At 42.5% G+C, this 288,358-nt stretch overlaps 1 protein-coding gene across 2 annotated transcripts; it reads left to right on the top strand.

The window, feature by feature from the left end:
• Positions 1-175,572: 175,572 nt before the first annotated feature.
• On the top strand, positions 175,573-274,934 carry DRD1 (dopamine receptor D1). Of its 2 annotated transcripts, none has more exons than XM_073620609.1 (3): positions 175,573-175,769; positions 176,062-177,016; positions 272,112-274,934. In XM_073620609.1, exon 3 carries the CDS (start codon positions 272,612-272,614, stop codon positions 273,965-273,967), a length of 1,356 nt encoding a protein of 451 aa, XP_073476710.1. In that variant the 5' UTR covers positions 175,573-175,769; positions 176,062-177,016; positions 272,112-272,611; the 3' UTR covers positions 273,968-274,934. The 2 variants fall into 2 exon arrangements, with proteins under 2 accessions (XP_073476710.1, XP_073476708.1); XM_073620607.1 differs by having other exon boundaries at positions 175,574-175,769; positions 176,100-177,016.
• Positions 274,935-288,358: the final 13,424 nt, after the last annotated feature.

Genomic DNA, 288,358 nt, shown 5'->3' with positions numbered 1-288,358 from the left:
GCTTTCCTCAGACACGTCCGGCCATGTCGATGGTAGCCACGTCCCTTAGTTAAGTATTCTTGAAATTTTCTTTATAATTATCTGTATCTGTCATTACTTTTAATAAATGTTATCCTTTTAAATATTTATGTGATCTCTCTTTGCACATATCGAATAAGAACCCTAAAAGAACTTAAACTATCATGTGACTGTGATAAAACATGGCAGGAATCAGAGATTTCCTCTGCTGCGCTCAGCATCTAGTGGTGGCCACTGGTTGACTAGCTATGGCTGCAGCTATTCATGGCTCTCTGCATAGCCAGCAGTTACAAAGTGTATCTAGCAGCAATCACCGTAGGTAATTGCTGGCTGTAGAGCCACTAAGAGCTGCGGCTGCCAGTGACCTGCAGTTATAGTGAACGGGGCCAATGACCACACCAATCCGCTGAGAGCTGCTGCTGCTACTATCTCCACCCAACCTTATGCCCCGTACACACGATCGGACTTTACGACAACAAAACCGTGGATTTTTGTTCGAAGGGTGTTGGCTCCATCTAGTCTTGCATACACACGGTCACACAAATGTTGGCCAACAATTACGAACATAGTGACGTACAAGACGTACGACGAGCCGATAAAAAGGAAGTTCAATAGCCAGTGTGCCACCCTTTGGGCTCCTTCTGGTAGTCTCGTGTTTATCTTGTGTTAGTAGAAGTTTGGTGAGTGACAATTCGCACTTTTCAGCCTTGTGCTTTTCAGCCTCATGCTTTTCAGTTTGTTTCTGCTTTTCAAGTTGTGCTTGTCGGTTTGTATCTGTTCTTCAGCTCGTTCTTGTCAGGTCCTTTCTGATTCTCAGTGAGTTCTGTCAGCTCTTTCTGAGCAGCCGTTCATTTATTAGCCATGTTGTAGAGTTCGTGCTGTTGTTGGGCTTGGTGTTGGAGTTATTGCTTTGACCCAAGTCCAGTCCATAAACAGGGGGAGGAGGAGTTCTTGGACCAAGAATTGGTTGCTTAATCGTGACCAATTCTGTGATATGCCTTTGTTGCGGGAGCTCCAGGAGAATAATCTTGATGATTTCAGGAATTATCTCCGGATGACAGACCCCGTCTTTCACCGTCTATTGGCTTTGCTGTCCCCTTATATTACGAAGGAGGACACCTGCATGCGGCAAGCCATCTCTCCCGAGCAAAGGCTCGTCGCCACCTTGCGGTACTTGGCGACTGGGAGAAGTCTCCAGGACATCAAGTTCACGACTGGGATCTCCCCCCAGGCTCTGGGAATCATTATTCCAGAGACCTGTTCTGCCATAATTCAAGTCCTGCAGAAGGACTATATTAGGGTAGGTTTTATCCTTTAACATCACATTCTATGTATTTAATGTTTGCTAATGTATTCATTTCATCATTCCATAATTACCATGATTGTAATATGGTGTGAATGTCCTCTTTGTCCTCATGCATGCTGTAAGCTTTTAATGCTCCTTTTTTTTCCTTCATGCATATTTGCCTTCCCAACATGCTATGCTGGGCCCATATACACCTAGCCTAGTCACTTAACAATGTATTTTGTCAGCTCCATTGTAGTGCTTACCCTAAACCCCCCGACAATGTGTCCAAATGTTATTGTTGTCCTTAAATGAAGGCTAAGTGCAAGAGGCTTTTTTTGGGGGGCCCAAACGCCAAACTCATTAACCCTCCCCCCCCCCCAATTGCTAAGTCAACCGATACCAATACTCTATATGCTGACTTTGCCAAACCCATACACACTATACCTACCTCTTTTGTGTTTATATTTATGGATGAATTCACCAAAGTATGTAGTGCAAGTGCCTGCCTGAATACTTTCAAATGGTACTGTTTAAAGTTTTATTCTCCTATTATCTTGATAGGTAATTGCAGAATATAAAAATGTGCTTCAATTTGGAGAGTGTATATTCATATTTTTGGATTATGAAACTTCTTACCTGTCCAGTGGGCTGCCAATAGTATAAGTACTGAGGGGCTGGCCAAAGTAACACACATTATTTATGCATTCAACTCTTAATGAAGTGGAGAGGGTTACCTGTCCAAAACATCTACCCCCCCCACCATAAAATGTTTCCAATGGGCCACCAGAGGGAGTGAGGAATCTGATAAGTTGACCTTTTACTTTTGTCTTTAAATACTCATTTCAATAAATGTTATACTTATGTTGGCCAAGAATGTTTGTGTCTAATCTGCTTGCAATGTTATGTGCAAAAGTACTTTTTTTTTCTTGTCTGACTCCACAGTTTCCTTCCAACACACAGGAATGGCAGACTGTGGCTTCCCAATTCCACCACCAGTGGGACTTTCCCAATTGTGGTGGTACGATCCATGGGGAGCACATCAGAATCGTCCCACCACCCAACTCTGGGTCGTACTACTTCAACTATAAGGGGTTCAGTAGTATCGTGATGTTGGCTGGTGGTGACGGCCAATTATGAATTCCTATATCCGGATGTAGGGAAGAACGGCCGTATGTCTGATGGAGGAGTGATCACCCAGATGGAGTTTTACCGGCGTCTCCAAATGGCACCTTGGGGTTGCCACCTCCAGAGGATAATGTCGCGGGCCTCAAGTTCGTGTTTGTGGCGGATGAGGCCTTTGCTCTGGGGGAACATCTGATGAGGCCGTTCCCCATGAATATCTTGACCCCAGAGCAGAGGGTTTTTAATTACCGGCTGGCCCGTGCCAGAACAGTGGTTAAGAATGCCTTTGGCATAATGGCCAGCCAGTTCAGGCTTTTTCTTACGGCCATCAACATGGCCAAATACAAACTGAATCACATTGTGTTGAGCTGCTGCATTCTGCACAATTTCCTTTGCAAGAATGCAGCTAGCTATCTGGCCTCAGTTGTGACTGAGGCCGACTTTTTGCAAGAACCTACATCACTGACGGCGCTTGAAAGTGGCCGCCCTGGCTTGCCTCCCCAAAGTGCCCGCCAAGTCCGGCAAAACTATGTTGAGTACTTCGTGGGTAGGGTGGCAATTGATTTAGCAAATCTTGAAGCTGTATAATATTTTTTTTTTTAAAAACTAAAGTCATTTCATTTGTATTACTGTTTGTGTTTCTTATCTGTCTCCTAGGTTCTCAAATGGCCTTTTATTTTTGTCCATTTTCTTCAATAGTGCAAACGTAACTTATTTGATACATGGGGTGACAATCTCTTCTTCAACTAACTATTCTGTTGTGCTGTGGGTCTGCTACACGCACAATGTTATTGTTGGTAATGTAATGTAATGCATTAATGATAAAAATAATCATCCTTTTCAACTCCATGAATAATTGCTTGGAGTCCCTAAAATGGCCTGATTTTGGCACATTTTACAGCACATTGGGGGTTATTTACTAAAGGCAGATCCACTTTGCACTACTACTTGCAGTGCACTTGGAATGCAAAGTGGATTTGCCTTTAGTAATAACCCCCATTGTCACTGTAACTATGCCAACCTAAAAAATAAACTGGTATTGAGCATTGAAATAAGAAGCCACACATTGTTGAGTATAAAACATTTTACTCCAAGTACATTCATATGTGCGTTATAAACGGTTTTGGAATTAACCAACATCTTGGTGTATAACATGTATGTTTTACATAAATTTGCCTTTTTTGGGGCTAAACAGGCACGTTTAAAAACATAACATGCACATCCCCAACTCAGGAACTTACAAAGTTCAACTTTGCTAAAGTGAAGGTCATATGAGACATTAGTATGTCAAAACTGTGTTGATTTTGCCTTCATCAGATGGGATGATCTCACCCCTCTAAAAGCCACATTTTGAAGATACACACAAACTGGGACTCAAAATTTGGATTTCCTTCATGATCCCATGCCTAAAATGTTTGTATTTTCCCTACATCTATTTTGATAAAGCTGGAAAAAAACACAGTGTGTCAACATGTGCTATCTGCCATCATGGGATATCAATGTACACGTTTTGATCCCCCATGATGGGAGCTAGCTAGTTAACACACTGGGGCTTATTTCGGCAAGGACAATCCACTTTGCCCTAAAAGTGCACTTGCATTACACTTGTAGTGCAAAGTGGTTTTGCCTTTTTTAAATAATCCCCAGTGTGTCAACATGTGCTAGCTCCCATCATGGGGAATCAGTGGACCTGTTTTGGGGGTGCAACCCCTTCCTCTCACCTACTTTAGTTTTGAGGAAGGGGTTGCACCCACAAAGCACATACATTGATATCCCATGATGGCAGATAGCACATGTTGACACACTGTGTGCATTTTCAAAATATGGCTTTGCAATTCATTTAAAACTGAAAAAAACATGTACAACATAACGACCACTTTAAAATGTTTTTTTGGTTTAGATTTTGCCTAAAATATCAATGATGTTGCTTAGTCTTTTATGAACATCATGGATGTTTTGTTTCATCTTTTCCAAATAACGATTGTACACCATGATCTCACTGATGAGTATTTGTGAGTTTCTTCTTCCACAACATCCACATCACCTAAAAATAAAAAACCACACCATGTATTATAAATATGCAGGTATCCATCTATTACCTGAAGCTGTGGTCTCAGACACTGACCTGTTGTCGACACCATTTCGACCACTTCTCCCAGCACTGCATCCACATCCTCATGTTGTGTGTTGAGTTCCCTTTCTTTATTCGGTGTGGGGTTACTGCTGTCCTCAGATGTCCCTATTCTTTTCTCCCCTATGTGAATACAAAAAAGGTATACTTAGCAGACAGATATGTTAGGCTAGAAATAGTCATATGAAACATTGCTTGGAAGTGTCGTCCAAATGTCTATTTTGGCAGAGTTCCAAGCTGAAGACATGATTTTTTCACTTTCAAAAGCTGGAATACTTACCTGTTTTGTGCAAGTTTCACACAGGGAGAGACCCCTAGTATCTACTGGAGCACCTGCGTGGGACACCATAACAAGAATATTATGGTGTCCCACACTAGTGCTCCTGCGACCAGATGTGTAAACAGCTGCTGAGTGTCCTCTCCTTACACTGAATCAAGTTGTCATTTCATTATAGTTTAAAACACATCTAGACAACAATGTAATAAACTTATTTTAATCAAAATAGGCATGAACAAATGTAGTTAACCTGCATCTACCAAAGACGTCGTATTAGTGGTTGAACGAACAATGTTTAATACGAACGATTCCTGTGTCCACGAACCTCAAACTTGGCATTTTAAACTATACAACAGTAAAGAAAAGCACATGGACCAGCATGAAAGTAATAATAATAGGAACACACGACAAATACTTTTTTGCAGCACTTTCCTGATCTTTCTATACTGATCTTGCTCTCTCAGTTTCAGGTCTGACCAGCGTTTCCTCAATTGCTCCTTGGATCGTCGTACCTCAAAATTCCTGTGCAGACTGCTGACAACTTTAGCCATGATCTTGGCCTTTCTCACATTAGGGTTTCTGTAAGGTCCATGCTTCCCATCATAGTCTTTCCTCTTTAAGATGTCCACCATTTCTTCAAAGGACATATTTTAGCCTTATATCTCCTCCTGGATCTGGAACTGCCTTGCTCTTGGCTTTAGTCATTACTGCTCTCAGCTGTGTCTCTGCCATGTGCTCTCCCACTCCCCCGAAAGAGAAGAGGTGGGGAATACACTAGAAAGAAGTACAGGGGCGGAGTTTCACGCATGCGCAGTGTATATAAAGCATAACACACGTGCGACGTACGTACAATCTGTTAGTGGAGGACGGAGGATCGTTAGCGCCGATCGTTCAAACAAAAGTACAATTGTAACTTGGGGCATCAGTGGTTAGTGGCCTATACTGCTTATAGATTGAGGCCTATATTGGGACAAGATTAGGAGAGTTTAGCCTGACATTAGGGTTTGTCTTGTGTTGTGTCTTGCAGATAAAATGGTTGATAAATTTACAGCCCCCTGCCAAACTTCATCGACAAATACAGGGAGCTGCCATGCCTCTGGCAAGTCCAATGCAAGGACTATTCTAAAAAGCTAAAGAGGAAGGCAGCGCTGGAGAAACTGTTGGAATTGGTGAAGCCTGTGTATCTCACGGCAGACATTACCTAGTTGAAGGCCAAAATTGGTAGCTTGAGGAGCACATATAATAGGGAGCACAAGAAGGTCCAGGATTCCCTTAGATCCGGAGCATCAGCAGATGATGTATATGTCCCCAGGCTGTGGTACTACCATAGCCTGATTTTTTTGTCCGACCAGACGGAACCCAGGCCATCGCTATCAACACTTCCTTCCACATCAGCTGAGGCTCCTGAGGTCCAACCTGGGCCTTCCGCCCAGGAAGAAGATGTAGAGGAGCCCAGCTTGACCCAGGTATAGCATTGTTGAAGATATTTCTTGTCAAAAATTGAATGATGTTAACGAGATGTTATTGATCACAAATTTCTGATTTAACAAAGTGGTTTACATATCAATAGACAGTAGTAGCCAAAAACGATTGGGACAAGAATGAAAAATGCTGGAGTCGGAATGATAGTCTTTTCTATTTGTTACCATTCAATTTGCAACAGTCATGAGCTCAAAATTGTGTGTGATTGGTGATCAAAAACCTAAAACTATGTACAATTTTCATACACAGGAAAGTCTCAGCCAGGAGGAGGCCATGGCAAGCAGCATGACCAAATCACAGGTTCCTCCCCTCTGCCCTCCAACCAAAAGGACCAGGAAGGAAAGGAACCTGGAGGTGTGGCAATTACCATGACCCCTGGTGGCCATGAGGTGTTTGGATGCGTCACTGCCAGTAAATTAGAACACATGGAGGAGGCCCAACACACTATATGTGAGGAGATGATTCTGTAGGCCCTAAACAAGGGGACGAGGGGGGAACTCACACGTCAAACACACCTCTGTGAGTTGGACCATGCTCTTCCACCAACACCACTGCTACCCCACCCACCACAGCAGTATGGAAGGAAGTCTGGAAGGAAGTGTTGAGAGTGATGGCCTGGGTTTGGTGTGGTCTGGCAAAAAATGCAGGCTGTTATAAGACCACAGCCTCAGGACATATATCATCTGCTGCTGCTCCCGATCTCTCTGAGTCCTGGACCGTATTGTGCTCCCTTTTAAATGGACTCCTCAGGTTACCAATTTTGACAGTCAAATAATTTATATCTGCCCTGGGGTACAAATGCTTCACCTAAAAGAAAAAAAATATTATTCTGGAGATCACTGGAAAAAAAATGAAAAAAAAAATATTTTTCTGGAGATCACTAGAAAAAAAAGCACAAAAAAAAATACTATTCAGGAGATCACTAGAAATAATAAAATATACGTTTGTCAGAACTCTGTGAATGTTAGCAGCAAAGCAACTTCATTATTAGACCATTATAAAGAAGAAGAGAATGCGTCGCATTTTTTCATAATTTGCCGTGTCACGTATGTGATATCTCCATTACAACGCTAGTTTTACAAGACCGAGTGATTCCGAGCATACGTGGACTTTTGTGCGATGGACTTGTGTACACACGATCGGATTGTCCAACAACAAACATTTTTTGTTGGTGGAAAATTTGAGAACCTGCTAGCCAACTTTTGTTGGCGGAAAGTCCGACAACAAATGTCCCATGGAGCATACACACGGTCGGACTTGCCGCTAACAAGCTCACATCCAACATTTTCGATCTGATCGTGTGGACGCCGCATAAGAGTCGCTAGTTGCGCCGTTCATGAACTGATGGACACCAGTACTGTTGTGCAGGATCATGGTATTTAGTAGATTGTTAGAAATTCAATGAAGGTTCAGTCTTGTTGCTGTCAGTAGTATTTTGAGATATCTTTTCACTAATGCTGCTGTAAGATGATTGTCTAATGTAAATTTAATCACTCACAGGAAGTCTTATTGGCAGGGTGGTTGTCTGTTTTGAACTCCTGTAGCAGACGTTTTGAGAAATACAGGTAGATATCTTGGATTCTCTCAACAATACAGTTGCACACATTGAGGTAACTGTGTGCGCTGCTTTTGTACCTTGTGGACTCTTGGGTTGTGTCTTCCCAGCAGAAGCATGGTTTTCACGTTCTCTTCCAATTGTGGTATGCAGACTTGTCTGGAAACCATAAAGTCATACATGTAACTGTGTCTTCTGGTGTAGGGAATTCCTCTCTGTAATAAGTTATGTGATTGCACTCGATGAGTGTAGGAAGATGAATTCCTTCAGTCCCAAGTATTTATGTCTGAGATAATGAGTTTTTCAGCAAGGGCAATTCTTCATGTGGTTTCTGCTGTGCTAGTACATGTGTGCAGGCTGTAAGACAATACTTTTCTTCTTATTTTGACTTTTACTATGTCAAAGAATTCTAAAGTGACAAATGAATGACTGCTTTGGTCATCTAAAACAACATACATCTGGATAGATTTCTCTGATTGTCCCCAAAGAAACAATTTCGCCAAACAAAATTTGGCCCTAGTTTTCTCTGCAATTCATTTGTGACATAGCTCACTTATTTATATATGATTCCTTGAGGTGACTGTATATTGCTGTCCCTGCCATGATCTGACATGGGTGTAAGTAGAATCTTGTTTCAAAGGGCCTCGGTGTAGGGCTGATACATGCCTGTTGCTGTCACATGCTGAGCACTTAAAGAGGAGCTTCAGTCTCCCCCCAAAAAATTAAGCTGCTAACTTTAAATATAAGGGCACTTACCTGTCCAGTGATCCAGCGCTGTCCTTACCCTAGCCTGTTCTTCACTGGGGCTTCGGGTCCCTAGCTCCGGCATCCTAACTAAGAAAAACCGACTGTGAAGCCGCAAGGCAGATATGGCAGGTAGATACTTACTAGAAAAGAAATGACCCAGAATAGCAGCCATGATCTCTGGGACAAAAGTAATAACTGAAGTATTGAACCTTCTGATAGAACACAGAGAAAAGAGGACATGCCGTAAACAAAGTCCAATGACCTACCACAGAGATGAAATTCCTGAGAATGATGTCGACTGGGCCATGGAGGAAATTTCCAGAGACTGTCAACCCCTGCTACTAAAGAGGAGTCACTGAAATGTATTGGAGTTGTAGGATTGTAAACATCATTCATCCCACATCTTGGACTGATCCTGGGGCCTATATGCAACATAATCAGAATAAAGACTGAATTCTAATGTGGTTCAGAGCAGCAGACCACATTCTTTGTTGCTAAAGATTGCCTCATCTGGGTGTCTGTGGATAGTGGCATTCTGCAACACAGGCGATCCTGCAGGAGACCAGAATAGGAGGGTCCAGTCAATATGCAGAGTTGAATGCTGTAGTAATGACTACAGGAGGATTCCTCTCCCCGTGTCACTCTTTACACTGACAGCTGGGCAGTCTTTAACCTCCTCACGCCCACGCTATAGCCGAAAGATGGCTACAGTGCGGCCCTAAATTGTGTACGTCCTACCATGCATGAGCTGCCTGTGCGCTCTGTCAATGAGACTCGGCTGATCACAGATCAGAGTTAAGCTTCGTACACACGATTGGATTTTCTGCAGACAAAACTTCGGACTTTTGTCCAAAGGCGTGTGCCTGGATTTTGTCTTGCATACAAACGAATTGTTGGCAAGGAATTGTTGGCCAACAAACACAAACGTAGTGATGTACTACGTGGTTTTTCAGCTCTTTAGCGCCACCCTTTGGGCTCCTTCTGCTAATTTCATGTTAGTCGAAGTCTGGTGAGTGTTGATTCATGCTTTTCATTTAGCGCTTTTCAGTTTGTGTTTTTCATTTTGTGCTTTTCAGTTTACAAATAGATATGAATGCAGCGCTAAGTGATACAGAAAACGGGGTGACAACATATCACCCTAAACGTATTGTAAAGTTACTGATGGTTGTAATTATATACAAAAACAAGTAAAGTGAAAAAACAATGACTAGAAAAGGTGTCCATAATGAAGTAAAAGTTCATCAATAAATGGAACGCAATATATTTCATAGGAAAAAAAGAGATATATGCGGATGGTGCCTTTCAACCAATAGGTAAACGGAACAGTGGTCTTCATATATTCAGTGTCCACATGCAGAATGTAATGGCAGAAGAAGTGAATACGCTTACCAGTAAGGATGGACACACTCACCATACAGTGGTATGTCGGTCAGGCTTTTGGATCAATCAATCCTGAGGGTGCTTGATAGAAGGCAATGGTGGTGTAAAGATGTGTTCCAATGGCCTCATCAGGGGCAACCATAGATGGATGGTAATGCTCGGATCCCCATCGGATGGATGGGCTCACATTCACGAAGAGCAGACAGCTGGAGCATGCAGACTCCACCACACAGGATATCAGATCATATGGAGAAAGGAAAAGATCTCCACATGAATCCAGTATAAAAGGTTTATTTTAAAAAAATGCCAGGAAAAAAAGGATATACAAACACCTGGTCTGGTGAGTAATAGCAGTGATCACAAATAGGTATAAAAAATCGCGTGGTGACAGGGCACAAGCAGCTCAGCAACCCGACATGTTTCCGACAATGGTCCTTCAACTGGGGCATACAGCCTTGTGTTTGGCACCATGCTACATAAGAACACATTAAAATTAGAGAAAACAACAATCAGCTGAGTGTACTGATGCTGGGCAGACACAACAGCCAATCAGGGACAGTCAGTATGCTCACACACAGCATTGTTGGGGCATGTGATAACCTCACCCAATCAAAACACCTAGAACAAGATCACATGCTAGCATTGTTATGGATGATGTCATCGCGCACTGGCATATGCGCTCCAAGCCTCATTTCCATTATAGGAAGGAGCCAGTATGTTTATACGGCCAGGGGTGAGATAACCCCACCCACTCACCATGAATAGGCATCATTGCGCGCCGGGACGAAGCGCTCGTATGCTAGCAACATCCCGTGTCTACGGAAGTGCCTCTACAACACTACTTAAGCAGTGGTGAGAAGGAAAACAACACAAAAAAGGTGTATTTGGGCATAGAGCGGAATGTGAGCATACAAAACATCCCGCACTAATGTCCATAGAAGTGTAGATGTAAAGCAAAAGTGTCGGGGGACGCTATGATTAGCACGGCCTAATTTGATGGAAGTGATATGTTCATTTACACGAGTGCTGAACGTTCTTATAGTACGACCCACATATTGCTTATTGCAAGGACATGTAATGAGATAAACTATATAGCGAGTGGTACATGTAGTGAAATATCTCATGTGGTAGATGGTAGACGTAACCGTAGACTGAAACGACGCAGATTTTTTCCGTCCAAAAAGGTTGTGCATACATACATTGCACCTTTTGCAAGGGTAATAACCCTTGGACTCCGGAAAAAAAGTTGGTTTTGTAGGAGCTTCAATAACGTTATGAGAAATACGGTTACGTAAGGATGGAGCTCCCCTAAAAGTGACACTTGCTTTACTGGGAAGTACAGGGCCCAGTATTGGGTCATTTCTCAAAACGTTCCAATGACGGTTCAGAATGTGCTTGATCTGTTTATGTTGAACTGAGAACTGTGTAAACAGAGACCATTTAAACCTATTATCGGAGATTGGTTTGGGTCGCACGGCCGTGAGTGTACCACGATCTTTAAGAGAGACCCGCATTATCTCCTTATCTATAAGTGATGGTTGATAACCTTTTTCAACAAAACGTTGTTTTAGAAATTGGGCTTGTTTTGCAAAATCCGAAGAATTTGTACAATTTCTACGGATCCGCAACATCTGGCTACGTGGAATGGAGTCAAGCCAAGGGCCATAGTGGCAGCTGTCCATGGAAATGTATCCATTTCTGTCCGTCGGTTTGAAAAATGTGGTGGTCACAATACGGCGGTCAGCGATGGAGATTTCCAGGTCCAAAAAATTAACGGAGACCGTGCTCACCTCATAAGTGAGAACAGTGCCCATCTCATTATTGTTAAGAGTGGCCATAAAAATCATGGAGGGATTCTTCATCACCTTTCCATAGGAGGAAGATGTCGTCTATGTACCTGGCCCATAAACACAGCTCAGGTCGCTGTAATGAATAGACGACATCCTCCTCCCATAGTGCCATAAAAAGATTAGCGAGGCTGGGAGCAAATTTGGCCCCCATTGCCACGCCCTTCTTCTGTAAAAAGAATTGGTTATTATACCAGAAGTAGTTGGTTTGTGTGGCAAAAGGGAGAAGCTCCATGATGTAACATTGTTGTAATGATGGGATACTTTTACTAGTGGATAGGTAATGTTTCACAGCCGCCAGCCCTAGTTCGTGTGGGATACAGGTGTACAATGCCGTCACATCCGCGGTTACAAGGAGAAGGTCGTCATGATAATCAACGGACTCCAAATGGCAAATGGTATCACCTGTGTCCTTAAGATATGATGGAACCATACGCACTAGCGGTTGCAGATAGAAATCAATGTAGCGGCCGATTTGAGATGTTATCGAATCAATCCCGCTTATGATAGGTCTACCGGGGGGTTTCATAGTGTTTTTATGTATTTTGGGGAGATAATACATCACTGGAATCCATGGGCCTACTGGTACCAGATAGTCCCTTTCCTTTTTATTTAAAATTCCCTGTCGGAAACCCTGGTCAACCAAATCAATTAAGCAGTTCTTAAATTCCTTAGTGGGGTAAAGCCATATAGGTTTTGTCATCACTAAGAATACGGCACATTTCTATATGGTAGTCTTTTTTATCAAGAATCACCAAGCCCCCACCTTTATCGGCGGTGCGGATCACGAGGTCTTTATGTTCACAAAGGGATTTTAGACCGATCGTGATGTTGGGATGGTCAAAAACACGTTTTTCGGGTAACATTTCCTAATCTTTCAACACCAAATCACAGAAAACTTTAATGGATGGAGCTGTGATATTAGGAGGGTTAAAAAGAGAGGGGTTTGCTAACCCAGAGTGCAATACTACTGCATTACACTCTGTGTCATTCATTTTGCTCACAGTCCTGGGTGCAATTGGATTGGCCAAAAAGTGTCTCTGGACGTTGAGTCTTCTTTTGAATTTCTGGATATCTATAAAAGTCTCAAATCTGTTCAATCTTTTAGAGCGGGCAAACTTGAGACCTTTGTCAAGCACATAAAGTTCAGCGTTGGAAAAAGTCTTCTGACTCAAGTTAAAAATACCACTAGCTGTTACTGTCTCTTTCTTTTTCCTGGCCCGCCTCCCCCCTCAGGAACCTCTTTTGCATCTGCTCTTCATTTTGAACCAGAGAGTCCCCGGGGAAAATCCTCATTTCAGGGGGGGGGGGGGGGGGGGGTCAGGATATGTATGGTTGTAAGTGTATGGGGATCTTTCAAATTGATTGTATTCTCTTTCCATATATGGGTGTTGGGTATTATGTTGATTTCTATAGGATTCTTCTCTTAGAGGTGAGAATCTGTTATAGGTATGAATGGGGGTACGTTCTGTCTGATATTGTTCTGAATAATTGCTTACATGATAATTATGTTGGGCAGGGCCGATCCTAGGGTCACCGGCGCCTGGGTGCAGAAATATTTCTGGCGCCCCCACATGGGCGTGGTCATCTTACCAACTCCACCCCTTTACAAATGATTCTATGGCAACGACTCAAATACAGAGCTGCTCCCCTAAGAAGTCTTTGTTACCCTGAAATCCTCCCATGATCTCTTAACAATAAAGAAAATACAGGAAGAGAGAACACTAATGAGACCTGGAGGGGAGTCTCCCTGATCCACACAGAGAGGGCTTCTGTTAGAAAGAGTCCCCAGACATAATACAGGATACGGTCAAAGACTGCAGACAGGATACAAGAGCTGGACAGAGACTGTAGACATGGTACAGGAGATGATCAGAGACTGCAGACATAGTACAGGAGATGATCAGAGACTGCAGACATGGTACAGGAGATGATCAGAGACTGCAGACATGGTACAGGAGATGATCAGAGACTGCAGACATGGTACAGGAGATGATCAGAGACTGCAGACATAATACAGGAGATGATCAGAGACTGCAGACATAGTACAGGAGATGATCAGAGACTGCAGACATAATAAGGGAGATGATCAGAGACTGCATACGTGGTACAGGAGATGATCAGAGACTGTAGACATAGTACAGGAGACGATCAGAGACTGCAGACATGGTACAGGAGATGATCAGAGACTGCAGACATAGTACAGGAGACGATCAGAGACTGCAGACATGGTACAGGAGATGATCAGAGACTGCAGACATAGTACAGGAGACGATCAGAGACTGCAGACATAGTACAGGAGATGATCAGAGACTGTAGACATGATACAAGAGACAGTCAGAGACTGCAGACATGGTACAGGAGATGATCAGAGACTGCAGACATAGTACAGGAGATGGTCAGAGACTGCAGACATAATACAAGAGATGGTCAGAAACTGCAAACATAATACAGGAGATGGTCGGAGACTACAGACAAGATAGAATAGATGGTCAGAGACTGCAGACATGATACAAGAGACAGTCAGACACTGCAGACATGGTACAGAAGCTGGTCAGAGATTGCAGACATGATACAAGAGATGGTCAGAGACTGCAGACATAGTACAGGAGATGATCAGAGACTGCAGACATGATACAAGAGACAGTCAGAGACTGTAGACATGATACAAGAGACAGTCAGAGACTGCAGACATGGTACAGGAGATGGTCAGAGACTGCAGACATGGTACAGGAGTTGGTCAGAGACTGCAGACATGATACAGGAGATGATCAGAGACTGCAGACATGGTACAGGAGATGATCAGAGACTGCAGACATGGTACAGGAGATGATCAGAGACTGCAGACATGGTACAGGAGATGATCAGAGACTGTAGACATAGTACAGGAGATGATCAGAGACTGCAGACATGGTACAGGAGATGATCAGAGACTGCAGACATAGTAGAGGACATGGTCAGAGACTGTAGACATGATACAAAAGACAGTCAGAGACTGCAGACATAGTACAGGAGGTGGTCAGAGACTGCAGACATGGTACAGGAGATGATCAGAGACTGCAGATATGATACAAGAGAAGGTCAGAGACTGCAGACATGGTACAAGAGAAGGTCAGAGACTGCAGATATAATACAGGAGATAGTCAGAGACTGCAGACATAGTACAGGAGATGATCAGAGACTGCAGACATAGTACAGGAGATGATCAGAGACATCAGACATGATACAGGAGATGGTCAGAAACTGCAGACATGATACAAGAGAAGGTCAGAGACTGCAGATATAATACAGGAGATGGTCAGTGACTGCAGTTCCTATGGACATTAGTAGATAATGGCCGATTGGCCCTCTCACCTGACCCAGCGATGGTTCCTCTGATCAGGAGTAAGCTCACTCTGAATTGCCCGTGGTGACTCCGCTGGGTAGCACCCAGATCTGTATTCTGGCAATGACTCCATTCCTTTCTCCGCCAGGGATGGCACCAGGCTGTGTGGCTTTCCCTCTGGTGGCGCAGGGCAGTGGGGTTTCCTCTCTGATGGTGTTCCCTGAGCACTGCCCTCTCCCTCTGGAGTCCTGGGTGCACTTCCCTGAAAGCTTTCCCAGGCTCCTGTATCTCTCTCTCTCCCATTCAGCTGAGCCTGCTGTGTGGGCTGCAGTTTCCGTGTTACAGTGGGGCTGCCAGTCCTCGGGACTACATGTCCCACAATCCTCTTCTCCTTTTTCTATTCTATTTTTCCCTGGCTGATATGAAGGCGGGGGAATAAACATAGTGGGAGGCTGTGCTGGCCAGCGCCGCTCACTAGTATAGCAGTGCACGTGCGGAGGAGAGGGAGAGGGAGAGGAAGGGGCGAAAGAAGAGCCTGCAGCTGCAGTGACGTCACTAGGGTTGGTGTCACCAGGTGCGGTATAACATGGTGTCACCCTCCTTCCACCAACTTTAGTCGCCCCTCAGTACAGACCTCCCTCCACTAAGTATAGACCCCCACTAAGTATAAACCCCTCTCTCAGTACAGACCCCCCTTCATCAGTATAGACCCCCCCAGGACAAACCACCCCCCCTCCATTAGTAGACCCCCACCAGGACAACCCCCCCTCCATTAGTACAGATCCCCCCCAAGACAAAGCCCCCCTTCATTAGTACAGATCCCCCAGGACAAACCCCCCCTCCATTAGTACAGACCCCCCCAGGACAAACCCCCCCTCCATTAGTACAGACCCCCCAGGACAAACCCCCTCCATTACTACAGACCCCCCAGGAGAACCCCCCCTCCACTAGTACAGACCCCCACAGGACAAATCCCCCCTTCATTAGTACAGATCCCCCAGGACAAACCCCCCCTCCATTAGTACAGACCCCCCCAGGACAAACCCCCCTCCATTAGTACAGACCCCCCATGACAAACCCCCTCCATTACTACAGACCCCCCAGGAGAACCCCCCTCCACTAGTACAGACCCCCACAGGACAAATCCCCCCTTCATTAGTACAGACCCCCCACCAGGACAAACCCCCCTCCATTAGTACAGACCCCCCACCAGGACAAACCCCCCTCCATTAGTACAGACCCCCCCCCAGGGCCCCCCCTCCATTAGTACAGACCCCCCGGACAAACACCCCCCCTCCATTAGTACAGACCCCCCAGAACAACCCCCCTCCATTAGTACAGACCCCCAGGACAAACCCCCCCTCCATTAGTACAGACCCCCAGGACAAATCCCTCCATTAGTACAGACCCCCCAGGACAAATCCCCCCTCCATTAGTACAGACCCCCCCAAGACAACTCCCCCTCCATTAGTACAGACCCCCCAGGACAACCCCCCATTAGTACAGACCCCCAGGACAACCCCCCATTAGTACAGACCCCCAGGACAACCCCCCCATTAGTACAGACCCCCCAGGACAACCCCCCATTAGTACAGACCGCCCCCCCAGGACAACCCCCCATTAGTACAGACCGCCCCCCCAGGACAACCCCCCATTAGTACAGACCGCCCCCCCAGGACAACCCCCCATTAGTACAGACCGCCCCCCAGGACAACCCCCCCATTAGTACAGACCGCCCCCCCAGGACAACCCCCCATTAGTACAGACCGCCCCCAGAGGACAACCCCCCCATTAGTACAGACCGCCCCCAGAGGACAACCCCCCCATTAGTACAGACCCCCCCATTAGTACAGACCCCCCCAGAGGACAACCCCCCCATTAGTACAGACCGCCCCCAGAGGACAACCCCCCCATTAGTACAGACCGCCCCCAGAGGACAACCCCCCCATTAGTACAGACCCCCCAGAGGACAACCCCCCCATTAGTACAGACCGCCCCAGGGACAAACCTCCCTCTATCAGTACAGACAGACACATAAACACCCGGACAGCAGCTAGAGAGGACAGTGTGCAGCCGCGCCGCCCGGGTGAAGAACAGATCGAGACAGGCTGCAGGCAGCAGCTTAGGCGGGAGTGAGAGACAGCGGAGGAGAGAGAGAACCTGTGTCAGGCTGCAGGCACGGGCCGCCCCCCCTCCCCCCAGCGAAGTCACTGCGCGGCTGGTCACTCTCAACACAGAGACCAGCCGCTCCGATCTCCGGCGGCTGCTCTCCTCTGACAGGAGGAGAAGGGAGGGGGGACAGGCTCTAGCAATGTAAAGCACAGCGGCGGCGGTGAGCTGCTGCGGACAGAGCTACTTCTGGACACGGAGGGGAGGAGGAGGAGGGAGGGGAGCACTCTGGCGCTTCAGCGCCCCCACCTCTCTGGCGCCTGGGTGCACTGCACCCCGTGCACCCGCCTGGGACCGGCCCTGATGTTGGGGAGATCTGGTATGTGTATATGGGTCTTGATGCCCATAGCTATCATTTCTCCCATGGGAGGAACCCCTACCCTACCTCTATGGGTCCCACCTCTTCCTCTATTGAAGTGCTGATAGCCACTTCTAGAGGAATGGTTAGGAGTGTGATTCTTCCCATTCGGTCTTTTCTGATTTCTAGGAGTGGGAGGGTGTTCAACCTTCTTCCATGTGGATGCTTGTGTGGCATGTGTCAAAGGGACCGCAGGTCCCGTTCCAGTTCCTGGGTCAGAGGGAGGGGATGTATCCATTCCCACTGAGCCAGAAGCCGTGAGACCCAAACCAGTCTCCGATAATAGGTTTAAATGGTCTCTGTTTACACAGTCCTCAGTTCAACATAAACAGATTAAGCACATTCTGAACCATCATTGGAACGTTTTGAGAAATGACCCAATACTGGGCCTATACTTCCCACTAAAGCAAGTGGCACTTTTAGGGGAGCTCCATCCTTACGTAACCTTATTTCTCATAACGTTATTGAAGCTCCTACAAAACCAACTTTTTTCCGGAGTCCAAGGGTTATTACCCTTGCAGAAGGTGCAATGTATGTATGCACAACCTTTTTGGACGGAAAAAATCTGAGTCGTTTCAGTCTACGGTTACTTCTACCTGGCGGTCGACCGATATGGGTTTTTCTCTGGCCGATGCCGATATTTAGAAATCGCGGTGGCGGATGGCCGATATGTGATGCCGATTTTTTTGGGCCGATATATTAGGCCGATTTTTTTTTTCCCTTCATCTCATAAAATCTAACAGATAACCCCTTTCACACTGGGGTGTTTTTCAGGCGCTTTTGGGCTAAAAATAGCGCCTATAAAGTGCCTGTAAAATGACTCCCCTGCAGTCTCAGTGTGAAAGCCCGAGTGCTTTCACACTGAGGCGATGCGCTGGCAGGATGTTAAAAAAAGTCCTGCAAGCAGCATCTTTGGAGCGGTGTATACCACCACTCCTGCCCATTGAAATGAATGCGCACCGCTGCCGAAGCGCCTGCAAAGCGTTTTGGCATCGGCGCATTTAACCCCTTCCTCAGCTGCTAGCTGGGTTATAAGTGGCCCACTAGCAGCCGAATAGCGCCGCTAAAATGACGGTAAAGCGCCGCTAAAACTAGCAGCGTTTTACCGTCAACACATGCCCGCTCCCGTGTGAAAGCAACCTTAAGTGATACAGAAATTTTTTTACATTTAAACATTTATTAAACAAAACAAACCTCCAATCAGTTCACTTGTATGTAGAATTTAGATAAAAAAAAACTATGTCTTAAATATTAAATACACAAAAACAGGTAATCAAAACTTTTGGACGAAAAAAAATGGGCTAACTTTACTGCTTAGTTTTTTTTTAAATTTATTAGTGTATTTTTTTTTTTAAATTGTGTTTGAAAGACCGCTGCGCAAATATCGTGTGACATAAAATATTGCAACAACCGCTATTTTATTCCCTAGGGTCTCTGCTAAAAAATATATATAATGTTTGGGGGTTCTAAGTGATTTTCTAGCAGAAAATACAGGATTTTTACTTGTAAGCAACAAATATCAGAAAAGATTTAGTCTTTAAATGGTTAAACTGAGAGCTTCTACACAGGTTGTTCAGTTCATTCATAAGTATAAACATTGTATTTCTTCAGGTTCTTTTTATCAGATTTGGCAGGCTGCCCGGAGGAGGAGAGCAATCCCTTCACAGAAGATTTCAGGCAACTTGTATTGACTTCTATTACAGAAGTCATTTGCAAGTCACGCTGAAGTTATATCGGCCTTTTTTATCAGCACAATCGGGCGATGCCGATTAAGTAAAAAACATCAAATATCGGCCGATATATCGGTCGACCTCTACTTCTACCATCTACCACATGAGATATTTCACTACATGTACCACTCGCTATATAGTTTATCTCATTACATGTCCTTGCAATAAGCAATATGTGGGTCGTACTATAAGAACGTTTAGCACTCGTGTAAATGAACATATCACTTCCATCAAATTAGGCTGTACTAATCATAGCGTCCCCCGACACTTTCTACAGTACCACAACAGGAATCCGAGTGGTACCAAGTTCCAAGTCATCGACAAATTTGTCCCGCATTGGAGAGGGGGGCCACGCACTAGGGGAGTATCCAAACTTGAAACTTTCTGGATTTACCAGCTTAAGTGCTACTCCCCCTACGGGTTAAATATAGAATGGGACATAAATGCGTTCATTAATAAGTCTTAATACCTTGGGGTGGTCTCTTAGTCCTTTTTATATTTCATATCTGATTTAATAACATTTCTTTCATTTTGTCCTGTGATCCTGAGTTTTATGAACACATCGGATCACTAGGGACCATATAGCAGTCATTATATACGCAATTTTATCCTCCCATCTACCTAGGGCTTTGGCTCTTTAGTTGATTTATTTGTCAGTTATTATACTTGTTGTGATATCAGGGGTCTATTTTTAATATTTTTACTTGTATTTTCATTTTTCATTTATGGGATGCTTACATAGTCCTTCCAGTCCATTTCTGGCTCTATATGTACATTTATAGCCTGATGTCATAAGTTTATTTATATGTGCAGTATATAGTTAGAAGTTGCTTTACATCTACACTTCTATGGACATTAGTGCGGGATGTTTTGTATGCTCGCATTCCGCTCTATGCCCAAATATACCCTTTTTTGTTGTTTTCCTTCTCACCACTGCTTAAGTAGCTTTGTAGAGACACTTCCGTAGACACGGGATGTTGCTAGGATACGAGCGTTTCGTCCCGGCGCGCAATGACGCCTATTCATGGTGAGTGGGTGGGGTTATCTCACCCCTGGCCGTATAAACATACTGGCTCCTTCCTGTAATGGAAATGAGGCTTGGAGCACATATGCCGGTGCGCGATGACATCATCCATAACAACGCTAGCATGTGATCTTGTTCTAGGTGTTTTGATTGGGTGAGGTTATCACATGCCCCAACGATGCTGTGTGTGAGCATACTGACTGTCCCTGATTGGCTGTTGTGTCTGCCCAGCGTCAGTACACTCAGCTGATTGTTGTGTTCTCTAATTTTAATGTGTTCTTATGTAGCGTGGTGCCAAACACAAGGCTGTATGCCCCAGTTGAAGGACCATTGTCAGAAACATGTTGGGTTGCCGCTTGTGCCCTGTCACCACGCAATTTTTTATACCTATTTGAGATCACTGCTATTACTCACCAGACCAGGTGTTTGTATATCCTTTTTTTCCTGGCATTTTTTTAAATAAACCTTTCATACTGGATTCATGCACTATGTGGAGATCTTTTCCTTTCTCCATATGATCTGATATCCTGTGTGGTGGAGTCTGCTTGCTCCAGCTGTCTGCTCTTCGTGAATGTGAGCCCATCCATCCGATGGGGATCCGAGCATTACCATCCATCTATGGTTGCCCCAGATGAGGCCATTGGAACACATCTTCACACCACCATTGCCTTCTATCAAGCACCCTCAGGATTGATTGATCCAAAAGCCTGACCGACATCCTATCATATGGTGAGTGTGTCCACCCTTACTGGTAAGCTTATTCATTTCTTCTGCCATTTCAATCTGTATGTGGACACTGAATACATGAAGACCACTGTTCCGTTTACCTATTGGTTGAAAAGCACCATCCGCATATATCTCTTTTTTTCCTATGAAATATATTGCGTTCCATTTATTGATGAACTTTTACTTCATTATGGACACCTTTTCTAGTCATTGTTTTTTCACTTTACTTGTTTTGGTATATAATTACAACCATCAGTAACTTTACAATACGTTTAGGGTGATATGTTGTCACCCCGTTTTCTGTATCACTTAGCGCTGCATTTATATCTATTTGTATTTCATTGCACGGTTTCCTACATTGTTGATGCTGGCTGCTATCACCTATTAATTTGTTTGTTTATAGTAGCACAACTTTACTTTTTCTTTGTGCTCTTCAGTTTGTTTCTGAACGGCTGTTCGTCAACCAGACATGTTGCGGAATCAGAGGAGATAACGTGTGGTTTATTATTGGCCTTGGATTTATTGCTTTGACCCAAGTCCAGTCCAGGAAGAGGAGGAGGAATATTTCTTGGACCACAAATTGGTTGCTTTATTAATTGTGACCAATTATGTCACATGCCTTTGCTGCAGGAGATCCAGGAGAATAATCCAGATGATTTTTGGAATTATCTTCAGATGACGGACCCCTGCTTTCACCAACTCTTGGCATTGTTGACCCCCTATATTAAGAAGCAGGACACATACATGAGGCTTTTATTTTATTTTTTGGTTGAATAATGATTTGATTTGTTATATTTTCTATATTTTTGGATGCATAGAATGCACTTTCTGGTTAAGTTCTATTGGCAGATAGCATTTCTAATTTTAGTTGTTTTCTTTTTTAATGCACAATAAAAAAATTGTGGAGAATAATACTTGGCTATGTGTTTTACTTCAAATGACAGTTTGGGAATAGGCAGTTACATTTAAAATAATACAATGTAAAATTGACAAGGGACACCAACATAGTTGTATCTTTGACCTTAAAAACTACGGGATAAAGGTGTTGTGGCAACTTGCCCCCCCCAAAAAAGCATAATAATATTATTCTTGATATCACTAGAAAAAAAAAGCCTTTGAAAATCCTTTTGCAATAACTCCATCAGTATCACCAACAAAGCAGCTTCATTATTATCCCATTAACCACTTGACCACTGGCACTTAAACCCCCTTGCTAACCAGACCAATTTTCAGCTTTCGGTGCTCTCACATTTTGAATGACAATTACTCAGTCATGCAACACTGTACCCATTTGAAATGTTTGTCCTTTTTTTCACACAAATAGAGTTTTCTTTTGGTGGTATTTAATCACCACTGTTTTTTTAATTTTTTGCGCTATAAATCAAAAAAGACTGAAAATTCGGTAAAAAAAAAATTCTTTGTTTCTGTTAAAATTTATTGCAGAGTATTGGCGAGTATTGTCAGAGTATTGGAAGGGTATTGGCAGAGTATTGGCGAGTATTGGCAAAGTATTGCATAGTATTGGCAGAGTATTACATAGTCTTGCATAGTATTGCAGTGTATTGCATTGTATTGCAGAGTACTGTCATGACATGACGCCAGTTTGTTTACAAGTGATCGCTCCGTCATTTGACGGAGCGATCACATGGTAAACGCTATCAGCGGCTATTTACTGTGATAAATAGGATGTTCCCGGGTGTGCGCCCCAGGGGGTGCGCGGGAGCGAGATTCTGTGAGGACGTTCATGGACGCCCACCCAGAATAAGCCGCCCGCAATGTAGCCGTTTCGGCTATGGCCCGGTCAGCATGTGGTTAAAGAAGAAGAGAATGCGCCATGCATTGAGATTTCATAATTTGCCAAGTCACGAATGTTAAGTCTCCATTACGAACACTAGTTTACAAGACCGACCACTTCTGTGTACACACGCTTGGAAAATCTGACAAAAGACATTTGTCCGTGGAAAATTTTAAAACCTGCTATCCAACATTTGTCCGTGGAAAATCCAACAACAGTTGTCCGATGGAGCATACAAACGATTTTCCGCCAACAGCCTGTCATCACACAATTCCCGTTGGAAAATCTGATCCCGGCACCTTACCACATGATCAGCTGTCAGCCAATGACAGCTGCTCACGTGATGTAAACAGAAAATTGTAATCAGCTTTTTTTTTCCCCTCACGCTGACAGAGTGAGGAGAAAAAAAAAAAGCAGATTACCAGCTTCTGTCAGAGGGACATCGGTCCCGCACACTGACACCCACTGCTGCTAAGCAGTGCCCAATAGTGTGCCCCGTACCGGTGCAAATCAGTGCTGCCCACCAATCCCGCAGTATCAGTGCCCACCAGTCCTGCCATATCAGTGCCCATTAGTGCAACCTCATCAGCGCACATCACTGAACGAAAAAAGTTACCTGTTTGCAAAATGTTATAACAAACTGAAAAAGTTTTTATTTTATTTATTTTTGCAAAATTTTCTGTCTTTTTCCTTGTTTTTTTAGCAAAAAATAAAAAAACAACAGTGATTACCACCAAAAGAAAGCTCTATTTGTGTGAAAAAAATTATAAACATTTCATTTGGGTACAGTGTAATATGACCGCACAGTTGTCATTAAAAAAGTGACAGCGCTGAACACTGTAAATTGGCCTGGGCAGAAAGGGGGTTTAAGTGCCCAGTAAGCAAGTGGGCAAAGTACTGACATATTGGATGCCCATCTGGAGGTCCAATGATTGGATGATTAATGGAAAAGTGGTGTGGGGAGGCAAAGTAGTCTAGGACTACATTTGGAAAGTGCACTCCTGCAATATAACAGGCATGTTGTGCACTCTAAGGCTCGGTTCACATAGGGGCGACTTGTCAGGCGACCTAGTCGCCTGACAAGTCGCCTCCCGTTCTGTGCTACGGAACCGTTCTAATAGGAGCGACGCAAGTCGCTCCGACTTAGAAAAAGGTTCCTGTACTACTTTGGGGGCGACTTGGGGCGACTTGCATAGACTTCTATACAGAAGTCGTTTTGCAAGTCGCCTCAGAAGTCGTTTGCAGGTCGCCTCGCTGAGGCGACCTGCAAGTCGTGCCGTCCATGTGTGAACCGAGCCTAAGTTCTAGACTTTGAGAACTTGGCAGAAAATATCACAAAAGTAGCTACAGTTGTGGCAGTTATTCCTGTCACGCATTATTCCTATTACAAGGAATGTTTACATTTCTTGTAATAGGAATAAAAGTGATCAAAATATTTTTTTTTTAAAGGGAAAGTGTAAAAACCAAAAAATGAAAATAAAATAACCACTAATAATTTTTTTTTTTAAAGTGTATGCTCACACGCAGAAGCGATTGCATACGTACTTTGCGCCCACATTTGTAAACAGCATTGAATTCACACATGTTAGGTATCGCGCCACGAACGTTAGAGTGAGAGCAATAATTCTATACCAAGACCTCCTCTGTAACTCTAAACAGATAGCCTGTAAAAATGTTGAAAGCACTGCCTATGGAGATTCCACGAGTGTGCACAATTTTCAAGCATGACATGTTGGGTATCTATTTACTTGACGAAACATCATCTTTTACATTTTACAAAAAAGTTGGGCAAACTTTAGTGTTTTGGTTTTTTAAATTCATGAAACAGTTTTTTTCCAAAAAAAATTGTTTTAAAAATTGGTGCACAAATACCATGTGACATAAAATGTTGCAATGACCGCCATTTTATTCCCTAGGGGCTCTGCTAAAAAAACATATATAATGTTTGGGGGTTCTGAGTAATTTTCTACCAAAAATATTATGATTTTTACATGCAGGAGTGAAATGCCAGAATTGGACAGGATGGGAATTGGTTAACACGGGCTGTATCAGCACTAGGGATGAGCCGAACACCCCCCGCTTCGGTTCGCATCCAGAACATGCGAACAGGCAAAAAATTTGTTCGAACACGTGAACACCGTTAAAGTCTATGGGACACGAACATGAATAATCAAAAGTGCTAAGAAACTTTTAGGGTACATACAGAAGAAAACATTGGGTAAAATCTAAAAATATATTTTTATTTCATAAATGTATAAAAAGTGAAACATACAGTGTATAACACAGTCATAGGTACATACACATTTGCCTATTAAATAACAGCGAAATAGACGTTTTATTCAGTAACTATAAAAACATACAATCTTCCAGCTCTTGAAGGGCGTGAGGTGTACTCAGGAGATGTTGCTCACAGGAATTTGGCATTGTATATCCACACCTGAATCTCAGAGTGGCCAGATCTCCGGTAGGGGGAGATGTAACTTTCATCCAAGGTCACACAATGGTGCCCCCAAAAGGAAAAGGTTGGATAAAATATTCACTGGGAGCTCGTATGGATGGAATAAAGTGATTATCTTTGAACCATAGGGAGGTTGGTACTATATTACGTTTAGAATCTTGGAACTGAATTCTGCCCATTCATTTAATCAAAAGTGCTAATTTTAAAGGCTTATATGAAAGTTATTGTCATAAAAAGTGGGTCCTGCCCCAGGGGACATGTATCCATGCAAAAAAAAGTTTTAAAAACGGCCATTTTTTCAGGAGCAGTGATTTTAATAATGCTTAAAGTGAAACAATAAAAGTGTAATATTCCTTTAAATTTCATACCTGGGGGGTGTCTATAGTATGCCTGTAAAGTGGCGCATGTTTCCTGTGTTTAGAACAGTCTGAGAGCAAAATGACATTTCTAATGGAAAAAAGTCATTTAAAACTACTCGCGGCTATAATTAATTGTCGGTCCTGGCAATACACATAAAAGTCATTGAAAAAAATGGCATGGGATTCCCCCACAGGGGAACCCTGAACCAAAATTAAAAAAAAAAAAATGTGTGGGGGTCCCCCCAAATTCCATACCAAGCCCTTCAGGTCTGCTGTGGATTTTAAGGGGAATCTTGTGCCAATATTTAAAAAAAAAATGGCGTGGGGGTCCCCCCAAAAATTCATGCCAGACCCTTATCCGAGCACGCAACCTGGCAGGCCGCAGGAAAAGAGGGGGGACAAGAGAGCACCCCCCTCCTGAACTGTACCAGACCACATGCCCTCAACATTGGGAGGGTGCTTTGGGGTAGCCCCCAAAGCACCTTGTCCCCATGTTGATGGGAAGAAGGGCCTCATCCCCACAACTCTTGCCCGGTGGTAGTGGGGGTCTGTGGACAGGGGGCTTATCTGAATCTAGAAGCCCCCTTTAACAAGGGGACCCCCAGATCCCACCCCCCCGTGTGAATTGGTAATGGGGTACAAATGTACCCCTACCATTTCACAAAAAGTGTCAAAAATGTTAAAAAAAGGCAATAGACGTTTTTTGACAATTCCGTTATTAATGTCTTCTTTCCCCGCTTCTTTTTCCATCTTCTTCTGGTCTTCCTTCAGTGTTCTTCTTCTTCCTCCATTTTGTTCTTCCCCCACTTCTTCCTCCGGTCTTCTCCTCCGGCATCTTCCTCCGGCTTCTTCTTCCCCGCTTCGTCCTCTGGACAAGCCACCTCAATGGGAGTCTCCTATGGAAGCCGGAGGAAGATGACGGACGAGAAGACCGGAGGAAAAGACCAGAGGAGAAGACCGGAGGATGAAGCAGAGGAAGATAGAGGAAGAAGCGGGGGAAGAACAAGATGGAGTAAGAAGAAGAAAACTGAAGGAAGACCAGAAGAAGATAGAAGAAGTGGGGAAAGAAGAAGACATTAATAAAGGAATTGTCAAAAACCGGCTATTGTCTTTTTTAACATTTTTGACACTTTTTTGTGAAATGGTAGGGGTACATTTGTACCCCATTACCAATTCACACAGGGGGGGCGGGATCTGGGGGTCCCCTTGTCAAAGGTGGCTTCCAGATTCCGATAAGCCCCCCAGCCCGCAGACACCCACAACCACCGTAAAAAAAAGGGAATATTTGGGACTTTAAATGAGACGCAACGGGGAATATTGTGCCTCCATCCCTGGTTGCTTTTGCAAAAAAGAGGGGGGAGGGTGGGACTTTAGATGAGGTATGTGGGGTAGAGCCAGACAAAACCATATACATATGTAAAAAATTGTATTCTTTATTAGACCAAAGATATGGCATGGATCAACCCATATAAATGCATAATAGCACATTGGCATATAAAATACAAAGTATCAACATACATATTGAGGATAGTCACCAACATGACACAGAAAGTAAATAATATACATCACAGTCCCCCAAATGGAGTAGGCATAACATATTTGGGTGGTAGAGCAATATAAACCATCTAGAATCATGAATATGAGATGGATGCTTCAAAATAAGCTCAACGACGTTTCGTGGACTTCTATCCAGTCATCAGGAAAAAGTGCATCCATATTATGCGAGCTGATAGTAGGCCATGCGATACCACCTGCCGGAGGTCAGCCAGATAATTATGTCCATCACGGGAGCTGAGGAAAGGACCCAAGCATGGACAGGGGCACACACGCAGTCCCCCAAAAAAAGTGTGTATGGAAAAATCTTGATGTAACTGTGGATGGGATTTCCATGTAGGTCCTAATGGGATATGAACCAAAAATGGAATGCAGTGTGGGACTGCTGAGAAAAGGTCACTGAAGGGGAACTGCAGGGTGAGCCCAGCGGCAGGGTCCCATCCAGCGTCACACTGGCATGACAATAAGGGAGAGACAGCACAGCTATTAGTTAAGCTATTAATGAATTGTTGGGTCTCTGTATTGCAGAGACCCAACAATTCATTAATAGCTTTGAATACTTTTAAATTAAAAGTACTCGCAGCTATATGAATTGTCGGTCCTGGCAATACACATAAAAGTCATTGAAAAGAACGGCATTGGATTCCCCCACACTCCACTATCAGGCCCTTTGGGTCTGGTATGAATATTAAGAGGTACCCCGAACCTGAATTGTTGGGTAATAGCCGCAAGTACTTTTAAATGACTTTTTTTTCCTTTAGAAATGTAATTTTGTGCAGGGACTCTTGTAAACACAGGAAACATGCGCCACTTTACAGGCATACTATAAACACCCCCCAGGTACGAAATTTAAAGGAATATTTCACGTTTATTGTTTCACTTTAAGCATTATTAAAATCACTGCTCCCGAAAAAACGGTAGTTTTTAAAACTTTTTTTTGCATTGATACATGTCCCCTGGGGCAGAACCCAGGTCCCCAAACACTTTTTATGAAAAAGAATTTGCATATTAACCTTTAAAATTAGCACTTTTGATTTCTCCCATAGACTTTTAAAGGGTGTTCCGCTGCTTTCGAATTTGGCGCAAACATTGTTCGCTATTCGGCGAACGGGTGAACAGCCAATGTTCGAGTCAAACTCATGTTCGACCCGAACATAAAGCCCATTCCTAATCAGCACCTCTGTTTTCACCCTCTTAGTTGCTGTGTAAAATCTGACTTCTTGTTTTGCAGGGCAGCATGGGAAGTCTGTTGTCAATGGGAGTTGTTTGTAGTCAAGCATGTTAAAAAACGCAAGCCTCAAAATGCAGGACAAACACAGCACTTGTGTTTTGGATGTGGGTCCATTGAAGTCTATTGGACCCAAAACTTTGCAGGGAAAAAGTCCATGACCCTTTTTTAAAAAACGCGCCTGCAAAAACTGCATAGATGTGCACTGCATTTCTGCAATACAAAACCCGCAGTAAAAAAACGCGTAGGTGTGAACCTAGCCTTATGGCTGCCCCGAACAGGTTTAAAGTGATAGTGGCTCACACTTTATTAGATCGCTAGTACAACAGTGGGCCAAAGATTCTGGAAATTATGTCAAGGGGGGTTGTGACCAATCCACACTGTTTTTGCAGGAAAGCACCAACATGCCTCCATCCCAAATATATACAAAGAGATGGGGGGACAGAAGCGGGACTTTGTATGAGGCATGTGGGTGAGTATATTGGGCTAAAAGGGATATATAATCTAAATGTATAGATGTATACATAATCTCCACAGATAATGATACAAGATAATCATGGTATAAAAGTTTATTGACATAGGTATTTGGACACAGTCAAAAAGAGGAGAACACATTAGGGGCCATAGTAAAACATGTTGCCAGCGATATAGAGATAAGCAGGGTTCATGAATTAATTGTACAGTTACAGGAACACATATACATTATACAATCAGTGAATGCATCAATAGATCTAAACTCAAACAAGCAGGGTTCATGAATTGATTGTACAGTTACAGGAACACATATACATTATACAGTCAGTGAATGCATCAATAGATCTGAACTCAACGCGTTTCTTGGCTTTAAACCAATCGTCAGGAGTCCGATGCGATTAAACTATATCAAACACAAAAGAATGTCTATTAATGTGTGAATAAATGTTTGTAGAAAAGATCTACTGAAAATGTAGTTTTCTATGTACTCACAAGTTTATGCAATGATTGGTTGATGATAATCTATGTGTTACAATGTGGTGTTGGTCTGGGTCCATAGAGTCTCCCCCGGGGTTGAGGCAGAGAGCACACCCCAACATCGTCGGCCACGGTGGCCGAAGTGACACAGGCACCCACAAAAACCGGCAGGCAGGGACGTCCGGCGAGGACAAGGAGTGTGGATGAGCTGGGAAAAAATGGTGAAAATGAGAAAGGTGTGTGAACTGATAGATCAGTGTTGGTGAGAATGAGATGGGTGGAAGCGGCATAGCATAGTCGTGGGTGTGTGAAAGGGAACTGAGACACAACAGGTATGAGAGTGATGGGAGAGATAGAAAGCGTGTACCAAAAGACATAATTGCTGAGGTAGGTGAGGCAGAGTGACAGTGTGTAAGGAAATACCTGGGTGATAAGTGCCCAGCCGAGCCAGACGTCTGTCATGCATGGCGGAGTAGTAGGGCGTCCGGCCAAATGGAGCCTGATATAGCCGCAGATATGCGGCGCGCTCACGCCAACGTCACGCGCGGGCGTGATGACGCAGCAAGGGGAGGGGAGGCCAATCAATGCGGCCACCTGCCATCCCGTGCAGCGCTTAGCCCGGAGGAGGAAAAACACTAAACATCCCGTATGCGGCGGCAAGGACGCCGCAGACGGGGTGTAGGAAGCATGACGCCGATGCGCCGAGGCCAGGGCCCGCCCATGTCAATGACAGGAGGGTGATGGGTCCCGGGCTGGGCACGTCGCAACCCCGGGGAATTGACAGAACGGGTCCCAGCATCACAAGTGTGCAGAAATCAAATGGATGACAGTGGTGTGAAGGAGGAAAACAGCCAAGGCAACTCAATGTTGAGTACAGAAGCAATAGCAGAAACGGGCATGTCTTTGCCTTGAATAAAAGTCAATGTAACAAAGGAAACAATAATATTATATTTATTTTTAATCCTTGCACAGGAATCATTCTCTGTGCAAGGAAGTATAAGATATACAGAACTTTAGCCCTGAATTGAATCAGTATTTGTCTGGCTAAAGAAAAGCAAAAAATATCAAAAAATATAAAGGTAGAGAAAAGAGGTAAAGAGAGTTAAAAAAGTAAACAAAGTAAAAAACTTTAGCCCTGAATTGAATCAGTTATTTGCCTAGCTAAAAAATTAAACAAAAATAAACATAAACAAGAAGAATGAAAACTTTAGCCCTGAATTGAATCAGTATTTATTTGACCAAAGAAAAACAAAATAAACAAAATAAACAGATAGAACAAGGAGTTCACACACCTTTCTCATTTTCACCATTTTTTCCCAGCTCATCCACACTCCTTGTCCTCGCCGGACGTCCCTGCCTGCCGGTTTTTGTGGGTGCCTGTGTCACTTCGGCCACCGTGGCCGACGATGTTGGGGTGTGCTCTCTGCCTCAACCCCGGGGGAGACTCTATGGACCCAGACCAACACCACATTGTAACACATAGATTATCATCAACCAATCATTGCATAAACTTGTGAGTACATAGAAAACTACATTTTCAGTAGATCTTTTCTACAAACATTTATTCACACATTAATAGACATTCTTTTGTGTTTGATATAGTTTAATCGCATCGGACTCCTGACGATTGGTTTAAAGCCAAGAAACGCGTTGAGTTTAGATCTATTGATGCATTCACTGACTGTATAATGTATATGTGTTCCTGTAACTGTACAATCAATTCATGAACCCTGCTTGTTTGAGTTTAGATCTATTGATGCATTCACTGATTGTATAATGTATATGTGTTCCTGTAACTGTACAATTAATTCATGAACCCTGCTTATCTCTATATCGCTGGCAACATGTTTTACTATGGCCCCTAATGTGTTCTCCTCTTTTTGACTGTGTCCAAATACCTATGTCAATAAACTTTTATACCATGATTATCTTTTATCATTATCTGTGGAGATTATGTATACATCTATACATTTAGATTATATATCCCTTTTAGCCCAATATACTCACCCACATGCCTCATACAAAGTCCCGCTTCTGTCCCCCCATCTCTTTGTATTCTGGAAATTACTGTACCATATCCGAAGCCATCCGCATGAAGCTGGCTTGATTGGAAGATTGATTGGAAGATACAGTGTGCTAGTGAATGACCAGATATGCAAACTTACATCCACATATATTCAAAAGTGGCAGCAGTGAAAAGTGAAGCTCTATAACACCAAACCTTCCAGAATAAATAGCAATGCTCCTCTGGGAAATATCAGTATATTTCCTCTCCTCCTTATCAATGTTTTTCAGGAAGATTAAAATACAGGCGGGTGGGAAAGTATTGAGATCCAGGCAAAAAGCTAATTAGTGGAGAGAGTGTAGCTGAAGGGTCAGGCTCTACTGTTTATGTATTGCTAGAAAGAACAAATAACCCTTTTTTTGTTTTTAGTTCCACAGGCTCTTTGTAATTTGATATGCAGGAAGACTAAAGAAAGTGGCTTAATGATGAAGAATGATGGAAGACCACAAAAGCTGTGGAGAGCAAGACTTTTGATGTGTTGTAGACTTGTTTCTAATGAAATCTGCTAAAAGACTGAAACACCTTGTGGTGGAAATATGGGAGGAGGTTGCATTCATGGTAAATCAGTGTTGTTCAGGGTCGATCCTAGGGTCACAGACGCCTGGGTGCTGAAATATTTCTGGCGCCCCCACATGGGCGTGGTCATCTTACCAACTCCTCTCCTTTACAAATGTTTCTATGGCAACGACTCAAACACAGAGATACTCCCCTAAGAAGATCCTCCCATGATCTTTTAACAATAAAGGAAATACAGGAAGAGCGTACACTAATGAGACCTGGAGGGGAGTCTCTCTGATGCACACAGAGAGGGCTTCTGTTAGAGAGTCTGTTAGAAAGAGCCCCCAGACATAGTACAGGACACAGTCAGAGACTGCAGACATGATACAAGAGACGGACTGAGACTGCAATCATAGTACAGGAGATGGTCAGAGACTGCAGACATAATACAGGAGATGGTCAGAGACTGCAGACATAATACAGGAGATGGTCAAAGACTGCAGACATGATACAAGAGATGGTCAGAGACTGTAGACATCATACAAGAGATGGTCAGAGACTGTAGTTATGATACAAGAGTTGTTCATTTTGCCCGTGGATATCTTCTGCTTACCCAATTTTGCTTCCAAGCGGCGAAACCTACTATCCAAAATTTTCAGCGACATGTCACACACAGGGAGTGGTGTACTTGATGACCTGCACCTGTGGGGTTTTCTATGTGGGGAAGATGGCCAGACAACTTAGACAAAGAATCAACGATCATGTCTATTATTCCGGGAATGGGAAAATGCTCACACCTGTGAGCAGACACCTTGATTTATACCATCGGTTTAATACATCCTGTATTTCTTTTACTGTTCTGGCCGTCATCCCAAAAAACCCCAGAGGTGGTGAATGGGATAAGTTCATTTTACAAAAAGAGTCCTTATGGATTGAACGTTTAAATGCCATCAGAGCACCTGGCTTGAACGAATCCCTCTCATATAAACCGTTTCTTTGAGCTCACACCCACCCTAACAAAACCCCCCCTAATAACTTTCTGTTAGACTTGTTGACGTGAATTTCGCCGTTTGGAAGCAAATAACATGTATATATGAAAAATGTGTATATAACTACAAATTAAAAAATTACTGAAACTCCATTTGGTATTCATATCCCAGACCAATGTGCCAATTTTCAGGCCCCCCTTCCCCCTTTTTTTTGTATCTATTGATGTACATTCTGGTAGACATTTGTCTTTGCCACATAATGTTTGACTATATTTTGATCTATAACCATATCTATGTGATTGTGTATACAAATTGTATGTTTGTTCATTTTTTTACTCTGTTATTTTCCCCGCCCCCCTGTGGTGATGCTTGGCACTGCGCCCTTAGTTTTGGTCTCCTATGGACGAGGCTGGCCATCACTCCTGGTGGTTTCCACTGCACAGCGCCGCACATCCGGTTCGATCTTCTGACCGGATGTGCGGCGATTGACGGGAGCTTGGGGACCTTCGGGTTCCTATTGTCCCCGTCTCTGCAGCTTCAGCTTTGGCCAGGCCTCGTCTACCCGGGCCTTGCTTCGGTGCATGCGCGGAGTTCCCCTTGCCGCGCCTGCATCGTCTGGCTTGGGCGATGACGTTGCCCGGCACATGCGCAGTTGTCCGCAATGGGGCTGGAGGACGCCGGGTTGATTAGACCGGCGGCTTCCGGTCAGGATGTCCCTATTTATGGGGCCGGCTTCCTGCTCCATCGTGAGACATACAACCTGGCAGCAATCTAAGAGGACGGAGCACTCCCAGATCCTCGTGTTGTTACTGTGGGGTAAGTTTAGCTGTTGGTGCCTTGTTCTGGCATGATCTCCTTTCTATGCAAACTATTATTGATCTTGCATTTTATACTGATCGTTATTTTTCTTTCTGCTTTCTTTGTATATTAGAACTGCAGCCCATACAAGCTACTCTGCTTACCTACAATCACTTGTTGTGACATACATTTGGGAGGCCCCTGCTACTGTTTGCTGTCTATCCGACTTCCTTTCAGATATATTTTTACCTTTGATCGCTGTCAGCGATGCACTGATTAAATTCACTACTGTGAGCATTTTTCTTTTCTTCATATCCATTTGGTAAGCGGTTTTTGGTACAAACTTGTTTAATATAGACCCCATCCCCTCCTCTCCCTCCCTTTCTCCCCTTTTCCCCTCTCTTTCCCCCCTTTTCCCCTCCCCCCACCTCCCCCCCTTCTTTCCCTCTTTCCCACCTCCCCTCCCTCTTCTCCCCCTTTTTTCCTTCCCCCTCCCCCCCCCCTCCCCAGTCTCTCCTTCCCTCTCCCGTCCCTGTTCCCTATTGTTTGTCTGTGTGTTCCTTTCCCCTCGGGCCCCCCCCCCGTTTATCCCCTCCTGTTTTGGGGTGTAAATTTGAAACACCTTTGATCATCTACGATCGTAATTTTCTGGTTCTACTTAGAATTTACTCATTCACTTGTTTACCCTAAATTATATTATCATACGTTCTCACAGGCCTCGTTCATAGGGGGCCCCCCTAGACCACCAGTCTGTGCTGTCCTTCCATTCGAGACCTTAATCTTTTATAGGGCCCCTGCCGTGCCTCACCTTGGGTAGGGCGGAATTTCTAACCAAGCTGTCACCCATACTTTTTTATAGTTTACATACTGCAAATAGCTTTCAATTACTGTGATTATGATGTTTGCATTTTTTGTTTGTATGTATTTCTAATAGAACCTCTAGCTCCTGAAGAAGCGTTCCTTGTCAACGAGAAACATGTAGAGCAATTAGAGACTACACCACCTTGGAACACCAGACCTGCAGTACTCTCTTAAATTCAACTTTACAGGGGAAGTGTACCCTTTCTTTTACCCGTAACTACTGGTTAAATTGTCTGTACATAGCTATAGAGAATTATCTAGGAGACTGCAGGATAGGATTCATTATGGTGTATCTAACTGAGTTGTATGCCTATATCAGATGTGTTTTTAAACTCTTATGTCTATTCTCTGTGTTTTTGTATGCTATTAATAAAAATTAAGTTTTTTATATTTTTTTGTAGTCTATTATGGTTGTGCCCTCAAAGTCCCATTATCTAGCCCCTTGATGCCTCCTACATGATACAAGTGTCGTTCAGAGACTGCAATCATAGTACAGGAGATGGTCAGAGACTGCAGATATAATACAGGAGACGGTCAGAGACTGCAGACATACTACAGGAGACGGTCAGAGACTGCAGACATAGTACAGGAGACGGTCAGAGACTGCAGACATAGTACAGGAGACGGTCAGAGACTGCAGACATAGTACAGGAGACGGTCAGAGACTGCAGACATAGTACAGGAGATGATCAGAGACTGCAGACATAGTACAGGAGAAGGTCAGAGACTGCAGACATAGTACAGGAGATGGTCAGAGATTGCAGACATAGTACAGGAAATGGTCAGAGACTGCAGACATAGTACAGGAGATGGTCAGAGACTGCAGACATAGTACAGGAGATGGTCAGAGACTGCAGATATAGTACAGGAGATGGTCAGAGACTGCAGACATGATACAAGAGATGGACAGAGACTGTAGACATGATACAAGAGACGGTCAGAGACTGCAATCATAGTACAGGAGAAGGTCAGAGACTGCAACAATACTACAGGAGACAGTCAAAGACTGCAGACATACTACAGGAGACAGTCAGAGACTGCAGACATAGTACGGGAGATGGTCAGACTGCAGACATAGTACAGGAGATGATCAGAGACTGCAGACATAGTACAGGAGATAATCAGAGACTGCAGACATAATACAGGAGATGGTCAGAGACTGCAGACATAATACAACTGATGGTCAGAGACTGCAGACATATTACAAGAGAAAGTCAGAGACTGTAGTTATGATACAAGAGATGGTCAGAGACTGCAGACATACTACAGGAGACAGTCAGAGACTGCAGACATACTACAGGAGACAGTCAGAGACTGCAGACATAGTACAGGAGAAGATCAGAGACTGCAGACATAGTAGAGGAGATGGTCAGAGATTGAAGACATAGTACAGGAGATGGTCAGAGATTGCAGACATAGTACAGGAGATGGTCAGAGATTGCAGACATAGTACAGGAGATGGTCAGAGACTGCAGACATAGTACAGGAGATGGTCAGAGACTGCAGACATAGTACAGGAGATGGTCAGAGACTGCAGACATAGTACAGGAGATGGTCAGAGACTGCAGACATAGTACAGGAGATGGTCAGAGACTGCAGACATAGTACAGGAGATGGTCAGAGACTGCAGACATAGTACAGGAGATGGTCAGAGACTGCAGACATAGTACAGGAGATGGTCAGAGACTGCAGACATGATACAAGAGATGGACAGAGACTGTAGACATGATACAAGAGACGGTCAGAGACTGCAATCATGGTACAGGAGAAGGTCAGAGACTGCAACAATACTACAGGAGACAGTCAAAGACTGCAGACATACTACAGGAGACAGTCAGAGACTGCAGACATAGTACGGGAGATGGTCAGACTGCAGACATAGTACAGGAGATGATCAGAGACTGCAGACATAGTACAGGAGATAATCAGAGACTGCAGACATAGTACAGGAGATGGTCAGAGACTGCAGACATAATACAGGAGATGGTCAGAGACTGCAGACATAATACAACTGATGGTCAGAGACTGCAGACATATTACAAGAGAAAGTCAGAGACTGTAGTTATGATACAAGAGATGGTCAGAGACTGCAGATATAATACAGGAGATGGTCAGAGACTGCAGACATACTACAGGAGACAGTCAGAGACTGCAGACATACTACAGGAGACAGAGACTGCAGACATAGTACAGGAGATGATCAGAGACTGCAGACATAGTACAGGAGATGATCAGAGACTGCAGACATAGTACAGGAGATGATCAGAGACTGCAGACATAGTACAGGAGATGGTTAGAGACTGCAGACATAGTACAGGAGATGGTCGGAGACTGCAGACATAGTACAGGAGATGGTCAGACAATAATTTGCATATTAACCTTTAAAATTAGCACTTTTGATTTCTCCCATAGACTTTTAAAGGGTGTTCCGCTGCTTTCGAATTTGGCGCAAACACCCCAAATTGTTCGCTATTTGGCGAATGTGCGAACAGCCAATGTTCGAGTCAAACTCCTGTTCGACCCGAACATAAAGCCCATCCCTAATCAGCACCTCTGTTTTCACCCTCTTAGTTGCTGTGTAAAATCTGACTTCTTGTTTTGCAGGGCAGCATGGGAAGTCTGTCACCTGACCCAGTGATACAGCAACAGTTCCTCTGATCAGGAGTCAGCTCATTCTGAATTGCCCGTGGCGACTCCCCTGGGTAGCACCCAGATCTGTATTCCTGCAATGACTCCATTCCTTTCACCACCAGGGAAGGAGCTAGGCTGTGTGGCTTTCCCTCTAGTGGCGCAGGGCAGCGGGGTTCTCTCTCTGATGGTGTTTGCTCAGCACTGTCCTCTCCCTCTGGAGTCCTGGGTGTACTTCCCTGAAAGCTTTCCCAGGCTCCTCTCTCTCTCTCTCCCTTTCAGCTGAGCATGCTGTGTGGGCTGCAGTTTCCGTGTTACAGTGGGGCTGCCAGTCCTCGGGACTACATGTCCCACAATCCTCTTCTCTGCTCCTTTTTCTATTCTATTTCTTCCCTGGCTGATATGAAGGTGGGGGAAGAAACATAGTGGGCAGCTGTGCTGGCAAGCACCACTCACTAGTACAGCAGCACGCGAGGAGGTTAGGGGGAGGGAGGGGGAGGGGGGAAAGAAGATCCTGCAGCTGCAGTGGCATCACTAGGGTTGGGGTCACCCCCCTCCACCAACTATAGTCGCCCCTCAGTACAGACTCCCCTCCACTAAGTATAGACCCCCCTCCGTCAGTGCAGAACCTGCACTAAGTATAAATCCCTCCCTCAGTACAGACCTTCCTCAGTACAGACCCCCCTCCATCAGTATAGACCCCCCCAGGACAAACCACCCCCCTCCATTAGTACAGCCCCCCAGGAAAACCCCCCTCCATTAGTACAGCCCCCCCAGGATAGACCACCCTTCATTAGTACAGACCCCCAGGACAAACCACCCCCCTTCATTAGTACAGACCCCCCCAGGACTGACCTCCCCCTCCATTAGTACAGACTCCCCAGGACAAACCACCCTCCATTAGTAAAGACCCCCCTCCATTAGTACAGACCCCCCCAGGACAGACCCCCCCTCCATTAGTACAGACCCCCAGGACAGACCCCGCCATTAGTACAGACCCCCCCAGGATAGACCTCCCTTTAGTACAGACCACCCCAGGACAGACCCCCCATTAGTACAGACCCCCCCAGGACAGACCCCCCCATTAGTACAGACCCCCCTCCATTAGTACAGACCTCCCAGGACAGACCCCCTCCATTAGTACAGACCCCCCATTAGTACAGACCCCCATGACAAACCACATACATAAAAAAAACCCGGGCGGCAGCTGGAGAGGAGAGGACAGTGTGCAGCTGTGCCGCCCAGGTGGAGAACAGTTCACAGCAGGCACAGACACAGAGAGGAGGAGGAGAACATGTGTCAGGCATGGATCGCCCCCCCCCCCCAGCGACGTCACTGCGTGGCTGGTCTCTCTCCTCACAGAGACCAGCCGCTCCGCCTCCGATCTCATCTCCGGATGCTCTCCTTCTCTGACAGGAGGAGGGAGGGGCTTGAGCAGGAAACACAGCAGCAGTGACCAGCAGAGAGAGCCACCTCTGGACACGGACAAGAGGGGGAGGGAAGGGAGCACTCTGGCGCTTCAGCACCCCCACCTCTCTGGCGCCCGGTGCACTGCACCCCGAGAACCCACAAAAGGATCGGCCCTGGTGTTGTTAGATCATGGGCTGAATGTGCTACATCAGATATGGATAATATATGTATATTATTGTATAGGTTTGGTGATTTTTTTTAGACTTGCATAAAAATCTATTTTTTTTCAGGCCTTACTTGAACAAGATTGTTTCCAGTCTCTCTCAAGAGAACTGTTTTTCCTGTTGTCACCTGCGTTTGTATGCTAAAGCCAAATGTTGAAGATTGTCCCTTTGTCTGCAGGGGACAGGTAATTGGTGGAGGCCAGTTAATGGCCGTGCTGTTCCTTGTGAAGTGGATATGGTTTTGGTGTGCTAAGCTGACTGACCATTTATCCAAATGCCCAGGTGTTCTGATAGATAAAACTTATGAATGTATACTTGCGAATAGAGGTGCACCGAATGGAAATTTTGGTACCAAAACTGAAAATGAAAGATGCACTAGGCCGAAAACCGATTCCAAAAATGACAGTTTTTAAAAAATATTTATATTTTTATATGAAATTGTATTATATTCGACTTTTTAATTGATATCATCAATTTCAATTAATATGAATTTATTGTTGGCCATTATTGGCACCTTTTAGTGCAAGAAAAGCTCAAGAAAAATGCAGTTTGCAGTCTCTAATCATCTCTTGTATCATGTCCTCAGTCTCTAACCATCTCTTGTATCATGTCTGCAATCTCTTACTTAAACTTAAACACACTGCTAATAGTAATAGCAAAATTTCCATTCGGTGCGCCTCTGCAGACATGATACGGGAGATGGCCAGAGACTGCAGACATAATACAGTAGATAGTCAGAGACTTCAGACATGATACAGGAGATGGTCAGAGACTGCAAACATATTACAGGAGATGGTCAGAGACTGCAAACATAGTGCAGGAGATGGTCAGAGATTGCAGACATAGTATAGTAGATAGTCAGAGACTGCAGACATAGTACAGGAGATGGTCAGAGACTGCAGACATGATACAAGAGATCAATGCAGCCTACCAGTGCCCGTCATGCAGCCTCACCAGTGTCTGTCATGCAGCCTCACCAGTGCCCGTCATGCAGCCTGCCTGTGCCCATCAGATACAGCCTCACCAGTGCCCATCATGCACCCTGCCAGTGTCTGTGGATGCAGCCTCACCAGTTGCCATCATGCACCCTGCCAGTGTCTGTGGATGCAGCTTGCCAGTGCCCAGGTCAGAGAGGCGATATTTGTGTGTCACAGGGCTGTATTTTAATTGCCCGGGTGGCAGTAACAATGTCCCGCCCCGTGATCACGTCACACTGACTCAATGTCCCACCATTGAATCAGTGTGCCGTCTGTCGCAGGAGGTGGGAAATTGTTACTGTGGCCAGTGCAATTCAGCACCGTGACACACAAAGATCGCTGCTCTGTGGGAGGGAGGGGAGGACTGGGGCATGCCAGGATGACACCTCCGCATTTGGTGGCACCAGACGAGTGGTGCACCACCACATTTTAAGCTCCATTATCAGCAATATTTTCCTTTTGGCAAAGTGCCGAAAACACAATTTTTGGCTGTTTTTTTTCAGCTGCCGAAATTTCGCTGCATCCCTACTTGCGAGAGATGTCATGGCTCCAAATAGCAACAAGAGCTAGTAATTAATATTGGATAGTCATCACATCAAAGAGGCCTTGAGTTCCATCTAATCACTTTTGCAAGAAAGATATGGTTGTGCTGTTTGGACCAATCAGAGTTTCCTCATTGATAGTGAATAAAAGTAACTGGGATAAGAATGGAAAAGATAGCAAGCTCTAACGAGCACCCTCTGATTCCTCCTGTATTGAACTGTATTGTAATGCCCCGTACACACGGTCGGATTTTCCAACGGAAAACGTGTGATAGGACCTTGTTGTCAGAAATTCCGACCATGTGTAGGCTCCATCACACATTTTCCATCGGATTTTCCGACACACAAAGTTTGAGAGCAGGCTATAAAATTTTCCGACAACAAAATCCGTTGTCGGAATTTCCGATCGTGTGTACACAAATCCGACGCACAAAGTGCCACGCATGCTCAGAATAAATAAAGAGATGAAAGCTATTGGCTACTGCCCCGTTTATAGTCCTGACGTACGTGCTTTACGTCACCGCGTTCAGAATGATCGGATTTTCCGACAACTTTGTGTGACCGTGTGTATGGAAGACAAGTTTGAGCCAACATCCGTCAGAAAAAATCCTAGGATTTTGTTGTCGGAATGTCCGATCAATGTCCGACCGTGTGTACGGGGCATAACTGTACTGTTTGCTCTAATGTTGTAAAGCGCTGCGCAAACTGTTGGTGCTATATAAATCATGTATAATAATAATAGACACACCTGGGGGCTCCATAATACCAAGAAAGGTCTGTGCCAGAAGGAACTTCAGCTGGAGATTACATCAAATCTACACTAAGAGAGAACCCAGTTTCCTGCAACTGATTGATTAACTTGGAGTCCTGCTTGTTATAGAAATTGCTAACTATAACCCATGCTAAGTAACTTTTTAGTGTATCCCCGTCACATATAGACCATTGTCCATGCTTATTTGCTAGGAGGGCTGGATAGCATGTGCTATATGCATATTTGTAACACTCTGTATGTTTTGTATCATTTTCCTATAATTGTAAGCATTTTGTATGTACAGCAGAGCACATTAACTACTTGCCTACCGGGGACTTTCATCCCCTTCCTGCCCAGGCTAATTTTCAGCGTTAATAATAATAATAATAATAATAATACATTTTATTTATAATGCACTTTACATCAAAAGATCTCAAAGTGCTACAGATTAAAATGAACAGTTTATACAAAGAAACAAACATCTAAAAAGAACAAAAAGCTTTGCTAAAAAGAAATGACTTAGGACCTTTTTTAAAACAATCAGTAGCTTGAGGAGCCCTCAAGGTGTCAGGTAGGGCATTCCACAGGCACGGGGCAGCTGCACAAAAAGCCCTGTCTCCCATGTCTGGTTTTAGGTATTTGGAGAAGGTTTGAGTGAATGGAGTGGAGGGAACGCGATGTGGTTTAAGAAGTTCTTTGAGGTAAGAAGGAGCTTGTCCATGTATACATTGGTACGTAAGGAGGGAAACCTTGTACTCAATCCTGGCGGAGACAGGAAGCCAATGGAGCGAGTGGAGAATGGGAGTAATGTGCTCATGTTTCCGCACTCCCATCAGGATCCTTGCTGCAGAGTTTTGGATGTACTGAAGCCTCTGCAGATTCTTTCTAGGAATCCCAATAAGTGTGTTACAGTAGTCCAGTCTGGAGGAGATAAAGGCATGAACCAGCCTTTCAGCATCTGGAAAGGAAAGAATGGGATGGAGTTTAGAGATATTATGAAGGTAGTAGAAAGAGGTCTTACAAAGATGATTTATATGGGCTTCAAAAGTGAGTTGGGAGTCCATTTTTACACCCAGATTTGTAACTGTTGATGAGAGGAGGAAATTAGAACCAGAAAAGGTAATGCTGGTTATGAATGATGATTTGGTCTGGTAAGGAGTGCCAATCATGATGACTTCAGTTTTGGAACTGTTTAGTTGAAGAAAGCTGTGCTCCATCCATCCATACCTTTATCTCCTCCAGCAGAAAGTTGTGCTCCATCCATCCATACCTTTATCTCCTCCAGCTTTCTGTGCTGTCCCACTTTGAATGATAATTGCGGGACATGCACTACTAATTATGCGTTCCCGTGCTTAGGAAAACATTAATCTAAACCTTCACCAACGTGAGTTAAAATAAATTTCTTTTTTCAATTGTTCATTGTCCGATAGATATAAAAAGTCTACACACCCCTGTTAAAATGTCAGGTTTCTGTGATGAAAAAAATGAGACAAAGATAAAAAATTTCAGAACTTTTTCCAACTTTAATGTGACCTATACACTGTACAACTCAGTTGAACAACAAACTGAAATCTTTTAGGTGGAGGGAAGTAAAACTAAAAAACTAAAATATGGTTGCATAAGTGTGCACACCCTTAGGCCCCTTTCACACGGGCACTGTCAGTTTAGCCACGTTAAAAACGTATCAGTTCTTATCCGTTTCTTCATCCGTCATCCGTTCCGTTAATCTCCGTTTTCATCCGTCTTCCGTTCCGTTAATATCCGTTTTCATCCGTTAATGTACATGTTTACATCCGTTTTTTCATCCATTTTTGTATCCGCTTTCATCCGTTTACAGCAGTTTCTTTGCATTTAAGGAAATTACCCAGAAAGCCTTGCTCCACCCATCCTACATTGCCATGCGTGAACAATTTGCCGACTACTTTCTATCTCCATCAGGAGAAGTTTCATGGCAGTATATATATATATATATATATATATATATATATATATATATATATATATATATATATATATATATACTGTATATATATATATATATATATATATATATATATATATATATATATATATATATATATACTGTATATATATATATATATATATATATATATATATACTGTATATATATATATATATATATATATATTGCAGTGCAAATTTAAATTTATTAATTCATTAATTTGGGTATTTCATTGTGTTTTGATAGCATAAAAAGACACAAAAGCACATGATATGTTCAAAACAGTTTTAGTTTTATTATTCTGCATAACCCTTTTAAAATAAAGGTTTTTTCACTTTGTTTTTTTATTTGTCAAAGTATGAACTTTTAATTATTTCTTCAAGATGGATCTTAACTGATCGGACGTTGACGGACATTGTCAGTTAACGTCAGTTAATATCCGTTTTGACGGATCTGGACGTAGCTTTGTACGTTAAAAAAAACGGATAAAAACGGAAGCGGAGGTTAACTGATGGTAACGGCTGGTCATCCGTTTGCCCATAGGAATGCATTGTCGTCCGTTGACGGATGAAAGAAAAACGGATAGACGGTCCGTCCGTGTGAAAGGGGCCTTAAACTAATACTTTGTTAAGGTACATTTTGATTTTGTTACAGCACTCAGTCTTTTTGGGTATGAGTCTATCAGCATGGCACATCTTGACTTAGCAATATTTGCCCTCTCTTCTTTGCAAAAACACATTTATCACATTTGCCCACATGCATTTGGGAGACTTCAGATGTGTTTTTGTAAAATTTAGCTGGGCTTGGATGTTTTTCTTTGTAAGAAAAGGCTTCCGTCTTGCCACTCTACCCCATAGTCCAGACATATGAAGAATACGGGAGATTGTTGTCACATATACCACACAGCTAATACTTGCCTGATATACATGCAGCTCCTTTAATGTTGCTGTAGGCCTCTTGGCAGCCTCCCTGACCAGTTTTCTTCTTGTCTTTTTATCAATTTTGGAGGAACGTCCAGTTTTTGGTAATGTCACTGTTGTACCATGTTTTCTCCACTTGATGATTACTGTCTTTACTGTGTTACATGGTATATCTAATGCCTTGAAATTCTTTTGTACCCCTCTCCTGACTGATACCTTTTAACAATGAGATTCCCCCTGATGCTTTGGAAGCTCTCTGCAGACCATGGCTTTTGCTGTAGGATGCAACTAAGAAAATGTCAGGAAAGACCTACTAGAACAGATGAACTTTATTTGGGGTTAATCAGAGGCACTTTAAATGATGGCAGGTGTGTACTGATTCCTATTTACCATGAGTTTGAATGTGATTGCTTAATTCTGAACACAGCTACATACCCAGTTATAGGAGGGTGTGCACACTTATGCAATCACATTATTTTAGTTTTTTATTTTTACTCCTCCTAAAAGATTTCAGTTTGTTTTTCAATTGAGTTGTACTGTTTAATGGTAACATTAAAGGTGGGAAAAGTTCTGAAATGGTTTATCTTTGTCTAATTTTTTTTACATAACAGAAACATGACATTTTCACATCTATGTGTAGACTTATACAATGTATATATCCACTGTATATCAATTAATTTAATCATCATGATTGTATATAAGTTGGGATTTACATAACACTTATGAATCCAGGCAGTGCTTAAAGCAGTGTTCCGGACGAATTTATACTTTTTAAATAAAAATCCCCCTATAATACACAAGCTTAATGTATTCTAGTAAAGTTAGTCTGTAAAATAAGGTCCGTTTTGTTAGTTTATAACATTAGTTTGTTATTTTATAAACTTCCAGCAGGCCGTGGCCATCTTAAGTGTGGGCATCTGAAGCCAGACTGTATTTCTTCCTGGAACTCATCCTTGCAGATCTCGCACATGCTCAGTGCAGCACAAGCAGTGTAATAGGTTTCAGGTCAGGTTACCATGGCAATGGCAGTGTCAGAGGAAGTTGCCGCCCCTTATCTATGCAAACCTCTCCTCCCCTCCTCCACCTAGGAACCAGGAAATAAATTACAATTGCATCATTTCTTATATTGCCCACCTGCAAATTAGTGGACCTCCAGCTGTTGCAAAACTACAAGTCCCATCATGCCTCTGCCTCTGGATGTCATGCTTGTGGCTGTCAAGAGTCTTGCTATGCCTCATGGGACTTGTAGTTCTGCAACAGCTGGAAGTCCGCTAATTACATTGTCCTGGCGTAAACCAAGTAAAGATGAATTTCTATGTCATCACATCACCCCCGGCAAATCGCATCACATCGCCCCAAACAAATCGCACCACATCGCCCCAAGCAAAACGCACCACATACTCCCAGCAAAATCGCACCACATCACCCCAGCAAATCGCACCACGTCACCCCAAGCAAATCGCACCACATCGCCCCAAGCAAATCGCACCACATCGCCCCAAGCAAATCGCACCACATCGCCCCCAGCAAATGGAATCACATCGCCCCCAGCAAATCGCACCACATCGCCCCCAGCAAATCGCACCACATCGCCCCAAGCAAATCACACCACATTACCCCCAGCAAATCACACCACATCACCCCAAGCAAATCGCACCACATCAACCCCAGTAAATCATATCACATCTACCCCAGCAAATTGCACCACATCACCCCCAGCAAACTGCATCACAACACCTCCAGCAAATCGCATTACATCGCCCCAAGCACATCATATCGCCCCCAGCACATTGCATCACATCACCTCCAGCAAATCGCCCATCAAATGCAGCCACTTGTGTCTGTAATATGCAACCACTTGTGCCCATCATATGCAGCCACTTGTGCCTGTCAAATGCAGCCACTTGCACCCGTCATATGCAGCCACCTGTGCAACCATCAAATGCACCCACATGTGCCCCCATCAAATGCACCCACATGTGCCCCCATCAAATGCACCCACTTGTGCAGCCATCAAATGCAGCCACTTGTGCAACCATCAAATGCAGCCACTTGTGCAACCATCAAATGCAGCCACTTGTGCAACCATCAAATGCAGCCACTTGTACAATCATCAAATGCACCCACTTGTGCAATCATCAAATGCACCCACTTGTGCAATCATCAAATGCACCCACTTGTGCAATCATCAAATGCACCGACTTGTGCAACCATCAAATGCACCGACTTGTGCAACCATCAAATGCAGTCACTTGTGTAACCATCAAATGCACTCACTTGTGCAACTATCAAGTGCAGCCACTTACCTCCCACAGGGTCCCCAGAAAGACCCCCTCCTCAATCAGGGTCCCCAGAGAGAGGGCGGGCAGCAGAGAGTTGATGTAATCTCTGTTCCAGAGTGTGATTGCTAGGTGCAGCGGAGTCAATTCAGATCAGACGTTGTGGAGTAACAGGAACTAACTTCTTTATTGGAACATAACTGGCAAGAAGTACACAGACAGGAAAAAGAAAACCAACAAGTACAACACTATACACAGTAAATACAACATGTCATAGAAAACTGCACAGCACAGCATACCACTGAGCATTAGCGACATCTAGTGTCCTGTTTGAGAACTGCAGTCAATAGGCTAAGCTGAAAGCTGTTGTATCTCCAAAACCCTTCTTTGTAAGCCTTGAATGTCTTTCAGTGGTCAGGGGCTTTGTAAGGATATCTGCTGTCATATCCTCGGTTGGGCAATAAAGTAACTTAAGAAGACCTTGCTCTTGAAGATCCCTAAGAAAGTGGAACTTCACATCAATGTGCTTGGTTCTTGAATTAACTCTTTCCATGTGCGCAAATACAAGGCATCCTTGATTGTCCTCATAGATTTCTGTTGGTCCCAACTGTGGTTGACTCAAGTCTGTTAATAACTGTCTCAGCCATATAACTTCTTGGCTTGCCTGCGCTGCAGCAACATATTCTGCTTCAGTAGACGGCAGTGTAACAGAGAGTTGCTTTCTACTAGTCCAACTGATGGCACCACCTGACAGAAAGAATAAGTAGCCACTGGTAGATTTTCTGTCACTGGTGTCTCCTGCCCAGTCAGCATCCACATATCCTGTTAGGGTCCTTTCATCACTTGCTGGTAACTTTAACTTGTAGTGCGAAGTCCCTTTAAGATAGAGAACGATTCGCTTCACAGCATTCCAGTCCTTTTTACTTGCTGCAATGTCCAGCCTTGTAGCAGTAGTAAGGTACAGCAATTTCCCTATTGCTTTTCTGTATTGAGCATTATTAGGTAATTGGTCATCTTGACAATTCATCTCTTTTAGGTAGTTGGTTTCCATGGGAGACTTTACCGGTTTGGCATCTTCTATTCCAAATGTTTCAATTATTTCTTGTATTTTGTGCCTTTGGTTCAGAAGAAAGCTGCCATCTTTCTCTCTCTCGATCTGGATACCGAGGTAATTCTTTATGTTGCCAAGATCTTTGGTGTCAAAGTGCTGATTTAGTTTGTCCAGTATTTCTGCTTCATCCCTTTCTTGCTCAAAACAAATCAGGATATCATCCACATAAATGAGCATATAGACCCATCGATTTGCCAATTTCTTTGTGTATAAGCAGGGATTTGCTTTACTCCTTGGAAAGTTTTGATGTGTAAGCACTTAATTTTTATATTCCAAGCCCTGACTGCTTGCTTTAGACCATATATACTCCTGTGAAGTTTGCATACTATGTCTGACCTTTGTTCATCTTTGAATCCTGGCGGCTGTTCCATGAAAATTTCTTCTGTTAAATCGCCATGTAGAAACGCAGTTTTCACATCAAAATGTTTCACTTGCATTTTCCTTATGGAGGCTATTGTCAGTAAAGTCCGTATTGTAGTGTGCTTGACTACTGGTGCAAACGTCTCATCTTAGTCCTCTCCGTATTTTTGAGAATAGCCCTTGGCTACTAGTCTTGCTTTGTACCGTTCAGTTGTGCCATCTGCATTGTATTTCACTTTAAAAGTCCATTTACAGTCTATGGCTTTCCTTCCGGGTGGTAGCATATTTTGGTGTCATGCATGGATTTCATCTCTTCCTCAGCAGCCTTTATCCATTTACTTACTTCTTGTTCTGGAAGTTGAGATATGTCTTCCCAGCTCGCAGGTTCGTTGATACTGGCAGTACTTGCTTTGTATGAGAGATGTATAGGTGGTTTACTCTTGTTTTCTCTTGTTGAACGTCTCCTTTTTGTGTCTGAGTCTTCTTGTTTCTGGTCTTCAGTGCTGGCTGAGTCTGCACTTACTTCAACTGTTTGTTCAGAAGTTACAGAGATGGGCTGGTCAATGTCAGTTTTCTCTTCTATTCTCGCTTCTACTGTTCTCATTACATTGACTCTTAAATCTTCAACAAAAGTTATGCTGTTTCTAATGGTAACCTTGTTGTTTTTTGGGATTTAGGATTCTGTAACCCTTAACATTGTCACTGTATCCAACGAAGATACCTTCAAACGCTCTGTTCTGGAGTTTGGTGCGTTTTTTCTTCAGGTATGTAGATGAATGCTTTGCATCCAAAAACTCTTAGGTGTTTTACACTTGGCTTCTCATTGTGCCATAGTTCATATGGGGTTTTCTCCACTGTTCTCGAAAGAAGTCTGTTCTGCAAATATGTAGCTGTCATAGCTGCCTCACCCCTGTATTTTTGTGGTAGTCCAGAGTCTGTCAGCATGCATCTGATCATTTCAGTCAGAGTTCTATTCTTTCTTTCAGCTACTCCATTTTGTTCTGGTGTATACGGGACTGTCTTTTGATTTTCTATTCCATTCTGTTTTAAGTACTCTTGTATCTTACCTCCTGTGAATTCACCTTCATTATCGCTTCGAAGTATGAGAGGCTTCCTCTGAAACTTGTTACTGGTCTTTGTTATATAGTCTTTTAATTTGTCGAAAACTTCACTCTTGTGTTGCATTAGGTAGGTCACTATTTACCTGTTGCCTCCAGGTGTGGGTGGGTTTAGGGGAGCACACACGTCACTGTGAACTAAGTCAAGTGGTCTTGAAGCTCTCTTCTGACTGACTTTGGGAAGTGTTGCTCTTGTCGCTTTGGATTTAATGCAACATTCACACTTAACAGTAACTGGACAAGGGGATACTGTTAGATCCCTTGTCAGATTCCTCCTTAGTAGTTTCCTGTATGCATTCTCGGTGTCTGTGACCTAGATGTCTGTGCCATATATGTATACAGTCATTGTTTTTGTGTGTACATAGTCTCACCTTTTCCTTCACTGTGTCGAGGTGATATAGATGATCATCCAGCTTGGCGCTATTGTCTGTTTGCCGTTTAGAATAGAACATTTGTCACCTTGGAATTTTACAGTGAGTCCTGTGGCTGTTAGAAGCTTCACAGATAAGAGTCCTCCTTCTAGATTAGGAACATAAAGCACATCTGTGACAGACTCACCCGGGATAGAGGCTTTTGGAGGGGACTGAATGCAAACCCAAGCCGACCGATTATGGGCCCTAGCATTTGGGGGAATGGTGCTCTTTGTGAGCCGTATGCCTGGGGACCCTTGAGGTGGTATTACTGTGGATTCGGGTCCTGGTCCCCCAGGACACACAGACTCTGGGGACCCTGTTTATGCCATATGGGAAATGGTGACTTGGAGGGTATGTCTTGGATTGCTTAAAATGGGACAGTAATATTTATCCCCAATATCTCCCAGGATATATATGTAAAGACTATTATTGGTTTGTTTGATTCTGAACCTAACATGTTAATTGAGTGAGCTGATCACATTGGCCTCTAGGACTGGCTAGAAGATGAACAGTCTACTCCTACTATAGTTTGTTGATGACTAGGCTGAGGAGGGGGGATTCCTCCAGTAGCCCCCTGCTGATAAGACTGATTCATACTGTTGGGACACATACTGTGAGGAGATGCTGGTGTCATCAACTCCAACTACCTGTCTGATGTCAGCTATAATGTGTTTAATGTAAATGAGTCTAGTCTGGCTTACCACAGGTTCTAAGAGTATTCCACACATTGTTGTTTGTTCTAATTAACCCTGTGTTGATGTTTATGGTAATGTGTATTGAATAGTCACCTAGTCTGGGTAAATGATTTAGATAATTAGCTCATGTTAATTAAGTTAGGTTTTAGTCATCCTGCTGTATATATTTGTGTGGGATCTCAAATAAAGAGTCAGTCCATGTTAGCAGTGAAACAAGTGTTGTCTTGTTTTATGCTTGGGAGCGGTTGGAATATCTGATATCTGTGTCCAGACTGGGAGGAAGTGGTATACTGCCGGAAGCACTCAAGCGGAGTGAGGGACGTTCCGTGACAACATCTTTCACTGGTATGGCTAAATTGTGCCCCGCATCATCCGGGCATACAATGGTTCCATGCCCATATCCTTCTGCATGTATTTTGCTTCCATCTGCAAGATTCTTCTAGTTCTAGTTCTATTCTAGTTTCTTTGTTGTTCAGATTAAGTTCTGTGAAGAAACTTCTATCACTCGTCATGTGACTGGTTGCCCCGGTATCGATGCACCAGCCTTGGCATTTGTTGTTGCCTGTCGTTTTAAATGTGGCATTCCAGTTTCCTTCCCATGGATCATTGATTATGGTTTTGACCTTTTGTTTAGCATAAGAGGGACGCTGTCTCATTTGCTCTGCTTTCCATACAGTACAGTCTTTCTTTATGTTTCCCTGTTTGTGGCATTTGAAACACACTCTGGTCTCTTTCCTGTATAACTTTGCGTCTGTAACTTTAAGAGTGGTTCTGGTGTCGGTTTCTATGCACTAATCCCATTTCTTCTGATACTCATCTATGAGCCTGGTTTTTACAAATGCTAGTGTCAGATCTGTCTCAGGTTGTGTCTCCAATGCATTGATTAGTGCAGTATATGTATCAGACAAACTGCATAAACAACATGGCTGCAGTGTGACTGTCTGTTATATTCTCCCCGACTTTCAGCATTGCTTTTATATGCTCCTGCATGTCCTCTTCTCTGCCAAGTCTCATTTTGTAAAGTTTCCGCAGCAAAAACAGCTTGCTGTTTAAACTGGATCTTTCATGCAGTCTTTTCATTATGTCCCACATGCCTTTCGCTGTGTCCTCATGACGTATATGAATGAGCTGATCATCCTCCACTAGTAAACTTATGGTGGCCCTTGCCTGCCTGTTTTTCTTGTCTCAGTCCTGATTATTATACTGTGGCCTCTCTGTGGTGGTAACCTCCCACAAGTCATCTCTGGATAATAGCATTTCCACTTTGAACTTCCATAACTGATAATTGTCATTGTTCAGCTTGGCCACTGAGAGTTTAAGCTCTGAGTTTCCGCACATTTTTTTTCCCCTCCTTTATATACAAACAGTCTTACTTGTCTGTAGGAGATGTCACTGGAAACCTTCCTTATGTCGATCTCCGCATCAGCCACACTGTCTCCCGTTCGAGGCTTTGTTCTGCCTGGGCCGCACCTGGTTGTATGACTTTATCCGGACACTGGGCCCATAACCTGTTGCAGAGTGCGATTGCTAGATGCAGCGGAGTCAATCATCACTGATACGCCCCATGTGAAAGAGCCCTTACTTCCAAGAAGTACACAGACAGGAAAAAGAAAACCAACAAGTAACAAATAGTAAATATAATATAACAGTTATGCCCCATCAACATATGTCACAGTATACCATTGTCCCATCAACATCTGTCACAAGGTACCCCAGTGCTCCATGCACATCTGTCAGTGCACTAGTGCCCCATCAACATCTGTCATAGTGTACCATTATCCCATCAACATTTGTCATACTGCACCAGTGCCCATCAACATCTGCCACAGGGTAGCAATGCCCCATCAACATCTGTCACAGTGCACCAGTGCCCCATCAACATTTGTCACAGTGTACCAGTGTGCCATCAGCATCTGTCACAGGGTACCACCAGTGCCCCATGCACATCGGTCACAGTGCAGAATAGATTCCAAAACAATGGAATCCAAAATAATAGAAAATAATAGAATAGAAAATAAGAGAATCGAAAAATAGAAAAGAATATAATATAACCTAACCATCTTCAGAAATTCAAATTTCGAATAGAATGAAATTGAATAGAAAAAATTAGAATAGAAAATAATAGAATAGAATAGAGACGCAATAGAAAAGAATAAAATAGAAAGAATATGACCGTCTTCAGAAATTCGCATAGAATAAATGTGAATAGAATAGATTAGAATACAATCCAAAACAATGGAATCCAAAATAATAGAAAATAATAGAAATAGAAAATAAGAGAATAGTATATAAAAGAATAGAATAAAATATAAATACAACCATCTTCAGAAATTCAAATTTTGAATAGAATGAATTTGAACAGAAAACATTAGCATAAAATAGAATAGAATAGAATAGAAAAAAAGAGAGTAGAAAAATAATTAATATAAAATAACATATAAAAGAAAGAATATAACTTATTTTATTTCATTCTTTTCGATTGATTTTCTATTCTAGTATTTTCTATTCTATTCTAATCTTTTCTATCCAAATTCATTCTATTCGAAATTCGAATTTTGGAAGATGGTTATATATTCTATTCTATTCTAATCTTTTCTATTCAAATTCATTCTATTCGAATTTCGGAAGATGGTTATATATTCTTTCTATTTGTCAGTATCAATAGCCTAATGCAACAGCTGCATTTAAATGTAAAAAAAAAAATAAATTCTAAAGCTTTTTCGAATACCGATTCGATATTGTTTTTTTGAGTGCGGTCAGATTTTGTAGAATTCAGTTGAATTTTTTTAATTCGAATATGAAACTAACAAAACCAATTCCGAAAATGAATGAAGTGAATGTAACAAATTTAACTAAACAAATTTATTTAAGTACTGAATCAAAACTAAACGAAACAAATTTTTTTGACATGCACATGTTTAGTACTAATAGTCATTAGTTCATGGACTGTGCAACTAGCAACACTAACTCAATATTTATTTTGGTAGATACCACTGAATTGCCCACACTGAACCAGCTGCAAACTCAGGCTAGCCCTGTCTTTAAAGTGCTACTAAACCCAGGTCCCTGCATTTACTATATCTGGTCTCCCACCATACACAGAACATCCAAATGCAATTATTTTAGTAAATATAAACTGCTAAATACCTTTTCTCATCAGCAGTATATAGCAGTCTTATGGCATCTATGAATATCTGGTTAAAGCTTGTAGAAGGAGTTTTTATTCTACTCTGACTTTCCTATGAGGCTGCAGGACCCCTGACCCTCTGTCTGGACAGTGCTGATTGGCCCTGCTCCAATCACATGCACCTGCCCAAGGCTCTGTTCTATCAGAAGATGGATTGGGGACAGTGGAAGTAGGGGAGGATCAGAGAAGACAGGATCAGACAGCCTTATTACACAGTGTGGAGGATTAACCCCTTATTTACCACGGTGAGTGTAACAATAATGCTTTACTGCATATACAGACTGATTTTACTGTTGCGGGATTAGTAACACTTTAATGGACCTACATCTGGCAACTGTGTCTTTGGAGTTCGTGGCTATGTTCTGTTGATCTCGGCGCCTGCGCAATGGCACCCTCATGTCTGCATTGGTGAGCGAATGGTGAGCGCTCTTAAGCCGGCTGCTCGGGCTTCAGATCTGCTCGAGCTTGGGGCCCACTTGACGCTCTGTTTGCCTTTCCTTTAAGGTATGGATCCTAATCTTTTTTCTTGCTTCCCTGTTATGGTGTTTGCTTCAGTGTCTAGCATGTGACTTCTGATATTTGTCCACCCTAATGCCCTTATGTGATCTTTGAATTTAACGTAATTACCTGCAAACCTATCTGTATAGACCTTGCTAAGTATGTCTCATTCTTCATTAACTTATTTATATTCACATCTATCTTTCTCCCCTCTCTTTTTCATATTTTTCTTTATTATTTATTTATTGGGTCTCTTGATATTTAACCCAGCTCCATTGATTAGTACTGAGCCGTACCCATATTAATACAAAGGTATATATCTATATATATACACATTTAATTATTTGTATTCTACCATATTTGGTCTACATATTTACAATCTGACCTATATCCACCACTATATTTATAGTTTTTTTACACTCACATTTATTTTCTTTTTCAACCCATTTTTCATAATTGTCTTTGTATATTCTCTATATATAGATATGTATATATCTATATATATCTATATATATATCTATATATATAGATATATATAGATATATATATATCTATATATATAGATATATATATATATATATTTTTTTTTTTTCATTTTCTATCATTCCTTCATAACTACTTATATTTTTTTATCTTTTCATTCTTTTATTTATTTTTCATTCCCATAGACATACTCCTAAACCTTGTGGACAGCCTTCCCAGAAGAGTTGAAGCTGTTATAGCTGCAATGGGTGGGCCCAATCAATATTGAACCCTACGGACTAAGACTGGGATGCCATTACAGTTCACGTGCATATAAAGGCAGGTGTCGCAATACTTATATTGTATATTGCTTGTGACACTGAGCATGGCTATGGACTTAGGGCTGGTTCACACCACAGACTACATGTGTGAGGCTGCCCACTGGCTAAGTGGGTAGCAATTCCATCTAGCAGCACTGGGGTTGCTGGTTCAATTCCCCAACATGCTAATGCTTGTGTTGAAGTTTATATGTTCTCCCTGTGTGGGTTTCTCACCACAATCCGAAGACATGCTGGCATCTTATATGTCTCCTGTCGAAATAGTCTCTAATGTAAGAAAGTTAGTTTTGGACTTTAGATTGGAAGCTCATTGCAGCCAGGGACTGATGTTAGCACTAATCATGCCCAGGGACTTGGACATTTAAAATTGTAGGCTTTACACTGCACGGGTACATATGCTTAGAAAACTTGCTTTGTTTATGTGTATGCAAATGGACTTCGATCTTTGGCCTGTAGTTGGAGATCTGCTACACATAGCCAAGGGCTAACACAGTTGCAAATAGTATTATGTGTTCCTGCTCATCAGGTGCAATCACCTTAGACATACATGAAGAGACAGATTGAAAGATACTGGTGGACGTGTACTTCTATTGGGCGTGTGTCAGTGTGCTAACAATACAACCTAATTTATATAAAGGACTTCAGTAGGGGGGGATTGGTTTGGTCTGAGAAGAGGCCAGGTATCTTGTTGTGATTTGTGGGGAAGAAGGAATGATATTGTGCGTAACGACAAATGCCCCACTAGGGCTGTTTGGATGTTTGCTGAAATTCTTGTGCATTTTGTTAATCAAAAGTGGGTTTATGTGGCCATGCTATCAATGTTGTGTGTGTATTGTTCCTGTCTGACCATGCATTAATGGTTTGGGAGCATCTGCTGACCTTCTACTCTGATCTCATTGCTTAATTATGTACACAGAAATGCAGCTTCCAGCAGAACATGGTCACCAATGTATGTATGTGTGTGGATTGTGGGCTGGTGGTGGGTGTTATAGGTTGAATATGTGCCTTTTTAAATATTATGTTGGAATGCTTTGTAAGAATAATGACTTAAGCATGTTTCTATAATCTTGAATATAAAAATGTGAAGTAAAGCTTTGTCCACTCTAAGTTTTAGACAAATTTTGGATTGTAAGCTCCTATGAACAGGGCCCTTAAAACCCAATTGCTAACTGTTTTGCTAAATGTAGCACCATATTTCCTGTAAAATATTTTTTTATGCTAGTAAATGAATGTACATAATTTTGTTTCTGCTGGCAAAATAAAAGTAAATACATTTTTGAGCTTGTTTGTTGTTTTTTCTCTTTTCTTTCTTTTTTTTTAATTAGTTTTGGGGAAGTGCAATATCTTACGTATACCCATAGACATTATAAGATATAGTTGTGCCCCAAAAAAGCCTAATCTCTTCAACCCGGTAAATGAGCAGCACAAGTAAATTATAAAAGGTGTTTAGGTGGAGTCTTATATATATATATATATATATATATAACAGCTGTGGAGAATTGCAGGTAATGAATTCAGCTGGTGGATAGGCAGAGTTGTATGTGTCAGCCCTGGTTCACATTAATGCGATTTGACATCGTCCTAATCGGTGCGGGACCGCAATTTCCAAAAGTAGTTTCTGTACTACTTTTGGTGACTTCGGGGTGCGATTTCCATTGACATCTGTGCAGAAACCTGCACAGATGTCTCTGAAATTCCCCCTGTGGTCGGGACTGACATGCGGGAATGAAATCGTGTGAGTTCAGCTGAACTCGCACGATTTCTTCCCACTGTCAGTGTGAAACAGGGCTCAAACTGGGCCTTTGTCTTTGTAATTCACCTGCTGTAATCCCAGGGACACCATTTCTTATCAAACTCCCTTAAGCTTGCCTTCAAATATCGTTATATGTAGAAATACAGATCCGCATATCTGCAAATAAACGATAATAAAAAAGGATCCCCATCTAGGTGGACATGGCGAGGTCCCTGTTTAGCAAATGTTAAGGCGATGTTTACCTACCTCAATGGTAGTTTGCAGCTATTACGGATAGAATTAATAATGACTGATAACTGTGCGAAAAGAATAACAATCAAATTTATTTATACAGAAAAGAAACGTTAGAATAATCAGATTACCAAATAGTGATGTTACAAATGCCGTGTTGCCAGTCTAAAAGATAGTTAATGCAAAAAGGAGATATGGTTACAATTGACATACACATGCTATCAAGGTATTTAAGACAAACCCTGGGATAGAAAAAGATACAGAAGAGAAAAGAGACATAAGATGATACATTACCTAGACAGCTCTTATGTGACCATGTTTCATCTAGACCGTGAGCCCAAGAGAGATAGCCAGGGCTGTGTATTCTGATATATATATTTTAGTCCCGTAACTTGGGAATGCTGTGTGATGTTTGCAAAGATTGGATCGGACCGCGAGACGGCACTGTTCAGCATGGTGAAGGAAAGTTAAGGACAGTCTAGTCATTGCACCTTGGTTTCAAGATATGGCGTAATGGTTGTTGTTGCTTCTTCAGGTGGTGGCAGGGTGGGCCTCCAGGCAGTCGTGCATAAATACAAAAAAAAATAAAAAATAAATAAATAAAAAAAAGAGAAATGTCAGTGTACAGTTATTGGAGGAATTCCGGACAGGAGCAGTGAGTTGGTAGGGATAGTCAACACTGCCTACCATTGCCAGATCCCCGAGTTCACCACACCTGCTCACGGGGCTCAGGTTAAAAGGTTTGAATCAGTGGGAGGTAGAATTACAATGAGCCATAAGACCTGGATGTCTAGGGATACTTTGTGAAATATGGTACTTGTATGTTTCAGGAAACCATTCTATAGGACCCACTGGACTCTTAAAAATGTAGTCAGCCATAAACGGTAAAGCCTAATGCCCCGTACACACGGTCGGACATTGATCGGACATTCCGACAACAAAATCCATGGATTTTTTCCGACGTATGTTGGCTCAAACTTGTCTTATCTATCTATGTGTGAACAGGATCACTGTCACTAAAAATGTACAAGTCGGGTACAAAGAATACTAAAAAGGAGAGAATAAAACAATGGTTTCCAAAAACTTTTAGAATGTAGTCAAACCCAAATGCACTTTATTGCTCAAAAATTTTTAGAGGCTTTTTCCCAAAACAACAAAAAGAAAAATATAGTTCTAGGGTCCTCTTTAAATGCGCACAATACTCTACATCGGTCTCTTAACCACTTGCCGACTGCCTAACGCAGATATACTGCAGCAGAATGGCACGGGCAGGCAAAATCACGTACCTGGTACGTCGATCTGCCTCCCGCGGGCGGGGGGCGCATCGCATCCCCCCCCCCCGGTGCCCGAGGCGGTCGGCTTCGTTAGGGGAGCGATCCAGGCTGAGGGGGAGACCACTCATTCGTGGCCACCCCCTCGCGATCGCTCCCAACTAATGAGACTCATCCTCTGCTGCTGTATAATAAACAGCAGCAGAGGAAGTGATGTAATCGCTCCTCGGCTCGGTATTTTCCGTTCCGGCGCCGAGGAGAGAAGACATCTGAGTGAGTGCACCAACACAACACACACAGTAAAACACACCAGGCACACATTTCACCCCCCCGATCACCCCCTGATCACCCCCTAATCACACCCCCCCCCGTCACAGTAACACCAAGCAGTTTTTTTTCTGATTACTGCATTGGTGTCAGTTTGTGACAGTTAGAAGTGGTAGGGCAGTTAGCGTTAGCCCCCTTTAGGTCTAGGGTACCCCCCTAACCCCCCCTAATAAAGTTTAACCCCATGATCACCCCCGTCGCCAATGTCACTAAGCAATCGTTTTTCTGATCGGTGTATTAGTGTCACTGGTGACGCTAGTTAGGGAGGTAAATAGCGTCAGGGACCCCCATATACTACCTAATAAAGGTTTTAACCCCTTGATTGCCCCCTAGTTAACCCTTTCACCAGTGATCACCGTATAACTGTTACGGGTGACGCTGGTTAGTTAGTTTATTTTTTATAGTGTCAGGGCACCCGCCGTTTATTACCTAATAAAGGTTTAGCCCCTGATCGCCCAGCGGTGATATAAGTTAGGTTTTAGGCGTCAGGTTAGCGCCAGTACCGCTAACACCCACACACACACACCATACACCTCCCTTAGTGGTATAGTATCTGAACGGATCAATATCTGATCCGATCAGATCTATACTAGCGTCCCCAGCAGTTTAGGGTCCCCAAAAACGCAGTGTTAGCGGGATCAACTCAGATACCTGCTAGCACCTGCGTTTTGCCCCTCCGCCCGGCCCAGCCCAGCCCACCCAAGTGCAGTATCAATCGATCACTCACTTACAAAACACTAAACGCATAACTGCAGCGTTCGCAGAGTCAGGCCTGATCCCTGCGATCGCTAAAAGTTTTTTTGGTAGCGTTTTGGTGAACTGACAAGCACCAGGGACCTAGTACACCCCGGTCATAGTCAAACCAGCACTGCAGTAACACTTGGTGACGTGGCGAGTCCCATAAGTGCAGTTCAAGCTGGCGAGGTGGCAAGCACAAGTAGTGTCCCGCTGCCACCAAGAAGAAGACAAACACAGGCCCGTTGTGCCCATAATGCGCTTCCTGCTGCATTCACCAATCCTCATTGGGAGCCCACCACTTCTGCAGTGCCCGTACTTCCCCCATTCACATCCCCAACCAAATGCATTCGGCTGCATGAGAGGCATTTTTTTTTTTATGTCCTCCCGAGTACATCCGAGCAGCAAGCGCGAATATCGGCGTGGCACCCGCTATTATTGTCCCTCCTGTCCTGACAATCCTGGTCTTTGCATTGGTGAATGTTTTGAACGCTACCATACACTAGTTGAGTATTAGCGTAGGGTACAGCATTGCACAGACTAGGCACACTTTCACAGGGTCTCCCAAGATGCCATCGCATTTTGGAGAGACCCGAACCTGGAACCCGTTACAGTTATAAAAGTTACAGTTACAAAAAAAAAGTGTAAAAAAAAAAACAAAAAACAAAAAATATATAAAATAAAAAAAAACAAAAATAGTTCTCGTTTTATTGTTCTCTCTCTCTCTATTCTCTCTATTGTTCTGCTCTTTTTTACTGTATTCTATTCTGCAATGTTTTATTGTTATTATGTTTTATCATGTTTGCTTTTCAGGTATGCAATTTTTTATACTTTACTGTTTACTGTGTTAACCATTTTTTTGTTTTCAGGTACGCTATTCAGCTGCAGCGCGGATTTATTTATCTTGACAGCAACAGCGTTTGCTCCCACGATATATAAAGCCGTGACTCCAGCGGAGGTGATATATGCCGAAGCATGGGGGCAGCAGGGGCAGAGGAGCGATTTGCTCCTAACTTCTGGGGCGGATGCCCCCATGCTTCGGCATATATAAACGGTGCATGTATGCCCATCATTAGAATTGGGTGGATGAAGGGAGGTATTCTAATGGTGGGCATACCCACCAATCAATCTCTTTTTTTCGTTCAGCCCACAGGCTGCATGAAAAAATAGATTACAATATTAGATTACAATATATGCCCAACAAGGACCAGCAACGTACTGGTATGTTGCTGGACTTTGAGTGGTTATACCAGAATTATGCCTGCAGGTTTAGGTATCATCTTGGTATCATTCTTTTCAGCCAGTGGTCGGCTTTCATGTAAAAGAAATCCTAGCACTAATTAGTCCCTAGACTGCTTTTACAAGCAGTGGGAGGGAATGCCACCCCCTCCCACCATCTTCCATGTTTTTCTCTGGCTCTCCTGTCCCAACAGGGAACCTGAGAATGCAGCCGGTGATTCCGCCAGCTGACCATAGAGCTGATCAGAGACCAGAATGGCTCCAATCATCTCTATGGCCTAAGAAACTGGAAGCTAGGAGCATTTCATGACTTTGATTTCGCCAGATGTAAACAGCGCCATTGGGAAATTGGGAAAGCATTTTATCACACCGATCTTGGTGTGGTCAGATGCTTTGAGGGCAGAGGAGAGATCTAGGGTCTAATAGACCCCATTTTTTTCAAAAAAAGAGTACCTGTCACTACCTATTGCTATCATAGGGGATATTTACATTCCCTGACATAACAATAAAAATGATTAAAAAAAATAAAAATGAAAGGAACAGTTCAAAAATAAGATAAAAATGCAAAAAAAAAATAATAAAGATAAAAAAAAAAAAATAAAGCACCCCTGTCCCCCCCTGCTCTTGCGCAAAGTCGAACGCAACCGTTGGTCTGGCGTCAAATGTAAACAGCAATTGCACCATGCATGTGAGGTATTACCGCGAAGGTCAGATCGAGGGCAGTAATTTTAGCAGTAGATCTCCTCTGTAAATCTAAAGTGGTAACCTGTAAAGGCTTTTAAAAATGTATGTAGTTTGTCGCCACTGCACGTTTGTGCGCAATTTTAAAGTATGTCATGTTTGGTATCCATGTACTCTGCCTAAGATCATCTTTTTTATTTCATCAAACATTTGGGCAATATAGTGTGTTTTAGTGCATTAAAATTTTAAAAAGTTGGGGGCGTGGCCAGGCAGCGCATGTAGCAGGACACACTTCTCCTCAGCTCCGCCGAAAATCCTGGTAATCATCCTCCAGATCACTCATCCAGCCCGCTGACATCTCCGATCGGAACCGCACGCTATCCGGGCCACAGCAGACCCATCCACCCGACCGATCTGCAGCAGAAAAGCATGCCAAAACGGGACAAGACTGGTGGCGGCCCGCCCGCAGCACAGGCCCAAGATGGCGCTCTGCCACAGCGATCTCAAAAGGAAAAATATAAGGAAGCAGCCCAGAAACTCCTGTTTGGTAATAAATCATCAAAAGAAATACCATCACCCACATCTGACCTCAGTGAGGAAGAAGCAAACCAGCTGGAGATGGATAATACTATCCCACTGGAGGATGGCGCTGGATCCCCATCTGACTGGGCCACAGTGAGTACAGTATCACATCCCTATCAGGGCACTCAGATACCAAGTATCCCCCTGGATGGCCCTGAACCCACTCTCAGAGATATCCTCTCTGCAGTGACTATATGCAACAGATCCATCTCAACCCTGACTGATGAAGTGAAGGGTGTTAAAGCTGAAATATCCTTTGTGAGACAGGACATGCAAAAGCTGAGAGAGCGCACAGCTGCAGTGGAGAGTAGGGTCAGTGTTATTGAAGATGACTTAGTACCCATGCAGAGAGATTTAAAGTATAACTGCCATCTTGCGGATCAGCATGCTGCGCGTTTAGATGATTTGGAAAATCGCATGCGCCGCAACAATGTCCGCGCCTTAGGATTCCCAGAAAGGATGGAGGGTAAAGACCCTGTCGCTTTCATCGAACAATGGCTCCTCACTACATTTGGGAAAGAAGCATTCTCTCCGCTATTTGCGGTGGAGAGAGCGCATAGAGTGCCATCTCGCCCACTACCCCCTGGCAATCACCCGCGTGCTTTTCTGTTTAAGCTTTTAAACTACAAGGACAGAGATGCCATCCTTGCTAAAGCCAGAACCATGGGCAGTAAGTTATCCATTGAAAACTCCAAAATCTCCCTGTTTCCGTATTTTTCAGCTGAGCTCCAGAAGCAGCGAGCAAAGTTTATGGATGTCAAACGAAGATTAAGGGACCTTAACTTGCCATATGCGATGCTATATCCTGCCCGCCTTAGGGTAGTCGCACTCGGAGAAACCCGCTTCTTTGAACGCCCGGACATGGCGGCTCAATGGCTAGATCGTGAGGATAGGGCCCTTAAAGCTGCCAGACCACAAAGAGATGTCCCTGCTTAAGAGATAAGTCCTGGATATGCAATGACCTGGCAAGACCAGGTCTATTTTTGTTGGGATAAATCCCTGGGCCGTGAAGAGGCCTTAAGATTCAAAATAATTGTTGTCTATGGAGGACAGTTCTTACTCTCACATCCGATGTTCAGGCGGCCGAGGAGAACTGTTTGTTTGTATCACCCTCCTCCCCACAGGATTTTCTTTTCCCTTTTTTTTTTCTTCTATTTTTTATCCTTTTGCTCCTCTTTTTTGTCCACATTTTTGCCTACAAATAATGAAGCAATACGTGCCTACCGTAGCTGTGAAACCCCTACGGAAACTAACCTACTGGTTAACTAGGAGTTTTCAAGGCTTTTACCCCCCCCACACCTGTTGTGTGGGAAAAGTTAACGCTGCAGCCAAGTGGCTGTGTAAACTGTTGACCTTTAGATTCTTGCCATGCAGAGTAACATGCATTAACCCAATAATTTACTGGCTTCTGTACTTATGTACTAACCTAATAATGTATTTCTCCCTGCCTTGCAACATGATTTCATGTCTACAAATGCCTACATGTTCTCTGAAAGGAGAAAACAAGCATAATTTGGAGAAAAGGGGCCTATCCCCCCCTTCCAGATAACATGTTACGGTATAACCCGGGAGTCTTGTCGAGAATTATGCCGGCCTGGTCAATGATCCTGAAACAAAATGGGGATGACTAAATTGTCCATTGTGACTTGGAATGTCAGAGGACTGGGAAATCCAGTTAAAAGGGGGGCGGTCCTTAGACATCTCAAGTCGCTGAATGCGGGGGTGGTCTGCCTACAGGAGACCCATTTCTCTGCAGACCCTCCTCCAAGCCTCTGTCCACGACTGTATACTAACCAGTTTCATGCAACCCACTCCACTTACTCAAGGGGAGCAAGTATACTGTTCAGAAAAGATATTCAGTTCAATTGCATTAGAAAACGCATTGACCCGGCTGGCAGATATGTCTTTCTTTTATGCTCAATTACAGGCCTCAAATGTATTCTTGCTAGCATCTATATACCCCCACCGTATAACTCAGAGGTTATCCGACACCTAACAGGTTTTATGGCCCAATACCCAGAAGTACCCTTACTGGCAATGGGCGACTACAATAATCTCTTAAATCCTCTCAAAGATAAATTTCCTGTACCTACTGCTGGCACATCTCAGATGAAAAGTGGTACCCCCTTTGCCAGATTACTTGAAGAAACAGGGCTGATAGATGTCTGGAGATCCAAACACCCAAATGATAAAAAATACTCCTGCCACTCAGCTTCACATGACGGGTTATCCAGAATAGATTTGGGCCTTGGGAATGACAAGATGCTACATTTAATAGTGGAATCTGACTATGCAGACAGGCATATATCTGATCACTCGGCACTTTGTGTAACCATTTCATTACCAAGTAGGTACAAACGGCCAATGTGGAAACTTAATCCTTTTTGGCTCTCGTTGTTTGCCGAGCCAGATCCTATAGCCAGAGCACTTACACTGTTTCTGAGAGATAACATTGGCACGGCTGGGCTGGGGCTGGTTTGGGATACAGCGAAGGCCTTTTTGAGAGGACAACTTATCAAAACAATATCACAGATTAAAACTGACACCAAGGCTTGGGAACTATTGATAAGAAATAGAGTCACCGAGACTGAAAACGATTATATTAACAACCCCACAGGAGACAATAAGAGGGCATGGTTGAGTGCACAGACAATGTCTGGACAACTGGCGTTGCAGCTGGCGGAGAACAAACGCTTTTTTCTCCAACAATCACATTTTGAGGAGGGGGAGACGACTGGTCATATGCTTGCAGTACTGGCGCGGTCTCAACAATCGACCTCTCTCATCTCCGCCATATGTGACGCACAGGGTGCTCTGAAATGCTCTACTCCTGATATTCTGAAGGTCTTTGGTGATTTCTATGCTGATCTCTATACGTCTAAAGTTACGCCCACTGATAGTGCAATAACACACTTCTTAGATAGCTGTGAACTCCCCAGTCTCCCACTAGAGGATAGGGTCATGCTCAATGCCCCTTTAACTGCAGAAGAACTGGATATTGCCCTATCTCAAACTAAAAACAATAAAGCACCAGGTATAGATGGCCTCCCTGCAGAGATATACAAACGCTATGCAGACTCCATGCTCCGTCCCCACACTGCTGAAAGTATACAATGAGGCATTAAAGGAGGGTTCATTGCCAAGTTCAATGAATGAGGCAATCATTATTGTTATATTAAAACCGGGTAAAGATGCGAATTCCCCGGGATCTTATAGACCCATCTCACTGCTTACATCCGATATCAAGTTGCTGGCCCGGATGTTAGCAAACAGATTGGCCAAGGTAATTCATAAAATAGTGCATAGAGACCAATCCGGGTTTATCCCCACGAGATCCACGGCCCAAAATATAAGAAGACTATTCCTGAACTTACAGCTCCCAGTGGACAACACAGGCAATAGAGCAATTTTTTCGCTGGACGCAGCTAAGGCCTTCGACAGTGTCGAGTGGCCTTATCTGTGGAAAACATTACAAAATATGGGATTGGGAGATACCTTTATTCGATGGATACAGCTTTTGTATGCTGCGCCCACGGCCAGAATACGGATTAATGGGGAACTTTCAGAACCCTTTCCTTTGTTTAGAGGCACCAGACAGGGGTGCCCACTGTCGCCCCTGCTGTTTGCCTTGGCCCTGGAACCTCTGGGAGCAAAAATCAGAGGAGACTCTAGAATAGCGGGATTCCAAAGAGGTATGAATAAAGATGTAGTGTCCATGTACGCAGATGATACCCTGCTCTACCTAGGAGACACAAAAGACTCATTAGAAACGGTTATGTCCCTCATCAAGGACTTCGGGGAGCTATCGGGCTTCTCCATTAACTGGGACAAATCAGTGCTGATGCCGCTTGACCCCCTGAACACTCCATTACCACTAGGTGCAGAGATGATACAACAAGTAGGCTCATTCCGCTACCTAGGGATCCAGGTGACCCCTAACCCAGCCACTTATGTTGAACAGGACCTAACACCCTTATTAACCAAATTCCGCGAAAAAAGCAGGGCCTGGTGTAAACTGCCCCTGTCTGTTGTTGGTAGAATTAACCTTATTAAAATGGTCTGGGCACCACAACTGCTTTATATTTTTAACAATTCCCCGGTTTGGATACCTAAAAAATGGTTCGATAGATTAGAGACCCAATTCAGAGAGCTCATATGGAGAAAAAAAATAGCGAGGATAAAACTATCAACGTTACAATACGGCAAAGAGGAGGGAGGACTTGCAGTCCCTCATCCTAGGATGTATTATCTCGCCTCCCAACTACAACAACTAGGAGGATGGGGCCTGCTGGACCCGAAAGACCCGATCCGTAAACTTGTAATGCTAGAAGACAATAACTATTCAGCACTGACAAATTTGGAGGCGGGATTCTTACACTTAGACCCGGAAGCTCCTACAGTTAAATTATTAAACTCACTTTGGGCCTATGTCAAAAAACTAATGGGCATCACGGGCTTTCTGTCCAGCACGCCTCTCTGGCGAAATAGACAACTGAAAGAAATACAAAAACTAAAAGACTTCAAGGGCTGGGAGGACGCAGGTATCAAATATATCTCACAGTTATACCAGGGCAACACTCTCAAATCATTCCAACAGATCCACACAGAGTTTGGAATCCCACATAATAATTTTTATAAGTACCTCCAATTGCGACATGCCTTACAAACCCAGAATAGAAATGCTAGAATCCAACCGACAGAACATCCGATTATACAGGACGTATTTATGGATGAAGTTAAAAAGGGCATGATATCTAGATGTTATAATACACTTATAGCACGAATACAAGACCCCTCTAGACTACCATGCAGACAGCGGTGGGAGGAAGATATAGGAGCAATAGATGGAGACACCTGGGAGATATGCCTTATGAGTGCCCCCTTGGTATCACTTTCTGCATCACAGAAACTTTCACATCTTTACCTTCTACATAGGGCGTACAGAACCCCTCTTCAACTCTATAAGTGGGGAATTAGAGATTCACCCCTGTGCCCAAAATGTGAACGGGATCATGGAAATCTACTCCACATGATCTGGAAATGCCCCAAACTATTCAGATATTGGAAGGAAGTACTGGACACGATTTCAGAAGTATATATGGTACCTCTTGAGAGAACTCCGGTGGTCTGTGTACTGGGGGGAATAGAAGAAGAGTTTGCACCCCCACCTACACGTATAGCGCTTCTTCGTTTACTATACATAGCAAAGAAATTAATTGCCCAGTGGTGGATTACCCCGCGAGTTCCCACCAGGGGGCAATGGATAGACAGCGTGAATAGAATCCTAATAAGAGAAAAAATAACCTACCAACGTAGGAAGGCTCCACAAAAATTCCTCTCCATATGGCAGGCGTGGTTGGACGTTCCTGGTTTGGCCCCCCATCAATTAATTAGGGATAGGTTACTCTTGGGTTGATGTAGACTTGACTACTGTATAGTAACTATGCGCATGCAAGGGAACGTGAAATTTTTTTAAAAAAGAGACAGCCCCTGGGGAATATGAAACAGTATGTATGATGAGGTACTGCATGGCAAGGCTTTACTCTGCTTTGTTCCTATCTTTCTTTTTCTCTTTCTCCTTTTCTCTATTTCTTCTTTTTTTTCCCTTCTATTTTATTTCCTTACTTTAAAGATGGATATTATATTGAACTAAACATAACGAATCAAGTTAAGGTTGTCGGAATTATAATACAGTAAGAGTTGATTCTGATATTGCTGTTGAATGAACAACAGGTTCGCTATTTTTATACTCTAATATGATTAGAAATCACTAGAGCGTTCAGCATATAAGGGTAATATTATTATAGCTGGTATTTGCTTAAATCTGTACATTGTGTGGAGTCATACTCCCTGCGAAATATATTACGTGTTAGACCTATTACAATTAAAAGATATGAGTACGACAGGTGATACTCCTGATAGCATATCATCGGAACAGTCTACAATAATCTAAGGTAGCTGATAATTGTTCCCATAACATGCTTTATGAGAATTCCGAAATTTGTACATGTCATATACGAGTACCTGTATGCTACCTGTATTTGTTTCTTTATGTAAAATAAAAACCTTTCTGATTAAAAAAAAAAAAATTTTAAAAAGTTAGTTTTTTCCCCCCAAAAATGCGTTTGAAAAATCGCTGCGCAAATACTGTGTGAAAAAAAATGAAACACCCACCATTTTAATCTGTAGGGCCTTTGCTTTAAAAAATATAATGTTTGGGGGTTCAAAGTAATTTTCTTGCAAAAAAAAATATTTTTTCATGTAAACAAATAGTGTCAGAAAGGGCTTTGTCTTCAAGTGGTTAGAAGAGTGGGTGATGTGTGACATAAGCTTCTAAATGTTGTGCATAAAATGCCAGGACAGTTCAAACCCCCCCCCCCCAAATGACCCCATTTTGGAAAGTAGACACCCCAAGCTATTTGCTGAGAGGCATGTCGAGTCCATGGAATATTTTATATTGTGACACAAGTTGCGGGAAAAAGACAATTTTTTTTTTTTTTTTTGCACAAAGTTGTCACTAAATGATATATTGCTCAAACATGCCATGGGAATATGTGAAATTACACCCCAAAATACATTGTTGCTTCTCCTGAGTATGGGGATACCACATGTGTGAGACTTTTTGGGAGCCTAGCCGCATACTGGACCCCAAAAACCAAGCACCGCCTTTAGGATTTCTAAGGGTGTAAATTTTTGATTTCACTCCTCACTGCCTATCACAGTTTTGGAGGCCATGGAATGCCCAGATGGCACAACCCCCCCCCCCCCCCAAATGACCCAATTTTTGGAAAGTAGACACCCCAAGCTATTTGCTGAGAGGTATGGTGAGTATTTTGTATAACACCTGTGTGCATATCAAATACTAGGTCCTGCTAGACCCAGCAGGTGAACAGGTTATTAATGGCCTGTATATGAAAAAATCAAGTGATCTAAATAGTCATTAGTATCAACATATAATATAGTGAAAACATGTGGATTGTGTATACACGATATGAATAATCGCAAATCCTTAGATCAAAAACACAAACATATATTTTGCGAATTGGGGTGGGGGTAAATGGCAAGTCCCTGGAGTATTGAACAGTTCATTCAATTTAACCAAAGAATCCTGGACCATAGATGTAAATATCACAGTAGCATCTATTCCTGTTCTCAATAGACTTTTCCAATGCTTGACCCGACAAAAAAGTGATATAAAATGCCCTTACCGGACGAGGTGGACTCACAGGCCGTTGGCGGTGAGTCGTATGAGCTTGCACCGTTAGGTACGGTAAGGTTACAGTTGTCCTTGATCCATGACAAGAGGGTCCTGGAAGGGTTCCCAACCCCAAACGGTACCACGGATTCCTCCTCCAGCGAACGTTTGGGTCTCATGCAATTGAGACAAGGGGATAAGGAGAAAAGAGGCTCCACATAGTGTAAATTCCGGATTACCAGGAAATTTTATTGCATTATAAAAAGATACCAATAAAAATTCGGGTAAAAATTTTTATTGGTATCTTTTTATAATGCAATAAAATTTCCTGGTAATCCGGAATTTACACTATGTGGAGCCTCTTTTCTCCTTATCCCCTTGTCTCAATTGCATGAGACCCAAACGTTCGCTGGAGGAGGAATCCGTGGTACCGTTTGGGGTTGGGAACCCTTCCAGGACCCTCTTGTCATGGATCAAGGACAACTGTAACCTTACCGTACCTAACGGTGCAAGCTCATACGACTCACCGCCAACGGCCTGTGAGTCCACCTCGTCCGGTAAGGGCATTTTAGATCACTTTTTTGTCGGGTCAAGCATTGGAAAAGTCTATTGAGAACAGGAATAGATGCTACTGTGATATTTACATCTATGGTCCAGGATTCTTTGGTTAAATTGAATGAACTGTTCAATACTCCAGGGACTTGCCATTTACCCCCACCCCAATTCGCAAAATATATGTTTGTGTTTTTGATCTAAGGGTTTGCGATTATTCATATCGTGTATACACAATCCACATGTTTTCACTATATTATATGTTGAGACTAATGACTATTTAGATCACTTGATTTTTTCATATACAGGCCATTAATAACCTGTTCACCTGCTGGGTCTAGCAGGACCTAGTATTTGATATGCACACAGGTGTTATATAAGACACATTTTTTTGCACAATATAGCGCTACACTTTTTCTTTTTCTCATCAATTAATACAATTAGTCTAATTGTTGGTGTTGGCTGCTTGGTTTTGTTTTGTTTGGTTGGCGCAGCAGATTTTCTTTATTTTATGGTGAGTATTTTGCAGACCTCACTTTTTGTCACAAAGTTTTGAAAATTGAAAAAAAAAATACATTTTTCTTTTCTTTCTTCATTTTCAAAAACAAATGAGAGCTGAAAAATACTCACCATGCCTCCCAGCAAATAGCTTGGGGTGTCTACTTTCCAAAATGGGGTCATTTGGGGGGTTTTGTGCCATCTTGGCATTTTATGACCTTGGAAACTGTGATAGGTAGTGAGGAGTGAAATTAAATATTTACGCCCTTAGAAATCCTGAAGGCGATGCTTGGTTTTCGGGGCCCCGTATGCAGTTAGGCTCCCAAAAAGTCCCACACATGTGGTATCCCAATATTCAGGAGAAGCAGCAGAATGTATTTTGGGGTGCAATTTCACATATGCCCATGGCCTGTGTGAGCAATATATCATTTAGTGACAACTTTGTGCAAAAAAAAAAAAAAAGTTTGTCATTTTCCCGCAACTTGTGGCAAAATATAAAATATTCCATGGACTCAACATGCCTCTCAGCAAATAGCTTGGGGTGTCTACTTTACAAAATGGGGTCATTTGGGGGGGGGGGGGGTGAACTGTCCTGGCATTTTATGGCCTTCAAAACTGTGATAGGTAGTGAGGAGTGAAATCAAAAATTTACGCCCTTAGAAATCCTGAAGGCGGTGCTCAGTTTTCAGGGCCCCGTACGCGGCTAGGCTCCCAAAAAGTCCCACACATGTGGTATTCCCATACTCAGGAGAAGCAGCTAAATGTATTTTGGGGTGCAATTCCACATATGCCCATGGCCTGTGTGAGCAATATATCATTTAGTGACAACTTTTTGTCAATTTTTTTTTTGTCATTATTAAATCACTTTAATAATCACAGGCCGGGTTCAGCAACGGGCAGGCAGCGAAGTACAGAGGAGCAGGCAGAAGCGAAGTCAAACAGGCCAAGGTCAGATGCAGGCAGAGGTGAAGAGAATCCGAGAGGCAAGCCGAGTCGTCAGATCAGGAACACAGATACGGGTACAGGAGCAAGGTCACAGGGAGCTGATGATCAGGCAGCACTGAGCAGAGTGTGCACAGGCACACCCGCACGCACACACCAGTGCCCATAGGAGTATGCAGACCAGTGCCCACTGGCGAACGCGCGCTAGCGCCCAAGCACCAGCGCGCACACCAGGGCCAGCCGGAGGAACGCGCATGCCAGCGCACATCGGCGCCCACTGGGACGGCCAGCACATCGCCCAACCAGGTAACCTCTCTGACAAAAACAAACACATTTTAGTAAATACACATTTTAATTCACTATTATAGATCTTTATCTTGGCTCAGGTAATTTGCATGTCAATACAGTACGCTTTACACTCTCACTGACAACCTGCACCAGACTGCTGATTCAAATTCTATCAAAGGAAGGAAGTCGTGGAACCTGTCGTTTCTACTAGGTCACAAACTTGGCTAGAATTAGAGCGGTTGGTATTATTTGTTTGAAAATTTGTCATTCTCACCACTATCATACCCCCCTTTTCCTCCTCATTACAAACTGGAGGAAGACACGCAGGGTTTAGAATGGTGAAGAAAAAAACAATGAAACAGTGAAATAGCCTATGATACTTTTACCTTCTTATTTACCTGCTTTCTATGTACATACACTATCATAAACTCCTTGGACCTGAAAAGATACTTATAAACAAAAGTTATTACTCTATCCTTCATATTTAACCTGCAAAGAATGGTAAACAATACAACATTCGTGTACATTGGTAAATTGTCACTGAAATTCCTCAAAACCGAGAACAACAAATCCTCTGTCACGTTCCTACTAAAATACAACACCCGCGACACGTAAGAGGGCTGTCTCGGTAGGTTCAAACATATTCTTGTTACTACATACAAACAATGCGAAGACTAAAACATGAGACAAACATTTAGATACAAATGTGGGGGAGATATTTCATAGTTCCCAAAACAAAAATGAAAAAAAAAAACAAAACAACCAGATGGAATGCTACCTTCACTCTTTTAGCAATAGAAAAAAATACAATGGGAAAAACACGAGAACAGCTCGACAACTTTGCATGGACCTGCCACACAAAGTTCAAAAAACAGGCCTGAGAATTTTAGTCACACAAACGTGTACTACACATCCATCAACTCACTCATCATTACAGATTTCTAAAGCCAAAGCTGAACTACTTTCAAGGTATTTTTATTCTGGGGTCTCGTACCTCCAGACATCAAAAGTACCTTCCAAAGGAATACACCTTACTGTACCCTCTGACCATATATGTCAATCTTTAAGGGGTGTAATGGCCTTAGCCCCATACCCAGATTTCATGTATTTTGCAGCTGTCTGACTGGGGTGCATGGACAACCCATTGTCCATGACGATTTTTTGGCAAACTCTGCGTCCAGAGAAGCCCGTGCTTTACTTTCGGAGTGGTTATTGTTTGTGCCTTTATCACTATAACTGGCCCCCGCTTCCCGATTATTGTACATGGCATGAGCTGCTAGAGTACTACTCCTCATGTTTATGCTAATACAATCATGCACCGGAATTCCGATTATCATACACGGCCCGTCTCACGATATACAGCCTTCTAACCGTGTTTGTCCAACAACTACAAAACACCATGAAAATCCTCCACTATTCAAAACAATATTATGGCTTCTATCTGTACGTAGATGTTACAACAATAACTTGGATGCCTCCTGTGTGCTCTCTACCCAAAACTGTATTACAGTATAAACCTTAATTAAGTTTAAAAAATGTAAATTATTTCGTCCTTCCAAACACAAGTCAAAAGACCCCAAGCTCCTCCCACCAAATTCCTGTTGCACACTTGAACAGGAAGAGGGAGGGGGAGGGGGAGGGGAAGCCTTGAATAGCTTCACCTCAGAGTTAGATGACACAACATACAGTGGGGACGGAAAGTATTCAGACCCCCTTACATTTTTTTTTTCTCATTAATGTCCACACAGCACCCCATATTGACAGAAAAACACAGAATTGTTGACATTTTTGCAGATTTATTAAAGAAAGAAAAACTGAAATATCACATGGTCCTAAGTATTCAGACCCTTTGCTCAGTATTTAGTAGAAGCACCCTTTTGATCTAATACAGCCATGAATCTTTTTGGGAAACAAGTTTCATACCTGGATTTGTGGATCCTCTGCCATTCCTCCTTGCAGATCCTCTCCAGTTCTGTCAGGTTGGATGGTAAACATTGGTGGACAGCCATTTTTAGGTCTCTCCAGAGATGCTCAATTGGGTTTAAGTCAGGGCTCTGGCTGTGCCATTCAAGAACAGTCACGGAGTTGTTGTGAAGCCACTCCATTATTTTAGCTGTGTGCTTAGGGTCATTGTCTTGTTGGAAGGTAAACCTTCGGCCCAGTCTGAGGTCTGAGTTTTAAAGTAGGGCTGTTACTTTTGCTATCTCAAGAATGATTGGAGCAGACTTGGATAACAAAAGAGAATATATGCATGATTCATTTGGGGTTTTAAATGGGGTGTTAAACTTGGCAGCAAGTTGTGGCTTCCCCTTTTTGTCATCTGCTGATAGATGACAATTCCTATCAGCTTCTGAGTATCTTGCCAACAAGGACCGGGCCCCAATCCTGACAATTCCTCATCATCCCCCTGTTCATCACTGTCACTACTCTGGGGATGTTGGTCTAGTGGCTGTCCCTGCTTGTCCCTACTCCTCAGCATCATTTGGTGTGTTTTCTCCTTAACTCCCAACGTAAAAATATTCACATCATCAGTTCTATTCATGGATTCTACCATCCATGGACTCCAAGCAACACTTTCATTTGTTCCCAAGCTTTTGGCTTAAAAGTACCTCTTTTTGAATACTTTTTTCCAGTCCAGCGATCCCACTCTTGAATATATTTTACCACCCAAGACCCATATTTACAATGGACCTTGAACTGATTCCCCAACCTTTTTATAGGTTGCCTTTTCTCCAGAGGTAGCTACTCTCTGGCCAAGAATTGGGTTGACAGGTACCGCCCCTGTCACCATTGCTGTTTTTTTTTTTTCACTACTTGTGAGAACATATTCCCTGTCCTGACTATAGTCCTTCAAAAAAATAGTATGGAGATTTCCCAAACTCAATAATAGTTCAACCCCCCCCCCCGTGGACTTTTCCGAATTACTTTAAAAGAAGTGCTTGTAGTACAGGAGGCAGTCAACTGAGGCACACCTAATTTCAACATGATTTGTAGCAGTTACAATATAGCCAGTGTTTACAGGTCTAATTACAAAGCTCATGATCCCCAGTTAGTAGTTTGCAAAGAAAGACAGCTTCATACTAGGGTTGAAACAACTAATCCACTAATCGTTTATGAAATAAATCGATTATTATTTTCGCAAATCAATCAACACAATTGGGTTAAAAAAAAAAACAAAAAAACAAAAACAAAATGAGCCCTCCATAGTTCAAAAAGAACAAACAATCACCACTGCAAATATGTAAGTATGTAAAAAATGAACCCCTTACAGTAGTAACTATCTGCTCCTCCCCGCACCACAAAGGGCCAACCCTAGCCTTCTCAACCCCATTATGTTAAAGCGGGGTTCCACCCAAATTTTGAACAATATCTGTATGTATTCTCTTCCTTGCCTAGATGCTGACATGCCGTTTAAAAAAATTTAAATCGCCGTAATTACCTTTTATTTTTCTATTCTTCTTTGCACTTCCTGGTTCTCCTCCCGTGGGAGTAGGCGTGTTTCTAGCCTCTCCCAGACTCCTGGGAGCTAGGCTCAGGCTTCCCAGGATGCCACTGAGCATGTGCGGGAATGAGCAGTGAATGCTGGGAGCACAGCATTCACCACATCCAGGAAATAAATGCTTGTGGGCTTCAAATGCCCACAATGAAGATGGAAACCGCCTGCAGTGAATAATATAAGTTATTCTTTCCGACGACATCTGACACAGGCGGACATATTACACACAATATGTGAGTATGTAATGCTGAGAAGAAAAGTTTGTGAATGAACTAAAAAAAAAACAAAAAAAAAAAAAAAAAACGATAGATAGGTGGACCCCCGCTTTAATAAACGTCTTAGACCTGGTTCACATCCACAGTATCTCACAAAAGTGAATACACTCCTCACATTTTTGTAAATATTTATTATATTGTTTAATGTGACAACACTGAAGACATGACACTTTGCTACAATGTAAATTAGTGAGTATACAGCTTGTATAACAGTGTAAATTTGCTGTCCCCTCAAAATAACTCAACGCACAGCCATTAATGTCTAAACCCCTGGCAACAAAAGTAAGTTCACCCCTAAGTAAAAATGTCCAAATTGGGCCCAAAGTGTCAATATTTTGTGTGGCCACCATTATTTTCCAGCATTGCCTTACCCTCTTGGGCATGGAGTTCACCAGAGCTTCCCAGGTTGTCCTCTTCCACTCCTCCATGACGACATCACCGAGCTAGTGGATGTTTGAGACCTTGCGCTCCTCCACCTTCCGTTTGAGGATGCCTCACAGACGCTCAATAGGGTTTAGGTCTGGAGACATGCTTGGTCAGTCCATCACCTTTACCCTCAGCTTCTTTGTCAAGGCAGTGGTCGTCGTGGAGGTGTGCTTGGGGTCCTTATGTTGGAATACTGCCCTGCGGCCCAGTCTCCGAAGGGAGGGGATCATGCTCTGCTTAAGTATGTCACAGTATATGTTGGAATTCATGGTTCCCTCAATGAACTGTAGCTCCCCAGTGCCAGCAGCACTCATACAGCCAAAGACCATGACACTCCCACCACCATGCTTGACTGTAGGCAAGACACACTTGTCTTTGTACTCCTCATCTGGTTGTCACCACACACGCTTGACATCATCTGAACCAAATACGTTTATCTTGGTCTCATCAGACCACAGGACATGGTTCCAGACCACAGTAAGGTTCCAGTAATTTATGTCCTTAGTCTGCTTGTCTTCAGGAAACAGTTTGCAGGCTTTCTTGTGCATCTTCTTTAGAAGAAGCTTCCTTCTGGGATGACAGCCATGTAGACTAATATGATGCAGTGTGCGGCGTATGGTCTGAGCACTGACAGGCTGACCCCCCCACCCCTTCAACCTCTGCAGCAATGCTGACAGCACTCATATGTCTATTTCCCAAAGACAACCTCTGGATATGATGCTGAGCACGTGCACTCAACTTCTTTGGTCGACCATGGCGAGGCCTGTTCTGAGTGAAACCTGCTCTGTTAAACTGCTGTATGGTCTTGGCCACCATGCTACAGCTCAGTTTCAGGATCTTTGCAATCTTCTTATAGCCTATGCCATCTTTATGTAGAGCAACAATTCTTTTTTTCAGATCCTCATAGAGTTCTTTGCCATGAGGTGCCATGTTGAACTTCCAGTAACCAGTATGAGAGAGTGAGAGCGCTAACACCAAATTTAACACACCTGCTGCCCATTCACGCCTGAGACTTTGTAACACTAACGAGTCAGTGGACACCGGGGAGGGAAAATGGCTAATTAGGCCCAATTTAGACATTTTCACTTAGGGGTGTGCTCACTTTTGTTGCCAGCGGTTTAGACATTAATGGCTGTGTGTTGAGTTATTTTGAGGGGACAGCAAATTTACACTGTTTTACCAGCTGTACACGCACTACTTTACATTGTAACAAAGTGTAATTTCTTCAGTATTGTCACATGAAAAGTTATAATAAAATATTTACAAAAATGTGAGGGGTATACTCACTTTTTTGAGATATTGTGTGTGTTTTTTGGTGCTTTTTGCAGAAATGCACTACAGTTCATTTACATGGTTTCCTATGAGACACGTTCACATCTACTGCAACGTATTTGGAAAAGGTCAGGGACTTTTTTTTTAAAAAATGCAAAACGGTGCTTTTTTGGTTCATTATACTTCAATGGAGAAGTTGCAGAAAAGCATGTAATGCGTTTTTGCAGCAATTTGTGTCCTTTAATCTGACCAACAACAAATTGGCCAAAAAAAAGCAAAAAACGCAAAATCGCAGCAAAATCACGTGCACAAAAATCAAAACGCACAGCAAAAAGCACTGCAGAAACAGATCAAAAGCAAACTGCAAAGGCGTGTACCGAGCCTTATGCTGGCCATACTGATTAATTTTCAGACAAGAAATCTTTGTACATTCGCTGAATGAAAGAATGTTTGAAATTTTAACTTGTTTTTTAATTTCTGAATGAAAACCACATACACTGTCTGAAAATTCCTTTGACCAAGAAGTTTTCTATTATTTCCAAATTTTCCCATCAATGTGGTTGACAATGAACGTCGATTTGACCCCACTACCGATTAGAAAATCCAACGAACGTTCTTAAAAAATGAATTTTTTTCTTTTTTGAAAGAAGACATTTTTTGTTTGTCTTTTAAATAAAAAAATTGATCTCTGAGTCTGATGATATTTACCAAAAAACTTTACATATTGACTAAATTATACACCACATTTTTTTTTTTTCTTTAAGGTTATTAACTTGTTTCGATCAAAACAATAATCGGCCAACTAATCGATTATGAAAATAATCAGTTGCAGCCCTAATTCATACACATCAAGATCATTCAGTGTGACCTAGGCTCCGTTTCCACTAATGCAATTTGCCATGCAACTTTGGACACAATGTCGCATTACAAGTAGCAGCCCATTGATTTCAATAGCACCCGTTCCAATATATGCGACTCAAAGCCTCAACGATTATGAAAAGATACCTGCACCACTCTGACGCGACTCTGGATGCGACTCCGACCCAGAGTGTAAATTTGGATCAAAGTCGCATTCAAAGCCACACCACAGTCGCACCTCAGTCACACTCTCAATCGTGCGACCTTGGAGTTGTGCCAGTGGAAACGTAGCTCTATGCCCACAGGTGCGTTTCAATCACAACGATTGGCCTAACCTCATTCAAAGGGTCAACTGAACTTGCTTTTTGGCAGAGAGGCACATATCTTTTTCCACTGCCTCCAAGATTCGAAATGGAGCCCTCATCATCCGCACTTACAATTTCATTTTATATATACACATTATTCAAAATCAGTGTTATCAAAGTATTAGTATAGACAAAAGGTAAAAAGGAAAGTTCTGAGATGTTTTTCTGGGTATTCAGATAGGGGACAGATGAACACAAAAGACATAAGAAAAAAATGCTTAGCGTTTCTGGGGTTAGGTATAAACCAGCTCTGTCTTCCATACAAGAAATCGCATTCACCCAAACGTTAAACTTCCTCACACAGGGCACCAACTGTTAAGGCGAAGTTTGCCTACCTCACTTGTACGCTTAATGATATATAACATAAGTGATTAACCACTTCAGCCCCGGAAGGTTTTACCTCCTTCCTGACCAGAGCACTTTTTACAATTCGGCACTGCGTCGCTTTAACTGCTAATTGCGCGGTCATGCAATGCTGTACCCAAACGAAATTTGCGTCCTTTTCTTCCCACAAATAGAGCTTTCTTTTGATGGTATTTGATCACCTCTGCCGTTTTTATTTTTTGCGCTATAAACGGAAAAAGACCGAAAATTTTGAAAAAAAAAATATTTTCTACTTTTTGTTATAAAAAAAATCCAATAAACTCAATTTTAGTCATACATTTAGGCCAAAATGTATTCGGCCACATGTCTTTGGTAAAAAAAATGTCAATAAGCGTATATTTATTGGTTTGCGCAAAAGTTATAGCGTCTACAAACTAGGGTACATTTTTTGGAATTTGCACAGCTTTTAGTTTATGACTGCCTATGTCATTTCTTGAGGTGCTAAAATGGCAGGGCAGTACAAAACCCCCCCAAATGACCCCATTTTGGAAAGTAGACACCCCAAGGAAATTGCTGAGAGGCATGTTGAGCCCATTGAATATTTATTTTTTTTGTCCCAAGTGATTGAATAATGACAAAAAAAAAAAAAAATTTACAAAAAGTTGTCACTAAATGATATATTGCTCACACAGGCCATGGGCATATGTGGAATTGCACCCCAAAATACATTCAGCTGCTTCTCCTGAGTACAGGGATACCACATGTGTGGGACTTTTTGGGAGCCTAGCCGCGTACGGGGCCCCAAAAACCAAGCTCCGCCTTCAGGATTTCTAAGGGCATAAATTTTTTATTTCACTCCTCGCTGCCTATCACAGTTTTGAAGGCCATAAAATGCCATGATGGCACAACCCCCCCCCCAAATGACCCCATTTTGGAAAGTAGACACCCCAAGCTATTTGCTAAGAGGCATGGTGAGTATTTTGCAGCTCTCATTTGTTTTTGAAAATGAAGAAAGACCAGAAAAAATTTTTTTTTTTTCTTTTTTCAATTTTCAAAACTTTGTGACAAAAAGTGAGGTCTGCAAAATACTCACTATACCTCTCAGCAAATAGCTTTGGGTGTCTACTTTCCAAAATGGGGTCATTTGGGGGGGTTTTGTGCCACCTGGGCATTCCATGGCCTCCGAAACTGTGATAGGCAGTGAAGAGTGAATTAAAAAATTTACGCCCTTAGAAAGCCTGAAGGCGGTGCTTGATTTTCGGGGTCCCGTGCGCGGCTAGGCTCCCAAAAAGTCTCACACATGTGGTATCCCCGTACTCAGGAGAAGCAACAGAATTTATTTTGGGGTGTAATTTCACATATTCCCATGGCATGTTTGAGCAATATATCATTTAGTGACAACTTTGTGCAAAAAAAAAAAAAAAAATTTGTCTCTTTCCTGCAACTTGTGTCACAATATAAAATATTCCATGGACTCGACATGCCTCTCAGTAAATAGCTTGGGGTGTCTACTTTCCAAAATGGGGTCATTTGGGGGGGTTTTGAACTGTCTTGGCATTTTATGCACAACATTTAGAAGCTTATGTCACACATCACCCACTCTTCTAACCACTTGAAGACAAAGCCCTTTGACACTTTTTGATTACATGAAAAAATTATTTTTTTTTGCAAGAAAATTACTTTGAACCCACAAACATTATATATTTTTTTAAAGCAAATGCCCTACAGATTAAAATGGTGGGTGTTTCATTTTTTTTTTCACACAGTATTTGCGCAGCGATTTTTCAAACGCATTTTTTGGGGAAAAAACACACTTTTTTAAATTTTAATGCACTAAAACACACTATATTGCCCAAATGTTTGATGAAATAAAAAAGATGATCTTAGGCCGAGTACATGGATACCAAACATGACATGCTTTAAAATTGCGCACAAACGTGCAGTAGCAACAAAATTAATACATTTTTAAAAGCCTTTAAAAGCCTTTACAGGTTACCACTTTAGATTTACAGAGGAGGTCTACTGCTAAAATTCCTGCCCTCGATCTGACGTTCGCGGTGACACCTCACATGCAAGGTGCAATTGCTGTTTACATTTGACGCCAGACCGACGCTTGCGTTCGCCTTAGCGCGAGAGCAGGGGGGACAGGGGTGCTTTTTTTTTTTTTTTTTTTTTTTTTTTTTTTTTCCTTTATTATTTTTTTGCTTTTTTATCTTATTTTTAAACTGTTCCTTTCATTTTTTTTTTTAAATCATTTTTATTGTTATCTCAGGGAATGTAAATATCCCCTATGATAGCAATAGGTAGTGACAGGTACTCTTTTTTGAAAAAATTGGGGTCTATTAGACCCTAGATCTCTCCTCTGCCCTCAAAGCATCTGACCACACCAAGATCGGTATGAAAAAATGCTTCCCCAATTTCCCAATGGCGCTGTTTACATCCGGCGAAATCTAAGTCATAAAATGCTCGTAGCTTCCGGTTTCTTAGGCCATAGAGATGTTTGGAGCCACTCTGGTCTCTGATCAGCTCTATGGTCAGCTGGCTGAATCACCGGCTGCATTCTCAGGTTCCCTGTTGAGACAGGAGAGCCAGAGAAAAACACGGAAGACGGTGGGGGGGGGGGGCATTCCCTCCCACTGCTTGTAAAAGCAGTCTAGAGGCTAATTAGCCGCTAGGATTGCTTTTACATGAAAGCCGACCGCTGGCTGAAAAGAATGATACCAAGATGATACCTAAACCTGCAGGCATCATTCTGGTATAACCACTCAAAGTCGTGAATGGCGTACCTGAAGACAAAAAAATGGTTAACAATAAAGCACAGTGAACAGTAAAGTATAAAAAATTGCATACCTGAAAAGCAAACATGATAAAACATAATAACAATAAAACATTGCAGAATAGAATACAGTAAAAAAAGAGCAGAACAATAGAGAGAGAGAATAGAGAGAGAGAGAACAATAAAACGACAACTATTTATTTTTTTTTATTTTTGTTTGTGTTTTTTTTTTTTTTTTTTACACTTTTTTTTGTAACTGTAACTTTTATAACTGTAACCGGTTCCAGGTTCGGGTCTCTCAAAATGCGATGGCATCTTGGGAGACCCTGTGAAAGTGTGTCCTAGTCTGTGCAATGCTGTACCCTACGCTAATACTCAACTAGTGCATGGTAGCGTTCAAAACATTCACCAATGCAAAGACCAGGATTGTCAGGACAGGGGGGACAATAATAGTGGGTGTCACGCCTATATCCGCGCTTGCTGCAGACACGACATCTTTTTTTGGGGGGTTCGTTGGGTAGGGGTACTCGGGAGGACATAAAGAAAATGCCTCTCATGCAGCCAACTGCATTTGGTTGGGGATGTGAATGGGGGAAGTACGGGTGCTGCAGAAGTGGTGGGTTCCCAATTAGGATTGGCGAATGCAGCAGGAAGGGCACTATGGGCACGACGGGCCTGTGTTTGTCTTCTTGGTGGCAGTGGGACACTACTTGTGCTTGCCACCTCACCAGCTTGAACTGCACTTATGGGACTCGCCACGTCACCAAGTGTTAGGCTCCATTCACACTAGCGCATTGTTTGATGCATTTTGCATTTTGCAGAAATGCACGGGAATTTTTTAACATGGGTTCCTATGGAACATGTTCACATCAATGCCTTTTTGTTTCTCTGCATTTTTGGAAAGGGTCAGGGACTTTTTTTCATGCAAAATGCAGCGTTTTGCATGTAATAGAATTCAATGGACAAGCATCAAAAACGCAAGTGCACCGTTTTTGCAGCGTTTTTGCAGCGTTTTTGATGCGTTTTTGCCGTTTTTTTTTTTTTTAATTTTTTTTAAATTTTTTTTTTTAGACTGTAAAAAAAACTGTAAAAAAAAAGAAAAAAAGAAAAAAAGGCAAATCGCGGCAAAAACGCCGCAAAAACGCCGCAAAAACGCTGCTCAAAAACGTGGCAAGCATGAAAAAAAAACCTCCAAAAACGCCCAAAAGCAACATGCATAGGTGTGAATCGAGCCTTACTGCAGTGCTGGTTTGACTACGACCGGGGTGTACTAGGCCGCTGGTGCTTGCCAGTTCACCAAAACGCTACAAAAAAAAACTGTTAGCGATCGCAGGGATCAGGCCTGACTCTGCGAACACTGCAGTTATGCGTTTAGTGTTTTGTAAGTGACAGTGATCAATCGATACTGCACTTGGCTGGGCTGGGCTGGGCCGGGCGGAGGGGCAAAATGCAGGTGCTAGCAGGTATCTGGGCTGATCCCGCTAACACTGCGTTTTTGGGAATCCTAAACTGCTGGGGACGCTAGTATAGATCTGATCGGATCAGATATTCATGCGTTCAGATACTGTACCACTAAGGGAGGTGTATGGTGCGTGGGTGTTAGCGCTACTGGCACTAACCTGACGCTGCCTGGGGCTGGTGCTTGCCATTTCACCAAAACGCTACCAAAAAAACTGTTAGCGATCGCAGGGATCAGGCCTGACTCTGCGAACGCTGCAGTTATGCGTTTAGTGTTTTGTAAGTGACAGTGATCGATCGATACTGCACTTGGGTGGGCTGGGCCGAGCCGGGCGGAGGGGCAAAATGCAGGTGCTAGCAGGTATCTGGGCTGATCCCGCTAACACTGCGTTTTTGGGAACCCTAAACTGCTGGGGACACTAGTATAGATCTGATCGGATCAGATATTGATCCGTTCAGATACTATACCACTAAGGGAGGCGTATGCTGCGTGCGTGGGTGTTAGCGCTACTGGCGCTAATCTGACGCTGCTTGGGGCGACGCATATCACCGCCGGGCGATCGGGGGGCTAAACCTTTATTCGGTAATAAACCGCGGGTGCCCTGACACTATTAAAAATAAACAAACTAACCAGCGTCACCTGTAACGGTTATACAGTGATCAGGGGTGAAAGGGTTAACTAGGGGGCAATCATGGGGTTAAAACCTTTATTAGATAGTATATGGGGGTCCCTGACGCTATAAAACGCTGACGGCGAACCTAAATATTTACGTCCCTAACTAGCGTCACCAGTGACACTAATACAGCGATCAGAAAAATGATCGCTTAGCGACACTGGTGACAGGGGGTGATCAAGGGGTTAAAACTTTATTAGGGGGGGTTAGGGGGGTACCCCAGACCTACAGGGGGCTAATACTCACTGACCTAACACTTCTAACTGTCACAAACTGACACCAATCAGTAATCAGGAAAAAAAAAAAAACAGCTTGGTGTCAGTTTGTGACGGGGGGGGGGGGTGATTGGGGGGCGATCGGGGGTGTTTAGTGTGCCTGGCATGTTCTACTGTGTGTGTTTGTGTTTTACACTTACTTGGATGTCTTCTCTCCTCGGCGTCGGAACGGAAACTGCCGAACCGAGGAGAGATGACATCACATCCTCTGCCTGTGTGTACTACACACAGGCAGGGGATGTTTCTCATTGGCTGGGAGCGATCGCGAGGGGGGGGGCCACGATCGGATGGCCTCCCCCTCATCTCTGATCGCTGCCAGACAAATGCCGACCACCGCTGGCACCGGGGGGGGGGTCCGATCGGACCCCCCGCCCGCGGGAAGGCAATCACGTACCAGGTACGTGATTTTGCCTGCCCGTGCCGCTCTGTTCACGTATATATGCGTGAGGCGGTCGGCAAGTGGTTAAAATCTTTTAACTATATATGAATCAACCAATGTGGTTGCAGCTATTATGGATAGAATTAATAACGAATGATAGCTGTGCGAAAAAGAATAACAATCAAATTTAAAAGAAACATTAGAATAATCAGAAATTACCAAATATAGCATAGTGATGTTACAAATGCAGTGTTGCCAGTCTACAAAGATAGTTAATGCAAAAAGGAGATATGGCTACAATTGACATACACATGCTATCAAGGTATTTAAGACAAACCCTGGGACAGAAAAAGTTACAGAACAGAAAATAGACATAAGATGATACATTACCTAGACAGCCCTTATGTGACCATGTTTCATCTAGACCAGGGATATGCAATTAGCGGACCTCCAGCTGTTGCAAAACTACAAGTCCCATCATGCCTCTGCCTCTGGGTGTCATGCTTGTGGCTGTCAGAGTCTTGCTATGCCTCATGGGACTTGTAGTTCTGCAACAGCTGGAGGTCCGCTAATTGCATATCCCTGATCTAGACCGTGAGCCCAAGAGAGATAGCCAGGGCTGTGTATTCTGATATATACACACTTGTAAACCCTCCCCTCCTTCCATATGCTAAAACTGCTACATTGAGTCAATGGGGGTGGGGTGCTCTCTTACCAGCTACCATTTTATGACCAAATTATTCCTGTTCCCTTCCCACCTCCTTTGAAGTGACATTATTATGCTACCTAATGGTCAGAGAAGAGGCTTTTGTCAGATAGCTACTGCTGATAAAATTCCACAGCTGGGTATGGTGTTGATTCTAAACATGTTCTGAAATTATAGAGTCATTCAAAGATCACTGCAAGTCACATTAATAATAAAGTCTATCAGGGCTTACATTTCCACATCACAAAGAGGAGGTGCTGCTCATTTACCGGGTAAGTGTAGGATATGTACTTGTGCTTACTCAATGTGAAGGTGGATGTGGTAGTTAGATTTGGTGTGGGTGGTGTTCATTGATTTGTTTATTTGGCATCACCACACATCTGCTTCTGGCCCATGTGCACATATCACTTCCTGCATTTGTTCTGCTGATGTAAATCAAGGAGACATGCTCTTGATGATCCTGCATCAAGGAGACAAGCTCTATGATGCTTCTATATGGGGTGGCCTCTCCTGCCCACAATTCTTTGGCGACATCTAGTAGGCCCCTGGGATGTCTACCATACAAATGCTGAAAGGGGGAATAGCCTGTGGATGCCTGCGGAACCTCACGTATGGCAAACATAAGATAAGGTAGCAAAAAAAAAAAAATCACAGTTTCTCCCATCTTTGTTGACCACCTTTTTCAGCATAGTTTTCAAAGTTTTATTCAATCTTTCGACAAGACCATCTGTTTAGGAGTGGTAGACAGAGGTACTTAGATGGGAGATTTTGTATAACTTACACAGTTCCTTGGTAACCCTGGACATAAATGGGGTGCCTCGATCGGTTAAGAACCTTTTTGGGATCCCCACTCGACTAAACACCTGGACTAGCTCCTTGGCGACAGCCTTAGCCGAGGTGTTATGCAAGGGAATGGCCTCAGGATAGCGCGTCGCATAGTCCAGGCTTACCAAAATATGCTGGTGACCCCAGGCAGACTTCACTACTGGCCCCACCAGGTCCATGCCAATTCTCTCAAACGGAACCTCGATTACTGGTAGAGGAACAAGGAGACTGCGAAAGTGTGGCGACGGTGCCAACATTTGGCACTCAGGGCACGATTCACAGTATTCCCTGACATCTGCATACAACCCGGGCCAGAAAAATCTCTGGGCGATTCTCTCCCTGGTCTTTTCGATACCGAGATGTCCCCCCATTACAGGTCTAGCACCACCCTATGGAAGCGTTTGGGAACCAGTAGCTGTTCTACCACGTCCTCTCCCAGTTTTATCACCTGATACAGCAAGTGGTTTTTAAGGGCCATATAGGGGAGAGACACCCCCCAATTAGGATCCACCGGTTCCCCATCCACCATCTTAACGTTTTCTCTGGCTCTCATGAGGGTGGCATCTTGGAGTTGTTTGGTACAGAAATCCTCTCTCCTGACCTCTAAGTCGGGTACCATATTCTGGCTACTCATTGTCAGGGTCAGAGGTGTTCTCCTGCTCATTACCCTCGGGCTGGGAGCTAACTTACAGGTCCTCCGGCTCCCCAGCCATGACAGGGAAAGGAAGAGGATCTCTGGCTTCCTTGATCCCACCAACAGCATCCCCTTCCTTTTGGCTAAAAGGGTCTGGTGAGAGTTCCTGTGCTTCCCTAGCAGGGGGGGCTCTCCCTACCAGCCTCCCTTTGCTCTCCCATAAATTCCAAAAATGGGGAAAATCTCTCCCCACAAAAGTTTCATGAAGCAGCGAAGGTACCACCCCCACTGAATGTGTTACCCCCTGGGGCAGTGTATCAACCTCAACCACTGCTGTCTGGTAGTCCCCATGGATGCAAATTACCCTAATAGTACTTGGGTGTAGTTTTGTGGGGTTTACACAATCATCCCTGACTAGGGTCACCACATTACCAGAGTCTAGCAGGGCTGTGAGTGGCTTCCCATCCACTAAAATAACACACTTTTTTTTTCAATGCGAGTCTGACATGATGCAGTACATGCGACCTGTGCAAACAGAGACATGCGTCTTTTCAACAGTCTTATCAGAAGCGCTGGGCGATCTTGCACCCCGCGTAAACAGGTTCACCAAGTCCTCAGTAGCAATGTACCTCTCCACTAGGTCCACCAATTGGGTTGAAGTTTTGGGATCCCCCTGTCCGACCCACTTCTTCAGAGCAGCAGGGAGTGCACGCAGGTACCGGTCCATTACCACACGCTCCACGATCTGAGGGTCTGTCAAGGTCTCTGGCTGAAACCACTTCCTGGTGAGGTGGACCAGGTTGAACAATTGAGAACGGGTTGGCTGGTTGCTAGAATAGGTCCACTGATGCACACGCTGGGTCTGGACTGCCATAGTGACACCCAAGCGTGCAAGTATCTCTGTCTTCAGAGTCTCAAAGTCCTGGGCCTTATCCAATTCCAGATCAAAATAGGCCTTTTGAGGTTCTCCTGTCAGAAATGGGGCCAACAGACCCGGCCACTGTTCTTTTGGCCATCCTTTGCGGACAGCAACTCTCTCAAAAGTCGCAAGATATGCCTCAACATCATCAGCCGGTGTCATTTTTTGTAGGTGGTAGGAGACACGTACCATCTTTGGTTCCACTGGCACAGGAGGTGCGGACCCCTTTTTCAGCTCCATTAGAGCCTCTGCGAACTGCCGATTCATCTTCTGCTGGGCCGCCTGTTGTGCTGCAAGGACTGCCTGTTGTGCTGCAGTGGCCTTTGCCACTTGGTGGTTCATCTCCTGCTGGGCCGCCTGTTGTGCTGCAGCGACCGCCTGTTGTGCTGCAGCGGCCTCTGTGACTTGGCGGTTGGTTTCCCGCTGAGCTGCATTGGCCTGTAGCAGGGCCATTATCATTTCCTCCATCTTTAGAAATTGCCCACTGAATCCACCACGTGTGGGGTGATTAGCTCATGGAGATCACCTTTTCTCAGAATGAAGGTCAGCATACAGGCAGTTTCTTTGGGTTGCCAGCTTTATTTACAGGTGGTTTGCAAAGTCATAAAAATAAATAAAACAAAAAAATAAATCCTTGCCATCCGGCGCTAAACTAAACAGTACACTGCTCTCTATACAGTGTGGGGCTGGTCCCCGACACCCACAAAACATGAGGTAAAGCAATCCTTCGTTTTCAGTCCAAACAAACAGAGCTCCTCTCTCTCAGATTCCCTTCTGAGTCTCAGGCCAGAGCACTGCTGTACTCTCTTCCTGGTCATTTAAAGTCCACCTGAGCATGGACTCAAGTGGACCAGAAGACCCGGACCGGAACCAAACCTGCCACAGAGGCTGGAAAAATCCAGGCCGGATTCCGGTTCAGTCTCTGACAATAGAACAAATGCGAGGTGAAATATACCGATTATCGATGACCTCACCTCGCATACCATCACAATATATATATAATATATATATATATATATATATATATATATATATATATATATATATATATATATATATATATATATATATATATATAGTGGGGATGGAAAGTATTCAGACCCCCTTAAATTTTTCACTCTTTGTTATATTGCAGCCATTTGCTAAAATCATTTAAGTTCATTTTTTTCCTCATTAATGTACACACAGCACCCCATATTGACAGAAAAACACAAAATTGTTGACATTTTTGCAGATTTATTAAAAAAGAAAAACTGAAATATCACATGGTCCTAAGTATTCAGACCCTTTGCTGTGACACTCATATATTTAACTCAGGTGCTGTCCATTTCTTCTGATCATCCTTGAGATGGTTCTACACCTTCATTTGAGTCCAGCTGTGTTTGATTATACTGATTGGACCTGATTAGGAAAGCCACACACCTGTCTATGTAAGACCTTACAGCTCACAGTGCATGTCAGAGCAAATGAGAATCATTAGGTCAAAGGAACTGCCTGAAGAGCTCAGAGACAGAATTGTGGCAAGGCACAGATCTGGCCAAGGTTACAAAAAATTTCTGCTGCACTTAAGGTTCCTAAGAGCACAGTGGCCTCCATAATCCTTAAATGGAAGACGTTTGGGACGACCAGAACCCTTCCTAGAGCTGGCCGTCTGGGCAAACTGAGCTATATGGGGAGAAGAGCCTTGGTGAGAGAGGTAAAGAAGAACCCAAAGATCACTGTGGCTGAGCTCCAGAGATGCAGTCTGGAGATGGTGATTTCCTCATAAATGTACACACAACACCCCATATTGACAGAAAAACACAGAATTGTTGACATTTTTGCAGATTTATTAAAAAAGAAAAACTGAAATATCACATGGTCCTACGTATTCAGACCCTTTACTCAAATGAAGGTGTAGAACCATCTCAAGGATGATCAGAAGATATGGACAGCACCATAGAGTTAAATATATGAGTGTCACAGCAAAGGGTCTGAATACTTAGGACCATGTGATATTTCAGTTTTTCTTTTTTTAATAAATCTGCAAAAATGTCAACAATTCTGTGTTTTTCTGTCAATATGGAGTGCTGTGTGTACATCAATGAGGAAAAAAATGAACTTAAATGATTTTAGCAAATGGCTGCAATATAACAAAGAGTGAAAATTTTAAGGGGATCTGAATACTTTCTGTCCCCACTGTATACTGTAAATGGTAAATAAAGCAAAATATGACATTTTAAATCGGGTTGGTTACCTTTACTCAGGTCGGCTCTATGAGTCCAGGCAGAGGGAGAGCAGAGGAATGACCCCCTTTGTGTCAGGCCTCTCTCTTCTGTCCCCTGACACCACAGGCCCAACTTCAAACACTTTATTCAAATCAACATGCAACGGCTTAACCTCCTAGATAAGCTGCCCCACACACCCACTGCATATACAGAGCCCTGAATATGTGTGTGCGGATCCGTATGGCACTAGTAGCTTCAGTCCTTTTGAAGCTAAAGGTAAAACTTTGTGTCTTCAGCTAGCCACTTTTGTTGGTGCACTTAAACTCCTCGATAGCAGGGCCAAACAACACAACTGGCCCAGATTATCAAGTGAAGAAGGCAGGATCTTTCTCAGCAAGGTGAAAGGACAATGATGTCTGTATACAGTGTCTCCAGAAATGGATGGCCTTATTCTTTATCCCTGTGGCACTACAAGTGTCAACAAGATGACTACTAGCAATTATATCTGTATACAATGTTCATATAACTCCTTCTGTGGTGCAGTGTCCCTGTTTTCTGCAAATGGGCAAAGGCCCTCTCACCAAATCCTGAGGTCAAGGCCCAAACAAAACGTCCAGGAACAGCAGGCTCTTCTGGCAACCCGACTGGTCGTCTCACACTAGAACGCTTAACCATCGGTGCAGATGTGCCTAGATGTGCACTTGGCACCCCCCTCTTTCAGACAGCATCTCTCCCTCAGGTCTAATCTCTTCCTCCGCCTCGTGCTGACTGAATTCTCATCAGGGAATCAAAATGGAGTCTCTCCTTTCCTGCCAGCAGAGCATGCTGGGATTTGTAGTCCTGCTTCTTTAAAAGTCAGTGAAGCCGCTCTATGCTGAGACTTCATATTCCAGAGTCCTTTGCAGCTGCTTCCTGCAGCTTAGTACAGTCCCTCTGATTGGCTCCTGTAACTGTGCCTTTAATTGGCTCCTCTCCTGCCAATAGGATCACATGGGAGGAAGGCAGAGAGTGGGCAGATGCCTGTGTTAACATGCAGTAAGTGAAGAGAAAATGGAGGGGGGAATCCCCCTCTCTCAGAAACCAACAGGCAGCTCTCCCTCTGTGAAAAGCTTGTGTACTCGTGATGGCCAACTTGGCGGGGTTGCGTGAGAAACGAGACACCAGCTACAGGTGCATGAGCTTTTTTGGTGTATTTTTGTAGCTAGGGGAGCCCATTCAAGAGCCCTTTTGGAAGGAGCACCAAGTTGTCAGTCTCCAACCTGCTGCATGAGAAATAGTCATGTTGTATGAACTACGATCAAATACTTTTCATTTTTTTAAAGACTTAAAGTGGTTGTATACTTTGTACAACCAATTTTACCTACAGGTAAGCCTATAATAAGGCTTACCTGTAGGTGCTTGAAATATCTCCTAACCTGTGGAGGTTTAGGAGATATTTCAAGCACCTACAGGTAAGCCTGTAATATTTACAAAAAAGCTGAGCGCCGATGACTATGGCACATGCGCCGGTGTCTATGGTGCATGCGCACTTTAGAAAGGGCATATCATGCTGTTTCTAATAGGGGTCATGCTGTGACTGGCGGCTCCCGCGTGACATCAACCTACTCTGGCCAGTCACAGAGCTGGAGTTCGCAGCCCCGGAAGGAAAAGGTGTGAAGATGGATGCTCGCTGCTAGTGGGGACAGCGGTGACATCGCAGGCTTTGGTTTCAGTTGAGTGACACATAATGGGCTACTATACGATGCATAGTAGCCCATTATGCTTTACCTTTGCAGGGGAATTAAGGGGAAGTAAAACCCACAAGGGTTTACCTCTTTAAAGTGTAACTAAAGGCAAAAGGTTTTTTCCGTTTTCAATGCAGTGGGGAGGGATTAAAACACCTGTCAGTTTTTATTGCTGCCCGTGTCCCCATTAAGGAGAGTCACGCTCTCTATTTGTCCTGTTTACCATTGTCATTGAAAGTGAAAGTAAATGAAAATCCCAAAATTTTGGGTTGTCTCCAGTAGAGTAACAGAGGGAAACTCTCCCAATGGGGACACTAGTTTTGTTGACCTGGGGGTCCCCAAAGGATTCTCTTAATTTGCAGGGATTTCCTCTTACCTCCTGTTTGGCTATAGGACAGAAAGTGAAGGTGAATCTCCACAATGGGACACAGATGGCAAAAAAAAAAAAATTTCTGACAGGGGGTTATAACTCTCCCTTGCTCCATCCAAAATGAAAAAAAGTTCTGCCTATAATTCTACTTTAAGTTTCTCTTTGACTGGTGAAAATTGGATTGCCTGTCATTTATAAAAGGGTGTTTTTTGTATAACCTATTTGCCTTAAATTCCCAAAATAGCTTTGCCAACAACCCAGCTAGGTGTATCATTGTTCTTGCAACATCTTAAAAGTGGAACTTCCGCTTTAAGCACTCCTCGCCCCCTTACATGCCACATTTGGCATGTAATTTTTTTTGGGGGGGGGGGGGGTGGGTACCTACTTTTGACAGGTACTTCCTGTCCCACTTCCTGCTTCAGTCGCCTGGACACCTAGGCGACTCCTTCTCTCCCCCTCCCTCCCTGCAATCACATCACAGGTCCCAGAAGAATGCCTGGCCACTAAGAGAGCGCAGTGCAACTCGTGCATGCGCAGTGCACACCCGGCTGTGAAACCGCAAGCTGTCACAGCCAGGTGCCCACAGTTGCAATGCCAGCGTCGCAGAGAGGAGAGGGAGAGGAGCAAGGCTCCAGGCGCCCGCATTGCTGAACCGTGGGACAGTTTGGTGTATGTTTATAAAAAATCAGCAGCTACACTTTTTGTAGCTGCTGACTTTTGAAAAACAAGTGGAACTCCGCTTTGAGTTGCAAAAGATGCACTAAATCGTATGAAGCGATCAGGATGTGTTTTATATTGCTACCTATTAGCAGCAAATGAAAGAATGTATGAATAAAGCTGACTGATACAATAGGAGCATCACAAAATACAATTCATTTTTTGTCTTGCACTGTGTTTGTGTGCAGCAATCTCCTCCTATGTTTGATTGTGTGTTTCCTCTTTATTTTACATTTTCTTACATAGAAATACATTTTGTAGCCACTGAGTGGCAGTATTACACTGTGTAGTGAAAGCTCTGATTTCCTAAGACTCACATAGGAATGTGTAACACTAAAACTAATTTTATTAGTTTTGAATAAAGTAGGCAAGTAGTTAAATCCCCTGTTTATAGTTTTATATCTCACTTGAGAGAAAAGAGAAGGTGAATATGGGCAGCTGAGGAGGGTAGCGGTTAAGTGAACCTGTTCCTTTTAATTGGATCTGTAAAGCACAGGTTCTGCTTTCATATTCTTGTGAATACAAGAACTGAATGCCTGCTCCAATATGCACTCTCTCAGTGGTAAGTGTTTTTGCCTAAAATAAGTGAGTGACTCCTGCGCTGTCAAAAATGAGAAAATTATAAAAAAAAACTGAGTGTACACTGCAGCAAACACCGGGTGAACCGATCCTTAACAGAGAAAATAAGTGAAATGAATAAATAATAATGCAGCGCTGTTTAAATGCCAATATACTAAAGGTGCGATGAGAAACAAACTAGATATTATGATATGAATACCACTAATAAACAGCATAAAAGGTAGAAGCTAAATCCAAAACATATAGTGATCTTCAAAACATATGCACGAGGAATGATAAACAGGTGAAACAAAGTATCAAAAGTCCAAAGTGCACAGCTGGGTATAAGATATACTGGTGCAATCCTAATGATTTTGAAACAATCCAATGATTAAAAGATGTGATCCAGAAAATAATTGTGACAGTCTAAAGAATATATATATATTTCTCAAATTGCAGAGAAGATCCCTCCACTGTGAAACGTCAAAAGCCTGACCAATCTTCTGTGATAGCACCTATGTGTGTGCAAGCCCCTCACTTTACTGCCGTAAGGTTACAGCATAGACAGATCACTGGCAACGGTCTCCAGAGGGTCCCTATTAATATTGTGTGAGGCTTCCTTCACTAATGTACTCGATATGCGGGAGTTTAAAAATAGGGAAGAGGTATGCCCATAGTGTAATTCAGTAAAAACATATATTTATTGTGGCAAGCAACAGAAATACACTCACTTTTAAAAAGTTTAAAATCAGCAGCAATCCACAAGCGCCGAGCTTGTACACTTCCGTCCAGTCCTGGCAATGCCTATTGCTCCAATCCCAACGTGTATCGTCACGTCACGTGACTTCATCAGGGGTACATCCTAGAAAAAACAAACAAATTTAGACCCCTTTCACACTGGGGTGGGCGTTGACGGTAAAACGCTGCTAGTTTTAGCGGCGCTCTACTGTCATTTTAGCAGCGCTTTTCGGCCGCTAGCGGGGAGCATTTAACCCCAGCTAGCGGCTGAATAAAGAGTTAAATGCGCCTGTGTAGCGCCGCTGCCAAAACGCTTTTCAAGTGCTTCGGCAGCGGTGCCCATTCATTTCAATGGGCAGGATGCTGTTTGCAGGACTTTTTTTTGACGTCCTGCCAGCACACTGCTCCAGTATGAAAGGCCTCGTGCTTTCAAATTGGGGTGACAGGTGAGGCGCTTTTTTTATTTTCCTTGCATGTCCCCCTCGGATTTACAGCGACTGCACTTCCAAGTGCAGTTGTAGTGCAAAGTGGATTTGTCTTTAGTAAATAAACCCCTTTGAGTCAATTCACATTTTTTGATTGGATTTACTTTATTGATGTATCAGAATATTTTTATATATTCTTTATTTGCTTTACATTGAACCTTGTGTATCACTAGGGTGTTTACACACATATATATTTATATTTTGTGTGGTAAACAGACAGAGCAATCTTTTTTTGTGTTTTGTATAAATGCATACACTATGGCAGGGTTCCCCAACCCCCGGGCCATGGCTTGTTTGCAGCCGGGCCGCGAAGGCTGCACTGTCTGACGTGCGACGGCGAGCAAGCAGAGAGATGACATCTCTCACTGCCCGCTCGGATCACCGCTCTTCCGCCCTCGTGCGGGGGGGGGGGGGGGGCGCTTCACTGTGGTGAGGCGGGGGAGCAGAGAGATGAGATCATCTCTCACCGCCCACCCGAATATATATATATATTAGCAGAGACCCTAGGGAATAAAATGGCGATTGTTGCAATTTTTTTATGTCACACGGTATTTGCACAGCGGTTTTTCAAACGCAATTTTTTTTGGAAAAAATATATTTTAGTGAATAAAGTATATATATATATATATATATATATATATAGTAACGAGCCCCTTTGCTCGCTCGGTTCCACTCTCCCGACACTCCTCTGCGGCTATAGAATCAGATTGCAGATCGCAACATCTGATTGTTCGGTCATCTGATGCTCTGGGATTAGAACTACAGCTATGTGCCGTTCTAACCCAGTTGTGATAGCTCAGAACAAACACCAGGCAGGCTGTATGTAAGTTCAACCAGGAATCTCCTTTATTCAAAAATACAGGCTCTTTTATACACTAACAGTGGAGGTGCATACCTCCTGCTCATATTACTTTAACAATACACCTGTAACCTAATTAACCTAATTAACATGGGCTAATTAACTAATCCCTTTAGACAGCCTAGATGACTCAGACATGACCTTTAGGCCAGACTGGCCGTCTTGTAGCTTAGAACCCCCAATCAACATTATCACAATAGAAGAGTTAATTAAACACAAACAACAATGGGGATCTAATGACTATTAGATCCCATACTAGACAATACACATTTTAGCAGACAACAGACAGGTAGATGGAATTGATGACATTAGCATTTAACAGTAGGAGTCCCAACGGTATGAATCAGTCACTATTCCAATATGGCAAATCCAGGGTCCCCAGAGTCTGTGTGTCCTGGGGGACCAGGACCCGAATCCACAGTAATACCACCTCAAGGGTCCCCAGGCATACAGCTCACAAAGAGCACCGTTCCCCCAAATGCCAGGGCCCACGATCGATCGGCAAGAGGCTAGCATACAGTCCCCTCCAAAAGTCTCTCTCCCGGCTAGGTCTGTCACATATATATACCCACAATTTTGTATAATATGAAAGATGATGTTACACTGTGTAAATAGATACCTAACATGACATGCTTTAAAATTACACGCGCTTGTGAAATGGTGACAAATTACGGTACTTAAGAATCTCCACAGGCAACGCTTTAAACGCCTTTACAGGTAACCTATGTAGAGTTACAGAAGAGGTCTAGCACTAGAATTATTGCTCTCGCTCTAATGTTTGCGGCGCCGATACCTCACATGTGTGGTGCGAACACTGCTTACATATGTGTGCATGACTTGCAAATGCGTTTACTTCTGCATGCGAGCATGAAGGGATGGGGGTGCTTTATATTTTTTTTTTCATTTTTTTTTTTTTTACACTGTCCCTTTAATTATTACTTTTTTTGGATCACTTTTATGATGTAAAAATCCATTGTAATAGAAATAATGATGACAGGTCCTCTTTATGGAGAGATCTGGGGTAAAAAAAGACCCAATTCTCCTTTACCTTTAAAAGTAAAAGATAAAAAAAAATAGATTTTTGATATTTTGCTTTTAAAAAAAATAGTTTTCTTCCACCCTGGACCAGAAGTGATGTCATGACGTCGTTTCTGGTCCTCCAAGGCCATAGAGGCAATCAAAGATGTTTTAGTCTTTTATCACCTCTGTGACCAGCTGGCTGCACCATCAGATCGTTTCGTGGGCGAGCCGGTGGAAACGGTAAGCCCAAGAAACACCGGCGATCGGAGTGAGGAAGGGACGCCCCCCCCCCCACTTCAAGAGAAAGCCAGCCGCCGGCTGAAAAAGACAATACTGGGGTTATGGCTGATAACTTCAACCATGATCCCGGTAAACCACTTGCAACCACAACATATATACACGTATTGTAGTTGGCAAGTGGTTAAAATATCAACTATAGTCTGTTATTAAATGGAAGGTGTAATACATTTATAGTTACATCTTTAAAGATTAAGCTGGTAGTCTGTCTTCCCTTGCTTATTCCACCCAAGATATGATCTAATGGGAAATGGCGATATATATATATATATATGTATATATATATATATATATATATATATATATATATATATATATTGCCCTATACAACCCATTAATAGAAGTGCATTAGTTTAATATTCAATTGGGCAACAATACATGTAGCAGCATTATATCCTGTAGAAAAACATCTGCATCATTTTGTTAACTTAATTTCCTTTACATTCTTTTTTTTTTTTAAGATATTACATATTTAACGTGTCCTTCTTTCCCTGGATACGCAGGACATATTGCTTTTTTGACAGATAGTAATTGACAATTTTAAAACTCTAAAACTCTTAGATATCAGAAATGAAATTTCAATAACAAAGCATTTTTTAACCTAGTACAGGTAAGGGCTTATGCACACTGGGTGTCTGAAAAAGCCCATCTGAAAAAGCAGCATAAAAACTGTGCTTAAAGTCAGGTAATGCACATGCATTTATCCACATTTAGGCATGTCGAGCGTTAATATTTTATACACACTCATTCTGCTCATTTTCAATCCCAAATGCCCAAAATGCATTTCAAAACATTATTAATTTAATTTTTGGTTCTATTTTCACTGAGAGCAGACAGAGCACTGTGAGGGCATGGAGTTATCTGTCTTTCTTTACTGCAACATGGATCCCATTATCAACAAGATTGATAAAGCAGTACTGCTGATCCCATTGAGAAGGGTGAGAACACAGAGACTTTTGTTTACATACTGTACATTTTTTTGTCATATGGTTCTTTTTTGATGGCAATATTTTTCTATTCTAGGCCTCTGGCAACAGGACAAAGTTTTGTTTCTCTACACCATTTCCTATTGGTGGAAAAAGTGACCTTGGAAACCTGTGTGGCACTGTGAGAGGAGTTGCATCATGTCTTGATGCTTCAGCCAACAGAACATATCTGGAAAGGGTTGGCAGACAAATTTTGGGAGAAAACTAACTTTCCCGACTGCATTGGAGCCCCTTGATGGAGAACACGTTAGGATGAAAATGCCACCAAAACTCAGGATCAAGGTATTTCAGGTAAAATACTTTTCTATTGTCCGATTGGGATTGGTTGATACCCACCTCTGATTAATGTCTGTTGACATGTGACCCTATGGGAGTCAGGGAGATGCAAGAATCTTTTGAGAGTCTGTGATGTGGCATCGGCTACTTGAAGGTCATCTCCTGAGGACTCTTTCGTGAACAACAGAGCCTAGTCTGCCACTTATCATCATAGCAAATGAGGCTTTTGAACTTGCAGAGAATCTAATGTAACCCTGCAATGGATAGGGCACATTGACTTAGCCATGCACGTTGAGTTGTGGAAAGTGCATTTTGAGTTTGTACTGCAAAGTGGCATGTACTTGTTTCCTCCATGCAGTTGGATGTGGAAAATGCAATACAAGTGTTGCCGGCCTGCTGTGTGCTCAACAAATTTCTAATTGATTAAGAGAGAGGCTCCTTTGAACCTGCACGACTCGAACATCGTCTGTTCGCCCGTTCGCCGAATTGCGAACGATATGGGCCGTTCGCGCCAAATTCGTGTGACGTGTCACGGCCCATAATTCACTGCGGCATCGCAGTGCATTGCTGGCTGATGATTGGCCAAGCATGCACTATGACCCGCATGTTTAGCCAATCACAGTGCCGCCTGAACAGAGAGCCGTAATTGGCCAAAGCCAAGGAGGCTTTGGCCAATTATGGCTCAGGGGATTTAGTACACGCCCCACACTATATAAGGCCGCCTGCACGGCGGCCCTGTGTAGTGTGTGTTCCGGCGTTCATTGAAAGAGAGAGAGAGACAGACAGTGACATTTGATTTGAGTTAGATAGATTAGGCAGAACAGTCAGTCAGTTAGCTGCACTTACAGTGTATTGTGTATATATATGCATCCCAGGTGTTGCATATATATATATATATACACTGTATTCAGTTTAGCTAGATCCGTTCTTGTTATCTTCCTACTGACAGGCAGGCTTGTCTTGTTACAGTATTTACAGCTACCTGAAGAAAATGACTGGTGTTCTTTTGATCCTATTAGTACCACAGTCAGGCAGCTAGACTATTTACAGTTAGTGCAGTGCGTCCTGCTCACAGTGTTCAGCTAAAACTACAAGTTAGTGGGGTGCGTCCTGCTCACAGTGTTCAGCTAAACCTACAAGTTAGTGGGGTGCGTCCTGCTCACAGTGTTCAGCTAAAACTACAAGTTAGTGCGGTGCGTCCTGCTCACAGTGTTCAGCTAAACCTACAAGTTAGTGGGGTGCGTCCTGCTCACAGTGTTCAGCTAAACCTACAAGTTAGTGGGGTGCGTCCTGATCACAGTGTTCAGCTAAACCTACAAGTTAGTGGGGTGCGTCCTGCTCACAGTGTTCAGCTAAACCTACAAGTTAGTGTGGTGAGTCCACCTCACAGTGTTCAGCTAAACCTACAAGTTAGTGGGGTGCATCCTGCTCACAGTGTTCAGCTAAACCTACAAGTTAGTGGGGTGCGTCCTGCTCACAGTGTTCAGCTAGATCCATTCCTGTTATCTTCTTACTGACAGGCAGGCTTGTCTTGTTACAGCATATACAGCTACCTGAAGAAAATTACTGGTGTTTTTTTGATCCTATTAGTACCACAGTCAGGCAGCTAGACTATTTACAGTTAGTGCAGTGCGTCCTGCTCACAGTGTTCAGCTAAACCTACAAGTTAGTGGGGTGCGTCCACCTCACAGTGTTCAGCTAAACCTACAAGTTAGTGCAGTGCGTCCTGCTCACAGTGTTCAGCTAGATCCGTTCCTGTTATCTTCTTACTGACAGACAGCCTTGTCTTGTTACAGTATATACAGCTACCTGAAGAAAATTGCTGGTGTTCTTTTGATCCTATTAGTACCACAGTCAGGCAGCTAGACTATTTACAGTTAGTGCAGTGCATCCTGCTCACAGTGTTCAGCTAAACCTACAAGTTAGTGGGGTGCGTCCTGCTCACAGTGTTCAGCTAAACCTACAAGTTAGTGCGGTGCGTCCTGCTCACAATGTTCAGCTAAACCTACAAGTTAGTGGGGTGCGTCCTGCTCACAGTGTTCAGCTAAACCTACAAGTTAGTGGGGTGCGTCCTGATCACAGTGTTCAGCTAAACCTACAAGTTAGTGGGGTGCGTCCACCTCACAGTGTTCAGCTAAAGCTACCTGTAGAAGGTTGGTGGTGTTCTCATACTACAGGCAGGCAGTTGATTTTGCTAGCTGCAGTATCAGTACATATATATATATATATATATATATATATGTATATATATATATATCCCAGCTTAGTGCAGCTACAGGCCATTAGTATGTCTGGAAGGCCAAGATGGAGAGGCAGACAGTCACAAGCCAATAAGAGAGGGCAAGCAGGCTCTGTGTCTAGTGCTGTTCGTGGAGACCGTGCATCCTCATCAGCACGTGGCCGTGGGACATGCTTGGCCTTTTTTTCGGCAGCTGGCCGTGTTGAGCCGCAACATGCAGAAGACTTGGTCGAGTGGATGACCAAACCGTCCTCATCCTCCTCATCCTCTCTCACCCATGCCCAGGGTACTTTGTCTGGCAAAGCAGCGGCCTCTTCCCTCGGCTCAATGTCATCAGTGACTCCTTCCCTAGCCCCACCATGTCCTCCTGAGGAGTCCCTCGAACTGTTTGACCACAGTGTTGGGTACATGCTCCAGGAGGATGCCCAGCGTTTGGAAGGCTCTGATGATGATACTGAGCTCGATGAAGGCAGTAACATGAGCACGGACAGAGGGGGTGCCCAAGAAGGACAGCAATCTGGCAGTCATGCTCCCTCTGCTACAGCATACTGCCAGGTTTGCTCCAGTGATGAGGAGGGAGGGGATGATGAGGTCACTGACTCAACGTGGGTGCCTGATAGGAGAGAGGAGGAGGAGGAGGAGGTGGCACATCATAAGGGCAGCACATTGACTGCATCACACCCCAAAGCTCCACATGTGCAGGGCGCTGCAGTCTCTGCGCGTTATTCAAAAAGTTCTTTGGTGTGGGCCTTTTTTGAGACGAGTGCATCAGATCGCACCGCTGCTATTTGCAACATATGTCTCAAGCGTATCTTGCGTGGCCAAAACATCTCCCGCTTGGGTACCACATGCTTGACCAGACATATGTTGACCTGCCATGCAGTTCGTTGGCAAGCGTATCTAAAAGACCCACACCAAAGAACAAAGAGGACCTCTCCTTGCTCCTCATCAGCTGAGATTTCCAACCCCACTATACCTTCAGTCCTCTCTGAGACCTGCGAGGAATGAAGGTGTAGAATTAGGTGTGTCACAGCCAAGTACTTGTGGGCAATCTGCTTTTGGTACACCGACGTCAGATTGTACCAGGCAAATTTCCCTACCCCAGCTGCTGCACCGCCGAAAGAAGTTTGCTCCCAGCCATCCACATGCCCAGTGGTTGAATGCTAACTTGGCAAAATTGCTAGCACTTCAACTGCTGCCTTTTCAGTTGGTAGACTCTGCCCCCTTCCGTGAGTTTGTGGAATGTGCGGTTCCTCAGTGGCAGGTACCCAAACGCCACTTTTTCTCACAGAAGGCGATTCCGGCTCTCTACCGGCATGTGGAAGGCAATGTCCATGCCTCGCTGGACAGGGCGGTCAGCGGTAAGGTGCATATTACCGCTGACTCATGGTCCAGCAGGCATGGACAGGGACGTTACCTAAGTTTCACGGCGCATTGGGTGACTCTGCTGGCAGCTGGGAAGGATGCAGGACAAGGTGCAGTAGTGTTGGAGGTTGTTCCGCCACCACGCCTCCAAAATGTTAATGATTGTGACACACCTCTCTCCTCCACCCCCTCCTCTTCTTCTTCCTCCATGGCCTCTTCCTGTGCTTTGTCCTCGGAACCAGCGGTGCTCCGTAGCCATTCAAGGGGCTATGCAAGTACGCAGGCCAAAAGATGCCATGCGGTGCTTGAGCTGGTGTGCTTGGGGGACAGGAGCCACACTGGGGCAGAGGTTCTGTCAGCTCTGCAGGGGCAGGTTCAGAGGTGGTTGACGCCACGCCAACTTAAGGCAGGAATGGTGGTTTGCGACAATGGCACCAACCTCCTCTCTGCCCTACGACAGGGACAAATGACCCATGTGCCCTGTTTGGCTCACGTCCTTAACTTGGTGGTGCAGCGGTTCTTGGGCAGGTACCCGGGCTTACAGGATGTCCTGAGGCAGGCCAGGAAAGTCTGTGTGCATTTCCGCCGGTCATATAATGCCAGTGCTCGGCTGACGGACCTCCAAAAGGAGTTTAACCTGCCCAAGAACCGCCTAATCTGTGACATGCCCACCAGGTGGAACTCAACGTTGGCCATGCTGCAGCGGCTGCACACGCAGCAGAGGGCCATCAATGAGTACCTGTGCAACTATGGCACCAGTACAGGGTCAGGGGAGCTTGTTTTTTTTTCCCCACGCCAGTGGGCCATGATCAGGGATGCATGCACTGTCCTGTCACCATTTGAGGAGGCCATGAGGATGGTGAGCAGTGACAGTGCATGCATCAGTGACACTGTCCCCCTTGTCCACCTGTTGGAGCACACGCTGCGTGGAATAATGGACAGGGCACTTGAGGCAGAACAGAGGCAGGAAGAGGAGGACTTCCTTAGCTCTCAAGGCCCCCTTTATCCAGACAGTGTTCCTGCGTGCCCGCCGATCACACAGGAAGAGGACGAGGAGGAGGAGGAGGAAGAATGTGTCAGTATGGAGGTGGAGCCTGGCACTCAGCATCAGCAGCAGTCTTTAAGGTATCAGTCCCAAGAAACACATGGACTTGTACGTGGCTGGGAGGAGGTGGCTGCGGACCATGTCGTCCTTAGTGACCCAGAGGACTCCGGACCGAATGCCTCAGCAAACCTACGCTGCATGGCCTCCCTGATCCTGCAAAGCCTGCGTAAGGATCCTCGTATTCGTGGTATCAAGGAGAAGGACCAATACTGGCTGGCAACCCTCCTTGATCCACGTTAGAAGGGTAAGGTTGCGGACCTTATCTTGCCATCGCAGAGGGAGCAGAGGATGAAACATCTTCGGGAGGCCTTGGAGAAAGGTCTGTGCAACGCGTTCCCAGAGACTGGGAGGTTACAAACTCCTGTTTCTGGACAACGTGTTGCTGAGGCTTCGGTCAGTCAAAGAAGGAGCGGTGGAGAAGGTGGCCGTCTGACCGATGCGTTCAGTCAATTTTTTGGTCCGCAGCCCCAAGGTATGATCGGTTCCAGCAACCATCGCCAGCGTCTGTTTTACATGGCGCAGGAATACCTAGGGGCAAGATCAGACTTGGACACCTTTCCCACCGAAAATCCTCTGGGTTACTGGGTCTTGAGGATGGATCACTGGCCAGAGCTTGCACAGTATGCAATTGAGCTACTGGCCTGTCCTGCATCCAGCGTTCTTTCGGAACGCACATTCAGTGCTGCTGGAGGCGTGGTAACCGATCACAGGGTGTGTCTGTCCACCGACTCGGTCGATCGACTGACCTTCATAAAAATGAATCAGTCTTGGATCACCACCAGCTACCAAGCACCTGATGCTGATGTAACCGAATAATTTTTTTTGAAATCTCAGATCCCTTCAAAGACTGCCTATGCTGATGCTGAGTGACTATCCCTGAGTAATTATCCTCTTCCTCCTCAATCATCACGCTGATAGCTTGTAAGAACATTTTTGGTTCTGGGCGCCACCACCAGTGCCTAAGGCACAATTTTTCAGCCCCTGTTTAACAGGGGCGTGTAATTACAATTTTTGATGCAATACTTTGCAGCAGGGCTCGTTCCTGCGTTCCAACTAGAGTGTCTGTGAGGGGTTGCAGTGTTGTGGCACCAGCACCAGTGCCTAAGGCCCAATTTTTCTGCCCCTGTTTAACAGGGGCGTGTAATTACAATTTTTGATGCAATACTTTGCAGCAGGGCTCGTTCCTGCGTTCCAACTAGAGTGTCTGTGAGGGGTTGCAGTGTTGTGGCACCAGCACCAGTGCCTAAGGCCCAATTTTTCTGCCCCTGTTTAACAGGGGCGTGTAATTACAATTTTTGATGCAATACTTTGCAGCAGGGCTCGTTCCTGCGTTCCAACTAGAGTGTCTGTGAGGGGTTGCAGTGTTGTGGCACCAGCACCACCACCACCACCAAAGGCCCAATTTTTCTGCCCCTGTTCAACAGGGGCATGTAATTATAATTCTTGATCTAATATTTCACAGCAGGGCCCATTTCTGCACCCACCAAGAGCGAGTGAGGACTTACAGTGTTGTGGCAACAGCACCACCACCACCACCAAAGGCCCAGTTTTTCTGCCCCTGTTCAACAGGGGCATGTAATTACAATTCTTGATCTAATATTTCACAGCAGGGCCCTGTGAGGGCTTACGTTGTTGTGGCCACAACAACACCTAAGGCCCAAATTTCTGCTGAGTATATAGGGCAGGCCCCTACTTTCAAACATCTAACTTACAAACAACTCCTACTTGCAAACGGAAGGAGACAACAGGAAGTGAGATGAAATCTACCCCTAGGAAGGGAAATTCTCTCCTGTAAGAGTTAATATGGGAAAAACATTTCTCCTTTCCACTGATGCTTTCCAAATCCTTGTTCCACAAAAAAACCCAGATTCTCAAAAAACATTTGTCATTGGGACACAAAGTGAGGTGAAATCTTCTAAAGAGGAGGAAAGACAGCAAAACAAATGTCACAGGGGTGGTAACCCTTCCCTATGTTTTCCAAAAAGCTTAAAAAAGATATTTTGGCTGGAGCTAAACACGTTAAAAATGTACCCGTTCAAAATGACAAACAGATTCTACTTAACAACAAACCTACAGTCCTTGTCTTGTTTGCAGAGTATATAGGGCCTGGTGGCCCCACACCTTTCCTTATTTTAATTTGGGTGCGGGGTTCCCCTTAATATCCATACAAGACCCAAAGGGCCTGGTAATGGACTGGGGGGTACCCATGCCGTTTGTCTCACTGATTTTCATCCATATTGCCAGGACCCGACATTACATTAAACCCGCAAGCAGTTTTAAATGAGATTTTTTTCCTTTAAAAATGACATTTGGTGCAGGGACTGTTCTAAACACGGGAAACACGCGCCACTTTACAGGCATACTATAGACACCCCCCAGGTACGATATTTAAAGGAATATTTCACTTTTTTTTTTTTTTACTTTAAGCATCATTAAAATCACTGCTCCTGAAAAAACGGCCGTTTTTAAAAGTTTTTTTTGCATTGATATATGTCCCCTGGGGTAGGACCCGGGTCCCCAAACCCTTTTTAGGACAATACCATGCAAATTAGCCTTTAAAATGAGCACTTTTGATTTCGAATGTTCGAGTCCCATAGACGTCAATGGGGTTCTATCGTTCGTGCGAACTTTCGGTCCGTTCGCAGGTTCTGGTGCGAACCGAACCGGGGGGTGTTCGGCTCATCCCTACCTGCACCCCAAAACTCTGCTCAAGATGTTCAGTTTATGAACTTAGTATTGAGTTCCCAGGTCATAAACATTCAAATGTTTGCTGATTTCTTTCTTTCTGCAGATAGTCAAGTGGCCTGGCAAGAATAATATGTGTAGTTGAATTTCTCCTGATAGGGAAATTCATTATTACACTTTTGTAAAATATTTCTTCCAAGAGGACTCATAAAGGTCATCTTAAAATGGTATCATCTAAAAGCTCATCTTGAACTTTAAGGTAACCCCACTATTCCTCCTCCAGATTTTGGCTGGTCGGTGACCTTATAGGTTTTTCCTGTTCTTGTACAGTGACAGCAGTGGGAAGTCCATATTGCTGATGTTTAGTGCAAAGGTAGCTTGAATCCAGGCTGGAATGATGACACACCCTCAAGGGGTTGGTCCATGACAGCCTGGGTTCACAGGAAAGGGGTTATATGATGATACTGCTGGTATTTAACTGCTGGGCTTTTTATGTTTTACTTTTTATATATATATATATATATATATATATATATATATATATATATATATATATATAACTGGAGTTCTTCTTTAAAAGGAAGGATTTGCTGGGATACATATGTAAACTGTCAATAATGACCTTTACTTTTGAAAACACTAGTTATCATACTGATCCAGAGCTTTTATACATTCCGAGACACTGTTTTGGAATGGTAATTAGGAGTTCTGACTTCAGCTTGACATTACCAGCTCCAAGTTTGTTTCGGGTCAGTGACTGAGAAAGGATTGAAATCCCATAAAGCCAGTCAACTAGCATTTTCAGAAGGAGGTCAATAGTAGCAACCCACTAATTTCTCTCAGTGCCATTTTTGTGGGCATGGGTGAAGTGGATTTTGTAATAAATGTTAAATATTTTATTGATGTTATTTTTGATGCTTTGAAACCCTACAAAGAAATAATATCACAAGTTAAAATCACAGGCTAGCTCTTTGCCATGCATTACCCATTCATAAGTCTCATATCAGTGATCGGACAAGTGGCATTTGTGTGTTCTTATTTTATCTCTTTTCTTTCCGTTTGTATTTTTTATTTCAGGTTTCTTCTTCCCTGTTCTCTCTTTGATCTTTTTCCTAATTATTAGAAAATGCAATATGTATGCAGGCACTGTACATTACTGTACCACAATTGTGGTACACATTTTCTTGCTTATGTATACATGTCTATAACATATATTATGATGTATGTGAAAGAATTCTTGTAACAGTTTACTTGTTATTATATGGAAAATATGAGAAAGTAAAAAAAAGTGTTAACAAAAAGTTAATAAAAGTTCAGTGTATTTCTTGACAAAACCTTAGCACCATTCCCTATCCTATATTGTGTGGATGGGAGACTGGGATCTGTTATGTTAAAGTCTAAAGGCCCGTACACACGATCAGACTTTTCGACAACAAACATGCAAATTAGCTGTTTTAAGGCAACATCTGACCGTGTGTATGCTCCATTGGACAAACTTTTTCTGTTTTCATCTGACTTTTGTTGGCTGTGCAAATGGACAAACTTTCCAGCAACAAAAGTCCGATAGAGCAAAGTCCGATCATGTGTATATAAAACCATCTGACTTTTGTACAAACTACAGTACCTGCCCTCGAGAAAGTTTCCAGCGCGATCCCATCGTGCTGGTTCTTGGTGACAGGGTACTGTACATCTCGCACTGGCTGCAATAGGAAAAACACATTTTCCTATTGCAGCGAGTGCTAGAAGGAATTCCCCTCCAAGGGCATACCAGGCCCTTAGGTCTGGTATGGATTTTAAGGGGAACCCCCTACGCCAAAAAAAACAGCGTGGGGGTCACCCCCAAAATCCATACCAGACCCTTATCTGAGCACGCAGCCCGGCCGGTCAGGAAAGGTGGTGGGGACGAGCAAGCGCCCCCCTCCCGAACAATACCAGGCTGCATGCCCTCAACATGGGGGGTGGGCACTTTGGGGCTTTGGGGCAGGGGGGTGCCCTGTGGCCCCCCCACCCCAAAACACCTTGTCCCCATGTTGATGAGGACAAGGGCCTCTTCCCGACAACCCTGGCTATTGGTTGACGGGGTCTGCGGGCGGAGGGCTTATCGGAATCCGGGAACCCCCATATAAGGGGGCCCCCAGATCCCGGGCCCCCCACCCTATGTGAATGAGTAGGGGTACATCGTACCCCTACTCATTCACCTGGGAAAAAAAAGTGTCAATAAAAAAAACACTAGACAGGTTTTTAAAGTAATTTAATCCGCTATCTTCTGCTCTTTTGCCGCTCTTTTGCTAGCGGTGGCCCAGTCTTCTCCGTCGTCTTCTTCCCTCTTCTCTTCTTCCGATGTTGACACGATGCTCTCTCCCACTGTAATGCCGTGTGCGAGGTGCGCAACGACTTATATAGGCTGGTATGGACTTTGGGGAGGTCCCGCACGCCGTTTTTTTAGTGTAGGGGGTTCCCCTTAAAATCCATACCAGACCTAAGGGCCTGTTATGCTCTTGGAGGGGAACCCATGCCGTTTTTTTATTTAAAATTTGGCGTGGAGTTCCCCCTCATGATTCATACCAAACACCTGTCGGCAATGCTTGTCGCTCATCGCGAAAGGAAAAAACACATTTTTCCTTTCCCGTTGAGCGAGCCAGCTCAGCGCTGGCTCCCACGACTGGGCTCGCAGGTGATAAATCTTGCCGATAACAGCAGCGAGATTGACACAATATCGCGGTCACCTACTGTACAAACACGCATGCTCAGAACCAATGCAAAAGATCAGACAACAATACAGAAGTTGACCAAAGGGTGGAGGTAAAGAGCTGAAAAACCACGTGAGTTGGTGAAAGTTGGCTGAAAAAGTCCTGCTGTGTGTATGCTTAATTAGTTTACGGCCAACGCCCTTTGTACAAAAATCCACAGGAACGTTTGTACAAAGTCCTATCGTGTGTATGAGGCTTTACAATGACTAGTATAAAACTGGAATACTTTTAAACCAGTTTTTAATCAACCAGCAGAAATTTGCTTAGTAGGTGGCCCTCTTAACTGCCTGGTGCCCAACATCCCTCAAATGAAAAATCGAAGGTGCCAAGTGGACAGTTATCTGCTGCACAGCACCTGCATCACAGTTACATAGTTACATAGTAGGTGAGGTTGAAAAAAGACACAAGTCCATCAAGTCCAACCTATGTGTAAATTTATATGTCAGTATTACATTGTATATTCCTGTATGTTGAGTTCGTTCAGGTGCTTATCTAATAGTTTCTTGAAACTATCAATGCCTCCCCTGCTGAGACCACCACTTGTGGAAGGGAATTCCACAGCCTTGCCGCTCTTACAGTAAAGAACCCTCTACGTAGTTTAAGGTTAAACCTCCTTTTTTCTAATTTTAATGAGTAGTCACAAGTCTTGTTAAACTCCCTTCTGCGAAAAAGTTTTATCCCTATTGTGGGGTCACCAGTATGGTATTTGTATATTGAAATCATATCTCCTCTCAAGCGTCTCTTCTCCAGCGAGAATAAGTTTAGCACTCGCAACCTTTCCTCATAGCTAATATCCTCCAGACCCTTTATTAGCTTTGTTGCCCTTCTTTGTACTCCATTTCCAGTACTTTCTTCCTGAGGACTGGTGCCCAGAACCAGTGGCGTCACTAGGGTTGGTGTCACCCCCTCCTCCACCAACTACCTCAGTACAGACCCCCCTCCGCTAACTACAGACCCCAGTCCATCAATATAGCCCCCCTCCCTCAGTACAGACCCCCTTCCATCAATATAGACCCCCCCACTAAGTACAGACTCCCCTCCCTCAGTACAATCCCCCCTCCATCAGTACAGACACCCGCTCAGTACTGACCCCCTCCCTCAGTACAGACTGCCCACCCTTATTGCAGACCCCCCATCAGTACAGACACCCTCCCTCAGTACAGAGTCTGCAGACCCCCCTCCATCAGTATCAACCTTCCACCTCAGTGCAGACCCCCCCATCAGTACATACACCCCCCTCAGTGCTGACCCCCATCAGTATGGAATCCCCCTCTCAGTGCAGACCCCCCCATTAGAATAGAATCCCCCCTCAGTGCAAACTCCCCCATCAGTATAGAATTCCCCCTCAGTGCAGACCCCATCAGTATAAACCCCCCTCAGTGCCAACCCCCATTAGTATAGAACCCCCATTAGTATAGCATCCCCCCTCAATGCAGACCCCCATCAGTATAAAATCCCCCCACTAAGTACTGACCCCCCTCCATCAGTATCAACCTCCCACCTCAATGCAGACCCCCCCATCAGTACATACACCCCCCCTCAGTGCCAACCCCCATTAGTATAGAATCCCCCCTCAGTGCAGAGTCCCTATTAGTATAGAATCCCCCCTCAATGCAGACCCCCATTAGTATAGAATCCCCCCTCAGTGCCAACCCCCATAAGTATAGAATCCCCCCGCAGTGCCAACTCCCATTAGTATAGAATTCCCCCTCAGTGCAGACCCCCCATTAGTATAGAATCCCCCCTCAGTGCAGACCCGGCATTAGTATAGAATCCCCCTCAGTGCAGACCCCCCCATTAGTATAGAATCCCCCCTCAGCTCAGAGCCCCCATTAGTATAGAATCCCCCCTCAGTGCAGACCCCCCATTAGTATAGAATTCCCCCTCAGTGCAGACCCCCCCATTAGTATAGGATCCCCCCTCAGTGCAGACCCCCCATTAGTATATAATCCCTCCTCAGTGTAGACCCCCCATTAGTATAGAATCCCCCTCAGTGCAGACCCCCCATTAGTATAGAATCCCCCCTCAGTGCAGACCCCCGATTAGTATAGAATCCCCCCTCAGTGCCAACCCGCTTTAGTACAGAATCCCCCTCAGTGCAGACCCCCCCATTAGTATAGAATCCCCCCTCAGTGCAGACCCCCCATTAGTATAGAATCCGCCCTCAGTGCAGACCCCCCATTAGTATAGAATCCCCCCTCAGTGCAGACCCCCCATTAGTATAGAATCCCCCCTCAGTGCCAAACCACATTAGTATAGAATCCCCCCTCAGTGCAGACCCCCCATTAGTATAGAATCCCCCTCAGTGCAGATCCCCCCATTAGTATAGAATCCCCCCTCAGTGCAGACCCCCATTAGTATAGAATCCCCCTCAGTGCCAACCCGCATTAGTATAGAATCCCCCCTCAGTACCAAACCGCAATAGTATAGAATCCCCCTCAGTGCAGACCCCCATTAGTATAGAATCCCCCTCAGTGCAGACCCCCCATTAGTATAGAATCCCCCCTCAGTGCAGACCCCCCATTAGTATAGAATCCCCCCTCAGTGCAGACACCCCAATTAGTATAGAATCCCCCTCAGTGCAGACCCCCATTAGCATAGAATCCCCCCTCAGTGCAGACCCCCTCATTAGTATAGAATCCCACTTCAGTGCAGACCCCCCATTAGTATAGAATCCCCCCTCAGTGCATACCCCCCATTAGTATAGAATCCCCCCTCATTGCAGACCCCCCATTAGTATAGAATCCCCCTCAGTGCAGACCCCCAATAGTATAGAATCCTCCCTCAGTGCAGACCCCCATTAGTATAGAATCCCCCCTCAGTGCAGACCCCCCAGTAGTATAGAATCCCCCCTCAGTGCAGACCCCCCATTATTATAGAATCCCCCTCGGTGCAGACCCCCGCATTAGTATAGAATCCCCCTCGGTTCAGACCCCCCATTAGTATAGAATCCCCCCTCAGTGCAGACCCCCATTAGTATAGAATCCCCCCTCAGTGCAGACCCCCTATTAGTATAGAATCCCACTTCAGTGCAGACCCCCCATTAGTATAGAATCCCCCCTCAGTGCAGACCCCCCATTAGTATAGAATCCCCCCTCAGTGCAGACCCCCCATTAGTATAGAATCCCCCCTCAGTGCAGACCCCCATTAGTATAGAATCCCCCCTCAGTGCAGACCCCCATTAGTATAGAATCCCCCCTCAGTGCAGACCCCCCATTAGTATAGAATCCCCCCTCAGTGCAGACCCCCCATTAGTATAGAATCCCCCTCAGTGCAGACCCCCCATTAGTATAAACACCCCCTGCACATGTCCACCCACATATACATAAAGTTTACAGACCTCAGAACAGCGTGGACAGATACACACAGCCATCTGTGTCTCTCAGGCTCCTCCTCCTCTTGTGTGGATGTAAACAGAGAGGAGGGAGAGGCGGCTTCAGTCCGCTGTGCTGAGGGACACAGCGCAAGGCCTGAGGCACAGATCAGGGCAGCGGGCAGTGTTAGCAGTGCGTGCCGCTACCTACAGGTGTCCCCCCTCTGGCGGGTGTCACCCAGGTGCGGCCCGCACCCACCTAACAACGCCACTGCCCAGAACTGGACAGCATACTCCAGGTGCAGCCTGACCAGAGTCTTGTAGAGCAGGAGAATTGTAATCAGATGTATGCATTGTTAAGGTATTTTGAGAGTTGTCAGCACTGGCTGTCAAAATACAACAGCCAAAACAAGAGATTTGTAAATGATCACATTGTTAATTATTTTGGTATGCAGCATAAGAATACACATCTGTAAAGCTGGGTTCAACTCAACTTCAAGAAACAACATCCATACAGTCCATATTTAAAGAGGAAGTAAACCCATCAGGGTTTACTTCCTCTTTTTTCCCCTGCAAAGTAAAAGCATAATGGGCTAGTATGCATCGCATGTCGCATAACATGTAAAAAATTAAAAATGAAAAAATTCCCTATGAAAGCCGACTTAACTTGTGTTGGTCCAACTTGGGAAAAAAACCCTCTCATGTTTTTTTTTTTTTTTTACACTACACTGCTTTTTTGGGGTTGAATGGGTAGGGGTACAATGTACCCCATACTCATTCACATGGGGGGAAAGGATCCAGGGGCCCCCTTTCTTAAAGGTGGCTTCCAGATTCTGATAAGCCCCCTGCCCGCAGACCCCCACCACCACCAGCCAGGGTTGTGGAGAAGAGGCCCTATGGGGACAAGGGGCTTTGGGGTGGGGTAGAGCCTCTCCTGCCCCAGAGCACCCACTCCCCCATGTTGAGGCCATGTGCAATGGTGTGATTCAGAAGGGAGCGCTCATTCATCCTGCCCTTTTCGTGACCTGACGGGCTGCAAGCTCGGATATGGGTCTGGTATGGATTTTGGGGGGGACTCTGTTTTTTTTTTTTTTGTATTTAGGCTTGTGGTTTCCCCTTTAAAAATCATACCAGATTCAAGGGTCTGGTATGGTTTTGGGAGGGGTCCCCACATTTTTTTTTTTTTTTTACATTTTGGCATGGTCTTCTCCTTCAAAATTGGCCATTTTTTTTCAATTTTGGCTTAGAGTCTCCCTTAAAAATCCATACCAGACTCAAAGGGCCTGGTATGAATTTGGGGGGACTCCACACAGTTTTTCTTTGATAATATTGGCGTGAGATGTCATCCATACCAGAACCAAAGGAATTGTTTTGATTGGTCAAGGGACAAGTCACATTCATCTCAAAGTCGGATCAAAATCGGATCATGTTCATTAAAGTTGCATGGAAGTCGCATGGAAGTTGGACTGAAGTGGCAGGGAAAGGTTGGATCGATTGTCCCGCAACTTTTTGTGTTGCAACAGTGTGGCCTTAGTTATTAATTGTATACAATTTGTACAATATATGAAACCTAAGGACATGACATTCAGGAGACTTTTTGAATGTCTTATGCTACAATGTTTTATGCTACATTCATGCTAGCCCGCTAGGTGAAAAGCATAATTTTAACGTGCAGGCTAACATATAGGCCCCCTGTGAAATTATGCAGTGCAGTAGCATGTGGTAAAATGCACCTTTTATTGCATGTTACTGCAAGAAGCATTTAGGCATTGCAGTTTTTTTTTTATTTTGAATTCTGCTTTGATGTGCAAATACAGTAGCTGGTAGCACACTCACACTGCAGCTCACCACAGCACCACCATGCATTGTCTTGTGCTGCTCTATGACAAAAGAACAAGTCTTTTTTTTAGAGGTCCTTTTTTCTCTAGTTACCCTTCTTTGCAAATCGCTCTTTTATTGACCAGTTTTCAATGACACTATAGACATAAATATTTTAGGTGGCTTTTTTGCCGCTAAGCACAGCTCCAGCCTAAAGCAAAGATTTCAGTCATGCTCCATTGATATAACCGCTTGTTATCCATGTTACATAACAAGGTAGGCCTGGCTAGGATTTTTTGTGCTTTTTTTTTGCACACTATTATTTCTCCTATGGTGTGGGCTGTCCTATTACTTATATTTTTTGTCTTTCCTTATTATGCCTACTCAATCTAGGCTAAGCACCTTTATTTCTTTTCTGATGCATCTATATGGATACACGTTTATAATGCTTTACCTGGCACGCCCCCCACATATCACCTGCTGAGCACATTTGCATGTCGTATGTTCAGCCGACCCTGGGTGCTGTTCTGGTGTTCCCTACATCTCTTGAGACTTTATACCAATATTGTATATTATTATAATTGTTATTGACTGCCTCTTTCTCTCCTTAGAATGTTTATCAAGCTCCTGAAGAAGCGATTTTTGCGAAACATGAAGAGCTTTTTTGAATGTTATAATCCATTATAGTCACACATGTCTATTGACACTCATGATCCATATTGGAGAGGTCTAGTTGTCTACTGCATTTATATGGCAGTATTTTAAATGTTTTTTATGTATTAATTGTTAAAAAAAAAAGAAAAGCTACTGTTTATTTTCTATGATTGATGCCTGGAAAGTCAATTTTTCCATTTTCTTTATTCAACTATTAACACATTACTTAGTATGCATGCACCTTACATGAAAAAATACATCTAATTCTTACGTCCATTTTAAAAGGTGGGCGATTTAACGAACCAGTTAAAACCAAAATGTATCCCTTAATGTTAAGGGACTCAACTCCCCTAATAAAAGGGTTAAAGTCTTCCAAACCTTTGCATCCCTAAAGGCCAGCATTGTTGCCCTTCAAGAGACCCACTTTGCGGTCCGAAATCCCCCCACATTTTTTAGCTCTCGTTATCCTCAGGTATTTACTCCCCCTCCACTCAGTTCCGCAAGCAACTTCCACAGGCTTCTCTCCTCGACACATGGTGGGAATGCAAACCCCTTAAAGAAAAACTACACATTCTATTCCTACTCGCACAAATCCTTCTCTTGGATCGATCATATACTTGTCCCAATAGCATCCTCACCGATTCTACTTCACTCCAGTATACACCCCATCACCTGGTCAGACCACTGTGCAGTGATCACCACGGTGGATACCCCAGGCCGGAGACAAAACTTGGTGTATGAATGAAGCACACCTAACTAACTAGTCATACTGCTTCGAAATTCAACTAGCCCTCAAGGATTATCTCTTGCATAAGTCCACACTGGAAATCTCCCTGATCCTTCTTTGGGAAGCACACAAACCAGTGATTAGGGGTAAATGTATTTCAGTTGCCACGTACCTCAAAAGGGACAAGAAACTCAGACTACAACAACTAGAATCAGACTTCCACCATCATTTCCTCCAATTTCAGGCTTCCCCCACCGAATCCCATAGAATGATCTTAGAGAAAACCAAAATAGAGCTGGACCTCCTTTTGGCTGAATCTGCGGATAAAGCCATATGCAGATCCAGTCACACAATATACACAAAAGCTTACAAACCAGATACATTTTTAGCTTTACGACTTCGTCGGCCGGAATGGACCCATAACCCCATTAGACTCAGACTGGCTAAAGACATCCACACAAGTAACCCAATCAGGGTGTTCTCTGAATTTCGTAAGCGGCTAGCTAAACTTCATGAAGTGAAAGCCTCCTTTCCTCTGAATCAAGCAGAGACACTATTTCAAAGCTTACCATTACCTAAGCTGTCAGACGCCAGTCGTGAGTCAATGGAGAGCCCAGTTACGGTCGAGGAAGTTCTCACCGCTATAAAACACTTAAACCCCACAAACGTCCTGGCCCTGACTGCCTCCCCAGCACATACTACAGAAAATCGCAGATACGTGACCCCCCTCCTCGCGAACTCTTTTAATGCTCTACTACAACAACACTTCTTTGGTCGAGACACATTGACTGCTATAATCTCTATGATTCCCAAACCTAACACGGACAATACCCTTGTATCCAATTATAGACCCATATCCTTACTAAACGTGGATATAAAAATCCTAGCCAAAATCCTAGCGTTGCGACTCAATTCAATCATTGGGGGGTTGATCCACAAAGATCAAGTGGGCTTTATACACGGCGGCAAGCCAGCGACAACATTTGACATGTTATCTTACTGCAACATTTAGCCAGATCCCCTAAAATACCTGTGCATCTCCTGTCTCTTGATATAAGAAAGGCGCTTGACACGGTCTCCTGGTCTTACTTACACTACATCTTGCAGCGCTGGGGTTTTGGCCCACACTTCCTACAACGGATAAGCGCCCTATACACCCAACCCAAAGCTTATGTAAAATACTCTGGCTCAGAATGTTTCCCAATTCAAAGAGGGATGAGACAAGGCTGCCCTTTATCCCCATTCGTTTCTGCCGTTGCGATTGAACCCCTCGCAGCCCTGATCAGAGCAAACCCAAATATTCAAGGTTTGGAAGTAGCCTCCACGTCTCACAAATTATGTCTATTTGCTGACGACGTTACCTCTCCACATATTACTCTTTCCAAACCTCATTCAACTCTTAGACAAATTTTTACTGGTCACAGGCTTGGAGGTCAACCAAGCTAAATCTAAGGCCCTCAATGTGTCTCTATCACAAACAGAGCTCAACTCCTACAAGAGAATTTCCCTTTCCTATGGTCCACTTCATCTATACCTTATTTAGGAAATAAATTGGCTAGAAACCCGACTCACCTTTTTCACACAAATTATCTCCCTATGCTGAACCATTTGTCCTCTCTACTTAACACCTGGCAACCCCTACCTTCACCCTCTCACAGTGTCCAATTTGCTATGGCTACCCACTTCAGTTCGTGGCCCTATTACAAACCCAATAATGCAACACTTCCTAAAAATTATGAAAATCATTCAAACGAATATCACCACACTCTCCATTATTTTCTTTCCTTGGCCACCCACTTTCCACTTTTCTACCTGGCCTACACCGAACCAACCTCATTCCAGGCCTGGGTCCAGGCTGGTCTGAGTCACATATATGACCTGGTCTCTGGCAACGCTATAAAAACATTTCCAATCCTACAAGTGCAAACTCAACTCCCACATCAGGAGCGTTTTCGTTTTCTTCAGATCTCCCACTTTGTCCAAACAGTTATAGGGTCAAATGTCAGGCTGGACAACCTATCTATGTTTGAGAGCATATGCGACTCAGATCGACAGGCTCCGGGCATCATATCTTGTCTTTATGCCCATCTCACATCCCCCCCAGCTACGCTCCCCTCATATGCTCTACAGTGGACCAAAGACCTAGCTATAGATTTGGACGCAGAAGGCTGGACGAAAATATGGACTAACATCAAAATTTTGTCCCAAAATGTTGCGCATCAGAAGCAAACTACAAGGTCCTCATGCGGTGGTATTTGGTCCCAGGTTAGGATCGCCAAATTCCTACCATCCTACCCTCCAGATTGTTTCTAGGGCTGTGGCGAAAGAGGTACACATGCACATGTATGGTGGACATGCTCGACTGCACAACGCTTCTGGGCAACAATATTCCAAATGGCTTCTACCTTGCTTCGAGAATCTCTCAATCCTGACCCATCCTTTGCCTTACTGAACTATTACCCACAAGACTATACTAGGGCACAGCTATGTCTTCTCCTTCAACTCACTACTGCAGCCAAGCAAACAATAGTGCTTGGAAAAGCTTGGAAAACCCCTTAAACATTACTGAAGTGAAGAATAGGGTCACCCAGGCTATGATATATAGCAAAATTGAAGCCACAATCCTAGACAAAATTCCCCAACATCTCAAAATCTGGCGCCCATGGATAGACCATTTTCTACCTCCTGATTTTGACAAACACCTCCTGGAACCTTAATCCCCATTGGCCCCCTTGCGAAATAGACACTAAACGTCAACGGCCCGTGCGAGTCACCTGTCCACCTTTCCTCTAGTCTATTTTTCTCCCTTTCTTCTTTTCCTTACCTCTTCTTGTCACCCTTCCCTCCCCCCAACCCTCTTCTTAACCCATAGCACCCCACAGGTAACGTAACTTACTAATATACGTTGTTTAGCTGTAACCATGACCCCCTCCTCACGGAGTACCACCTTATATGAATCTGCCCGTGTTAATGGGCCCTTGCCCCCTCCGATATAGTAATCTATATCACCCTGATTGTTTAATATATCTTTGCTGACCTAAACTATGTATCACCTCTCTCAATATGTCTCCATTATACTGATTCATCAATGTGTACTCTGTTCATTGTACTTTTTCTATGCTAAACTGAAATTGTCAGTAACTGTTATCTGATTGTTACCAAAAAATAAAAATTTTTGAAAAGAAAAACAAAATGTATACAGTATGTTAGCTAGTTTTTATTTGTGAAATTACTAAAAAGGGCAGGCTTAAAAAATAATATTTTGTCACACAACACAAATGAGCCTTAAACCATTGCACATTGTATGGTACACAACCAATCAAATCAGGAGAAGTGTTTGTGCTGCATCAAATTTGGTTAGCTTCAATCGTTGATCTTTTCAGGCCCACTGATAAAGCAGAAATGTATAATGATAATATGTTGCCATACTGACCCATAGTGATTAAGGGAGAATATGACCCATCTTCACATAACATATTCACAGTCAAATGAAATGAAATGAAAGGATCATGCAAGTAATTGGTTCTGAACTCAGCTGATGTTCACTCATCAGTTTCCAACAATCCTACAGAATAGGAGAAACCAGAAAGTCACGAGTCTGCTAACACCATACAATGTAATGTATGGGGTGAATGTTTGCTGTCCACAAATCTGGAACTACATGTACCAGTGTATAATGACATACAAATCCATAACTACTTGAGAGTCACAATCCTTGTCCTGAAAAATCATCATGTTTCTTATAATGCTGCTACATGCTGATGCACTGTTTGTATAAAGGCTCCCAATAGGCCAGTTGTTCATTGTACTCTTGAAAATAGATTTCTGTGTATAGTAACTGATAATGTACATTGTATGTTTCCTTTATTCTGGCACATTGTCAGTCAAAGGGTCTTGTAAAGACCCTCCTTTCATGTGTACTTACTTTGTGCTTTACTGTGACTTAACTTAGAGTGATTCTTTAACATTTGCTTTTAGCTAAACAGCCTCATATGTGGCAACACTGTTATCTTAGAGAAGATACTTGATTTGATTGTAGCCGTATTAGTGCAATTGTGACATAGAAAATTGAGTACTGTCCGTGATACTTTTTTTATTTGCACTAACATACAATTTTTCAGGACAAGCTTTCGAGGTATGTCCCCTTCTTCAAGGTCCAAGCAGTACTGCTTCACACATTTTTTTAAGCAGAATGTAAAAGAAAAAAAGGAGAGGAAAAAAAAAAAGAAAAACAAACACATACAAATCATTATTTTTCGTGTCAAAAAGAAGTATCATTCTTAGTTCAAACGTTTTCCTTTCCTGGATAGTTCTGAAATTCCCTTTAAGAACTAAAACATTGAGGTCTTCTATAGTGTGGTCCGGTTGTGAGAAATGATGTCCCACAAGTGTGCATAAACTGTCTTCTTTATGTGCTTTGATGGTATGTCTGTGCAAATTCATCCTCGCTTGCAACTTCTGTCCTGTTTCACCAACATAAGATATTTTACTGCACCTTTTGCATTGGATGAGGTAAACAACATTACTGGAGGTACAGTTGTAAGATCCCATGATATTGAAGGTCCCATTTGTGTGTGTAACACTTTTGGATAGATTGATCAGGTTGCATAGTTTGCAGCGTTTTTTATTACAGGGTTTGCTTCCATTATTTGTGACTTCATAATCAGAGTGAAGTTTCCTGCTGATTAGTTTGTGTCTGAGGTTGGGTGCTTGTCTGAAAGCCAATAATGGGGGGTTGTTGGAATATTCATTTTAGAGTTTCATCCTCTGTTATAATGGGTTGTAAATCTTTGATTATCTTTTTGATCCCTTCAAGTGCTGGGTTGTATGTGGTGACTAGAGGTACTCGGTTATTTGTTTTTTTTCTCTGTGCATTGGAGGAGATTTTCTCTTCGGGTTTTCAAGGCTGTGTTTATGCTGTTGTTGATAGTTTTATCTTTGTAACCTTTCTTATGGAAGGAGTCTGCCAGTGTTCTGAGATATTTATCTCTGTCTTCTGGGTCTGAACAAATTCGGTGGTATCTGATGGCCTGGCTGTGTATGATGGCCCGTTTAGTGTGTTGGGGGTGAAAACTGGAACTATGAAGATAGCTGCATTGGTCAGTCGGTTTTCTGTATATCGACGTGTGAAGCTTGTCATCCCTGATGTATACTGTAGTGTCCAGGAAGTTGACATGTGTGTTCGAATAGTCCATTTTTAGTTTGATAGATGGGTGAAAAGTGTTGATCAATGAGAAGAATTGGTTTAGATTTTCTTCACCTTCAGTCCATATCATAAAGATATCATCAATATAGCGATAATATCTGTATGGCTTTTGTTGTATGGTGTTCAGGAATTTGTCTTTCAGGTCAGCCATAAATAAGTTTGCATATTGGGGTGCCATTTTGCTTCCCATAGCAGTGCCCATACACTGGAGATAGATGTCATTATTGAAAGTGAAGTAGTTGTGTGTAAGAACGAATTCGATGAGCTGTGTCAGATCCTCAGAGAAGATGATAGGGAACGTGATAAGGGCGTAAACAGTCTAGCAGACAGTCTAGCAATTCACCCAGAATATGTTTACAGAGTGTAATCACAAATATACTGATGGTATGTTGAAGATTAATTAACTTTAAGATTGTACAATAATACACAAATATAAATATTAAAATGTAAATAAACGTAACCATATGTGAATGAAAAGCAGGAAAAAATAACCCAACATATTAGTCCATTTTAGTGGAAAAAATGCTGAAAAAATATTGAAATTGAAATAAGCTAAACCATGTGCAGATACACATCTTAGTCCATCTTTGTTAGAAACATCAACTTAGTGTGAAAATGGTGAATCGTGAAAGTGCTTGATCATGAAGTGAAGTAAGCTCGGCATGCTTACCAAATGAGGTGGACCCTGTGACGGGAGGGCTCAGAATCCCTTGGAAAGTAGGGGATGCCCTTGTTTCAGCTCCCCATACACCTCTTATGTCTAAGTCACCCTGTGCTATCCTGGCAAGGGTGAGTGAGAAAATATATCTTGGACTACTTAAAATGGGACAGTAATATTTATCCCCAATATCTCCCAGGATGTATGTAGAGACTATTATTGGTTTGTTTGATTCTGATCTCAACATGTTAATTGTGTGAGCGGATCACATTAGCCTCCAGGACTGGCTAGGAGATGAACAGTCTAGTCATACTATAGTTTGTTGATGACTAGGCTGAGGAGGGGGGGAGAACACTGTTTGTATTGTTAATTGTAATTAGCTCCTGCTATTGTGAAAATGTCCTGTGGTTGTACTTATGATAATGTACTGTGTGAAGCTCTGTGACCAGAAGTCTGGGCAAAAGGTCATGTTAGATAATTAGCTCATGTTAATTAGGTTAGGTTTTAGTCATTCTACTGTATATAAGACTGTATTCTGGTTCTAATAAAGATATAGTCCATGTTAGCAGTGAAACAAGTGTCACCTTGTTTTATGCTTGGGAGCGGTTGGAATATCTGATATCTGTGTACAGACTGGGAGGAAGTGGTATACTGATGGAAACACTCAAGCGGAGTGTGGGACGTTCCGTGATAGACCCATTTACCCTACAACACATGGGTCAAACAGGCATGATGAGGACTCTGCCTCAATGGGGTATGAAGCAGTGAAATTGGAGGTGGACCTCGAGGATGAATGATGGATAATTCCACTTCCAAACAAACAAACTCCAAGGCATGTGGTAAGTGTTAAACCATTCCGGTAGCATTAGACATGAAAAACAAATGGATCCACATAGTGTAATACCGTAAGGTCTTTTATTTTGAAAAAAGAGGGGTTTACACTTACAGATCTGTAGATAAAAACAAGCTTGTTCTTAGATAGGTAAAAAGCAATTGCCACAAACGTCACCCGTAACGTTTGTGGCAATCGCTTTTTACCTATCTATATGATATGAAGATAGAAAGACTATAGATTCTTTCAGTCAGAGCATCAATTCATGTATCTATTAATGGATTAATGGATAATTCCTCTTTTTTTTTTTTTTTTTTTACGTAGTAACTATTTGCCAAGAATGAGGATGTGTATTTCCTTGTCAAAAGAAGTTTATTGAGTATACAATGTTATAAAGATACATAAAGTAAGTTTACAAGGATCTATAAAGTAAGCTCATTGTTTTACAGTAGGGTTTATATAGGTAAATATCATGAAATTTCAAATATTAAACATTGGGTTCACGTAAACCTAAATTAAAGATATATATCATTTCCTTAGTTACTTTTGTAGGTATTTAAATGATTTATACCTACTATACATATTGTTTACAAGTAGAGTGTATATAGGTCAAATAAATTCTGATAATGAGCTTTAATCGTAAGGTGGAGAAAAGGAAAGAGAAAGAAGAAAAAGGGTTGAAAGGTAGAGGTATGGTCCACAAGGTTGTCCCGCTCGTCAGTTTATTATTCTTTTTAGTTCTCTTTGAAGCCTTAGAATGGGTGTCTCTGAAAGTCATTTAATCTGTTACCATGGCAACAGGACAGAGTCATTGAAGTTTGACAGGAACTGTTGTTTTATCCAAGGATGCCAAAGTTTTTCAAATTTTGGAATTTGATTTTGATCGATGGCTACCATCTTAGCATGGGACATTGTATTATTCATTCTGTGAATTGTTTCTGCTAGTACCAATGTATGAGATTTCCATGCCTTGGCCACTGTTTGTTTTGCAGCCATTATTAGTTGGATCATAAGTTTGAATTGAGAGAGTGTTAACCATTCCAGTTTTAGATTAAGTAAAGTTAAATATGGATCTGGTTGTATTATTTTTTTAAATATTTTAGATGCAATCACGAAGACTTCCTTCCAGAAGGTTTGGATTACTGGGCACGTCCACCATATGTGTAAATATGTGCCTATTTCTGGGCATCCTCGAAAACAAAGAGCTGAGGTATTAGGTGAATATTTTGCCACTCTAGCGGGTACAAGGTACCAGCGAGTTAGGACTTTATAATTTGTCTCCAGTGCTAAGATGTTGGGTGAAGATGACTTAGATGTGAGCCATATGTTAGACCAGTCCGTGTCTTCTAAAGTTCGTCCCAGGTCCTCCTCCCACCTCTGAACGTAAGAGGGTCTATTAAGATTTGCTACTCCATATAATTGATTATAAAGTGATGAAATTGTACCTTTAGCAAATGGATCTTTTGTACAAATTGATTCAAAAATGGATAATTGGGATAATGGTGTATCCCCCTTTAGGAATGGTGTATAGAAATTTTTGATTTGGAGATATCTAAATATCTCAGAGTTTGGTAGATCATATTTTTCTCTAAGCGATGGGAATGAAAGGAATGATTTAGATGCTATGAAGTCATTTAGTGTCTGAATGCCTGAGGTTGTCCAAGCTTTAAAAGAATTTGGGTAGATCCATGCAGGATAAAAGGCCGGATTTCTGATAAAAGAAAGGAGAGGATTGTGTGGAGATTGTAACTGATATTTGGTTTTTAGTTTATCCCAGAGAGATAAGAAGTGTTTAGTTATGGGATTATGAATTTTAAAGCGGTCTTTAGGATCAAGCCATAATAAATTTGATATTAATAGAGGGTCATTTTCTGAAGCCTCTATAAATACCCATAATGGGATTTCCTGTTTTGCATGGTATTTGGACAGACTGGCCAAATGTGCTGCTCTGTAGTAGTTAGTAAAATTAGGGTATCCCAGGCCTCCTTTATTTTTGGGAAGATGTAGTGTGTGTATAGGTATACGTGGTTTAGAAGAGCCCCATATAAACGAAGTTGCTCTTTTTTGTACTATTCTCAAAGAATAGGAAGGAATTGGAATAGGGAGGACTCTGAATAGATAAAGCAATTTGGGTAGAATAGTCATTTTGATTGCATTAATCTTCCCTATCCAGGATAAAGGAAGTTGCGACCATTGTTTTATTAGATTTGTGATCTGTCTTAATACAGGAGGATAATTGGTTGAGAATAAGTCAGAATGAGATGCTGTTAAATGAATTCCAAGATATGGGATTGATTTTTCTGCCCATGTGAATGGGAGTGCAGCCCTAGCCGGGATCAATTCCATGTTTGTGAGTGAAATATTAAGCGCTAGGCATTTCTTAGGATTAATCATAAGGCCGGATAGGGCTGCAAATCCATCAAGAGCTGGTATTAAGTTAGGACCAGAGACCTGTGGTGATGATAGAAAAAGTAATATATCGTCTGCAAATATACATAATTTGTGTGTAATACCTCCTACTTCAATGCCAGTTATAGTTTGGTTTGTTCTGATGTATTGGGCCATGGGTTCGAGTATAAGGGCAAATAATAAGGGAGATAATGGGCAACCCTGTCGGGTACCTCTTTCGATATTAAAGGCTTCAGATTTGTATCCAGCATATTTTATATAGGCTTTGGGTTTATTATATAATGCTTTGATCCATGTTAAAAAGTGGGGTCCAAAACCCCATTTTTGTAATGAATATTGCATATATTGCCAGGATACTGTGTCAAATGCCCTCTTAATATCGAGAGATAGAAAACATAAAGGGATTTTCCGTTTTTTAGCAATATGTGCCAATAACACTGCCCTGCGTATATTATCGCCTGTCTGTCTATTTGGCATGAAGTCTACTTGATCTCTATGTATTAATTTTCCTATAATGCTATTGAGGCGTTTTTGCTATTATTTTTCCTAATCATTTAATATCGAGGTTTAACAGAGAGATAGGCCGATAATTCACACAGGAAGTATCATCAGAAAGGGGTTTTGGGATCATACAAACAATTGCCATTAGTGTTTCTTGCCGAAAAGAATGTCCATCTAGAAGTTTGTTAAAAGTTTCAGTGAGAATGGGAGAGAGTATTTCTGAGAATGTTTTATAGTATAAAGCCGAGTAGCCGTCTGGGCCTGGTCTTTTGTTAAGTTTTAGGTCTTTTATGGCGTTAGCAACTTCATCTATAGTTATAGGCTCATCCAAACTGCTTTTTTGATTCTGAGATAACTCAGGTAAGGTTATTTTTGAGAAGAAGGATTCAGCCTCTGTAGGATTAAATTCATTGTTTGTCTTGTATAAAGTTGCGAGATGTGAGTGAAATTTATGGACTATTTTAACTGGATTACAAGTGTAAACATTTTTTGATAATTTCAAACGTATTGGTTTGAAAGATTTGTTAGTTGAATTTAATGCCCGAGCCAAATATGTACCTGGTTTGTTTGTATTCATGTAGAAATTGTGTTTGGAGCGTTTGAGGGATTTATCAACTGACTCAGTGAGAAATAGATCGTATTCCAATCTAGATTTTTCCAGATGAGATTTTGTACTCTGAGATGGATTATCTTGAAATGATATGTAGGCTGCATTAAAATTGAGTTCTAGTTTTTTTGCTAGATTTTTGCGTTCCCGTTTAAATAGTGCCATTTGTCTTTGTATTGTACCACGCAAGACAGGCTTATGAGCTTCCCACAGTGTTATTGGGGAGATGTCTGTTGTATTATTAATTGATATGTATTCCTTTAAAGCTTGTTCAATGGCCATCTGATGTAGTGGGTGTTTGAGCATTATGTCCGGTAAGTACCACGTTGGGTCATGCGCTTTTGGTATGGCTGAGGCTATAGTAGTGTATACTGCATTATGGTCAGACCACGGAATCGGAATTATATCTGATGCAATAATTTCTGGTATCATTCCTATTGTTAGAAAAATATGATCTATTCTGGTGAAGGTTTGATGAGGGTGCGAGAAATAAGTGAATTTCTTTTTCATTGGGTTACTTTCTCTCCACGAATCTACCAGATTGTATTTGGAAAGAAGTTGAGAAAAAGTTAATCTAGAGGTTATTTTGGATGGTGTAAAAGGTGATTTATCTAGAAATGGGAGGAGGACCTGGTTCGAATCCCCACACATTATCACTGTTCCTATTTTGTGTGTATTAATCACTTGTAATATATGTGAGAGGAATGGTGTAGGTTGTTTGTTAGGAGCGTAGTAGGAAATCACCGTGATTGCTGTATCCATTATATAACCCATGAGTATCAGGTATCTACCTTCTGGGTCTTTAATTTCTGATGATAAGGTGAATGGTGTGGATCGGTGAAATGCAATTAGAGTTCCCCTTTGCTTGGTACAGGCAGAAGCCGTGTAAATTTGTTGATAAAAAGGAGAAATATATTTTGGAGTAGAATCTTTGGTGAAGTGTGTTTCTTGGAGGCATACTATGTGAGCCTTCTTGTTATGGAAAGTACGGAAGGCTTTGATCCTTTTTTGAGGGACATTTATTCCCTGAACATTCAGGGAAAGTATATTCAGTGGTGCCATGGCAACAGATCAAATAGTTTTGACTTACTTTTTGTTATGCGGAGCTGACTGCGCAGATCAACCTGTGTGGACTGAAGAGATGAATAGATAGAAAAGAAACCAGTGAATTCTGGAGTAAAGAGTAAACAAAAAACATATGAGATTAGATGATACATTGTATAAATTATTTTTTGCAAGTAATCACAATTTACCCGTGAAAGAGAATAAATATCTCTCTCAGGGGAATAAGTGCCTTCGTCACACTCCCACATAATATGGTTGGGAGAATGAGGAGGGCTAATGGGGGTACACGGATCTTCCGCTTACAGGAGAGAAGTGCTATGTCAAAAGACATCAAAATGATGTTTCATTAATTGGAGTGCAGAATATAGTTTTTGTTGAAATTATTTATTCCAGGGTGGTTGTATATGGTTAGTCTTGCCCTAGGCTAAATAATTCAGTTAGAAAGGTACTGTTAATAACTTTGGTATTGATGAAGATAGTTTGAATTATTTTGGGATTTTAACCCTTTTAGAGTAAACAATTACATATTTTATTCATATGTAACTGTTTAGATATGTTAACTCATAAAATTGAGGTTGTATTGCTTCAGATTAGAATAAACAAAAACATAATTCTAGGAACTAGTTAGGTAATAATATATTTGTTTTAAGAAAAGAAAGAAAAAGCTTCCTTTACTTCTGGATTATTGAACATATTTGTCCTAAAAAGTAATAAATCTATTGTTATTACCTGATAATATATAACTGAACAAGAATTTCCTTATTTCCCTTATATATTCTAAGGCTATATGAATCAGAAGTAATAAGAAATATAACTGGAATGTAACATGATCCCACACAGTGTGTGACTATCAGAATGCAGTTACATTCAGTTATAAATACAGGTTTTTTATAGAGAACCATCTCTTAGTATAATAAATGAAGAGATATCAGGAATTAGGATGTCAGTCCATTGAATCTTCTTGGTCCATGGATGATGTGGCATAACGGCCTCTTTTGTGAGAATGATGATTCCCATTTTGTTCTGAAATTTTCTGAGTGCTGCCTGAAGGTGAAGATGATGCCATTCTTCTGCGTGTGGGAGAGTTGCTGCTTGTGGGTTCTGTCAGATTTAATTTTAAAAGGGTTTGTTGTAGTTCATCTGCTGATCTGCTTCTGTAAATTGTACCTTGGTAGTTAAATCTGACTGAAAAGGGGAAGCCCCATTGATACATAATGTTGTGGCGTTTCAGTTCCATTAGTTGGGGTTTCATGGATCGTCTTTTAATAATAGTAAGTTGGGATAGGTCAGCAAAAATTTGATAATTGTGTCCTTGAAAATTAAGTTCCTTTTTTTCTCTTGCAGCAATTAGTATTTGTTCTTTCGTTCTGTAATAATGAAATTTTGTGATTATATCACATGGGGGTCCATCTTTCTTTTTGGCTGTGAGGGCTCTGTGTACTCTGTCCAGTTCTAAACGTTCAATAGGGATGTCTGGCTTTAGTTCTTGTAATAGAGCAATAGTAGATTGCAGGTCTGTCACAATTTCAGGTATTCCCCTTATGCGCAAGTTTGAACGTCTGGCTCTATTTTCGTAATCTTCGAGCTTAGTTTGAAGTATTAAATTCTCTTCTTTTAATTGTTCCAATTCTGTTATATTTACTTGGGTTGTAATTTCAATTTCATCCATTTTTATTTCTAGGGCTGCGGTGCGGTTTCCCAGCTCTCTTATTTCTTTGGTTAGGCTTTTTGTTATTTGGTCTGCGGTTTGTTTTAAAGCCTTATGAAGCATCTTTTCAAATTGTAATAATATTACTGGGGATGCTGAGGAGGCTTGTGGAGAAGTTTGTGAGAGGATTTGTTCTGTATCTGACTCAAATGGAGAGTCTTGCTGTGACATTTTCTGTCTGTGAGAGCGCCCTGATGCTGTATCTTGTGAGGTGACTGGAGCTGCTTTAGTTGCAGTGAGTGCCTGTGAGCTCTTTGTGAGGTGATTTTTATTTCTGCCACGGTTTCCTCCCAGTACCATATTTCCTGCCCAAACTTTCACAGTTTGTTCCCTGGGGCAAAAAGGTTCAAATGGATACCTTTTGAGCCTGCAGGCTCCGCTTTGTCCTTCTCTTCTCTCCTCAGTGGTGCGGAGCTCTAACAATGCATGTCTGCTCTGCTAGGCTCCGCCCATCTCCCCGAGGATGTGTATTTCATGCCCTTCTACCACAGAAATTAAAATGTATGCTTTTATTGCTAAATTAGGCAAATACATGCAGGTGTTTGCTTACGGGACAAGAATTAAGAATCTAAAATGTGGTCACAAAACCTGATGAAGTATTACAATGGAGGAATAAGTGTAGAAATAATTGCATATATTATCATAACACTTCAAAATCCCAATTTGCGATAACAAGTGCACCACTGATTGCCTGAGGTGTTCATTGTCACTCCTAAAACAGGGAGGGGGAGGCGCTGACCTGAGTATAGTATTAAAATGATGACTTTAATAGGATAAGATTAAAAACACTTACAAGATGATAGAAGATGCATGCTCGTCAAAGTAAAGTGCAGTCCTGGCATTCCACATGGCTCTGCGGGTCTCACCACTGTTCCGGATAGCTGGAAAGGATTGGGCAGCTGGCTGGAATGGATCACAGTGTTTCTTCCGGAACCAGGAAGCTCCACACTGACCAGCATGGACCGTGGAACAGGAAGTGATGTCACCGGTGTCTGATTGGACCAAGGCAGGGCTGGAATCAATCAGGGCTGCAGTGGTGAAGGCACTGAGCATGCATCTTCTATCATATTGTAAGTGTTTTTAATCCTATCCTATTAAAGTTATCATTTTAATACTACATTCAGGTCGTCGCCCCCCCCCTTGTTTTTTCCCTACATGTCTTGCAGAGTTCTGGACACACTCTGAAGAATGGCTGCCTTCCTTTTTAACCCCTAATACCCCTTTCTTTTCCAACCACCCAACCTATAGATATATCACCATCCAGCTGTTACAGCCACAGACTATACCCCTAAGGATTACTTCATTTGGAGCACCATATAATAATGACTATACTGCTAATTGTCACTCTTAGGCCAGCCATAGATGGTTCAAATCTCGGCTGGTTCAGCAGGAACTATTCTGCCGATTTTACTTGAGACTATTGTTAGCGACTGGAGAGATTCCCCTGTCAGCACTGTCTGTGTTGATAGGGGAATCATGCAAATTAATTTTTTGCAACCCATGGTTGCAGGAAAGAATTTTGCACCATCTATGGCCGGCTTGAAAGTGATATTAAACCCACTTTCAGCAGCTTATCTTATTAAATAGAGAGTTTGTAGCTCCATTATCTTTTAATCCTTGCCTGTGTTCCAGTTTAAGCTGATGCCGTGGCCACTGCCCCAAGTTTCTTCATTCAGGGTGGCTCTTTTCTCTTGCAGCATCCTATGGAGCCACCCTTGTATGCAGAGACTAGAGATGTGTCTCCCGACACTGTGTAGATCAATTGAAACACACAATAGAAAATATGGGCATCCTCACAGGGTGATACTGTGGATGTGAACATAATAAAAGGGTGCCACATCCCAAAATGATTGACAAAATTAGAAAGTGAACTCTAATAGACTTTTTAGGCACCAGAATACACAAAATATCGAAAAAAGTAGTTTTTATTACAATAAGATTAAAATATAAAGTGCAAATTAAAATTCTTGTGATATAATACTACTCAAATGACCACAGAAACATCACCATACCTACCAGTATGTCCCCAACATAACCATATGAATGCGCCAATGAATTGCAGCTGGCAAAGCCTGGTGTAGGTGGGGCTGCTGTAGGTTGACGTGTTGGAAAGTGAAGCTCTACATGTTTTGTGCTTCTTCAAGAGTTTGAGGTAGGTATTCTGAGTAAAAATAAAAATATGCAATTGGTACAAACATAATCCTATAATAACATTCAACAAACAGTAATTACAGGTATTATGGGTCATCATTTGTCTGTCTGGCACGTAACCAGAGGACAATGGAGAATGGGAGCACAAAATGGATGTGGGGACACAGATAGACACAAACGCCCACCACCATGGCAAATAGGACCTTACGCGAGAGAATGGAGGAAACAATGGTGCAACATAAGGTCAAAAGTCAACAAGCTGACCACTTTTCAGCTATGCATGTGATAACTTCACCCATAGCACCCTGAAAGGATAGAAATATCAAAAAATATATATGCTTACATGGTAGATTATAACAATAGAAACTCTTGTGATAACTAAAACAGAATTAGAGGGTAGGGAGTGTGCCAACTGTCGTCCCAGTGATTCAGTATCTGTATATTAAAGAGGATGTCACTAGATAAACCAGGTAATAAGGCCCCTAATTGGGCTCTATAAAGGGGGTTTCTTATATATAAAACTTACCCAAAATAATAACTTTCCCACACATCAACCTACACCAAGCCCACCTAGACATTGACAGCTGCAATTCATCGGTGCATTCATATGGTTATGTTGGGGCCATACTGGTGTTTTTGATGGTGTTTATGTTGTCATTTAAGTAGCAACATATTGCAAGAATTTTAAATTGCACATTGTATTTTAATCTAATTGTGATAAAAGCTACTTTTTTTTTTAGATATTTTGTGTATTCTGGTGCCTAAAAAGTCCATTAGAGTTCACTTTCTGTCAATGGAAACACACAGCCATGTAGCCTCCCCAGCTCCTCCCTCTTTCTCTTCCAGCCTCCCTTCTCTAAGCTAACAAACTGACGGGAGACTGCACTGTCCACTGTAAACTCTTTCCTGTTAAGAGAAGTTCAGGGAAGCAGCAGCTATACATCAAAACTAGCATTGCAAGTTGTAAAAAAGAAAGCACATGGTATGTTAACAAAACACTTACTGGGGAATGCTTATTTTATTGTCCTCACTGTGTTAAACTAAAAAAACACTGAGGGTTTAAAACTACTTCAAGGAAAAGAGAAATGGTCCAGAAATTACAACTCATGATCAAAATCAGAATCAGAATATTGATTTTATTAAGTTATTCAAGGGTAGTCTCACTCCCCTCTATGTACATGTCAGACAGTCAGGCTGATGGAAAATAATACTTTCTCTATGTCGCTGGAATTACAGGTTCAGTTCACTAAGCTATAACAATTGTTTTTTCTCATTATGATTGTCAGTTTTAGCAGTGAGAGCTGCAAATAATCACAGGGCTAAATAACACATTTGTTACAGCTTAGTGGATCCAGCTTTTTATCTCAGAATACATTATGGAAGGAGACTGCATTTGAATAGCAGGTAAACACTAGAGGGAGAATCTGCAAATCTATATATTGAAATCAGTTATTGCATGCATATAAAAATGCAATGCAAATGTACCTAAAAATGTACTATAAGGTAAAAAAGAATAATAATAACCAGTCCTGTTTTTTTGACAGTCGAGGACCTTGGGTGTTCTTGCCCTAATTTCCGTGTTCCTGTTCACCTTTATGTATTCTAGCATTTCTTGTTGCATTCTACAGAATATATAATAAACAAAAATAAAGCACGGAGAGTGGGACCTCTCATAATGGCCTCAACAGGTTTGCAGATCAATTACAGAAAGCTCACAAATAAAAAATTCTTACATGGTTAAAGAAGCATTGGACTGTGGAAGCTGTGTACAAAAGGGAGGCAATAGGAAATGGACCGGTCACCAGTATTGCCTGTGCTCTCATTCCATCTGGTCTTTTCAACCAAGTATTGACTTACCATGCCTTGTTCCACACTGTGTCTCTGTGTTGAGGTGGCCATCATGGTAGAAGGTCAGGGCTTTGCTTCCTCTTAATTTCAAAGCTGGTTCCATGATGTCTAGTGGTATGATCACAGGTGAGGGAACTTAAAAAGCTGCAGCGGAGGTTCAAAAACAGGAACGTGCAGTCAGGGGAGGCAGGTGAGGTAGAGCCTCAAATTTGGGGGGTAGGTAGCCTAAGCCTAAAAATTAGGGCTCCTGTGACCTATGGTTTCAGAGATACGGGGTTCTTTGCACAGCCCGTCAGAAGCTACATACAGAGTGGTCAGTTTAAATACAAGCTGGCACACTCTGCAGCAGACTGAGAGGAAAGTGAAAAAAATGTGAGCAGAATAATGAACAACAAATTATATAAATTGCAGCTGCTGTACACAAGGTGCTATTCACTTGACAAATTGAAAAAAAAAAAATATATATTACAGCGCTCGCAATAGTGCAAAACAATAATCTTAATATAATCAAATAATTATTAAATAGGTGAATGTCCATATATTAGTGAACAATGTGCTTCAAGCCATAAAGTGAGAAAGTGCTCCAAAATTCAAGGCACGCCAAACCCCCTCCTGTGTCCCCACTCACCGGATGGAATGGACCCCTGGCTTTTCAGTCTAGGGGTTGTTCAGGCTTATAGGGCGTACACACGGTCGGACTTTGTTCGGACATTTCGACAACAAAATCCTAGGATTTTTTCCGACGGATGTTGGCTCAAACTTGTCTTGCATACACACGGTCACACAAAGTTGTCGGAAAATCTGATCGTTCTAAACGCGGTGACGTAAAACATGTACGTCGGGACTATAAACGGGGCAGTGGCCAATAGCTTTCATCTCTTTATTTATTCTGAGCATGCGTGGCACTTTGTCTGTTGGATTTGTGTACACACGATCGGAATTTCCGACAACGGATTTTGTTGTCGGAAAATTTTATCTCCTGCTCTCCAACTTTGTGTGTCGGAAAATCCGATGGAAAATGTCCGATGGAGCCCACACACGGTCGGAATTTCCGACAACACGCTCCGATCGGACATTTTCCATCGGAAAATCCGACCGTGTGTACGGGGCATTAGAATGTTGGCCAGGGATAGCAAATTCACATCAGTTTGCAAAGAAGATCTCACATGATCATAATAGTCATACGTGGATAATGGTGCCCAAAATTAAATAAAAGAAGGGGACTATAGTGAAGTATTGCTTGACGATGTGTTTATTGCACAAATAAAAATGGGTACTTACAAAATAGATGTTAAAAACAAGAATGTAACAGCAAAAGATTGCAGATAGGAAGTACCACTGCTGGTGTTCGTTCCACCGACAACCAGAAGTGATGCCAGGGAAACCGGAAAACCGGAAAGTTAAACCGGAAATTGCATCAACGTGTTTCACCCTCCCACAGGGCGTCATTAACCCTTTCATGACTAAGCCTATTTTTGAAATTTGTGTTTACAAGTTGAAATCCATATTTTTTGCTAGAAAATTACTTAGAACCCCCAAACATTATATATATATTTTTTAGCAGAGAATCTAGAGAATAAAATGGAGATTGTTGCAATATTTTATATCACACGGTATTTTTGCAGCTGTGTTTTAAACGCAAATTTTTGGAAAAGGGACACTTCCATAAATTGTAAAAAATCCAAACAGTAAAGTTACCCCAATTTTTTTGTATAATGTGAAAGATGATGTTACGCCGAGTAAATAGATACCAAACATGTCACGCTTTATAATTGCACGCACTCGTGGAATGGCGACAAACTATGGTAGCTATGAATTTCCATAGGCGACGCTTTAAATTTTTTTTACGGTTACCAGGTTAGAGCTACAGAGGAGGTCTAGGGCTAGAATTATTGCTCTCGCTCTGACGATCGCGGTGATACCTCACATGTGTGATTTGAACACCGTTTACATATGCGGGCGCGACTTCCGTATGCGTTTTCTTCGCTGTGCGAGCTCGCGGGGACGGGGGCGCTTTAAAAAAACATTTTTTTTTAAAATTTATTTTATTTATTTTTAGACTTATAAATTGTGTTTTTAAAAAAAATGTTTTTTTTTTTTTACTTTTATTGCTGTCACAAGGAATATAAACATCCCTTGTGACAGTAATAGGTGGTGACAGGTACTCTTTATGGAGGGATCGGGGGTCTAAAAGACCTCCGATCCCTCCTCTGCACTTCAAAGTATTCAGATCGCTGAAAACCCCGATTCTGAATACTGTATATTTTTTACATTCGGCGCCATTGGCAGCCGAGTAAACGGGAAGTGACGTCATGACGTCGCTTCCGCGTTTACATTGAGAAGGCTGGAACGAAGCCGCCCGCGGCTTCGTTCCAGCCCGCCCACAGCCGCCGGAGGCAGCCGATTGGACACCGGGCCTCCCGATCGTACGGGAGGCCCGGTAAGAGCGGCAGGAGGCGGCGGGGGGGATGTCCCCTCCTGCTCCTCCGGTATAACAGCCGAGCGGCTTTTAGCCACATCGGTTGTTATATACGGGTAGCCAATTGCCCGCTCTAAACAACGGTACCGGGATGATGCCTGCAGCTGCGGGCATCATCCCGGTATAACCCCGGAAAGCCGAGTACGCATATCTGCGTACGGTCGGCGGGAAGGGTGGACTTTGAAGAGGTCCTTGATGACGCCCTGTGGAAGGACGAAAGGCATTGACACATTTTCCAGTTGCAAGTCCATACGACGTCACTTCCGGTTGTCGGTGGAACGCACATCAGCAGCGGTGCTTCCTATCTGCAATCTCTTGCTGTTACATGCTTGTTTTTAACATCTATTTTGTAAGTATTTTTCAATATAATTTTATTGAAAAAAGACCAATTATAAAAAATAAGGTGATTCAACACTATAAATAGACATAAGGTCTGAGGACAAGGACAAACAACAAACACCCACAAGACAAACGATAGACACCACCTAGTAAAGTATTGTCACCAATATTGTCTGTGTGTACAGATTGAGGTAACCGCATCACCAACCAAGCCTATATCAAATTCAGTTAAAAGCAACGGCTGTTGCAATATTAAAAAAAAATGCAAAAGGATATGTACCGGTCCGTGGCTAAATAAGGGGGCTGTGTAACAGGATCAGTCCAAGGGGTGGAAGAGAAAAGGAGGCAAGGACAGAAAAGCCGTCTGCAGGTCCACAGATCATGTATAATCCACTAGGCTATGAAGAGTAATCAGAGCTGCGTGTCCACAGATTTAATGTGATCCAATATGCTATAACTCGTTAATGAGTGATCAAAAGCTGCTATTACTTGCCAAACTTTCACTGGAACAAAATAATGAATGATGGTCTGTTCCCGGGCAATAATATAGTTCAAGGTGAGAAATTGACAATAGTTCAGATAGCAGAGCTTAATGACACAAGTGGATCAAGTACTCACTGTCCTGATGAAATTTGGGGTTCCCAGTGAAACGAGTTGACATCACTCCCTTTAACGTCAGACGGCACCTCAAGCATCACCCGACATCACCACCTTGCTGTTATCTGGCCTGCGGTGTTGGCTGTGTCCCAGGCACGAGACACGCTAGCAGTTTTCTTAGTAGGGCAGCCAGCCAATCTTCCTAGTGGCGGTCCTCCGCTCCTTACCATATGTGAGAGGCTTTCCTTCGGAGACAGTATTTGGCAATACAGCCATGAAGAGGTCCCACAGAAGTTTATGGAAGTTCTGATCAGCAGTTCACAGCTGTGCTACATAGTGCTGCTTTTACAAGTTCTAAACAGACAGTGAGTAATTGATCCACTTGTCATTAAGACATGCCACGACCACGTGTCATTAAGACATGCAGACGACTTCTCTGCCCTTGCCTCCCTTTCTGTTCCACCCCTTGGACTGATCCTGTTACACAGCCCCCTTATTTAACCACGGACCGGTACATATCGTTTTGCATTCTTTTTCTATATTGCAATGGCTATTGCTTTCAACTGAATTTGATATAGGCTTGGTTAGTGATGTGATTACCTCAATCTGTACACACAGTACAATATTGGTGACAATACTTTACTAGGTGGTGTCTATCGTTTGTCTTGTGTGTGTTTGTTGTTTGTCCTTGTCCCCATACCTTATGTCTATTTATAGTGTTAGGTGTTGAATTGCTGTATTTTTTACAATTGGTCTTTTTTCAATAAAATTACCATATTTATCGGCGTATAACATGCGCCGGCGTATAACACGCACCCCAATTTAAGAGGGAAGTTTCAGGGAAAAAAAATGTTTTTGTGTGCCCATCTGCAGCCTGTTGTGTGCCCATCTGCAGCCTGTTGTGTGCCCACCTGCAGCCTGTTGTGTGCCCATCTGCAGCCTGTTTTGAGCCCATCTGCCCCCTCAATGCAGCTCACCATATCTCGGATGAAATCACAGAGCCGTCATCTGTTTCCTCGCTCTCAGTCGGCAGTCACATACACAGTCCCGCCTCCGCCATTGGCATTGGACCAGCTCCTGTGATAGACAGAACACTGGTCCAATGCCAGTGGCGGAGGCGGGACGGAGAGGAGATGACGGCTCAGTGATTTTCAGCGGCACTCGTCCCCCTCCTTCCCCTCCGAGGTACGCTGTCGGCTTATAACATGCACCCAGATTTCCCCCCTATTTTCAGGGGAAAAAAGTGCGTGTTATATGCCAATAAATACGGTATATTAAATTCACTATTATGCTATTCTGGTAATTATTTCCCAGGGCTCACTTATGTGGCACTTGGTACTATTTCGTCTTTCTGACACAGTGCATATTTTTTCATATGCTTTTTTGGTCACTGAGTCCCGCTCATACTGAGTGTGTGGATAAATACCGGCTGGTACTGTAATGTACCCTACTTCATTGGTTCCCTTCCCTCTCTTTTTTGTTATCTGATACTAGCCAGTGCCTCACCAGCCACTGACTTCACCGCACATCCCTGTTCAAAAGGCACAAATTCACAAAATGAATGAAGCAGAAGCAATGAGAGTCTTAGTCAGCAGGTCTTCATGTACAGCTTTCTCTTCAGAGAAATAGAACAGTGAGCAACACTAGTGACATCATAAAATCTAATTCCAAATCTCCAGAGATTAGTAATCAGAGACAACAGTGCCTTAGATGATTTTACACTGCAGACATACAGCACCAGGCTGCCTAGACACAGGAACTGCACTGTTATTTTTCAGGAGATATTCATGACAAAAGGGAAATCATTCAGGATATTTTGCTTAGGCACAATTAACATTTTTTTTTATCTTCCCTATAACATAAACATTTTACTTTTTGAGTTCAGGTCCACTTTAACTCTACAGTATCTACCAGACTTTTCATGCACCATTAAAAAAACAGATGTCCATTCTAGTAGCTACACCAAATTATTTGCATAAAGTTTTGTCTGTCCTTAGAATACATTTTATTTTCTCACATTAATATAAACATTATAGTAATTAGTGTTTACTATATGGAGATATATCTTGAACATTAAATCATCTTTTTTTGTATAGCTAAATGATGCCTTTAACCACTTGCCGACCGGGCCATTGTTGAAAGATGGCAACAGCGCGGTCGGCTAGTTCTGTGTGGACATCCATGGACGTCATTCCAGAATGTTGCTCTCGCGCACCCCTGGGGCGCGCACTCGGGAACATCCGTGACCGCCTGGTCCTGAGGACCCGGTGCATCACGGATCACGGTAAATAGCCGCTGATCGCGGCCGTTTACCACGTGATCGTTCCGTCAAATGAAGGAGCGATCACATGTAAACAAACTGGCGTCACATCATGAAGCCGGTTCCTCCTCCCCTCTCTGTACCGATCGGTAGAGTGCGGGGGGAGAGGGGGAAAGATGGCAGCGCTGTGGGCTGGATGTTTAGTGCCCACAGCGCTGCTCAATATAAATAATGACAATACTCTGCAATACTGCAATACTCTGCAACACTGTGCAACACACTGCAATACTCTGCAACACTGCAATACTCTGCAACACTGCAATACTCTGCATCACTGTGCTATACTCTGCAATAATATGCAACACTGTGCAATACTCTGCAACATTGTGCAATACTCTGCCAATACTCTGCAAAACTCTGCCAATACTCGCCAATATTCTGCAATAAATTTTAACAGAAACCAAGAATTTATTATTTTTTTAAATCGAATTTTCAGTCTTTTTTGATTTATAGCGCAAAAAATAAAAAACCCAGCGGTGATTAAATACCACCAAAAGAAAGCTCTATTTGTGTGAAAAAAAGGACATAAATTTCATATAGGTACAGTGTTGCATGACTAATTGTCATTCAAAGTGTGAGAGCACCGAAAGCTGAAAATTGGTCTGGTTAGGAAGGGGGTTTAAGTGCCCAGTTGTCAAGTGGTTAAAGGAGTTGTAAAGGCAGATTTTTTTTTATCCTAATGCATTCTATGCATTTACAAAGCCTTCTGTGTACAGCAGCCACCCCAGCACCCCCCTACTTACCTGAGCCCCAATCTTTTTCCAGCAATGTCCACGAGTGTCTCTGCTGTCCTAGACCCTCCACCCTGATTGGCTGAGACACAGCAGCAGCGCCATTGGCTCCTGCTGCTGCCAATTAAAGTCAATCAGCCAATCAGAAGAGAGAGGGTGCGGGGCCAGACGGCAGCTCTGTGTCTGAATGCACACAGGGAGCTGTGACTCGGCTCGGGTGCCCCCATAGCAAGCTGCTTGCTGTGAGGGCACTTGTCAGGAGGGAGGGGCCAGGAGCACAGAAGAGGGACCTGAGAAGAGGAGGATCTTGGCTGCTCTGTGCAAATCCACTGCAACTGAGCAGGTAAGTATAACATGTTTGTTATTTTTATTGAAAAAAAAGACTTTATAATCACTTTAAAGTATGTATTTTATTGTATTATTTTTTTAAAGAGCATCATGAGTTTGTATAAGTTAAGCAAACAAATCTTACAATATTTGTAACATGGAAAAAGTGGTGGACATTTTATACTATACAGTACATGTGGTATTACTGTGTGTTTATTGACACAGTATGTACATGAAAATGACCTCAGGAAATATGTATTAAAACAAATGGAACACATCAACTACACATAGCAGAAGCTGTTTTTGGAAAGCAGCAATTTGAAATCAGTGCTGGGGATGTTAAATTATTTTGCACAGTCATTTAAAGAACCATATTGATATTGGCTACGGTGTAAGGATTTGAACTCTGTATGTGTCCACAATTATAAAGATATGTCATATAATACATTGTTGACAGCGTATACCAACTTTGAAGACATTTTGCTGTTCTTGGATGTGCAGGAATTTTGAAGTCACACCTCCATGTTGACATGAGTGGTCTCTTTTAGAAGGTGCAGAGAGTTTTTCCCACAGACAGCGGGAAAGTTGGAGTTGGAGTTTTTCCCACAGACTTGTTTACAAGTGATAGACAATTCCTGATCCTTGACCAGCGGTACATACATACAGATGGAATGGCGTATTTATATTTTGGGAAATTCTACACGTAGCAAGGGTATTTTGATTCAAGTTAGGGTTGATCTGTGTGTGGTTTTAACTCTGTTTTTTATTTAAATGTTGTTTTATGGGGCCCATTTTCCTCTGATGTTTTTCTTTTTTAAAGTGGTTGTGGGGGCTATATTTTTTAAACTAAAATAATAAACATGTCATACTTACCTGCTCTGTGCAAGGGTATGGCACAAAGCAGCCCCTTACCTCCTCCTCTGGGGTTCCCTGTGGACAGTCTCCACTCCTCCTCTTCTCTAAGTGCCCCCATAGCAAGCTGTGCACTGGGGGGGTACTCATGCAGGTACGCCCTTGAGCCAGGATGTGTGTACATGGACACACACAGTGAGTCTTGGCTCCGCCCCCCAATTCTTTCTCACAGGATTGAAAGCAGCAGGAGCCAATGGCTGCTGCCTTTGTGTCCTGTACATATAGGAAGAGAAAGCAACACTGCTGCTGACAGGCACAGCACTGTATTGAATGCCAGGTAAGTATTTAAGGGGGGCTGGGGGGAGCTAATCATGGAATGTGATAAGGTAAAACACCTTTTGCCTTTAGAACCACATTAAATTCTAGATGTTTTCAATAAAAATCACCAATGTGGGGGGGGGGTTTTTTGCATAAAGATTCAAAAGAAATAGAAAGGCATGAGACTTACCGTATTTATCGGCGTATAACGCGCACAAGCGTATAACACACACCTTAATTTCAAGAGGGAAGTTTCAGGAAAAAAACTTACATTTTAAATAAAGAACTTTGAAGAAAAATAAGGGTCATTGCCCATCAATGCAGCCTGATTAATTCCCATCTGCAGCCTCACCATTGCCCATCAATGCAGCCTCATCATTGCCCATCAATGCAGCCTGATCAGTGCATATCTGCTGCCTCACCATTGCCCATCAATGCAGCCTGATCAGTGCCCATCTGCAGCTTCACCATTGCCCATCAATGCAGCCTTACCATTGCCCATCAATGCAGCCTGATCAGTGTCCATCTGTAGCTTCACCATTCACCATTGCCAATCAATGGAGCCTGATCAGGGCATATCTGCAGCTTTACCAGTGCCCATCAATGCAGCCTCATCATTGCCCATCAATGTAGCCTGATCTGTGCCCATCTGCTGCCTCACCATTGCCCATCAATGCAGTCTGATCAGTGCCCATCTGCAGCTTCACCATTGCCCATCAATGCAGCCTGATCAGTGCCCATCTGCAGCCTCACCATTGCCCATCAATGTAGTCTGATCGGTGCCTGTCTGCAGCCTCACCATTGCCCATCAATGCAGCCTGATCAGTGCCCATCTGCAGCCTCACTTTTGCCCATCAATGCAGCCTGATCAGTGCCCATCAGCGCAGCCTTACCAGTGCATGGAGATTAGAGTCGCCGGATTTCACAGAGCGGGGATCTCCCACTTACTTGGCTGCTGCTGTTATACAAAGTCCTGTCTCCTGGACCGGCTCCTATGATAGACAGCACATGTCCCAGCATTGGACCAGTGTGCTGTCTATCATATTAGCCAGTCCAGGAGGCAGGACTTCATAAAAAACAGTGGTGGCCCAGTAAGCGGGAGATCCCCGCTCTGTGTAATCGCTCGCCCCCCCTCCCCCCTTACCCTCCGAGGCAGCTCAATGAAAAATATCTGCATATAACTTGCACACATTATTTGCACTCTGTTTTCAGGGGGAAAGAATGTGTGTGTTCTATGCTGATAAATAAGGTAGTTTTGGATTGAACACACAGTTACCCTTTTAAAACTAACAAACTGATAGGAAAAAATTGCTTAATAGTTTCATTCAATGCTACAGATAAGCATCAGCGATGCCCATTAAAGACTTTAGGGTCTATTTTAAGACACAAAAGCTGATTTACCATAAAAGACATTTTTACTGTAAAAGTGAATTTTCTGTTTGCAAAATTGATCTTTACTTATCTTAGTGAATGAGCTGAAACAAAGTAAGAATTCACTTTGCAAATAATACCAAATCATACAAGGATAGTTAACAAAAACAGAATTTTTGAAAAGTGAAAATTCACTTTGCAAAAAGAAAATTCACTTTGCAAAGAGTGATTGTAAAGTATCGTTTTTTTTTATATAACAAACATGCTATACTTACCTGCCCTGTTGCAGTGGATTTGCACAGAGCAGCCCAGATCCTCCTCTTCTCGGGTCCCTCTTCAGCAGAGCGCCATTCAGACACAGAGCTGCGGCCTGGCCCCATCCCCTTTCTCTCCTCATTGGCTGACTGAGTTTGATTGACAGCAGCAGGAGCTATTGGCACAGCGCTGCTGTCTCAGCCAATTAGGGGGTAGTTCCGGGCAGTTGAGACCATCCTACAACAACACTGGATCTAGATGGGGCTCAGGTAAGTATTAGAGGGGCTGAGGGGGCTGCTGCATACAGAAGGCTTTTTATCTTAATGCATAGAATGCATTAAGATAAAAAACCTTCTACCTTTACAATCACTTTAATAAACAATGTGAAATTGTGCTGAGTTCAGTCATTCAATCTTGTGAAGAAATCCTGAAAAATCCTGTTTTCTTTTTATTTTCCTTTCACATGATTGGGTATTCTTTACAAACCTCATTTTGTTTCACTGTAAAAAAGCTCAACTGCTTTATTAAATCAACACCACCGTATTGCAGGAAAATGACTAAATGAAGACATCGGGTTGCTGTGTTGGATAAAAATAGCAAATAGGATGACAAAGAGCAACATATTTCATTTATGACAGCATTTTACCAAACACAGTCACTCATACCCTAACCTCTGTGTATGATTTGATTGTCCTGCTTATATAGGCCTTTTAAATAAATATCTTATGTAAATACTTGACAGTTCTTCAAATAATGTCGCCTTGGGTCGCTTATGCTAGATCTGTTTTTGAGTGAGCAGTGGGATAGCTCCCCTACAGTGACAGATGAGAACATGTACAGAATATACAGTATGTATTGAAAATAAATTACTATGTCCTGGGGGGTTTTCTATTATGTTTGCTTCTGTCTAAATGATGTTTTAGGAAATATGGACTTTTCCAATATATCAAGTGGATATTTGTGACATCTCAAGAATTTCGGTTAGAGCTCTAGAGTAGTAGGATGTTGAAGAATCCATTGTTTGGATTAATACAATATATTCGCAGCCTAGGGCATAAATACAGACTGTGCAAATGTCCCTAGGCTTAACAGTGTGTTCTCTTCACTTTATGTCTAGAATAAAAGAAAATGTCTCCTTTCTTCTATTTCTCCTATTCCTTTGTAAAAGCTGCTACATCCGCCTATAGTTTTACTAGTCTAAACAAAGAAACTAAGTTCATCATGTTAGACAAACTATAATGGTTTTGTGTCAATTACATTATCAAGTGGACTTTAAAATGGAAAGTTTCACAAATTCTTAGCCCCCCAAATCCCATGCAAGATCATTAAGACCTTAAGAAAACCTTAAAAAAATGCAGACGAAAAAAGTAAAAGACACTTACTGTGTACTACAGCATCTAGTCTTCCAGTCCCTTCTCCTAGGCTCCTGTGATATCATTGCATCCTGTGTTCCTGCGTACTTGTGAGAATCCACAATCTCACAAGTATGCAGGAAAGTGGTAAGGCTGAATAACATTGCATAGGCAAGTACAAATAAAAAAGAGATTGCCAATGACGTCACTCGTAGAAAAATTTGAGTCAGCACTACCACAAAGAAAGTCCCTACCTACAGACCACTACTCTTCCCTTGTAGTAATGCTGACTTGTTAAAATTTTCTATGAGTGACATCATTGGTGCAGTTGTCTTTTTCTATTCATGTAAGATACATTGAGTGCAGTTGGCTTTCTTACTCTGGCACCTGATACACTTGGAGCAGTCATCAAGGAGAAGTTTATGGAGTTTTGTAACAGAGCATAGGCAAGCATGCACCAGCAAGAGTTTTGTCTTTTTAGACACAATGGAGGGAACCATTAAAAAGTGTCTTAGACAAGTTCTATCTCAACTGATACTGCAATCAGGTTTTGTCTTCATTTTTTTTCATTCAGCTTATAAAAAGATGATTGTGTTCCAGCTGAGAAAAGTTTGGACACAATTTATTTAAAAAAACTTTTATTAACCCCCCCCAATGTCTCTTATGGAAATCTCAATAAAAGCAGTGCTGTGTCTTGGCCTAGGCCGACAAGGCCCAGGACTAGGGTGGCACTTTGTGGGGGATGGCAAAAAAGCCACCCCCTGCACAAAAAAGAGTCCCCTCCCCTTCCTCCCAGCTCCCGCACACAGGGCCCCCTATAGGGGTACAGCCCATACTGATGTAGGGGGCCCAAGCCCCAACCAGGACCGCACGACTATTAGGGCACTCGGGCTGATCCCCGGAGTCCAGTACCACAAAAAGTTCCAGCACTGACCTTCGGTAACTGGCCTTACAGGGGCATGCTAGCATGGGTGTTATGGTGATTTTTACCTACCTCACTTAATGATACATAACATAAGTGATTATAACCTTTTATCTATATATGAATCAACCAATGCAGCTATAACCCATGAAATCAATAAGGAATGATAATGGTGCTAAAATACAAAGATCTAATTTATTTAAACAGAAAAGAAACGTTATAACAATCGGATATTACCAAATATAACATAGTTACAAATACAGTGTTGCCAGTCTACAAAGATAATTAATGCAAAAAGGAGATATGGTTACAATTGACATACACATGCTATCAAGGTATGAAGGCAAATCCTAGGATAGAAAACGTTAGAGAAAAGAAAAGAGAAATGAGACAATACAGATACATTACATAGAGAGCTCATACGTGACCATCCATCATCTAGACCGTGAGCCTAAGAGAAGGCATCCCTGGTAGCTGTGGTTTTTATGTTCACTCTCTTACCCATTCCTACCAATCAGTCGCTTGGACCACTTTCATTGGTTCAGAAGTGGCATTGAATACTGATTGACTGAAATTCAAGTCTAGTTAGTCATCATGCTTCTCACATAAGCAATAGACTCTCTTTGGAGCCTCTGTGTCTGAAACATGATTACCTTCGTTAAGTCTTATCTCTTGATTTAAAACAGTCAGCCCTCTTTGATCTTAGCATAAATTAGCATTTCAAGGATTTATGATCAGGTGGAGCCACAATGTCTGCTCCTCATCCCCAAGCATAATAGTGCAACTTATTTAGTATGCAGACAACAGACTCAAAAGATGTTGGTCTTTTGAGATACAGAAAACAGTAACTAAGCTCACCTCTCATGATTAAACCCAAAAATATTTAGTACAAACATTCCTATAAAACATATATATATATATATATATATATATATATATATATATATATACAACCCCTGGCAAAAATTATGGAATCACCAGTCCCTGAGGATGTTCCTTCAGTTGTTTATTGTTGTAGAAAAAAAGCAGATCACAGACATGGCCAAAAACTAAAGGCATTTCAAATGGCAATTTTCTGGCTTTAAGAAACACTAAAAGAAATCAAGAAAAATAATTGTGGTGGCCAGTAACAGTTAGATTTATAGAACAAGCACAGGGAATAAATTATGGAATCACTCAATTCTGAGGAAAAAATTATGGAATTACCCTGTAAATTTTCATTACAAACACTAACACCTGCATCAGATTAAATCTGCTTGTTAGTATGTAGGTAAAGAGGGTAAATCATCACGCAGTGTTGCATAAGATGTTGGTTGTTCACAGTCGGCTGTGTCTAAAACATGGACCAAATACAAACAACATGGGAAGGTGGTTAAAGGCAAGCATACTGGTAGACCAAGGAAGACATCAAAGCGTCAAGACAGAAAACTTAAAGCAATATGCCTTGAAAACAGAAAATGTACAACAAAACAAATGAGGAACAAATGGGAGGAAACTGGAGTCAACATCTGTGACCGAACTGTAAGAAACCGCCTAAAGGAAATGGGATTTACATACAGAAAAGCTAAAAGAAAGCCATCTCTAACACCTAAACACAAAAAAACAAGGTTACAATGAGCTAAGGAAAGGCAATCGTGGACTGTGGATGATTGGATGAAAGTCATATTCAGTGATGAATCTCGAATCTGCATTGGGCAAGGTGATGATGCTGGAGCTTTTGTTTGGTGCCTGTCACGGAACGTCCCACACTCCGCTTGAGTGCTTCCGTCATATACCGCTTCCTAAGTTCTGGAACACGAGTCCAATGGATCTGGCTATAGAAACCCCAAGAACTAGACAACACCAGTCTTGGAGTACATCAGAACTGCCTTTATTTTGAGATCTCACAGACCTTTTTATATCAGGGATGACTCAAAGCTAACCTAATTAACATCGGTGGGCAACAGGCTTGCACACAGTCCTCTCCAACAGCCTCCGCTCTGGCCATGCCCGTGACAGTGCCGTTCCAATGAGATTTATGCAGACAACTGTCTGAAGAAAACATGCAAATTTCCACAGTCAATTATGATATGGGGCTGCATGTCAGGTAAAGGCACTGGGGAGAAGGCTGTCATTAAATCTTTAATAAATGCACAGGTTTACATTGAAATTTTGGACACTTTTCTTATCCCATCTATTGAAAGGATGTTTGGGGATGGTGAAATTATTTCTCAAGATGATAATGCATCTTGCCATAGAGCAAAAACTGTGAAAAAATTCCTCGAAGAAAGACACATAAGGTCAATGTCATGGTCTGCAAACAGTCCAGATCTCAATCCAATTGAAAATCTGTGGTGGAAGTTAAAGAAAATGGTCCATGACAAGGCTCCAACCTGCAAAGATGATTTGGCAACAGCAATCAGAGAAGGCTGGAGCCAGATTGATGAAGAGTACTGTTTATCACTCATTAAGTCAATGCCTCAGAGACTGCAAGCAGTTATAAAAGCCAGAGGTGGTGCAACAAAGTACTAGTGATGTGTTGGAGTGTTATTTTGTTTGTTTTTCATGATTCCATAATTTTTTCCCCAGAGTTGAGTGATTCCATAATTTATTCCCTGTGCTTGTTCTATAAATCTAACTGTTACTGGCCACCACAATTATGTTTCTTGATTCCTTTTAGTGTTTCTTAAAGCCAGAAAGTTGCCATTTGAAATGCCTTTAGTTTTTGGCCATGTCTGTGATCTGCTTTTTTTCTACAACAATAAACAACTGAAGGAACATCCTCAGGGACTGGTGATTCCATCATTTTTGCCAGGGGTTGTGTATATATATATATATATATATATATATATATATATATATATTGTAATAGTGAGAGTCCCTGTCGCTATAAAAATGGGGTTAAAGTGGACATAGGGTATGCACATTTGCTTGAGGCAAGGCTTCAGAGCATAAATGTGGACTGGAGAAAACTGCTTTTGCAGCTTTCTCCAGGTTTTGAGATCCACCAGCAGATTGACTGGTCAGGTGTGTGTTGGGCTATTTGTAGACACCTGAAGATAGTTCTGGGCTCCACCCTCCCGAGGAGTCCAGGCAAGCAAGGGAGAAGTGTGCATGTCTGCACAGGTCTGTCAGAGTAGACAGAGGGTTCAAGCCTATGGGCTGGAAAAGGAAGCTGGAAAAGAGTGCTGAGGTACTGGGTGTACAGGAAATCTGTTATAGAGCTGAGAGGGCTGAAGCATGTGTACAGGAAATCTGTTATAGAGCCGAGAGGGCTGAAGCATGTGTACAGGAAATCTGTTATAGAGCCGAGAGGGCTGAAGCATAAGTTTGAGCAGCAGTGCTGCTAAAGAGAGCCAGGTGGCTTGGTATTTCTGATTGAACTTACATTGTTGCTGTGGAAAGCTGAAACCCCTGTGTGGGCAATACTTCTGTTATCGGACATTTTCTTTCTTTAATAAAAGTGGGCCGACAAGCCCTTAAAACTGCGTATCTGGCGTGGACTCGGCTCACTGGTAAGCTCTACCTTTTAAGCTAAACCAACCCCCGATGTTACAAGTGGTTGTTGGATGCAGGCAGAAGACGGTGGAATCCGGGTCCTTGCTCCACAGTGAGTTCAAGTCAGGAACTATTGGCTGTGTGTGGAAGTGCAGCCAGGCAAAAGGCATTGCGTGTTGCAGGTGGTGTACCTGTGAATGAAAAGTCAAACTTATTTTTTTCCTGCTATGAACTGTGTTTGTGTGCATGAGACAGCACAATCTGTGTGTGCACTGTGCAGGTGAGGAAATCTTGCATGAAGTGAAAAGCAACTTGCTTTAAAGTAACAGTGCTTCATTTTTTTTTTTTTTTTTACTGGAAAGCGCAAAAGTGTGGTGGAAGTGAGCTCAGCGTGGCCTGAGAAGATGTCGCCACCTAGGAGGGCCAGTCCAGAAGGCCTAGTGATGTGCGATGCAGTAAATGAATGGTTCAAGCGGAATCGCAAAGAGTGGGCCGCAGTGCAAGGGGCTGAGATTGTGGCCTCTGACTATGTGCAACCCATGCTACCTACAGAGGAGGTTGGGGACTTCCTGAAAAAATTTGAAAAAGTCGCTGTAAGGAGAAAATGGCCTAGGGACCAGTGGCCAAAATTGCTGCAACCCTTGTTACGGATAGAGTTCCGGTCGGTTTACCATTTAATGGATTGGGAACAGGATGACTACTGCAAGTTTAAAGAGGAAATTCTTCTTAGAGGAGTGTTCCAGCGTATCATGGGCCACCAGCAATGCTCCAGGATGGGAGAGGTGTCACCGGAAGACCAAGGTTTTGGAAATGCAGAGAAACGCAAAGTTTCGTGTCATGGCCGCTTAGGGAAAGTGGTCAGCCCAGAAAGGAGGGTGCAACAGTCTACATCCTGCATGAGGTATAGCCAACCAGTTTTGGAGTGCAAGTCTGCTGTTATCCCTAGCAACAGGAATCGTGTGTTGCCTACAGGGGGCATCAGTGGGTCTAGAAAGGCTGCAGTATTGCTCCGTGACCACATGGGGGCGTCAGCCTGTGGAGACACCACAGATGAAAGACATCGCACTCAAGTGAAGGCTATGACACCAGCTGCAGGAACTGGTAAGACTGTTTCAGTTTATGATGCTGAACCCGGTGAAGTGGGAGTATGTCCAGTGGGGAGATCCGCAGTACAAATGGACATAGACTTGCTGCAGTGTGCTACCCAGAGCAGTGGGGAGGCACAGCGTAAAGCCCAAGTAGCTGCAGGGCTAAAGACTGGAAAGGACATGGGGACTCTGCAAGTGCCTGCTATAATCCAGCAGATGGCTGGAAAAATTGAGCTAGGGGTGACCAAAACAGTGTTGGTGCCATGTTCCCTAGTTACAGGTGCTGCAGGGTTGCCCAGGGAAACTTCCAAGGAGCTCGCAGTGACGGAGCAGAGAGTTTCCCAGGTCAGCTATGGAGCTGCCCAAGTAGGTAAGAGTGCCCCTTTACAGAGAGCAGGCGCTGTGAAGAGTCACTCAGAGGTTATGGTGGCTCATAGACAACCCATAAAAACGGCAGTTGTGTCTACATGCAATGAAAAGGCTAATGATTGTTTTGACAAAAGTGTTACTATGGGTAAAAGTGATGTGGATTGTAATGACATTGAAACATGTATTTCTTGTAATGTCATATCTGAGAGTGAGGTTGGTAATGTGTTCACTACCAATGATGAGAGTAGATCTCACGTGACAGGCGGAGGCATAGGATTGTCCATGGAGGTCTCAGGGGGTCTCCATGTGATGAAGCCAGAGTCTGTCCAGGATGGTTCTGGTCCTACTCTGGTGGAACAAGGTTGGACTGAGTCACACAGTGAGTGTGTGTGGGCACAACCTGACATCCCTAAGTGTAGCCCAGTTGGCAAGGGGTTAATTCAGCCTGTAAAAGCTGAGGGTTCAAAGCTAGATGTGTTTGTAGCGCCACCAGAGCAAGGTGGTCAAAATAAGGCATTGCACATTGCCTTGGTTGAGGATGCAATTTCTCAAGTTGATGTGAGTAAAAAAATATTGTCACAATGTGAGGTAGATAGAAGTGACAAGTGTGCTGTTTTGGCTAGTGAATCCCAGGTTCCTGTGGGGCCTTCTAGAGCAGTTGATGCAGCGCTGTGGAGCACTGGTGATGGAACCACAAGGGACTGGGATGATTGGTGCAAGGAAACACTTGCGGCGCTAGGCCAAGTGACAAAGAATTATGAAACAATGATGTGTAACAACGGTGTGGACAGAACACCTGCTATGCCCATTGGAGGGGTCACAGAATGGCCGATGCTCATGGGTACACTAGCCCCTGTAAAGACTGAGGCCCTCCAGTCTGAAGGAACGGTTCTGGGCGCAGGCATGGCAGATGGGTTGTCCACAACCCAGCAACTAAGTAATAGCAAGTGTCAAGGTGACAATGTGACTATTGTTGACCTGCAGAGGCTCATTGTTGAGTTGGAGGGGAAGAGGAGACATGTGGCTGACAGTGCTCCAGGGGAGCAACAGGCAGTGATGGTGAGTACCTCCAAAGAGGTGGAGGTCTCTTCCAAGGTCTCAACCTCTCAGACTACAGTGGATGAGCCCCTCCATGTCTCGGAGGAGGGAAAGGTCCCTAAAGAGGTCACAAATTTAGACTTGGAATGTATTGAAATGACAGAAACTTTACTTGAAATGCTGGAGTTGGCAAAGACACGCTCACTGTACACTTGGGTGTCTCCATCGTGGTCGGACCAGGTGGTGCTGCGTAGTACCAATGGGTGGAGCCAGGTGATACAGGCGGTGCTGGAAAACCTTGCCCAAGAGTGGAATTGGTGGAACCAATGTTTATTAACCATTTGGCACAGGATCTCTCGATTCCCGGTGAGAGTACTTCCAGTTGTTGATTGGTATGGAGGTCGCTCAGGGGAACTGTTGGAGATATCAGAGGTCTCTCCGCCTGGTGCAGTGACTGAGAACATCTTTGCTGGTGCAGTCCGAGGTGCGGCTGAGCAGTGGTCAGTAGAGGGCGCAGACACTGTCTCACCTGCTAGACCTCATGAAAAGGAAGGGCCCAGAATGGACGCGGCAGTAGTCGAGATGCTTTCTGTCACTGGCCAAGAGGTACAGGTTAAGGTACCCGGAGACACTGTAGGAGAAAGTGCTGAAGGTTGCTGTAGCAATGTAATGTGTACACCAGTTGGCATTATCGCAGTAAGGAATGATTTGTGCTTGGGTCTGTGTTTGTTAGGACAGCCGCCCATGGAGCGTTGGACAGCAGGTGAGGTGGAGCTTGGTGATAGTTCCATGGAGCATAGTCACTCGCCTGTGTGTGGTCCCTCCTCAGGACAGGTCCTAACAAACTCTGAAAAAAGCACTGGTGGTATCGGAAGTTGGAATCTCAAAATTGGTGATCTGATGATTGGTGCTGTTAATAATGACGTGGTTGCCGTAGACAACCAGAGAAAGATATTAGAACCTATAGTGAAGGTTAAAGCTGATGTCAGTGAGTTGAAAGAAAGGATCAGGGAAAGCAGAGTTTCCCCTAGAAAGATGAATAAGCCCAGGCACCCAAAAAGAAGAGGGAGAAGGCTGAGTATAGGGAAATGTAGGACCCTGTTAAGATCCAGGGTGGGACGTACCTGGAAGCGCACCCGAAAAAAAGGTTGGGCCTACGTGGCTGACAGCCAGCACAGAGGTGTCCCAACCATGACGGGTGCTGGTGTTCCTCCCTCCGGATCGAAACAAAGGGGGGGGATATGTAATAGTGAGAGTCCCTGTCGCTATAAAAATGGGGTTAAAGTGGACATAGGGTATGCACATTTGCTTGAGGCAAGGCTTCAGAGCATAAATGTGGACTGGAGAAAACTGCTTTTGCAGCTTTCTCCAGGTTTTGAGATCCACCAGCAGATTGACTGGTCAGGTGTGTGTTGGGCTATTTGTAGACACCTGACCATAGTTCTGGGCTCCACCCTCCCGAGGAGTCCAGGCAAGCAAGGGAGAAGTGTGCATGTCTGCACAGGTCTGTCAGAGTAGACAGAGGGTTCAAGCCTATGGGCTGGAAAAGGAAGCTGGAAAAGAGTGCTGAGGTACTGGGTGTACAGGAAATCTGTTATAGAGCCGAGAGGGCTGAAGCATGTGTACAGGAAATCTGTTATAGAGCCGAGAGGGCTGAAGCATGTGTACAGGAAATCTGTTATAGAGCCGAGAGGGCTGAAGCATAAGTTTGAGCAGCAGTGCTGCTAAAGAGAGCCAGGTGGCTTGGTATTTCTGATTGAACTTACATTGTTGCTGTGGAAAGCTGAAACCCCTGTGTGGGCAATACTTCTGTTATCGGACATTTTCTTTCTTTAATAAAAGTGGGCCGACAAGCCCTTAAAACTGCGTATCTGGCGTGGACTCGGCTCACTGGTAAGCTCTACCTTTTAAGCTAAACCAACCCCCGATGTTACAATATATATATATACCCATATATACACACATATACATATATATATATATATACAGTATCTCACAAAAGTGAGTACACCCCTCACATTTTTGTAAATATTTTATTATATCTTTTCATGTGACAAAGTAAAGTAGTGAGTATACAGCTTGTATAACAGTATAAATTGGCTGGTCCCTCAAAATACCTCAACACACAGCCATTAATGTCTAAACAGCTGGCAACAAAATTGAGTACACCCCTAGGTGAGAATGTCCAAATTGAGCAAAAAGTGTCAATATTTTGTGTGGCCACCATTATTTTCCAGCACTTCCTTAACCCTCTTGGGCATGGAGTTCACCAGAGCTTCACAGGTTGGCACTGGAGTCCTCTTTCACTCCTCCATGACGACATCACGGAGCTGGTGGATGTTAGAGACCTTGCGCTCCTTCATCTTCTGTTTGAGGATGCCCCACACATGCTCAATAGGGTTTAGGTCTAGAGACATGCTTGATCAGTCCATCATCTTTACCCTCAGCTTCTTTAGCAAGGCAGTGGTCATCTTGGAGGTGTGTTCGGGGGTTGTTATCATGTTGGAATACTGCCCTGCAGCCCAGTTTCTGAAGGGAGGGGTCCGTGCTCTGCTTCAGTATGTCACAGTACATGTTGGCATTCATGGTTCCCTCAATGAACTATAGCTCCCCAGTGCCGGCAGCACTCATGCAGCCCCAGACCATGACACTCCCCCCACCATGCTTGACTGTAGGCAAGACACACTTGTCTTTGTACTCCTCACCTAGTTTCCACCACACACGCTTGACACCACCTGAACCAAATAAGTTTATCTTGGTCTCATCAGGCCACAGGACATGGTTCCAGTAATCCATGTCCTTTGTCTGATTGTCTTCAGCAAACTGTTTGCGGGCTGTTTTGTGCATCATCTTTAGAAGAGGTTTCCTTCTGAGATGACAGCTATGCAGTCCATATGCTCAGACCATGATGCAGTGTGTGGTATATGGTCTGAGCACTGACAGGCTGACCTCCACCCCTTCAACCTCTGCAGCAATGCTGGCAGCACTCATACATCTATTTCCCAAAGACAAACTCTGGATATGACGCTGAGCATGTGCACTCAACGTTTTCAGTTGACCATCGTGAGGCCTTTTCTGAGTGGAACCTGTCCTGTTAAACATCTGTCCTGTGCTTTTCTGAGTGGAACCTGTCCTGTTAAACCTCTGTATGGTCTTGGCCACCATGCTGTGGCTTCGTTTTAGGGTCTTGGCAATCTTCTTATAGCGTAAGCCATCTTTATGTAGTGCAACCATTTTTTTTTTTTCAGATCCTCAGAGAGTTCTTTGCCATGTTGAATTTCCAATGACCAGTATGAGAGAGTGAGAGCAATAACACCAAATTTAACACCCCTGCTCCCCAATAACACCTGGGACCTTGTAACACTAATGAGTCACATGGCACCAGGGATGGGAAATGGTTAATTGGGCCCAATTTGGACATTTTCACTTAGGGGTGTACTCACTTTTGTTGCTAGCAGTTTAGACAATAATGGCTGTGTGTTGAGTTATTTTGAGGGGGCAGCAAATTTACACTGTTATACAAGATGTACACTCACTACTTTACATTGTAGCAAAGTGTCATTTCTTCAGTGTTGTCACATGAAAAGATATAATAAAATATTTTTTTGTGCGATACTGTATATATATATATATACACACACATACCTTAATATATATATATATATATATATATATATATATATATATATATATATATATATACATAAAACGGGGCATGGTAATTTAATTAGAAAGTCCTCACAATGGTTTCAAAATTTACACATCAGTTCCCCCTGAAGTTCATTCTTGAACTTATGCCCTCCCTCAATGACCCTGTATCCACCCACAACAGTCCAGAAGTCCCGACTCTTCCCCACCACCACTGAGGCCTCCTCCTCCTTTCTTGAACACACCGGAGCCCATCAAGGTAGACTTGAGACAGCAAAGCAATCCTGGTGCCTTTCAGACTCCACATCCGGACCATGAGTGCCTGTGCTGAAATGGTTCCACGCTCCTCTGCCTTGGAAGAGAGGAACTCCAACATCGATGGTGGGATCCTGGCATATCTAGTCCTGTAATCTGGGAATATGGCGTAATGGTTGCACCGATTGGATCGGACTGCAAGACAGCACTTTCAGCATGGTGAAGGAAAGTTCAAGAGAGTATTATTTGTTGCACATTTGTCTCAAGAAATTACTTGGTTGTCATTGCTTCTTCAGGTGGTGGTCGGGCGGGCCTCCGGACAGTCGTGCATGAATACAAAAAAAAGAAGGAGAATGTCAGTGTACAGTTATTGGAGGAATGCCAGACAGGAGCAGTGGGTTTGGCCATTAAGACGAAATGCTTATACAGGGTGTAATGTGGATGAGTAAAGTGGGACCCCCACAGGGTACAGAGTCCGAGCAACAGCCAGTATCATCCATGGACCTTGATGGTAGGGATAGTCAACTCTGCCTGCTATTGCCAGGTCACAGGGTTCATCACACCTGCTCACGGGGCTCAGGTTAAAACAGTAGACAGAATTACATTTTGGAGGTAGAATTACATTAAGACATAAGACCTGGATGTCCAGGGATACTTTGGTTTCACTGGCTGTAAAATATGGTACTGGCGGGCAGGAATGCTCACGCTTCCTAATTTGCAAAAACAAAAATGATATGACTGATGTCTTAATTGCATTATCTTGAGGAGATAGACAATAGAAACCAAAAGAAAAATGTAGAGAGCATAATATTAAAGAAGGAAAAGGAATGGAAGAGAGGTGAGTAATGAAAATGAACAAGAAAAATAGTAAAAATAATAATGAAAAAAAAAACAAAAAACAAAAACTACAGATTTAATGCTGCTCCAACCAAGATTTTTAGTTTAGATTCTATTTTAGACTGTTAAAGAACATTGTATCTGTATTAAAAAAAATACATTTGTAGCCCTAAAAACTATTGATGACTGCTAAAAACAAAAATACAAAAACAAAAACAAAAAAATATATATTTCTTTAACAAAAAGGGAAACTCCTCTCCCATACTAGTAATTAGCAGTATATTTGCAGGTCAGGTACACAGATATTAACAAAGAGAGAGAAAAAAATTATTGAAACTTTGAGAATTTAGGTAAACCTGACTGTATGTTATTACTCCAATTGTTATAGGCTTCTCCCCAAAACAACAAAAAATAAAAATATAGTACTAGGATCCTCTTTTAAATGCGCACAATACTCTACATCAGTCTCTTAATAGTTACCCACATCGGGACAGCAACAGGTTAGAGTTTACTAAAGCTGTAGCCCTAAGACCGTACCTGAATAATCTTTTCCCATTAAGAAACCTTAGTTTGAGATATTTGGATAAACCTCTTTTGATCTTGAGATCACCCAAATCATCCACTTCACTCCTCCTAAGAAAGAAAAGTTGAGCTACATTAAATATTTCTTATGTAAAAAATGTGAACCAATACCATACAGAAAACCAGGACACACCCGAATCAAGAGTGCATCCTGAGCATCCTAAACTCCTTCAGGTGATGTATACATAAATGAATTGTGAAATAAACAAAATAGCGACAGCTGAAAAAAATCATGTGCACATCAATCAATAAATGAAAAAACAATGTCCATAAGACCATTAGTGTCCATATACAAATAAAATAAAATGAGCAGCGTTTTCTTTAGATGTGATAGTAAAAATATGTGAGTTATAATCCACAGCAGGTATCACACTCCAGATATTCAGCCCTAAAATGTCAACAAATGAAACACAGCTCGATGTAAACTCTGTATGTGATAACCCTTACCGGAACCGGTGGACCCCCTAAAGAGCGGGGTCATACGAGCAGACAGATATAGCCCTCTGCGGGGACACTTGAATCCTCTGGTATCTCGAGTCCTTTGGTTGCCTTGAGTGGTCCGCGAGGATTTTGCCAGATAGCAGTAAATGCTTAGCAGCTGGATGTCCCCAAACAGAGATCAAGCCTCATTATCGCACGGACGACATATTGGAGCCCAGAGATCACATGGACCACAAACATGGTACCAAGCCTCAATCTGGGGCTTCAACCTAACTGGGCGAAACCCCAATATGAAATTCATAAGGAACACATAATCGTGTCTCTATATAAAACAGAGTTAAATCGCATTTGATAGTAAACTGCCAAACCTTAAATAAACATGCATATAGTGCCAAAACAAAAAATAAGAAGGGGGAATATTTTAAACAAAGGGTTGTTTACAGAAAAGTTCCATGACATCAAATCCTTATATATAAACGCACAGCCGTGCCATCAAAAAGAGGTAGGTTGAACCATTATCGAGTATTCCTACGCGTTATCAATAAACGCATTAATTTCTATATCTGTATTCAAACCATAAGGTTTGAGACATCCCATTTTGTATATCCAGCTCATTTCGAGCTTTGAAACGGCACGCCTCTTTGGCCCCCCTCCAAGGGAGTTTGAGCCTATACAACCCTATCATGGAGGTGCCCCTAGGGTTTTGTTGGTGAACCTCCAGATAGTGTCTAGAGAGGGTGGCCCTTAAAGAACAAACAGCACACCTATTGCATCTGTAAAACCCGACAAGGTTCTGAAAGAACATTGGTTTGTAAATGGGTGGATCACAGACGCTGGGGCTACCATTTGTTTGATTGGGGGAACCCCTCTGAAAACCACTTTTGGCTTATCAGGAAGTACTGAGCTCAACACATGGTCATTTTTGATTATATGCCAGTGCTTATATATAAGGTTTTTTTTAGAAAAATGCTGCTGGGAATAACGTGTGATAAAAGGACAAGAAAAGTTGTTAGAATCACGATCTGAAACCGCAGGTTTATCTGCCAGTAAAAGATCGCGGTCCAACTTTCGAACTTCAGCCATTTTGTCATTAAGTGCAGTGATATCATAACCCTTATCTTCAAGTCTATCTCTCAGTATTTTACTCTGAGAGTCAAAGTCGTCAATTTTGGTACAATTTCTTCTTATACGAATAAATTGAATTTTAGAGACTGAATCTAGGCAAGAGATGTGGTGACAGCTGTCTCGAGGTATAAACGAGTTACGATCTGTCGTTTTAAAAAATGTGTAGGTAACCAGATTATCACCTTCACTACAAATAGTTAGATCTAAAAAATTGACAGTATGTTGGCTTGCTTCATATTTGAATTCTATACCTCTTCCATTGTTGTTAAGATGAGTCATAAATGTCTGTAAGGATTCTAGAGTACCGTCCCATAGGAGGGGGACGTCATCTATATATCTGGCCCATAGGACCAGCTCAGGTCTCCTATCAACATAAATGACATCCTCCTCCCATTTACCCATGAAGAGGTTGGTCAGGCTGGGGGCGAATTTCGCCCCCATGGCCACACCTCTGGTCTGAAGATAGTAATTGTTACTGTGCCAAAAAAAGTTGTGAGTGGTGGCATATTCTAAGAGAGTCATAATGAACTCTCTTTGTCTTCTAGACAGGGTAGAATCCTGTTTGAGAAAATATTCCACTGAAAATAATCCCCAATTATGGGGAATTATAGTGTACAGGGACGTCACGTCCGCTGTCACTAGCCAGAAACCTTCCCTGTACCTAAAATTCCTAAGGAGATTAATGACATGTTTGGTGTCGTTAACAAAAGCAGGCAGGGATCTCACTAGGGGTTGTAAATACCCATCAATATATTTACCTGCTCGTGAGGTGAGGGAATCAATCCCACTAATAATAGGTCAGCCGGGGGGATGGGCTGAGTCCTTATGACTGTCTTTCATTTGTTGACATTTTAAGGCTGAATATCTGGACCTTGATACCTGCTGTGGATTATAACTCACATAGTTTTTCTCTCACATCTAAATTTCTTCTCATTTTATTTTATTTGTATATGAACACTAATGGTCTTATGGACATTGTTTTTTCATTTATTGATTGATGTGCACATGATTTATTTCAGCAGTCGCTATTTTGTTTATTTCACAATTCATTTATGTATACATCACCTGAAGGAGTTTAGGATGCTCAGGATGCACTCTTGATTCGGGTGTGTCCTGGTTTTCTGTATGGTATTGGTTCACACTATTTCTTACATAAGAAATATTTAATGTAGCGCAACTTTTCTTACTTTGACATTTATTAGCACCATTAGGTATTAGATGGTTTATTGTTGCTGCTTTTTTGCTGATTTTGCTTTTGTCTTAGCGCGGTATTTACACTTTATTTAACTCCTCCTAAGACATCCTGATTTCCATCTCCCTTGTTACCTCCTCCCATGCTCAACCTCAGGACTGCTCCAGAACCTCTGGAACTCCCCACCCCAATATGTCCAGCCAGCTCCTACCCTGTCCACCAATAGGTGATCCCTAAAAACTCTTTTATTCTGGGAAGCCTACCCCACCTCCACCTAAAATGTTACCTCAGCCATAATTCCCAGCAGCTATTATTTTGTACCACCCTCTTCCCCTTAGATCATAAACCCCTTGAGCAGGGCCCTTTTATTCATGCAGTGCACAAACTGTTAGCACTATCTAAATGCTGTTGCCCAAACTACCCAACTACCCAACTTTAAAGTCCTCCCCACATCCCAACGGAAGTTTCAGTAGGTGTAACTTTATTTACTTTGACATTTAGTAGCACCATTAGGTATTAGATGGTTTATTGTTGCTGCTTTTTTGCTGATTTTAGATTTTATTTACACTTTATTTAACTGTTTCCTTGTTTTGATATCACTATACCTGCAGTTAGACTTGGCTCACATTTAGATATTGAGCTTACTTCTCATACTGTTGATCAAATCTGATCAAACTTGTTAAAAGAATTTTTGTTACACAGTATCACTTACTGTCTGTCTATATTGTTTTTTTTTTTATAGTCACTACAGTAGAGGTAGAGAACTACCTAGGAATGGATGTCTTTGAATATCGTTCCTCAAGAACGATATTCTTGAGGAACGGAGTATTTGAGGCTAAAGGTGAACTAGAGGGTGACCTAGGGGGTCTATTTATGAGACTAAAAAACCTTATGATCTCAGAGACACACACCCAATGGGACATTGCCTTTTTAGAACAGTATGTCACAGATTCTATGGTCCCTCGAAGTTTAAGATGGGATGTGAGCCCTCAAAGGAGTGAGTTAGAACTGGACGATTGGTTCAAATACTTTAAAACAGCAGGCGTTGCATTTTTCAAATTTCTAATACAAAGGAAGAATAATAAACTAGCACGCTTAGATGTTGAGATAAAATTGATTAAAGAGAAACTCTCACCTCATGTTACCAGTGAGGAATACAAAGAACGCTCTAGTAACCTCAAAAAACTCCTGGAAAAGGAAGAAGTGGAACAAAAGAATAAAAAGAGGATAAAATACTATAGAGATGTGGGAGACTATAAAAACAGTTTGGTCTTTGACTGGCAGAAAATACTAGCCAGTGAGGCTGAACCTACCGCTCACCCAGAGGTACCCCCTCCTGCACCAGGTAGGGTCCTTTTGGATCCAGCGGAGGTTGGAGCTAATAACCCCCACATACCAGGGCCAAGTCAATATCACCATCCCACGAATATCAGCCAGGTATCCTATCGATCACCTGAAAGGTATTATAAGCTCCCTACGTCCAAACCTAGGACACCGGGCCCTCAAATAAGAGGTCCCTGGAAATCCCCCAAGCGGGGACTGAAAAATAATAACAGAAAATCCTCTAATTATACACAACAAAAGGGAGGATATCACCCTGGTGGTCCCAGTAGCGGATCATACAGGGAAGATTATTGCCCAAGTCAATATGATTCAACACGGAGACCGTATTCGGAAGATCAATACTCCGAATATGCGGTTCCCATGCATAATAGATTTCAACCTCTTAGAAAGGGAGACAGAGACTATGAGAATGATCATTATCCATACAGTGGGGAACAACGTATGGAATATCGCACCCCGACTAGGGATAGGAGAAGGGACAGATCCCCTTGGTACCAACCACCTTATCCACAGAGAAGGGAACATGAGTTGGGCCCCCCAACGGCAGTGGGAAGACCAATACCAGTCACAGCACATCACTGATGCAGAAACCTCTGTCTTAGACAAGGGTCTCAAATTTGCGCCTCCTCGAGCCCTCAACAAATTTGAAACATATATGGATATCCATAAATTCACACAAAGTCTTAATATCAAAAGATACATGTTATCAAACCCCATAAATCCTAGAGGGACTCACTCCACTGGGATTAGACATTCTGGCCTCGCCAATGCTTCCCTGTTCAATCCCCCATGTGGTCTGTCCTCATCAATTGAGGTGTTTAGGGATGTACTCCTCAGAGATTTAGATCTCCTTAATGTCAAACAGGCTAAAATGACTAAGCATTTACAACTAGGATTAGATCAACTTGCAGCCAAAAGGATTTGGTAATTAGACCTGCTGACAAGGATTGTGATCCTCGACAAATCAGACTGTCTTGCCGAGCTGAATAAGATTGTTGGTGACAGAGAAACCTATTCACTGCTTCCTTCAGATCCACGTTCCAAATTTAAAAAGAAACTAGAATGTATTGTTAATAAATGTTTTGAGTCTGGTATAATTAATAAGAAAGAAAAATCCTTTCTTACACCTGTTTCTTCTCGCCTCCCTATAATTTACTACCTTCCGAAGATTCATAAGGACTCGGCCCATCCCCCCGGCCGACCTATTATTAGCGGGATTGATTCCCTCACCTCACCAGCAGGTAAATATATTGATGGGTATTTACAACCCCTAGTGAGATCCCTGCCTGCTTTTGTTAAGGACACCAAACATGTCATTAATTTCCTTAGGAATTGTAGGTACAGGGAAGGTTTCTGGCTAGTGACAGCGGACGTGACATCCCTGTACACTATAATTCCCCATAATTGGGGATTATTTTTAGTGGAATATTTTCTCAAACAGGATTCTACCCTGTCTAGAAGACAAAGAGAGTTCATTATGACTCTCTTAGAATATGCCACCACTCACAACTTTTTTTGGCACAGTAACAATTACTATCTTCAGACCAGAGGTGTGGCCATGGGGCCGAAATTCGCCCCCCAGCCTGGCCAACCTCTTCATGGGTAAATGGGAGGAGGACGTAAATTATGTCGATAGGAGACCTGAGCTGGTCCTATGGGCCAGGTATATAGATGACGTCCTCCTCCTACGGGACGGTACTCTCGAATCCTTACAGACATTTATGACTCATCTTAACAACAATGGAAGAGGTATAGAATTCAAATATGAAGCAAGCCAACATACTATCAATTTTTTAGATCTAACTATTTGTAGTGAAGGTGATAGTCTGGTTACCTCCACGTTTTTTAAAACGACAGATCGTAACTCGTTTATACCTCGAGATAGCTGTCACCACAGCTCTTGGCTAGATTCAGTCCCTAAAAGTCAATTTATTCGTATAAGAAGAAATTGTACCAAAATTGACGACTTTGACTCTCAGAGTAAAATACTGAGCGATAGACTTGAAGATAAGGGTTATGATATCACTGCACTTAATGACAAAATGGCTGAAGTTCAAACGTTGGACCGTGATCTTTTATTGGCAGATAAACCTGCGGTTTCAGAGCGTGATTCTAACAACTTTTCTTGTCCTTTTATCACACGTTATTCCCAGCAGCATTTTTCTATAAAAAAACGTATATATAAGCACTGGCATATAATCAAAAATGACCATGTGTTGAGCTCAGTACTTCCTGATAAGCCAAAAGTGGTTTTCAGAGGGGTTCCCCCAATCAAACAAATGGTAGCCCCCAGCTTCCGTGATCCACCCATTTACGAACCAATGTTCTTTCAGAACCTGGTCGGGTTTTACAGATGCAATAGGTGTGCTGTTTGTTCCATCAATGCTACCAAGGCTAAGAGAACTGTACAGTTTGCGTCTAGTGCTAAAAATCAGGTTTTCCCTATCAAATCCTTTATGACCTGCTCTACTCCCTGTGTGGTCTATCTCCTGACCTGCCCTTGCGGGCTTCAGTATGTTGGCTGTACTGTACGCCCCCTGCAGGTCAGGTTGAACGAGCACATTGGGAATATTAAAAGAGGCTTTAAGGGCCACCCTCTCTCTAGACACTATCTGGAGGTTCACCAACAAAACCCTAGGGGCACCTCTATGATAGGGTTGGATAGGCTCAAACTCCCTTGGAGGAGGTGGCCAAAGAGGCGTGCCATTTCAAAGCTTGAAATGAGCTGGATATACAAAATGGGATGTCTCAAACCTTATGGTTTGAATACAGATATAGAAATTAATGCGTTTATTGATAACTCGTAAGAATACTCGATAATGGTTCAACTGTATGGCCTACCGCTTTTTGATGGCACGGCTGTGCATTTATATATGAGGATTTGATGTCATGGAACTTTTCTGTAAACAACCCTTTGTTTAAAATATTCCCCCTTCTTATTTTTTGTTTTGGCACTATATGCGTGTTTATTTAAGGTTTGGCAGTTTACTATCAAATGCGTTTTAACTCTGTTTTATATAGAGACACGATTATGTGTTCCTTATGAATTTCATATTGGGGTTTCGCCCAGTTAGGTTGAAGCCCCAGATTGAGGCTTGGTACCATGTTTGTGGTCCATGTGATCTCTGGGCTCCAATATGTCGTCCGTGCGATAATGAGGCTTGATCTCTGTTTTAGTCAATAGGCTTTAGGAGTGATAGCGAGGCCTGGTTCCTGAGTGATAACGAGGCTTGGTCTCCGTCACAGCCAGTACGAACTTGGAGTGAAAGTGAGGCTTGGTACCAAGTGGATGCTATTTGAGTGATGTGTCAGCACGTCGCCTGTGCCCCAGGAAGACGCAAGGTATTGCGAAACATGTAGGGCTGTGGGTTGCGCTGATGCAAGCACGCCACATGTGACCTGGTACACGGGTGCTTTTTATTGTTTCTTTTAGCTAGCCGGCTTTTTATCTACTTATCTATTCATGCACCTTTATACAATTTTTCTGTGCAATATCCCTGTACATTATCTCTGTACATGTTGTCTTATGAGCTTTTGCTTATCTAGTTAACATTAAAATTTTGAATTTTAACTTACTACACAACTGGAGTCCCTTTCTGTCTGCTCACTCGTGGCTGGGAGCTCGAGTGTGCTTCTCTTTTCAGATTGGGGACATGCAGCTGCTAAGCATTTACTGCTATCTGGCGAAATCCTCGCGGACCGCTCAAGGCAACCAAAGGACTCGAGATACCAAAGGATTCAAGTGTCCCCACAGAGGGCTATATCTGTCTGCTCGTATGACCCTGCTCTTTAGGGGTCCACTGGTTCCGGTAAGGGTTATCACATACAGAGTTTACATCGAGCTGTCTTTCATTTGTTGACATTTTAAGGCTGAATATCTGGACCTTGATACCTGCTGTGGATTATAACTCACATATTTTTTCTATCACATCTAAAGAAAACGCTGCTCATTTTATTTGTATATGGACACTAATGGTCTTATGGACATTGTTTTTTCATTTATTGATTGATGTGCACATGATTTTTTTCAGCTGTCGCTATTTTGTTTATTTCACAATTCATTTATGTATACATCACCTGAAGGAGTTTAGAATGCTCATTATGCACTCTTGATTTGGGTGTGTCCTGGTTTTCTGTATGGTATTGGTTCACACTATTTCTTACATAAGAAATATTTAATGTAGCGCAACTTTTCTTACTTTGACATTTATTAGCACCATTAGGTATTAGATGGTTTATTGTTGCTGCCTTTTTGCTGATTTTGCTTTTGTCTTAGCGCGGTATTTACACTTTATTTAACTCCTCCTAAGACATCCTGATTTCCAGCTCCCTTGTTACCTCCTCCCATGCTCAACCTCAGGACTGCTCCAGAACCTCTGGAACTCCCCACCCCAATATGTCCAGCCAGCTCCTACCCTGTCCACCAATAGGTGATCCCTAAAAACTCTTTTATTCTGGGAAGCCTACCTCACCTCCACCTAAAATGTTACCTCAGCCATAATTCCCAGCAGCTATTATTTTGTACCACCCTCTTCCCCTTAGATCATAAACCCCTTGAGCAGGGCCCTTTTATTCATGCAGTGCACAAACTGTTAGCACTATCTAAATGCTGTTGCCCAAACTACCCAACTACCCAACTTTGAACTCCTCCCCGAATCCCAACGGAAGTTTCAGTAGGTGTAAGGGGATGTCAGGTTTGCTATAAAACCTTTCTTCAGGGGTGATCAGGGTACAACCCAGTGATCATGCTATAACCATGCCAAGGGCAAGAGGAGATGTACAATAGACTCCCTGAGGTAGTGTACTCTGCTGAGTACAACTTAACCTGCTGCTGAAAACAGTGCATCATTAGACATGTGATACCAGCACCAGTACCCTGGTCTCAGGTCTCAGATCTCAAGTATTTTAACTTTGTTTAGGACCAGTTGGGACATTACCCCAACATCCATTAGACACGACCCCCTCCTGTGCCAGCATTGTTGCCTTTTCTCATAGCACAACACCTTCCTTTCTCCAGCACTCATCAGTACCAGTCATCTGAGGCTGTCCGGACTAAAACCATCAGAACAAGATTGACTTCAGGGTGTAACACAGTAGAGTCTGATAGGACAGTACTCAGATTGACCGTGCCCAGAACTGAGTCATCCACCAATCTATTAGGACTCATAGTGAACCTGGATACTACCCCCACCTGCCTGGCCTTGCAAAGCGAAAATTGATCCACGAGAAAGAATCAGTCACTTCTCCAAGGTCCTGGATGCTGGACAGAGCAAGTTGGCTCTCCTAACCCCCTCCCTGATAGCACAAGACCTCCCAATGTGATCCCGAGCATCTCAAGCTCCACGGTGCCTTAAGGTACCCAGTGCCCCACCTCCAGCTCCAAAGGCAGTCTCCATTAACCCCCCTAGCGGTATTCCCGAGTCTAGCTTGGGGTGGATTTTCAATACCAAAAGCGGTATCCCCGAGCCAGACTCGGGATTGCATCGCAGGATGCTTGTAGATGTTACTTACCTTGTCCCCTGGATCCTGCGATGTCTCCCCTGTGATCTGCGTATCTGCTTATAGGGACTCTTAAAAGTTTATATCTAAGATAGAATGGGGAGTTTATTCAGATATTGGATTAGGATCCTGTGGATATTAGCGTAGTTTCTGAGGGCCGCAGTGTAGAACAAGCAAAATCCCCATATTCGACTATTTGAAATAATTGTGATCTGAGTTGTGCTTATCTTGAGATATGCATATAAAATGAAGAGGTAAAGTTACATAGTCATTAAACTGTGCCAATGATGATGTCATGTCTGACTAAGCACGAAGAGTGGAGCCACGCACACACGCTACCACGTATGCGCAGGCGAGTGCCGGCCATCTTTGTTACTGGAGAAAGACCTGTTTTCTATTCATGGTGTTTTTTACATACTGTTCGTTATCTACCCTATTGTAAGTGAAATCTTTTTTTTATTAAACCATGGATGTTTACAATATTACACTATGTGGAGCCTTTTACTATTCAATATTTACTGTGAGCTTGTTGAATTTACCTGGTCGTTTGACGAGTCCTTATATATTGGTAAAAGTGATCTGTGTTGATGTTTCATCCCCTGCCATGGAGTTCATCTTTACTGTTTAGTTGGGTGCACACTGACCACCCTGGATAAGGGGGTCGCTGGCATTCTGGTAAGCCTCTGGTGAGGGTATTTTTGGTGTCACCTTGGCTATTCCTGGATTCCTTTCCAATCTCATCACAGAGTTTTTGGGACTTTCACTTCTCTTTTTTTATTTTGGAGGCTTATAATAATTTTTCGCTTTTTTTTGCCTTTGGACTATTCATGGACACTACTTAATGTGTATTCATCACTACTTTGCACCATTCTCTTGTCACAATTTATTTGATTATTTTGTGTACTATTTAAAGGCACATTTAAATATATATGCGCTGCAGTTTTTTGGATGTTTATATATTTATTAAGGTTGAAGGAAAATCCATTGAGTTCAATCAAAATGAAAATGAATACATAAATTGAAAACTTGCATACAGGTCCCATATACAGAGTCTCAAACTTGCAATCAATCCAGAGGAAAGCAAAAAAAAAACTTCCAAAACATGGTTCAATGTCCTTCCCAATCCTCCAAGGCAATTAGGCATTTCCTGGATCAACAATCTTTGGTATTATTACTTATTGCTTACATGTATATTCTGTGCAGCTTTTTTAAAAAAATCTAGATTTTTAAAAAAAACCCAATATACTAAGCTGTCTATAACTAGCCCCTGAAGTACTATATTCCACATTTGTACAGCTCTTACTGTTCAAAAACATTTCAGTATACATAACTTAAACCTCTTTTACTCCAAATGGAAACAGTGATTTGCAATGACCTTAACCACTTCAGCCCTGGAAGATTTTACCCCCTTCCTGACCAGAGCACTTTTTGCGATTCGGCACTGTGTCGCTTTAACTGACAATTGAGCGGTTGTGCGACGTGGCTCCCAAACAAAATTGACGCCCTTTTTTTCCCACAATTAGAGCTTTCTTTTGGTGGTATTATTATTATACATTATTTTTTACTTTTTGTTATAATAAATATCCCCCAAAAATAATTAAAAAACATTTTTTTTCCTCAGTTTAGGCCGATACGTATTCGTCTACATGTTTTTGATAAAAAATAAGCAATAGGCAATAAGCGAGTATTGATTGGTTTGCGCAAAAGTTATAGCGTTTACAAAATAGGCGATAGTTTTATGGCATTTTTATTAATAGTTTTTTTTTTACTTGTAATGGCGGCGATCAGCAATTTTTATTGTGACTGCGACATTATGGCGGACACATCGAACATTTTTGACACATTTTTGGGACCATTGTCATTTATACAGCAATCAGTGCTATAAAAATGCACTGATTCCTGTGTAAATGACACTGGCAGTGAAGGGGTTAACCACTAGGGATGAGGAGGGGTTAAGTCAGTACTAGGGAGTCATTTCTAACTGTAGGGGGATGGGCTAGCTGTGACACGTCACTGATCTCTGCTCCCAATGACAGGGAGCAGAGATCAGTGACACTGTCACTAGGCAGAACGGGGAGATGCTGTTTACATCAGCATCTCCCCGTTCGTCCTCTCCGTGAGACGATCGCGGGTATCCCCACGTCGATCGAGTCCGCGGGACCCGAGACCCGACTCATGGAGCTCCCAGCCAGCGCGCACGCAATAGCACGGTGGGGAATTCAAATGGGACTTACAGGTACGCCCATTTGCCCAGCCGTGCTATTCTGCCGACGTACATCGGCGTGCGCCGGTCGGGAAGTGGTTAAAGTGTATCTAATACCAAAAACAAAAATGATATTGTTTTTAGCTGACCAATCCTTAAAGTGATTGTATAGTCTTGTGTTTTTTTTTCTATTAAAATAACAAACATGTCATACTTACCTGCTCTGTGTAGTGGTTTTGCACAGGGCAACCCAGATTCTTCTTCTCAGATCCCTGACTGGAGATACCGGCCCCTCCCTCCTGTTGAGTGAGTGCTCCCACTGAATTTGATTGACAGCAGCGGGAGCCAATGGCGCCACTGCTGTGTCTCAGCCAACAAGGAGCCGAGGGACTTGTGGACATCACTGGATAGAGATAGGGCTCAGGTAAGTTTTAGGGGTGCTGCTGAACACAGAAGGCTTTTTATCTTAATGCATAAAATGCAAAATTGCAGGGTCAGCACCCCTTTAGTCATGATTTCCTATTGAAAGTATCTCCCCAAAAATGACTTTTTTGTTGCAGGGGATGCCAGAAATCTCATTTGTATCTTAGTGCAGACTTCTGGGAAAATCAGTGGGACAATTACACAAGCAGGAAATTTTGTTTTGGGGAGGGGGGGCATTCTGTACACATTCTGTGTACAGAACATCTCCAGGTAGCCATATTGCATTTTCAGAAAAATACAGACATGCAGATTGAAAAGGAAAGGTAATTTTTTAATAACATTCAATTACAATATGACTTGTGTCGCAATTGTATACATTATATTATTTTTTCTTTGTTTGCTATTTTTTTCCCCCCATGAAAGTTGAGTTATCCCTTAAGCATGCTTAACTACTGTACTGTACTGTATTATGAAAAAAAGGTCTAAACAAAAGACTCCAACTCAATAACGTTGTTTTATTTGCATAAGTACAGAACACAAAAATATAAACCACAAAAAATCCTGTACTATACAATAATGTACAGTGCCCAAAAAGTAAAAGTAAGAGCTGGTTGTAAGTCTGAGGGGTCGTTAAACAGCTAAGTCGTTAAATGAGGAGTGTCTGTATTTATGTATGTATACAAGTTGATCATACTGTATGCCCCGTTAAATTCATCTTCTCATAGGATAGTTACATTGTTAAATTTCATTTATGTTAGAATGACATTTCAAAAATTATAGCTAGCATACTACTGATATAATCATATAACAAGCCACCAGAAAAATATCCATGTGACGGATTATTTATGCCTGAATTAAGGATATAAAAAAACTCAGGTTACTGACAACAATTCTGCACAAAATGCCAGTGCTGAGTGATCCAATGCATTTGGGAATGACTAAAAAAACTATCTTTGTTAAATAGGGCATTACACATCTTTAAGCTCAGTGCAGCAGATATCTGTCATGCACTGAAAATTACCTTCTTAAAAAAAATGTTAACCAATCATCTACACTAACAAGATATTAACCTTTCCCTGCCTGCATTTTAGTATCTTTTTTTTTTTTACAGGCCCTGCTTAGGCCCTTCAGCTTTTCTATTCTCCTGAAATGAACGTCAGCACTGATAAATGTAACCCAAGCCAAAGGGTCAGGAACATGATTGACTCTACTTCCTGCTCTTAAGAACTCATTTAAACCATAACGTGTGCACCATATAGCACGCATTTTCGTGCAGTGGGTCTTGTTTTGCTAAGCAGCCAATTTATTTTGGATGGGCTGACAACATGACTTATCACACATAAAATAGGATCTGTAGCGTTTTTTAAGATTGCAATACACTGCAAGGCAACATGCAAAGCATGCACATCTCTGCATTGTGACTTGTTACATCATGCTGTGTATGTGTACTGAGTTGCAATTAGTAGTGAATTGCAAAACACTGAATTGCACTTACACAATGCATTATGATGTTTTAGAATGCACATTATGGTGTAAATGGGTCCTAAAAGGACCTGTGTTGATAAAATTAATGTGAGTGAAGTTTGTATATTGGGGTGTCACTTTGTACTCAAAATTAAAGTCTATCACCACCTATTATGAAACAGCCATGAGGCATATGCCATTAATAAAAATTAGTAACTACAAATCTAGGAAATGAAAATAAAAACCTTCGAGCCAAATAATACTGACCTCTAGTCTGTAGTTGTACTTGGTTGTACTTGGTATTTTGGCTGCAGTTCATGTTTAATGCTCGTATGGATGTTTTGGCGTCCGCCCGATAAGGAGAGTTGAGGGAACAATTAACAGACAGTTAGTAATGAAAAGCCATTAACGTTGATTATGCATCTTTAAATCTGTTCCACTGACCATATGCCTGATTTACCGCCTAAAGCTATGATCATGGTTTAAAAATCTGCAGCAACTAGCAAATGTTCCAACTATGAACCTATTAGAATTGTATTTGTTATTTTTGTGCAAAATCCAAAGAGGAAGTGCTACCTTTAATAATTGGCCAATTATGATTTGATTTCATTAGTTAGATAATGGGTTTTTGTATATTCTAGGTTATAAGTGTTTAGTAAGGTTATTTTTCTTAAGTATTACATGTGTCAGGCAACTTTGCTGGGTCTCCTATACATACACATCCATTTGGGGATACATTATACTTTTGCATATTGAGGAAGAGCGCAGTCTGGTTTTTATTTTTATTTTTTCTTCTTTTTTTGCCAGTTTCCTTTTCAAATTGAAAGTGTTACTGTGAGCAGTCATTGAGTATGTAGAAAACTGAAAATAAAAAATTATAGCAACTAAGCTGTATGAGAAACTACAGATTTAAATGCTAGCGGCAGCTTCTTGGCATAAATGCAATGCTAAGCTAAGGCTTTTTTTTAATTGTTTTACATTTTTTTGAGGGGCTGCTGCAACTAGTGGCTAAAAAAATGTGATTAAGTCATACCAGGTAAGTAGCAGTTATTTATGGTGATAGATGGTGACACATTGGAGAAGCAGGGCAAGTGAGGTTCTGGCTGACATTATGAACCAGCTTGGGTGTCCTTTGGACCTACTAACAATTATGTAGTTCAAGGGCCTTCCTGCTTTCATTAAAAATGATTGGTTTATTATATTTGTCCTAATATTACAAAGTTTTGGCAAACAAAAAGGAAATTTACAGGGATTGTACAATCAGACTGTATATTGTATGGCCAGCTTTAGTTTATCTGAAGAAAGCGTCAGCACAAGTGCAATCTGGTCATCTATAGATGCAGCATATAGCTTTGCTTAGATGACCTATCTTGACATAGTTGACAGATAAAACCCTTTGTCATCATTATCATCATAGTAAACTAATATGTCTTTAAGTGAGGAGCAGAAGCAGCAGAAATCACTTCCCTTTCTTTCTCAAACTCCATGAAATGTTGGTGCCTATAGTTATTTTCCACTTCCTTTATGGCATTTCCCCATAGGATCAACATCAAAATTACATTATGAGGTTGATTTAATAAAGGCAAATTGACTGTGGACTTTGCAAAGTGCAGTTGCACTCTGCAAGATCAGTTGCTCCAGAGCTTAGTAAATGAGCAGAAAGAAGTAGAGAAAATTTGTGACTTGAAATGCGACATGTGACACACAGAGGGTAAAATTGATACAGAGTGGCACATTTATTCATTCGTGAAAATGCACATAAAAAGCATGATAAATTACAGAAATAAAGAATATTGAATGAGAGCTGATATGCATACATTGACATCAAATTGTAGGTTCATGATTAGCCAAAATTCCATAAAATTCATATATTATCTGGGTATAAACGCATGATTGTATCAAGGAAAAACTGCATCTAAAAAGCTCTACGTGTTTCGTGGATGAAACTTTACTTCCTCGGGAGCAGACACAGCATGCATATAAATCAGCTCAAATTTGGAACATGTGATGCTGAGAGTCAAGGATGGCCGATACTCAGTCCCAACCAGGAGCTGTGGGAATGTAATCCACAGACAGCCAAGGCACGTACACACCACACTCGAGGGAGTAGACAAGGTGTCCATGTTAATTCATAGTAGTGCGTGCAGCAGGTACCAAGTTTATTTTAGGTCCCGGTCGTGGTGATTAATAATCCGAGTGTGATCTACAAGGTGTCTAGCAAAACATTAGTAAATGAAGCAGACGCTCTGCTGACTTTCATCATCCAATCATGTGCAAGCAAAAATACATTTTTTTAAAAATTTTCCTTGCATATGATTGTGTATTTTTTGTAAAGTGAACCTTTACCTCATTTACTAAGCTCTGGAGCAACTGCACTTACAGAGTGCAACTGCAAAGTGCACAGTCTATTTGCCTTTAGTAAATCAACCCCACTGAACCCCACTGAATCAGATACTTTTTCCAATCAATTCATTATTATCTACAACTTCTGTAAAATGACGATAAGGGGAATTACATTGTTCATGCCTCAGTTCTGCCGCTCTAATAAACCTAAGCACCTCATCCAGGTGCCTCATTAAATGAAACACATTCCTGATCTAATGTAAATAGTGGTCTAGTGACTTTGTGGCCAAGCTATGGATATTCAACAATTTACATTAACAAGCAGTAAATAAGATTTAAAACAAGCCATCACTGACTCTTAAAGTTGCAGCCACTGTAGAGTAGTTCATACTCTAATTTCATAGCAGAGCCACCAATATTGTGTTCTAGTTGGTTTCTCAGCAGCTTTAGCTGATACCTTGTACTGTTTGCATTAAAAGGTTGGGTGGCTACCAAGTGTGTGTGTGTGTGTGTGTGGGGGCAGGGGGAGCTAAATGTGCTGAGAATTGAAACAGAACCAAATTAAGCACCTCTATTATGAATTATGAGGGTGAATTGCTCCACAGTGCCTGCAGTGACCAGGGTCAGTAAGGCCCCATTCACACCTGAGTGTGGCATTTTTGAGCTTTTTTATGGCGTTTTGTCGCACGTATTTGCGCGTTTCCATGCAGCATTTTGCGTTTTTGAGCTTTGATGTTTTTTTTATTAGCCAATAGGAAAAATGATCATCTGTTTCATCATTTGTTGCTATGTTGTCATCTGCTTCCTGCTCCAAAAACTCCCAAATCTGCCCGATTTGAGCGACAAAAAAGGGTCCAGAACTTGTTTGAGCTTCAGGCGTAGGGCTTCAGGCGTTTTGGAGTGGAGATGTGCACCATCTCCATAGAGAATAATGGATTTTTTCCCTTCCAGCGTTTTGTAGCTTCAGGCTTCAAAACGCTCAGGTGTGAATGGGGCCTAAGAGATTGTTTTGAAGATCATGTGCTGCTTGTTAACAATTCGTAAAAATTTGAAAGTCCACAGCTTGGCCACAGATTCACTTTAAAAAAACACATATTACCTGTACAAATTCTACTATGGTGCACAATTTTTTATTCAGTTTCTTTACTAAGGCAGTTGAGCATGACATTTATGAACATGGCAAATAAACTTGTGTCAATGATGTCTGATCTAACTTGCTAAGGCCAGAAGGACATTTAGAGTGGCACTTACTCCAACCTTAGATACTTTTTTAAGTGACTTGAAATACTAAATGAATGAAGTGTGTCAGCAGGGAGCATATGTTTATTAATTTCTCCAAGTGCGTGGCATCATCAAAGTTCTTGCTCTTGTTGTTGAACAAATAGGTATTTTGTGGGTGGTTATATATTAGTAACTAACATGATTTGGGGCTATTATCCTCAGGGTCAAAAAGTGCAATTTGCAACATTTACTGAAACTGAAAGTTCTTGAGATAAGCAGATAGGTACTGCAGCTAATTGTTCATTGAGGACAATATAAGCATTGTGCTCTGAAAACCTCTGCAAAAAATGAAATTTTCAAATATGAAATGCATAGTGTTATTTGCACAAGAGTAATGAAAAATCATAGAACACTTCTTCCGTGTAGTGGTCCTTTTTATTGTTCATTTCTCCAGCATGTTGTAAGACTAGCCCCTAACAGACCCTGCTTAGTTACTTACATGAGAAAAGCTCCCAGCTGTCTGCTTGTGGGTGATTCATCAGAAATAACAAAAGAAGCACGTGATGAGACCAATGCTGGCTTGTACCAACACCCTCTTTAGGGGTGTAAAAATATCACCAAAGCATACAGTACAACCTGCATTGTCTGACATGGCAACCACATCTTTGAGAGCAATTACAATAGCTGAATTGCTAATTAGGGCCTGACGCATCCAATTAAAAGCAATAATTGCCCTTCTTTGGCCAAGAGAGATAATTAATTCTTTATTCTGCAACAAGCAAATAAAAAAATAAAATAAAAAAAGCAAATAAAAAAAAATCTGCAAAAGGCATGCAGGATTACAAAAGACATTATTACGTAACCACACACGGACTATCCACATAATAAAGGGTAGTTTAGTGTTGGTGTCTAGCAATATGCTGCCATAAGTTAAACATCTCTTCTGACTCACTGTAGAATTTTTGGTGGTGGTACACCCCTTTGAGTCTTTCTATTCCTCCACTTACATTGCTCAAGGCATAAACTGTAAGGTGGGTTAATCCAAAGCAGACATATCATTTTTTGATACACTAACCACTAGGGGTTGGTTTACTAAAGACAATTAGACTAAATTTAAAGTGGAGGGCCACCCTAACATAAAAAATATCATGAAAAAACCTAAAAAAAAAAAAAAAAAAATTTGGAAAAAAAAAAATGTAAACTTACCTGAAACCTTGTTGCTAGGCAGTCTTCCTAATCTGCCTCTTCCTATTACGCGGTGTGTCCTGCTCTTAGGTGAGCGGCCCCGCTGCCTTCTAGGAACTGTGTGTGTTCCCAGAAAACCACGGGGCCATTCACAGAGCGCCGCGCTGCTCGCGTGTGCGCAGTAGGAAACTAGCAGTGAAGCCGCAAGGCTCCACTGCCTGTTTCCCTTAGTTAGGATGGCGGTGCCGGGACCCGAGAGCCGAGGGATGGTTCGGCCTCGGGCGGCTGACATCGCCGGCACCCAGGACAGGTAAGTGTACTTATTTAAAGACAGCAGCTACAGTGTTTGTAGCTGCTGGCTTTTTAAAAAAAAATTTCCTGGACGGAATCCCGCTTTAACTTATGAGGCTGGGGGTATCTGCGTACATTTGATAAGATATGGGGCCCTTGGACAGAACTTGTCGACACTTGCACATTTCCTGAGGCCTAGGATTTCCTCTGGTTTTAAAACGGGAGGGGGGAGGAGAATTGACCATACTTACAGTCAACTACAGTCAACATACAGACTACTAGCTTCTATCTTTATTTCTGTTAGCTATATGATATACTTCAAAGTCAGGTATTAACTCTACAGACCTCTATATGTAGATGTACTGTTTATTTAAGTTTTGTTTGGTTTTCTGTTATATGATATGATTGTCCTTTGTTCTTTCACAATATGGAACATTTTTGACTGACTGCTGAATATTTTTTTCTGTGCCCTATTTGTACATGTTCCTGCTTAAACTGTCTTGTTGAAAATGACAATAAAAAAACAGTTTAAAAAAAAAGACAAATAGACTGTTCACTTTGCAAGTGAAGTTGTACTTTGTAAGGGATCTTTCCCCAAAGCTCAGTGAATGAGGTTAAGCTCTGCTGACTTCCATCATCCAATCATGTGCAAGCAAAAATGCGTTTTTTTATTTTCCTTGAAGGTGATTGGGTATTCTTCACAAGGTTAAAAATGTGACCACATTCACTGGGGATATTTATTTTGCAGCTTCCCTTGCAAATTGAACAGTCTATTTGCTAAATAAAGCAATCCCTTAGAGTTTTGATTTCTTCTCCAGCTAGTTTATTGTGACAGAATAAAAAAAGCCAGATCTCTGCATCTTTTTGTAGCCTCCCTGATGGTATTCCCGAGTGTGGCTTGGGGTTAAATTTCAGCACCATTAGCGGTAACCCCGAGCCACACTCGGGATTACATCTCAGGATCCTGGAGCGGTATACTTACCTTGTCCCCAGGATCCTGCGATGTCCCCCCACGCTGTTTGCAGGCTCCATCCTCTGCCCAAAGCCTCTCTGTGCCAGGCTCAGTTCCCTGCGAGTGTTGCGACGCATGGGGGCGGAGCCTGGTGGCAAATTAAAAAAATGTAAAGATCATAACACATAGAGTACTGTAATCTTACAGATTACAGTACTGTATGAAATCATTTCACTTCCCTTCTGTCCCCAGTGCTTTGGTCCATGCCCTGCATGCAGTTTTATATTATATATACTGTTCTTTCTGCCTGGAAACTTGAGATTGTCCATAGCAACCAAAAAGTGTCCCTTTACGTCAAAAGTGGCTTTAGACCAGTTAGAAAACAGCGATAATAAATTAGAACACTTGCAGAATTGAGGGATAGCGTATCGTGGGGAAATTTATTTTATTATTATTATATTATTATTTTTTTTAATTATTTATATTTATTCATTATATTATAATTTATGATTTTGTGTTTCAAACTTCATCATACCCGGGATATCTACTAGACTCTTGGTGGACAGATATAAGTGTGTTATTGCTAAGAATTACAGACCTACAATATAAAACGCCAAATTTCTATGCAAAATAATTGTACCGCTTTGACACGCAAAAATCTGAAATAATCATACCGCCAGGGAGGTTAACTAGCATTTTTGCCACCTTTAACTAGTTTTAGCATGCTGGGGCTGATTTGTTTTAGAGAATTAGAGGCTTTGGGGTTGACTAAATGCAAATAGCTTGTTCACTTTGCAAGGGAATTTGGTCCAGTGCTTGCTGAATGTGGTGAAGGAAAATAAAAAAACGGCATTTTCACTCGCACAATTGGATGATGGAGGTCAGTATAGCATTCACAAAGCACTGGGGCAATTTCCCTTGCAAAGTGAAAAATCCGTTTGTCTTCAGTAAATCAGCTCCTATGCACTTAGCGAAGTTCGTGTTCACTGAGCTTTGCAAATACGACTAAGCTGTTTTTTATTCAATTCTCTATTCATTTGCTAGCCAAAATACTGTTGTTTTTATTTCCTTTGCACATGATTGGGCAATGAACGCAACCTATTTACTATCATTCACTTTGCAAAGTGAAAATTTTCTTTGCTAAGTGCACAGGCTGTACTAAAGTAAATCCTTTCATGCCTTTTTGTGCATCTTGGAGCATTTAATACACTTAAATGCACAATAAAATGCACATCAGTGCATGCCAAAACACACTAAAGCATATCAACGTCATGCTGCAGCTTCAACACTCTACATGTGCTAATGTGAAAAAGAACATTGAGAGCGTACTTACAACAATAGCAGTAAGAAGAATTGTACATATAGAAATACTTTTTTTAAGCTAAGAAAGTACTAAGCATCATCACCAGCCAATTCAAAGAAAAGAAAATGGATTTTATGCTATTTCATGGTTTGATCAAACAATATTTTATATGTCAAATTTGAATCTTTCTATTGCTTAACTGATCGAAGCATGTGGTTGTATTTACTGATCAAACTATCAGAACAATGTTTTAGTATTTGTTAACATGACACAAGTTTCCATTGCTTCATTAAAAATTAAATCTATAAAATCATTGGAGTTAGCTAATATTTGTCTAGCTCAATACTCAAATATGCTTGCTGTCATCAGTATGTACCCAAAATCCTCATTTCTTGAATCTGTCAGGTTTTTTAATCAATGTTTGCCTAGGGTAACAACTTAGAATCAGCCACACTTGTTAAATGAAATCATTTTGTAAGTTTTATTTCCTTTGATAGCAAACGCTAAAATGACGCATCAACGATGATAAGCAGAGAGCAGTCTTTCTTAATATCCTTCATTTAAGTGAGGCTGATTCAGTATAAAGCTGCACAAATCGGCTGCCTATGGGTATGTAGAAGTATTACATACTGAGAATTTAATCAGGAAGCAGAAAACACCGTTTTGACAAGCATCATAAAACTGGTTTAAGCAAAATGCTTTTTTTTTATTATTGCAAATGGATTTGTTTGCACAGACATGACACACATTATAACTAGCCTCCCAATCTAAACACAATCTGGATTTTATTTATTAACACATAATAATCCTGCATTTATTCTATTTTGTTTGCACTTATGTAGCAGTCATATGATACCTGCTTAACTCTGAATTCTTTTCATTCAAGGGTGCATAGCGTGTACAGCAAACACTATGATGTCCCTCTTGTCTATAGTGTGATACCATGGATTGCTGCCTGCTGCTGTTTTCAAATGCAGCCACTAGAAGGTGCCATGCAGCCACTTTCTCTTCCCAGGACGTCAGCTAATGTAACAATGAAACAAGAACAGGCTGCGAGAGACAACGACACTCTCAAAGTGAAGAAGACAAGGCAGCATTGTTTTATGGGGAAGGCTACTTTCATCTACTACATGATGAGATCAGAATCATGTTGAGGATCAGCTGAAGTCCCCTAGATCCATGTAAGTGATCCATGCTTTCTGCTGTAGACTAGCTTGTATCCTTCTTTATGTTTACAAATACAATTTACATGTGTACTTTGATCATCAAAATAGTCTTTCAGAAAAAGGTATTCAGAAGATATACAGCTTATATGTTCCAACCTTTTTTTAATTAACAGTTTAGTTTTAATATGTCATTGCTTAATTTCAATGTTGGAGATTAGTTTATGTGATGCTTTATGGCTAAGGACAATCAGTTAAATATCATCATTGTTAAAGGTGTTTTATTAGCATTTCACATATTTTATTACAGTTTCATGGGTTCTGATGGAGCCATGTGTATGTTTTTAGGAAGACCCTTCAGATGCACAGAACATTTTGGATGCTCAAGGTGTGCAACATTCTATTGTAATTGGGCTCAGGTAGACTTATGGAACACAATGCCATGGTGGTTTAGAAGTATAGACCATACCAAAGGAGACACATTAAGGTCTTGTTAGATTGCGTCAAGATCAGCCAAATGCCGTTTTCCAATGTAAAAATGCAGCGTGATGAAAATCCATCAGAAAAGACTCAATCTGGAGGACAACAGACAGGTATTTCATATCTGGACCCTTCATTCATATATACAAGAAAAACCTTCAGGGATCCAAATATCTGAATACAAAACATGATACCAAGATAAAAGTCCTTGGCAGTAACCTTAACCTGTGTGGAAACGTCATAAAAACTAAAGACTCTGGAAATATATTCTAGATAACCTCAAACAATTAACATTAGGTGTCACACAGATGTTCTGTAGCTTCTTGACCTCACCTGATGCATATGCTCTGGTACTTTACTCTGGAGGACTCTGAACCAACTACTGACCTCCAGGTCAAAACCTTCATCAGAGTTTGGAATGCCAATATACTCTCACTGCTTGTTTGAGGATATTGCCCAAGGCATGATAAATCTAGACAGCTAACGATCTGCCGTTGGCAGAAAGAAAGTTTAATCGTGGGCATTTAATTAGAAAGTAAAAGAGCCGGGAACAAATGTGTTTTTTCTTAGTTTTTATCCATGGATCTTAAGAAAAACACAAGAAGTAAATATAGAAATGAAGTGATTTGCAGCCATGCCTCTGTCTGACAAGCAAGAAGAATGTAAAAGTACAGCTAAAAACCAAGAAAGATTGAGTATGAAAAGCGATAATCAATATAACAGATGCCAAGACAATGCAAGAGCTACCTTTGCTTCCGGAAGGGATCAAGCCTTAGCAGTTCCAGGTACAGTATTGTCATTTCTGCTCTGTGATGTGTACGTGAGATTGGTTGTAATTATCCAAGTCATCCACTAAGCAGTGCAAAGTATGGCTTTAAAGGCATCTGCAGCCTCTAAAGCGAAATGTAATAAATAAATAATGTCGTGACATTTATTCTGTGTGATACATTTAGGGCTGCCTCATCCAGCCTACATTGCCCTAGTTATGCAGACTGTAGTAGTGGAGCACTGGATGTGCTCTTTTAATGGTTGAATAAAAATCGAGTTTTATGGGAGATTATAATAAGGATATTCTGGAGCTTAATTAAGTCTTTTGAGTCCAACAAATACAGACCAACCATACTGCATATTTATGGTGGCTTATCTGCTGACATAGAAACTCAACAAGCTAATGTAAAGGAGCTAATTAAAATAGCCCTCAAAGTATGTGGATTTATAGCTATATATAAAGTGAAATAGATAGGTAGATATATATAGATATATATACTGTACATACACACACCACACAAACATACACACACATTTTGTATATTTTACATACATTGTGTGAAACCACACTAGTTAATAACTGTCAGTTCCTGTCTTTTACTGAATACGCAATTCTGATACTTTTTTTGCCTTACAGAATAGTAATGGTTTGGTAGTGACTTTTTAAAAAATGTTGCCAGGTAGAATCGCAAGTGTATCACATAGTACGGAATATATGACATATTAAGTTGTCCATATATACTAGAAAGGGGTTGTACGTTAGAAAATGTAACCATGAAAAGTTTATTAACGCGATAGCAGGATTTGCAGACTTCTGCAGCATTAGTGTGACTACAAGGAAAGTAGTGGGGTACCCACCTAAAAAATTTCAGATCATGTTTTGGATGTAAAAGGTGCTGGACTGGCTGACTGTAGTCAAGGAAGTTTCCCCTCTCCTGCAGAATCTGTGGACACTGTCCCCCAGGACCTGTATGGTAATACTTTCTATATATCTATTTATCTGTCTATCTTATGTCTGAAAGTGAAATGCTCTGCTATCTAATGTGCATTAATAAAAGTCTGGTGACAGAAACATGTCTAATCATGCAAAGTCTCTGGGTAGATCTGCTTTGAAGACTTTTAGGGGAGTCTGGGGGGTTATTTACTAAAGGCAAATCCACTTTGCTCTACAAGTGCACTGCAAGTGCACTTGGAAGTGCAGTCGCTCTAGATCCGAGGGGGACATGCAAGGAAAATAAAAAACAGCATTTTTGCTTGCACATGATTGGATGATAAAATCTGTAGAGCTTCCCCTCATTTCAGAGCTTCCCCTCAGATCTACAGCGATCTACGGTGATTGCACTTTCAAGTGCACTTGTAGTGCAGAGTGGATTTGCCTTTAGTAAATCAACCCCTCTGTTGGTGCTTGATGTCTCTTCCTGTCACCTTTATTTGTTTTATTGTTCTCCAAGATTGTAATAATTTCAATAGCCAAAGCCTAGTGGAATGATCCATATTAAAATAGTAAATAATACAAATTTTAGGAGTGTGCCAAGAAATCAATATGCATTTTTCAGGACACTCTATAATAAGTACTTATCAGGTGCCATCCTTTCACTCTAGAGTTGGTTTTCCTACTCTTGTAATGTTTGAATTATATAAAGAGTGTCATTCGGTGATTCAGCTACAGGATGCTGCATGGCTGCAATAGTGTGCTGAATAATGAATAATCATGAAGATAGGAAATGTAATTTACATTGTACAGGACACCATCCGGCAGCGATAGAAAGAGTAGGCAGACTGTAAAGGGCCTTGTGAATTAATGAATTCTGTGTATACAGAGAGCCATCTTTCAGTATTTGTGCTCTAAGTGCTTGAATGACTCAAGTGTTATATAAAACTAGGAGCGCCAAACACAGACTTGGTATTTAACGATTTCAAAACCAAATGTTCACTGTATACAAGACAGCTGTGAATTGTACAAAACCATTTAAACTTCCCTATTTATAATAGCTCTCAGAGTAACTAAGAAAGGAAATGTTGGCACATAAAAGTAAAGTGAACACTGCTGTGTAATGGTAATTAAAGTATGGTTATGTACTACAGCATATCCACTGTGCACACCCTTTATTTAATAAAAATTAAATAGTGGTCCATTGTATGCAGCTCTCACTCTATGCCTAAATATTAGAACATCACTGTACCTTCAGTGTTTGCCATAGATTATTATGAAATTTACTAAAGGGGGTAAGTGGCAGATCATCCGTGAAAACTTGTGTTTCCATCGCTCAGCCACATATTGAATTTTTTTCATAATTTCCTTTCAACTTGCAGTAGGTACTAACTTTGGCAAAAAAAAAGAAAATACTTTATTAAAAAAGTGATGTCTTTTTCGTGGTTAACATTGCTCTAATTGCTCACAGACAGGACAGGAGAAACAACTGGATCATATGAGGTACTGTTAGGATCTATAGCAGGTCAAAATGTCCTACCCTAGGGGTGTCCAACCTTTTGACCTTTCTGGGCAACATTGGACGAAGAGGAATTGTCTTGGGTCACACATAAAATAGACTATCAATAAGGATAGCTGATGAGCAGAAAAAGTCGGATAGGTTGAATAGAATAAGTTAACGATCCCTAATACATGATACAGTAATACATGATACTGATAATGTACCTATCTGAATAATAAAACGTAATTTAAAAAAAAAAAATTCTTATTATAAAAGAAAAAGAGGACAACTTAAAACTAGTGTGATATTTTTAAAAATAAATTAACACATCAATATCTGGTTCCATGGATGTAGTAGCAATTCTCAATGAATTCTCAAGGTGCTCATCAGATATTTTGGTTCTAATTTTACCCTTCCTGTGCTTCGTACTTGAAAATAGTTGCCTACAATAGGTGCTGCTGAAAAGTGATGACATGAATAAGGCATGATTGCGAATATTTTTCTTTGGGAAGATAAAACTCCAGTAAAGAGACACTGTCAAATTTTTCTTTGGCCGCATGTGTTCGCCAAGTTAAATTTTCAAAAAAATTAATTAGTTTATGATTTTATGTTGGGCTGCATTCGTAATGGGCCGCAGGTTGGATACTCCTGTCGTACATGATAGAGACAGTGGTAAAAAAGATGAGATATCCACACCTTGAAATAGATTTCCATTCTGTATGTATTGCTAAACAGCAAAAAATTACTTCAAAGAACAGGGAGAAGTTGGCTTTTAAAGGAAAGTCTAGTTTATGCAATGTTGCCCCTAAACCTTGCAAAAATACCTGACTTAGCAACCTGTAATATATATGTTTCAATAAATACATTTTCAACACGATATATATGGAATAATATAGTTATTTTACCCATCTTTCTATTGTTATTTTCAGCCTGGCCTGGTTGATTCTGCACCATGTGCTAACCCCCTTTATTATTCTATAGTTCTAAAGCCTAGTACACACAGGATAAATGTTGTGTGACATTGACTGGTTTAATAGAACCTGGCTGACAGCCGTTCAGCCAACTTCAGTTGATGGGGCCTGTCAGAACCCAACAGCACAGCAGCGGAGGTCATTGTACTATCATCGGAATAGTGGCTCCTCAAGAGCGGTCAGTTTTTTTCATTCAGCTCTGCTGGGTAGCAGGAAAAAAAATAGCGTGTACTAGGCTTAAGTGCCCCTTCAGACCTGTTCATGCTGTTGTGGTTCTTTATCACACACATGTTAATGTGCCATTGCACTGTGGCAGCCAAGAAAGAATAAAACACTTGACCCTTTTTTGTAAAGCAGTGCATCACAACACATTGCATGTGTACTGTGGTGTGCAGCCACATGGGTTGTTGTAATTTAGGGTGTCATTTTAAATAAATCAATATGCCATTTATTGCAAAAACTGCCATTACTATGCTACCAAACACACATTTTAGTTATATAGTTTTTAGTTATTACAATGCATAGGTCTAAAGGCAGCCTAAAGGTCACATTGATTGACTGTTAATCTATATACACCTAGTCAATCAGTGCAGTGCAACTAATGCCCCGTACACATGATCGGACTTTCCGACAACAAAACCGTGAATTTTAGTTCGAAGGTTGTTGGCTCCAACTTGTCTTGCATACGCACGGTCACACAATTGTTGACCAACAATTACAAATGTAGTGACGTACAAGACGTACGTGATGTCTCCATTACGAACGCTAGTTTTACAATACCGAGTGCTTCCGGCTCGTACTTGATTCCGAGCATGCGTGGACTTGTGCATACAGGATTGGAAAAACCGACAACAAAAATTTGTTGACGGAAAATTTGAGAACCTGCTAGCCAACATTTTTTGGCAGAAAGTCCGACAACAAATGTTCGATGAAGCATACACACGGTCGGACTTTCCGCCAACAAGCTCACATCCAACATTTGTTGTCGAAAAATCCGATCGCGTGTACGGGGCATAACACTAATAAATGTCCATTCCTTGGTAAAGGTCATAGGAGAAAGTCCAAATACAGTACCACTCAAAACTCTTGTGTCAAAGTAGGATAATGGAAGAGAACCTGGGGTGATAAACTCCCACCACCAAAATAGAGTCTGGTCGCTCAGCTCAGACCGTTGACCCCTGAATGAACAGTATGGTCTATTGTGCTTGTCTCACCACAGGGTATAAGTACTCAGAGGCGTCAGGTCCCAATATAGAGATGAGATCCCAGGTAACATATAAATAAAGCAAAGAAGACTAATACTGCTCTCTGCTAAACTTGTTGAGCTTTTATTAAATGTAAATAGAAACACTCACATTAAAACTATTGGAATCAGGCATGTAATGGTTACACTCATGAATGGCTGGAGATGTACACAAACGGCTCACACTCAAGCCAGGAGAGCGGCAGGTGACATCAGTTGGTGCAGCTCTACCTCCCATACGCGTTACGTCCCATGGGACTTTATCAGCAGGGACTATATACAGTTACAAAAGGCTGTAATACAACATGTATGTTTTACACTTAGCCAAAAGTCATGGGTAAGCAGTTCTCTGACCACAATAACCCTTGAAATACTAAGCATAAGCTACCCAACCTTTAGTCCTATAGGGGTTGATTTACTAAAACTGCAAAATCTGGTGCAGCTCTGCAGAGTAACCAATCAGCTTCCAGGTTTTTTGTCAAAACTTAATTGAACAAGATGAAATTAAAAAAACTGTTTGGCTACCATGCACAGCTGTACCAGATTTCCAGATGTTGCACTCTCCAGTTTTAGTAAATCAACCTCAATATGGAAAGGGTTCTTTAAAAACTTACACACTTTTCTCAGCATATCTCATCTCCATGTTGGGACCTGACGCCTCTGAGTACTGTATGACATGAGATTTATATATAAGTCTATTTTTGGATGAAAAAATAGATGCATATCAATGCACATACATTACGTCACCAACTGTATGAATCTAATTCAGTCTTATGCAGTATTAAAATGTATACATTTTCTTTCCCCCATTACCCACTTCAGCCCGGAAGGTTTTACAGCCTTAATGACCAGGCCATTTTTTGCGATATGGCACTGCGTTACTTTATCTGACAATTGCGCGGTCATGCGACGCTGTACCCAAATAAAATTGATGTCCTTTTTTTTCCCAGAATAGAGATTTCTTTTGGTGGTATTTGATCGCCTCTGCGGTTTTTATTTTTTGCGCTATAAACAAAAAAAGACTGACAATTTTGAAAAAAGAACAATATTTTTTACTTTCTGCTATAAAACATATCCAATAAAAAAAAAAAAAAAAAAAAAATTGAATTTCTTCATCAATTTAGGTCAATATGCATTTAGCTACATATTTTTGGTAAAAAAAAATCCCAATATGTGTATATTGATTGTTTTGCGCAAAAGTTATTACGTCTACAAACTATGGAATAATTTTATGACATTTTTATTTATTTATTTTTTCACTAGTAATGGCAACGATCAGCGGTTTTTAGCAGAACTGCAACACTGCAGTGGACAAATCGGACACCTAACTGACACTTTTGACACTTTTTTGGGAACCAAAAAAATACACTGTTACTGTACTAATGACACTTGCAGGGAAGGGGTTAACACCAGGGGCGATCAAAGGGTTAAGTGTGTCCCTAGGGGCTACTTTCTAACTGTGTGGGGGGTGGACTGACTGGATGAACACAGAGATCCGTGTTCCTGCTTAGCAGGAACACAATATCACTGTGTTCATCCCTGTCAGAACGGCGATCTGCCTTGTTTGCATTGGCAGACCGCCGTTCTGCCTCTCTGGCCAATCTGCTCGCGTGCACCCCCCACTGGCTATTGCACGAAATGACATACCTGCCAGCAATATATGTACTGTGGCTGGTCGGCAAGTGGTTAACTAGTGGTTAACTAGTTAACTAGTGAATCATCCCCCCACTGTCTTGATTTTAACCTGATTAATTTACCCTAATAACATTCTATCTGGCTAGGTTAGTTTACCTTAAATTTGCCCTAGACATGTTTTTTTTTAATTACAGTTAGGATAAGTGATTCAGCCTTTTCCTAGATTTACACTGTTCAGTGTGGATACAGGGCACATGGTGTAGGTAAACATGGGCCCCCATTAAAGTGATACTAAAGCTAAAAATGTTTTTTTACCTTAACCACTTCAATACAGGGCACTTATACCCCCTTCCTGCCCAGACCAATTTTCAGCTTTCAGTGCTCTCACATTTTGAATGACAATTACTCAGTCATGCAACACTGTACCCATATGAAATCTGCATCCTTTTTTTTCCACACAAATAGAGCTTTATTTTGGTGGTATTTAATCACTAGTGGGTTTTTTACTTTTTGTGCTATAAATAAAAAAGGACCGAAAATTTTGTGAAAAAACGCCTTTTTCTTTGTTTCTGTCATAAAATTTTGAAAATTAGTAATTTTTCTTCATAAATGTTGGCCAAAATTTATACTGCTACATATCCTTGGTAAAAATAACCCAAATTTGTGTATATTATTTGGTCTTTGTGAAAGTTATAGAGTCTACAAGCTATGGTGCCAATCTCTGAAAATTGATCACACCTGATCACACCTGATGTACTGAAGGCCTATCTCATTTCTTGAGACAATAACAAGCCAGAAAAGTACAAATAACCCCCAAATGACCCCTTTTTGGAAAGTAGACATTCCAATGTATTAAGTAAGTAGCATGGTGAGTTTTTTTTAAGTTATTATAAGTTATTATAAGTAATTTTTACCCACAAGTCTTTTCAAAATTAAGATTTTTTTTTATTTTTACTAAATTGTCATATTAACAGGTTATTTCTCTCACCAAGCATATGCATACAACAAATTACACCCCAAAATACATTCTGTTACTCATCCTGAGTATGGCGATACCACATGTGTGAGACTTTTACACAGCCTGGCCACATACAAAGGCCCAACATTGAAGTAGCACCTTCAGACGTTCTACGAGCATAAATTACACATTTTATTTCTCAACCACCTATTACACTTTTGAAGGCCCTGGAGCACCAGGACAATGGAATTGCCCACAAAATGACCCCAATTTGGAAAGCAAACACCCCAACGTATAATTTACGAGGAATAATGAGTATTTTGAACGGGTAATTTTTTTTCCAGAAGTTTGGGAAAAATGTAGAAAAAAAATGAAAACGCATTTTTTTACACACAGTTGTCCATTTATAAGATACTTCCAAAACATAGCAGGTACATAGCATAAATGACACCACAGAATACATTCTGCTGCTACTCCTGAGTATGGTAATACCACATGTGTAAGACTTTTACACAGCTTGGCCACATACAGAGGCCCAACATCCATGTAGCACCGTCAGGCGTTCTAGGAGCTTAAATTTCTTGACAACTTATCATTTTTGAAGGCCCTTCATATTTCTAACACATAGCATGTACATACCCAGAATTACAATCCAAAATAACTTCTATTGCGGAAAGGGTAAAAAAAAATAGTATTACCTGTGCTTTTAGTAGTGTCCACAGAGGAGAGCACTGGTCCAGTCAGCAGGCAGGGACTTGCTTAGCGACAGCAATAGTAATTATCCAGGCAGCAGGCAGGAATATTATCTATAGTCAGCACAAGGATATTGTCAGCACAGCCAAAGCATTTGTCCATAGAAATTGTCCAGGCAGAGACAGCCAACACAGCCATAATATTGGTCCTGGTACACTGTTACCTGCAGACACTCATTATTTTACCGCTCTCCAGCCCTTCATAAACATACTGCCTCTTGCTACAGCTAATTATTTGCATAGTCCAGGTAGCAGGCAAAGGTGTGGTCAGTTCATGCGGCAGGCAGAGACATGATGGCAGTAAGTCAGCAGCAGGCTGAGGGCCGCAACCAGGTAAGACCTGTGCACAGAAGCACAGGGGTAGAGGCTTCGCCCATCCAAATCTCTATGAAGCCTCTGGACTCCAGACCCTAATCCGGAAATTACGAAACACAGAGAAAACAAAAAAAAATTTTCTCCAATCCGAAAAAACAATTCTGGAGCCCCTCACATATGTGAGACCCCTGTGTACTACAGTAGCAGGGCAACAGATCAGTCCAAGTGGTAGGCAAAAGCATAGTCCATAAAACAGGCCAGGGTCAGTTCACATGCAAGCAGTCCAAATGGTAGGCAGAGGCATAGACAAAAAACAGCCCAGGGTCAGTGCATGTGGAAGGTAGTGGCATTGTTATTTGAGGAAGCTTGGAAAATGGTCAGCACAGATGATGAAAATGGGGAAATGGTTAAAAATATGGCCTAATATTTTAGGGATGTGTGATAAAGTTGGAAGCATTTATCAATGCAAAGGTTGGGAGGGACACTGGGGACAATGGTAGCTGGTATTTCTTCAAAATCCTCTTTTGCTGCACACACAACATTTTTTTTGCCGTCTTCAGCCTGCTTCAGATGGTGGAATGTTGTGCGGGAAGTGGCGCTCATGAAGTCAGCTAACAGCATCAGAGTGAAAGTCTTCTGGGGGGGGGTCTTTGTCGATAGATGAGAGACGTGACAACTTCTTTGATGAATTTTAGGAAGGGGGTGGGACTTTCCGTGGATTTGGTGTAGACTATGTAGGAATTATAAATGGCCAAATGGATGAGATAAATTGCTACCTTCTTGTACCAGAAATGGGACCTCCTTATTGACAAATAGGACTGAATCATTTGATCATTGAAATCCACCCCCATGTAAAGATTGTAATCTTGGACACATGTTGGCTTTTCAATGGGACCTTGTCTTCTTTGAACCTCAATTGTAGTGTCATCATGGATGGTGGACATCATGTGCATGTTCCTGTTATCCTTCCACCTCAAGGCCAGCACTTCATTGCATCTCAATGTTGCTCTTTCCCCCCTTGCAGCTTTTTGTTCACTAGAGATTGTGGGAAGCCCTTCCTATTCTTTCTGGAGGTTCCGCAGGCCAGGGTTTTTACGATGTATACGTTTTTGAAAAGGGGCAGGCTGGTGTGGAAGTTATCAAGATGTATGTGATATCCTTCGTTCAAAAGTGGGTATGCCAGGTCCCATACAATTTTTCCAGTTGTGCCCATGTAGGCCGGGCACTCTGGGTGCTGGAGCTGGGAATCTCTTCCTTCATATATGCAGAATGCATACAGATATCTTGTGACTCTATCACAAAGCTTGTAAAATTTGACTCTGTATCTGGTCCTTTTGCTAGGAATGTATTGTTTTATTCCTAGCTGGCCTGAAAAGGGTACCAGGGACTCATCTACACATATATGCTGATCAGGGACATAGAGTTCTGCAAATCGTTGGGAAAAAAAATTTATGAGTGGGTGAATTTAATATAATTTATCGTAATTTGGATGATTTGGAGGGCACTGGGTATTGTCGCTGAAATGAAGGAATTGCATAATAATCTCGTATCGGGACCTGGACATTATGGCAGAATAAATGGGCATGTGGTGGATAGGGTTGGTGGACCAGTAGGCATGCCCTTAATTTTTTTTGTAAGCCCCATATTTATGGTGAGGCCCATAAACAATTTAAACTCCTCCAAACTCAGATCTCTCCACTCAAAGGGACAAGCATATGATGATTGGGGGTTGTTGGTAATATACTACTGGGCAGTATATTGCCGTTGAGCCTACCTGTACTGCCTCTGACTGCAGGGGAGCCACCAAGTCTCACATACACAATGAATTGCAGCAAAGTGTCGGGAAAATAAAGATAAAAGCAATCAATTTTGAATATTGGCCTGCACACCTGGCTATGCGGTGAAAGGGGTAATACTTGGTGATCCTGAGTCGGAAGGCAGCCATGTTGGGTTGGCAAGACCATCTGGCATATATGTAGTGGCCCTGGGTCTTAGGGGAGATGACACTCCAGTAGTTGGGGGGTTTGAATCTCCTGTGCTGTTACTTGGGAGTGTTGTGGCAGCACTGGTACTGGGCCTGGGCATTTGTTCCCGGGGCCTATCGCTAGCGTCAGCACTGGTAGTGGGCTTTTGTTCCCAGGGCCTATAGCTAGTGGCAGCGCTGGTACTGGGCCTGGGTATTTGTTCTTGGGACCTATTGCTGGCGGAAGCTCTTGTACTGGGCCTGGGAATATAATCCTGGTTGCTGGTGGTGGCCTGGTGTCCAGAGTGCTGTGTCCTTGTAGGAGGGACCCATTCTTCCTCCTAATCATTTGCCGATCCACTACTCTCGATCGGTTCAAATGCCAAATTTGATTCGGAATCAGAAGTGGCATTGGAATCTGATGAGAACTCCCCGCTGCTCTCATCAGTCATGGAGAGGATCTGGAATGCCTCCTCACTGCTGTATACTCTTTTTGACATGACGCTGATGGCTGTGTGATGGGTGGCAGGTGATGGTCAATGATGGGCTGTGCGACGGGTGACAGATGGGTGGCAGGTGACGGTCACTGATGGGCTGTGCAACTGGTGACAGATGGGTGGCAGGTGACGGTCACTGACGGGCTGTGCGATGGGTGGCAGGTGACGATCACTGATAGGTGATGACGGTGTTACATGCGATGGTCACTGATGGGTGAGGGGTGATGGTCAATGATGGGTGACAGGCCCTGGACGGTGACGGGTGATGGTCACTGACAGGTGATGGGTGATGGTCACTGACGGGTGATGGTCACTGGCGGGTGACGGTCACTGACGGGTGATGGGTGATGGTCACAGACGGGTGATGGTGACTGATGGGTGACGGTCACTGACAGGTGATTGGTGATGGTCTCTGTTGGGTGATGGTCACCGACGGGTGACGGTCACTGATGGGTGACGGGTGACAGGCCATGGCCACTGATGGGTGATGGGTGCACCGCTGATGACAGTCTCTTATGTGACAGGTGCACTTTATGGGGTGACTGTGGTGACAGGAAACAATGGGGGGCGATGTGACAAGTGTTGTGCTTGGTGCAGACACTATAGAACACAGATCTGTAACTCCTCCTGGTCTTTCTCTCCTCACACTGCAAACGGTGTGTGAGGAGGGAAGAGCCGGTGACAGCTAGTTACTGGTCTGTGTTTACATTTAGTGATCGGCTGTGAATTGATCACAGCCGATCATGTGGTAAACAGCTGCCGGCCAATGACTGTTTACCAGTGTCGTTGACAAGCAGTGTTCCTGGGAACACGCCGCCACCGACGTGCATGCACAACGTACTCGTGATCGTGCGCATGCGCCGTGTGAAAGGGGAGAGTACCATATGTGATCGGCCTTGACTTGATCATGGGCGATCACGTGGTAAACAGCCATGCCCAATGGCTGTTCACCCCCGTCGGTGACGAGCGGTGTCTCGGTGACACGCCACCACCGACAGTACAGGGCTGCTCGCACATGATCACGCGCATGCCCTGTTAAAATGGACGGACATCATATGATGCCTGCCCAGAACGAGAGCCGTACTGCTCCACAGTCATATGATGGTGGGCGGGCGGCAAGCAGTTAAAGTGATTGTAAAGTCTCTTTTTTTTTCCTGTAAAAATAACAAACATGTCATACTTACTTGCTCTGTTGCAGTGGATTTGCACAGAGCAGCCCAAATCCTCCTCTTCTCAGGTCTCTCTTCTGTGACCCTGGCCCCTCCATCCTGTTGAGTGCCCCCACAACAAGCAGCTTGCTATGGGGCACCCGAGCCGAGTCACAGCTCTGTGTGTTAATTCAGACATGGACCCCCCCGATCCGGCCCCGCCCCCTCTCTCCTGACTGGCTAGCTGACTCTGATTGACAGCAGCCAATGCTGCCGCTGCTGTGCCTCAGCCAATCGGGATGGAGAATCTCGGACGGCTGACACACTCATGGACATTGCTGGACAGAGAGGGACCTCAGGTAAGTGTTAAGGGGGCTGCTGCACACAGATGACTTTTTATCCTAATGCATAAAATACATTAAGATAAAAAAAAAACCTTCTGCCTTTACAACCCCTTTAATGCATTCCTTGCATTAAGGTAACCATTTTCAATTTCTCTGCCCCCCCTTCCCTGTGTGAAGGGATTAGAGAGGAGAAAATAGATCCAGCACTGTGCACGGCTGCATTTGTTCTCCTCTCTCTTACTCTTTACACAGCATTCGAGCAGCAGCAGGAGTATTTGGCTCTTGCTGCTGTCAATCAAATGCAGTGAGGTGGAAGTGGGCCAAGTCCCGCTGTGTAAGTCTATAGAGCGCAGTTCCATAGACACACAGCTCTGGAGCCCACAAACACTGTGTGCCTCCATAGCAAGCGGCACACTAAGAAGAAGAGGAGCCAGGATCGCTGCCAGAGGACCCGAGAAGAGGAGGATCAGGGCCACTCTGTGCAATGCTATTGCACAGAGCAGAGGAGTATAACATGTTTGTTATTTTAATTTTAAAACCAATTTGACTTTAGTAACACTTTAAGTTTACCTTTTTCTTTCATACTGAATTGCAGCACATAGATGTGAACCCAAATGGGATGGGAATGCAGTTTCTGCTTGACATGCATTTTAATGCTGCAATCAAATAGACAAAAGTTAACAGGCCCTTAACCCTTTCTCTGCCAGAGCCGTTTTTGCATTTTGTGCAGCACATGTTTAACCACCTCAATACTAGCCACTTTCACCCCCTTCCTGTCTAGGCCATTTTTTAGCTTTCAGTGTGGTCGCATTTTGAATTACAATTGCGCGGTCATGCAACACTGTATCCAAATTCATTTTTTTATCTCTATCTCCACACAAATAGAGCTTTCTTTTGGTGGTATTTAATCACTGCTGGGATTTGTATTTTTTACTAAAAAAAAAAAAAAAAAATTTTGAAAAAAGAAAAGTGTTTCTCATTTTCTGTCAGTAAAGTTTGTAAATAAGTAATTTTCTCTTTCACTGATGTTCGGTAATAAGGCTGCACTGATGGGCACTGATGAGGTGGCACCTATGGGCACTAATGAGGCGGCACTTATGGGCACAGATTAGGTGGCACTGATGAGGAGGCACTAATATGCCGCACTCATGGCCACTGATAAGTGGCACTGATATGCGGCACTGATGATAGGTGGCACTGGTGGGCACTGATGGGAAGAACTGGTGGGCACTGATAGGCGGCATGGATAGGCAGCACTGATGGGCGGCACTGATGGGTACTGATGCGAGGCACTGATGGGCAGCACAGATGAGCAGGCACTGATGGGAGATGAGAGGCACTGACTAGCATCACTTATGGGCAATGATTAGTTGCACTTATGGACACTGATTGGTGGCACTGCTGGGGCTTTCCTGTAATCGGGGCACTGATGAGCACGAGTGCAACCGTTCAGGGGCGCAGAACAAAAGCCCCACCGTCCCTCCGTCATTTGACATGGCTGGGCAGCAAGCGGTTAAAAAAATCATTTTAGGCCTGAAGATTACATAAACCCCCCAAACATTATATCTTTTCTAAAAGCAGACACCCTGGAGAAAAAAATAATGTAATTCCAATTTTATATGTCACTTGATATTACCGATAGTACCGTTACCGCAAAATGTCATTAAAAAACACACTAGTGAATTATTATTATTATTTTTTTTTTTTTTAGGGGACAAAAAGGTACCCTATATGATGAATTTTAGGTGACAGGTTCTCTTTAATGAGACATGCATGGTCTAAAAGAGCCTGCATGTCTCCTCAGGGCTCCACTGAATGTATTGCTGTCCAGATTGCATTGCAATACATCTCTTCCTGACTATGCTAACTGGGGACACTGAGAGCCTGACCTGGAAGCAACCTATACAAGTCGTTTTCCGGGTCACAGCTAGTAGAAGAGGAGAGTGGATTATGTCCGCTCTTTTTCCCTCCTCTTCACCCTCTGGCACCCGTCATGTCTGTCCCGGGCCTGCAGATAGGCAAGCGGAGCTCGGAATAAATGGCAAGGGGGGCACATGCAGGGGCGGGGTGGGGGGGCTGGGGCGGTACCGAGCATGTGTGGAGGCAATCGGGCGGCAGCACAGTCTCTGTAATGCATTCACCTGACAGACAGGAGTCTGCCTGTCAGTTTTACACACAATCCTGGTGGCTTTTAGTTAGAACACATACATAACTTGTACATTCCATGTACAGTAGTGGCTTTATGATGTCATCTGACAAAGGTTATCTTCTTTTTTCCCCACACACCCTGCTGATAAATTTCAGAAATACGACAGTCTTACTAATATTTCTTTGATAAAATCACTGTAAATACATAGTTCCCAACTGTCCCTGATTTCGAGGGACTGTCCCTCTGTCCCTCATTCCTCCCTCATTTTGGTCTGATCTATATAGTTGTATATAAAATGCACTTTTTATCTTTCAAAAAGTGTTTCCCAGTGCTAAACCTTTCATCCAAATTCTAAATTGCTGCAATTGTTAATTTTAAAAGCCAATATAAAGGAAAATTAGTGGTAAAAAAAGCACTTGTGGATTTTATTAACCTTTTTTTTTTGGTTATGCCCCCTTTAAGGGGCATGGCAGGGGGCATGTCCTATGCCTACATATGTTTGCTAGTAGGTGTCTCTCATTCCCATCTCAAAATGTTGGAAGGTATGTAAATATCTTTCCAAGATATGCATGTAAATATTTCATGAGTCTATAGGAAAATTGTAGCCAATATAATGTTAAACATTTGGAAACCTATCTGCAATAACGTGGAAAATGATAAACATCTTTAGCCTAGTTTGATAAACTGCTTTAGCCTAATTTAGCTTGATATAAATGATAGTGGGAAATAGTAATTTGCGCTCAGCTAATGTAAACACAGTTAGAAGAACACAGAGCAGTTGTGGGAACTCATATTTGAATGCGGATCGGAATTTCTATAAAAACCACAAAGGGTGGCAATATTTTAAAAAAAGTGCAGTTGATATTATAGTCCATAAAATTACATGTTTGAATTTTAACCACTTGGCATCCAGCCGCCGTCATTATACTGCGGCAGTTTGGCACGTTACCGCAAATTGCCGTAGCTGTACGTTGGCTCTTTTAAGAGCTAAAGCAGACGTGCACGCCAATGCGTGTGGCCGGAAGCCGCAATGTCTGCCGGCCACCCACGATTGCTCCACAGAGAGCCAGAACGGGGATCTGTCAGTGTAAACAAACAGATCCCTGTTCTGACAGGGAAGTACAGAGTGACCGTCTGTTCCTAGTGATCAGGAACAGCGATCTCTCTCCTCCTCCAGTCAGTCCACTCCCCCCCACAGTTAGAAACACCTCCCAGGGAACACATTTAACCCCTTGATCACCACTAGTGTTAACCCCTTCCCTGCCAGTGTAATTTATACAGTGATCGGCAGTGGCGTAGCGTAGGTTGTCAGCACCCGGGGCAAGGCAAGTAATTTGCGCCCCCCCAACCTGCGGACTTTTAGCTATCCCTGAGTCCCTTCAAATACAATAGTACTGACCTACCTGATTCCTATACTGACCACTACACTACATTGTCCACTACACTGACCACTATATTACACTGACCACTATACTGACCACAATACTATACTGACCACTACACTGACCACCATACTACACTACACTACACTGTCCACTATACTACACTACACTTGACCACCATACTACACTGTCCACTATACTGACCACCATACTACACTGACCACTATACTACATTATACTGACCATCATACTACACTGTCCACCATACTACACTGACCACCATACTACATTACACTGTCCACTATACTACACTACACTTGACCACCATACTACACTGTCCACTATACTACACTACACTTGACCACCATACTACACTGTCCACTATACTACACTATACTGACCACCATACTACACTGTCCACTATACTGACCACCATACTACACTGTCCACTATACTGACCACCATACTACACTGTCCACCATACTACACTATACTGACCACTATACTACACTGACCACTACACTACACTGACCACCACACTACACTATACTGTCCACCATACTACACTGTCCACCATACTACACTGTCCACTACACTAACCACTACACTGACCACTATACTACACTGTCCACTATACTACACTGTCCACTATACTACACTGTCCACCATACTACACTACACTGACCACTATACTACACTGACCACCATACTATACTGTCCACTACACTAACCACTACACTGTCCACTATACTACACTATACTGACCACCATACTACACTGTCCACTATACTACACTATACTGACCACCATACTACACTGACCACTACACTAACCACTACACTACACTGACCACCATACTACACTGTCCACTACACTGTCCACCATACTACACTACACTACACTGACCACCATACTACACTGTCCACTATACTACACTGACCACTATACTACACTGACCACTATACTACACTGACCACTATACTACACTGACCACCATACTACACTGACCACTATACTACACTGTCCACTACACTAACCACTACACTGTCCACTATACTAACCACTATACTACACTGACCACCATACTACACTGTCCACTATACTACACTGACCACCATACTACACTGTCCACTATACTACACTGACCACCATACTACACTGTCCACTATACTACACTGACCACCATACTACACTGACCACCATACTACACTGACCACTACACTACACTATACTGACCACCATACTACACTGTCCACTACACTACACTGTCCACTACACTACACTGACCTCCATACTAAACTACACTATACTGACCACTATGCTAACCACTATACTATACTACACTAACCACTATACTCAGGCCCAGATTAAGAGCATCATGGGCCTGGTGCTAAGGATGTTGGTGGGCCTTTTTATGAAAATAAATAAAATGAAAACGCAAACAATTTTTTGTGAAATTTAAATTAAAGAGAGAGAGGGGGGAGAGAGAGAGAGAGAGGGGGGAGAGAGAGAGAGAGAGAGAGAGAGAGAGAGAGAGAGAGAGAGAGAGAGAGAGAGAGAGAGAGAGAGAGAGAGAGAAAAGGGGAATAGAGAGAGGGTGAAAGAGAGAGAGGGTGGTAGGGGGTGAAGGGGGTGAGAGAGAGAACAGGGTGAAAGAGAGGGGATGAGAGAGAGAGGGGGGTGGGAGTGAGTGGGTGAGTCTGTGGGGGGCACAGCATAGTACATTACACAGGAGGGGGGGTTATAGCACAGTACATCACATGGTTGGCACAACACATTACATGGTGGATACATGGATACAGCACATTTAATGGCGGGCACAGCACATTACATGGTGGGTACAGCGCATTACATGGTGGGCACTGCATGGCACAGCACATGACGTGGTGGGCACAGCGCATTACATGGTGGGCACTGAATGGCACATAACATTACATGGTGGGCACAACACATTACATGGTGGGCACTGCATGGCATAGCACGTTTCATGGTGGGAAATGCAACTGCACATTACATGTTAGGAACTGCACATGACATGGTGGGCACTGCAAGGCACATCATGACATAGTGGGCACTGCACATCACATGAAGGGCAATGCAATGTACAGCACATGACATTGTTCAGCACAGCGCATTACATGGTGGGCACTGCAACGTACAGCAAATGACATACTGGACACAGCACATTACATGGGGGGCACTGCAAGGCACATGACATGGTGGGCACAGCACATTACATAGTGGGCACAGCACATTACATAGGGGCACTGCAATGCACATGACAGGACATGGTGGGCACAGCACATTACATGGGGGGCACTGCAAGGCACATGACATGGTGGGCACAGCACATTACATAGTGGGCACAGCACATTACATAGGGGCACTGCAATGCACATGACAGGACATGGTGGGCACAGCACATTACATGGGGGGCACTGCAATGCACATGACATGGTGGGCACAGCACATTACATAGGGACACTGCAATGCACATGACAGGACATGGTGGGCACAGCACATTACATGGGGGGCACTGCAAGGCACATGACATGACATGGTGGGCACAGCACATTACATGGGGGCACTGCAATGCACATGACATGGTGGGCACAGCACATTACATGGGGGGCACTGCAAGGCACATGACATGACATGGTGGGCACAGCACATTACATGGGGGCACTGCAAGGCACATGACATGGTGGGCACAGCACATTACATGGGGGGCACTGCAAGGCACATGACATGACATGGTGGGCACAGCACATTACATGGGGGGCACTGCAATGCACATGACAGGACATGGTGGGCACAGAACATTACATGGGGGACACTGCAAGACACATGACATGGTGGGCACTGGGCACAAGAGAGCACATTACATGGGGGAAGCAGCAGTCTGTCCCCCAGCACAATAATTACACAACATCCCCCTAACAAATGTACTGACCTTATCATAACAGCATGGGAGATGTCCTTCCTCCCGGGCTCCTGCTGGATAGGACATCAGCGCCCCTCCCCCGGACACCTCCATACTATACTACACTACATTGTCCTGCCTACAGTCTCTCTCTCTCGCCCCCCTCCCAGTAACATGACTCTCACACACTTACCTTCTTATCCTGGCTGCATCGATCCGGATAAGGAGGAGAACACAGCGGTGGCTCACTTTCTTCTCTCCCCTGCGCTCTGCTTGCTGCCATGTTCAGTATCCAGCGCCCTGTGATTGGGTGTATGGGGGTCATGTGCGGAGGCGGGGCGCCTCACATGACCCCCATACACCCAATCACAGGGCGCCGGACACTTAACATGGCGGCCGGAGCCCGGGGACACAAAATTAGAAATTAGGAGGAGGCAGCCAGTGACACACACTGGCGCCCCCCTAAATATCGCGCCCGGGGCCACGGCACCCCCTGCACCCCCCACGCTACGCCACTGGTGATCGGTGTATTTTAATAGCACTGATCGCTGTATAAATGTCAATGGTCCCAACAAAAGTGTCAAAAGTGTCCGATCTGTCTGCCGCAATGTCGCAGTCCTGCTAAAAATCGCTGATCAACGCCATTACTAGTAAAAAAAAGTTTATAATAAAAATACCATATATCTATCTCCTATTTTGCAGGCGCTATAACTTGCGCAAACCAATCAATATAAGCTTATTGCGTTTTTTTTAACCAAAAAATATGTAGAAGAATACATATTGGCCCAAACAATTAAAGAAATTCTTTTTTTTTTCTTTTGGGATATTTATTATAGCAAAAAGTAAAAAATATTGTTATTTTTTCAAAATTGTCGGTCTTTTTTTGTTTATAGCGCAAAAAATAAAAACCACAGGGGTGTTTAAATACCACCAAAAGAAAGCTCTATTTGTAAGAAAGAAAGGACGTCAATTTTGTTTGGGTACAACATCGCACGATGGCGCAAATGTCACTTAAAGCGAAGCAGTGCCGTATCGCAAAAAATGGCTTGGTTATTAAGAGGGGAAATCTTCCGATCCTTAAGTGGTTAAAGTGCACCTGTACCCTGACTATGGACATTAAACTATGTACAACAGTAAAAGAGCTTTAAAAGAAAGTTATCACTGACCTCTTAAGCTACTTTTAATATGATATATAATATTCATTCTCAAAGATCATAAGACAAAGACTCTAAAGTTGAATTTCAATTGGTTTTTAACAGGTTAAAAACAGCTGCTGTGTTTTTATATTACATGCTGCCCTAACTGCACAGCAAATAAAAAAAATGTTAAAGGGGAAAAAAGCTGTGTTTTTAGTGCTTATATTCTGGATTTAAAAAATGAATTATCCACAATTTCTATAGCTACAGAGATAAAAAAGGGCTTGTTTTACTTTCACACTGAAGGTGTTTTTCAGGCGTTTTAGCGCCTGTAAAGTGCCTGAAAACCGCCTCCCATGCCACCCCAGTGTAAAGCCTGAGTGCTTTGACCTGGGGCCCCCCCACTACCCCTGGCTTCTATACACACAATGCAGTACTATGGAAGTATGTCTAGAGCTTTTCACTTGCATAGCCAATATTGCATAGGCACTTGCAGAGCACTCTGAGCTGAACTGGAGTAACAGGTATTAAAACGTTTATCTTGATAACTTATGCTGCCTAAATCTTTTGGTTCAGTTCATAGGTTTAGTTTATTATGCAAGCAAGGGATTTGTTTTTTAGCCTTTCAACAACAAAAAAAAAAAATGTTGTATCTTCAGATTTGTTTATTACCTGTATCATCTGGTACCTGGTGAGTAGATGATGCTAAAATAATAAAGACTATATATTGTGGACTAAAAAAGTCACAGCTTTTTTTTATAGTTAAGCAGATATACAAGCAGATATAGACACAAAAGCCTCTCTTGAATTTAAAAAAATGTGAGATAGGGGGCACTAATTATATCATCCGCATTGACATACCACATAATGGCGTGAATGAATAAACATAGCTAAACCATAAAGAAATCATATAAAGACACTCAGTGCAAAAATCCTTATGAAGATAATCTTGGAGTAAATACAAATAAAAATATATGCAAGTGCTGGAAAAAAACAGTCCCAAAAGAAAGAAAAAGCGCCCCCTATCTCATTTTTTTTAAATTCAAGAGCGTCTATCACTTTTCAGGGGAGCGGCTCATTTAAATTTTCATTTTTATTGGCTCAGAGTTTATTTTTCACATTTTTGCAAAAGCTGCTCTGTAATCATGAATACATCATTAAATTCATTTTTAAATGCAAGCTGTATAAATACTTTAATCTCACCTGGCATCAGCATCATGCAGTCCTTGAACAGCAGAGCTGGAGTGTGAGGGAAAAAAGCAGAACAAGGAGCCAATCAGTTTATGTTCTGACAAGAAAAAAGCTAATAGGAGTAAAGAGCAGAGTGACAGGGTGCTGCTTCTCCTTTCACTGTCCAATCACAGGCTGGGATGGGTCCAGGACAACCTCGGCTCAGAAGGGGTCCAGTGAGTGGAATAATGTTGGCTAAAAGCCTCCTGTCATCAGCATAACATCTGAGATGTTGGATGGCTTTTCATGCTATGCTATGAAGTCCCACCTCTTCCTTAACAGTATACCCATTTTAACCACTTCAGCCCTGGAAGAATTTACCCCCTTCCTGACCAGAGCACTTTTTGCGATTCGGCACTGCGTGGCTTTAACTGACATGTGCAACGTGGCTCCCAAATAAGATTGGCGTCCTTTTTTCCCCACAAATAGAGCTTTCTTTTGGTGGTAATTGATCGCCTCTGCGGTTTTTATTTTTTGCGCTATAAACAAAAAAAAGCGACAATTTTGAAAAAAACACATTATTTTTTACTTTTTGCTATAATAAATATCCCCAAAAAATATTTAAAAAAACATTTTTTTCCCTCATTTTAGGCTGATACATATTCTTCTACATATTTGTGGTAAAAAAAAAAAAATCACAATAAGCGTTTATTGATTGGTTTGCTCAAAAGTTATAGCGTTTACAAAATAGGGGATAGTTTTATGGCATTTTTATTATTCATTTTTTTTTACTAGTAATGGCGGCGATCAGCGATTTTTATCGTGACTGCGACATTATGGCGGACACATCGGACATTTTTGGGACCATTGTCATTTATACAGCGATCAGTGCTTTACAAATGCACTGATTCCTGTGTAAATGACACTGGCAGTGAAGGGGTTAACCACTAGGGGGCAGTGTAAGGGATGAGTATGTCCTGGGGAGTGTTTCTAACTGTGGGGGGGCGTGGCTATGTGTGACATGTCATTGCTCTCTGCTCCCGATCACAGGGAGCAGAGATCAGTGACACTGTCACTAGGCAGAACGGGGAGATGCTTGTTTACATTAGCATCTCCCCGTTCATCCTCTCCGTGAGGCGATCGCGGGTATCCTCGCGGTGATCGAGTCCGCGGGACCTGAGATCCGCTGCTGGCGGCGCACATGCAATGGCACGGCAGCAAATTTAAAGGGACAACGGGTACGCCCATTTACCCAGCAGTGCCATTCTGCCAACATACATCAGCGTGCGCCAGTCGGGAACCGGTTAACTAAGGAGCTATAGCAAGTACAGAAAGTTGTGGTTGGGGCAATCATAGAAATAACAATTGTACCAACAGAAGGTATAAACTGATGGGTTATGATGAAGAGGACAGGAACAGGAGGGCCTTTTAAATACAGAATGTATCTGCATGCCCACGTTCCATCATCACAGATTTAAACAATAGGAGGATTATATCTCATGTTAGGATAGAGGTGGATTACTCAACTTCCATTAAAATGGCACTGGGAACAATTGCTTTTAGACACACTCCGGGATGCTATAGCTTACTTACATATTAGGCTGACTGTCAGCTTTAAGGTGGAAGTGATTTATGTGGCATGAAGCCACCTCATCACTTCCACAACTACCACAACACGCCACTCCCGCCCTATGTACTCCAGGCTCAACTGTCCTACCTGCAGGCCCGGAGTAGCAATGGTGGGTGTCACTGGGTAGGGTGGATGGAGCTCAGCAAACATCTTTTCGCTAATCCTCCTTCTGGTGAATGAACGAGGAAGCAACACACTGATCATTGGTTTCTATGCAGACGTGAGCCTGATTTTGCACTTTCCAGCTTTAGTAAATAAACACCATTGAGTACTTAAAAGTGGTGTATGCCTGTATAGAATAGATTTATAGACTTTTCTTTTTTAATTGTTTTTACTAGTAATGGCGCAATCAGTGATTTTTAGCAGGACTGCGACATTGCGGCAGACAAATCTAAGGGGTTGATTTACTAAAAGCAAATAGACTGTGCACTTTGCAGAGGGCAGTTGCCCTCTGCAAGTGCAATTGCTCCAGAGCTTAGTAAATGAGGTAAGGCTTGTCTTTGCAAAGATTACCCAATCCTGTGCAAGGAAAATTAAAAAAACAGCATTTTTGCTTGCACATGATTGGATGATGGAAGTCAGCAGAGCTTCTGCTCATTTACTAAGCTCTGGAGCAACTGCTCTTGCAGAGGGCAACTGCACTTTGCAAAGTGCACAGTCTTTTTCCCTTTAGTAAATCAACCCCTAAGTGACACTTTTTGGGGACCAGTGACACCAATACAGTGTTCGGTGCTAAAAAAAAAGCACTGTCACTGTATAAATGACACTGGCAGGGAAGGGATTAACATCAGGGGCGATCAAAAGGTTAAGTGTGCTCCTAGGGAGTCTTTTCTAACTGTGGGGGGAATGCTGTGACTGGAGGAAAACAGAGATCTGTGTTTCTGCTTAGCAGAAACACAAGATCTCCATTTTCCTCGCTCACAGTACGGCGGTCCCCCTTGTTTACACAGGCAGACTGCCGTTCTGCCTCTCCTGTGAATGATTGTGGGTGGCCGGCAGTCATTGCGGCCACCGGTCCCGCTGATTGGCTCCCGCTGTGTCCAATCACAGCAGGAGCAGGGCTCTAGTGGCATGCCCTAGAGTCGATCACAGGAATCACGTACAGGTGCGTGATTTTGCACTTAAGGGCCTGCTGCAGTATATGTACGTGAGGCGGTCCTTAAGAAGTTAAGATAAAAACCTCTCTATTTTTATTAGGTACCTATTTTAGACCCAATGAAGTTATCATTAGGTGTCTGTGCTTTACTATGCAATGCAGGCAGATCATGGGTGGTTGAAGGGGTTGGCGCGGTGCTGTACATATCTTCCCGAAAACATCACAGTACCCTGCCTCAGCATCTGTCTTAAGAGACAGAGCCTTCAGCACGGATTCAAGCAGGGGGTGGATCTTGGAACGAGTTATTTGAATATCAAAATGATCTAATGGATGGACGCCAGCATTTGAAGGCAGCCCAGAAGTAATGCTGAGCCACCATGATCTAAAGAACTGAAATTCAATACATATAAAGGGTAGGTCAGTGACAGAAAGGCTGGGGATGAAAGAGCTAGATGATGCTAGACTTTCTCCAGCGATTACATGGGCTATTTCTGAATTTCCGTACAGGAGAGGAGCTTGCACTACTGCGCACAACTGAATTTACAACCTTAAGGTGGTACCCTTTATTGGTTAAAAAGTTATAAAAGATGCAAGCTTTTGGGGTCCTAAATGTAAGTTAGCCAATAAAGAGTATTATCTAAAACTTCAGATTCTCTATATAAAAAAAGATCAAAATGGATGGTCAAGAGGCAGGAAAGCCAGGCTTAATGCTTAGGTGCAGCCAAAATAAAAAACACAAAGTCAGTGAAAAACACATAACATACAGTCAATAGGAGGTGTCCCTTGAGCTGATGTCTCTTCTATTAGTTGAAATTCCTCCTCTGTCCATGTCATCCTACCTCCAATGTTGTAATCTTCCCGTGTGGCAGGGGTTAATAGAACTAAGGGTGGCAGGGCCTGAAACAGGCTCTCATCAAGAGTGCCTTGCAATGCCCCCCATTTCCACCCAGCCCTGCCATTCTTAGAAGCCATACTACAGCTTTCAATGAATGGAAAGCGATCTTTGAATGGAGGACAGGTGGATGATTGATAGGTCCGCCTTCTCCATTCAGAGATTGTGTGGCATCATAAAAGCTGTATTGTAATTGTATCTTCCATGAATGGAGCAGCTGGGTGGAATTAGTGGGTTGAGTCGGCACCCTTGATGAGAGCCTGTGACAGTCCCTTCCCTTAGTTGTGTCTATTATGGTATTTCAGCAAGGGAGAAAGGGGGCTGCACTAAAAAAGCAGACCTTGCATGGAGGGAAAGGTCTCCTTAAAAGTTAGGGCAGCTTTTTTAACTGTAAAAGTATTTGGGCTCAGTTCTATTAGTAGTATAATTGCCTACAAAAACATTATGTAAGGTTTCTAAGAAAAGAACAAAAGTAAGATGTTGGGGAAAAAAAATCAGAATCTCGATATTTTGGAATTCAAATACAAATGTACCAATAATCTTTAACCACTTCAATACAGGGCACTTTCTCCCCCCTTCCTGCCCAGACCAATTTTCAGCTTTCACCGCTATCACACTTTGAATGACAATTGCGTGGTCATGCAATGCTGTACCCAAATAAATTTTTTATCATTTTTTTGAGACAGAGACAGGTTTTTTTTGGTGGTATTTAATCAACACTGGGTTTTTTTTTTTTTTTTTTGCTAAACAAATGCAAAAAAGTCTGAACATTTTGAAAAAAAACGTTTTTCTTCTTTTCTGTTATGAAATATTGTAAATAGGTTTTCTCCTTCACTGATTTGTATTAATGAGGTGGCACCATAGGTGTGCACAGCCTATTGCATTAGGGTGTGCACTCCAAAGCTCAAACACATATGCATGTGTATATATACCACCGGTGTCCGTAGGGCAGTGTTTTTTTATTTTTAGTATTTTATTTTTTATAATATTTTTTTTTTTTTAGGAGCCCCGTTAGGGGGCTTTGGTGAAACAGGAGTCTAAACAGGGGGAATCTGCACCGCACGGGGTGATTAGGGTGTGCCCAGGCACACCTGGCACACCCTGTGCGCACGCCTATGGGCGGCACTGATGAGGTGGCACTGATGAGGGGGCATTAATACAGTATGTAGCACTGATGGGCGGCACTGATATGCAGCACTGATGGGCCCTGATAGGTGGTACTGATGGGCACTTATATGTGGTACTGATGGGCACTGATAGGTGGCACTGATGGACACCCTTTATGGGCACTGATAGATGGAAAAGATGGGCACTGATGGGAGGCACTGATGGGCACTGATAGACAGCACTGCTAGGTGGCACTGATGAGGAAGCACTGATTGGCATCACTGGTGGGGATTGCTGATGGGGCTGCACTGATAATCACTGAACTGATTATCACTACCGATTCCCCCTGTCAGGAGAGCCGCTTATCGGCTCTCCTCTACTCCTGCCCTGTCAGCGCGAATAGAGGAATGCCGATAACTGGCACTTCCTAGTTACGCTGTGATCAGCTGTGTTTGGACCTTCATAGGCTCTTTACCATGATTGGACACACACGAGTGGCTTGTTCTGAAGGACATAATATGACGTCCAGTCAGAACGGAATAGCCACTGCCTGGCCATAATTTTGCTATAGGCCAGACAGGATGTGGTAAAAAATAAATAAAAGATAGAGCAGTGAACTAATAATTTTACTATTTTACAATTAAATCATCATACCTGGGATTTCTAATCACAAAGTTTGTAAATTGAATCTTAAAGCGGAACTTTAGTCAGAAAATTAAGTCCTGCTAGATCACTTCATGCTGGCCTCTTTTGCAGGTCTAGCTATGTAAAACATTAAAAACAAGTGCCTAGACTGTTCAAAATTAATTTCTTCCTCAGTTTAGTCTGATATTTATTCTTTACATATACATATACATATTTTTGTTAAAAAAACCACAATAAGCGTATATTGATTGGTTTGTGCAAAAGTTATAAAGTCTACAAAATAGGGAATAGATTTATGGCATTTTTTTTATTATTATTATTTTTTACTAGTAATGGCGGTGATCTGCGATTTTTAGCGGGACTGCGACATTGCAGCGGACAAACCGGACACCTGACAATTTTGACACTTTTTTGGGAACCAGTGACATTATTACAGTAAAAATATAAAAAAATATGCACTGTTGTTATTATGTACTAATGACACTGGCAGGGAAGGGGTTAACATCAGGGACGATCAAGAGGTTAAATGTGTTCCATTCAGGTGTTTTCTAACTGTATAGGGGGATGGGCTGCCTGGGGAAACACACAGATCCATCTTCCCGCACAGCAGAAAGACAGGATCTGTGTGATCTTCCCTGTCAGAACAGAGATCTGCCTTGTTTACACAGGCAAATCCCCGTTCTGTTACTACAAGGAACGATTGTGGGTGGCCTGGGACCCACAAAATAGAATTCTCGAGCCGATGTACAATGATGGCGATTCGCGGTGAACGAGCCAACCAGCCGCAGTACAATGACAGCGACTGGTTGACAAGTGGTTAAAAGGATCCATGTGCCAGAAAGTGGAGGCGGGCTTTCTGATCTTGTTACCGTTGTGATTGACTTTCACAGTGGTCACATGATCGGAAGCTGCTGATCACAAGCATGCATCGGGAGCTGCCCGTGACAGCTCAATTACTGTGCTGAGAATGTGCAGTAAGCTCATTCCTAGCAAAGAAAAGTCTTTCTCTATGGGTGCATATATGCTGCCTCTAATGCCCTGTACACACGGTCGGATTTTCCAATGGAAAAAATGTGTGATAGGACCTTGTTGTCAGAAATTCTGACCGTGTGTAGGCTCCATCACACATTTTCCATCGGATTTCCCGACACACAAAGTTTGAGAGCAGGATATAAAATTTTCCGACAACAAAATCCGTTGTCGGAATTTCCGATCGTGTGTGCACAAATCCGACGGACAAAGTGCCACGCATGCTCAGAATAAATAAAGGGATGAAAGCTATTGGCTACTGCCCCGTCCCGACGTATGTGTTTTACGTCACCGGGTTCAGAATGATCGGATTTTCTGACAACTTTGTGTGACCGTGTGTATGCAAGACAAGTTTGAGCCAACATCCGTCTGAAAAAATCCATGTATTTTGTTGTCGGAATGTCCGATTAATGTCCGACCGTGTGTACGGGGCATAAGTGGTAAAGTTGTAAAGGCTGAATGTTTTTACCTTTATGCATTCTATGGATGAAGGTTAAAAACTTTCTGTGTACTGCTCACCCCACAGGCTATCTCTTGTACTCACCTGTGCCCTCTCTGTTTACATCGATGTGCACGGGAGCCTCAGCTGTCCTGGGTCTCTCTCTCCTTAGTGGCCATTGGCTCCCACTGCTGTCAATCACAGCCAATGAGCCAATGAGGAGAGAGCAGGGTTGGGGCCAAGCCACAGCTCTATGTGTCTCATGGACGCATAGAGTGGGGCTCAAGAGTGAGCATGCACCAGTGCCCCCCATAGCAAATGGCTTGCTATTAGGGGCACTGGTCAAGGGGGAGGAGCCAGGAGTGTCTGCATGGGAACCAGAGAAGAAGAGGATCTGGGCTGTTCTGTGCAAAACCATTACCCAGAGCAGGTAAGTATGGCCTGCTTGTTGTTTTTTTTAAAGAACCTTTAGAATCACTTTAAAGCCCAGCCGCCCAATGGCCGCATATATGCGCACAGCCGGTGGGAACAGGATACATGTATTAAAGAGTTATATAAACAGATTGTTTTATATTTCCTAAAGCTTCCCACAGTTTCGATATGGTTTTTGTTTGTTCACCAGACATCAGTTGCTAGAGACTGCTTAATTTTGGCTTCTGTTCAGACTTTCAGGGGAGAAAAACAACTATATAGAGTAAGAAAATATGTCACAACTAATGAGACAGACGTATCCTTCTGGCTGACCTAGAGCAGAGGTTTAGCCCTAGTTTTATGGCACAAAGCCTTTTTGGCATATTTGCATTTTCTTGTCTTTGTGTCCCCCATGGGAACTATCTATCAAAGCATCCAAGCTTTAAATAGAAAAAAGGATTGTCCCAAGTAAAATATATTTCACTTATGACAACAGCTCCCCAATGTCTCTCTCTCTCTCTCATTCTCTTTATATATGTATATATGTCATTACAATTTCCAAGAGTTTTCTGGTTCTACAAAAAAATTAAAAATAGCACATTTTGTGCTTGTTCAATACAGTAGATGTATGTAATATTTTAGTATATATATAATCTATCTATCGATCGATCGATCGATCGATCGATCGATCTAGATAGATAGATAGATAGATAGATAGATAGATAGATAGATAGATAGATAGATAGATAGATATATCGATCTGTCTCTCTCTCTCTCTCTCTCTCTCTAAAATATATACGGTGGCAAGGTGGCCCTGCTGCACAGGATCCTGCACTTCTGGGTCTGGGGCATGCCGCGCGTGATTAGATACAGTGGGAGCCGATCAGCGGGTAGGCAGACTTGATGTTCCCTGGCACTCACCAATGCTTTGGTCCACCGGCAAAATGGCGGTCTGCCTATTTAAACAAGGCAGATTGTTGTTCTGTCAGTACAGAAGGCAGGGATCCTGTGTCTCTGCTAAGCAAGGGCACCGATCCATGCCTTCTCCTAGTACAAGCACCTCCCCCACAGTAGTAAAGCACTGGTCAGGCACACATTTAACCCTTTGATTGCCCCTGATGTTAACCCCTTCCCAGCCAGTGTCATTAGTACAGTGACAGTGCATATTTTTAGCACTGATCACTAAACATGTGCACACTGAAATATTTCATTTCGAAATTTCGTTTTCGTCCAAAAAATACATGTATTTAGTTAGAAATTCGGACGAAAATGCATTCGGACGAAAACGAATGCACATGTCTACTGATCACTGTATTAGTGTCACTGGTCCCCAAAAAGTGTCAAAAGTGTCAGTGTCCTGACTTTCCACCATAATATCGCAGTCCTGCTATAAGTCGCTGATTGCCGCCATTATTAGAAAAAAAAAATACAAACATCCCATAGATTGTAGACGCTATAACTTTTGCACAAACTAATCAATATAGGCTTATTGGGATTTTTTTACCAAAAATATGTAGCAGAATACATATTGGCTTAAATTGAATGAGGTTGTTTGATTTTTTAAAATGTTTTTATTGGGTATGTCTTATAGCAGAATGTAAAAAAAAAAAATTATTTTTTTCAAAATTGATGTTTTTTTTTGTTTATAGTGCAAAAAATAAAAACCGCAGAGGTGATTAAATACCACCAAAAGAAAGCTGTGGGGAAAAAATGGACAAAAATTTTGTTTAGGTACAGCATCACATGACTGGGCAATTGTCAGTTAAAGTAACGCAGTGCCGTATTGCAAAAAATTGCCTGGTCATGAAGGGGGGTACATTTTTTTTCATTTTGGATAGAGTATGGAATAGTTATAACCCCTATCAGTTTTTTTTTTGCCCTTTATGTCCCATTAGGGAGATTTCCCTTCACTTCCTGCCCCATCGCCAAAACAGGAAGTGAGAGGAAATCCCTCCAAAATGAGAGAATCTCTGATTGTCAGCAAAACTAGTCCCTATTGGAGGATTTCCCTTCTATTACTGTTCTCATGACAACCCAAAACTTGGGGTTCTCTCTCACTTTTGATGATCATGGTAAACAAGACAAATAGAAAGTGGAGAGAGGGTGAATCTCCCAACAGTGACACAGACAGCAATGTAGAACTGACATGTTTTCTAATCCCTTTCCATTCTATTCAAAAATAAAATGCAAAGTGTTTTGCCTTTAGTTATACCTTAAATTATAAGTTATACTTATATACTTAGATGTATGTTTATTATTGAAGAACAAAACAGACTAAAGGCCCATACACACGATTGGACTTTTGGACAACAAACATGCAAATGAGCTGTTTTAAGGCAGCATCCGACCGCGTGTACGCTCCATCGGACAAACTTTTTCGGTTTTCATCGGACAAATGCTGGCTGTGCGAACAGACAAACTTGGTAGCAACAAAAGTCCGACGTTGGCAAGTCCGATTGTGTGTACACAAAACCATCAGACTTTAGTACAAAGTACAAACACGCATGCTCAGAACCAATGCAAAAGATCACACAACAATACAGAAGTTGACCAGAGGGTGGCGCCGGAGAATTCAACCTTCTCTTTTGAAGTGTCGTCAGTACGTTGAAACATTACTACGTTTGTGTTTGTTGCCTAAAAAAGTCCTGCCGTGTGTATGCTTAACCACTTCAATACAGGGCATGCACCTTCCTGCCCAGACCAATTTTCAGCTTTCAGCGCTGTCGCAGTTTGAATGACAATTGCACGGTCATACAACACTGTACCCAAACTAAATTTTTATCATTTTGTTCCCGCAAATAGAGCTTTCTTTTAGTGGTATTTGATCACCTCTACGGTTTTTATTTTTTGCTAAACAAATTTAGAAAAAAATAAAAGTTTTGCTTTTGTTTCTGTTAAAAATTTTTGTAAATAAGTACGTTTTCTCTTTCACTGATGGGCACTGATAAGGCGGCACTGACAGGCACTGATAAGGCTGCATCAATGAGCGGGCACTGACGGGCACTGACGATGGGCACTGATGGGCACTGGTAGGCAGAACTGATGGGTGGCACTGATATACAGCACTGATGGGCATTGATAGGCGGCACTGATGGGCACTCATGGGTGCCACTGGGTGGCACTGGTGGGCACTGATGGGCACTGATAGGCGGCACTGATGGGCACTGATAGGCAGCACTGATGGGCACTGATAGGCAGCACTGCTGGGCACTGATGGGCACTGATAGGTGGCACTGCTGCACATCAGGGTACAGGGTACAGGGCACATCAGGTTATAGGGCATGGGGCTCATCAGTGTACATGGCATAGCAGGGTACAGGGCACATCAGGGCACAGGGCACATCAGGGTGCAGGGTACAGGGGACATCAGGGTACAGGGCACATCAGGGTACAGGGTGTGGGGCACATCAGGGTAAAGGGCACAACAGGGTATGGGGCACATCAGGGTATGGAGCACATCAGGTTATGTGGCACATCAGGGTACATGGTACGGGGCACATTAGACATGTGCACAGCCAAAAAATTTGTTCATTTTTGTTTTCGTTTCATTCGTTTAATTTTTTTTTTCGTTTTTCAGGTCATTCGTTATGATCGCAAATCGTAATTCGTACATTTGTAAATTTGTACATTCGTTCATTCGTGAATTTGTACATTCGTGAATTCGTGCATTCGTTCATTCGTACATTCGTGAATTTGTACATTCGTACATTCGTAAATTCGTAAATTCATTCATTCGTACATTCGTAAATTCGTACATTCGTACATTCGTAAATTTGTACATTCGCTCATTCGTACATTCGTGAATTTGTACATTCGCTCATTCATACATTCGTACATTCGAGAATTCGTACATTTGTAAATTCGTACATTTGTAAATTCGAAATTGGAAAATTCAAAAACCCGAAAATCCAAAATAACGAATGCCGCATCTAAACAAATGGAATGGAACAAATTAATAACAAATAATAAAAATAATAAAACGTTTTTATTATTATTATTGTTATTTATTATTATTAATTCATTACGTTCCATTCGTTTGGATACGGCATTCGTTATTTCGGATAATTCGTAACTTCGGATAAATTCGTATTCGTTACGTTCACTAACAGCCAAATTTGAAAGGAAACTACAATACCTATAATTTAATAGTTACTAGTAATAGTAGTTAAGTTATTATTAGTTAATTATTATTTCAGATTTCCGAATTTCCGAATTTACAAATTTACAAATTCACTAATTTACTAATGTACGAATGTACGAATTTCCGAATGTATGAATGTACGAATTTACAAATTTACAAATTTACAAATTTACAAATTCACTAATTTACTAATGTGCGAATGTACGAATTTACGAATGTATGAATTTACGAATTTACAAATTTTACGAATTTACGAATATTCGGAAAAATTCGTTAAACGGGTTAATTCTGATATTTCCGAATTAACGAATTTGTCGAAATTCGTTAAATAACGAATTCGGAATGAAACGAATTGCACATGTCTAGGGCACATCAGGGTATGGGGCACATCAGGGTACAGTGGACATCAGGGTACGGGGTATGGGGCACATTGGGGTACAGGGTACGGGGCACATCAGGGTACGGGTCGCATCAGGGTACAGGGCACATCAGGGTACGGGGCACATCAGGGTACAGGGCACATCAGGGTACAGGGCACATCAGGGTGTAGGGTACGGGGCACATCAGGGTGCAGGGTACAGGGTACATCAGGTTACAGGGTGCGGGGCTCCTCAGGGTACAGGGCATAGCAGGGTACAGGGCACATCAGGGTATGAGGCTCATCAGGGTACAGGATATAGCAGGGTAAATGGCACATCAGGGTACAGGGTACGGGGCTCAGCAGGTTACAGGGCATAGCAGGGTACAGGGCACATCAGGGTACAGGGTATAGCAGGGTACAGGGCATGGGAAACATCAGGGTACAGTTGGGTACAGGGCACAGCAGGGTACAGGGCACAACAGGGTACACTTTTTCTTATCAGTTTCCTTCAATTGCAGAGTAGCGCGGGAAGCAGCTGCAATAAGTCTTCTCTCATGTCACGCTGCCCTTTGGCCCATCCTCTCTTCTTGTCCATCTTAATTTGCTTGTGACATCACCTGGGATGGACGAGAAGAGAAGAGGGGCCACCGGGCAGCGCGACATGAGAGAAGACTTATTGCAGCAGCTTCCCGCGCTACTCTGCAATTGAAGGAAACTGATAAGAAAAAGTGTACCCTGTTGTGCCCTGTACCCTGCTGTGCCCTGTACCCTGCTGTACCCTGATGTTTGCCATGCCCTGTACCCTGCTATACCCTGTACCCTGATGTGCCCTGTACACTGCTATGCCCTGTAACCTGCTGAGCCCTGTACCCTGATGTGCCATTTACCCTGCTGTATCCTGTACCCTGATGAGCCTCATACCCTGATGTGCTGATACACGATCTACCCGTCTGGCATCAGCTGTCGGTGATTGACGGGTAGATTGCCGTGGAACATCTGGGAAACCTCAGTTGAGAAACACTGCAATAGGCAAATTAGGCGGCCACGAGGCCCCTGTGAGTGCAAGGCCTTAGCCTAATTGGGCCTAATTTGCCTAATTATAGAGCCGTCTTTGGTGGCAAGGCACACATAGGGTTTAGGGTGCCATTATTTCTTAATGGCACCCCAAACGTGGGTATCAGTCCTGCATTTTGTCACACGTTTGTTGTGCAACAAAGCACGCAATGCAAAACTCGCTTGACTCAGTTCCATGCTTGAGCTACCTTGGTGTGTTTATTGTATGTAGGGTGGCACCTTTAAGTTAATGGGCTTCCCTATGCTGTCAGGTGATAAATGTGCCAAAAAACATGCCAAAAAATGTGACACGTCCTGTCGCTCAGGTGTGAGTGAAGCCTGATGTCTCCTTTCTGCAGCTACTGCAGTGTCATAATGGAGTTGATTTACTAAAGGCAAAAAAGACTGTGCACTTTGCAAAGTGCTGTTGCACTCTACAAGAACAGTTGCTCCAGAGTTTAGTAAATGAACAGAAGCTCTGCTGACTTCCATCATCCAATCACGTGCAAGCAAAAATGCTGTTTTTTTTTATTTTCCTTGCACAGGATTGGATACTCTTTGCAAAGTGAAGCCTTACCTCATTTACTAAGCTCTAAAGCAACTGCACTTTGCAAAGTGCACAGTCTATTTGGCTTGTATCAGCCTCATAGTTTTAGTAGCCCCCAGGGAACACAGCCAGGGGAACACAGTTAACCCCTTGATCGCTCCATAGTGTTAACCCCTTCCCTGCCAGTGTCATTTATACATTGATCAGTGCACTTTTTTTAGCACTGATCACTGTAATAATGTCACTGGTTCCCAAAAAGTGTCACTTGGGGTCAGATTTGTCCGCCGCAATGTCGCAGGTCCACTAAAAATGGCAGATCACCGCCATTACCAGTAAAGACATAAAAAAAAAAATAAAAGTCCATAAACCTATCCCCTAATTTGTAGACGCTATAACTTTTGCGCAAACCAATCAATATACGGTTATTGCAATTTTTTTATCAAAAATATGTAGCAGAATACATGTTAGCCTAAACTGATAAATACATTTGGTTTTTTTGGATATATATTATAGCAGAAAGTAAAAAATATTGTTTTTTTTTCAAAATTGTCGGTCTTTTTTTGGTTATAGTGCAAAAAGTAAAAACCACCGCAGAGGTGATCAAATACCTTCAAAATAAAGCTCGATTTGTGGGAAAAAAAGGACATCAAATTTTATCTGGGTACAACGTTGCATGTCCGCGCAATTGTCAGTTAAAGCGACGCATTGCCGTATTGCAAAAAATGGCCTGGTCATTAAGGGGGTAAATCCTTTCGGGGCTGAAGTGGTTAAATTGTCCAGAGCCATGTTGGGTTTTTTTGGGACTGGGGTGATGGCAGCAGTTTTGAGGATTGTTGGTACAAAACTGGTGCTAAGGGAGTCATTAATGATACTGAAAATAAAAGGGCATAGAGAACTAAAACAGGATTTAAATAAGTAGAGAGAAGTGGGAGAGAGAAGAACCAGTAAAACTGGGTGGGTCAGGAAGTGATGTGGATAAAAACATGTGGTGTGGTAAGAATTTAGAGTCTCATTTTGTCAATTTTTGAGGAGAAAAAAATCTAGGAATGTGTTACAGAGCTGTGTTAAAGCTCTGTAACACAGGTTTTAATAATCTGTCAATGGTGCAGAAGAATTGTCTAGGGTTGCTAAGATTTTTTTCAATAGCATGGGAGAAAAAGTTTGATCTAGCTGTCTCAATTTTACCCTTCTAGACACAAAAATGGTCTTTCCATGCTTGATAATAGACAGTCAAACCAGATCGGCGCCAATTTCTCTCCAGTCTCTGCAAGGCTGCTTTCATTGAATGTAGGTGGGAATTATACCACGTAGCCGGATGGGAGAATGAGACGGTTGGAGTTTTTAATGGGGCAATGGTATCAAGGTAAGATGAAAGCACCTGAATAAGGACATTTATTTTATCAACAAGGGTGTCAAAAGAGGAGATGCGGGATAGGATTTGCACCCTCCCCCAAAGCACCTTGTTGTCCCCATGTTGATGGGGACAAGGGCCTCTTCCTCACAACCCTGGCGGTGGTTGTGGGGGTCTGCAATCGGGGGGCTTATGAGAATCTGGAAGCCCCCTTTAACAAGGTGACTCCAGATCCTGCCCCCCCAAGTGAATGAGTATGGGGTACATAGTAAAGTCCTTTATTTAGAAAAAAAAAAGTCCCCCAAAGTAGATCCATTGTCAATCTTGACTCCCGCTGCCACCGCCGACCAGAAAAAATAAAATGGTCCACTCCTACCGAAGGCTTCCACCGTTTGCTAGTTCTTAAAAAACTAAGGGGTAGGGTCACCCGCTGATGTCACTGGGTGACCCCGCCCCTTTTTACATTTTCGGGCCAGCATGGTATGGATTAAGGGGCCCAGATTTTTTTTATTGCCGGCAATACTTGTTTTTACATTCAGCTGTCAGGGAACCCCGCTGACAGCTGATGACCCATCAGATGAAAAGAACACGACAGCTGGCTTCCCAGCCCACTCTTTAACAACAAGCTATACACAGTTTGTTAAAGAGAAAAACCACATAGATCTGAACCTAGGGTAACGGATTACAGACCATGCAAAACACCTGTTGGTCTGCCAGAAGTGCACTCAGCTCTTAATTACCTGTTGAAGATTGACAACATACAACATTTTGTGGACTGAAATTTACATGAAATGGTGTCAGCTCTGCTCAGTTGTATTTTGCTAAACTTCTGCATCCCTCCCCCTCCTCATCTCCACAACATAAAGGGCATTTATTCTTTAGTCTAACATAAAATCTGGGAAGTCTGATTAGGTTTTTTAGATAACACAGAAGTAAAAAAGACACAGAACAGCTCTGCATTTCTGATAGAATCAGCAGATATTTTGTTTAGCACTTATTCACTTATTGACAAACACTATTAATAATATATTTAACAAATCAAAAGGTAGTAAATAAGATAAGTTCAGTGTTAGGGTTTAAATACAGTACATTTTAACACAAGGTGTTATGGGGGCGATTCAGTAAGGCATTCGCAACAGTTCTCTGGTAATATACCCACATTAGAAATTGATGGAAGCCGTGTAACAGCTATTTCTGATGAATGTAACAAATTCAGGTAGTTCCTATGTGCAACGTTTTTTTATTCTGGCACTAAGGCTTTGCCAGATTTATTAAGAAATACCACCATATTAGTGATAAGAAAAGTAGAGGTAAATAAACATTTCCGATCTTGGAATGAATTGTGACACTTTTCAAAAATTCCAGGGTAGGTGCTTTGCAGTGGCATACATTTATAATGGCACCCAACAGTCACATACAGTCAGTGTTGGGACAAGGTCATGTAGCGACCCCCAAGATGTTTCAGCATCATGTGTCGGCAAAAAGACCCACCCCCTCATGTAGCGACCCCCAAGATGTTTCAGCATTATGTGTCGGCAAAAAGACCCACCCCCTCAAAAAAAATGAATCACTAATCTGTACGCTTATCCCCTAATACATGTATTCCAGGGATTTGCAATTAGTGGACCTCCAGCTGTTGCAAAACTACAAGTCCCATCATGCCTCTGCCTCTGGGTGTTATGCTTGTGGCTGTCAGAGTCTTACTACGCCTCATAGGATTTGTAGTTCTGCAACAGCTGGAGGTCTGCTAATTGCATATCCCTGATGTATTCCCTTTGCAAACAAAAATTTCTGCTTCTCCCAGTACAAATCCCCCCTACCAAAACCAATCTTTGGCCCCCACATCCCTCCTCCAAGCTCAAATCCTTTCCCTCCCCAAATGGCCCCACCTAGCACAAATCCTCCTCCCTCCAAAACACCTCTCCTAGCACAAATCCTCTACCCCTCAAATTTCCCCTCCGAGCACAAATCCCAGTAGCACTAATCCCCATTCCTAATCCAAATCTCCCCAGATTCTTCCTCTAGCACAAATCCTCCCCAAATATCCTCTTATAGCAAAAATCCCCCCAAATATCCCTACTAGCACAGATCTCCCCCAAAATTCCCCTTCCTAACACAAATCCCCACCCCACACCAAAAAAAAATTCAGAGATCTCAGAACAGAAAATGTGTTATATACAGTATAGGAATTGGCTGTTAACTTCCTGAAAATATTATTTTCTCTTATTTGGAATAGCATTGTTGTGTACTGGTTTAGATACTTAAAATAGGACTATGAGCAAAAAGTTTTTTTTTTCATTTTGGATAGAGCAAGGGAGGGTTATAACCCCTGTCAGATTTTTTTCCCCCATCTGTGTGCCATTGTGGAGAATTTTCTATACTTCCTGTTCCATAGCCAAGCAGGGAGTGAGCAGACATCCCTGCAAATTAAGAGAATTCCTTGGGGACCCCCAGGTCTCCAAAACTAGTGTCCCCATTGGAAGATCTCCCCTCTATTAGTTTTCTGGGGACAGCCCAAAAGTTTTGATTTTCTTATACTCTAACTTTCAATGATAATGGTAAACAAGACAAGTAGAGAGGGTGATTTTCCCTAATAGGGGCACAGACAGCAATAAAAACTGACAAGTGTTCTAATCCCTCTCCACTCTATCCAAAACTAAAAGGAAAGTTTTGCCTTTAGTTATACTTTAATTCAATTACAAGATCTTGGTGAGATCTCCAATTGCCAGGCATTGTTCATCTAAAAAATACTTTGCAAGGACTCAAAGTAAACTGATTGCAATTCAAATCAACACAGTACCAGTAGATAAACACACTGATACTTTGATATAAAAATTATATTATATTCTAGCATTACAATCTACGCCAAATTTATGGAGCTGTCTAGCAGGAGCTCAAGTCTCATGAATCTGATATAAACCCCCAAAACTAGAAATTATTAAAAACCAAAAGCGGAAACTAAAAATAATTTATTTTCATTCCCCTTTGAAGGTTTGCTGGATGGAGCTAAAGAACTTAAAATGATTGTAAAGTCTCCTTTTTTTTTCTTAAGCATGTTATACTTACCTGCGCTGTGAAGTAGTTTTGCACACAGCTCTGTGTGTCCATTCAGACACGGAGCCCCGGTTTGGACCCACCCACCCTCTCTCTTGATTGGCTAACTGGCTTTGATTGAGATTATGTCTCAGCCAATCAGGAGGAGAGCCCTGGACGGCCGAGGCACTCATGGACATTGCTGGAGAGAGACGAGGCTCAGGTAAGTATTAAAGGGTGCTGTTGCACATAGGTTTTTTATCTTAATGCATAGAGTGCATTAAGATAAAAAACTTTCTTACTTTACAACCCCTTTAATGTCAAATCCCAGTCTAATAAGGCATGCTTTAATTTTACCAGTTATTGCAAATATTTGTTTCAACAGAAAAATCAAATGGATTTAATTGGGCTGAATACAAAAACAAGAATCAATCACTGCTATGTGCTGAACAACATTTCAATCACAAACGACCTTCACCAAAATGTTCAGTAGTCATTCTTGGTCACACTCGAACCGCTCTTTAAATGACAAGTGTTCTGTGTATTAGTATTTTCCAGTGTGACAAAGTTCAGAGATTAGATAATAATCTAGCATTAAAAGCATTTGTAACCTGGCTTTTTAAGAGGTACAAATTTCATTTTTTTTTCAACTGTAGTGTTGCAGTTAAACACCAAAAACCTCCCCAAGAAAAACAATATAATCCCAATGAAACCTCTTGCTTTAGCGCTAGGATGGGGAGGATGGAGGACAGTAGTATATTCTGCATTTAAGCTTTTGGTCAAGAAAACAGCAGAGCAACAGTAGGTGGATATGATTATAACACGAACAGAATAGCAGACATATCAACCAATTTAAAAAGTATACAGCATTGTACCTGACAGTGGCCCCATCAGATACAGTGATTGGTAACCAATGAGCATGGTTTCTAGTAATGTGCTCACTATGACTTTTTTATACCAACACCTGGGGCCAGACAGCTTTCATTGTGTCTTGCACAGACAGAAGCAGTAAGCAAGCTCTCTCTGTTAAAGTTACAGGTGACCTGTGAAAAAATTAAAATGTTAATTTCAAAAAGTAAGTTATATTGGATTATATTATATCAGTGTTTCTCAACCAGGGTGCCATGAGGAGTCCTCAGGGGTGCCACGGCGAATCATCGGGGGTGCTGCGCCAACAGTCCGATCTCTACTCCTCTCTGTACTCTTACTGGCAAAATAGAAAGCTGAGCTGGCCACCCAACCGCATCCTACCAACCAATTACATTATTGTTTGCTAAGGACTTGCTGGCAAGAGTACAGAGAGGAGCAGAGAGTGGACGAGGTGCAGGCTGAGCTCTCTGCCTCTTCTGAACTCAGGATTTTACAGTGCTCTCTGCCCCATTTCGCACAGGAACTAACAGAGGTTTGAGGATTGTTTAGATATGAATGTAGTGAAAGGAGAGTAGCTGGGGGGGGGTAGAGAGAGAGCACACCCCACACCCCTCCTGGCTCTCTTCCCCGGCGTCGTGCTAGGAGGAGGGATTTAGGGGGGTTGTGCTTGGAGGGGGGATTTGGGGAATTTTGTGCTGGAAGGGTAATTTGGGTGGGGTTGTGCTAGGAGGGGGGATTTGTGCTAATAGGGGGGATTTTGGGGGAGCGGGGGTTTACATTCTACAAACGACTGAACTCTGTCTCACAGAGTACATTTTAGGGCTTGTTTACACCGGGTGCAATGCGGTAACATGTGCAAAATTGTACTGGCCTTTGCAGACACGTGTGGGTGCCAATGACACCCCCAGGCATCTAGCAAATGCGCATACGTTTGTGCCTGCTAAAACGCATGGTACCATAGTACCATGTGTATTAGTGCTGTGCAGTTTTACAAATAATCCCAGCACTTTTTTTTGCGTGTTTCACATGCATAGAGCAGCTCATTAAAAAAAAAGTGATGTGTAGGAACGGGCAAAAAAGCGTGTGCGCTCGGATGCACCTTCTGAATGTGAATGAGCCCTCTGACTGGCGTGCCCCTGGATTCTGCACGATTATAAAGGGTGCCTTGACTGAAATAGGTTGAAAAACCACCGTATTATATTATAATATATTACATTATGTTATACACTGTTAAAGCAGTTTTTATGCATCATATAGTAAACAAAAATTAGCAGGGTATTAATTAAAACAATTAATTAAAACAATACACAAAATAAAACTGGTACAATTCTTTAAATAAAATTTTGTTTGATGAGGAAAATTAGATATAGCTTTATAGTCAAGTTACAAACACATATGGGCGATGCTAAATTTGGCCAGAGCATGTAGTCATTGATGACTCTTGGTCACAGGAGATTTAACACTTGTGAATAAAGGTAACTGTTGTAGTCACTCTGGCAATGTGAAATAAAATGGGAATTCTGATTGCAATCTTTATACTATGTAATGACTTAGATTACAGTATTTTTCAGGATAGTTGACATTGTTTTTAGAGTTCATTAGTGTTGTATTTTAAAACAATTTTCAGCTTTTTTGTCATATTTAGTTTTGACCAAATGTCTCTGGGCATGCTATATGGGATTGGTGCACTGAATTTACATGGCTGATAAGCTGTTTCCATACCGAAGGGAGAGAGATGAGAAGCCAGCTATGATGAAATATCATATTTTGTACTATTCATTTGATTTCAGGCATATAATTTCACCCCAGAGAGAACAGATGTAGCACTGAAACATAGTGGCAGATCATGAGAGTTGTTTATTCTATCCATGACAGTTTACAGACAAAGAATTAGAGAATATAATGTAGGTTTGTGTTAAAATGGACATTCTATTGTTGCTATTTAGCTCTGTTATTTAACCACTTCAGCTCTGGAAGGTTTTCCCCACTTCCTGACCAGGCCATTTTTTGCAATCCGCCACTACCACTGACAATTGCGCGGTCATGTGACACTGTACCCAGATAAAATCGATGTCCTTTTTTTTGCCACAAATAGAGATTTATTTTGGTGGTATTTGATCTCCTCTGCGCTTTTTATTTTTTGCGCTATAAACAAAAAAAGACAGACAATTTTAAATAAAAAACAATATTTTTTACTCTGCTATAAAACATTCCCAATAAAAAAATCCCAATAAGCATATATTGATTGGTTTGTGCAAAAGTCATAGCATCTACAAAATAAGGGATTGATTTAGGGACTTTTAATTTTATTTATTGTTTTTACTAGTAATGGCGGCAATCTGCGACATTGTGGCGGACAAATCCGGCACTAAGTGACACTTTTTGGGAACCATTGACACCAATACAGTGATCGGTGCTATAAAAAAACAAACGATTACTGTATAAATGACAGTGGCAGGGAAGGGGTTAACACCAGGGGCGATCAAAGGGTTGAATGTTCCCTAGGGAGGTGCTTACTAACTGGGGCAGTGTCACACTTAAGGATAAGAGAGATTCGTGATTCAGCTTAGCTGAATCACAAGATCTCTCTTTGCCTTCCTGACAGATCCGCTGTTTGTCTTGCTTTACACAGGCAGACGGCTGATACGTCCCTCCTGTGAATGATCGTGGCGGCCATCGCGGCTGTCTGACCCACTGATTGGCTTCCGCTGTGTCCATTCACAGCGGAAGTGGCGCTCTGGCAGCACGCGCCCAAAACCACGTGCATTAAATCACTTACCTGTACGTGATTTTGCACAGCCGGGCCGCCCTGCGGCAGTATATATGCGGTAGGCGGTCCGGAACTGGTTAAAGAAGATGTGCATTCAGTAGATTGCCTAGATAGCTTTAGGGGACTGTGGTGCCTACATATTACCTCTGTATTTACTTTTTCCTTAATTTATAGCAATGTTATGAAGATACCTTTAACTTGGCTGTAAATTATTACCAGGAAATAGACACAAGACCATTTAGTAGTAAATGAACTCAATGTATTGGTACAGGTTAGATCGAGTGGTGGTTTGAGCATAAATGAGCACACAGAAGGTAGATTTAGACACAGTGGGGTTGATTTACTAAAACTGGAGAGTGAAAAATCTGGTGCAGCTATGCATGGTAGCCAATCAGTTATAACTTCAGCTTGTTCAAATAAGCTTTGACTAAAAAATCCTGGAAGCTGATTTCTATACAGATTTTGCACTCTCCAGTTTTAGTAGATCAATCCCAGCTAGACAGTATAATCACTGTAACTAGTATATAGTTTTGTACCACACATAAATCAGCAAAGTCAGCAATAAACAGTGCATATAAACATTAACTGCAATGTGAATAATAATACTGTAACTAGTCTAGAGAGCACTCTAGGAGAATGGCCATTATATGGTGCAATGTTCCCTGTGAGATACCTCTAAGCATAAGCAAAAGGTAAAGGTCTCTGTGTAGCAGCTATAAGAGGGCAATCTTTAGTCCTAACTCTTCAGCTTGCTAGCGTTGGGGCCAAGTTGTACCATTGGTGCAATAGTCCCAGTCAAACCTGCAGGCAGCAATGTGTCTACTAGATGGCTGTATAGTCAGATCCTAAAGGCTCAGTCTCTCTAGAATCAGGTAGTAAATCCCCACAGCAGCTCACCAGTCCCAGGGATATTGCAACTCACCAATCGGTCACACACAGTGATTAGCCCACTCTCTGCAGCCATGTGACTCAGGCTGTTGGCACTCCAGATCCTGCTCAGGCGGACATGCAGCAGTGATGATGCACAATGGACAGCGATGTGCTCTCGTTGGTCTCCCTCATGGCAATAGGAAGCTGTGTCCTATACATCCTGAGAAAATTCAGCTTTTTCTCCTGGCAATCTCTATCTGGGAAATGCAGTTCAAAAACCCTTGATTACTGTAGAGTCTCTCTTCTCTGAACTACAGTTCCTACAGTGCATTGCTGTCTGACTCAGTCTATTGAACCTTTCTTGGTCAGCCGTTTCCTCCTCTTGCTGATACAGCTATTGCCTAGTTCAGCCCCGCTGAGCAGCAGCTTCAAAGAACAGCTGCAGCCAGTGTTTCTCTGACAATCCATTCTTAGTATGCCACCATCCTGCTAGTTGCTAGGACACAGCATACATTTATTGCTCGCCCCCCAGCATCACAGGAGTGAGTACCTCCTCTCATTTAAAATCTGTGCATGCAGAGTGCACTTGCTCTCTTTTGTAGCAGCAGCAACTGAATTTAGCATTGCTGTACATTTCAGAATATTGCTCTGCAACCAGCATTCAAGCTGTAAATATTGACCCGAGGGAGGGATCTGAGGGAGGAAACCCAGAGGGCTGAGGAAAGGGTGTCAGTGCTTGAGGCGGAATATTCCACGACAGGGACCCCTGAGGTATACTCCGATTTCCAGGCAGCATTGAGAGATGTTCTCCTATTATGTACATCGGCCACAAAAACTTACTTCCTACACCAGTCCCAAAGAATCTTTGAGCATGGAGAAAAAACGAGTAGTATGCTGCATGGCTGGCGAGGGAAAGCTCCTCCCCGGTGACTATCTCAGCCATATGCGACTCGGGTGGGATGACTTTGACTGACCCCACCGATATTAATGGCAGATTTGCATCATTCTATCAAGAGCTCTATAGCTCCCGGATGGGATGCTCGGATGAGGAGCTGACAGCATACCTCGATGGGGTGGAGCTCCTTTGCCTGACATCCACATATAGGGAAGCATTGGACGGCCCAATCTTGTTAGAGGAACTTCAGCAGGTGGTAGCCTCCTTACAAAATAGCAAAATGCCAGGCCCAGACGGCATCCCTGCCAAATTCTATAAAACATATGCTGAAGAAATACTCCTATCATTTAAACGAATGCTCCAAAAAGCCATGGAGGGCAACTCGCTGCCCCCCCCGACTATGGCTGAGGCAGTTATTGTGGTCATTCTTAAACCCGGTAAGCCCCCCGAACAGTGTTCCTCGTACCGACCAATTTCACTCCTCAATGTGGATGCCAAGTTATTGGCCAAGGTACTGGCTGGATGACTGAACACTTTGATCACGGCGCTGGTACACGCGGACCAGTCTGGATTTATGCCAGCTAGGGGGACCAATATAAACATTCAACGCCTCCTTACACATCTTTTCAGGGCAGGCGGGGACGTTCCAGAGGTGGTAGCCTCTCTTGATGCCGAAAAGGCTTTTGACTTGGTTGAGTGGTGCTATCTCTGGGCCGTCCTGGGTAAGTTTGGGTTCGGCCCCCGTTTTATTAGATGGGTTCAGATGTTGTATCACAACCCTATGGCCCGCATACGTACGAACAACTCGCTGTCCTTGCCCTTCCCCCGTCCAGGGTCACTAGACAGGGCTGTCTACTTTCCCCCGGACTGTTTGCGCTGGCCATGGAATCCATGGCTGCTCGCATCAGATCTGCCCCCTCAGTACAAGGAATTCAAGTAGGGATAATAACGGATAAAATATCCTTATATGCCGATGACACCCTTCTCTTCCTCAAAGACATCTCCTCCCTTCCACCAGCACTTCAAATAATAGACAAATTCGGCTCGTTCTCAGGAATCAAGGTTAACTGGGGGAAATCACTCCTTTTTTCATTAAACGCATCTGGTCATAACCCATCAACAGGTACCCCCCTAAACTGGACACCTGAATTTAAATATCTAGGAGTAAGGTTTGGAACTCCATTGTCCTCATATTTTTAGCTGAATCTCCAACCACTACTCAAAAACTTTTCACAGAAATGTATAGCCTGGAAAACCCTCCCCCTCTCACCTGTGGGCAGAGTAAACTTAATTAAGATAATATACCTGCCTAAATTTCTGTACCTTTTTCAGAACTCACCATTGATCCCCCCCGCCTCATTTTTTGCCAAGCTAAAAAGTATATCTTCCTTTGTCTGGAACAGAAGTCCCCCACAACTGGCCATCACCACCCTTCAGCTTGCCATAACCCAGGGGGGCCTGTCACTACTGGACTTTCAGGTTTACTTCTGGGCGGCTGTCCTGGTGACCATTAGATGGTGGTTCTTCCACCCACACGATAACCCAGCGGTGACCCTAGAAGCTGCCATCATGGGCTCCTACTCCTCCCTTAGCGACGTAGTGTTCAGAGGGACGAGATCCCACCTTGGCATTATGGAACTTATGAACCCGACAATTACAGTGTGGAATAGGGCCAGGACACGTTTTAGCTCCCCTGAGACATTTTCCCCTCACACCCCCCTCTGGGGCAACTCCAAATTACCACACATGAACACTGTTCCAGATCCCAGATCTGGGCAAGGAAGAGAATAGTGAAGCTGAAACACATCATCGTGAGTGGTAAACTAAGAACCTTCTCTGATCTTAAAGATGCCTACTCACTACCGGGATGGATGATATTTTGATATTACCAGCTCTGACATGCCTATAGGGAACAGTTCCCACCATTCCTTAAGCTAGAATCAGACTCTGTGGTGGGACTACTTACCGCCAAGATCATAGATAAACCCCTATCCTCCCTATACTTCCATTTGTCCATAGCTCCTACAAAGAAGCTTGAGAAAACCCTGGACAATTGGAAAGTAGACATTCCCGACTTGTCAGAGGATGAATGGGAAACATGTGTATCCTCCTTTGTTACTAACATGATCTCGGCTAGAGATCGATTTATGCAGGTCAAGTTCCTCCACAGAGCCTACTACACCCCGAAATGAATGACAATCATAAATCCCAACACCCCGGTGGCCTGTCCCAGGTGTGGTCTAGGATCCGCTACCTTCCTTCATATGGTATGGTCCTCCCCCCGCCTCGGGGACTATTGGTCGGGAATAGCTGACACTCTTGACCAGATCACCTCCTTAGATGTGGGAACTAACCCCAAAGTGATGTTGTTAAATATTTTCAACCCTAGTGTACAGGGCAAGTATACCAAACTGTTCCTGAGTTATGCTACATTTTATGCCTGGAGAGAGATCTTCCTCCACTGGAAGGACGCTACACTCCCCAGGGTGTCTTCAGCAATGAACTCGGTGCTCCCATTATACAAGCTCACCTATGCCAATCGCAATTGCCCTAACAAATTTGACAAGATATGGTCGGGATGGATAGATGCATGGGGTACAGAGGTAGCAGACTGTCAGGCTGGGACTTGTATGAATGGATAGCGAGCTCCCTCCAGCCAATGTCTCCATTCCTCCAAAGCGAGCTTTATGGCTAGAAGTTCTCTGTTGCCTATATCATAATTGCGCTCTGCTGGGGAATATTTCCGAGACAAGAAGGCACAGGGGTGGATGGCTGCATTTACAGGATCCTTTTGTGACAAAAGCGCCCCCACCCCTACTTGGTGCAGAGGTAAAGGCTTTCTTTAACTGAGTGAAGGCTGCCTGGGCTTCAGTAGTCCATTTAAAGGTAGTTGGAGTCTTCCTGGTGAGAGAGGTGATGGGATGTGCAATGGTGGCAAAGTTCTTAATGAATTTTCGATAGAAATTTGCAAAGCCCAGGAAGCGCTGAACTGCCTTCAGGTCTGAAGGTGGTGCCCAGTCTAAAATGGCTTGAATCTTGGCTGGATCCATGGTGAGGCCTGTGTCAGAAATTAGGTAGCCTAGGAAAGGTACTTGTTTAACATGGAATGAACATTTCTCAGGCTTTACAAAAAGGGAGTGAGTCTTTAATCGGGCCAATACTGAGCAGACATGTTTCTGATGTGTTTCAAGATTGGGAGAATATATCAAAATGTCGTCTAAATATACAAGCATGAAGCGACCCAACATGTCACGGAAAATGTCATTCATAAAGTTCTGAAAGACAGCTGGTGCATTTCTGAGACCGAAAGGCATGACAAGACATTCATAATGACCATCCTTGGTGTTAAAGGCTGTCTTCCACTCGTCGCCTGCACGTATGCGCACCAGATTATAGGCTCCCCTTAAGTCCAGTTTGGAGAAGATTTTGGCTCCCTGGATTTGAGAGAACAATTCTGTGATGAGAGGAAGAGGATACCGATTGGGAACAGTTATTTTATTTAGACCTCTGTAATCAACACAAAGTCTCAGTCCCCCATCCTTCTTTGGGACAAAGAAGCATCCTGCTGCTGCGGGAGAAGTGGAGGGATGGATGAAACCCTTAGCTAGGTTTTCCTGGATGTATTCTTGCAAGGCAAGATTTTCTGGCTCAGACAGTGGAAAGACTCTCCCTCGAGGAGGTGTAGTGTCAGGCAAGAGGTCAATGGGACAATCATAACTGCGATGAGGTGGTAAAGTGTCAGCAATCCCTTTAGAAAACACATCCCGAAACCCAAGTTTATCAATTATATAATTTGTGTAAAAGGCCCTCATTGGCCGAACTATAAGTGTTATTACCCTTACCCATCGCGTTATCTCGAGAGAAAAAAAAAACCCAAACCCCCATCCCAAACCCCGTGTTTATCCTTATTTTTAAATTTGAGAGGAAGCCCTCCATGGCCAAACTATAAGTGTTATTACCCTTTACCCATCGTAAAAAAAAAAAAAAAAAAAAAAAAAGGGGAAAGGGGGGGAAAGGAAAAACACAGGAAAACCACAACCCCACCCCCTCCAACCCTCCCCTACATATTGGGCCAGCGAACTAATTCCAATATTCCTTTCATCTTTCTTTCCTTTTTTTTTCTTTTCTTTTCCCCTTTTCTTCCTTCCATAGGTCAGTATCTTTTATTTTACATATTTACAAGGGCTGTACCTCCACCTCCTTCTCATTTTAGTCATCTCCGTCTTCTTTTTCCATCTCAACTAAACATTCCTTCCAGCCTGCCCATTTCTTTTCAAATTTCCTTTGTTGGCCCTTTACCTTATGAACCCATCTTTCCGCTTCCATTATTAAGCTCACTTCCTTTCTCCAATCTAATATTGAGGGACCCTGTGTCTGTTTCCAAAATTTCTGTATGATTTTTTTCGCTGCGTTTAATAGGTGGGGTGTTATGCCCTCCCGATACTTTCTATTAGAGCCCGGCATCCCATGGAACAAATAATGTAGTGGTTGAAATTCCAGGTGTCCCACCGTCAATTTCTTGATCCATGGAGACACCGACTCCCAGAATCTTTTAATTACTGGGCATGTCCACCACAGATGGAGAAATGTGCCTTTCTGACCACATCCCCTCCAGCATCTATCACTTATGGTTGGAAACATTTGTGCCAATTTGACTGGGGTCCTATACCATATTGACAGGAACTTGTACGCCATCTCTTGTACCTTTGAGCTGATGGATGAGGAATGCGTTAGTGTAATCATCCTTTTAATTTGATTATTAGTCAATACCTGTCCAATTCCTTCTCCCATTCCCTTATATAGTATGGAGTTGTACCTTCCTGTCCCTTAAGTATCCCTTTATACATTTGCGACAGCACGTTCCTGGGACTAGATCTCTGCACACATTGTTTCTCAAATATGGTGAGAGAGTTCATAGGTCTTATTGATGATTTGCTTTTATTAAAAAAACTCACTAATTGATTGTATTTCCACTCTGCCATATGCACTGTCCCATATCTAGACACCATCTCTGTCAGAGATAACAAAACTCCCTCCGGAGCAAACCTGCCACAGGTGGAATCTCCACCTCCGCCCCAGGCCCCCAGATACCCCGTCTCCTCCCCCGGGGGGAACCAGGTGAATCCCTTTGAATTTTTTTTTTTTTTATTTATTTATTTTTTTTTTAATACGACGGGTAAAGGGTAACAACACTTATAGTTTGGCCATGGAGGGCCTCCTCTCAAATATTAAAATAATGATAAACACGGGGTTTGGGATGGGTTTTTTTTTTTTTTTTTTTCCTGGAGAGATAACGCGATGGGTAAGGGTAATAACACTTATAGTTCGGCCAATGAGGGCCTTTTACACAAATTATATAATTGATAAACTTGGGTTTCGTGTATTTTTATTTTTTTTTTTTTATTTTTGGTTTTCTGGTGTTTTGATGGGTAAAGGGTAATAACACTTACTAGAATAGTTTGGCCAATGAGGGCCTCGTACACAAATACAAATTGATAAACACGTACACTTTTTATTCAATTATGTACACTTATGCACTTTTATGTCCCCCCCCCTTTTTGAAATTATTTATTTTTTTTTTTTTTCCTCTCTCCTTCTCACGAAGGGTAAGAGGTCTTCTTGCACAAAGAGAGGAGGGGGAAGGAGTAACTACAGGATTACCAAGTGGTTTGGAAAGGGGGGGAGGGATAAGATTTAAGCGAATGTGGTAGTACAAGATGTAATGTAATAAGGGTCTGGGGTGGGTGAGGAGGGGTTTTTCTTTTTTGTTTGTAACAATGTATGAAGATTGTTGTATTGTAAAATGGAAATAAAAAATTCTGATTATTAAAAAAAAAAGAAAACACATCCCAAAAGTCCTTATAACAAAGTGGAATCTGTTCCATTCCCACTTGACAGGTAGCCAGTCAAACAGGGTGCTGGATGCAGTTCTTTTTACACTGATTGAACCAAGCCAGAATATTTCCTGTTCGCCAGTCAATTACAGGATTGTGCTTCTGAAGCCAAGGAAGGCCTAGGATCAAAGGAGTGGATGGAGAGTCAATGACAAGACATGAAGTCTTCTCCCAATGCAAAGCCCCCAATTGTAACTGGAAAGGCTTGGTGGCTTGGAGCACTAGATCTTGTGAGAGAGGACGATTATCCACGGAAATCAGGCGGACTGGGCAATCTAGAGCATGAGTTTCCAAGGACAAAGAGGCAATCAGAGTCTTATCAATAAAATTCTCAGCGGCTCCAGAATCTACCAAGGCCAGCAGTTCATGAGCCCCTGTCCCAAAGTGAATGACAGCGGGTAAAAGAATACGATTGTCCCCCTGGGGAGATGAGAGCAGACCTAAGGTAACCTCCCCGCAATTACCTAGGTCCTGGAGTTTCCCGGACATGTAGGGCACGAACGGAGCATATGACCCTTGAGGCCACAATACAAGCAGAGTCCCATGTTACGCCGACGCGTGTGTTCCTGGGCAGATAACCGGGTGGAGCCTAACTGCATGGGTTCTTCCTCAGATTTGGCACTGGAGGTGGAATAGTCAGGTGGCAAGGGAGGTATATAGTTTGCCACAGCTGTAGTTTGTTCTCGTCTCCTCTCTCGCTGGCGGCGGTCAATTCTAATGGCTAGACTCATAGCCTCCTCCAGTGAGGCTGGGTAGAAGAAGTTGACCAGAGCATCCTTAATTGCATCTGAAAGGCCCATTCTAAACTGGCTGCGGAGTGCTGCATCATTCCAGCCAGATTCCGGGGCCCAGCTGCGAAACTCTGAGCAATACATTTCAGCTGTGGTAGTTCCTTGCTTTAAGTTACGCAGGGTTGATTCTGCAGTAGCAGCACGATCTGGATCATCATAAAGTAACCCTAGGGCTTCAAAGAAGGCATCTACTGTTAGCAAGGCTGGATGGTTTGGTTCCAGGTTAAAGGCCCAAGCCTGGGGGTCACCCTGTAGTAGAGAGATAATGATTTGAACCCTCTGAGTTTCAGGGCCAGACGAGGATGGCCTTAACTTGAAATATAATTTGCAGCTGTTTTTAAAGTTGCAAAACCCTTTACGGTCACCAGAAAACCGGTCAGGCAAAGGAATTTTTGGTTCAGATGGAGTTTTTGTAGCAGTGGTAATAGAAGATGGGATAAGCGACAAAGTTCCTGTACAAACAACTGAGCCTGCTCAGGATCCATGATAGGTTTCCTTTATTATGTATGGCTCGTGTTAATGTCAGGCTAGAGCATATAACAGGTAACAGTTCAGGTGTTCTGATTATGCAAAGAGTTCAAAGAACAAGAGCACATACCATGAGCAGGTCTGAGCAGAGCAGGTCAGCTGGGACTTGTAGTTCACTGCTGTAGATGTAGGTAGATGTTTGCTGGACCTTGTAGTTCACCGCTGCAGATGAGGATTGATGGTGTCTGGTGTTTGTAGTTCACCGCTGCAGGTGGAGGATAGATGTCTGGTGCTTGTAGTTCACCGCTGCAGATGAAGGTGCTAGTGGTATCAGGCAAAAACGTAGTCTAGGTAAGCTGGGTCATACACAGGAAGATCAGAGTCCAAACGGTACCGAATCAGAAGCAAGCAAACAGGGTCAAACGAGCCGGGTCATACACGAAATACACAGAGCAGATATCAACTGGATCAAACACAAGGTAAACTCTAACATGAGCAATGATTGAATGCTGATGCAAGTTATTTAAAGGTGAGCTGGCCAATCATTGTTGTTTCCCAGGTAAAGGCTGTGTCAGGTGAGTTGTGCTGGGTCCTAAAGGGATCCTAGTACTGACACAGACGACATTCGAGGTATTGCTGATGTACCTGCTCTATGATCATAAACCACTGATAAGATGTTTTGAATAATTACCTACTGTTTATACTAAGCAAAACCAATTATGTAGTTGAAGTCCCTCCTCTGCCTCCCCTCCCCCACTCCCTCATCTCTCACCTATCCTGCCTTCTCCCCCCCCCCTCCTTTCCCTCCAGGACCTCCTTGACTAATTTCACTGTGATCTACTGCTTCCAAACCTGTATTTCCCTGCAATGTTTTGTAACAGCTTTAAACACCTTTCTCCTGTCTATGTGAACAAACCAATTGTCTTGTGACAACCTATGCAATAATATAACTGTAACTAAATGTGTCTATGCATCGCTTGTACTGTTAACTCATTTTGCATAAACATTTTTCGTGAAAAAAAAATATTGACCCGAGGCTGAATTATAGTTTCTATGCGCTGTAGTGTTAGTGCTGAAGTCAAATTTTTGAGTTTTGGCAAATGGTGCCACCATGGCTTAGTGTGCACTGAATACAGAGCCTTCCTGGGCCATCTGTGACTCTACACCTCTTTCTGGCAAAACAGTTGAGTAACAGTGCAGGTATTACCGACACCTTATTCCAAAACCATGGAGAGGCAGAGATTATTGTCTGAGGATAGAATTGGAGATGTGAAACTGTGGAACCACTATGTTCTAGTTACATAGTCCCATCCCTGATGTCAGGAAGTTTTCATAAATGTTATTTCTTCACTGTACATGGCTGAAGGTGTAAACTGTTGTCAAAATACTGGAGTAGAGGTGTGAAGACAGATGGTGTGTTGATGGTTGCTCCAGATTGATGTAGTTGGCCTCTTTCATGGCAAACCATTTATCCTTTCTATCCAAAATGTCTCATTGTCCTCAAATATCCCTTTTCCTTAAGGTATAGGAAAACTGCAGGGCCTTGACCTTTAGAATTTGCCTTTCTATATTGGGTCATTTGTTTAAGAGGTTGCGTCATGTCATGTCCCCAGTGTACAGGTCTTGGCACTCCTCACTACACTACACTGCAAATACCAAGTGACTTTGAATGTGTTTGGGTTTCGGGACTTTTGAATGTACAAGCTGTTTTATGGCTCTGTGGTTTTACTCGGCCTTGTTGCTTTTTTAACAAAATCCCAGCCTGCGTAGCCACAAATTTTTAGTGCACTCCTGAAATGTCTGTATTCTTTGTCTTTAGAATTTGTGTTTGTTGTTACAGCCCAATATTGCAGAGTTCCAATAAACCACAATTTGTGTTCCAGTGGTTGGTAAGAGTCAAAAGCAGACACTGCTCTGTGTGGATGAGTTTTTATAGACCTTAATGTCCACAACAGAACATTTGTCCCCATTGGAAGATTTGTCACCTCTTGTTACCCTGACAGTCCAAAAGTGTGGGATTTCTACTTAAGAGGGGGTACAGACAGCAGCAAACATAGTGCAAAGGCTCAAACGTTTTACCATTCTATTGAGACCTGAAAAAAAGTTTTGTTTTTACAAATACTTTAATACATGTACAGGGGGGTTACACTACTGAATGTTTTCTTATTATTATTATTTTGGTGTCTTGAGTTACACTTTAACAACCAGCTTACTGTAAACTTGTTGCAGAAAATGGTAACCCCATACTTATGAATACAAAAATTGGTAAAACCTCACAGGCTGAAGAAATTTGTGACACTTATTCAACATGGCCTAAGTGGATAAAACAGCCGGACATTAATTTAAAAGTAAAAGTGATTTTTGGGGGTTTATTGCAATCTGAGAATAGCCCATTTAGTAATAGGATCAATTTTTTATCCATTACAACTCTTAAAATTACATATTTCTAATGGACCAGACCAGTTTTAATATTTCAGCTAGGGACCTACTTGTTAAGAAGTAACTTTAGATTTCAACTTCCTTGTGGTCCTGGGACAGAATGACATTCACGTCATTCTGCCCATTTTCTGTGAGTCCAGTCTGTAGTTTACACCCCTCAAGAGGTTCCATCATGCAGGATAGACTTATAATAATCCAGGACTGAGCAGCACTCACATGCTATTATGCGAGCACTACTCAGTCCTGGAAAAATGCCCACTGCCACCAATTATTGGTTATATCATCAGACTAGCTAGAAGAATGTAGGAAATTTTTTAAAAATGTTAAATTACAAAAATCTAGAGGGGGCCTGGGGGAAGAGAGTAGGGGGTGTGTGGGGATAGAGGGTAGCAGGAGGTGGGGGGTGTATAAAAGCTGGAGTTCCACTTTAACTTGACAAAGCTATTCATATACTCATATATTTTTTTTTCAGTACAACATGACTTTTTCTTGGCAATATTGTCTTGATAAAAGTTTTTTTTTTTTAAATCTATGGACAAATATCTAACAAAACAAAAATGTGTTTTTTATGTTTTCACACAACTTTCTCTCATTTTTCCAATTTAATCTAATTGGAAAATGATGTAAGCATTGGGAGAAATATGTGGGGGTGTTGTTTATAAAACCTTTTATAATAGTGCATTAAAAAGTGACAATAAAAAAGTGCATTCTATTATTCTATCATTTATCCTGTGTATAATGACATTAAAATTATTATTTTTCTATTAAAAAGCATTGCAACATTTTTTTCAAATATTATCTGAAGCTTTTTTGTTAAATTTTGCACTTTCTGAAATCAAGTCACTAAAAATATTAAGAAACAAATACATTTAAATGACAAAAAGTTTAAATATTAATGGTAAACAAATAGAAATAATACTAAAGAATCAGCTGCAAAATAAAAACTCAGGAAAGCAAGGAAGTGGTTGATTAGGGTCAATTAGGGTTAACTAAGGGTTACCAATGGATTAAGTAACATCAAGTTTGTTTTTTGTTTTTTTTTACCTTGGAAGGTTACTTGCATGATTAACTGGCATCATATGCAGATCAAAGGTCACCCCTTTGAGTGAATGAATCAGAGACGTTACAAAGCAGGAATAATAGTATTGCTTCTTTGTAACTGCTCTTGACACTGAAAGGACGCTGTTCTGAGTAAGAAAGATCTGCTCCTGTGTAAATGAGTGTGGTAAATGAGGATGAGCATACTACACATAACCAAAGCATTTAGATAAAATCTTGTTGGGCTTGTGTAGCATGCTCAATGTGCATAACAGGTTAAAGTACCATATTTTGGCTTTGATATGTCCTTCACATTTACAGCTGTGTTACAGCCTGTACACATGGGCAGAATGTCAGGAGACATTTGCCAAAGTCAGACATTCTGCCCGTGTATTTTGGTCTGTCCGACAGAAGCAGAGAGCGCTGACTGGAGTGTTCTGGGGGGGATCCCTGTCATAACACAACAGCTCAGTGGGGGGAGATCAATGGCCTAACCTTGCATGGTTAGTACAGTGTCTCTGACCGGAGCTGTCAGTTTTTTTTGTGCAACCCCCCAAAAAAACTATTAAGCCTCGTACACACGATCGGACTTTCCGACAACAAAACTGTGGAAGTTTACCCGAAGGGTGTTGGCTCAAACTTGTCTTGCATACACACGGTTACACAAATGTTGGCCAACAATTACGAACATAGTGATGTACTAGATGTACTACGTGATTTTTCAGCTCTTTAGCACCACCCTTTGGGCTCCTTCTGCTAATTTCGTGTTAGTAGAAGTTTGGTAAGTGTTGATTTGCGGTTTTCTTTTCGCGTTTTTCATTTATCGCTATTCATTTCGTGCTTTACAGTTTGTTTCTGAATGGCGTTCGTCAACCAGACATGTTGCGGAATCGGAGGAGATAACATGTTATTTATTATTAGCCTTGGAGTTATTGCTTTGACATTATTTTTTTGGTTGAATAATGATTTGATTTAGTATATTTTCTATATTTTTGGATGCATAGAATGCACTTTTTGGTTAATTTCTTTTGGCAGATAGCATGTCTTTTTTTTTTTTTTAATGCACAATAAAAAAGTTGAATGAATGAATGAATGAATGATTTATAAAGCGCTGCAAATGCGAACTGAATCGCCTCAAGGCGCTGGATGCATTCTCTGATGTCAACTTCTCAGAAAAGGAAGGTCTTTAGTTTTTTTCTGACGGCCTGGTGGTTTTCTTCCATGCGGATGTTGGTAGGAAGAGCGTTCCATAGTCGAGGTCCTTGGACTGCGAATCTTCGTTCTCCCTTTGCTTTGTAGCGGTATTTGGGAATGGTAAGGAGGTTTTGGTTAGCTGATCGAAGACTGCGATTCGGTGTATAGTGTTTTATTTTCTCGCGGCGATATGGTGGGGCGTTTCCTTGTACGCATTTGTGGGTGAGGCAGAGGGTCTTGAATGTGATCCGTTTCTTCACCGTTAGCCAGTGTAGGCTCTTTAGGGAGGGGGAGATGGATTCCCAGGGTTTTTTTCCTGTTAACAGTCTTGCCGCCGTGTTTTGGATGAGTTGTAAGCGCGCAAGCTGATATTGGGGTAGGGATATAAGTTGTATAGAATAATACTTGGCTATGTGTTTTACTTCAAATGACAGTTTGGGAGTAGGCAGCTTCATTATTATCCCATTAAAGAAGAATAGAATGTGCGCTGCATTTCAAGATTTCATAATTTGCCACGTTACAAATGTTAATTCTCCATTACGAATGCTAGTTTACAAGACCGACCGCTTCTGCTTCCGAACATGCGTATTTGTACTTTGGACTTTTGTCCGACGGACTTGTGTACACACAATCGGAAAATCCGACAACACACATTTGTTGGCAGAAAATTTGAAAACATGCTAGTCAACATTTGTTGGCGGAAAGTCCGACAACAATTGTCCGATGGAGCATACACACGGTTGGATTTTCCGCCAACAGCCTGACAGCCAACATTTCCCGTTGGAAAATTTGATCGTGTGTACGAGGCTTTAGTGTGTACCAGGCTTTAGGGACACCTGTAGTTAGCATAGAGATGGATGAATATTATCTTGGTCATTTTAAAGTGGAAGTAAACCCAGCGGTTTAATAGTTTCAAAAAACAGTTACATTCCCGGCATGCCGGAAATGCTAACTGTCACATTGGTTGTGCTCTCAACCAAACTGTCACACCATCCAATAGCTGGTGTCATAACTGATCACATGTGCAGCATCATGCAAGTTGAAGATTAAACAGAGGCCAAGATGGCAGCTTCCTTGGCTGAAAATGATAGGAGGGTTTACTTCCACTTTAACCTCCCTGGCGCTATTCCCGAGTCTGGCTCGGGGTGGAATTTCAGAACCAAAAGCGGTAAACCCGAGCCAGACTCAGGATCTCATCGCAGGATCCAGGAAGAGCTTACTTACCTTGTCCCCTGGATCCTGCAATGTCTCCCCGCTCGATTCATCACGGAGCCGGGCTCCGTTCCCTGCAAGCGTTGCGACGCATGGGGACAGAGAACGACGCCAAATTCAAAAAGTGAGACACACACTATACATACAGTACACTGTAATCTTACAGATGACATTACTGTATGAAATTATTTCACCTCCCTTTTGTCCCTAGTGGTTTCTCCAGTGCCCTGCATGCAGTTTTATATTATAAAAACTGTTCTTTCTGCCTGGAAACTGGAGATTGTCCATAGCAACCAAAACTGTCCCTTTACATCAAAAGTGGTTTTAGACCAGCTAGAAAACAGCGATAATAAATTAGAATCACTCACAGAGTTGAGCGATAGTGATTTGTGGGGAAATCCGTCATCAAACTCTAAAAGTAATGACAGTGACAATTCTGCAACTGAGCAAATTTCAGTGTTTTTGATGTGATTACATTATTGAAACATTTTTATTAAAAATTATATTATTATTTGGTATAATTATTTATAGTTATTTATTATATTATAATGTATGATTTCGTGTTTCAAACTTTATCATACCCGGGATGTCTACTAGACTCTTGTTTGGACAGATTTAAGTGAGTTATTCCTAATGCCGCGTACACACGGTCGGACTTTCCGGCATACTTAGTCCGGCGGACCAGAGTGTGCCGGACAATCCGCCTGTGTGTAGGCGCCGGCGGACTTTTTCCCAAAAGCCCGCCGGACCTAGATTTGAAGAAAGTTTTAAATCTTTCCGCCGGACTCAGTTTCGGGCGGAAAGTCCGCTCGTGTGTGTGCTGGTCCGACGGAAAGCCCGCTCGTGTGTATGCTGGTCCGACGGACCAGATACGACACGAGGGCAGGGTATTGCATCTCGCGCTCGCTGCAATAGGAAAAACACATTTTCCTATTGCGGCGAGCGCGGGGCATACCAGGCCCTTAGGTCTGGTATGGATTATAAAGGGAACCCCCTACGCCGAAAAAACGGCGTGGGGTCCCCCCTAAAATCCATACCAGACCCCGATCTGAGCACGCAGCCTGGCCGGTCAGGAAAGGGGGTGGGGACGAGCGAGCGCCCCCCCCCTCCTGAACCGTACCAGGCCGCATGCCCTCAACATGGGGGGTGGGTGCTTTGGGGGAGGGGGGCGCCCTGCGGGGCCCCCACCCCAAAGTACCTTGTCCCCATGTTGATGAGGACAAGGGCCTCTTCCCGACAACCCTGGCCGTTGGTTGTCGGGGTCTGCGGGCGGGGGCTTATCGGAATCTGGGAGCCCCTTTAATAAGGGGGCCCCCAGATCCCGGCCCCCCACCCTATGTGAATGAGTATGGGGTACATGGTACCCCTACCCATTCACCTAGGGAAAAAGTGTAAGTAATAAAACACACTACACAGGTTTTTAAAATAGTTTATTAAACAGCTCCGGGGGGGGATCTTCCTCCGGCTTCGGGGGTCCCTCCGCTTCATCTTCTCCCGGCGTCCGGTTGGTTCTTCTCCCGGTGTTCCAGTTCTTCGGCCGGCTCCTCTGCTGTCTTCAGGTAGCTCTCTTGCCAGCAGAGGTCCGGACTCCTGGGCTTCTGGGCTTCTGGGCTTCTGGGCTTCTTCTCTTCTCTTCTCCAGATGTTGACACGACGCTCTCTCCGGCTGGACTGCTCTCCGAGGGCTGCGTTGTGACTTATATAGGCGGAGACCCTGCCCCCTTTTGATGTCACAGTCCCTGGGCATGCTGGGACTGTGACGTTTTAGGGGGCGTGGTCACTGGGTGATGTTGCGTGCTCGGATCGGGGTCTGGTATGGATTTTAGGGGGGACCCCACGCCGTTTTTTCGGCGTAGGGGGTTCCCTTTATAATCCATACCAGACCTAAGGGCCTGGTATGCCCCGCGACGGGGCTCGCAAGGTGTCAATCTCGCCGATAAAAGCGGCAAGATTGACTTCCTTTTCTAGTCCCGTCACACCTGAGTCACGTTCAAAATGAACGGACTTGTCCGTGTGTGGGCAAGTCCGTTCATTCTGAAAGTCCGCCGTAACTCCGGCGAAAGTCCGTCGGAAAGACGGGCGGACTTAGCCCGCCGGAAAGTCCGGTCGTGTGTGGGCAAGTCCGTCCGTTTTAAAGTCCGGCGCACCTGGCGGACAAAGTCCGTCGGAAAGTGTGCCGGACCAAGTAGGATAGAAAGTCCGACCGTGTGTACGCGGCATAAGAATTACAGGCCTACAATATAAAATGCCAAATTTCCATGCAAAATAATTGTACCACTTTCAGCATCAAAAATATGAAATAATCATATCGCAGGGAGGTAAAGACAGTCTGTTATGTTGCCCATTCAGGTTCTCTTGATAGGCCATCTCCTTATCTATCTGATACTCACCTTTACAGGCTTCCCTTACTGCCGGGATGGTCCTGGGCAGCGAATCACAAACCCAAACACCTTTCAAGTGAGGGGAGGAAAAAAGTCATGTACCCTGTGCAAGCTTTGCTAGAGAATGATGTAAGTTTAAACAGCGATTAGACCCAGAGCTTCAACAGATGAATGGAGCAGTGGTGGAAGTATCAGTGAGGTCCTTGCAAGGGAACCTATTTTTTTCCTGAATGTGCAACATTGCAGATTACCTTACATTATGTTATTTGGTTAATAAATATTTTTTAGGAAGAGAAACAACTTCATTTTATTTTGGAATAGGAATTAATTGTGATTATCTTCTTTTCTTCCCACCTTCTTCCTGTTTACATAATCAAAGCTACCTGCCGTACCACTATATACCATACCGTACAGGATGAACGTTTTCTATTAGAATATTTTTGTTTGAAATATATGTTTATTTCTTTCCTTAGAAACATTTGCTATTCTACTTACATTTTGATTGTCATTAAAATGTATATCTTGACAGTACCAGCCTTGGTTCACATCTGTGCGGCTGCATGCTGCGTGTAGGGCTGCCCATTGAAATGAAATGCAGGGAAAGAAATCCCCAACCCTTTGGTGAAACCTAAGTACATGGTGCTGTGACACCATGCGGTATAGCACATGTCAAAACATGCCAGGGTTGCTGATGTGTGAAGGTGCAAATTTAATGGCACCCCTATGCCTGCCAAAGTGCAATTTTGCGCACGTTTCTGATATGCAGACATGTGAACCTAGCCTTAGTTAAAAAAAAAAAAACAAGAGGTGCCCCCCCCCCCCTCAATATTTTCAAAACACTGAGATGTTCCCCTAATTATTTTGATTTTTTTTAACTTTCAAATTTAAACATATGGGTGTAAAAACTTATATTGACCTCGAATTTGTAGAGGCCACAATTACACAGTCTCAGCTATTCACAGCCTTAGCTGTAATGTTTTCAATGAATAAAAGGCGCACTGAAGGATGGGCTTTTAAGGTAATGCACAACAAGCTTTTTTTTTTTTTTCCAATTACAGGGAAGTTCAATTGAAAAGATAGCATGAAAAAATGAATGCAGTGTACTAATAAAGTAAAACCTTGGTTTGAGAATAACTTGGTTTGAGAGCATTTTGCAAGACAAGCAACATTTTTTCTAAAATTTTGATTTGATATACAAGCAATGGCTTGATAAACAAGTAGCGTCAAGTCACAACTGAGTATAAAAGAGAAGAGAGACGCTTCTAAGTGTAGCAATATGGTTACATTTAATGAAGGTACAACATTTAGCAACTCACATGGTTGATGATTAACCACTTGCTGCCTGCCATATAGCAAAATGACGTTGGCAAAGTGGTTGCGATATCCTGACCGGATGTCACGTGACGTTATTGTGCACTGATTGTTTATCAGCGCAGCCCCCCTCAGATGCCCACCCAGGACCACAAGGGATGCCACCAGGACCACCAGTGATAGCCACCACTGCTGACCACCAGGATGGCATCCCTGGTGGCCATGGGTGGCAATGTGTGACCACACATGATGCCAATCAGTGCCCACCAGCAATACCTGCCAGTGCCTCCTAATCAGTGATGCCAATCAGTGCCCATCCATGCCCATCAGTGCTGCCTATCAGTGCCCATCAGTGCCACCCATAAGTACCCATCAGTGCCACCTATGAGTGCCCATCTGTGCTGCCCATGAGTGCCCATCTGTGCCGCCTATGAGTGCCCATCAGTGCTGCATATCAGTGCCCATCATTAGTGCCCATCAGTGCCACCTCATTGGTGCCACCTCCTCCATGCTCATCAGGGCCACCTTATCAGTACCTTGCAGTGCAGCCTCATCAATGCCCATCAATGAAGGAGAAAACATGCTTATTTACAAAATTTTATAACAGAAACGAAGAAAAACTTTTTTTTCTAAATTTTCGGTCTTTTTTTATTTGTATAGCAAAAAATAAAAAACGCAGAGGTAATCAAATACCACCAAAAGAAAGCTCTATTTGTGGGAAGAAAATGAAAAAATGTTGTTTGGCTACAGTTTAGCATGACCGCGCAATTGTCATTTAAACAGCGACAGCGCTGATAGCTGAAAACTGGCTTTGGCAGGAAGGGGGGAAAGTGCCCTGTATTGAAGTGGTTAAAACAGGCACATCTAAGTATGCAGGCATCTGGTGTAAAACTGTCCACATAGATCATCCTCCACACCACCATCGATGTCATCCCTTCCACGATGTGCTCCACGAGCACTTCAAGCCTCACTTTCAGATCGCTCTACTGCAGGGCAGGGGCGGATCCAGGGGGGGGCAACGGGGCAATTGCCCCCTCCAAAAAATGCAGGTGAGTGTCACTGAGAGAGAGCCGCTGGGCGGCTCCGTGAGCAAAAGAGCTGCTGGGCGGCTCCGTGAGAGAGAGAGACGCTGGGCGGCTCTGTGAGTAAAAGAGCCGCTGGGCGGCTCCGTGAGTAAAAGAGCCGCCGGGCGGCTCCGTGAGAGAGAGAGCCGCTGGGCGGCTCTGTGAGTAAAAGAGCCGCTGGGCGGCTCTGTGAGTACAAGAGCCGCCGGGCGGCTCCATAGGTGACAGAGCCACCGCTGACATGTGTTTGCTGCTGGCCAATCAGGGAGCAGGCGGGCGGGGGAGCAGAGAGATGACATTATCTCTCACTGCCCGCCCTGCATCCCTGCAGTTCCCCCCCACCATGCAGGCAGCTGCGGCAGCAGAGAGATTACATCATCTCTCTGCTGCCTGTCTCTGGGACACAAGAGACCACCTTAGCAGGTGGCAAGTGACCATCTGCTCCTGGTGACAGGCGACATGGCAAGTGACAATCTGCAACATGTGGCAGGCGACGTGACAGGCGACGTGGCAAGTGACAATCCGCAACATGTGGCAGGCGACGTGGCAAGAGACAATCTGCATCTGATGACAGGCGACGTGGCAAGTGACAATCAGCAACATGTGGCAGGCGACATGGCAAGTGACAATCTGCATCTGGTGACAGGTGACGTGGCAAGTGACAATCCGCAACATGTGGCAGGCGATGTGGCAAGTGACAATCTGCATCTGGTGACAGGTGACGTGGCAAGTGACAATCCGCAACATGTGGCAGGCGACGTGGCAAGTGACATGGCAAGTGACAATCCGCAACGTGGCAAGTGACAATCTACATCTGGTGACAGGCGACGTGGCAAATGACAATCCGCAACATGTGGCAGGCGACGTGGCAAGTGACAATACGCATCTGGTGACAGGTGACGTGGCAAGTGACACACTTGGGGCTCCCACTGATTCTGCATTATGGTGAGTTAAACTATTTAATTTTTTATAACAATGTAATAATAGTAATAATGCGCTTCAATCATCCTGACACCATAACAACCATGGTGCCGTGATGATTGAAGCGCCAACACCAGCCATTTCCCCGATAGATGTACCCCAAAAAAATATATTTTCTGGCAGTGCCCCTCCCGAGACTAGACTCTGGATCCGCCCCTGCTGCAGGGTAGTCTTCCGGTCATGATTGTAGACTGACAGAGGTGAGAGCCAGCGGTGCAGGGGACAGTCTCTGTGGACAAGGTATGTAAAAATTGGTGCTGCGCTGTTCTTAAAAAAAAAAAAAAAAAAAAAAAAACCTATGCTGCTAGAGGTAGTAGTACAAAGGTAAATGATATAAACATATAAAAAAACAGAAACAATATAAGAATAAGTACAATCAGTATAGAGAACTTCTATACCCAATAGGTGCAGTGTGATATTCCACAATAATCGATGGTAATAGCAAAGTGCAAGAAAATCATTCAATAAAGACTTAAGGCCAGATGTGATAAATATCTTACTGGAAACACTAAAATCAATATACAATCACTAAAAACCTCAATGGATCGTACAAGTAGGCAAAAAACTTTGTGCAAAAAACAGCAATTAATAAATTAAATTTGCAACGTGCAATCAATATGTGCAAAAATTGCAAATGCAGTGTATAATAAACATATAACCAAAAAATCAATATACAATCACTAAAAACCTCAATGGATCGTGCAAGTAGGCAAAAAACATTGTGCAAAAAACAGCAATTAGTAAATTAAATGTGCAACATGCAATCAATATGGGCAAAAATCGCAAATGCAGTGTATAATAAACATATAACCAAAATAAGTCCACTGTAGAACTTGTGAAAATTCAAACAAAGGTAAACATGTGCAAAATATATAATGGGACTGGGAATGTAGTCCAATGCGATTAAATCCTCTTAATGTGGCTAATCAGAAAATGTGCAAAAAAGTGCAATAAGGTGCTGAGTGCATGGGGGTGATCTCCTCTTCGTGCACAGGACACACAGTGGTGTGAAGTGGCCTCTTACCTTGCGGTAAGGAGGAGGTAACCGCATAAAGTTGCTGGTAATGGCTGCTTCTCTCTTGTACTCCTAACTGCCTCTCACTTAGATTCCTGGGCTGGATGGAGCTGTTAGTGGGTCTTTGTCTCTCAGTGGAACAGGAGGGGGATTAAAGGAAAGAAGGGGCCAAATAGTGTAGTATTTCAATCAGAGGTTGTTTTTTATTAAAACAATGGTGAGGGTACCCACTTCACTTACAAGAAAAAAACACAGAAAACTTATCTCCTACGAGCGGCAAGCTCATTTGCATATATCAGTCTTGGATGCCTATCCCGTCCCTACTCGTGATGTCACAGTCACGTGACTTCATCAGACCGTTTTCTGATTAGCCACATTAAGAGGATTTAATCGCATTGGACTGCATTCCCAGTCCCATTATATATTTTGCACATGTTTACCTTTGTTTGAATTTTCACAAGTTCTACAGTGGACTTATTTTGATTACATGTTTATTATACACCGCATTTGCGATTTTTGCCCATATTGATTGCACGTTGCACATTTAATTTACTAATTGCTGTTTTTTGCACAATGTTTTTGCCTACTTGCACAATCCATTGAGGTTTTTAGTGATTGTATATTGATATTAGTGTTTCCAGTAAGATATTTATCACATCTGGCCTTAAGTCTTTATTGAATGATTTTCTTGCACTTTGCACTTTGCTATTACCACCGATTATTGTGGAATATCACACTGCACCTATTGGGTATAGAAGTGCTCTATATTGATTGTACTTATTCTTATATTGTTTCTGGTTTTTTATATGTTTATATCATTTACCTTTGTACTACTACCTCTAGCAGCATAGGTTTTTTGTTTTTTTTAACCACTTCAATACCAGGCACTTAGACACCTTCCCGCCCAGGCCAATTTTCAGCTTTCAGCGCTGTTGCAATTTGAATGACAATTGCGTGGTCATACAACACTGTACCCAAATAAATTTTTAATCATTTTGTTCCCACAAATAGAGCTTTATTTTGGTGGTATTTGATCACCTCTGCGATTTTTATTTTTTGCGCAACAAATAAAAAAAGACCGAAAATTTTGAAAAAAAACAAGTTTTTCTTTGTTTCTGTTAAAATTTTTTGTAAATATGTACGTTTTCTTCTTCAATGATGGGCACTGATATGGCTGCACTGACGGGCACTGATACGGCGGCACTGATGGGCACCGATGAGGTGGCACCAATGAGGTGGCGGAGGCACCACTGATAAGGGCACTGGTGTGCGGCACTGATGGGCACTCATAGGTGGCACCGATGGGCACTCATAGGCGGCACTGATGGGCACTCGTAGGTGGCATTGATTGGTACTTATGGGTGGCACTGATGGGTACTTATGGGTGGCACTGATAGGTGGCACCGATGGGCACTGATTGGTGGCACTGATAAAACTGATTGGTGGCATTGCTGGGCAGAACTGAAACATAGTGGTGCCAATCAGTGCCCATTTGTGGGCACTGATTGGCACAGATTGGGCACATTGGGCACATGTGGATGGCCATGGGGTACATACCTGGCCATCCACATGTTTCCCCTTCCCTGGTGGTCCTAGTGGCGATCCCTGGTGGTCCAGTGTGGTGATCTGAGGGGGAGCTGCGCTGATAAACAATCAGCGCAGACCCCCCTGTCAGGAGAGCCGCCGATCGGCTCTCCTCTACTCGCGTCTGACAGACGCGAGTTAGGAAAAGCCAATCAACGGCTCTTCCTATTGACATCGTGATCAGCCATGATTGGACACGGCTGATCACGTGGTAAAGAGCCTCCGCCGGTTGTCAGGCTGACACACCGCTCCACCGATCGCCACAATGCGCGCCCCCACGGGCGCGCGGGCGCATGTTATCCTGCTGGACGTCATATGACGCCCAGTCAGGATAAAAAAACAAATAAACCATGCGCTTACTCAAATTAGAATTAAGCAGCTAACACAACAAATAGAAATTTTGCTATAACTCATATACAACCAAGTGTAGCGCTAAAAGTGATGAAAAAAATGATGAAAAAAATATAGAGAAAGAAATGATGCAATGACACATATAATATAGGAAAAAAATGTCAAAAATAGTATTCCATATTAGTGAATGTCCATGTTAAATACGTAAAAAGTCCATCATAATATAAACCATTAAGGTCACCATGTGAATAGACAGGTATAATAGTGACAAGACTAAGTGCGCGTTGGGAGGACTCCACTGCCACCATTTTTAACACACAAGCGCTTTTTTACCTTGAGATGTAAGTTTTTCTCTTTAAATAAAATATTTATGGTTTACGGAATTACACTATATGGCCCCCTCTTCATTTCATGTGGGTTATGTCCGAGGACGCTTAAGCCTCTATATGGAGAAGACGCCCCTGGGAAAGAACTGCTAGGATTCCACCTTCTGTTCATCTTTGGTGTCCACCCTCCATTGCCAGTGAGCAATTTAAGCCCGTTTGACCCATACAGCATACGCTTTGTGGGTCCCAACTTTCCGGTAAGCCTCCATTCAGTTGGGTGGTGGTTTTGCGCAAGTGTATATCAAAACATATTGGATTTTGTTTCCACGATCACATATTTCGGTGTTCATCCAATGTGACAACAAGTTTATTTATCGCATATACTAACTACTTACCGTTGATCCAGTACTTGCAGTACGCCTTCACTTAATTTTGGGACAGTCTTGTCACTATTATACCTGTCTATTCACATGGTGACCTTAATGGTTTATATTATGATGGACTTTTTACGTATTTAACATGGACATTCACTAATATGGAATACTATTTTTGACATTTTTTTCCTATATTATATGTGTCATTGCATCATTTCTTTCTCTATATTTTTTTCATCATTTTTTTCATCACTTTTAGCGCTACACTTGGTTGTATATGAGCCCAGTCAGGATAACATCATCTGCTATGGGCCGGGCGGGAAGTGGTTAAAAACAGCGCAGCACCAATTTTTAAATACCTTATTTCTATTGCTGTATGGGCTGAGTTTGACCTATATTCGGTGCTTGCAGCAATTCAACGTTTATTGCCCTTCGTTTACATGGTAGCACAGGAATAATTATACATTTCAGTCTATGTGGACAGCTTTACCCCAGATGCCTGCATACTTAGATGTGCCCCTTTTAATCATCAACCATGTGTGTTGCTAAATGTTGTACCTTCATTAAATGTAACCATATTGCTATACTTAGAGGCATCTCTCTTCTCTTTTATACTCTGTAGCTCCTGCTGGATTTTGCTTCTAATCCCCTTGTGGAGGCGGCCATTTGTGGATGGACATTTTATGGTTACACAACCTATCACATTGCTATAATCTTTTTATATGTACTATAAACTGAAGGACTTATGAATAAAGGTTGTGTAACAAATCATCTGAGTTTCCATTATTTCGCTTTGATATACAAGTGCTTACTTTGGATTACAAGCATGTTTCCAGAACAAATTATTCTTGCAAGCCAAGGTTTTACTATATTTTTATATTTTCCAATTTAGCAACGTTTTAGCAAACATAGTTTTGGTAATATCTAAACAAAATAGTCATATCATCCAAATATAACATAAGCAGTATATTGTTCTTTACTATAGCAATTATAACTCACTTCTAGTCATCAAGAGCTAACATGGTTTCAAAATGTAATAAGAATTAAATTATTTTTTTAATGTAGAGTGTTTTGAACATTAGACGTTGCGGTAATTTCCAAGAAAAAGAATGCTGTCACCGATATAAAGTATAAGCATATTAAATACATTCACTAATAACTTCTGCAAAATGCTGACCCAGGCAGTATCCAATATTACCTTTGGGAAATGCTTTCTATGTTAGAGCAAATTGGTTGATGCCGTATAAGTTTTGCTTTCTCTGGATCTGCTGAAGGCTTAGAGTTTTTTTTTTCCGGATGAACTTAGTGGACATGGATGTTGTTTAGGCAGACTAATAATGCAATTAAAACAATAGAAAAATATAAAAAAAAATAGAAAGATGTAATTTGTAAAATAATATGTAACAACATTCCTTTTGGCAGCAATAAAAAAAAAATAAAAAAACTGCTGGGAAAGGGTTTTCATCAAAAAATTAAATTAGAGCACACTTCCTTTTGTTGGGTAGGCACCAGAATCCCCATTGCCTTCCCTCAGGGGACAGCACAATGTCTTACTGCATGTGGTGGTTGTTACAAATCAGTTAGTCTGTGGCTTTTCTATATATACAGCATATATGGTTCTTTTCACCTGTTAATCTTGTGACATTAAAGTCGCTTTAAAGGCTCAAGGTTTTTCACCTTCATGCATTCTATACATGAAGGTGAAAAACTTTCTGTGCGCAGCCTCAGTTCTCCCGGGTCTCTTCTTCCTCATTGGCTGGGACAGCAGCGGTTGCCATTGGCTCTCACTACTGCCAATCACAGCTAGTGAGCCAATGAGGAGAGAAGAGGTGGGGCCAAGCCATGCTTCATGTGTGAATGGACACAAAGAGCAGCAGTGCTTGCTATGGGGCACTAGACAGGGGGACGGGGCCAGGAGTGCCAGCGGGGGAACCCGGGAAACGGAGGATCAGGGCTGCACTGTGCAAAATCATTACACAGAGCAGGTAAGGTCAACATGTTTGTTATTTTTAAACAAAATAATTTTGCCTTTAATATCCCTTTAACCACTTCAGCCCCGGACCATTTGGCTGGCAAAAGACCAGAGCACTTTTTGCGATTCGGCACTGCATCGCTTTAACTGAGAATTGCACGGTCGTGCGACGTGGCTCCCAAACAAAATTGACGTCCTTTTTTTCCCACAAATAGAGCTTTCTTTTGGTGGTATTTGATCACTTCTGTGGTTTTTATTTTTTGCACTGTAAACAATAAAATAGCGACAATTTTGAAAAAAACTCATTATTTTTTACTTTTTGCTATAATAAATATCAACAAAAATTATAGCAAAATTTTTTTTTCCTCAGTTTAGGCCGATACATATTCTTCTACATATTTTTGGTAAAAAAAAATTGCAGTAAGCGTTTATTGATTGGTTTGCGCAAAAGTTATAGCGTCTACAAAATAGGGGATAGTTTTATGGCATTTTTATTAATAATTTTTTTTTTTACTAGTAATGGCGGCGATCTGCGATTTTTATTGTGACTGCGACATTATGGCGGACACATCGGACAATTTTGACACATTTTTGGGACCATTGTCATTTTACAGCAATCAGTGCTATAAAATTACACTGATTACTGTAAAAATGACACTGGCAGTGAAGGGGTTAACCACTAGCTGGCTAGGAAGGGGTTAAGTGTGTCCTAGGGAGTGATTCTAACTGTGGGGGGGGGGGCGTGGCTACGAGTGACACGTCACTGATCACCGCTCCCGATCACAGGGAGCTGTGATTAGTGACAGTGTCATTAGGCAGAACAGGGAGATGTTTGTTTACATTAGCATCTCCCCGTTCTTCCTCTTCGTGAGACGATCGCAGGTATCCCTGCAGACACCGAGTCTGCAGGACCAGCGATCCTACTCACGGAGGTTGCGGTGGGCGCGCGCTGCCGTGGTGAGCACGTTATGACACGGCGGCAAATTCAAAGGGACATACAGGTGCGCCTATTTGCGCAGCCGTGCCATTCTGTCGACATAAATGTACAGGCAGCGGTCGGCAAGCGGTTACACAATTGAATATTGCTTCTAAGCATTATTAAATATGTCAGTATCTTCCTGCGGATGTTGCTTTTGAATAGAATAAATTGTTCTTCTGCTTCTAGGGGGTCGAATGTCCAAACATCTCAACAGGGTGGGTCTTTTATAAATAGGTGTGACCAGTGTTAAAAGTCAGAGTATTCCTAAATCCTTTCCAAGTAGTTAATTTTGATAATTCTTAAAGAAGTTAACAAAACTTGTAACTACCTAGTAGTTGATACCTATCTTAAAGTATAATTAAAAGGCAAAACTTGAAGGCAAAATGGCAGTGTGAATAAAGTAAGAGGACTTTTCCAACACATGATTGGATATGCAAAGTGAATATGCCTTGGGGGTTATTTACTAAAGCTGGAGAGTGCGAAATCTGGTGCAACTCTGAATAGAACCCAATCAGCCTCCAGGTTTTATTGCAAAAGCTTAATTGAACAAGTTGAGGTTAGAAGCTGATTGGCTACCATGCACAGCTGTACCAGATTCTGAGTGCTCCAGTTTTAGTAAATCTACCCCCTTGTTCACTAAAATTCACTTTGCTAAGTGGACATCCCTTTTATCCTTTAGGGCTGGTTCACACCACAATTTTTGTGTTCTAGATGCATTTCTGAAAGTGAGTTTACACACATTTTTGGTGTGTTCTGATATGTTTTTGATGTGTTACAGTGCATTGTTTCCCCTCTTTAAATCTTTATCGCAATTCAGGACAGGTGCGTTCTGGTGCATTTACATGCGCTCTGGTACATTTTGCACTCATTTTACCATATTACAGATGCAGTCCATTCCTGAAAAAATGCAGCATGTTCTACTTTTGTTGAACGCATTGGAACACAGTGCATTGTTGTGAACTAGAGCCATTGGAATTCAAGGAAAATACTACCTGTATGCATGCGTTTTTGATGCAAATTAAAAATGCACTGGACTGCATCTGGTGTGAACTGGGCCTTGGATTCAGCTGTAAAGGAAATACGTCCTGAAAACATTTTAATCACCCTTTCACTTAAAAGACTATAGTAAAAAATGGAGATAAAGAGAAAACCATAATATAGGTGCTACAGAAAGTGTATTGGAGATGCCTGTAAAGGGTGACTTGATGTAGAACCCCTGCCTAACAATTAATAATCTTAAAAATATGCCCCCTCCCCTCTCCTGCTACCTGTGCTGACTAACCTGTGTAAATACATTTGTGTATTTATCTTGAAATAGAGCTATGGGGTAAGGGGTATTTTTGCGGTGCCAGTAAGAGTACAAAAAAAGCTAGTAGCTTAAAAATAGTAACAAATTTTATTATTATTACAAAGTTAAAAAGATACAAATTACATGTTCGCAGTAGTAACAGTGATGAAGTGGTCTTATTGATTGATAGGTTCAAAAAGAGGGGGGGTGAATACATTGCACACTAGCCCAACATGTTTCACTAATTGCTTCTTCAGGGGATGTGCAATTCAAAACAAAATCCGCATAGCGAACTAAACAAATACAGAGACAAAAAATTATTATTATAACAAAAGTTTATAAACATTGCATTGATTATGAAGATTATACATTGTAGGTGAGCATGATCTCTAGGAAAACACCACAGATAAGACCAACTCACCCCATCAAAGATTGCCACCAAAAACAGACCAAGCTGGATTCATACAGTCCCCCTGAAAACCCCCCAAGTTGAGGGAAGCGGTCAAAATTGTGGTCATAGAGGACAGAAGGGCGAGACTAAAAAGCAAAAATAATAACATTATTGACTGATCTAAAAAAAAAAAAAGAGTTTTGATTCAAATAGGTATGAAGGAGGACAAATGTCTCATATAATGAATGCTTACATATAGTGATGTATTTTTCAGCCCGTAGGATCGAAGAAGATTTTAAAGCAGCTTTTGAACCACCTGCATGATGGTAATTGCAGGGAGTAGAGCTAAATAACACAGAAAAAAGAAAGAGGGAAAAAATATCTAAATTCCAATGAACGGAATACAGTTTGAGAATGTCTATTGTTGAAGCATGAGATTTAATAGGAGTTCTGATATAGGAAAATATAGGTTCAAAAATAGAGAAGTGGGCATGTTTGTTACAAAATAAATAGAAAGACAGTGTCTTCAATGGGATCTGATTTATGTGCAAAGGGGTATCGTTTGTTAAGGAGCCTTTGCTTAAGAGGATGAATATTAGACCAAAAATCAATTGCTATAGTAAGGTTTATGAAGAGGGTATATAGAAGACAGTAGGTAAATCAAGAAAAGTAGGGTGAGGTAATGAACAGCTGCCTAGCTTACCAATGTCGTGATCGCCACACGATCAAATCTGACCCTCCGGCTCTGGCTGAACAAGCAGCCAGACAAGCCGGTTTTATCTATCCTCCAATGAGCCGGCGTGTGACGTCACTGGCTCGATGCGGACAAAGGACGCCTGGGCGCATGCGCAGAAAACCGAGGAGTCCCTAAAACTACATTGCCCATCAGGCTCTGCAGGGTGGGAGGAGTCAAGTCCGTCCATAGTTACTATAGGGCGGACGTGAATGAACCCAACACCGAACAAGAGCCCGGGGGGAGTGTAGTGAGGATGGCAAATCGGCACTGATGGAAGTGCTAGTATGGCAACACTAAGTGTCACCACAGAAGAATTAGGAAATCCCGGAGGCGCAGCAAGGCGTAAAACGGGCATGCACCGATAATATCAATGCATGCCCTGAGCATCCGTACGACCACTAGAAACCGAGTCCTCAAGGGGGAAAAAAGGGGAAACTGAAGACCGGCATGAAAAAATTGGAAGAAAAACCAATAGGGGGGGCAGGAGGGCATAGGAGCTGGACCACTAAAACTCAAGCCCATCTGGGTGTATAAATAATCAAGCTCATCTAAGTAACAGATAATGAATTATTAATTAGGTTAATTTCATAATAGTGGAAATTCAGAAATATATAATATAAATGTAAATTAAATACATGGTACTAGAATATACAGAAAAAAAAAAAACACACATGGAAACCGATTAGTTAAGAATGGTACAAAGGAGGTAAATATTCATTGGAGTTAAAGAAAGGACTTAGGCTCTCGTTGAATCCAGGAAATGCTGTTGCTTTGAGATCATAAATCCAACGAGCCTCAAGCTGTAACAGAATATGGTCAACACTACCCCCACGAGAATCCAGGGGGACATGCTCAAGTGCCAAAAATGTAAAAATGTAATAAATTGGGGGTTAAAATCGTGATGTATACCAACATGTTGGCCAATGGCCGTGTCCATCTTATTTTTCTTGATTGGTTTGATATGATCTCTTATTCGTTTGAAGAACTGTCGCTTCGTCTTTCCAATGTAGAAGCCACCACACAGACACTGGGCCATATAGATAACCCCTGGTGTCTGGCAGGTGACCCTACATTGGATGGAGTGCCATTTTCCATTGGGAAGTCTAAATTTGGTTTTTCGATCAACAAATTGGCAAACAGCATATTCCCCACAAGGAAAGGTGCCCCAAATAGTTTTGGTTATAGGTACAGGGATAATTTCGAAATGGCTATGGACCAAACGATCCTTGAGGGACGGAGCTCGTCTGAAGGTAATCTCGGGAAAGTCCTTGATGTATTTCCTTGCAATAGGATCTGCTGACAAAAGTGGCCAAAATTTGGTCAATATTTGTCTAATTTCTTTATGTTGACTTGAATAGCGAGTAATAACTCTTACTGTATCAGGTTTAGCAGCCTGTTTGGTGGGAAAGATCAACGAACTTCTATTTTCGGCATTGACCCGATTAAACGCTTTTTTAAGGCAAGTATGGCTATAGCCTCTAATTTTCAATCTGTCATAGAGGTCCCTAGCAGCAATTAGGAAATCAGAGTCCTTGCTACAATTTTGTTTCAGCCCCAAGTACTGGCTATAGGGGATATTCTTTACTAAAGAGATGGGATGAGAACTTTGAGGGTGGAGAATAGTATTTCCCGCTGAGGGCTTCCTATAGGGGGATGAATCGAGTTTGCCTTGTGCATCAATAGAAATGACTAAATCTAAAAAGCTAATGTTGCTCTGACTACAGTGCATAGTAATAGTAGTATTTCAAGTTAAAATTATTAACTGAAATTATTCGTATTATTCCTACGGGCTGAAAAATACATCACTATATGTAAGCATTCATTATATGAGACATTTGTCCTCCTTCATACTTATTTAAATCAAAACTCTTTTTTTTTTTTTAGATCAGTCAATAATGTTATTATTTTTGCTTTTTAGTCTCGCCCTTCTGTCCTCTATGACCACAATTTTGACCACTTCCCTCAACTTGGGAGGTTTTTAGGGGGACTGTATGAATCTGGCTTGGTTTGTTTTTGGTGGCAATCTTTGATGGGGTGAGTTGGTCTTATCTGTGGTGTTTTCCTAGAGATCATGCTCACCTACAATGTATAATCTTCATAATTAATGCAATGTTTATAAACTTTTGTTATAATAATATTTTTTTGTCTCTGTATTTGTTTAGTTCGCTATGCGGATTTTGTTTTGAATTGCACATCCCCTGAAGAAGCAATTAGTGAAACATGTTGGGCTAGTGTGCAATGTATTCATCCCCCTCTTTTTGAACCTATCAATCAATAATTAGGATATAGGGAGGACAGAGATACTCAACTGTAAGCACCACATCCTATGATTAAATACTAAACAAGGAATAAGGGCTAAATTGCCCGAAGGAAGGGGAAAAGGACTTTTAAGGTGCTATTTACATCAAAGATATAGTCACAAATTCTGTACAATCATATTAAAAAAATGAAAATTTTATTGAATTAAGATTAAAATATTCATGTCTCACATGGAGAGTGGGACATGCTTTTAAGAACAATATGACATAGATGATATCACCCAAAATTATTCACATTGGACAATGCAACATAAAGCAACTACTTAAAGGTGCCATGACAATCTGCCGCTCGACATGTTTCACTCTAATACGAGCTTCTTCAGGAGTTTAAAGGCTATGATTGTAGTGGACTCTATAATAGTGGGAGAATAGACAATAATCAATACATGCGTTTAAACATATTAAAGATATATCCAGTAAATGAATAAACTGGTTTATCAAAACAGAGATTGATACAGAACATATAGATGCATACACATGAATAGAAGTTTGGGGACCAAACAATTCAAATATATATGGGAAATCAAAGTTTATATATCTTACCAGGCTGTAATGCATCAATGCGACATAAATATTCCAATAGAGTAACAGATTAGTGCTGATTTCAAACCGGGGAGTTCTCACATATATATAGGGACATCGCTGCCATAGTGTGACCACAGGGGAACATAAAGTTATATAATGGCCCTTTGAAAAATATAAAACAAATTCAGAATTAATCGGGGAGGAGATATGGGAGAGGGGAAGTCAAATTCCAAAACATCCATGTTTAATTTCTGGGGTAAATTATCTAAAGTAGAACCAATTGAAAGTATTTACCTAGAGCATAAAAGTATCCCGGTAAATGTAAGTCAAATGGATAAGGCTAGGTACCCTGGTTTCATCAAACTAGTCATGGGTGACTACACAGACGATAACCAACCGCGATATTTTCTGAGTGGAAAGAAAGATACAATACAAAGGACCATTAAGGTTCCACAAGTGCAGCTTACTGTCAACTGGCAGCAATGCTGCAGAGAGAGAACTTACTTTGTGGGCAGTAGTCCGGCATGCAGGCTTGGGAGAGCTTCACGCTGCCTTAATTGAACAGCGCCGGTAGCAGAACTGTGGGCGGTATATGACCGCCTTTATATACCCCCATCGCGGCGGCGTCTGATTTCGCCGCCGGGATGCGGACGCTAGTTGAGGCTGGCTGCGTCATGACCTGGGGGGAGGAGGAACGCGGCGGCGTCATTCAGACGTCCGTAACGTACCAAGAGCGTAGTGCGCATGTCTATAGATTTTTTGAGCCTGTGAAGCATCCGGGCGCCCAAAGCGCCATATTGGTAGAGGGAAAAAGAAAGGTATAAACAACTAGAACTAGGCTGAAGCATTCAGCCTATCCAAAAACCAATAGTTCTAAATGGAGGCTCATATGCATCATTTATAGATATAAAAAACACCCCATCTAATGCCGCAACCAGAATCAATTCAATGGGGCCACCACCTTGGGGACGATTGGTTCTACATCCCCAATGGTGGGTGCCCCGGGCGTCCGTGTGGTCTAAATTGACAGAGATGAACCCGATATGAGAATATTCCCGGGAAATTGTTGCCAATCATAAAAAATGAAAACAAAGGCAAGTTTTTTTTTTTTTTTTGAAAAAAACAAGAACAAAAGGACTTTTTTTGAAAGATCCTTGGTAGATGTTTGTAATAACAGCCTGCAAGAGTATAGCACAAATAAATCAGTGGAGGTTCAATGATATCAAGTATAACATACAAAAATGTATATGGTCATAATCTAGTTATTGCTGAATATTTTAACATAGCTTATACATATATGTGACGCCACATCAGTACAGCGTTGAAAATACTGAATATAATTGATATTTTAACATGAGTTAAACATATGTGTGGCGCTAAATCAGTACAGCATTGAAAATACTAAATATAATTAATGACCTACAAAAAGGGAAAAAAAGAAAAAAGAAAAAACAGGAAAAACCAAAGAATATTTTTGTTATTTAATTGCACTGTTGTGTTGTATTTGGAAAGCCAAAGAATAGAAAGCCAAAAAATGGAAAAGGGGGGGAAGAACAACAAGGCCATAACTAGGCTCCTATTGCAGATATATTTTAGCTACTCGTAGTCTCTTGCTGCCCAATGGGCATATGTTCAAACCAAGATTTGCAGTAACATGTCAATCCATCGGTATAGTATACATTATGTTATGCGAATGTAAGATGTTTTACATCGGAAAGACAAAGAGACCCTTTTTCTGCCGTATTAGGGATCATGTTTCCCTTATACAGAAAAAAAGAATGGAGACCCCCATCAGTTGTCATGTCGGCCTGCAACACAACTTTGACACTAATTGTTTACACTTTTTTGCCTTGGAACATATTCCTCCGGGTGTGAGAGGGGGAGACTATGACAAGCTCCTCCTCCAAAAGGAGGCACGCTGGATACACGAGTTGTCAGCTCTCCAGCATCCAGGCATGAACGATGCGTTCAGTTTTAAGTCATTTCTTTGAAAACTGGGGCATCCCCAGCCTAGTTATGGCCTTGTTGTTCTTCCCCCCCTTTTCCATTTTTTGGCTTTCTATTCTTTGGCTTTCCAAATACAACACAACAGTGCAATTAAATAACAAAAATATTCTTTGGTTTTTCCTGTTTTTTCTTTTTTCTTTTTTTCCCTTTTTGTAGGTCATTAATTATATTTAGTATTTTCAATGCTGTACTGATTTAGCGCCACACATATGTTTAACTCATGTTAAAATATCAATTATATTCAGTATTTTCAACGCTGTACTGATGTGGCGTCACATATATGTATAAGCTATGTTAAAATATTCAGCAATAACTAGATTATGACCATATACATTTTTGTATGTTATACTTGATATCATTGAACCTCCACTGATTTATTTGTGCTATACTCTTGCAGGCTGTTATTACAAACATCTACCAAGGATCTTTCAAAAAAAGTCCTTTTGTTCTTGTTTTTTTCAAAAAAAAAAAAAAAAACTTGCCTTTGTTTTCATTTTTTATGATTGGCAACAATTTCCCGGGAATATTCTCATATCGGGTTCATCTCTGTCAATTTAGACCACACGGACGCCCGGGGCACCCACCATTGGGGATGTAGAACCAATCGTCCCCAAGGTGGTGGCCCCATTGAATTGATTCTGGTTGCGGCATTAGATGGGGTGTTTTTTATATCTATAAATGATGCATATGAGCCTCCATTTAGAACTATTGGTTTTTGGATAGGCTGAATGCTTCAGCCTAGTTCTAGTTGTTTATACCTTTCTTTTTCCCTCTACCAATATGGCGCTTTGGGCGCCCGGATGCTTCACAGGCTCAAAAAATCTATAGACATGCGCACTACGCTCTTGGTACGTTACGGACGTCTGAATGACGCCGCCGCGTTCCTCCTCCCCCCAGGTCATGACGCAGCCAGCCTCAACTAGCGTCCGCATCCCGGCGGCGAAATCAGACGCTGCCGCGATGGGGGTATATAAAGGCGGTCATAGACCGCCCACAGTTCTGCTACCGGCGCTGTTCAATTGAGGCAGCGTGAAGCTCTCCCAAGCCTGCATGCCGGACTACTGCCCACAAAGTAAGTTCTCTCTCTGCAGCATTGCTGCCAGTTGACAGTAAGCTGCACTTGTGGAACCTTAATGGTCCTTTGTATTGTATCTTTCTTTCCACTCAGAAAATATCGCGGTTGGTTATCGTCTGTGTAGTCACCCATGACTAGTTTGATGAAACCAGGGTACCTAGCCTTATCCATTTGACTTACATTTACCGGGATACTTTTATGCTCTAGGTAAATACTTTCAATTGGTTCTACTTTAGATAATTTACCCCAGAAATTAAACATGGATGTTTTGGAATTTGACTTCCCCTCTCCCATATCTCCTCCCCGATTAATTCTGAATTTGTTTTATATTTTTCAAAGGGCCATTATATAACTTTATGTTCCCCTGTGGTCACACTATGGCAGCGATGTCCCTATATATATGTGACAACTCCCCGGTTTGAAATCAGCACTAATCTGTTACTCTATTGGAATATTTATGTCGCATTGATGCATTACAGCCTGGTAAGATATATAAACTTTGATTTCCCATATATATTTGAATTGTTTGGTCCCCAAACTTCTATTCATGTGTATGCATCTATATGTTCTGTATCAATCTCTGTTTTGATAAACCAGTTTATTCATTTACTGGATATATCTTTAATATGTTTAAACGCATGTATTGATTATTGTCTATTCTCCCACTATTATAGAGTCCACTACAATCATAGCCTTTAAACTCCTGAAGAAGCTCGTATTAGAGCAAAACATGTCGAGCGGCAGATTGTCATGGCACCTTTAAGTAGTTGCTTTATGTTGCATTGTCCAATGTGAATAATTTTGGGTGATATCATCTATGTCATATTGTTCTTAAAAGCATGTCCCACTCTCCATGTGAGACATGAATATTTTAATCTTAATTCAATAAAATTTTCATTTTTTTAATATGATTGTACAGAATTTGTGACTATATCTTTGATGTAAATAGCACCTTAAAAGTCCTTTTCCCCTTCCTTCGGGCAATTTAGCCCTTATTCCTTGTTTACTATCAATCAATAAGACCACTTCATCATTGTTACTACTGTGAACATGTAATTTGTATCTTTTTAACTTTGTAATAATAATAAAATTTGTTACTATTTTTAAGCTACTAGCTTTTTTTGTACTCTTACTGGCACCCCAAAAATCCCCCTTACCCCATAGCTTTATTTCATGATTATTTGGGATGAGGTGCCAATTTGAAGGGTGTTATACTATGAACCAGACCTAATCCTCTGTTCCTTGTATATTTATTTATTTTCAGCCCCCTTTGGTCCGCTCACATGATCCCCTGTGTCAGTCAGCAACGGTTGCAGGGAAGCGGAGAGAATGCTCGACATTGGCTGGGAATCCTGGAAGCAGTGATGTCACCCATAGACTCCCATGTCCCAGTCAATGTTGGTGCTCCCTCCTCTCCCCTGCAGCTGCAGCTGGCTGACACAGGGGAGCCAGATCACATTACCAGATCGCAGCGGGCAGAAAATACATTTTTCTTTACACAATTTAGTCAGCATAAGTAGCATAGGTAGCAGGATGGGAGAGGGAACATATTTATTGATAATTAGTGTTAGGCTGGAATTCTACTGAAATTATAATTAAATCCTGCTTGCTCTTAGAAGGAATGCATCCTTCTGAGTGCAGCTCCCTTCCCAGCCCCCCTTATATTTACCTTAGCTCAATCCCAATCCAGCATGAGAGCAGTGGCTCTCTGCCTCCTTATAGGCTTAGCCATTGGTTCCCGCTGTTGTCAATCACAGCCAATGAGGAGGCAGCCAGGGCATTGTTGATTTTCTATTCATAGAACATGCCCCAAGCTCCCGAAGAAGCGTTTTTGAGCAAGCTTAACATGTAGAGCTACGCTGAATTATGACACACCATCTATCATACTCAACAATACTACATTATCTCACAGAGATTTGTTCTTGTTTTTTCTTTACTAAGTAACGTATTACCTTTGTTCTATAGGTGGTGTGTTATATGCTTCAAGGCAACATTGTGAATAGTCAATGATTTTAATATTGTTTCAAGTGTATTTTTGTAAATAAAATTTATATATTTTTTAAATGACGTAGTTTTGTGCCTATCAATCAGTCCATCACATTTTTTCTCTAGAAATGCACACTGACATAAAAACTTTTATATATGTTATTTTGTGGAAACATAATGAGAGCTTGCAGAAATCTGATACAGTAATAGTACGTAGGTAGCAATCACTGTTGGTGGTGACAATGGTGCTGCTCATGATAGTTGTATGCATTCATTATTGTTGGGGAGGATTAGGTGAGCAAGCAGCAGAATATGGATTTATTTTATTAGGCTTCATTCACATGTGCAGTCAGGAGGCAGTAAATCCAGGAGGTTAAGCCCAGTTTTTACTGTCCTTTAACTGTCCACCTGAGCGAGGGCATCAGGGCTATACACATGCCTTGGCCATGATGTGTCTGTGGCAAAAATTAAGCAGCATGTCACATTTGGTGGATGTTACGGCCACCAAACATGACCAATGCAAGGCTATGGGGCTGTGCCGTAACCACCCTGCATGCAATTGTAGCGTGTTAGTGTGGTATTTACAGGGCTTATTCAGGCAGTGTGGAGGCACCATAATACCTCCCCACTGGCTGGCCAATGCCCTCTGAAGAGCAATCCAACCTGGATTGCCCTTCAGTAGACACTGCACTTGTGAACAAGCCTGGAATATTAGTGCTTATTTCAGGGGTTAAATTAGTCTTAGGCTTAGGGGTTTACTATTTTCAGTGTTAACGTGTTACTAAACCCACAGCTTTAAAATCAGTCTGTATATGCAGTAAAGTATGCTTGTTATACTCACTGCGGAACCTAAGGAGTTAATCCTGCGCATTGTGTAAAAAGGCTATTTGATCCTGTCTTATCTGATCCTCCCCTTCTTCCACTGCCCCCAATCCATCCCTTGATAATAGAGAGCCCTATGAGACACCATGCACATGCTCAGTTTGATGTGTTGAGAGTTTTTTTCTTGGGGGGGGGGGTGCATGTGATCAGCACAGGGCCAATCAGCACTGTCGAGACAGAGGATCAGGGGTCCTGCAGCCTCATAGGACAGTTGGTGGAGAATGAAAACTCCTCCTACAAACGTTAACCAGGCACTGATAGAAGTCAAAAGACTGCTATACTGCATGCTGCTGATGGGAAAAGGTGTTTAGCAGTTTATTTACTAAAATAATTGCATTTTCATGCTCTGTGTATTGTGGGAGACCAGATATAGTGAATGCACGGTCCTGGGTTTAGTAACACTTTAAGGGCACACTACAACAATTAACTAGAAGGCATTCTTTAGGGGTTAGGGTAATTCTTATCAGGGTGCACTTATATCTGTCACTTTATTCATATTGTAAGAGATTATCATCACACAGGTAACACTTCTAGTAGGCATCTTGACATACAAGCCCAAAACACACCTTTTGGCACATTTGCTTGCCTAGGACACAGGAGGCGATTTGTATAATTCAGTAACAGTGTCATGACAATGTAGGACTTAATCCATATACCTAATACCATCCTACCCGTACATACCCTCCCTCCAAAAACATCATGAATGACTCGGACTAGTTTTTGAAGTAAAATGGCCTTACGGCCTTTTATTCAAACGTATAAATTAACATAAATATTATAAATAACTGTCCTTTCTTAACTAAACTTGTGAAGGTAACTTTCTCAGTAAGAACGATGACTATGACCCTGGACACTGGTACAACCTCCTTAATCTAAAAACTTGCCAGTCGAAAACCCCTGACACGGCATTATCACAACATACCCCAGTGACCAAGCATTTTAACTCCTGCAGGTTAACCTTTAAGGCCTGCAGGTACCAACTTCAATCCCCATCCTTCCATGTATGGGTACCAGCAAAACCCCCCATCATCTGGATGGGTACCATCAAACAACCCCCCATCCTTGGATGGGTACACATGTTACAACTTGTAACAGAACTTATCCTATTAAAGGAAAAACAACAACTGCCAACAATCGGGAGGGTGGGTGGGAATCTCGTCCACCACCGCTCTTCGACTGACGTCACTTCCCCTTCCTACATCTCCTACACTTTCCTCATACAGCCCCTCCCCTTCTCTAAAAGGAGAACTGTACCACCTTTGAGACAGGCATATGTGCAGTCCAGCACTGTCATGCCGTCCCTGCGCTTAGGATCCCCCTTTTGGCTCCGTGACTCGCTTGACAATGTAGGACTTAATCCATATACCTAATACCATCCTACCCGTACATACCCTCCCTCCAAAAACATCATGAATGACTCGGACTAGTTTTTGGAGTAAAATGGCCTTACGGCCTTTTATTCAAATGTATAAATTAACATAAATATTATAAATAACTGTCCTTTCTTAACTAAACTTGTGAAGGTAACTTTCTCAGTAAGAACGATGACTATGACCCTGGACACTGGTACAACCTCCTTAATCTAAAAACTTGCCAGTCGAAAACCCCTGACACGGCATTATCACAACATACCCCAGTGACCAAGCATTTTAACTCCTGCAGGTTAACCTTTAAGGCCTGCAGGTACCAACTTCAATCCCCATCCTTCCATGTATGGGTACCAGCAAAACCCCCCATCATCTGGATGGGTACCATCAAACAACCCCCCATCCTTGGATGGGTACACATGTTACAACTTGTAACAGAACTTATCCTATTAAAGGAAAAACAACAACTGCCACAGCACGAAAGGGGTAACCCCTTACCCTTGCGAGCACCTCCACACCCTAAGCCCTCTTTGTATGCCTTCTTGTAAACCTAATGACCATAAGTCCGTGCCCACCTCATTAAGATGTACACCATCGCTACGCAAATAACGCCATGTGTCAACCTCCAACTCCCTATGACGAATGGCTAAGCCCCCATTCCTTATAAAAAACCGGCTCACTTCTTTATTTACTTTTACCCTAGCCCTATCAACTTTTTTGTCTGACAGGGCCCAGCGCCACGATAACCTCCTTACCATATCGGACCACACTAATACCATCTTGGGATAAGCAGCTTTTAAACGCAGAAAATCGCACTTGATGTCTCTAATAAGGTCCCTCATAGATCTGGCTCCCATATCATTTCCACCCACATGCAATACCAATACGTCAGGGGCCCTATCCAGCCGGGAGAATCTATGCACTTCCCCAAGCACCCTATTCCACTGCATGCCCGGGACCCCAATCCACCTTATGAGGGCCTCTTGTCTGGGAATACGAAGCTGTCTGCCGTTCGGCCGAACGTCCGCTCTCTTGGCCCCCCAAAACACGTAGGAGTGACCGAGTATCCAAACCAGACATAAATCTTGACCTGTTAATGAAATAAATAATACAACTTCATGAACCTCAATACCCAACTCCCCTCTTAAACATCACCAAACTAACATTACATTTGAACCATGTCAGGGCGGACGTACAGTTTGAACCTATCCGAATCCCATCTGCCAATCCGTCTAATTACCTCCTGACTCAAACCCGCCCTGGCAGCCTCTGTGGCCGCCCCAATCCTAAAAGAATGCGAGGAAAATTGTAAAGGGTCATATCCCACCCTGACCACGCATTTCTTAAAAACCGCTACAAACTGGTATTTTGAAAGACACAAACCGTCCTCATGTTTCAAGAAGGGGCCGGTAACAGCAGGCCTGACCTCCATGAAAGCTCCCACAATCCTAACCGGGCATATGCTATGCTCCGCAATCCTCCCAAACTCCAGATACTTGCCTCTCCCCGCTTGATCCGTTTTAGACCTATTAATCCATATGCGAACCCTATCCACCCATACTTCAACCTCCCCGTTGCAAAGCCCGCCTGGAACCATCTTAGAAGGGCTCACCAGCTCACTTATCCTCAGCGCCCCAAAAAAGGCCAGCGCGAACGCTGCTTTGAATAGTGCACATTCGTACTCGGATCTGCTGACCCTTTCCAAGCTAAGCATCAACTGCTTAAGCATATCAAATGAGACGGGGCGCCTCCCGTTCCTCTGTTTGTACGCTTTCCTATAGCCCTTGACTGCTTGTCGTAACCAAAATTCCTTAGTATGGTCCCGACCCCCCTGCCATTTAAAAAGGAAGGCCAAACCTGCCAATTCACGATTGATTGCAGCTGCCAAGATACCGTTTTCCAGGTCCCTAATGATAAAGTACAGCACTGCCTTGTTCACGTCCGGATCATCAGATCCCATGCCCAAGTCATTCAGAAAAGCAAACCACTCTTTCCATACCTTAGAGTAGGCATTCCATGTAGCCATACTCACGGAGCGCTGAATCCATTTTGCTGCTGTTCCAAGACAATGCTCCATATCCAGCTGGGACAGGCGACCCCCTGACGATCTGCCTCTGGTGCCAACCTCCGGAACCTGTCCCACTGAAAACGAGACAAAGCGTCAGCCAAGGTGTTCTCGGTCCCTGGCAGATGCACAGCATAAATGAACGCATTCAATTGTAAACAACGAAGTACTAGATGGCGCAAAAGCCTGACCACCGGCACTGATGCCGCGGTCAGCCGATTTACCACTTGCACCACCCCCAGATTGTCGCAATTGAAGCGGACCTTAAGGTTTCAAAATGACTCACCCCACAGCTCTATGGCCACCACAATGGGGAACAAATCCAAGAGTACTAGGTTCTTTAAGAACCCAGCCTCCCGCCAAGCCGCTGGCCACTTGGCAGCACACCAGTGGCCCTTACAGAACGCACCAAAACCAGTTGACCCGGCTGCATCCGTAAATAACTCCAGGTCGCAGTTGCTGATTGGCCCAGACATCCATAGAGCCCTTCCATTGAAAGACTCCAAGAATACTTGCCACACCTGTAAGTCCTCCCTGTGGTCTCTATTCAGACTCACGAAATGTGTCGGTGCCCGGATCCCTGCAGTGGTGGCTGACAGCCGCCTGCAAAAAATTCGGCCCATAGGGATGATACGGCAAGCGAAATTTAACTTACCTAGCAGAGATTGGAGTTGGCGAAGCTGCAATTTCCTAACTCCAATAGTCCCGCGAACCTCCTCTTTCAACTTCAACAGTTTGTCCTGCGGAATCCTGCATTCCATCCTCACAGAATCTATCTCTATTCCGAGAAATGTGATAGTCGCCACTGGACCCTCCGTTTTCTCCGGGGCTAGCGGCACCCCAAACCTTTCCGCTAAATACTGCAATGTCCCCAAAAGCACTGCACATATGTTGGAACCCGCTGGACCCACACAAAAGAAGTCATCCAAATAATGGATGACTGAATTGATGCCTGCCACATCCCGAACTGCCCATTCCAAAAACGAACTGAACGTTTCGAAAAGAGCACAGGATATAGAACATCCCATTGGGAGACATTGGTCTACATAGTAGGCCCCTTCCCATTTGCAGCCTAGCCATCTGAAGCTGTTGGGATGAACTGGCAAGACCTGAAAGGCCGATTCGATGTCGGACTTGGCCATTAGAGACCCCTGCCCATACCTCCTAACCCACGTGACCGCCGCGTCAAAAGATGTGTACGTAACCGCACACTCTTCCGGAGCTATAGCATCATTCACTGACCCTCCCTTTGGGAAAGAGAGGTGATGTATGAGTCTAAACTTGTTTGGCTCTCTTTTTGGTACTACACCCAAAGGGGAGACCACTAACCCTTGTAGTGGTCTTTCCCGAAAAGGACCCGCCATGCGTCCCAATTTAACCTCTTTTCCCAATTTTTCAGAGACCACTGCTGCATGCAGCAAGGCCGACCGCAAATTATTGGCCTCAGGCGGCACCTCCGCCAAGGCACAGGGAATGTGAAAACCGTCCCTAAAACCTGCCTCCAGCGGGGCGGCTGCAGCCCGGTCTGCGTATCTATTGAGGAAAGGCCGCATCCTTTCCACCCATACTGGAGTCCTCCCTCTTGCCTGAAGTATCTGAGGAACGTCCTTTTACTTTTTTGAAACATTTTGCCCATGCATGGGATCCCGCGCAGCCGGAACACAAGTGCTTGAAACGACAATTGGCTCCAAATCGGCAGGTTCCTTCATTAAATTGCCAGCAATATCCCCACTTTTTCTCGGTCGGTTGTCCTGGGGCTGCTGAACCTCCGACCCCTCCCTGAAAAAACTGACTAGGGGCCCGCGCTGCCATCATCAATCGCATCCACAAGCTGATGTCCTTGTGATCCCAGCGTAGATTCGGTCTCACAGCCATCCTCTGACGAAATTGCTCATCATAGCGTAGCCACGCCATACCCCCGTATGTTCTATGGGCCTCACTAATGGCCTCTAGGTACACGAACAGCGCTGAACAGTGTTCTGGCGCTTTCTCGCCTACCACACTCGCCAAGATGGCAAACGCTTGCAGCCAATTGGGGAACGTTCGCGGGATCAGGCGAAACCTACGCTTCTCCTCCTCCTCCTTTTTTCCCTCCGCCAGTTTTAACCTATCCAGATTAAATTTGTCTAGCGGCAGCAACGTGAAAATTTCCACGTATTCGCCCTTCCATATCTTTTCCTTTATCTCTGCTTTTAAATGAGCCCCCAGCGGACCCTCAAAGCAGACATATACTTCGCTCCTTGCCGCATCCGCTAATCTAACCGAATCTGCTTTTTCAGTTGTCTTCGCCTGCTCCCCCGAAGTCGTAGCCACTGCCGATGTAGAGGGGGGCACCCCCACAGCTGTAACAGCCGCTACCGGCGAAACCAGGACGTCACCCGCAAGAGGTGGGGTGGTCCCCGTCTGCGGGGTATTCCTCTCCGTCGTCCACGCAGTCGCCGGACCACCTCCAGACCCTGCTTCCACGCGTGCTACTAGCTCTTTTAGGCCCGTTAGCAACTCCCGCAAACCCTCGTTCCCTGTTTGGGGCGCTGATGCTGGCGGTGGAGCCAATACGTTCTCCGCCCCCCCTGGCCTAACTATACCCCCTGACCGTGAACCTCCCCCCTGTACACTCTGTCCTAGTAGATTATGCAAAAGAATAGAAACCGGGTTAGATGAATCGCACTCACCGGGCTGCCCTGGACTGGGCCCAACAGCCGCCACTCCTGGAACCAGCGATGCCTGATGTCCCTGATCGTCGCCTCCATCAGACCCGGACAGTTCTCCTTCCGACCGATCGTCGTTGTCGTCCATCCTGTCAACTGCTTGTTGCACCCCAGCTGCGGTCACAGTGGTTGCCGAGGGCCTGCGGTGCTGAGCTCGGCCACTCCTCCCATGTTTACCGCTAGGCCCGCTGGATGCCCCTGGTGACGGACTCCTGCGTCTACTGTTTCGCGGGGTGCATGTTGACCGTCCATTACCTCCCCTTGCGCTGGCCCTGGTGTCTCTGGCAGACCCACTGACACCCTGCAGCGGACTGCTGGCCATCGCTGTCGCCTGTGCCCCTCCTCCACGTGCCGCGGTGCGTTCTCGTGTGTCCCGAGCCATCCGTCCCTCTCCTGCTGACCTTTCAGGGGGTTGTAAGCATCTGCACCTTGCTGGGGGGGACGAGCCGCGTGCATTGCTGGGCCCCCTTCCCCCAGTCGCTCCGACCTTCCTCTGATTCCCCCGGGGCTCTCTTCGTCCATCCCTCTGCTTACCCTGCGTGCTGGGTGTCTGGGCCTCTCCCGCTGCCATCCCACGCTGCTCTGAGCCAGCCTCAGGGCTGTATCTCTCTGGCGGCCATGACCGCCGAGCCCGAGGAGTTGGCAGCCCCCCCCCGCTCACCATCGCCCCGCCGTCAGTGATCACCCGCAGCTGCTGCTGGAGCCAGTCCGCGCCGTTCGCGGCCACCGCCGCTCTAAGCTGTTCTAAAAATCCCTCTATCGCTGCCATACTGTAGTAGAAGAAGGGGAAGGTGAAGAGCGGTGAGGTGTGCTGTTAATCTCGTCCACCACCGCTCTTCGACTGACGTCACTTCCCCTTCCTACATCTCCTACACTTTCCTCATGCAGCCCCTCCCCTTCTCTAAAAGGAGAACTGTACCACTTTTGAGACAGGCATATGTGCAGTCCAGCACTGTCATGCCGTCCCTGCGCTTAGGGTCCCCCTTTTGGCTCCGTGACTCTCTGTTAAGCTGGCCATAGACGGAGCGATTTTCTTTCCTGCAACCACAGTCAGATTTGATGGGGGACCCCTCCCGCAGAGCCATTGTGTTCTCCTCGTCCCCACCCCACCGGGTGTATACAGTGATTGTTGCTAGCATTGCTACATTTAGCCTGCCTATACATAGAATCAGAATTGGATTCAAACCTTTAGTTTCAGTGTCAGTGTGTTTAAGTAGGAAAAACAAAGAAAATGTGCACTATTGTTTGTGGGCCCTACTAAGGGAACATACAACAAATAATATACACATATGTGGTATTGCTGCAATTGTCAGGAGTAGGAGAATTTGTTTTGGGTTGTTCTTTGGTGGCAGGCCATGGTAATAGCAAGAAATATGCAGCTAAGTTTTAAAAAAATATTTTGTGCCAGTTAATTAAAAAAACAAGAGATATCCATTACTATTTACCACCAAATTTGTCCTAAAAAAACTCAAGTAAGTAGTTGGGATGCTATGTACTGTTTTACTAACACATGTCAAAGTTGCAAAACTGTGTTCAGTTTTTTTTTTTATTTAGTTTGTCAAGAAGGGGTTAAATAATCTAAATGTTTTTACTTTTTTTTCATCCTTTGTTGTTAGATGTCTACAGTACATGCACTCTAGTAACTCCTGCATGGCATTTTTCTGGGTTTCCTGAGGATGAAAACAGTAAACCATGCCATGTGTAAAACAGATAGTTGAAGTCTCTATGGGTGTGACTGGGTGGCAATGCAACAGCCCAGCTGGGAGACAGTGACAGAAGGTTGTCATCTTGTAAATGGAAGTGTCATAACCTTCATGGCATGGTCACCAGTTGTTATTTTAATCAAAGCTGAGAATTTAAAAACATTGACAATTTTTGTACATCACATTGTTATGTTAAAATTACACAAGATTTTACTCAATGGGTTTAGATCTACTTTAAAGTGATTCTAAAGATATATATTTTTTGCTAAATTAAAAATATGGTATTGCACAAAGCAGCCTCTTACCTCCTCTCCTGGAATCCTGTCTTTGTTCTCCACTCTTCCTCTTCTCTGAGTGCCCCCTCAGCAAGCCATGTGCTGATGGGGCACCTGTGTCGGTGTGCTGTTGGGCTGAGCTGTGTGCATCCATAAACATGCACGGCATGGCTTGGCCACACCCCCTGCTTCCTTCTCACAGGATTTGACTGGCAGCGATTGGCTCCCACTGCTATTGGTGTAGCCTGTAAGAAGAGGAAGAGAGGGCAGCACTGCTGCAGATGGGCACAGCAATGGATCAAGAGAGGACTTAGAGGTCTTGATCCATTTCACTTCATCCACTAAATTAAAATTCACTGTGCACCGTGAACATGCTCTGCTCCTTTAGTAAATCAGCCACACTGTGGTGTACTTTTTTTAAACAGAGATAAGCTGCAATAAAGATTATCACAGCCTATCCCCTCTGTGGAGAGTTTTATAAAGCAGAGAGGACATTTTCTACTTCTCACCACAGCACAATGAGAAGCAGTCTTGCAAGTAAATACCAAGTTTAATAGAGTGCGATGGAAGCACCTGGCTGACCATTAGTATATAAGATCTCCTCCCCTGCTTTGCTATTAACTGGTTGCCTCCCGCTCATTGTCAAATGACAGCGGGGCGGTGCGGCTCTTGTTATGGGACGCCGTCATATGACAGCGTCCCAGAACGGCCGCTCTCGCACGCCCGTGGGGGCGCGCAGCACGGTGATTGCAGCCGCGCCATGTTGTGCCCACCACTGCCCACAAGTGCCACCAATCTGTGCCCATTAACGATGCCAGTCAGTGCTGGCAATCAATGCCGCATATCGGTGCTGCCCATCAATGCCCATCACTGCTGTCAATCAATGCCCATCAGTGTCGTCCATCAGTGCCACCCATCAATGCCCATCAGTGCCCATCAGTACCGCCTATCCGTGCTGCCTATCAGTGCCCACCAGTGCCGCTTATCAGTGCCCACTAGTGCCGCCTATTAGTGCCCAGCAGTGCCACCTAACAGTGCCCATCAGTGCCACCTAACAGTGCTCATCAGTGCCACATATCAGTGCCACCTATCAGTGTCCATAAGTGCCACCTCATCAGTGCCCATAAGTGCCACCTCATCAATGCCCACCAGTTCAGCCTATCAGTGCCCATCAGTGCCGCCTCATCAGCGCACATCAATGAAGGCAAAAAGTTACTTAGGTACAAAATTTACTGACAGAAAAAAAGTGAAAAACAACCTTTATTTCAAAATAAATGCTAGCAGTAATCGACAAATTCTCCCAGTGGGGATGGGTTCCCCCTCCCTCCCAAAGATCCTGCTGGGAGAAGACAATGGCCCAGCAGGAGATATTCCTACATCAACAATGTCTGCGTTGATAGGGGAATCAAGCAAATTTCTTTCCTGTAACCTGTGGTTGCAGGAAAAAAATGTGCTCCGTGTATGGCTGGCCTTAATAATCATGCACGATTTGACAAGGTGCACTTCACGTACCTTAATAAGCATACACTTGTGTGCACTTTGCTTCCACCTGTGAAGGTTGAGACTGTGGTAATTACTGCTGGGCTTATGATTCTTGTAGTCATCTCACATGGCTTGCCACTTTCAGCTGAATATGTGTCTAACTGTTGCTGACATTATTCATTTAGCAGTGCTACTGGAAATGCTGACTTAGCCTCTAAATGTGACATGAATATAGAGGGTTGGATATCCTTTTTTGTCTACAAATTTGTGCGCTGCCACTTATAACAAACTTTATTTAAAATAACACATTGTCCTTATTACAAAATTGGAACACTGGTAAAGATTTGCTTGCTATAGAAATAATTTACTTTGCATCATGATACATGCCTTGTAACTTTAAAGGAATCCAGCACTGGGAAAATATGAAGGCTACCACTGATGACCTCTCCCTCTCAAAATGCCATTTGCCTAGCTGTAATACTAATTCAATGATTTCAATAATTACTGAAGCACTGACGTGGAACAAGTGTGCAGATCGGGAGTTCTGACACTTTCTAATCGACGTGCTTTTTGCAGCCCTGTGACTGAAATGGTTCTGAAGTCAGAGACAACCAGACACCTAGCAATCTATAAAAAAGGTCATATATTATAGCCTCCATATTTCTGTCAGTACAAACATTTTTAATGGGTCATTCATGACTTTACTTGAATCACAGTGGGGCAGTTTTATAGATGTCACACAAAAGAAAATTGTTTGCTATATCCATGATAACCAGTGTGCCCATCTAGCTGCTATATTTTTAATTAAATGAACAATAGATGCCTTGGTGAAGTGCATACATTGCAAGTATGTTAAAACGTGTTATTGCTGATTCCTATTTGCCTTATATTGAGCATAAGCCATGACAGTACAGCTGCTGATGTTTTCCAAATATGTGTTGTTGAACGTTCTGAGTAAGCACATGCTTCATCTTGACACCTTGTCCCTGGAAGTATACTTTTAAATCACACAGCTTCCTAAAGTATGCAAAATATACAGCTTAGATACAGTACATATAACCACATTGCCAAAGTCTGTGGACACCCCTGCAAATTATTAAGGACAGGCATTTGCAATGTTGTGTACTGGTAAAGCTACAGCATACAAACGGTAGATGTATGAAACAATTGTGTGTTTCCAACCTTCTGTTTGCAGAAGAAGATCATTTGCTGTTCCACCATAACTGTGCTTCTGTACACAAAATCAGGTCCAAAAAAAAAAACATTGATTGAAATGGTTGGTTGTGGAGGAACTATAGTGGTCTGCACAGAGCCCTAACCTCAACCTATACTGAACAACTTTGAGGTAAATTAGAATGCTGATTGCAAGAAAGGTTTTCTTATCCAGCATCACTACCTGACCTCACAAATGCTATTTTGGCTGAATAGGCACAAATTTCTGCAAACTCCAAGCTCCTGTACAAAGTCTTCCCAGTTTTCTTGCCTCACATGGTACACCAACTCTATATTAATACCCATGGGGGGTTGTTTACTAAAGGAAAATCCACTTTGCACTGAAAGTGCACTTGGAAGTAAAGTCGCTGTAGATTTGAGGGGGACATGCAAGGAAAATAAAAAACAGCATTTTAGCTTTTACATGATTGGATTGTAAAATCAGCAGAGCTTCCACTCATTTCAGATCTACTCCTTAGATTTAGAGCGACTGCACTTCCAAGTGCACTTTCAGTGCACTTTCAAGTGCACTTGCGGTGCAAAGTGGATTTGCCTTTCGTAAATAACCCCCATGGTGTTGGATTGGTATTTCCAACAAACGTATGTAGGTGTGATTTGACCATATAATGTATGCAAACAGGTTTACCTGGCAACTGATTTGTAATTCAATTTAAGAACTTTTCCATCATGCAAACCTGGCTACATTGAAGGCTACATCTCCATTTCTAATTTGTGGGTTCCCTTGTCACTCACTTGATCATAAGACACTTAGGCTGATTTATTAAGGGTCTTTTTATATGGTACTGCTCCGTTCCATTCAGAAGAGGATCCATAGCAGATCCCCTGCTGAATGGGAGCAGAATGTGATGGTTTTCAGTTTTGTGACATCTAGCCCATTCAGTTTTTATCTACATTTTAATAGCAGACTACAGACCCATGCTGGATCTATGGGCTGCCAGATATAAACAGACTTGTGTCAGTTTACATCAGGCTATCTCCAATCCATAACATTTAAGACTGGACAAATGCAAAATAATGCAGTCCTTTTTTAGTTTTTATTTTCCAGACCTTGATGGACTCGGAGGTAGGTGGATGTAAACAGACACAAATCGGTTTGCATCCGCCTGCCTTTAGACGGATGTATAGTAACTTCTAATAAGGTCTGCCTGAAAAACTGACAAGTGGGCCTGATTGGAAATCCCATGTAAAAGGGAGCCTTAAGTAACTGAGAACCTTCACTAAATAAATTCAGTAAAGATTCACTTCAATTATCTAATAGTTGAAAGCAAAGTCCTGTTTATTCCATCTACATATAATTGGGTATTTAAAGTGAACACAGCTCTAATCTAAACAAAGATTCCCAACTAATTAAAAAAATTAGCCTAAAAAAAAAAAAATCAACATTGGCAGTCTGTAAACATTGGTGTCACCTGGCAGGCCGTATAGTGTATCAAAGCTACAGTATGTGAACAAGACTGTCTCATCAGAATTACAAATCATTTGGCAAGGAACCAGTTTATGTATCTTTCAAATATGTATTTAGCTATTTGTCTAGATGTATAATGTACCTTTAGGAGACTTTATTTTACTGAACAAAAACCCCAGCTTACATATTCCCATCTAAATGCATGCTGGTGGTGCCATATTTCATGAAGTTGTCTGAATATAATTTGGCTTCGTACTCTCTGCATATGTCTGTGAGAAAGGGCATATGCCAATTACAAATTAGGGGATGAAGGTTCTGAGAAATCCTGGCTACGACTTCAGTTGCTTTCTATGATCACTTTCATTTTTTTTGGCAGTTATTGTATAAAATGTTATGGATGGCTGCTGAAGTAAGATATTTTTAATAATGATAGATTACAAAATGACTTTAATCACAAATATAAACATTGATACCAAAATTTTTGCTCCATAGAGGACATCGAGGGAATTTTGAAAAGATATGGGGTGGATATATAATTGGAGGATGGAGCGGGGGGGAGGGGGAGGGGGGTGGGTTGAGAGAGGAGTATTTGGAGGGTTTTTTTTTTTTCGTTCTTTTTTTCGTTTCTGCTTTTATTGTGTGCTGGGGTATGTTCTTTGTTGTTTTAGTTATTGTCTGTATGAAAAAACAACAATAAAAAATGTTTTTTGGCAGTTATTGTATAAAATGCTATGGCTGGCTGCTGAAGTAACTTACTTAAATGACTTTAATCACGAATATAAACATTGATACCAAAATTACACTCATATATATTAGTTATCTAAAATAACTTAACCAAATAAAGAAAATACATTACTTAAAAAATAACAACTGGAACTTGATTGATTGCCACAGGCAAGAAATACAATTATCTTTTCTCCAACTTGTATTAATCTAACCCAGTTGTTAACTGGGGTGCATTTTATGTGCTAATGATAATGAAATAGATGTTTTAAAATCCCAATTGGATTAAATAAAAAAAAAAACCCTTCAATAGTTGCACTACTATAGACTTATGCTTAGGACCATTTAAAAGATTGTGAAAGATTTTAATCCCTGGCATGTCATGATAGCGATGATGATGATAATTATGGAGTTCTATTGGGGCATTTAAATCCCATCCCTGGGCATTTTTTTTTTTAAATGATTCCGCAGAGCTGCTCTCTGAGTTGGTCTTTAAAGTGTATGTAAAGCCAAAACTTTTTGGATATAGCATGAAAGGATTAGTACCCCTCTCTAGTTTTTATCGCTGTCTATGTACCTGCTGGGGAAATTCTCCCTGGTAAACATGGCCTGGTGTACAAAAGGGGATGGAAAACTCAAAGTGTTTGAATTGTCACAAAAACAATAGGAGAGGGAAAACTTTCAATGTGCAAGCCTGTTCTGGTGACAACCATCTAAAAGGGGATATTCTAGTTAGAGAGATGTCCTCTTACTACCTGCTGTGTCCTGGCTGTTACTACCTCTGGGACAGGAAGTGAATGCATATCTCCTAGCCACAGACAGAGAAAAAAAACTAACAGGGTTTTAACCATTCTATACTCAATAAAAAACAAAAAAATAAAAAAATAAAAATTGGGCTTATTACTTTTATGCAGTAATAAAATAATTTAATTGGGTCACCCATATATTTAGAACTGCTAGAAGAGACAAACATATCATGTGTACTGGTTTACTAAATATCACCAAAGTAATTTGTTATGTATATTTTGCCTATTAGCTGTGCAGTAATTACAAAATCAATAGAAAGAAGTAGATGAAAGAACAGTCAGAGAAGGTTTTCTTAAAATAAAAATGGAAACAGTTCACATGGCAGGATTCAGCACAAACACTTAAGTATAAAAAAAAATCCTAACACTCTTGTTACGTTCATGCATTTGCAAATAGAACCTTAAGACGTGAATACTGAAATAACATTTCTAGTCACGTTGTTTTAATGGCAATAAAAGCTACATTATAGCACTTAAGGATTTCCTAGCAATGGAAGATTAGAACTTCAGAATAGTGTAGGAAGGACTCTTATGAAAAGAAAAAAAGTAACGTTATTTTGCTAAAGCAATAAAATTCTTTTTTTTTTTCTTTTTTTTTTTCAACAGCCTGGTGAAGACAAAGAAGTGATTGCTTTCTGTAGCAAAAGTAGAAAGAGGAGCCCAAAAAACTGACTATACAGAAGCACTTTTCTGCATAGAAGGATGGCCTGTGATTACAAGTTGGAAAGTTAATTCAAAGCACGAGCATGTAAAAGGAAAAGAAGCAATCGATAAAGAGAACCAGTCAGAAAGATGACTAGACTGCAAGATCAATAACCTATTTCCCCCAGTCTGGGCAGCGGAAATTGCGTACTATCAATAGTATAACAGAATGTCAGTTGTCTAGTCTTGTGTCCTGCTGCCACACCAACCATTAACTTAGCAATGACAGCCTATTGATGTCAGCTTGCTCAAATGGCTTTTAGTAAATGACAAATGGTTTACACTAGGACTGTGTAACTGCTTGGGAAAAAGAAAGCCAGGAAACAAAATGGGCACGTGAGAGAACAATACAGAAAACTGTATTTCTAGCAATACATGCTACTGCTGTGTTTCTACAAGGCAATATGACTTTAAATACAACCAGTATGGATGGAGAAATATTGCTTGCAGAAAAGGATTCATCTTTTCGCATCTTAACAGGATGTTTCCTTTCTGTTTTAATACTTTCAACCCTTCTGGGAAACACATTGGTCTGTGCAGCTGTCATCAGGTTTCGTCATCTGAGGTCAAAAGTCACAAACTTTTTTGTGATCTCTTTAGCAGTGTCTGACCTTCTAGTGGCAGTGCTGGTCATGCCTTGGAAAGCTATTGCTGAGATTGCTGGCTTCTGGCCTTTTGGTTCATTTTGTAATATATGGGTAGCTTTTGATATTATGTGCTCAACGGCATCCATCTTGAACCTTTGTGTCATCAGCGTTGATAGGTACTGGGCCATCTCAAGCCCTTTTAGATATGAGAGAAAAATGACCCCAAAAGTAGCCTTTATCATGATAAGTGTGGCTTGGACTTTATCAGTCCTAATATCTTTCATTCCTGTGCAGCTTAACTGGCATAAAGCAAAGACAACTAGTTTTTTTGATCTGAACATTACATTTCAAAGCACTGCAATGGATAATTGTGATTCCAGCTTAAATAGGACATATGCAATTTCCTCATCTCTTATTAGCTTCTATATACCTGTGGCCATTATGATTGTAACCTACACAAGAATATACAGAATAGCAGCAAAACAAATAAGACGCATCTCAGCTCTGGAAAGGGCAGCTGTGCATGCCAAGAACTGTCAAAACAGCACTGGCAATGGAAGTAGCATTGATTGCCAACAACCTGAAAGCTCTTTGAAGACCTCATTTAAAAGGGAAACAAAGGTTTTGAAGACTTTGTCAGTGATCATGGGAGTTTTTGTATGTTGCTGGCTGCCCTTCTTCATATTAAACTGTATGGTGCCGTTTTGTGACCCCAGTGTCTACATGCGTGGAGCAGAACCTTTCTGCATTAGCTCCACCACATTTGACATTTTTGTATGGTTCGGATGGGCCAATTCTTCATTAAATCCCATCATATATGCTTTTAATGCTGATTTCCGAAAGGCTTTCTCAAACTTGCTAGGCTGCTACAGGCTTTGCCCTACATCAAACAATGCTATAGAAACAGTTAGCATAAACAATAATGGGGCAGTGCTCTACTCATGCCACCAAGAGCCCAAAGGTTCCATTCCTAATGAGTGTAATTTAGTTTACTTGATCCCACATGCGATTATCTGTCCTGAAGAGGAAGTCCTGAAAAAAGAGGAGGAGAGTGGCTTATCTAAAAGTTTAGACAAAATGTCTCCAGCATTCTCTGGTATTTTGGATTACGATGCAGAAGTCTCACTAGAAAAGATAAATCCTATCACACAGAATGGGCAGCCAAAAAGCTGAATAGTGAATATGAGGTTGTGAGGCTTGGAGTTACTTGATGCTGTCCCTATGAACTATGGAGCTATTGGACACCATTGCAGAGCATTATTAATAAAGACATGAGACTTTTAAATAGATTTTTAAAGATGCATTCCAATGTATTTTGTATAAGTGTTTATTTTTGTGCTGTTCACAGGGAAATAAGCTTATTGATAGGAGGCCATTAGTAATGTTTTCATAGATGGTGCATACAGCGTATACTGTATTATGAGAATGTGTCTTTGTTTATTGTGCAGACTTTCAGAACAAAATTGAAGTATTATACTGACTGCATGCAATGGACAGAGTCAATAAAATGTGAAAGAATGTTTGGAAAAGTTAAACAACTTGGAAGGAAAAGGACTTACAAATTGCAGGCTCACAGGATAAACCTGTCAGCAAATAGCGCTTGCAATGTGAAAAGTTAATAATTAGATAATTAAATAATCTTATACAGTAATACCTTAGATTGCGAGTAACGTGGTTTACGAGCGCTTCGCAATACGAGCTATTATTTTTAAATAATCCTGCAAAACGAGCAGGATTCAAACCTCTGGGGTGTGCAGTAACGGATTTGGCCAGAGGTGCGGGGACGCCAGTGACAATCGGAGCCGCTCGAAAACACTCAGAAACACTCCGTTCCTGAATGTCTCTGAGCCTCTCCGAGTGCATCCGAGCAGCTCCGAATGCTCTCTGGGTGTTTCCGAATGTCTCCAGCGCCCCCCCCACCTCTGGTTACATGCGGTCCTGCATACACTATCAGTGCCACTGGAACGGATTATCTGATTTTCCATTATTTCCTATGGGGAAACTCGCTTTGATATACGAGTGCTTTGTATTACAAGCATTCTTCTGGAACGAATTATGCTCGTAATCCAAGGTACCATTGTATCCCATTTTCTTAAACAAGAAGAGGAACCCCTAAATGGATGCCAAAGTGCAACTAATAAAAACAATAAAAAACAATACATATGAACCAAATAGGTTCCAAAAATACATATACAAAATTGTGTTTAAAAAGTGCTCAGTCCCAAAACACATGCAATCCTCCACATCAATTAAGTGCCTTGTGCTTTTCTTCATATATTGCTTTTGATTTCAGTGCCACCAATACACTGTGTGTAAGGTAAAGGTCCCCTACTCACCAGAAGTGCTTTAAGTGGTCTCTCACAGACCCGTGATGGTCTCCAGGAATCACCGATGTTCATTCTCGCCACGGTGGACACTCATAGCATAAAATCAATTATGGACAAAAAAGAGAGAATGACTTGCCTCTCATAATGTAAAAAAGTTCAGTTTTATTGGTAAAAAGCTCCTTAGCTGATTACATACATCAGATAAAAAATATGGGCACCCCAATAGTCAATGGAAGCAGCGGGCCAGTGAGACTCCGATGTGCGTTATAGTTGCGCAAGGGTCCATGCTCCGTGCGTTCTAACTTGATGCGTTTCGTCACCACGTTACCTTTTCAGAAATCCAAGTGGAACGTCAAGTTGGAATGCGCAGTGTGTAGACCCTTATGCAGCTGGAACGCACACCGGAGTCTAGTCCGCTGACTAGATGCCCGTAATTTTTATCTGATGTCTGTAATCAGCTAAGGAGCCTTTTACCAATAAAACTGAACTTTTTTACACTGTGAAAGGCCCGTCCTTCTCTCTTTTCCCTCCATAATTTATTTGCCTTCAGTGTCCACCGCGGGGAGAACGAACATCGGGGATTCCCGGAGACCATCACGAATCTGTGAGAGACCACTTAAAGCCCTTTTGACTCCTCTTTGTCATATGACAAGAGGGTCAACTACATCTGGTGAGTAGGGACCTTTAACTTACACACAGTGAATTGGTGGCACTGAAATGAAAAGCAATATATGAAGAAAAGCACAAGGCACTTAATTGACGTGGATGATTGCATCATGTGCACTATGTTTTGAGACTGAGCACTTTTTTAACACAATTTTGTATATGTATTTTTGGAACCTACTTGGTTCATATGTATTGTTTTTTAATGTTTTTATTAGTTCCACTTTGGCATCCATTTAGGGGTTCATCTTATTGTTTAAGAACACAGAATATATGATTAGTTAATTTCTAATTATTCACTTTGCAAGCGCTATTTGCTGACAGGTTTATCCTGTGAGCCTGCACTTTTTAAGTAATTTTCCAATAACGGTTTGAAATAGCAGCTGCACAAGGTTTTATTGGCTGTGTATTTACTTATATATTAGTTAACTTGGAAGGAAAGTAAGGAACAAAATATAAATATATGATGTGCAATATTAAGAATTTGATAGGGCAGTACGTCACTATAAAAAATGTGCAGCTTATTTAAAGCTTACTAAGCTAAAAACTGCTCTTATCCCCTTCTAACACCTATACTAACTACCCTGTAGACAGAAGACGCGTATGCTTACCTATTCTCGGGGCATTCTGGTCATGTGATCAGCTCCCAGTGGCCGGCTCCAGGGGAAAGGAGGGACAATGGACAACAGATGTCCCATAGTAGGCCCATGGATGACTTCAAGGCTCAGGCATTCCATCTGTTGTCAACGCTCTCTCCTCTCCCTTATAGCTGGCACCTCACCGTACCAGAACGTTCTGAGAATAGGCAAGTATATACATCTTACTTCGACATGGTATTTAGTATAGGTGTTAGAAGGGGCGGGAGCAATTCAAGCTTAGTTAATTCTAGCCTTGAATTTTACTTTCATTTAGAATGTAATGTTACACTACTTAAAAATAATTAAAACCAAATGATGTAAGATCACTACTGTACCACTGCAACTCCTAAATAAAGGATCAGTCCACTCAAAATTGATAGTGCAGTCTTTAGGAGGTTGAAGGAAGTCGAATCATTCATTAGCTACTTATGTTGGTTGCAGTGCATTAGATCTATGCTCCTGAGTTACCAGGTCTGACATTCTGTCACAGTCATTACTGGAGATTCCCAGCTCAATCCATGATTGATCCAGGTTTTGTAAAGAACATTTAAAAAGAAAACAAGCATAACAGATCTACATCACAAACAAACAAAGGATTTCCCAGCACACTTACCAGCCAGCCTGCAAAATTGGCCCTTTCTAACAGTTTACGTTAAAAACAGAGGGTTTTTTTGCACACATTTGCAATAAATGCGTAAGCCACTGTGCCCGTGTCAAGGGACCTCTGTATATACTGTGGTCCTAACTCTAAATTTCCAGAGCTTCCATAGTAGGAATTCGTACAAGAATGGATAGATTATGGGCAGGTATGCCTGGAGGGAGCCCACCCCCCTTAAAGGCACAAGGATGCACATGATGCCCAGCAAGAGCACAATGGCAGCAAAAGCATCCATTGTGTCCCTTTGCCCAATTCATCCAGCGATACAAAAAAGTGGCAACCACCCCAACCTCTACTGGCCTTTGCAGAAAGTTGCACATGGAAGGGCAATACACAATGGAAACAAGGCTTTCCCAGCATACTTATCAACCAGCCTGCAAAATAACCAAATTGGCTCTGTCTAACAGTTTACATTAAAAAACAGAGGGTTTTGCAGCCTGGCTGGTAAGTAAAGTGGGAAATCCTTTCTTTGTTTGTGATGTGCATTGCCTTTCCTTGTGCACCTTACAGCAAAGGCAAGTTATGTGTGTTTATTATTTTTTCACAAAAGTCTTCAGAGCATTGTGCCAGTGATCCGTGGATCACAAGTGCAATGTCGGGCTCCTGCAGACACTGCCTAGAGCTCTGTGCCTGTTCCTCTGTATGGGCTGTCAGTTTCAAAGCACACTCACAATCCACTACAACTTCAAGTCCATCTACTACAGTGGGAGACAAGACTTGTAGTTGTGAATGAATGATGTGGCTGTGCACCACTCATTAGCCTAATTTTTGTACAGTTTTTACCAAAAGAAAACAAAGGCAGTGAAAGAAGTAAAATAAAAACATAAATTACAGCCACAGTACACAAATAATAATCAAACACAAAACAGAGGAATTATAGTACAACACAAAGAACAATAAATAGCAAAAAGTAAATAAATAAACGAACACTAAAATCTCCAAATTAATGACTATGAAATAGATGACACATATTTTTCAAGCAAATTTCACCTATGATATATGAGAGTATCTTGTCCTACCCATTGAGGACGATAACAACTCTCAGTTTAATAGTTGTTATCTCAAACAACTCTTTAAGAGGGGGGCTAAAAGGGTGCTTCTTGTTTCAAAGACGCACTGGTACTCAAGATGAGCAGGAGTAGCAACTTACCTGCATACCCCCAATTTTTCACAGCACATTGTGGAACAGTTTGAAAGTTGGCCCTTTTTAAAACTCTTGTCCTATGCTGATGGATGGTTATAAATTTAGCAGTGGACTTGCATGGTTTGGCTTGCTTACTATGTGGAAACAAACCTTTATGCCTGATATTCTGCACTGGTAGCAAGTTATTTTTTTAGTTCATTTATTTATTAAATAAGTAATTGGAAAAAAGAAAATACAGCAGATCCAAACCTGGCTATCTGGATCAGTTTGCACATTGTTAATTATTGTAAAATTAGAAAACTATCATGAGGAACTGGATTCTTAAAGTGTTTGTAAAACTTAGTTTTTTTTTAACTAATATAACAAACATACTTACCTGCTCTGTGCAGTGGTTTTGTCCCCAACCCTCTATTTACCGGGACTCACTGACGCTCCTGGCTCCTCGTCTTTATCCAGTGCCCTTATAGGAAGCTGCTTCCTATGAGGGCACTTGTGCGGGCTCGCTCCCCATCTCCGCTGCCTGCATCCATAGACACATACAGCCGGGCATGGCCCCGCTTCCTGCTCCCTCATCACAGAATTTGATTGATTGGCTCCTGCTGCTATCAATCTGCTTTGTGAGGACGGACAGAGCAGGGAGAGCTGCTGCTCTCATGCACAGCACTGGATCACAATGAGGCTCAGGTAATCATAAGGGGGGCACCTGGAGGGGATCCCCGGCACACAAAGTTTTTACCTTAATGCATAGAATGCATTAAAATAAAAAAAACCTAAGGCTTTACAACCAGTTGTAAAGGTTGTGGCACAATTAGGATTTTCAATATGAATATCTTACAATGAGATTACTAAGTAATAAAAGACTTTGCACTTTACACATTGCACTTTTCAAACAGCTAGGAAGTACTCTAGACAAATCCCAAATTACTGTAATTAATAAATGTGGAAAATAAACAGCTGTTCAATTTGGATTCTGACACAATATCCTGTTTCTGTTCATTTCAGAAACTATTTTTTTGTTATGTAGTATCAGTATTATATGTATTTAGCCTTTTATTCCAATTGTACTTTGGCTAAAAAAAAACAAAAACAAAAAAGCAACAAGAAAAAAAAAAACAAAAAACAAAAAAACAGTCCAGATTCATTGAGGATACCATGACCCATTCTCCTGGCTGGAAAACCACTTTTCACTCTATCTTCCATGTATCTGGATTGTTAATTGGAAAGATCCAGCTCTGACACAGCAGGGGGCATGTCAGACTGCTGCAGAGAAACCACTGCTTACACATTGATAGTAGCAATATATGCTATTATGGTTTAAACTGTCACTAGGTATCAATTGAAATCAGTAAGACATTTAATAAACACTTTTTTACTGTGCCCTCAACTTATCTGGATATTTTTAGCAAATTTTAAAACGTTTTTCAGTAGAGCTGTATATATTTATGTAGTGCATTGTACACAGTGTTCAGCTTTATCCAGTTGTAATCCCAAAACAGCTGGTAAGGAAGCTAAAGAATGACCAGCAGCACATAAAGTGGCACTTTGAAAGTTTACAGTTAAATGTTTTCCTGTACATAAGCTCATAAAACAGTTTACTGAATGTTTAAAAAAATTACTACTGAGCTCTTCTGGAGCATATTTACTAAAGGAGTAGAACACTCACTTCTGCTTTAGTAAATCAAATACTTTCACTCTTTTATGACTCTGTCCTATAAGCAGCTTAATGCAAGAAGCATACAAGGTGCAATTAAATGAAATGGTTGTTACCATGATGGATTGTGTAAAATATTTCGTAAATGCCTTTATAATTTCCTGTTTAAAAAATAATGGAGCCTTATAGTAAGAGTGGGTATTTTTTTAAGAAAATATTACTGTAAGCATATTCTACTTTTATTTATTATGTTAAATCAATATTTTTAAGAGATAAAACAAAAACTCTATAAAGATTTACCTTTATTTTAGCTTATTTTAAACTGCTCCGTTTTGTGACACTTGTCCGATGTTTCATTTCTGCAATCAGTACAGTAAATTTGATATTTAATAGGAAAAATAATCCATCCATTCGCTTTCTCAACCTGTATCTCTTTCATATGTGATTTCCATTTCTAAACTAGACTTTCTCTAAGTGTGTTCAGTAGCTTTATCAATGGTGTCTCATTAATGGAAATCAATGGAACACATTTAATTATAGCATAATTCTCTCTGATCCTTATTAGAAACACTGTGCAGTGCTGATCAGCAATACAGATACTTTAATTACTTGCAGATACCTGCAAATTTGTGTTGTCAGCTTATTCCAGTTATAGATATATACATATCATTTGTTATCAACTGTTTTTGCATTCCCACAATGAAGACCACATTGACACGGAGTTCACATGTGTGAAAGGAAATGCCAAAGAATCGGCCTACCATATATATGTATGGATGATTTTAAAGTAAGTGAAATCCAGGGCCTCCCATCCATCCCTGTACAGCATTCTGCCCCTAAGTTAACTCACAAAATACTGTGTGCTATAATGGCGACTAACACAATGTAATTTAGAGAACTTTAATACAGACAGCAGTTTAATACTTTAAAAAATTATGTAAACTCATATTAACTTCTATTTTCATTTTATTCTCTTGTTGTTCTCTGACATCAACTGTCAGTCCCAGCCACACACATTCAAATGCCCTTGTCTCATGGGCTGTGAAGGAAGTACACTTGGCTGACCCTCCTTAAAGTGGTAGTAAACCCACTGTTTGCATTTTTAACTACAGGTAAACATATAACAAAGCTTACCTCAAGGTGAAATGAATATCTCGTAAACATGCACTGTTTAGGAGATATTCTAGCCAGCAGCAGCCGGTGACGTCACCGACGCATGTGTTCTGAAGGAATGGCATTCCCGTGCCGTTCCTTTAGAGCTGTGTGCCATGGCTGAAAGTGACATCATCGTGGCTCAGCCAGTCAGACAGCCGGAGTCCATAAACCCAAAAGGAAGACCGGGTGAAGATGGAAGCCTCTGCAGTGTTGCTGCTGGAGGGCTTCATTTTAAGGTACGTCTTTCATAATGTGCGAGTATGCGATACATACTAGCACATTATCATAGTGCCTTGCAAGGGGAACATTTTTTTTCATTCCTAGAGTTTACCACCATTTTAGGAAAACTTAAAGAATAGTTGGTGATGTTTGTTTTCATGGTGTTCAACCTCTAAGGCTCTGCCAGTACTTAATGCTGCCAGCACAGGCTGTACATAATGGGCAGTCCGCAGGCTGTGCGTTGGGCACCAGGGCTGTTATGTACACACAGAACAGGTGCATAGGAAGAGGGGAGAGAGCATACTGCTGGGATGTGACTTGAACAACTTGTGTTTTTCTTATTAACTTTGAGGATGAGTCCCTCCACAGTTTTTGCAGCTACAGGTGTCAGTGAAGACTTATTTTAAAGCTTTAAATTACTACTTGTTAACTATATGTAAATATTTGAATATCTACAGCCTGGCCCTGTTTTACTGGTAACAGTTTTATCTGGAAACACCTCTGTTTCACTGCTGACCAGCTACTGCAGGATAGGTGGGTGGAATACTGGTTTCTCACAGCTGCATGCAGCAGTTCCTTCTGCCAGCTTGTACATGCTGTAATGATAGAGGTAAATAGAAAACACCGCGCTAACCAGTAAAATGAATGAAAGCTGCTGCATACAGTTTGACAAAAACAGCAAAATAGGCATATGGAAAAATGCAGCGCATGTACAAATGAATATAGGTCTTTAAAATGGTGAAACAGTCAAGAAATAACTAATTGACCACAGGTGCCTTGAAACACAAACGTCCATAGATGGATGTAAATGTCCAACCGCACAGGAGGTATAAGTACTCCAAGGGGTGGTGATGGTCTGATGGTTGTCAGAAAACACCTGGCATCATACAGCGACTTCCCAACCGAGAAACCGGGTCCCAATGGGTCATTCAGAGAAAGTGCAAAAAAGCCTCTTACCAGATTCTGTGGATTCCCATGTCAGCGACAGGGAATCGCATGCGCAGTTTGTCACAAATGACGTGGAATGGGAGCTCAGGAATCGCCAATCTCTTGGATTGTGGTCTGTATGGATCTCGGCCGGCAACCGGATGGGTCCTCACAACGAACCGTCCTCACACCGAACCGTCCCAGCGTGCATCAGAAGTTTCACAAACGGTCCCCCGAAAGGAGCAGTTGGAGGGACTGGATCTCATGCGGTAAATGTGGAAACAAAAAGAATGTGCCTCCACATGGTGCAGATAAAAAAGGATGTTTTTATTGACAAAAACGACCATACACAAATAAAAGCGTGATCACGGTGGATAAAAACAAATGGGCAACAAAGAGAGTGGTGTATGTACCCGACGCGTTTCGACCTAGGGGTCTTCAACAGGGGCATGCTTATACCTCCTGTGCGGTTGGACATTTACATCCATCTATGGACGTTTGTGTTTCAAGGCACCTGTGGTCAATCGGTTCCTGCAACTCCTCTCACTGATCCAGGCTAATGCCGCGTACACACGAGCGGACTTTCCGGCATACTTGGTCCGGCGGACCAGAGTCCGCCGAACAATCCGACCGTGTGTAGGCTCCGGCGGACTTTTCCGGCGGACTTTTCCCCAAAAGTCTGCCGGACCTAGATTTGAAACATGCTTTAAATCTTTCCGTCGGACTCAGTTTCTGACGGAAAGTCCGCTCGTCTGTGTGCTGGTCCGACGGAAAGCCCGCTCGTCTGTATGCTGGTCCAATGGACCAGATATGACGCAAGGGCAGGGTATTGCATTTCGCGCTCGCTGCAATAGGAAAAACAAATTTTCCTATTGAGGCGAGCGTGAGGCATACCAGGCCCTTAGGTCTGGTATGGGTTTTAAAGGGAAGCCCCTATGCCGAAAAAACGGCGTGGGGTCCCCCCCAAAATCCATACCAGACCCCGATCCGAGCACGCAGCCCGGCCGGTCAGGAAAGGGGGTGGGGACGAGCGAGCGCCCCCCCTCCTGAACCGTACCAGGCCGCATGCCCTCAACATGGGGGGTGGGTGCTTTGGGGGAGGGGGCGCCCTGCGGGGGGCCCCCCCACCCCAAAGCACCTTGTCCCCATGTTGATGAGGACAAGGGCCTCTTCCCGACAACCCTGGCCGTTGGTTGTCGGGGTCTGCAGGCGGGGGGCTTATCGGAATCTGGGAGCCCCCTATAATAAGAGGGCATGCGGCCTGGTACGGTTCAGGAGGGGGGGGCGCTCGCTCGTTCCCAACCCCTTTCCTGACCGGCCGGGCTGCGTGCTCGGATTGGGGTCTGGTATGGATTTTAGGGGGGACCCCACGCCATTTTTTCGGCGTAGGGGTTTCCCTTTATAATCTATACCAGACCTAAGGGCCTGGTATGACCCGCGACGAGGCTTGCAAGGTGTCAATCTCGCCGATAAAAGCGGCAAGATTGACTTCCTTTTCTAGTCCCGTCGTACCTGAGTCACGTTTAAAATGAACGGACTTGTTGTGTGGGCAAGTTCGTTCATTCTGAAAGTCCGCCGTAACTCCGGCGAAAGTCCGTCGGAAAGACGGGCGGACCTAGCCCGCCGGAAAGTCTGGTCGCGTGTGGGCAAGTCCGTCCGTTTTTAAGTCCGGCGCATCTGGCGGACAAAGTCCGTCGGAAAGTCTGCTGGACCAAGTATGCCAGAAAGTCCGATCGTGTGTACGCGGCATAACTGATGCAATAAAGACAACATGGACAGGAGCGTGGGATCCAGTTAAAAGGCTTTATAAAAGGCCATAATTTATTACAATACTTACATAATAGCACACTTACATTCCAGCAGCTGAGCGGGTCTGTAACCAGCTGGTACCAGAGTTTAACAACTGCTATCACTCATAGCCCAATCTAGTTGCTTTTGTGCAAGTAATGACCTGTACCTATTCAAGTTGGATACAAGCTGCTGGAATGTAAGTGTGCCATTGTTTTTTTATGTAATAAATGAACTACAGCCTTTTTAATGGATCCTGTGCTCCTGTCCATTTTGACTTTATTCACACAACCAGAAGTTTGAACTACCTCCAATGGCCAGGGTGCAGCATTTTTAAGACATGGGCCACAGGAAAGCTGGGTATAGATTACTTTATAGGTCTGGTCTCCTTTTTTAGTTTTAATTTATTATATAACGTACACATTTTACAAGCTTCAGCATCTTTTTTTATTTTATTACAGCACAAACCCAAGCAAAACCCTGACTTCTGTTTGTGCCCCAATTGGACATCGGACACATTTCATTTAATTTCCTATTAGGACAGGAAGTGATATAGCAATATTTGCAGACAGCCACAAATTACATTTTTTCTTTTCAGTAAAATGGGGCAGGGTTAGAACCTGTGTCAGGTTTTATTACTGTCTGTGTTTTGTTGTCCCGAGACAATCCCTCCCTTAATTTATTGTTCTCCTGTCAAAGAAGAAAAATAAATCTTTCTAACAGGACAGCAATACAGATTTCACAGAAGGATTTACTTTTTCCCAAATCTATCCACTATCAACTAAATACAAGATACGTTTTGGCTGGAGTTGACCTTTTTAATCCCTTTCTTTATGAGTATGATCAGTGAATTAAAACAAGCAACTGAAGCTTCATTTTCTGAACAATATACTTGCAGAGAGGACTATCATGCATTCTTATAATAAAACTGAAGAATTGTGTTTACTGCCTACTGCCTAGCAATATGTCTTCTGTCTGCTTCTGTCTCACCTGACAGAAGAGTTTGTCCTCAGTTTCTCAGCAATGAAAAAAGAAAAAAATTCTGCAGCGAGGGTGACACCCCTTGTACTGGCAGAAGCAGAGGAGCAGACATTGATGTTGACATGGTGATCGTGCTGCCAGAGTCTCTGAGAGATTGCAAAAGCTGATGAGTGATTTAGCCAAGCAGCACACACCCTAACCTGAAACTGACTGACCTTTATATAATGAAGTGCTGTCAGCTCAGATATTCCATAACGCATGCCAACTAACTAGACAGTGTTCAGAAGCAGGGTCTCAAGGATGTAACACAGCCTAATCTCCAAGTGCTGCATGGTGCCTGGGAGGCTTAACTTGTGACCCTACATCCTTATTCTGAGATGCAAATACTTTGGTGACTATCTTTAACAGAGTTAGAATAACTTACAAACATAGAAAATAAATCAGTGATCATCTGGAAAAGACAATATCCACAGCAACCCACTGGATTTTAGTTGCCTGATTGGTAAAAGGGGAAATCTAATTTGTTTCAATGGCTTTATATATTTTGCACATAATTATTTATCTTTACATTGCGATAATAATGTCTAAATCCAGAAATAAAAATTTAATAAATTGCAGCTTATAAGCTCTAGGTGGCTGCATTAAGGCTTGTGTACACTAGGGACAAAGACTGCGGCGGGCATATCGCTTTTCAGTGGCATTTGCCAGGTGGTGAGGAGGCGCTGTGTCACCTCCTCACCACCAGTTTTTATTCCCTAAATGCCACCCACCACACTGCACCCGCATGCATTGCATGCTCATCAATTTGAATAGTGTACACAGAACATGTCAGGGGGTATAATTCCTGCCCCAAAAAATTAGAAGATAAGCTAATGCACATCCAAATCACAACATCAGTGCATAAAGGGTTAATTACATGAATACGTGTGATGGAACCATAGATTCGGTTTCCTAAAGAAAGACTCAGGAATAATACTCTATAAATAAATAATAGGCAGCACTCCAAAGCATCATGCTTGCGGCATGTGTACACCCCTAGCTACTATCTTTGCAGCTAAAAGGGGAGCAAAAACAAAGCTCAACCACGTCATTATAATGCCTCCCCCAACTGTAAGTGTAAGCAAGCTATTGCCCTTTTCAGCCTTATTCTCCTTTATTTTAATTTTGTGATCTTGCCAGGAACACACTAAAAAGGAAATATTATGCAACCACCACATCTAAGGACTGGTAAGCTGAAATATATTATATTTTTGTTCTTGGGTTTAGATACCCTTTACGCCTGACTGATAAAGAAATAGTAATAACGTTGTGCATAGCAAAGACAGCAACACAATATGGATGATTTGTTAAAGGACTACATTTTTCACTTAGCCAAGTAAACCTGTGTTCAGTCATGTGAAGTGTAATGTTTAAAAAAACTAGGAATTTTCTTTGCATGTAATTTAGAGCTCTTAATACAGCTTCATTGAGGTAAGTGAAATATGTACTTCCTAAGCAAGTTAACCCTCATAAATCTGCTAATGTCCTCAGTTTTGGATCCACCCTCAAGAGATTGGAGATTACAGTAATGAAAGCCAGAGACTGATTGCTGTTGGAGGTTTGATACAGTTACTATATTTAACCTTACAGCAGATTGTTGGATTGGTTTAACTCCATCTGCCCATTTAGACGAAGAAATGCAAACGTGACCTCATCCCTATTTTTAAGGAATATCAGTGAAGCTTTTTAGTCATCCAGATCATTGTGGTAATAGTGATAGTAAGGCTAACACAACTGGACTAGCTGATTATTCTAGATTAATCAGCAAGTCCAGTTGTGTTTGCTTTAGTATTATTAGATACTTAAAAAAAAATCAAAAAGTGATTGGTCACAGGTGAAAGAAAAAAAACGAAATCCATGAAATCCATAAGCAAAATACATCAAGCCTTAACTGTTTCTCAGCATTAAATAACATGTAAACCCAAAAACTAAAACTTCATACAAGGTTCAACAGGGTAATGTATTTTAGAAAGTTTTCAATTTTTAAAACCTGTTTCCTTTACCCACCTAAATACTGGGCACTTTTACTCCCTCCCTGCCCAGAACAGTTTTCAGCTTTCAGTGCTGTCACAATGTCATGCTACACTGTACCCAAATTAAATCTTTATCATTTTTTTCACACAAATAGAGCTTTCTTTTGGTGGTATTTAATCACCACTGGGTTTTTTATTTTGTTGCGATATAGGCAAAAATAGAGCGAACATTTTGAAAAAAAATATTTTTTACTTTCTGTTATAAACAAATATCCAATAGGATCAAATGTCATCATTCATTTAGGCCAGACAGATTTTTGAAGGCCATGGAGCACCAGGACAATGGAAACACTCACAAAAGGACAACATTTTGGAAAGCAAACATCCACCTGTAGTTTTAATAGTGCAGTTGTCGGCAGAGGATGAGCAAGACTGGTGTCTTGCAATGGTCAATAGAAAGGACTGGTCAAGACAGCAAGCAGGAACATGGTCCATACAGTAAAGGCAGCAGGCTGACATTCAGGAAGCAGGCAGGTCCATAAATATTGCAGGGTCCAGGCAGCAAGCAGAGACATGGACAGGTCAGGTGGCAGGCAGAGGCATGTTTGGTCAGAGTCAGATGGCAGCAGGCAGACACATAAGGCTTAGGGACTTGGCGAGGTAAGATCTGGACACAGGGGTAGAAGCTTCTTCTCACCCAAATCTCTTTGAAGCCTCTGGTCAGCAGACCCTAATCTTAGAATTATAAAACCCGGAGAAAAACAAAAATGTAGTTTTCTCCACTCAGGAAAACTATTCTGGAGTCCCTTACATAAGTTAGACCACTGTGTTATCTTGAATCCCACCAATAGAGTGGCAGGGCAAAACATCTATTCAGGCGGTAGGCAAAAAGCACGGTCGATTAACAGGTCAAGGTCAGTTCACGTGGAAGGCAGAAACGTGGTTGATAGTTCAGGCAGCAGGCAGAGGCATGGTCGATAAACAGTGCATGGTCAGTACAGATGGCAGGCAGAGGCATAGTCTGTAAGCAGCCCAGGGTCAGTTCCGAAAGCAAGCAGAGGCATGGTCATACAGGGAAAGATAGCAGATAGTGGACACTGGAAATATATCTTCAATTCACTTATACTCCACTAATAGTGTAGTGATATATGATAGATCTGGAAGCATTCTCCAATACTAAGGCTTGGCTGGGAGGGACATTGGGGACAATAGAATCAGGTATCAGGTATCACAGTGAATTCTGTTACTAGAACACACACATTTTCTTTGGGGTTTTCAGCCTGTTTGGGTAAGAGGGAGGCAATTGGGGAAATGTCTTTCATTATGGTCTCTGAATCAAAGTGAATTTGTTTAGAGGCATGGCCATCAGGATAAAGAAGGGCTGTAACAATGTTCTGTTGG

The sequence above is a fragment of the Aquarana catesbeiana genome, linkage group LG03 (genome assembly GCF_042186555.1).
Source record: "Aquarana catesbeiana isolate 2022-GZ linkage group LG03, ASM4218655v1, whole genome shotgun sequence".
In the NCBI taxonomy this organism is placed as follows: domain Eukaryota; kingdom Metazoa; phylum Chordata; class Amphibia; order Anura; family Ranidae; genus Aquarana; species Aquarana catesbeiana.
Note: the sequence above shows the minus strand (reverse complement) of the source record. Positions and strands in the feature narration are given on the sequence as shown.

What these genes read in the sequence shown, in the direction of transcription:
- DRD1 (XM_073620609.1), top strand. Translation starts at nt 272,612, where the DNA reads ATGACTTTAAATACAACCAGTATGGATGGAGAAATATTGCTTGCAGAA.